Source organism: Phasianus colchicus, chromosome 1, assembly GCF_987193195.1.
Source record: "Phasianus colchicus chromosome 1, bPhaCol1.hap1.1, whole genome shotgun sequence".
NCBI classification, from domain to species: Eukaryota; Metazoa; Chordata; class Aves; order Galliformes; family Phasianidae; genus Phasianus; species Phasianus colchicus.
In genome coordinates, this window is record NC_143436.1 from 105596322 (window position 1) to 105845497 (window position 249176).

General features: G+C 38.5%; 6 protein-coding genes and 2 long non-coding RNA genes across 20 annotated transcripts; 4 read left to right on the top strand and 4 right to left on the bottom strand.

The window, feature by feature from the left end:
- The first annotated feature begins 86671 nt into the window (after window positions 1-86671).
- On the top strand, window positions 86672-101254 carry LOC149919928 (uncharacterized). The gene is made up of 4 exons (XR_016464442.1): window positions 86672-86746; window positions 99576-99866; window positions 100147-100247; window positions 101168-101254. It is a non-coding gene; the product is annotated as an uncharacterized LOC149919928 (long non-coding RNA).
- Window positions 101255-121335: 20081 nt separating this feature from the next.
- Window positions 121336-124996, top strand: HEMK2 (HemK methyltransferase 2, ETF1 glutamine and histone H4 lysine). Of its 3 annotated transcripts, none has more exons than XM_031612474.2 (6): window positions 121336-121434; window positions 121682-121768; window positions 122349-122439; window positions 123176-123259; window positions 123430-123571; window positions 124491-124996. In XM_031612474.2, the coding sequence occupies exons 1-6, from the start codon at window positions 121406-121408 to the stop codon at window positions 124598-124600; spliced, it is 543 nt and encodes a 180-aa protein (XP_031468334.1). In that variant the 5' UTR covers window positions 121336-121405; the 3' UTR covers window positions 124601-124996. The 3 variants fall into 3 exon arrangements, with proteins under 3 accessions (XP_031468334.1, XP_089977725.1, XP_031468333.1); XM_031612473.2 differs by having other exon boundaries at window positions 121349-121548; XM_090121599.1 differs by lacking the exon at window positions 122349-122439 and having other exon boundaries at window positions 121340-121548.
- A 2608-nt stretch (window positions 124997-127604) lies between these two features.
- LTN1 (listerin E3 ubiquitin protein ligase 1) lies at window positions 127605-154723 on the bottom strand. Of its 2 annotated transcripts, none has more exons than XM_090121529.1 (30): window positions 154430-154723; window positions 152304-152507; window positions 151879-151977; window positions 150886-151116; window positions 150054-150106; window positions 149543-149723; window positions 148968-149141; window positions 147872-148062; window positions 146091-146235; window positions 145007-145795; window positions 144465-144506; window positions 143064-143256; window positions 141749-141988; window positions 141242-141395; window positions 140844-140994; window positions 139999-140200; window positions 138921-139080; window positions 138605-138709; window positions 138188-138330; window positions 136870-137005; window positions 135853-135997; window positions 135069-135282; window positions 134595-134832; window positions 133635-133709; window positions 132561-132747; window positions 131940-132111; window positions 130510-130730; window positions 129828-130022; window positions 129256-129423; window positions 127605-128525 (listed from the first exon to the last, which is right to left on the bottom strand). In XM_090121529.1, the coding sequence occupies exons 1-30, from the start codon at window positions 154574-154576 to the stop codon at window positions 128463-128465; spliced, it is 5418 nt and encodes a 1805-aa protein (XP_089977655.1). In that variant the 5' UTR covers window positions 154577-154723; the 3' UTR covers window positions 127605-128462. The 2 variants fall into 2 exon arrangements, with proteins under 2 accessions (XP_089977655.1, XP_089977662.1); XM_090121536.1 differs by having other exon boundaries at window positions 154434-154560.
- A 374-nt stretch (window positions 154724-155097) lies between these two features.
- On the bottom strand, window positions 155098-158664 carry RWDD2B (RWD domain containing 2B). 4 transcript variants are annotated; one of them, XM_090121589.1, is made up of 5 exons: window positions 158415-158453; window positions 157932-158150; window positions 157734-157801; window positions 156603-156968; window positions 155098-155888 (listed from the first exon to the last, which is right to left on the bottom strand). In XM_090121589.1, exons 2-5 carry the CDS (start codon window positions 158136-158138, stop codon window positions 155651-155653), a joined length of 879 nt encoding a protein of 292 aa, XP_089977715.1. In that variant the 5' UTR covers window positions 158139-158150; window positions 158415-158453; the 3' UTR covers window positions 155098-155650. The 4 variants fall into 4 exon arrangements, with proteins under 4 accessions (XP_089977715.1, XP_089977714.1, XP_089977710.1 ...); XM_090121588.1 differs by lacking the exon at window positions 158415-158453 and adding an exon at window positions 158251-158408; XM_090121584.1 differs by lacking the exon at window positions 158415-158453 and adding an exon at window positions 158463-158508 and having other exon boundaries at window positions 155099-155888.
- Window positions 158534-177857, top strand: USP16 (ubiquitin specific peptidase 16). 4 transcript variants are annotated; one of them, XM_031612500.2, is made up of 18 exons: window positions 158534-158667; window positions 161140-161238; window positions 162289-162458; window positions 163140-163243; window positions 165586-165689; window positions 167401-167579; window positions 168520-168612; window positions 169209-169339; window positions 169709-169796; window positions 170668-170746; window positions 171414-171505; window positions 172289-172345; window positions 173485-173655; window positions 174218-174887; window positions 175500-175591; window positions 176916-177002; window positions 177261-177417; window positions 177529-177857. In XM_031612500.2, the coding sequence occupies exons 2-18, from the start codon at window positions 161178-161180 to the stop codon at window positions 177651-177653; spliced, it is 2460 nt and encodes an 819-aa protein (XP_031468360.2). In that variant the 5' UTR covers window positions 158534-158667; window positions 161140-161177; the 3' UTR covers window positions 177654-177857. The 4 variants fall into 4 exon arrangements, with proteins under 4 accessions (XP_031468360.2, XP_089977687.1, XP_089977697.1 ...); XM_090121561.1 differs by having other exon boundaries at window positions 167404-167579; XM_090121555.1 differs by lacking the exon at window positions 158534-158667 and adding an exon at window positions 158796-158908.
- Window positions 177858-179136: 1279 nt separating this feature from the next.
- On the bottom strand, window positions 179137-189719 carry CCT8 (chaperonin containing TCP1 subunit 8). 2 transcript variants are annotated; one of them, XM_090121606.1, is made up of 16 exons: window positions 189561-189719; window positions 187538-187628; window positions 186901-186980; window positions 185906-186055; window positions 185467-185647; window positions 184770-184831; window positions 184352-184489; window positions 183794-183972; window positions 182878-182944; window positions 182715-182802; window positions 182493-182608; window positions 181378-181449; window positions 181043-181207; window positions 180539-180658; window positions 179989-180086; window positions 179137-179375 (listed from the first exon to the last, which is right to left on the bottom strand). In XM_090121606.1, exons 1-15 carry the CDS (start codon window positions 189618-189620, stop codon window positions 179994-179996), a joined length of 1662 nt encoding a protein of 553 aa, XP_089977732.1. In that variant the 5' UTR covers window positions 189621-189719; the 3' UTR covers window positions 179137-179375; window positions 179989-179993. The 2 variants fall into 2 exon arrangements, with proteins under 2 accessions (XP_089977732.1, XP_031468441.1); XM_031612581.2 differs by lacking the exon at window positions 179989-180086.
- Window positions 189720-208279: 18560 nt separating this feature from the next.
- MAP3K7CL (MAP3K7 C-terminal like) lies at window positions 208280-236005 on the top strand. 3 transcript variants are annotated; one of them, XM_090121615.1, is made up of 6 exons: window positions 208684-208795; window positions 208972-209032; window positions 209275-209383; window positions 217127-217188; window positions 226370-226485; window positions 234828-236005. In XM_090121615.1, exons 2-6 carry the CDS (start codon window positions 209015-209017, stop codon window positions 235006-235008), a joined length of 486 nt encoding a protein of 161 aa, XP_089977741.1. In that variant the 5' UTR covers window positions 208684-208795; window positions 208972-209014; the 3' UTR covers window positions 235009-236005. The 3 variants fall into 3 exon arrangements, with proteins under 3 accessions (XP_089977747.1, XP_089977741.1, XP_031468492.1); XM_090121621.1 differs by lacking the exon at window positions 208972-209032 and having other exon boundaries at window positions 208280-208795; XM_031612632.2 differs by lacking the exon at window positions 208684-208795 and having other exon boundaries at window positions 208804-209032.
- On the bottom strand, window positions 231288-239036 carry LOC149919929 (uncharacterized). Its single transcript, XR_016458994.1, has 3 exons — window positions 238594-239036; window positions 232920-233024; window positions 231288-232381 (listed from the first exon to the last, which is right to left on the bottom strand). It is a non-coding gene; the product is annotated as an uncharacterized LOC149919929 (long non-coding RNA).
- Between the last annotated feature and the right edge of the window lie 10140 nt (window positions 239037-249176).

Here is a 249176-nt window from a genome sequence, read left to right on the forward strand (position 1 = left end):
AAACCACTCCAAAACTAACACATGACATTAATCATTCCTGGCCATCCATTATAACCTGATAAATTTGCAGAGTTTGTATTCCAGTCCACTGGAGACTTAAAAATAATAAAAATAAAAAGTAAGCTGGAACAGCAAAAATACCAGCGGCCAAAAGAATAAATAAAGCAAAGTGACTCCACAGTCTAGCATAAAGATGAATGACCACTAGAGGTAAATGGTCCAAGTAGTGTCCTCCACTTCTCATTACAAATGCAAGATTGTGACTAAAATTATTTTACTACGCTTTCTGTTCAAGAATATGCAACTGCAAAATAGACAGTAATGTCCCATAACATTAAGAAATTTCAGGAATATGACCTGCTTCTTTTGCAAGAAATACACTTGTTAATTAACATTTCCATCTCATACATGCAGAAACCCCTTTAAGTATTAATCCTGAAAACACTGTACAGTTGCTTAAATCTAAGATGAGTGATCTCTTTAGTGCATTGCTTATCTACAGTTGCACATGTGGCTATTGAAAAGTATAATTGGAGCAATAGACTCTGAGCAATCATTTTCAAATCTCTTGCAAGAGAATCTGGGTCTTGTTTCCCCATTTCACTTCTAGTGATAAACAGGATCACAAAATCACAGAATTATAGGGGTTGGAAGGAACCTCCAGACATCATTGAGTCCAACCCCCCTGCAAAGCAGGCCTCCTACAGTAGAATGCACAAGTAGACATCCAGGCTGATCTTGAATATCTCCAGAGAAAGAGAAATCACAACCTCCCTGGGTGGACTGTTCCAATACTCTGTCACCCTTACTGTGAAGAAGTTCCTTCGCATATTGGTACAGAACTTCCTATGCTCCAGTTTATGGCTATATTTCCACTTGCCCTGTCCCCACAGACCACTGGAAAGTTGACTATGTGTCCCTGACTCCCACACTTTAGATACTTGTAAACATTAATCAGATCCCCTCTGAGTCTTTTTTCAAGGCTGAAGTGACCCACTTTGCTTACCCTTTCCTCACAGAGGAGATGCTCCAAGCTCTTTATCACCTTTGTGGCCCTCCTCTGGGTTCTCTCCAGGAGTTCCTTGTCTTTCTTGTGCCAGGGAGCCTAGAACTGGATACAGTAGACCAGGTGAAGCCTGACCAGGGCAGAGTAGAGGGGCAGAATCACCTTCCTTGACCTCCTGGCCGCATTCCTTTTAATGCACCCCAGGAAAACACTGGCCTTCTTGGCCACCAGGGCACACTCCTGGCTCATCACCAGCCTGTCATCCATCAGGACACCCAGATCCTTCTCCACAGAGCTCCTCTCCAGCAGATCATGACCCAACCTGTAATGATACTTGAGGTTATTCCTTCCCAGGTGCAAGACTCCACACTTGCTTTTGTTAAATCTCATCTAGTTTATCATTTCCCAGCTCTCCAGTCTTTCTAGCTCTTGTTGAATGGCAGCATAAACTTCAGGGGTGTCAGCCACTCCTCCCAGCTTTGTATCATCGGTGTACTTACTGAGGGTGGACACTATCCCCTCATCAAGGTCACTGATGTGATATTGAACAAGACTGGACCCAGCACCGACCCCTGGGGATCATTTCTAGTCACAAGTCCCCAACCACACTCTGCACCACTTATCACAACCCTCTGAGCTCAGCCAGTCAACTAGTTCTCAATCCACTTCACCATCCACACATCTATCGCACACTTTCTCAGCTTCACTATTAGGATGCTGTGGGAGACAGAATCAAAAGCCTTGCTGAAGTCAAGGCAGATGACATCCACTGCTCTCCCCACATCTACACAGCTGGTAATGCCATCATAGAAGGCTACAAGGTTGATCATGCACGATTGTCCCTTGGTGAATCCATGCTATTCCTGATGACCTTCTTCTCTTCCAATTGCTTAGAGATGGCATCTCTGCAAGCTCTGACAACACTCCTATAGTTCTCCCAAGAAAACAGGTCCTTTTTCCACATTTCATAAACCTTCTTCTTCCCTTTGATCTTATCCACAAGCTCCTTGCTCATCAACGCAAGCCTCCTGCCTTACTTCCCCAGTTTCCTATTTTTAGGGATGCACTGATCTTGAGCTTGGAAGAAGTGCTTTTAAATGTTGCCCAACTCTCATGAGCCCCCCTAACCCTTCAAGTATTCTAGCTAAGGAGATACCTACAAGTAGGTCCCGGAAAAAGTAAATAGGATATTTATTTCCTATTCACAATTCAGTGTCAATATAGTTGATTATTATGGCAAACTAATAAAACTGATTTTAGTAGAGGGGTACGCACAAAGTCAGAGCAGAAATGCATCCTTTGGGGAAAGTTCCCAGTCTTTTTCTTAGTTTCTAGCCCCAGGACCAAAATCAATAAGGATCATCTTTTTGTTCATATACCTCAAAATAAGGTTATATCAAAAGAGACACCAGTAGAAGAGTTGCAGCTGCCCTAAAATTTTCCAGGGAATACTTTTCACTAGATTCACTAGAGGCAGAACATTCTTTAGATTCTCATCACTCCCTCAGCAGGCTGCCTTCCAGATGCCTTTTTCCTGTCTGCTTCAGGATCTGGGAGTCTGAACATGGTGATCTTTCATTTGACCTTTCAAGTTGCATGGGGCTCTCCTGGGCTCATCTCTCTTCAGCACCCCATAGTTTTACAACTTGCAGGTACATGAGGAGGCCTAGTTTGGTCTTTCAACATGCTTCTTCCTAGGAGGCCTAGATCCCAGACTCCAGGCTCCTAAACATTTGGGATCTCAGGCTCACCAGGCAGACATCAGGCTGTCAGGAAGGCAGTTCAGAGCCCATGTCCCCAGCACCCCTGGGACTTCCTGCTTTTCCTACTGTCCAGCTCCTTACTTGGTCAGCCTTGGAAATGTTTCACCAAACAAAAGTAAAGGTCATGTTGACTTTTCCAAATTTTGTGTTGGAAATATATTTTTTTCACTTTGTTTTTAAATAGGTATAATTGTTGCTGCTTCTGTTAACAGGTCCTTCCCATGGAATGCGAATCCAGATCTATTTCCAGTAGCCAAGAAAACAACAAAAATCCAGTTACTGGAAATTGTCATTTTACTGTGACACTATTGCTCTTGGATTGTAAAATCTATACAAACGTTCTCAGTCCTTAAACAGAAGAAGCAATCACTGCATAAGACTTAGGATGGGACACACACACTTCCATAACACAATACATGAATTCTGATTTGGACGTCAGGGGGAAATTCTGGACGTCAGGGGGAAATTCTTTACGGAGAGAGTGGTGAGGTACTGGAACAGGCTGCCCAGGGAGGTTGTGGATGCCCCGTCCCTGGAGGTGTTCAAGGCCAGATTGGATGGGGCCCTGGGCAGTCTGGTCTAGCATTAGGTGGGATGGTTGGTGGCCCTGCGTGTGGCAGGGGGGTTGGAGATTCATGATCCTTGAGGTCCCTTCCAACCCTGGCAATTCTGTGATTCTGTGATTCTGTGGGGAAAAATCCTATTTGGGAGATAGAAATCATAAACTACTAATTTTTCTACCAATTAGTTCAAAAAACAGAGAGGAAGAAGAATAGCAAAGATGGACGAACTATATTCTGCTGAGAAAAAAAAAAAAAAAAAACAGCATTTCCAAGTTACTTCAGGAATATGGGAACACATACATCAAATGTATGAGTTTAAAAAGGATATTTTGTGAGTCCTCAGAGAAAGCAATATTAACAAAACAGAGTATTAAAAGTTACACTAATACAGAATTGATAAAAGATTCAAATATATATCTGCATATATTCATATCAGTTCAAATCTTAATGCATGATTTTTTTACTATACAGTTACTTTATGACTGTAATATCCTCTTAAATTATAAAGAAAATTGAATCCTGTCCCTGACAATAATGAGTCCTTTATTTAAAAAAAAAAAAAAAAAAAAAGTAAAGGGCCTCCTTAATTCTCATTTTTTAAAGTGAATTCAAAGTTGTTTCAATAGGTTCCACAATTTTGATGAGATCTTTTCAGTTATTTACTGACAAATTTGAGAGAAGATCATCAGATATGGAACAAAGTCTGCACCAGTTACATACAGGGTATTGATACTGAGCAGTGTATGTATATTTCTTAAGCATTTTTGCAGGGACAGTCAGAGACTCTTCTTTACAAATCTAGTTTAGCCACTTGGAAATAACCTTCATTTTTACAGAGGTTTTACAAATACTTTCTGTCACTGCATTCAGTAGGCTGAAAGCCAATTTCATTATGTTAAAGGAGAGATTCCTTGCCTTTTATCTAAATCACATGAGATATATGCTAGATCAGCTCAGTCCTTCTCTCTAGACAGTATCTATCAAACACACCGTACTACCTTCCAATGGACTATTCAAATGGGATAACACTTTATATTAATATATATAAAGTGGAAAGCTTGGAGAATCTGATTGCCTTGTGAAACAGATCCTTAATAACTTATCCCCTCTTAAAAGGGACAATTAAATGTGTCTTAACTACATGATCATATATAATGTATCTAAATCCTTAAATTGATAACGTGTGAAATATTCCAATAGTGGGAAAGTCTGTAGTGTTGTGCCAATGGCACAGCACACATAGCAGGATGCCAGCATGGAAAGAGCAAAGCATGAAGGCAGACCACAAGCAGTACAGTCCTGGCTCCATATCTATTCAGGACTTGAGGCAATTCTGGGCTTGGGTTCATAACTATTGGCATAGCGCTACACTTTGCAGTATTTGGTATGATTGGTGCATTTATATCATCAGTGTCTGTCAGATAAGGGACAGTGTTGTTCAAGGCCACATTAAGAAAAATGAGTAAAATGTCTATGCGTGGTCTACATGAAACCTTTCTGTTATATGCTATACTCATTATGTAGACTGAGTTACAGTCTACACACAGGTAATTCCATTTTTCCAAAATCTCAGTCTAGATATGAGTACCACTTGTCACAGAGCAGAAAGATCTGTACCATGGTTTTGTTCTCCTCCTCGTCCTTATCATGACTGTTTATTCCATCTGACATATAATTTTTTTTCCCAAATTTTAAATAGATAATCCTCTCCCAGAACAGGGAATGGATCCCCACACTTCTCAGACATTACAACCAATGCCTCTGCAAAACATACGCATGGCGTTGGCTTGCTTTAAATTCTGTTTGGGTAACCTTTAAAATAAACTCATGTGACCTTTAAAAACTGGAATTGACTGGAAACAAAACAGTGAGCTAACAACATTCTCTGTACATAGTACATCTATTTTGACATTTTTTGATGGTATAATAGCACTCTAGTTCCTGGAATATAAACAGATTATTTGTTCTTGCTATCATATGAATTTAATCTATGAATGTAGAGTATAAAAGTGGCCTGAATTAAATGCTGATAAAGTCAATGGAAAGATTCATACTACATCGCATGAATTTTGCTTCATGAAGCAAAGGGTTCAAGCAGCCTGCCTAAGATTCTTCATATGAAACTGCAATATGTGTTATCATGGCAACACCTGCTAAACACAAACCACTTCATCACACTAAATCAAGTGCATTTTAGCATATAAAGGAGCCACACTTGGCTCCCTGATACTTTCTGGTGTCTTGTATTCTGGAAATAAAAATAACAACTTTTTTTTTTTTTTTTTTTTTTTTTTTTTAAGGCAACTATATTTTACAAGCTTTACTATCACTATTATAAGGAAAAGTAATTGTGGGAGCAGCAAATGTTATCTTGTGCAAATTCTTTGGCAGCGTTATGCAAGATACAAGTATTAGCCTTCCCTTGCTGTGGGTTGCAATTGTAAGTCCTTTCATTATCTTAAAAGTTTACTTTTTCCTGGAAGCTGTTAGCATTTTTGAAACATTTCTCTCTCTGTCAAATCCAGTAGAATACAATGGACAGAATCTGGAGTCAGAAGGAAGGAATCACACACAGATGCACACACTGATTCTAAATATATACGTACACAGCATAATAACAAAAACCTTAATTTTCTCACGAATCTGGGATAAAAAAAAGTATGACATGACAAGTTCCCAAGATGAGAAAAAAAAAACAAAACAGTATAATGTGATTTAAAATGAAGGCAGCAACAACAACATGAAGGACACCAGCAGTATGTCCCAGTGTTTCAGTTTAGTTTTTGTCTTAGGGAATTTGGAATACTAATTTCTCTCAGTGTTTTGTTTCACATATAAATTATATTAACCATTTGGTAAGCATGCAAAGTTACTAAACTTTTAATTTTATAAACTATGAGGGAGAACACATTCCAGTAAAGTTCTTATGCTGTACAATCATTAATTTTCTTGTGAAGTCAATCAGTTTGCAAAACAGATTGCAAATTTCAAACAATGGTATTACGCTGTGAAAACTGCAGAAAATCTTGCAACAATTAATTTCTGCTCAGAATTTGCTATTCAAATAATGAATGCACTGTGTCACAATGAGCATAAAGAATAAAGCAGCCCTCACATTGCAAGATGCTGTTTGGATTTCAAAAATCAGTTTATAACAATACTTTGGCATAGCTTTGCTCATAATTTAATTTAAAATCCATCCATTGCAGTGTTATTGTCATTATTTGAAGCACCCAGAAATTTATGTGAAACTTTTTATTGACTTCAGCTGGATTTTACGGCATTTTTGATTTTGTATTTGTAAGGTTTTCTTCAATTATGGGTACATACCTTTGTCAGTGTATGCAGTGATCATAGTATTGTGAAGCACCTGTTCAAATAACTGGCTTTGTAACAGAGCATCTGACTAGCATGTAAATTTGAGATATAAAATCAAGGTGTTATTTCTGTATTTAGATAATGACTGACTATGCTGCAGCCAGCATTGAAATCAGAATGATATAATTCAGTGTGTATCATTAAGCCAAAATTACACAAAAAATAAATAAGGTGGTTAATAAAAACAAACTTCTTTATACATGATACACTCATCTCCCAGATACTTTAAAAAGTCACCATGAGCACCTGCACAGAATTACTCCCCAGAATTACCTCTGATACATCTTTGTACAGACTCAGATTAGCAGCTGAGAAGTATCTAAAGAATTTTTTTTTTCTCTATTCTCCTCATTTTTAAGGAAGAATAAGCAAAAAAGCTGCATGTAGCGCATAGAGTATCTTATATATATTGATTTTAGTCTACCTTACACTTTAGCAAACCACAGTCATGAGATTACATTATCAATTCAAAGTAAAATTCAGTGGGCAGATGAAAAGTCTGTTGAGAGAAGTCCTTTTGCACAGTGTGACAGTATGACATCTCTTAGGTTAGCCTCCTGAACAGAGCTGGAAATCATATATTACATAAACAAAAACTTGCCTATAAGACAGTACAAATGTGAGATGGAGGAGATGGGTACCTGAACCTCAAAGTTGAAAAGAGACTTCTACAATTTCATTTTTGCATTTTTAGACAAGAGATGAAATAGGTACACAGAAATTTGACTTTGGCTGTAAACAAGATTCCCACCTTTCTTTTTATGCTCCGTTATTTCTGTTTCAAAGTGAAAAGGGAAACTTCCGTGGTATAAAAATGTCACGAGGAATCTGTTTTATAGATTAGAAAGGAGATGGAGATTTCTTAAAACAGTTGCTTTAAAATATTACACCCTGGGCTTTGCTTGGGATCCTTCTTTCTGGGAATTGTGGTTGCTTCTGCCAAAATAAAATCTGGTTAACTGTTTAAGTGAGAGTTTCAAGAGAACCTAATTCAGTACAATGAGATCAGCTTATTAGAGTTTAATAACTATAACACAGATGTGGAAGAAAAAAGAAAAAAAAGAAAAAAAAAACACTATTGAAACCCTATCTTCCTCCCACTTTCATTGATACTTTTCAAACACTGTGGAGTTAATGTAAAATGGGCAGTGTTTCTTTTCAGATCCCTAATGAATTCCATGAGGAGTTAATCTCACTGGTTCAAACTGGGTAACTTCCCTGTGGTGTTCATTCTGGAGAAGACAAGACTGGAGAAGAGATCTTATCAATACTTATTAATGTCTGAAGGGTGGGAAACAAGTGGATGGGGCCAGATTCTTTTTGGTGATACCCAACAACAGGACAAGAGGCAATGAGCACAAACTGGAACACAGGACGATCCATTTGAACATAAGGAAGAACTTCCTTACCGTGTGGGTGACAGAGCGCTGGGACAGGCTGACCAGAGAGGCAGTGGAGTCTCTTTCTCTGGAGATATTCAGAACCCACCTACTGGACACTTTCCTGTGAGACCTAATGTAGGGAGCCTGCTTTAGCAGGGAGTTGGATTCAATACCTCCAGAGGTCCCTTCCAATCCCTTTGATTTTGTGATTATTAGGGCTGTTACTGAGAAAACAGTCGATGCCAGATCTTGGAAGACCTGCTTTAGGTTCAATTTCCATTTGCTTGGTAGTAAAACAGAATTCTTAAGCAATCATGAAGGAAAAAAGTTTATTTCCCAAATACTTCCCATGTATTTCTTGATAATCCTTTCATCAAAACTAAGCCTATCAGAGCTGGCACAGCTCAGTTTTTACTCCTGCAGCTGCTTCCAGGAATGTGGCCTGGATGCAAGGTGCTGGACTGCTATGTTCAAAGAAACTAGGTAAAAGCAAAAAACATGGGGACCTTAAGACAATGATCTGAAATGAACACAGAGTAAAGGATATGCCACAAACCACTCCCTGATGGCTTGGAAAGGTTTGGGGACAGCTAAGACTTGTATGTTATCTGAAGAAACTGGGAAGTCAAATCTATTCCTAGGAATCTTCCATGCCTTCAGCAGAAGGAAAAGGTACATTTGGAGCCAGGTCTGCCTGAGTGCATTGACAAAACATGAGGGCGAGATGCACTGCATTAATGAGGAAAAAAGGCAAGGAGACTGAGACACAGAGCAGAATCAGAGTTATCACGAAGAAATAAAAAGGGAATCAAGATACATGTGAAGCAAAGAACATATCTGTACCACAGAATGGCAGAAGATAGGGAAAAAAAATCTGAAGGACAAGGAGAATACAAAGAAAGTACATTTCTTTTAAAATAGTTGATGGTGGAAGATGATACCTTGATGCTGGTTTTCCTAACCAAAAACTTTTGTTTGCTGCATGTGTTTATCTGAAATACAATGCGGCTTTTAGCACTCTGCCTCATTTTCTCCTGTTCTACCCAGACCAAAAAAAAAAAAAAAAAAAAAAGGAGGGAGTTATTTACTTTCAGACAGATTGCTCAGACATATAAAGCCAGTTCTGCCAACATCACGTCTCACACCATCAGTATAGCCTACTGAGAGGACAGCTACTGGCTGAGTCCTTTTTGTGAGTTGTTTCCTTGTGATTAACTTTTCCAAGTCAGGATGGCTAGACAGGGAAATGTTTGGATTAGGTTTGGGATCACATTCCAATGCCTCATAATTCAAAGTATATGGTATGTTCAATTCTAATGTTATACACAAAGCAGTAGTTTTGCACATACTGGCTCCAATCTATATACCAACAGTCTCTAGCAGGTCTAAACACCACCAAACTGAATAATAATATATGTCTCCAGTTTTTGACCAAGCTGTCAATGCTATTTTGTTTTTCTAATGTTTAGCAGAGTTGATGATAATTCATAAGGCCATACTTGAAATAGAGGTAAAAATCCATGGAACGCTGCAGCTTTATGTTGGCAATGATTGCGGCCCTCATACTCTTGATTTTGGAGATTGTATTTCACAAAGACAGTCCTCTGGTAGTATACAGGTTTTGCAATAAATTCAGACAAAGTATAATATGGCCAGCGCCATCTGGAGAATGTGAGAGTAGATAGTGAAAGAAAGCTCAGCTCCCTACACCAGGCAGAACGTGATAGCAGAAAAGGCATCATTTGCCTGTCATCCTTGACATACATCAGATATTCTCATATACTGCAGCCTTTACATTCTATCAACCAAAGTAAATCACTCAACCAAAGTGCATCCACAGCAATGAAGAACCACATTTCTCACAGACATATTAAATGTAAGAGAACTGCTTTTTGTTTGTGTTAAAACATGTCTGCATACGTTTTTGTAAAAAGCACTCTATGTAGAATCAGAAATACACATTCCTGTCTCTCACCCAGGCCTTAGTGCTCTGTACTCTACAGAAAACTCACAGCTCAGCAATGAGAAGATGGGTTTCTCCCCTTCCATGCATTTTAATTTCTGATACTTGTATTGCTATGAAAACAGTATAATGTACCTAAGAGGTCTGTTTCTCCCAGAAGACTGATCAAGGTAAAGACGTGGTGTATGTTTACTTTGCCTAAGTTCTAACTAAAGAGCAGTCAAAATATCCAAATATGAAATTCAATCCAAAAGACTTAGCTAAGCAAAGTAACAAGCCATGAACAAAAAGCTTACTAGTTTAAGACAACTGACTGCTAAGAAATCTCTAATTTCAAAACCCATCAGGTAAGACTTCTGGATTACCTTTTCTTTTTTTTCCCACCAGAAGTAACATACTTCTCAAAATGAGGTAAGCAAGTAAACTGATTAACTGAGTTTTAACTAAAGTTAGTATTGTTATCTTTAAACTTTGTATGACACAAAACATATTTCAAGGAGGGGAAGGTGTCTTAAGTCTAGAAATAAGGGGAAAATATTTTCAGGTCAAGTATTTTATTTCTCGGGAATTAAATCACTCATTTTTGTATCACACATTTTTGTATCAAATTTAAGCAAATAAAAATACAAACATTTTCACTTCATCAAAAATGCTTTTGGGATTTATTCCTCAAAACAAAGGCTTTCAACAGGCCTGAGGCATATAATCTTAGGCTTCATTTTTGATCCAAGTAAAATTAGTTTTGCTGGAGTAGGAAAAAGGAATTCTTCAAAAGATTTAAATCTCCTAGCTTTGAAAACAGGAATTTAGAGTAAAGTGAAAGTATGAGCTGATTTTAGTGGTACTAATCCTCAATATTAATGCTTCAATACACTGATGATTTTAAACTCACAGATCATCTACTCTGGATTTAAACTGTAAAATATTTTATGATGTTATTTTTATTAATGTTTCAATTTTAAGAATCTAAGCATGAACACCCATCCAAATTCTTGCTTCATTTACACACACATTGAATATTTGGCTGTACAATCCATCAGATAATTCTCAAGACAGATTTCGATCCACATTTAAACTGTTTAACACTTCTTAACAATAAATCTTATTTTGTTGATGCTTTAGTGAGGAAAGTCAAACCTCTCCTTCCCATAGTAGAATATTTAATATGGTTAAAGATACAAGTAGATATATTTAACCAGGACTGAAGCTAATTTGCTTGGAATATGATTTCATGTTTCTTGGTTCTCCATACGTAAGATAAGTACAGAAATGTTCTTGTGTGCTTTCAAAGATTTTCTCAGCTTGTCAGGATTCTCCTTGATCTTTTGTCATTAACTTTGCAATATCTCAACATTATCAGTATTTCACTCATCTTCTGTAGGCAACTAATGTCCAAAAAAAGGGATGCTTTTTGTCAGGGAACAGCTGTAGCAATTATTGCTGGTTTGTTGATAGTGGATGCATCTTAAAAGCAGACTTCAAAGAGATAGTGGTGCTGCAGAATCCCCCTATATTTCTTCAGCCTTGCTTGATGAGTTCAGAAACAGGTGTTCAACCTGTATTCATGACTGGAAACTAGTTTAAATAGATTGACATATCAAACAGATTTCACAGAAATCTTTTACTATATACAGTCATATTAATCAAATCCATCCATGTCTTTTTTAGGGAATAAACTGTAAAGGACAATCAACTGTCTAGTCATTTTTTTTTAAAAGAAAGAAACAAGAACTGTAAGGACAAGGTATCTTTGATGTATCACATGATAAAAGTATCTTGAGTTGACAGAAATTAATCATTATTTCCAAAATTTATTTTCTTCTACTTTTTTTTTCTAAAACAAAAGGAGGACTAAAATAACAAGATGGCTTTGGATTTTTTTCTTAAAAAAAAAAGTACTTAAAAATATATATTTACAATCATGAATTCAGCATAGGTAGTGTATTTGTGCTTCTATTGACTTTAGTTCTCCAGTCAGTACTTGAACTGGATCTAATATGTAACATGTAAATACAAGCATTTTTGTGTCATCATTTTAGCCCCTTTCACTTTAAATAAGTCCTTTTTTAAACTTCAAGAACAACTCCCTTATAACTGTTAAATTTCTTTTAATTAATCAAAACTACCTCTAGCTGTCAAACTCTGCACTGTATTCAGGCTAGAGATGTACATATTATCTTAAAATACTCTATCCACATCAACATAATTTCTGGCCTAAGAAATGCCATCCTTTTAATTTGTCAGTTGGGTTTTCACATATCCAGGCTAAAGTTGATTAGAATGGCTGGATCCACCAGAAAGCCCAGTTTTCACAAAATCACTGGACTGAAGAGAAGTAGATCCAGAAGCAATACTGACACAGATAGTAAGTCAAGTTTATTGGCTGTCATGTTGAAATGAACAGTCCCATTAAGTGTCATGCAGCATTTTTCTTGGGTAGCAAGTGTACAATAAAATAGAGTTTTCTAGAAGGCAACAATCTCACAGATTTGTGTTAAATTAAGGAAACTATTGGGAGGAATAGGTTGGGCTTTTTGTTTTAACTGGAAAAGATTTTAATGACAGAATTTATACTTCAAGTGTTGGATCCTAAGTAATATCTTGAGAGAGGAGAGAGAGAGAGAGATGAAGCTGTAAAAGAATTCCTAAGTTTACCTTTCTCCTGCTTCAGGTCATTCAATGAGAAGAGGAAAATATATTATGAGTACCAGAAACAACTGTTTTTTACAATTAAGAAAGAAAGAAAGAAAGAAAGAAAGAAAGAAAGAAAGAAAGAAAGAAAGAAAGAAAGAATGCTATTTTTACTTTGAAAAGAGGAGCTGCTTACATGTAAGTGTACATTGCCTCACTAGCTTATGACAGAGTGGAACTCTTGATGGCTGGCTACAGAATTTTTAAAAAGTCTCTTAGGAGAATTATTATTTGAAGTGTGAGAAATATACTGATAATGGTGTGGTGATTTCTATGTTCAAGAAAATATGTCAGTTAATGTCAGAAGATTCTTTAAAGCAGAAGTGTTGCTTCAATAAAGCTTCCCATTTGGACAAGGGTGCAAGAGCAGTTCCTCATACATGCAGAGTCATTTATCACCTTATTTACTGCTGTGAGTATAAGCTCAGGCATAGCTTTCTTCTTTCCTTTGCACAAGCTGCTTCCCAGACAGAAGAGGATGCTCTAGCCCTGCGGAGTCATCTGTCACGTGTTCCAAATAATGTATGGTTTTCTTCAGCTGTGGTCAACCAAATTGCACTAAAATTGTGTTCTCATTCCCTGAGCAGCTTTCCTAGCCATAATGGCATTTGACCCTGTCAGACAAGAGACAAGGCGTCTGTGGAAAAAGTCTGAAGCAAATTGATAAGCACTTCAGAAAAAATAGTGAACATATTGTCCTTTTAGGGTTCAACCCTTCCATTTGTACAAGTATTAAGTATGGCAGTTGTTTTAACATTATCGTGACAGAGGAGCCTGCAGTACATTTTTAATTTAAACTAAGTAATTTATGATGTGAAGACCAATAATTTTTAACCATAAGATTATCTTTTGCTCAGTCCTCAGTAGCAAGTTATAAACACCTTTATTTACAGTTTATTATGCTTAATTAAACAGAAGATTATTACTGTATGACTCAGCTTCCATTCTGTTTTGGTTTTTTTTTTCCAGAAATTAAAGTTTAGTTTCCAGACACTTTTCAATTTAATTACATTAATCACGTATCACAGCCCTTCAGCTTAAGTTCACATTCCACCATTGCACACTAAAGCTATTGGCAGTGTCCCAGTGAAGATACTACAGGTTAACTTTTGACAAGGTCATTAATGAACACAGTAGAGTGAGACAAACCAAACATTGGCTTTTATGTATTTCAAAACTGAAAATAGATAGTATAAACAACACATAACTTGTGGCAAATCATTAAAAAAATAGGTACCTATTAAGAGATTCAAATTTAGAATGCATACAAATTCAGTTACCAAAAGCAGTAAGGAGAAAACTAGTGTATAAATTCTGAAGCTAGTTTTATTGTAAAAGCTCAAATTCAAACTTAAATCATTCTATGTGGAATTATGGAAGATGTTAATTGATATTGGTATTTATGAATGCACAGCACTAGCTTGGTTCAACTGCCTAAACATACACATCAAGTGTCATCTGAGATGTCAAAAAGATCTTAGATGCTAGCAGTCTGATGGCAGATATGAGACAAGACCTCCAGGAGACTTGTGCACTTTTGAACTGGCAGCTGGAGCAGGTGGGTCCCTAGAGTGTCTCAAATGGCATCAGACATTTGGGAACTGAATTGTGCCCAGGAACTCTAACATTTCACTTAGATAAAGATTATAGGAAAGATAATGTTCTCTCATTGGGTATTGCTAGAATAGGGAAAAAAATGTGTCTGTCAATTAAAGTACAGTTCAAAGTTCTGTTTGAAGTCCACTCCTTAGAGACTACTGGTATGGTATTGCTACAGATCCATTTCTAACTCTGGGGGCTAATGTTGCTCTCATTTAAGTCTTGGTAAATCAACTCTTTGCTTCTTCAAGAGCTCTTTTGAGATATATCAGCATTTGCTGCAGAACGTATAGTAGCTTCACCTTTTGGCAGAGGACAAGAAGGCACTACACTTGGTGGGAGAACAGGACTCCCAGCTGGAGAACTGAAAGATGAACCTCACGCAAAGAAAGGAAAAGAATGAACCAGGCTTTTCCGTTGAAAGGGAATGCAGAAGGTTCCAAAGGACAGGGAACCTGCCACTAATTTCTGACTCTGCTAACGTCTGCTGTATGTTTCCATTACTGTTTTTGCTTTCTTTTCTTCTCCTTTCCTCAAAATAATGGCTTCTGCTGGAGGAAATTAATTTCAAAGGACACGTATTTCTCTATATGAAAGAGGGGAGAAGCCAACATGGAAAGAGTCTTGAGAAGAGCTTGAAATGTCCAATGACCAAAAGTTCTCCTGAGGCTCAGTTTGTAATTCAATAGGAAAATTCAAGAAATTTGGTAAGACTGCTCTTCTGAATTCTTTCTGGTCAGAGATCTTCTCTTACCACTTATTATAAAAGAAAACCAGCCACATAACTTAGCCAGAGTGAATTGCTGCCAACACTCCTCCAATGCTCTTATCTCCTAGACACATCCCATATCCTTGGCATGAGCAAACAGAATTGATATGTAAAAATGAAGATTTCACGTGCAGATAGACTATCATTTTTAATATGCATCAGAACTGTCACTTCATTTTTTGCCACACTGGCTGGGCACCAGAAGTCCAAAATATGAAACATCCCTCTAAAATAAAATACTACTGAAATAGTCTCTTTTGTTCTGTATGTTAATGACTTAAGAAACAATGGAGTATGTAAATTTGCAATGAATAGGACATTCTGTTTTTGTTTTTTTTTCCAGTGGAAGAGTTCCTTTATTCACCAAGTCTATTGAAGAGTCTTGCTCTATTCTGTAGCTTTTGTGAGTGCTGAAATCCAGATCAGCAAGATCAGAATTTCCTTTTTGTTTAAGTCATTATTGCACATATGCCACCTGAAATTCTTTGACAGCTACAAATGAAACATTAATTAGTGCTTTTATGGTTAATTGCAATCAATTATTACAATGTATTAATCAATTATTAAAATGTAATTAGTAATTAATTATTAATTACATTTGTAGGTAAACGAGTTTAAAATTTTAACACAAGAAAAGTGTAATCCTAACCTGAAAGAAAAGTACACCCATATATGAACTTCAACAAAGTTTGCTGCACTAATGATCTAAAACTAGAAATATTAGCACAAGTGATGTAGTGCTGAGTTTTCATTAGGATAAATGTGATGGAATGGGCAAAACCTCACCCAATGCCATATAGCACATTACTCAAATTGTACTTCTAATCTGTAAGTACATTACATCATGAGTCATTCAAAGGAAAGGGCAGAGTTTCCTGCCCAATTCATTACGAAAAGAAAGTGACATTTAGAACGTGAAAAATGAGACATGGGAATTGTAGCAGCTCACAGGTAGAGTTCTTTTTTTCTCATGAGAATTCCTTTATTTAAATTTTGAAAACCTAAAAGATCTGTCTCACTAGCTGCAAATTATCAGGATTATTTCTTAAAATTATAGGACCTTCAAATTTGGCATTGGTTTATCCACAGTATTTGGGAATCTAGATAAGGGGGCAGAAGAATTTCACATAGAAGGGAAGTTTTCTGGGTTCATTTTTGTGGTTTTTAAAGTACTACCTTGTAACCTTCAGTGCCTCCGAGCAGAAAACCTTAACACAGTGTTAACCCCGTTATAGTGTTAAAATAGTGTAGGAAATGCATCAAGCCAGCCAAAGAGGACGGATGCACCACAAATCACCTTTTATCTACAATGGTCAAACACTTCTGGTGTTACCGAAAAGCAAAAGAAATGCCATGAAGAGATAATACAAGGTATCCAGTTATATGAAAGGTAATTGGGTTTATAAAGACCAGTTCTCATCAACATACTTACTACTCACTTGCCTCCTCCTCATCAAATATGTGTCATTATTCTACTTTCTACTGCCAGTGTGATGACTTGGAAACACCAAACTAGTTGCAGAGGGTGAAGGAGAAAGATGTGAGCTTGTTAATTGTATCATGTCTTTCAATGACAGGGCTGAGCACTATGGGGAAATCAACTGAAAGATGCAGAACCATAGTCACTATTTATTCCTTCCATTCTGACACTTTTAAAAATGGATGAATATGTTGAATACAATCAAGGAAAGATCTTCCATGAACATATCCTTTATATTTTCTAGGATTCTAATTCAATAAGTCATTAAATTCTTTACAGAAGAGAATCATTCCAGAAAGGCATGCTGCTTTAAAGCTTGCTGTTAATCCTACAACTGAAAAAATATCCCTAGTGAGAAAAAAGTAGCACAAGCTGGGGGCTTGAGGTGAGGCACAGACCATGACTGCGGGCTTATCTGTCAGTATAAATGGAACAGAAGCAGAAAAATCTGCCAGAAAAAAAAAAAAAAAAAAAAAAAAAGAGGGTAAAAGAAAAGCCAGAGCACCCCTTTCTGCACAGTGTCTGCTCATACCCAGCTCCCTGGTGTTCAGAGATGAGCAGAATGCCAAAAGCATGAAGGGAACTTCAGTGCTGTGCATGGGAATGAGCAATTTGTCCAACTCCTGTATGTTAAACAAGGGCTTAAGAGATTAAGATACAGATGTCTCATGCCAACCTATGAAGCACTAACATTCCTTTCTCCAGAGACTATATGCATATCTGAAAAGTAGCTCCACATAGCAAAGCTGCAGACTCTTGGGACAGAAGAGCCATCCAGATATCGATAGTTTGGCTTTGGTTTTGATTCTGACCAGCAAGGAGATTTATCTTAGGTTTAACAACCTGGTGCAACAGCTGCTTACCATAAAAAGATTTCTACTACAAACTTTGTTTAAAGAACTTGGAGCAATGAAAGATAACAGCCCATCCACTCCTAACTCTGCTCAGTAACTTTTTGTCACTGAGTTAAAAGCTAGTTTAGTTTTGCCTAGGTGCTGTGCTTCCTTGAGCTGTCAGGGCTCATTGCCTTAGGTATAAAACACCTAAAAAGTGGGAAAAGTGAGCACTGCATACCAGTATCACTATGGCGCTACACAGAGCTGTAGAAGAAACAGAGATAGCACATTAACTCTACCCTCACATGAAATGCCATTGTTTCTTTAAGATAAAACCAAAGCGTCTGAAGGGGGAGTAGCTTTGATATCTATGGCTTCTATAGAGCTTTTCGAATCTGCACTGTTTGGCCAAAAATCATACTTTTTCTATGGCAGATGCTTAACACTAACTTGATTATACAGAAGCTCTTATTATAAACACTAAAAAAAAACTATAAAACACAATCCTAATATTTCCCCTGAATCTGCACCATAACGTCCTATTGCACAGCTTATCCCTACAGAATACCTGAAGAGGAGTGAGAGGTTCGTTTTCTTAGTCCATACACATCGGATATAAATTTTATACTATCTGTGTAAGGTGAAGGTTATTGCAAAAGTGGAAGAACTTGAACACAGACATAAAATACATGCTATTCAAAATTATTCATCTGCAGCTATGAGAGCTGTACTAAAAAGTTACTGACAAGCAACGGAGCTCTGCGAAAGCCCTGTGCTTCCAGAAACATTTCCATCATGCCAGACTATGTTTCCTCCTTTTTGTAGGCAAAGTCCACCATCACCTCCAAGGAGTGCAGTAAAGGCAGGCAGGCTAGGGAGTCAAAGCCCATCATGGTGCTGGACTTTATAGTCCATAAGCCAGCTTTACATAGTTTATCAGCTCAGGAACAACGAGATTGTGATCCCAGTGTTTTAAGTTCTGCTGCATTCAGTTAAACTTTCTTAAAAAGTGGTAACCATAACTATTATAAACTAAGGGTATTATAAATATATATATATACAATCAGCACGGCATGAAACTACATGTTTATTACAAAATCACAGACTCACAGAATCACAGAATGGCCAGGGTTGGAAGGAACCTCAAGGATCATGAATCTCCAGCACCCCTGCCACATGTAGGGCCACGAACCTCCACATTTAATACTAGACCAGGCTGCCCAGGGCCCTATCCAATCTGGCCTTGAACACCTCTAGGGACAGGGCATTCACAGCCTCTCTGGGCAGCCTGTTCCAGCATCTCACCACTCTCTCTGTAAAGAACTTTACTTGCTGGCAACCAAAAAAAGACTCTGGTCTTGAGGTTCTAATCTAAATATCATTTTCCTATATAGCAGTGTTCTAAAAAGTAAAACACGATGGACCGAGTTGCTTGACATTCTCCTCATGTTCATTCCTGTTGGGAACTTTCATTCATCACCTAAAATTGCTGCCTTTTATGCATCGCTGCTTATAGAAAGGCAGTTGCTAGTTTAAAATAGATGATTTTTCAGTTTGCCATTTGTTTCCTACCAATGAATGAAGGGAAAATACTACCTAATAAACTGTATACATCGTCCTCAGAAGTGAGTTGCAGCTCTCAAACCTGATTCAAATGGGAAGGTTATCACTCATATCAGTCACCTAAGACCAGGAAAAGAAAGTAGTAGTGTGTGCTTGCTTTGAAGATACTGCCCTCTGATGCTGGTAGGAGGTACTTTCTCTTTTAGTCAAGTAGTCCAATACCCGGGATTTATGATATCAAGAGGCAAAAAAAAAGAGTACTTGTGCTGAACAGAGAATTCTTTTGGACGAAGGTCAGCAGAACTACTTGTTGACAGAAGGGAGCACAGGGACTCACAGAGTCTGCAGAAAGCTAGTTTAGTGGGAGACCCACAACACTACTGCTTATGCATATGTCTGTCTTTCTTCAATCATTTACTTTTAAGCCCTTTTGAAATTCTGCTGTTCAAAATGTGTATCATGCTCGCAGGACAATTTCCTAGCTTACATAAATTTGACTAAACAAGGCACGAAATTACCTTTCAGCATGTAAATGCTTTGCAAATTTAAAATCCTAGAAAGCACTTAACTGGGTTGAATTCCTCCAATACACAAAAGAGTTTTCATTTTTAGTCCCATACATGTCCATATATGGTTGGAAATGGGTTTAGAGGTTGTCCGGTGACTCATTTTAACAACTTCTAGGACAAAAGCAAAATGCCATCAGATTATAATTCTGATTTCCTGAATCTAATCATGAAAAGGAACTGGTTTATGCAAATCATCTTCCTACTGGAAATGACAGAGTAACTCTCCTGAGGGGCTGGGAAGATAAACGTAGGGAGGAACACTGAAAGCGTACAATTTGTATGATGCTGAAAGGAAGGAAATGCAGCAGATCTGGGTTTTTGTTTTGGATTGGGAGGGATTAGTTCTTCCTGTCAACTCCCTCTCTTTTTAAAGTTCATTAATACCTTTGCCAGTAAAGCAGAGATTTTAAGGATTTTCAGAGCAGACCTTTACAAAGCAGAATCTGCAGATCTGCTTTTCAAACATACCTCTGAGCAATCATGCACCTTCCGCCTACTCCCACAAAGATAAGGACATATTTTAAAAGGGAATGGAAAGAACAAAGGCAGAAGTCCAAAAGAGTTACGTGACTTTTTTTAAAAAGAATTAAAAATTAGAATATCCAGGAAGACAACTGTCAATATAGAGAGGAATCAGTAATAGCTCACCAAACAAATGAAACTACAAACTGTTAAGAGAAAAAGACTTCTGGAATTTAACTTAAGCTATATGAAAACTGGGCTTAACTTTATAAACCACTCTTGATTCCATAGCACACATTTTTACACAGATGAATTAAAAGAAACACAATAACATGACACACTAAATTAAGAGGAGCATGTTTAAGTCAGCATAAGTGTCCTTCCCTGGCCTTGTATCTCTCCCAAAATCTGAATGAGCATTGAGGAGTTACAACCACACAAATACATACTTGGTCTGCCAGCAGGAAGCACTTTTACTTTAATGGCATTCACATTCCCATCAGTGAAATTGTAGAGCTGTGTAATCTGCTCTCTCCATAGTTATTTTTTATTATTGTTATTTTGGGATGAGTTCAAGGAGAAAGTAGGTCAAAACATTTGAAGAGTGATTGGTCCGCATTTTGTACATTTAGCAAATTTGGTTGCCTGAAAAATCACCGTCAGCAAAACGTTCTGATTGCATGGTCATCTTTACAAAGTTGCAGCAATTCAGTTATAATGCAGCTGCAGTGGATTGCTGCCCTTTTATCATATATTAAAAAAAAAAAAAAAAAAAAAAAAAAAGTTCTGATTCATAGCAGTGCTTTTGGTATCACTTTTCTGTTTTAGTATCATTTAGCAAGTAAAAGAACGTGAAAAAAAGTGTGAGCTTGATCAGTCCCTAAAATTTCCAGCACAACTGATGTAAAAGCTGTCTTGCACAACCATGCAGTGTACATTATTGTTTCTCTTAGTGTCTAAGCTTACTATCCAAGAGAGCTTTCATAGTGAATCTGTGACTTCATGACAACCTCAGGATCCTGAGAATTAGTAAATGACTTGAAGCTTCAGCTCATGCACATTAGCATAAAAACGGTCAACAATAAAATTTAATGCCAGAATTTAAATGTCTTTAGTACTGTCAAGACTTAATAGCAAGTGCCACCAACTTCACAGGCTGAACATTCTTCTGGTATCAGTACTGTCTTGCACTGCAGCAGTGGACTGGCTTAAGACTATGCAGCAAAAAGAACAGCCAAATACAGGCCCATTTCCCAAAGGATATTTGCTGAGTACAAAAAAGCAGAAGATAAAGTAAATGGATTCTTGAGGACATGAAGTACATAGTAACACAATTGTCTTATAAGGATTTGATATCTATGCTACTGATAAGCTTTTCTATAAAGTTAAGGATTTCATCCATCAGCACCCTAGTGGTTCCTTTGAAACATCATCAGCTTGACCTATCCTCAGACGACTTTAATTTAAATAAGATGACACATTAGACTTATGCTAGCTTTCCAGGATAAGCCTCACTTCACAGCATCAAGGATCAGACCCAGAAAAGCTAAATACATATCTGAAGCTCCAATATGATGTACAAGGACATTGACATGACAGTCAACCTCTTCTCGGGTAGTAAGATGCTTTTTGGAAAAAAATTGGACTTTGAGGGAACTATTCAAGACCCCAAAACAAGATTCCCACAGGAGTAAACCATCCTCACAGATCTTCCCCTTTTCCATTCAAAGTACAGGCACTAGCCTTTACTAACACAAATGTAATAACATAGACACGGAATCAACTGGCAAGCCTCCTAAAAACAAAACATTTCTTTCCATATGTTTATTTCTATGTGGAATAAAAAAAAAAAAAAATGTGACACAGTTCATTATTTCATAAAATTTGCAAAGCAGATAACTAATATAAAACAGCAGTAATCCGAGTTAAAATATTGCTGAAATAGAGTGTAGGCTGTAATAACTCAGAATCAGCAGACTCAGAGTTAGTGAGTGGCTTTGGTGTAGGCCTTTACAAATCCACATATTTTGCAAATACTGAAGTAGATGGGCAAGAAGAGAAAGGAGAAGATGGTGTTTAACAAACGACCTACTGGATATACACTGGCTTTCACATTTCGTAAAACATTTCTGAAAGCCATTTAGCTTCTTACAGTGAACCTATATTACACACTCAGTGAAGACCAGAATCTGCAAATAAATTTATTTTCAGCCTTGTTGTAATTAATGGCCTTCATTTGAAGCACAAAAAGATTCTTTGAGCTGGCAACTTAGATTGCTTACTCAGGTTATTTCCTTTTTCTTTGTTCTAGTTGTCATTTCTGGGGAAAATAAAAAAGACTACATCATCAGCTAATCTCTATACAAAGAAATGTGTGTTCAACGCGTTAATTGTATTTTCTAATTAAACCAATGGAATAATTGTGTCCTATGCAAAAATAAAGGTGATAGATTTTAAGATTTTGATCATCTAATGGTATCTACTGCAGACTAAGCAATCTTAGTCTGAAGAAAAGGAAGACCATGCACAGGCATTTGATCCCAGTAATTCAAGTCCAGCTGCCATTTAATGGGGAAAAACAAAACGTGAAGATCAAGTGTGCAAGGGAATTATAAGACAAAATGCTTCCTTTTAGGCAGGGAAATATGAAGCATGTTCTTTCAAAACTGATAGTGGTTTTCTAAGAAAGTATCTGAAAGGAAGAAAAAGTGAGAAAGCTTGGTGAGTACGTAGCATTGCAGATCAGAGGAGATCAATGTCATTATGAATAAGGAAGTGATATGAGGAGTATTTAATGCACATGGTCACATGGCCACTATATCACATTAATACTGCTCCCATCAGACAGCCATGAAGTTCTAAGAGAAACCCCAGGAACAAGGGCCCAAAAAAAGGCCCAGGACTTCTTGATAGGCCCACACCTCTTTCCACCAGCTCAGTGAAAATGAATGCACACTGGAAATTCTGCAAGGAAAACAGGGCCAGCTCAGTTCTTTCCATTTCTTAGTAGTTAAGGAACCCTTACTTCTCTTTCCTTCTCTCTTCTACAGCACGTAGTCTCTAATATGTTTCTGGAAAAAAATCTTGCAAAGACTGGGGTACGTAATTCTCTGCTTTCTGATGCCTTGTGACCTGCAGCTACATTGTATTACATGGTGTTGATATTTTAATGCCTCTAAGTCAACGTTAGCAAACCATTTTAACAGACATTTGTCACACTGTTCAAGCATTTTGCACAAAGCAACTGAATAGTTTCATTCAACTACACATGGACCCCATCTGTAAGGTTATGAGCACATCACCCAAAATGGGCATCGAAGGCTTTTATTATGATGAATTTGAGCTGCATTGCCCTGTTATGCTGTGTGAAATCTTGTCAAAACCTTGAATGATGTCTATTACGGTTTCCTGTAAAAGTATAGCTTTTGGCAAATACTGACATCACTACTGTCACATTTCCAGCTAGACCAAACAAAGTTAAACTGCAGAAAAAACAACAAATCATCACTAGCTCCAAACTTAGGTGAAAGTCTACAAACAAACTGACTCCATGGATTTGCTTTTCATGTCATTTCAGAGTACAGCTGTCTGATGACAGGTTGTTTCATTAACTGTTGATTAAAAAAGCTTTTAGAAAATGGATACAAAACTTGTGTTTAAATTTAGTTCTTGCTTTTACATGCAGGAAAAGTAATTACGTGCATCAGCTAAACATTGTCTGATATTGAAACGAAACACCCCTAGGACAATTGGATAATACAAACCGTGTTTTAATAAGAGGAATGTGAGAGGTGATTTGTTAGTACTCAGATAAACTGCTGTACCTTGGGGCTGGAACAAATATTCTCAAGAGTAGCCAGTCTGAAGGAGACGGAGAACAGAGAAACAAAGAGAAGCAGGAAATCATTTTTCAGAAAGTCATACTGCAGCTGAGGTAGTGGGAAGGAAGAAGATAAGACCTATTGGTTCTGTGCTGTCCATGAGGACTTTTGGCCACTGATACACACCCGCATGTGGTGGAACAAGATGTGAAGATAATATCACACAGAATACAAATTCCACTATACCAATTTTCATTAACAGTAACTGTTAAACAAGTTTAAACAGTGTAGAGAAAGGAGTGAGCGCAAAGTCAAGCACTAATACTCTATTAGGCACAACTGACGTTATATAGGCATCATAAATTAATACTGCAGTATGCTGCCATAGCACATTACAACACATATACATTGTTGAAATTGAGACCAAAAAGCACACATTTATATTCTGCTTCTTTATTCAAAAGTAAGTTTCTAAGAATATCCATAATCTGTCAATAAAGAGGATAGCTTTAAGCCACACAGAGTAGCCTCTTGTTATATAAAACAAAAAGCTTTGTGAGTATAACAGGAAAAGACAGTGGAAAGACTAGAGACCTTGAGTTCTTTTTTTCTGTCATTTTTCCAGAAATCCATAACTCAGCATTCTCTGAAAAGCATGCAAAAACAGAAAAAAATGTTAGATGAGTAATTTTTACTTACTTTTCCCACTCTGTAAGTCAAATTTCAAAGTTTTACAATGAGAGAAAAGTAGTTACCTCCCATGAAATAAGTGTAGATCATTTGTCTGATCAGCAATTTTTTCAGGAATGGAGGCCTCCTCTCCCTTTGAAATACCTGTGTGGTAGTTTGCACATTGTTTCTCAGTCCTTGCTGTTACAAGACTATATTGTTACTGATTAAATACACAAAACGAAGCTATTTACATAGTAAATTATGACACTAGATAAAGTGTTTCTTCCAATTGGCATTCTTTCTCTTGATGCTATACTTAATCATACAGATAGGTGTCAACTTTCATCACTGATTGAGGCTTAGCTACTATTTTCATTTCTATGAGTTTCGGTTGATAAATCAGAGAAACTATGTAAGCGTAACAGTTGTCTAATATGAGCTCCTGCTGGTATGTGGAGAAGCAGCATTCTAGACAATACCACAAAATGTCTGTATTTATCGTGTTAGTAACATTCAAATGCATTGTCTGTTGCTGTGACTACATGTCGTGGTTTTATGATCTGTCATCAGTATTCCACATCATAACATCTTGTAGTGCACTGGGAGTTCCGTGGATTGTCGATAATTCCGGTTACCAGGTATCAGAAGAGAAGAATGAACTGCAGATCTCAGAAGACTTAATTATTCTGTTTCATTTTCTGTTCTCATCTAGGCCCATCTCTCTACCTTTTTTCTTCCTCCCCTCTTGCCCTCTTCCCAGCGCATGGGACTGTGGGTTCCTTCATCCCCTGTCATGGGAGTAAGCCAAATCAAGCCAAATTGTGACACTACAAAATCTGATTAACACAGTATGGTTGCAGTACCGAAGCAACAAATTCTGCATGTCTCATGACTGTTTATAGTCAACTCAAGAAAGATGTGGAACTTTTAGAATGGGATCAGAGGAGGGCCACGAGGACAATCGAAGGGCTGGAGCACCTCTCCTACGAAGAGAGACTGAGGAATCTGGTCCTGTTCAAACTGGAGAAGTTTGTGGATAGACCTCATTGCAACCTTCCAGCGCTTAATGGGAGCTTATAAACAGGACAGAAAACAACTTTTTACACTGGTAGATAGTGATAGGATATGAATGAATGGTTTTAAACTAAAAGAGGGGACATTTAGATTAGATGTTAAGGGGAAATCTTAGTGATTTCAGTGAGAAGATGGTGAGGCACTGGCATGTGCTGCCCAGAGAAACTGTGGATGTCTGACCCTTGGAGATGTTCAAGGCCAGGTTAGATGGGGTCCTGGGCAGCCTGAGCTGGTGCTTAATTCAGTGGCTGGCAACACTGCCCACATCAGAGAGGCTGGAACTAGACGATCTTCAAAGACCCTTCCAACTCAAGCCATTCTATGATTTTGTGATTTTGTAATTCTATGTACTTCTTGTTATTTGTTTGCATGCTCTGCTGTTCTTTGTCAGCAATCCAAGACCTTACAGCAGCAAGCCCCTTTCCTGAGAAAACAGATTTTAGAGAAAAGCCCCATAGTAGTCCAGCTTCTTGTAGTATTACCAGCTTATTACTTCAGCATTCATATTGACTGCATGCTGCTACCACACTCCAAATACTCTTCAACCAAAAGTGCAGAGGAAAAATAGAATTCCTATAGCTGTATCTGTTTCACTGCTTTCCGGACACATTTGTCAAATCTTTTCCCCTAATTACACAGCTTCCAAACCCTGTGGGAGCATTTTGGTACCCAGCAGCACAGAGGGAGGCCACCCACAGACAGCATCTATGACAGTGCAAGGATGTAGCCCACTTTCCAAAAGCATGGATCTACATCTGGTTTACATGCCAGCACAGTCAGTATTTATGCCAGCTAATACTCTTGATAACTTCACAAGCAATGCAAACACAGGACTCAGAGACCAGTTTTCAATTTTTATTGGATACTGCTATAGTAGTTTGACACAAGTATCAACCTGCTTACTTTAAATTCAATAAGCTTATTTACTGTAACGAAAGATAAATAAAAAAGCAAAGTGCTTAGAGGACTTCAGTTCTTTAGAAACTAAATACCACTTATTTCATCCACAGAAAATGCTCACACATTCCTCACTTCTTTAAATATGATGTACATGTGTTGCACATGATGTGTTGCTCCTTCTAGAATTCACAACCCTTACAAATTACACTGACACTGACTGAAATTCTGGAGGGAGTCCAAGAAGAATATAATTCATCAGATTTCACCCACACTCAGACAGCCTGGCTGCTTGCTTCATTCTTGAGGCTATGTTGCTATAATTTCATCTGAACAGATCACCTCCAACTTCAATCCAAGAGCCACAGTGTTTAAACTTTGCATCAATTTGATTGACACTATGTGGGCCATTCACTGTATGCAGTTTTCTTGCAAAAACAACGCAGCTGCCGGATTGCAGTTCTTAAGCTCTGAGAGACAAGAGCCCAAACTATTTTAAGAAGCAAGAGATGCAATGAAAAATGTAATATGCACAGCTGAAAATGAAAGTCATCATTTCTGAAATGTAACCTATGTAAATAAAAGGTTTAGCTTCTTTAAATTTTTCTGTCTGAATGTTAAGCTCACAAAACAATGAAAGTCAATTATTTTAAGTTTCATATTTACAAAGGATACACTCTTTGTAGCTAAACAGTATCATAGAATCATAGAATCACCAAGTGGAAAGGAAAAGACCTCTGAGATCATCCAGTCCAACTGTCTCCCATAACCAATATTTCCCACTAAACCATGTCCTTCAGCACAACATCTACACATTTCTTGAACGCCTCCAGGGATGGTGACTCCAACCTCCCTGGCAGCCCATTCCAGTGCCTGACCACTCTATCAGAGAAGTTCTTTTCGTAATGTTCACCCTGAATCTCCCCTGGCACAAATTGTGGCCATTCCTCCTTGTCTTACTGCTAATTACACAGGAGAAGAGGTTGATGTCCACCTTACTCAACCTCCCTTCAGGTAGTAAAAGAGGTCTCCATTGAGCTCCTCTTCTCCAGGCTAAACAAGCCCAGCTCCCTTAGCTGGTCCTCATAGGACTTATGCTCCAGACCCCTCAGCAGATTCATTGCCCTTCTCTGAACATATTCCTGGGTCTCAATGTCTTTCTTGTAATGAGGAGACCAAAAGTGAACACAGTACACGAGGTGCAGCCTCACCAGGGCTGAGAACAGAGAGATGATCATTTCCTTGCTCCTCCTGGCAGCACTATTTTTGATACAAATCAGGATGCTGTTGGCTCATGTTCAGTTGAGCGTTTGCCAACACCCCTGGGTCCATTTCTAATACGCAGTCTTACAGACAATCTGCCCCACACCTCTAGCATTGCTTGGGATTGTGACCAAAGAGCAGGACCAAGTGCTTAATCACTTGATTCTTTACTTCATGTTTTGAGATATGAATGCTGCTCTAAAAGTAACACCTCCTGCTTTATTACATTAGCCCACAACATCAGAGGCACACAGAGATTGAACCTTCCTGCCAGTGTTCCATCACATTCCATTTGAAAGCTGCATGGAAGAAAAGAATATGGGGGTATTTGTCAACGGCCAATTGAATTCTTCTAGGTGGAAAAAATGGCACCCACTGACATTCATCAGCACTTACTGAACATCATTGGAGACCAGACAGTGAAGAGGAGTTCAGTGAGGCAGTGAACAGCGCATTTCAGCATTAGTAACACTGACATGAAAGATAAGCCACACTACGAATGGTCATGCATAACTGTCACACCATGAAATAAAGAGCATCTCTATGAGCTCATCTGCGCAGATAGGTTAATGGCAGTGCCTATGTTCAAAAATAGTGTTTTCTAGCTGAGAATTTGCTTTATCAAACAGTGTTATTGTGCTCTTTTTATCTGTTGTAGTTTCCATTGAAATAAATAGAAGGCATTACTTTCGGAGTGACCTACATATATCTGGATCTTAAAGGAATATAAAAAGGCTTTAAACAGCATACGAGAATGTTTCCAGAATTTTTGGCAGTACGTATATAGGTCATGGATGAATTATGATACCAGAAAAGAAAAACCATTAATAGCTCTGAGACATTTAAAATATGTAAGGCTATTTTTCTTTACAGTCTTATTGTAGTATTATAAGTTTATATTCTTTAAGTAAAAGAGTTAAGCTACCATAAGAAACCAAAACCCAACAACACCTAAAACCATTCCAGCACTTCTAATATTATTTTGCAGAGTTTACTATGAAGCGAACTAAAATCTGAAAAAGTGAATGTTATTCATATTTGAGACAATATTTGGTATAAACCAGACTAAAATTGACTTTTAAAACAATTTTCCTCACATATATTTCGGTGAGAAGCAGAAATCCTATCTCAGTATCCTGAGGCCAATATATACAAGTTAAGGAACCAAGGGAAAACAATATCAAAAAATGATGTGTCTACACTCCATTAACACAAAAATACTAGTTCACTCCAAAAGTACTGCCTTCTATATCTTTCCGTGGAAATTGTGACAGGTACAAAGAGCACGATAACATTAGATAAAGCAATTTCTCAGCTAGAAAACATTGTTTTTCAACACAATCACCACCACTACCTATGCATTTTCACTAGCATTGAACAAGAGGATCTATGCTGCTTTCGTCAAAAACTGCATCAGTGGAGGTTGTCGCTGCCACTGTGCTTACATTCACTTGTTGGTCTCCATCAACATTCAGGAAATTGCTATGAATATCAGTGAGTAATTTTTTTTATTCTTTCATGGAGGAATTCAATGACACACCTTTGCTTCATACGAACTAACTTCTATGTCAGATTCCATTTTGTCGAACTGCCCCTCTGCTGCTGCCATCTGTCTCACAGCAACAACATTAATGGAATATTGGTGTTGATAGTTTATCCTCTACTGCCATACCACCAACATCTGCCTCTGATGTTCTGGGCCAACCTAATGAAATAGGAGGCATTACTTTTGGAGCTGCTCCTTCATACATGAACTTTCAACTCCTACTGGGTTGGAAACAGTTAGGCCGCTTTTACTGAGAAGGTATTTTATCAATATAGATATTGCAGACTTGTGGACACGTAAGCAGCTGAAAACATAAGAAGTGCAGGAAAACAACAGCAACAGACAAATGCACTCACACACACATAAAGACACATGCAAAAAAATAAAATAGAGGAAATGTGGTCCTGTCAATTCTTGTCTTCCCAGAAAGGGGTGTAAGTGCTGAAAGCAAGCAGAGAAAGGAAAAGCTGACAGTATTTACTTCCCTTTTCTCAATCTCTCACTTGTTTACATCACAATCTGTCTGGATGGTTTCCAGAGTAAAACTACGTTTCCTCCTGTGCTTTCAGACTATGATATTTACCAAGCAAAAAAGAAACAGAGAGATCCGTCTCCTAAATATGTTTCTGTTTCTTTTCACTGTTTGTTAGGCACTGCAATATACAGTGGCTATTTTGAGACGTAGCTCAGGAGGGAAAGAGGAAGAGTGATTGTCTGCTGTATCCTTTCAAATATAAACAGTTATGTCATGTATTATTTTATCCCCGTAACAGTTTATTTTGGATTATTTAAGACAAGAAAAGGTCCAACATTAATTGAACTTTTAGACAAAATCCTTATGAAAGTCTCAGAAGTAACACACACAACAAAGGTGGCTAGGATGATGAGTTACCTCATAAAACCTGCTTTATTAAAGCATACTAGAAGAGCTGGGGTTGTCCAGTGTATTAACATGACAGTTAAAAGGGCAGTTATTGCCTTTATACAAATTCAACTGGTGGATAAACACTACAGTGAAAAAACAGTCCTTTACGTCAAAGGAAAATGGCAACCTAGGGACAAAACTGTCTAAGTTGACAATAATGAGCATAGGCTGTATGGGAACTGCTAAATCACAGCCTGAACCTCTGATTGATCACCTGAGGCAAGCAATAAGTCAGCCATGGGAGCACAGGTGAAGGCAATTCACCTGTGCTGCCGGAAGGGGTGGAGCCTGGCTCCACCTCTTCTAGACTTATTTAAGACCTGGCTACCAGTAAGAAAGGACCTCTTCTGGAGATCTCTCCTCTGGAGTTTCATAGTGTGTCTATGGTATGGGTAAGTATTCTATCTATTCTGTTTGGATATAGTAACTGCATAGCCAAACTCTCTGGTATATTTCATAACTCTAACATCTGCACATCCATTGATTATACAATAGGCTGAAAGTTTTTTTTTTTTTTTTTCATGATTATAAGGAAATTCTCCATTAGGGTTCTCATACAGATTATGCAGATGATTCTATGAGGGAGAAAAATCACTTTCTAAGGCAAAACTCAAAGGGAGGAATTTCAGGCTGTTGTGGCATCCTGCAACCAGAGAACTAGTCTTGCTAATCCAAGAAGTTCCTACTACCTCTGAAACTGTAAGACTTCACCCACTCTAATTGTGTTAACTATCAAATGCCATGTGAGTTTGTCAGCTAAAGAGACACAAAAGAATGATAAGGTCACAGAGATTCTCAGTGCATCAACCTCTTGTAGAATCACAGAACATCACAAGATGATTCTTGTGAATCCCTTCCAACAAGTCCAACTCCATGCTCCACGCAGGATCACCCAAAAATCAGACCATATAACTGAGTGCACTGTCCAGAATCTTCTTGAATTCAGGCAAGCTCAGTGCCATGACCGCTTCCTTGGGGAATCCTCTTAAAGCACAATTCACACTGCACAAGTGTGAGATCGCTGCGAAGAAGTAGTATATATGCTCACATAAATTCCTAAATTGAATCTCCTCTTGTCTCATCTGAAGCAAACAGTGAATTAGAGGAACGCTGGTCTGACTTAGTATGGCATTTCTTACAATGTGTTCCATGTTGCTATTTTGTACTATGAGGTCTGAAATCCATGCTAAAAATATTGAAATGAGTTAGTCACTGCCTGCATTCCCAGCAGCAAATGCTGGCAACATTGTCCATAGAGATTGTGGCAAAGCCAACCTAAGGACAAACTACTACACTGCTCATTCCACTCCTAGGCAGGGGCCTTCACACCAGCCCTATGAAAAGAGAGAACTTACAGTTCAAAGATGACTTCAATTAAGTTTGTGGAAGTCTATTAACAAAGGAAATCTGAATAAATCAGACTCCAACTTAAAAAAAAAAAAAAAAAAAAAAAAAGTAGATAGCCTTGACCAAAGTCAAATGTATAAATCAGATAAGTGCCAGCTCCACATTTTTACCTCATTTAACTGAGATCTAGATATTTTCTCAAGCAGGCTGGAATGGGGCAGTATGTATCTTCGAAAGCCTTCAAAGTTTTCAGTGCAGTTCATCAAAACAAAAGTATCCTTTCTATAATCTACTCATAATAAATATCTGGGCACGTATAATAGTAATATCTCGTAGAAAAAAAAAATTATACAGAAACTATAAAGGGATTCATCTAGAATGACTGAAAAATGGAGCATAAAGGGGCTTTCATAGGAAGCTTCACAAAGACAGTTATATCTTTATTAGGCAGCTATTTATTTTTAGCAGTGTGCTCAGTAATTCTGCCCTTCTGCAACACATTTCTAAGCATAAACTCTTCCTCAGCATGACTCATCCAAGAATATACAAATAAGCAAGGCCAGCAGATGGAATGAACAGAACCAAGGGGTGAACAGAACCAGTCGATGATCTGCCTCACCCCAGAATAGCCATAAGTGAGTAAGTGAGCTACACTCAGAGAACCACCTTTTGGCCTAATTCTGTGTGTACCAAAGTGGAATGAATCTTTAAGACTGTGCGTGTGAAAGAGACAGTGCAGACTCAGCTGCCACAGGTTACAGCCAGGCTAGGGCCAAGAAAAGAGTAAGTCACCAGTTCAAAGAAATAAATCAGATCGCAGTTTACACTGATTTCAAGTTGAAACACAGAGAAACCCAGCACCAGAGGGTGGGAGTTCACGTAAGGAATAAGCACAGCAAGACAAGATGCACCTGTTTGTCCACTACAGAAACTAGAGCCAAAGAGCTAGGACTTCCAACTAAAAGACAGGTTTGGCAGGTTCTAGGAAGTAAAACAACAAGGTAAGGACATGTTCAGCACCTGACAACATAATGAGAAGACTGTCTCATATATCTAATGATACATACAAATGAGATCTTAATTGCTAAGAAAGCTGATGACAGACAGTTCCATGCCTAAATAAAGCATAGAGAAAGATGTCAGGGTCTGGAGTGCCACTATTCACAGAGTCACAAAATTGTAGGGATTGGAAGAGAGCTCTGGAGACCACTGAGTCCAAATCCTCACTAAAGCTCGTTCCCGTCACACAGGTAGGTGTACAGATGGGTCTTGAATATCTGCAAAGGAGACTCTCTGCAGAGATAACCTCTCTGGACAGCCTGTTCCAGTCCTCTGAAAGTGCTCTTCCTTGTATTAGTATGGAATTTCCTGTGCTCCAGTTTCTGCCCATTGCCCCTTGCTCTACAGTTGCTTGACACCAAAAAGAATTCACCCCCAACTACTTGACTCCCACACTTCAGATGTTTGTAAAACAGTTATTAGATCCTCTCTCAGCCTTCTCTTCTCCAGACTGAATAGTCCCATGTATTTCAGCCTCTCCTCATAGGAGACATGCTCCTTACTCAACTATGTAGCCCTCCACTGGGCTCTTTGTAGGGTATCCCTGTCTTCTCTGAAGTGGGGAGCCCAGAATTGGACACAGTGTTCTGGAAGTGGCCTCAGCAGGGCAGAGTAGAGAAGGAGGATCACCTCTCTTGACCTCCTGGCCACACTCTTTTCAATGCACCTCAGGATACCGTTGGCCTTCTTGGCCACAGAGACACATTGCTGAATCATGGCCCACCTGTCATTCACCAGGACATGCAGGGCCTTCTCCACAGAGTTTCTCTCCAGCAGGTCAGCCCCTAATCCATGGATGTCCAAACTTTTGGCTTGCCTGGGCCTCCCTGAGTGAAAAAATGATTTTCTTAGACCATGTAAAGCAAGCAAAGGCAATGACAGAGCCTTTATTTGAGATACAGGTGCTCTAGTATAAGATATCAAAGAAAGAAGAATTAACTCACCTCTCCCAGCAACAGTTTGGAAAAAAGTTTGAATTCAGGAATGCATCCTTCTCCAGTTTGAACACCGGTTCTGGAAGCAGGAGAAGGGGAGTGGGGAGGGGAACCCACACAGGCTCTGACTGCATATGTGCATCCAGAAGCACCACTGAGATGGGGAGAGAGGAAGAATGGATATAGGCTCCCCGTGTCCAGGCACTCATGTGCTCGTGTACTGATTCAGGCTGTGATCTAGGAATTTCGCTGCAGGCCACGTATATATAGGTTGCTCTGAAAGTAATGCTATCTATTTATTTCCATGAAACTTACAACAGGTACAGTGAGCAAAGTAACTCTTCATGGTAGAAAAAATTCTCAGCTACAAAATACTACTTTTCAACACAGTCATGACCATTAGGTCACCAGTAATGAACAAAAAACTACATACCCTGCCCGTCAGAACCTGCACCAGCAGAGGTAACCCACTGTCGCTGTCACCACAGCTGAAACTCAGCACTGTACTCACATTCACTGTTTGGTCTCCATAAATGTTCAGCAGAGTCAATGAATGTCAATGGGTGCTATTTATTTATTTATTTATTTATTTATTTATTTATTTATTTATTTATTTATTTATTTCATGGAGGAATTCAGTGGCATACCTTTGCTTCATCTGCACTTCTATGTCAGATGCCATTTTCTCAGACTACCCTTCTGTTGCCATCTGTCACATGGCAACAAAATACAGTGGGATACTGGCCGGAGAGTTCTATCTCAAATCCCTGTATCAAAACAGAAAGCATAGCAGTCCATTTTTCTCTGTTCACAGGACTGTGTTTAGCTAGTGTATCAAACTGCATAAAATTACTTGAAATCACTTCAGTCAGCAATGTGCCCTTCCCACGTCCAGCTTTCAGGCCAGACAGTGCTGATCACATACACCACTGTTTGGCTGTTGTTGGGTATGCACCCAGACGCTCAGTGAAGAAGAGCTGTCACCAGGGAATGCTCCTCACTGTGAGTTGTGTTGGGTTGCATGCAGCCCACAGTCTGTGGATTGGACATGCCTGCCCTTGCCTGTACTGATGCATATGATTATTCCTCCCCAGGTGTAGGACCCTACACTAGCTCTTGTTGAACCTCGTCAGGATCCTAACCACCCAACTCTCCATCCTGCCCAGATCTCTCTGAACTGCAGCACAGCCTTCTAGTGTGTCAGCCAGTCTTCCCAGTTTTGTAATATCAGCAAACTTGCTGTGTGGACTCAGTCCCTTCATCCGTATTGCTCTCTTCCTTTTTCCTCTGAACATAGTATCACTGGAGTAGATGCATAAGCACTGTGAAAGTATTTACCGTTTTCTTACAGCTTACTGCTTGGGCACAGATGGTACTTATGGCCTTGACTCTCCCTGCCAACATCTTGGGGCTTCTACACTCTCAGCTACACAGGTCTAGAACCCCAGTAAGCCTCAGGTCCCTCAGCCTTATCCTTGTCATCCTCAGCAAGGCTCCAGCAGGACCTAGCTCCAGCTCCCACTGTCCTGCCCTTCCTAGCCATGGCACTCACCTGGCCAGGCCCATGTGCAAGCCCACAGCTTGACCAAGTTGTGTAACAACCCCATCCTCAAGGAAATGTCCAATCCCGGTGCTGGAGCTGCCTCAGAGAGTGCCTCCAGTTTCCTCATTCTTGGCTGGGGCGTCTGGGACAAATCAGGAAAGTTTGGGATGAAATCTTGCGGGTTCCAACCTCAGAACAAAAATTCAAGAAAAAAGATTTGCTTCCTCCAGTACAGAGAGGAAGAAACAGTGTGAAGGCCCACCATATTTGACTTCACTTACAAAAACAAACCATACCAGAGTGAAACAAAACAAGGGTAAAACTAGATATTACTGCTGTGCATGTGAAGGTTCACCAGCAAAGAGCCATTCTGCAGAGGCTACATGGGAAAGAAAATACATCCAGTCCAGAGGCTGGATCTATAACATGAGTTTATTTTATGGATTTGTGGCTGCAACTCCTTCAAGTAGTCCATGTAGTATTGACCCGTGCTTAGCATAAAAAAAGATGACAATAATAATTTTTAGTCTTTCACTATTAAGGATTTATTTCAGACATGGATGCATACCCTTTCTTTAATGAAGGGGATGCCTTGACAGATGCACTTGATGCAAGTAAAACCACTTTTACAAACACAGCATATACTCAGTGAGTCAACTCTTCAACTCTTCCCTTTGTTTCCATGTCACTTTTTCACCAAGACTCCAATTACCTCTTCTTTAGCTGTTAAAACAATTCCTGCAATTCAATTTTTCTTCAGCTGAAATACACAGTTTTCTTTTTTGCTCCTTTACCTAGTCAAAATAAATCTGGTCAAAGAGGATATGGCCTTGAGATAATCTCGTTCTCAAGGAGGAAGTGAAGTTTACTCTTTGTAGCTTGTTTGTACTCCCAAAATGGCTGCTCATCTGATCTGGTTCTTATTGGATGCAAGTGAAAACACATACTACACTATTTATATTTATATGTCCTTCCTACTGTTCTCAAAGTATTTTACAGCAATTGAAGTCAGATGACGTGCTTTCTCAAGCTATCTTATTTTAAAATTCTGACAGTAAGTGGGCCGTGTTCTCTTGAAGCCCTATTTGACAAAAGCGTAAGTTCTACTTCCAGCTAGCTGGATTAGGAAAAGATATTGAGATGTATTACTTACTCCTTCAAATCACTAGAAATTGGCTTGTAAAGCAAACAAAAATTGCCAAAAGCTTTTAGTGATTAACTAATAGTGATAGCTTTATTCAGTTCTTAACAAATATTCACCATTGGCTTTGTTTATGACCTTCCAAGTCAGTTCTCCAGCCAGATTTTTTTGTCAGACATAAGGACGCATCCCAGTTTCTCCACTTGAAATGCAAAGTTCCTTAAGGGCATGGAGACAGACTTCGGGTGTTAGAACATGATTACTATTGCGTGAACATGTAATATGCTAAGTACAGGAAAGGGTGGAGTACTCCATAACTTGTCCCTCACATATTTGTCTGTGCCTGCGCCTGCTGTATTTTGACACAATTGATGCCTATATTTATATAGATATCAATTAATACATAACATAAAGTGGTGAAATCATAAAAACATAACCTGTCAGGTATTGAAATAAATCTATTATCCTTCAAAACTCTGTTAGCAACAAATCCCACCTTTGTTAACTAAGCAGATAAATATATAGAAGAGAAAATTGTCTTAATTGAGGCATGAAACTGGGAAACTTAGATTTAATTGCATTTTGGCAGTAGACTTCATAAAGATTTGAATAGGTCTTCCAGTGCCTCAGCTCCTGCACTGAAAAATGAGACTACAGCCTGTCTCACAACCATGTCAGAAATTTGCTTAAATTGCTGCAGAGCAACAGTATCTCAATGTTGGGAAATGCTGAAATAGTAAGATTGGATAAACATCATCTCTCAGAAGATTGTTACTGCATCCCATCTGTGTGTTATGTAAGTGTTTATCATCTCGAAAGCCAGGAAACTCATTAGGTTTTCAGTTACAGAGCTTCTCCAACCATTGTCATTGAAGTCATGATTATAATAATTTGTTAAGTGAGCACAAAATGCCATTGAAGTGCATTTGGTTTAGCACAAAGCAGTATGACTGAAGCAGTCATTTTGCATGTTACTCCTTCTGATATGGGGTAGATTTTCAATTCACTGCATATTGTTGAGAGCCAGAATCTTAAAATAAGTCTGTACTTTCTAAGATCTCCCTCTGGATGACTACTTGAGGGAGAGTATTGACCATGAGTTAACCAGGACTTTGAGGTGGAAGTGCTTATACCTTGTATTCATAACAAGCTCCCCCAAAGAAAATCAAATCACTTTGAAACTCAAAATAGTATGGAAGACAGGAATATTTAACTTTTTTTGAATGCAGGAAATTTGATTTGACTAGAAAAGATGGAATATAAATTAAAAGGATTTATATACAACTTTCCCAGGCTACTGTATCCCTGCAGGTATTCTTTTTCTTCTATATGTGGTGAAAGTGAATTTAGTGGATTTCTGATTTTCATCAAAAACCTCTCCTCTCTGTTCCCAAGGAGGTTTCAGTGTTACTTTTGAAAGTTAGCTGGCAGCTTCTCTCTCCATCAGGTCCTTCCCTCCTCAAGCTACAGGGCCCCTGCCCTGTGCTGAGACTCTCTTTGCAATCTCACTTCATACCACAGATGAGGTGCCCAAGGACCTCATTTGCACCACCTCCATAATCTCATTATCTTCAAAGACCACAAATAAAAAGGCAGGAAGGAAAAAAAGTATAGTTTATTTAGTAAGAAAATGAGAGAGCGTTGTTATTTTATTCACCTATGAGATTTTATTATTATATTTAATGCTATCATAAATCTGGCTTTTTCCAAACACATCCTTGTTTTTCACTCGAGATCTTACCCTGGCAAAGCTAAAGAATTTTGCACATTCGCTTAAGATTTCCAGATGTCTTTCAGCCTTCTCCTCACTAGAATGCAGGATCCAAATATGTCACTCATGCCCTGTGTGCCTTTGCCAGTCACCTTTATAATGCACCTCCTGAGCAGCTGATGGCTCCTGGACACATAAGACTAGTGCACATCAAATCAAACCTCCCTGAAAGATGTGAGTGGAAACACATAAAAAATTCAACAGGAGAATCCCACATAGTCAGGAATTACAAAAAAAAAAAAAAAGAAAGAAAAAAAAAAAAAGAAAAAAAAAAAAAGAAAGCAATGGGCCAATCATTTGCTCACTTGTTCAGGCTGGACATCTCTTCTGATAGTTTTTTTTTGCCTTGCAAAATTTGAATACAAACAAAATCTGCCAAGCACAAGCCATGTGAAACCTAGGCACACAGCAGATCCAGGAATAGTGAGCCCATCTTAAACCTCAGTGGATTATCCAGGTCACTGTCAGCCACTTCAGCCTATTTTTTTCAGCATTTATACTACACGGGAGCTCCTCTGCCAGCACAGGTTACAAGCTGCAAATGGGAAATGCAGCTGAACTGCTTGGATATGTTATACGGGGCAAGAATCGTCACTTGACCATTTTTCCCCAGTTGCCTCTTGGTTATTCTTGGATTAAATTTTGAAAAATACTGTATCAAAGGATTCAAGAAATTCTTAGAGAAAAGTTAGGAAAAGACCAAGCTGTTGACTTTGGCTTTCACATGCTGCGACTTTATTACATCAGAGAATTGAGATACTATGAATATATTTAAGTGTTGACCTCATTGCAGTTTCCAGTATTGAAAGCAATAAATATTTCTCGCTGCAATAACAAACACAGAGGCCACTAGTATTTATGAACTGCAGGGGAAATTGATGCCAAATATACTGTGAAAACCAAAACAGGATTAATGATACATATTTTTTTAAAGGTGGGCTTTTTATAGGTGTTGATGATTGCTAAGTATATAATTTATAAGTTATATAAGAGTATTTGGAATATTTTATTTCTTATTAACTCATCATTGAGTTAGCTTTTCAATATTTCAGGGGATAATGGTGAGAAAAATCAGATTACTGTAGGTTTTCAATATATTAAAAGTGCAGTATTAGCAAAGCTCTTTGTTATCAGCTACTGCAACCACTGCAAGTAAAGACTCAGATTTTGACAATATCTATTAAGGTTGTGTAACTGCATTCCAAGCATTACAATGCTACCTTTGTTTATGGAAGTGCCCTTTTTATATCCCCAGCAAGGGTCAATCTCTATAACATAAAGCTTTTAAGGTGCCACAGCAGCTGATTAATTTGAGTGTCATGTTTAGAGAAGTTCTACATTGTTCCTGCCTTTCTTCCAATTCCTTATTCCTTCAGACCCTGTGATAGAAGGGGAGGTTCTGTAAATTTCTACTTATGCTAGAAGTGCACACTGCCTTTTCTGCACATGAGTGGAGCAGCCAGGAACAATTTGGTGTGATAATAATTTAGTGAGTTGTCAACAGATACATCACTTCAGTAATAGCACATGAACTGCCTATTCTCACATCCAACATTGTCTTTTTCAATTCCACTTGACTTCAGGCTTGTCACTGGTGATAAGTGGATAAATATGGCAATCACTGTTTGCATTGTTCTGCATAACACTCTGTGATAAGCCCAAACAATAGTCCAAAAAGACAAACAGCTTCTAAGTCAGACAACTACAGCTGAAATGTTATGCTATTAATTACTACTGTGGTGCATTTCCTTCCCAAAATCCTTAAGAAGACCACAGAATGAGATCACTCTGTGGTGACTTGGCTTTGGATGGGCTTTTTTATTTCAAAATGTATTTCTGCTAGTGGCGTGAGAACTCGGATTTCAATATTTCCTTCACAAGAAGTTGAATGAGTGTATTTTGAGTCATAAGCCCAGCAGGCTGACAGCAGGAAGACAAGCTGATTTGCCTTACTGATGGAATACGCAACTTACATTTGTTAACATAGATTTTCTTCCTCTCAATAGTTTTCACAGAGACAGTGTCATAAAGCTCATGAGCACGTGTGCATAGATGTGCAAGCATGGTAGATTTGTTGAGTTGAACTGTTAAATCTGGTTGAAAAGTTCTCTGCATATTAAATAGCAGTACAGCCAGGAATCCAGAAGTAATGCCATGTGGCTGAGATGTTCAAGAGGTTCAAATAGAGTTGCTAGAAATGACAGCAGTGATAACCAAACCAATGATGAGTTCAGGCTTTCCACCTTTGGTGTGCAGTCTGTAAAAGCTAACTGATGACATTTTAAATCTGCTTAAGAGTAATTTCCAGGATGATTAAATTCATGCCCAAGGTGAAAGATGAATACTGTGTCTAGCAATAAGTCCTGATTTAATTTCTCCAGGACACTGAGTTCCAATTTAGGGAGGTGCAGGTGAGAGAGTTGAATATGCTTTCCCACATCTTGTGAGATGGTCATTGCAAAAAGATGTTGAAATGCTCTAAATTGCTAGCAGGGATTTTCTTCTCACCATCACTAAAGTAAAGGGAAGTGATCAGTGATGCAAATCTATCTGGGATACAAGAGGGACTACTGCAGTTCCCAGCTGATCAGACGAAATTACAGAGAAGTTGACTATCACTCTAAGGCAACCCTTCAAACGCAAGATATCATTTTCTTCCAGGTGCATCAGTTGCAGCTCTTATTTGTCTTATTATGGTGTGCTCAGTTAAGTATGTAGAAGCACAGCCTGGCTTATCAGCCCTTCATACCAGCATGGCTCTGGTGCCACTGGTGGTCAAGCTACATTTTCTGAGCTAGCTTTTGTGTATGTATATAGCTATAACACATAGACTTTCTCTAAGTCACTCATTTTTGCCTCATCAAAGGAAAAACTGACCCTGGTGTTTTCATATCAGGGTTGGCACAGTAAGGTAAATCAAAATTTGAATTCTCAAATAGCAAATAGATGTGTTGGAAAATGCTTGAAAAGAATGAAATTTGTCTTTTTTTGGCCCCGTGAACAGTCAATTTAAAGCTAACCAAGTAGAATTTCAGCAGGCTTTCGGGAACTACATTTTTGGCTGTAGAACACACACAGAAAATAAATAAATAAATAAAGCATTAATTTCACCACTTTTTGGAAATTATAAGCACCTTAAACCAGCCAGAACATTTAGCAGTCCCTTCTAGAGCTGAAGAAAACTGAAATGAAGTCAGTTAAAACTTTTCACAGGCTATGGACTTGCAGTTTTCAAGCAGTCCAAACTCACACCAAGACACTATGGCAGTGGCAGTAGCTCATCTTCCCCTTAACAACAATTATTTTGTTTCACTTCCAAACATCATTTTCATAACAGGTCTCTCTTTCTAATAACCACTAGGGCTCAGACAAGTTTTCCTCAATTTGGCACTCCTCTTGCCCCATCCATCTCACTGTTTCCAGACAATCAGTCATCTTTACCTCCTGGAAATTGTCAAGTTCATAGCTGATGTTAATGATGTGATTTACTTGGAAGAACTAATGAAAACATGCCTGACTTACTATCATTTAAAGACTCAATGCAACACTTGTCAAAGTATGAATTAAATGCACATTATTTGAGTGAATCTCTCATGCAGTGAGCTTTGTATTTCCATTTTATTTTTAGCAAGACCTTCCCATTTTCATCTATGCTCACAAATGCAAAAATCTTGCTAGATGGTCTGTGAACTAGGACTAAGTTCATGGATAAAAGCAAGCACAACTTACAGTTGATGAAGTTTCAAGATCAGACTACTGAGCTTTGGCTGTAGAAGGGCTGTGTTGACACTGAAAGCCAACCTGAAAACAAGGGTGATCACTTATCTGATAGGTCAAAAAATGTACCACATCTCACCCAATAAATCTTTTACCAAAACACAACCTACTCTCAAATTAATGCTTCATTTCAATTCTATTTAAAACCTGCTCCGCTCTGTTAAGGCTATTTTATCCTGTCAATGTTCTTCCAATTACACCTTTAATGGATATGTTTTGTATACTTTATTTTCTACATGCAAAGTTACCTGCCAGTGGAAATGCATCACCTGGCTTTTGGATAATATATCACGTATTGCCATATCACATCAGAAATAATCCAGTGAAGCAGCCTCTAAGACAATAGTCTGTAATGAAAGACATTAAATAGTACAGCAACATCAACAGGTGAGCTAATGGCTCAGAAACTTCAAGAGACAAATAATAAAACTAATTTTTTAATGAAGATTTTATTTATTTCTCACATTGCTTAATGCCTGATCCCTTTTAACAGAAAACAAAGTACCCAAATCAACATATCAAAAACCATTTTATTAATGTCACCATTATCTTAACAGACAGAAGATAGTGAATGATTTAACCAGCTATCAGAACCTTCTTATGTTGTTGCCATATTTCTTCTTTTTTGTCATATAAATGTTTTTTCTCTGGAGTTGTATTTTGGTAAAATGGATACATTGAATGCTGTATAATGTTATACTTCTGGCAGAGTTTAAATACTGTCAGCCGTTCTATACAACTTCATCAAATTCACTGAAGAAATTTCATTTATTCACACCAGAGAGAAAGAGAGATATTATCTATATAAATACAGATTCATTGACAAGCTTTATATAATAGTTTTCAGGGTGTTTTTTTTTTTTTAATAAAAATATTGTTTTATTATGGTAATTAGACTGAATTAATTTAGTTCTCGTGCAGTTATAAATCAGACAGGTAGTGTCAGATTCAGAAAATCTTGAGCGGTTTACACCCACAGAGGAACGGCTAGACAGTATATATCTGTATCTACGCCCAAAGGAGAGAATCTTAGGGGTTAGGTACATTTTGAATGAAACTAATTAGTGTAGGAACAAACTGGCAATAATTATGTTGTGACCACATAAATCAGTGAAACCACTATTCTCTTTATTTTCTTTGCTCGAATCCCTGAGTCACTGCTATGCAGAACTATGATTCTCTCACTGTAAAAGTATTTTTTACACTATTTTAAGGTCTTACAGTTAGGATATACGCCACTTAGTCATTCCACTGACCTTTCTGCTACATCTCAGCAGGTCCCAGGTGAATAACTTCACCTTTTCTTCCTGCTTATGAGGTATAAATCTAGAGAAAAGTGGAGGATTTTGTTAAGTGCAGCAGTGGAAGAAGAAACGGAAAAAAATTTTCTCAGCAACTACACTAATCACCCTTATGGAGGTGGTACAAAGTTACTGAGGTGACCTGGTAACCAGGTATAACCAGGTATAAATGACAATAAAATATTAAGCAGATTATAAAGAATAGCTGTCCTCCCATACCAGCATAGCTCTGTAATTAGGTTGGAAACACAGCAATGTGAAACTGAATCATACTGAAATGTTGTCCTGCCTCTAAGGACATAGAATACTGTCAGAGACTTCACAAGATGAAAACTCTTCCTCAAATAGATATGTTAATCAATTGGAAGTAAGCATTTGCCAATTTAAGCTATTGCTGTGCTGTCATTGAATTCTGGCCAAGAGTTTATGATCTAATCTGGATAAATGTGACATGCCAATAAGAGAAAGGTAAAGGAGAAAGAGTCCTATTAGGACACAGGTTTTAATAAGCAGATTTCATAAGTCAAATTAAAAAAAAGTCCTATAGAAAGTTTGAGTTGTAAATATGTGAGGGCTGAATTTCTTCATCTGAGCAAATGCAATGTTAACGAGAACAGCAGGAAGCCAACACAGATGATGACCTAAGGGAAAACTCAATTAAAATGAATTGAAAATGTGGGAAGGAAGAAATAATCTGAAAAAGATGAGGCAGATCCTTAACTGAGGTGAATCATCACTGAAGTGTCTGGCTGAGTTGATTTATACATGCTGCAGATCAGGCTGCTGGCAGGAAAACAGAAGACAGCCAGTGGCACTCGCCACTGACTTAGGGGGTAGTTGTGTGTTGGCCAGAGAAACCTGAGGAGAACTTCAAGCTATCAGCCAGAAATGTGAGAACTGATCCACCTAATTGTTCATCCAATACCTACAAAGTCACTTTTGTGGAAGTCAGTGGTATTTAGCTTCTTACAAATGGACACAAATGGGCAAAAAATACCAAAGAGGTTGTTCTTTCACATATTCTCTCCCAGTTCTCAGTAAGCCACAGCTTTTCCCAAACAAATTGGATTAGTAAGTAGTGTATTGGAAAATTATAGTAAGCGTGAGAATAGTGTACTGCTCTGAATTCTTCCAGAAGCTGTGTTCTTCTATGCATTTTGCCCAGAAAAGACTTGTGCTTGAGAGAAACAAAAGGGCTCTTCAAGTCTGTAGCCCCTTCAATGAATGACCTAATGATTCCCTCACTCATGGAGGCTTACTGGAAGAACTCTCTCTCTTTTCTGAAATGCTCAGCAACTGCTGGCTTGACATAAGTGAAGAGCCCCTTTGCTGTGGGGATGGCAAGTGAAGAGACCACCCTCTCGAAGACATCATCTCTGCAGAGATCACTGCCAGTAAAAGCTGCACTCACAAAGCTGGTAATTTTATTTTAAGAAATAAGTCAACAGCCAACAGAGCCTAAGACCAAAAGATTCACGGAGAAGAAGAAAATTCAGGTTTCCTCCAGCTGCCATAGCTGCTCAGCCAAACCAGTGAATGCATCACTCTCCGCCTGTAAATCACGCTCCTTGTCAACAGGACTGCAGTTAGTATTAGTTATTGCAAGGATTAGAAATAGTCACTCATAATTAAATGCACATCACATTAATCAGCAGCATGCAAACTTTTCAAGAGCTAAGGGAAAGCTGTAGTGACAATCATAGATACAGTTCCCATTTGCTAAGTACTACTACTCTCTCCTATACTTACAAAGAGCCTGGCAAGCATTAATACTCATAAGATTATAGATCTACCCTCCTCAAAATCTCCAGCTGAACAGGGTAATAAAGACCTTGTTGAAAGAAGTTCATCCTAATATCAAGGGTTTCAAAGGCTTATAAGATTTGTATATATACGTTGCTTCAATCTGTATAGTTTGTATACAACTCATTTTGTGTTTTCTGTTACCACACAAAAATCTTTGGATGTTTACACATTACTGTAGAACTCAGTTCATATCCTCTAGATGCTATGCTGCCAGGTTAGAAGAGAAATATTCCTGTGTTATTGGATAATCATTATTAGTCCATTCAGTTATTGCCACATATGTTTAGATTCTAACCTGTTCTTGGTCCAGAATATGTCTGAACTTCCTCTGTATTTTTGTTAAATATCCTGAACTCCCAATCACAATTTTCTATGTGCCAGTCCTAGCACTACAGGTTTGTTCAGTATTTCCATGTTTTGCTTTGGAAACGTCTAATTAATAATTACCTGTGGCGTCAAGAAACCCTGACTTACACAAATGAAAATGTCACATCCTCTGACTCAGTCTGCTGCTTTGTTTTGGAACATGCAGCAGAGCTTCTGAGGGATGGGCAGAGACTTTTCCTTTTGTCCTTTCATAATCAATTCAAAAATCACTCAGAATAAAGATGCAAATCTGAAGGAATAAGCTGAAACTACAGTAGGAAGCAAATATAAAGATTAGTATGAAAAAAAAAGCTAATATTTCTGCACAGCCAGGTAAATGAAATGTTTCTGTCTTGTAAACAGAAGTAGTCAGTTTTGTCCAAAACTCTTTCTTTCCACACATCCTGTAATTCCATACAAGTCATCATTCATGTGGTCAGAGAAAAAAAGATGTGCAGAAAAGCATTATTATGTGCAAACTGAAACTATTCCTTGCACTTAACCAAGGTATGTATAAATAAATGTAAGTTCTTATAAGAATGTCAGCATAAGAGAGTAACTGTTAATTCAGTCACCAAAAGCGATTCATTGTTTTAGAAAGACACTGGATACCAGTACAATATTTCAGTGAAGACTGTGGGTTTTTTTCCTGAAAGCCAAAGTTCTGCTTTGTCTGATGGCTGTTACTCCCCTCAAGGTCAATTGAATTGTTTCCCATCCTGTGCTAGAGTATGGAGGCCAACAGGTCTGTCCTCCTCATTTCTCTGGTGTGAGGTTTATCAAGAGCATAACATCCTCAAATCTTATTTTTCTGGCAAAATATTCAGTTGACTTCCAAAGAGAGTATTTCCATCCTGTAGAAAAAAAAAAAAAAAAAAGTCATCCCCAACAATTTATGAGTTGATCAGGGAGGGGCAGAGCATCTCCTCCAGAAACATCTTAGTTTAAAAAGCAGCAGTATTGCTGTTATCATTCTTTCCCCACTTCCAAAAAATGAAAAAAGCTTTTTTCTGGGGTCCATGGCTCTTTTACCTCCTTCTGCACAGTGGCACAGTTTGGACAAATTCACAGGCACACTGGGGAGTAGGGTGGGGAAACTCCCAGGTCTCCCATAGAGCAGCACTCCACTAAGGAGGCACTTTCATAAGGAGTAGCAAGCTGCAAGCCTTGGTGACTCCACAACCACCTCCATAAAGAAAATTGATGTTTTCTTTCAGTAGCTGGAGCAGACTCCCTCCCAAAGGGCTGTCTTTCAGCTTTAGATCCTAACTGACCACACTACCTGCCCATCTGTCTCCCTCCATTACTTGCCAAAGCAAATGGGAAGGATTACACACACAACAGCTGAGTGTTTCCTATTGGCATTCTAGGTGGATCTAAACATACCACAATGTCTGGAAACATCTATATTTCACTGAGAAGTATAGAGCATCTATACTTCTGACCATGCCTTGCAGTCCACTCAGGAGGCTGAGCATTCAGACACTGACATTGCAATCCATGAGGCTTTTCCTTGTTTTTCTCTTTCATGCTTGACCAAAACCAACCCAAGTTTTCTGAAAGCTACAAGTTACCAGAAGCCATGCCACTGTTGCCAATGAGCTAACTGCTTCTGAAGGAAACAGCTGTTTATACACACATATGTATGAGCACATAACTTTTATTAAGAACATGTTCAAGGCTTTGAACTGTCTAGTGGAAAGGAGAAAGCAGAGATACTATACTTACATCCAAATTGTGTCAAATAGTGCCACGAGCAATCTAACCTAATTTTTCATGTCTGGGAGATTGATGCCTGCAAAGAAAAGTAAGGAGAGAAGTCAACAAGATCGAAATATTTTGATTAAACCATGGCTATATATGAAACAAGGACCTAACTGCTCTCTCTTGACTTCTTGTACATTTTCCCAACTAAAGCTTCATCTGAGATTTAGCCTTGCTGTTCCTCTCTGAGCTTCTGCCCCAGGGTATCTAATAGAAGATGATGGACATTGCCTTCTGCCATCATCCCTGCTTAGTCAGCTCAGTGGCAAATGTAGAATTATCCTGGGTCAGACAATGTGATAATGGCCTCTGTTTCCTTCATTGTTATTTTTATGGATCTAGTCCTTAAAATATAGTTCTTCCCTGTCAATTTCAGTTTGAGATAACATTGTTAATGAGAGTCAGAATATTCTCACTTCTTTCCCTTTTCATTAAATGGTCAGGATACTGTCACTCCCTTTCAAACCCTGCAGGTAAAAATGTCACACTTTTCAGTGTATCTGCTTGGATAGGGGATGAAAAAAGACCTTTATTCACTACAGATTATAAAATCTGAATATGAAAGCAAATAACAGAATATTGGTCAGAATATAGCTTTTCCTTGTACTTTTGTAGCTCTCAAGTAAAGATCCAGAGATGTCTGAAAAAAACAGTAGAGTTAAAAAAAAAAAAAGCATTAGAAGTGGAAGTACATCTGATGTATTTAGGTAGTTACGTCTGAAAATAAAGCCTCAGACTTCTCCAAGTCACATAACTAAAGCTGCTTTGTATTTCAGTCTTAAAAAGAACTAAATAATTCATTGGCTACTGTCCTGCAAAGTCATTTCCTTTCTTTGTTTTCCACACTCAAATTTTCATATCTTTTCCAATCTTTTGTGCATAGAATGAGTCAAGTTTGGCAATTTTGCCCAGAATGGCTCTTTTTTTTCCATAGATACAGTCTTTATTATCCTCCCCAATTCCATCTAACACAGATTCCTGTCAGTGCTCTAATAAATTACACTTCTATGCAGTTTTAGAACTGGTGACTAGAAGGGACTGAATGAGACTATTTGTGATAAATTAGCAGGTACCGGAGGAGAGCAACAATATCTATTACAAATTCTGAATGTAACCAACAAATGCACACACAAAGAAAACACAGGAAAACACTTGCCTATCAGTTTTAGTTATTCTGCAGAGAAATGACATTCAGTATGTTTCCTATAAGTGGTCCCGACGATTACATCTGCTGTTTTCTAAGGGTTCTTGTTTCTATTCAAATACCATATGCCATAGGAAGCTCTGCACATATGGTGCAGCTCTGCACAGTCTGACAGCACAGAGCATTAAGGCTAATTTTTTAGCTAAATTTGGTGTGAGACTTTTCTGTTCCTACCCTTATCATTATTTTATCATGATAAAAGGAGAGGAAATCATCCAGTACCAGGTCCCAGACATTATGTTTGGAAAGAACTATTCTCAGATTAGCTCAGCAAGAAAAATGACTGGAAATAATGTGATTTGTTGATTGCATATCCAGCAGCCCCAATAAGGGAGAAGCTAAAGGATGAACAAAACAAAACATAAAGAGCACAGCCAACATGCAGGCAAAAGCTTCTATTTTCAGGAGGACACATTTTTACTGAAGACCAGAAGAGCCACAGTAGAAAAGGAAACAATCTGTTCATGTCAAAACAGAGGGACATTGTGACTGCCTAAATGAAAAGTCAAGGAAAGCAGAGAAAGACTAGGAGTCAAACCATTATCTATCACTTCATTGTTTATATTGCTCAAACAGCGAAGAAAGCTGGTTTTGAATTTCTAGAGGGATGAAAGAAGAAAGCAGTGCTTTCCCATTTTCCAGGGTAATTTAGTCAAGTAATGAGCCAGCTGCCCTCTGCAGAAAAGGGAAAGCCCCTATTTAACAGTGTTGCTATTTTTCTTACTCTGTTCCTCCCAGATCTTCTCCTGGCCCAGTGTATCAGTGTTCTCCAGCTAGAAGACATTACAAACTCTTCTGTCTCATATAGTGCCTCTGTCTGTAGCTTCCAGCTATTATTACATTACAAATGTGTTGATGATGGCTGAAGAGGAAATCCCAGATCCACTGAACCCCACAAAAATTCTGTCCCTCTCTCCTTCACTCCAGCAGAGCTTGGAATACATCCTGGCAGATTTTAGTCCCAGTCAGATTTGTAATGGTCCAGTTGCAGTCTTTGGCCCATTCCTATGAAGCAGGATTTATCATCTCTAACTACTGCCCAAGCTGCTGCCTTAGCAGACAGAGAGCTGGCCACTTCCAAGAGGGGTCCATCTCCTCAGGAGAAGGCTGGCACATAGTGGATGAGCACTAGCACCACCTTCTCATACTGTTGAAGATATTCACAGTGTGAGATTAGCTTATCTAGGTGAGACAGTGAACTTTTTGCAGTAGGCCTTTTTTGAAACATACGAAAAGTTTTGCAAGAAATGATAAACACATCCTAAAGCTAAAGCTGTTCTCACTTCATGATGAATTATACAGATAAGCCTGAGACTTTGGGCTCAGATTATTGTCCTGGCTTCTGAAAGATGCTGTTTCAGTTTTAGGAGCTCTGACATTCTGCTGCTGTAAGTGAATTCGCAGAAGTGCCTCCTAATAGTGCCAAGAAAATGATTGGTGCCAGGTAGGCCAAATTCATGCCCAGTATAAGCACATGTAATTCTTCTGGAGAGGCACTTTATATGAATATGTCTCAATTAACCTACAGAAGGTTAAATGATCCCAATCCAAAATAGACTGAAATGGTCTTCAGACTCTTTTTCATCTTTTTCTCTGATGTTACTATCTTACCATCTTACCCAAAAGTTTTTTATAACTTGTGACAATAATGCTGATAATATTAGGAGTGCCCTGTGCCACATTAATAGGTGCTGTATGGGCCATTGTGATACTGGGGCTTTGAGTAACTGAAAGGGAAAACAAATCCTTGATATAATAGAGAGCCACAGCATTACTGATGCCTGTAACAGGTACTAACCAAACTAATCATTCCCAAAGTTTTTTACTGACTAGAACATCATAGCTGGCAATCGTCTGATTGCAGCTTTTCAGTATATAAAGGGGAGCTACAGGAAAGAAAGAAACAGTCTCTTCAGCAGAATCTGTGGTGATAGAAAGAAGGGAAATGGCTTCAAGATTAAAGAGGGTAGATTCGGGTTGAATATAAGGAAAAAGTATTTTACAGTGAGGGTGGTAAGGCACTGGAAAAAATTACCAATAGATGTGGTGGATGTCCCATCCTTGGAGACATTCGAGGTCAGGCTGGATGAGATTCTGAGCAACCTGATCTTGCTGTCCTGTCCTATTTCTTGTATGATACTAAGGACAGTACAGATGAGATCTTCAGCCAAAAGGAGTTTCCAGAATGCTCAAACTTTAAATACAGGTTTCATGGGCTGGCTCAGAAAAATGTACAATAAAGTGGCTCATTCTCTAGTGAAAATGCTTCTTTCTGGGAAACCAGAGAGGTTTCTTTGTTTTTGTTTTTTCTGTTGTTGTTGTTTTTGGTTTTGTTTTTAATGTACTGTATAATCTGATTTTTTTAGATGTTACTGGCAGATAATTTAGTTTGATGTATTTTTTATTTTATTCTAGGCCCCAGAAAATGCGTCTAATGACATTATTATTTTTCTTTGTGAAATAATCTTCTTCAGTGCTGTTTGCTTGTGTATAGATTTTGCAACCAAATTTTGTAGCCAAATTTTCAGCTACCAGAATATTATCACGTTGCTCAACAAAATGCACAATAGTCTTAGTCCTAGTTGACTGTTCACTTAGTGAGCCAAGAACAGGAGATTTTATTCCAGTTTTTCAGCCAGAAGATCCTGGTTTCAGAAGAACAAAAGATTAGGCATTATTATTGTCTAAATTGCCTGAACAAAAATGTTAATAATAAATTAGTCAAATTATGATACATTACAGAACTGCAGATAATTTTGAAAGTGAACTACTGAAAGGTTTTTACTCAGATTTTGTGGAGTGAAACTCAATCTGAAATCTCAAGTACAATGATAAGAGCTAATCAGAATTTTTCAGATCTTATCAGATTTGCCTGGGGAATTACTGGTCTTCTGAGTTTAGAACACGCATTGTTAAAACTTTATGTTGGAAATCATGTTTCCATTTCAATAGTGATTATTGATATTTCATCTGATTTTCCAAGTATGGCATGTAGATGTTTTATTTAGAGAATCTAAAATAATTTATTTTCAATATTTCTAAGTTCCCAGTCAAATCAAGTTTTTGTTTTAAAAATGTTTGTCACTAAAGATCTAAGGCAATAGAAATCAAAAGGAAATTTTAACCTTACTTTAAGAAACTCTCTCTCCCTTTTGGATAAAAATTTGTCAACTTCAATGTACCTTTGAACTATAGAAATTAATGAAGTATCCTCTGTGACTTGAAAAATTACACTAGTGCTAGTTGACTCCATAATCAACAGTTTTGCAATCCTTTCATGTCAGGTAAATTCTCCTTTAAATGTTCATAGTTCTTTTAATTAAAACATTTATATAGGAATTCCTACTGCATAACTGACCATCTGTAAAGCTTCAGTTGTCTCAAAATTTCTCTGGCAGTATGGTTTAATTTATTATCTCAGCTCCCTGACTAACACTAGTATCTCATCATAGCAGAGTCTATCAGCCAAAAAACTTTTAGGCTAAGCAGACATTCACTTATTGTGACAGAAAATCTGCTTTTGGAGAGACAGCTGTATGGTCTGGCATCTAAACATAGCAACTATGGTAATAAGGGCTACAGAGAAAGGTGAAGTATATCATTACACCTTGTTCTTCTCTTATAAGCAAAAGATTATTATAGTAATTCCCAAGACATTTTTTATTTTTTAGGTGTGTTAACAAATTCCCCTGTTTTTCCACATTTAATTTTATGAGTATTTTTCTAACTACAGTATTTACTCTCTGGAGTTCCTTTTCCCCTTCTATACATTTTTCTCATAGATTTTGAACTGAAAGTAGGTGGTGAGGTGGTGCTTTATTTAGCAATAACTGAAATCATTACCAGTAATTGTGCAAAGGTTGGTAAAAGCTCATGGCGTGAAAAACAAGGAAAAGCTTTGCACAAAAGGAACCAAACACCATGGGACAAGTAAAATTCAACAGAATCAGGCACTTGTTTTAAGTTCCTCACTACAAATCTCTACATATAACTAGAACTACGTAAGCTGCTCCACAAGTAATTCCTCCTATTTCTTTTCCTGGAAACTGCAACAGATACAAAGAGCACAATAACACTCTTTGACAGAGCAAATTGTCAGCTACAAAACACTCATTTTCAGTATAGTCACCACCATTAGTTATGCATTTTTGCCAGAGATGAACAGGAGCCTAAATGCTGTGTTCATAACAATTTGCACCAGTGGAGGTGACTGTATGAGTCTGTCCCATTCATTCTCATAAACCCCCTTTTGATACTGGAAGGTCATTCTCAGGTTTCTCCAAAGCCTTCTCTTCTCCATGCTGAACAGACCCAGCTCTCAGCCTGTCCTTGTATGGGAAGTATTCCATCACTTGGATCATTTTTGTGGCCCTCCTCTGAATGTGCTCCCACAGGTCCATGTCTCTCCTGTACTGAGGACACCACATCTGGATGCAGTACTCCAAGTGAGGTCTCCCCAGCACAGAGCAGGGGCAGGATAACCACCCTCGACCTGCTGGTCACGCTTCTTTTGATGCAGCCAGGGATATGGTTGGCTTTCTGGGCTGCAAGAGCACATTGCTGGCTCTTGTCCAGCTTGCCATTCACCAGTACCCCCAGGTCCTTTTTGGCAGGGCTCTGCTCTATCCTTCCATCCTCCAGCCTGTATCATTGCTACAAACCAAGTGCAAGACATTGTACTTGGTTTTCCTGAACCTCATGAGATTCTCCTGGGTCCACTGCTCAGCCTGTCTAGGTCTCTGTAGTTGGAATCCTGTCCTTCAGGCATATCAACAATACCACACAGCTTGGTGTTATCCACAAACTTATTTAAATCAGTTCCACTGCTGATGTCATTGATGAAGATACTTAAAAACATTGGTCCCAGTATTGATCCCTGACAGACACCACTCATTACTGATCTCCATCTGGACATAGAGTCATTGTCTACCACTTTCTGGGTGCAATCTCACAACTAGTTCCTCGTTCATCAAACAGTCCATTCATCAAATCCATATCTTTCCAATTTGGAGAGAAGGATGTTATGGGGGACTATGTCAAAGGCCTTGCTGGAGTCCAGATGATAGGTGATATCAGTGGCTCTTCCCTTGTCCATTGATGCAGTTATGCCATCATAGGCCACTAGGTATGTCAGACAGAATCATAGACTCATGGAATGGCTTAAGTTGGAGGGGACCTTAAAGATTATCTAGTTCCAACCCCTATGACATGAGCAGCACTGCTCCCCACCAGCTCAGGCTGCCCAGGACCCCATCCAACCTGGCCGCCTTGATCATCTCCAGGGATGGAGCAATGCAGCTTCTCTGGGAGGCTGTGCGTGTGCCTCACCAACCCCCAAGGAAAGAATTTCTTCCTAACATCTAATCCAAATCTCCCCTCTTTTTTTTTTAAAGCCATTCCCCCTAGTTCTGTCACCATCAGACCATGTAAAAAGTCAATACTCCTCCTCCTTATAAGCCCTCCTCAAGTACTGGAAGGTCACAAAAAGGTTTCCTTGAAGCTTTCTCCTCTCCAAGCTGAACAAGCCTGGCTTCCTCAACTTGTCTTCATGGGAGAGGTGCTCAAGCCCTGTGATCATCCTTGTGGCTCTTGGTGAAGTCGTGCAAGTTATCTCATGTCACCTCCCTCTCTTCCATATACCTCAGCATAGTTTCCAGGAGAATCTGTTCTGTGATCTTCCCTGGCACAAAGGTGAACTTTCCTGCTACAGAGATGACAATCTGTTAAATTCTTAGAAGATTGTCACCAACAGAACTGGTCTGTAAACCTTAGCAAGGAGTCAAGGTCTCCTGAAGAAAAGCCACAGAAAACAGAGGATTATGATTGACATGTGTAAGGAGAAATTATCAGAATAATGTGGTAAAATCAATGTTATTTCATCATCGAAGAAAGGAGTTTTCAATTGTGGTTACTGGCAGTTGTGCACCAGTACGCAATGACAAAATGTGTCTTTGTTTTAAGCACACTAACCACTTGTCCCCTTACAACCTCAGAACACAAGTTCTTTCTGATGGGTCAGTGTTATGCTTCTATTCAAATAAAACATAAAAATGTGTTTTAATTATACACCACAAACTGCATGCATATGTAGAAAGAAGAATGTGGATCATAGCAGAGTCTTAGTGGCTTTCAGCATGTTTTTTGTGACCAGCATAACAAAAAAGAACGCAAAATAGAAGTAACAACGTCCAACATATAGACAAGCCCTGTTTCTAACCTGAACCAGACTTTTTGTCTCCATACAGTTTTGCTCTATCTTGCTCCACTCTTTTAATGGGGCTAATTTAATTCTAAATCAATATATAGATTTTCTGCATGCAGTTGGTCTGAGGAGCATACATACCCGAAGGGAAAGAAACTGATAACTTAGAAAAAGAAACACTTCTGAACAAACTAAATTTTTAGTCTTTGTTCGGCAGTATATCTCTGTAAAGAGCAACAAGAAGATTTCAGCTGGGAAGGTGGGGAAGGGCAGTAGAGGTGCAAGGTCCCAGCAAGGCAGAGCCTGCTGTGCCCCAGCCTTGACCTCACACAGCTCCATTTCCCTTCCACTGGCTTTGGCTCTCATCTGGCACATGGGTGAGCAGAATTGGCTCACTGAACGCCTCATCTTTCTGGAGGAAGAGTGGGTTGCTGTGCTTACTGATGCAAACAGGAGGCTGCTAGAACGGCCTAGTCTTTGACAGGTAAAATACAGCAGGTACAGCACAATTTGCATGCTGTATCTACGTATTTATGATGTATGCTGTATCGTACTCTTCTCTGCTTTTGGGAGTCACTCTCAAAAAGAAAATAATAAACAGATCCCTATGTGTATTCATGTCCTTTCCTGAAGCTGCAAACCTGATTTTCAAGGCATACCTTTCACAGAACCACTGTTCTATTGTTCCCTGATTTTTCCAGCCTCCCTTCCAAAGGGCTATATTATGTGTTTTGTTGAGTTTTATAAATAACACATGTAATAACAACACAAGAGACTCTGGAATTCATTTCTTCTCAATAAGTGTCATTTTGGTCTCCCTCTAATTGCTTCTGCCAACATATTCAACTATAAAATCCATAGAAATTATATTGAATATGCTAACTTCTACATATATTTTTTTTCCACAACCATTGGTTTCTGTGTGCTAAATTGTATACTCTGGCAGAATCTTCAAGTGTGTACAATTTAGAGATTGCAATATAATATGATGTGGCCACATGAAATGCCACTACTTGAAACAATGATTAGACAAATTTAGTAAATGGTTTAAAATAGGCAGTTCCGTATATAAATATAATACAAAATATCATACATATAAAACTAGCATTAGTAAGCTAAGAAGAAAATTCTTTATCATCTTAGTTTGCACACAAACACAGGCATCCCTTGTAGTCTCCATAAAATAGTACTATAGAAAAGGCCTCATTAAGTGGTGTTGGGATTTTAAAAAGTTTGGATTGACTTGCACATAGACATAAATGTGTAAAACAAACAAACAAACAGAAAACACAGTTTTTATTTTATTATTTAAATTGATTGTTTGAGGGATAGGACATATTTTAATTGAAATAATAGTTTAATAATAAACTGTAAATCATTTCTAATAAAAGATTGCATGAATGTGCCAAAATATACAGAGAAAAGCAAGTGAGCAGGAAAAACTATGCATAAAATGCATGCCAGCTTATTTACAAGCACTCCAGTCTTTCTGTTTGAGGACTGCATAGCATTTTCAGATCATATTGGATAATTTAGTTTCATATTGGTGCCAAATAGTAGCTCAGATTAGTTAGCAGTTTCTGTTCACACCAATTATTTTGGTGTGCTATTCTGATGTCTCTGCTACATAACTCACTTAAGCTCATGTTACTGAATGCTGATGCAGTCTGAACCATTTCCAAAGTCACCTAGTTCTCATTACTGCCACGTTTTCTAAGGAAGTGTTCCAGAGGCGAAGGGTCTTCTTTTTTTGGCTGCTACCAGGCAACCAGTTGTTTCAAGGCTGAGGTTTGTCCTTGGGATTTCATATGGAGAAGGCATGGGATCTTCTGGACCATACCCCTTTCCTATCCACCATGCGAGCAAGGATCCTGCACCCATAAGACCTTTCTTTTATGGGTCTCCTTCACAGTACAATCAGCAATCCCAGAGCATGAAGATGACACTGCCCTATGGGCACTGCCAAAGAGCCCAAGGGCTATTTTATATATACATATAATATACATATATGGATATACTCACTGGGTACAAAAATAGATACATAGGTAGGTATATAAAAGGGAAAGTAGAAAAATTCTGCAGCTCCACATGTTTTTCAGAGTAGGAAAAGATTTTTGTTTAGACTCCAATATTTCTAGCGGAAATGCTTCACAAGAGAGGCATCTTTTCCATTAACCTAAATACTGTTAATCCCAACAGAAAACATGCTGTTAAAACAATTCGATCACACACCTTTCAAAAACACTGTGCCACCCATCTACTCAGAGATACGTATATTGAAACATGTTAACGTTAAAACACTAGACTAATTCATTTTTAAAGTTACTTGTTTGTTCTGGAAAGCTAATCCACAGATTCATGCTAATCCACAGACAGTCTGAGATCCACATGACAGGCTTGATCCAGAGCACATTAAAGTCAATGGAAGTTAACTGACGTCAAAGGATTTCAGATCAGAACCTAAAATAAGATATTACAGCACAGCACTGAAAAACCCTTTTGTGAGTCCTTCACTAATCTGTGAGGATGTGGGGAGAATTGTCCTTTTTCTTCTTCTTCCTGTCTTTCTTGCTTTCTTGCTTTTCTTTCTTCCTTCCCGTTATTTCATTTTCTTTTTCACTCTTTTTCTCTTCTCAACCCAATCCTTTAAATAACCGTGAAAGACTCTGGGGGAGGGAGGTCGATTATTAGCTTCATTTTATTACTGTTGTAAAGGCAGTTTTGAATCTAAACTATGTAGGTTTTACTTAGAATTTGAGCACCCCTTCAAAGTACACGGAGTTATTGCTGAATAACCAAGCAATATAATCCTGTGAGGTGTACAGAGTAGTTGTATTTCCAGGGCACACAGAATAGCGCTGCAATAACATATTTTTGAACCACACAAGATAAGTGGTGGTAGAGCCCATGAACAGCCACCCCAGCAAGCAGTGAAAAACAGTACATTTCATGAGCTGAGCCATCTCCTCTCTCCTCCCTGAGTTCATCTTTTCTATTCCTGTTACAGAATTATTATCATAAAGAATACACTGTAGAGACCTTTCATCTTATATGTACATGCATGCACACTCACTGCATGACAGGAGCATGTGTTTGGTCTACAGTGGATATTCATTGCTGCTTTCCTAGGGTACCATTCTGAGTCTGTGTTTTATATTCAAAAAACTCCTCAGGAGAGTGTCTGACACTGGACAATGAAAGTGTAAAGAGTGCAACCCAAAGGATTTCTGTTCTGAATCAAAGATATAGGAAAACTTAAATTGGGTGACAAATCCAATGGAGAGTTTTGGCTAGATCATTCAAAATGCTTACAGTTAATGTTACCCAAACATCAAAAATAAATATTCTGTGAGACCATCAGAGCAACAGGAAATAGAGAGTCACAAAATCACAAAGTGATTGTGTCTGGCAGGGCCTTCTGGGTCCACTTGGCCCAAGCCTTGCTCCAGCAGGAACATCCAGAGCAAGGTGCCCAGGGCCACGGCCAGGCAGCTTTCAGTCATCTCCAAGGAGGAGAATCCTCAGCCTCTGCACAGCCTATGCCAGTGCTCCAGCACCTCCGAAGTAGAAAAGTGCTTCCTGGTGTTCATACAAAACCTCCTGTGTTCTAATTTGTGCCCATTGCCTCTTGCCTTGGACACCACAATGAAAACCATTTCCTATACAGAGCACGAAAAGCAAAAGCTTAGCAAAAAGATGTTTCTGATCGACTCCAGCTTTTTTGGGTAGACTCAGTACTCATGTATCTGTTCCACTGTAGCTTGGAAGGAACTAAACACTCATTTATTTTCTCACCTCAGAGCTTTCATTCCCTGATGGCACAGCATATCCTATTAAGCAACTTTTTCTTAGCACAAAGAGTCAGCAGCCCAGGATTTATTGCACCACTGGCCTGACGAAGACAGCTGGCAAATCTACCCTTTTGGTTTAGTAACCTCTGTTCCACAGGACCTGCATGCAAAGGGCCTGTATACCTTTCCTATTCACCTGGTGTCTTGCTCTATTTTCTTTCCATTTGGAGATGTAATAAGTGTAATACTGTTAAAAATCAAGAATCAGAACACTGTTAAAGTTGTCAAAATATTCCCTAGAAGAACCAGATATTTTATGACAACCACAGATGTCCCAGTATGTTACATTGTCTTATCACAGGAAGCTGTTTTTGCTTCTTTTTGAAAATCCTTCACATCTTTTCAATATCTGGCGGATGTTTGTGTTCTTCTGAAAAATCAATAAATAAATAAGCATAGAATCATGGAATGGTTTGTGTTAGGAGGGACCTTTAAGATCCTCTAGTTCCAAACCCCTGCTATAGGCAAGGACACCTCCCTATAGACCAGGTTGCTCATCCAGCCTGGCCTTGCATGCCTCCAGGGAGGGAGCATCCACAATCGCAGGGCAACCAATGTCTGTTCCAGTGTTTCACCACCCTCACAGTAAAGAATTTCTTCCTAATATCTAGTGTAAGTCTAAATAATGCCATTATGTTTTTCAAGCAGTATTAAATTTCTCAGATTATAGATTCAGAAAGTAGTTTTGTGCTATAACAGTTCCTAAAAGTTCTTATATCATAAGAAGCAACACTAAATCACAGTGTTATTTTTTAACATAGGAGAAAAAAAGGACAGTGATATCATTTGGGGGAACATCTCCAGAGCCACAATTGTAGTGCACTTTCTTATCATCTTATGATGGAAATCAGACAAATTTTTCAGTCTAAGCATAAGGGTAAGAGCAGGCTTGCACAGACACACCTTTCCTTAACTGAAATTGATTGGGTTTGTGTCATCAACATCAACAGAAGCAGAAAAAGCTCAAATGTGGCCAACTAGTGAATGCCTCTGTGGCATTATCCAAATCCCAGTTGACACCAAGTGTTATGCTACAAAGAAAAAAGCTCCCTCAGGTGGGTGGAATTAGAGAATTTTTCTTAGGCCACACTGCAGAGTAGCTCACTCACAAAAGGCTGGACTTCTCTGAAGAAACACAGCCTCAAAAGTTATGCATATTAAAACCAAATCCATAGATTTGGAAATTTCTCATGAATTTTTCAGCAGTTCCAAGGAAAATGCTTGAGTTTATGCAATTCTATCATTACAGAATTTTTGCCATTACTACAAACTACAAACAGGGGCCAGAAACGTCTTAAATAATGAAAATACTAGCTTGCAGATCCAGAGTGGATCTTGCAGACCTTGTTTAGACATTTGTGTTGAACCTTATGTTGCTTCCAGGTCTAGGAAGGCTTCTCAGCATAGATGTGTCACAGCACTACTCCACACTGATGTTTTCCTGCAATATCATACCCAGCATTACAAGCTTTTCCACATCCTTGAGCACAGTGCAGATGCATAATCAGGCACTGCACCAACAGGCAGACCACTGAGAGTGCAGAAGAGTGCCCTGCTCAATGTGCTAAGGGTCTTGTACCAACGAATCTTGTTCTCTGCAGTGCCTGTGTCTTGACCTCACATCAGCATGAACCAATATTTTATTGGTCCAAACAAATTACTGAATGTAATCAAAAAAGTATATTCCATCCTTCTGTATTCATCTCACAGCTGTCTGAATTACTCTTCTTGGCACTTCAAGAGTCTCCTTGCTGTGTATTTCTGAAGTGCAAATATACAGAGGACTAAAAAATATCAGTGTTATAAATTGTACTTTTTCCAATAGCCGTATGCAGTTACAAAAATACTATTCTAAACTTTCATGGAATTATATTATACTTTTTGGCGCAGGAACAGATACACAACATTTTCTATTCTCTTTCAGCGACTCAGCTGTCTAACAATCTGTCTAACTTAAATAGTATTGAATATCTAAACTGTTGAGTTTCAAAACTCACCTATTTTTTTTTTTCACTGAGTATCTATATGAAGAATTGAACATTCTCCTAAACACCCACTGTGATGCATTAAGATCTAGCTTGGATTCTTATCTTATCTTACAAGCTAGAGGGTTTATATTTTTTGATGATAGGAAAGATGCTGCTACGGAAAAAAAAACAGTTATTTGTAGTGCATTGGTACTCCAAGATCTCTAGAGGTGTTACTCTCCATAGAGCAGTTGGCATGTGCTTGTGAGACATCTTCTACCAAATACATTAAGTGCCTGGAAAGTAGGTATCCTTAATTCAAACCACATGTCTGAACTCCTAACTGTGCTGATGATCTCATCTCTCAGCGATTGCGTGCAGTCGTGCATTGTGCAATCCTCCCCTTCATTTTCAGTCCTGGCTTGTTTAATAAAAGAGCTCTTTTCAACTGTCTTTCTCCACAGTGTATAGGAATATAAGTATTAATTTCTCACACTCTCTACCTGTAATTGCATTTCACTGCAGAAGTAATATTTCTAGAAATGCCTCCAGAACATGATTAAAACATACGTTGTGCATTAATTACAGTAAATTGAGCTCCCTGCATTTATTGAATGTAGTGCTCTGTAATTTTTGTTCATTAATTCTCTATAATTGTGTCTAATTTTATCTGTTACTTATGCAAACTTTCCGAGGTCTTGAGCATAAATAATTCCCATTTACTTTAAGAGAAGTTATGCACATCCTGCAGTACAGAAAGACTACTTATATTTCATTGCAGTTTTTTTTTTTCAAAAACTCAAGTGTATTTGGCCTTCTGTAGTATAAAACCAAGAAACTCACCTGCAAGTCGAAAGAGTGAACACAGGGACAGTCACAAATGAAAGAACCAGAAGGGCTGAAACATAAGAGTAAATTGTTTCGAGGTAGCGCTTCACACTTGCATGTCTACTTGGGAAAAGCATAGAGATTCAAATCTGAAAATGTATGAAAATACATGATGAACCATCTTGCTATTATTCTTCAAATCTTTTCTAAAACTGAACTTTGTTCTGCTTGTAAAATGTTAAACAAGCCACATAAGGTGCTGATTCTACTGCCTAATATCTTGTAAATTATTATTTCATTTTACATTTGGGGCAAACTTCCTTCTTGACCAACATCAATGAGATTCTGGACAATGAGGCAATACTGCAGTTTAGAGGTGCATGTGTTCATGTACACAGTAAAACATGAACAAATTAGAATTAATGTTTATGTGTTATCAACTTAAGAGTCAGGTTCTTAGGCAATTTTTCTATTTGTGTAGGGTAGCTTCTCACTATACACATATGTCTGCTGATTGCAACAACCAGAGACTTTAAATCTACTCTTAACAAAAAATACAATTCAGCTGTAAAGGATAAAATGAGGATTATGTGTCTGAACACATTTGTACATGAAAGAAACACATGTATTTTCTGCCTGACTCCTTCATGAAGTATGCCACTGCTTTGCTTCAGCTTTTATTCTATCCTTTAATCAAGTAATTCCAGAGAGAGAAACTATGCCAATGATAAGGAAGCACCACATACATTTCAGGTATTTATGAAATCTCAGAAAGGAATAAGCATGCTCATAGAATTTTTACTGTCAACAGGTATTAATTTCATTTTAAAGAGGAATGGTAGAATATTTCAATTTCTAGGCAGTAAATGATTATGAATAAAAAATGAAAAAGTAAAAAAGAAATCCCGATTTCACATTTCCTGAACAGGATTTGAATTTTATTGTTTGAGTGGGCACTTTCTTCTTAGTTTTAATTCTCTCTTGATTAAATCCTTTCTCTGGTAATGAGATTTTTGTGCACTAAGCTGGGATCTAGTTCCAGTGAGAGTTGTCGCTTTTATTTCACCCACCATGAAACTTTTCCATATGGTGAGGGCCATTCTGAGGCCTACTCAACATTTAAATTCACTGGAATTTGCTAAGCAGATGTATAGCAAAATTGAAGTAGCTCTGACTTCTTGCAAGGGGGTGGTTTCACCCATAAATCTTTATGCATCTTGGTCCACTGTTCAATCAATACTGATATTGAATTTTTTAATACAAAGATCCGGCAACTAATGAGCAAGACATTTTCTGTATCATTGGACTGGAATTAAAATGTTCCCCAAACAGACATAAAATGTATAACAAGTTAAACAATCTTCCTACATTGTCTCTTAAATTCTTCATAACTCAGTGTAAAAGTCTATTTGAACAACTTCAAGTAGCTTAAAAGAGAGTTTCAGCTTCCCACTCAATATCTGTGCTACCATCATCATCTGCCATGTTCAGGAAATGAATATTTTGTGTATTTCTTTCTATGAATACAATTAGCAGGAAGAAGATCAATTTACTTTTTATGAGTAATTCTTTCATTTACCTTGATTCTGGGCAATTCAAATTAAAAAAGCAAGATATCGCTGGATTACACCTGTGAAAATTCTTTACAAACATGATGTTGGCTCCCTGGACAAAACACTAACAGTATCTGATCCAGTTACTAGTGCATATTCAGAAAATCATTTATTTGGAAGAATTTTCTGGCACAATCTCAGAACTGTCTGCTATTGAATTATGCAGCAGCAGATAGTGAAGTGTGAAAGTAGCTGGAGACCAACTGAAAGCTGCCTTTACTGTACCAACTTGCATTAATTGTTTGCTGAGAGCCAGTTACTTAGACATTTTGCTGCTATGTTTCCTGCTGGCATCAGAATATATCCAAAAGCTATATTGGTAAACACGCAGTTTTAGAGCTTGTACTTAGCAGAAATTTATACCTAATTTTGATAGGGTTTATATGTAAGCTGGTCCATAAGTAATGTCCCCTATTTATTTCCATGGAAACTGCAATAGATACAAAGAGCACAATAACACTGATTGATAGAGCAAATTCTCAGCTATAAAACACTATTTTTCAACACAGTCACCACTATGCATTTTCACCAATGATGAACAAGATCCTGCATTCTATGCTCATAAAAATCTGCACCAGTGGACGTGACCACTGCCTCTGTCACCACTGCTGAGATGCACTACCTACTGCCTCACTGCTCTCACATCCACTGCTTGGTCTCAATCAACGTTCAGCAAGCACTGATGTCAATAGGTGTGCCATTTTTTCTTCATGGAGGAATTTGGAGACACACCTTTTCCTCACATGCATTTCTCTGTCAGGTGTCATTTTATTATACTGCCCCTCTGCTGCCATCTGTCACAGGGCAACAAAATGTAATGGAGTATTGGTGGTAAGGTTCACTCTACTGCCATACCACCAACATCCGCCTCTGATGTCATGGGCCAACATGATGAAACAGGAGGCAGTACTTTTGGAGCAGTCCTCATACATCGAGTCATAAGATACGATCAGCAACATGAAAAATGTGCCATTTCTTTTGCCTCCCTAGATTTCACACTACAAATCACCACTGTGTCCATAACAATACTACCATGTTCCAGAGAGTCCCCTGCCAATGGGTAACCGAAACACTGCAAAATCATCCACAGACAGGCCATCTCTACTGCTTTCACGTCTTGGGTGCACAGTCCCCTCAAATCTTCTTGAAGCACAGAAGCAGTTGACAATATCAGTCCCCAGCTAAAATAGCAATGTGAATTTTTGACATACATATATATATTTACACGTGAATTAGTATTATTGTTATTAAAATCAGTAGCAAGGCATGAGGACCTGAGAGCAAGGTTTCACCCTTGGAAGCTGCAAGCAACTAATAATTAGATTTCCAGGTCTTACTGACTCTTTACGGGTTTCTCAATCTGAACAACTGTAACTAACCAGTAAATGATCTGCTGCGGTCTCAGAAACCAAACTGAATCAACATGTAGAGGCTTTCGACTATTTCCATAAATACATTTAAAAACAAAATTGACAGGATTTTTCAAACAGGTCTTGAGTGAAAAAAAAAATGAGGGCCTGTGCAATCTCTCCAGCTGATATCTTCTCCATATGTGTCTGAATTGCCAACTGGCCAAGAAGCTCTCTGAAAACTGAAGCAGCTCTGATGGAATCTCACAATGCGCCGCTCAACTGGATGGAGAGCACAGTTAAAATTCCTGGCTAGGAAATACATCACTTAAAAACATACGAGATCCAGGAAAAAAGTCATGGAAAACATTGAAAATAGTCATATGGCAGTGCTAGATGTCAGCATGTGTCAGTTTTTTAACCAAAAAAGGCTGAAAGTTAGCATGATTGAGTGTATCATGCTTCATGTCTTATCAGAAGTATCTTTTTCTGCCACTTACGTGAAAAATAACCATATAAAATTAAAAAAAAAAAACAAACACACACACAAAAAGAAAAAGCCCTGTTCTCGCTGAACTAAATCAATGTATCAACTGGAAAATAAGCAGTGAATGCACTCTCCAGCCAGGACTCACCAAGTTTGCATGTTCAGCTATCAGAGTTTGACTGAATTGGGCATTTTAGAATTGAGGGAACTTTCATGTAATTAACTGTCTTGTTAATAATCCCTTGGTCCAGTGATTAGACTTTCAAATGAGCTACCTACAACTCATGCATTTAAAATGAAAATAGCTTCAGGAGGTTCCTTATTGCATACAGTTTCATTGACAGCAAATGCTACATTTCTATCCTTAACAAGATCAGCCTCAGTAAAGGCCCACAGAAAGAACCAGCAGAGCACATGTCACAAATAATACATTTTCCTCCCCATGCCAAGCATTTGCCTCCATTCTTTAAAGCTGCTCTGCTGTCCATTGAGGATTGTTTTGGAAAACCAAAGGACCCTCCACTAACTTCTGTGGACAGCTAGTCCAGTCATCCTGCTGGAAATAAGACTGTGTGCCATCATGTGTCTATGAGACCCCAGGGGGGTAAATGCCATCTCCTCCTGATCCAATTTGCCCTTTTATGCTCCTCTACGGCTGGCTCTTCGCATGTGGGTGTGGATGCAAAATCAAAAGAAAGGACAGTGTAAACTGGATCCTTTTCCATAATTTCCCTTATCTTCAATGGTGATGTCGCTTTTCTAATGGCTTACGGCCCCATGGGTTGTGTATCCAAGATCTGACCCTGTCCATCTGGCAGAGTTCCAGGAGCAGCTGATACCCCTCCTCACCCCTCAGGGCACACCACGAACACCCATAAGTGCTCTCCATTCTGCAGGATGTGAATGGAGGAGTTGATACAACATATATAACGATATATGTTATAGTGGCATGCATGATTTATTCAACTCCTTCCAAGCCTAAGCTCTTGAGATCAAAGAAGATCACCATCTGCAGCTGCTTAGGGAGGGAAAAATAGCTGGGAACACCTCATAGGTTAGCCAAGATGGTCTGGCCTTTCTTCAGCAGCCCTTAGTGGCTCCTGCTCAGCTCTTCAGCTCTGGATAATGCCCATGCTGGAGCAGATGCTTATAAGTGCAGATTCATGTGTCCATACCAACCAGCAGTGTGTGACAGCACAGAAATCCTGCGCTGCTATTGATCAGAGCCAGGCAGCACAGCTGAGAATTCCCTCTGCAAGTCCTGCTACCCTGGGAGCACTTCCAGATAAAAACAACAATTAAGTGCAGTCGCTAGGTCTCATACTTTACATCTCTGCTTTTACCTTGTAATTATTTACTTGAAGTTAACATTAGAGAAGAATGGGAGAGAGCATGAAAGAAACTCTTAGATGCAGGGCAATTCAACCAACCAACTTTCTTCCTAGAAAATACATGGAAGGCACAATGCATTAAATTACTTGGCCGTGCAGTTCCGAGAGCAAGCAATGAACACTGCTAAATCTATTTTATCATCTTTAAGGCAACCTGAGATTTTCCTTTTTACTTGCTAATTCATTCTGACCATTACATACTCAAATGTATTTAAACCACATACAGATTTCTGGGATTATTTCTTTCTGTAGCTGTTGTTGATCTGCTGTGCTTAGCTAACAAAAGCTACTTTTGTTAAGATTTTTGCTGCAATACATTTAATGATCAGATGTCATCTGAATTCTTAGCCCAAAAAAACCTCTCAGGCTTATCAGAATCTCTTTTTACCTTACCAGATTAAATCTGGAGCAACTTTTTTTTCATGAAGACCACAGTTCTAAGTAACACTATGCTCTTGAAACAGATCTTTTACATCTTGCAATATTGCTAAAGGCATAGCTTAAAGGCTACAGGATTTGGGGGCTTACTGCTTTCTGTGACAGTCAGAGCCTGCACCTGTAACTGAGAGAGTGACTTGAAATTAGGTGATCCAGCAGGGTTCAGCCTGCAGCTATGGCTGTTCTCTGGGAAACAAGTGAAATGCTTAAGAAATTGGGGCATTGATGCAGGCAGCCTAGATGTGGGGGTCAGGGGGCAGAAGAAAATCGTCTTCTCCAGGGTTCCTCAAGGTAAGCTCCATGGAGGCATGTTCTGCTACCAGAATGCGGACCAAAACATTGTTGATTTTCTCTTTACTATCCTCTGGGCCTATTCTAGCTGCAGTCCTTTCTTCCCTCTGCCACATGCCCCTTTCAAAAGGGACAGCAAACAGCCTGAACACACAACCTGCCTCCAAAGTCCTGCTAGCCCTTCCATAGCTGACACACAACCACACAGGACATGAGGCTGTTGAGAAGTCTGATTTCATGTACAACTCTCAATCACGCATTTTTTGCCCTTTCATTTGGTCTTGCCAGGCAGCTGCTGGCACAAGGGCTTCATGATGACAAGTTCAGAGGAAGTGTTATTTTGATTTAGATCTGGATAATAACAGCGCTGACTAGCCACAAAAATCAGGCTATGAGCTGTTAATTGCTTATTTGAGCTCCCAAATCATGCAAGATGCCTTATTTTCTCCTGCATAGCTGTGTTCCAGGCTTTAATGGCAGCATGCAACCTGATCTGCTGGAGCCTGTCTGACAGAAGCACAGCAGTCTCTTTAACACTATATTTTGTCCTGTTAATTTTTAGGAGAAAACGAGGAGGAATGCATAACAGTTCTACTTCACCACAGTAGTTCCCCTTCTTTGATTTAGAAGAAAAAAAAAATCACAGAATCACAGAATTGCAGGGGTTAGAAGGGACTTCAAGAGACCATTGATTCAACTCCCCTACTAAAGCAGGTACCCTACAGCAGGTCGCACAAGCAGGCATCCAGACAAGTCTTGAATATCTCCATAGAAGGAGACTCCACAACCCTTCTGGGTAACCTGTTCCAGTGCTCTGTCACCCTTACTACAAAGGTCTGCATGTTAAAATACAGAACTTCCTATGTTTAAGTTTTTGGCCATCACTCTTTGCCTATTGCTACACACCACTAAGAAGAGTCTGGCCTCATCCATTTGTCTCCCATCTCCCTTTAGATATTTATAAACATTTATCAGATCCCCTCTCAGTCTTTTTTTTCTCCAGGCTGAACAGGCCCAGGTTACTCATAGCCTACAACAGGAAAAAAAAATGAGGACTTCTAAAACAGTATATAGAAAAAGAAAAAAGAAAAACAAAACAAAACAAAACAAAATAGATAGGGACTGTTTTCCAAGCACAGAAGGTACAAGTTCTTGTCCTGTTTATTTCTTCATTGAATAAAAAAGGAATTTCATCCCAGGATCCAAAAACTTTCTGGCGAAGTCTTTGTCAAAATTAGTGTATTGGGACAATGAATTTCATTTTTGAGCATATTCCAGGATTAAAAATGAAAAAGGAAAAATAATCAGCTTTTGACACTGATGATACAATGTGTCACAAAAAAGCTTTGCTGTGTATTGAAGCGAAACAAGAATTTTCATCAAACCTGAAAGGTCCTTGAAATCACAGAGGTAAACTGCTCCAGTACAGAGATAAGCTGCTTCCTGCTCATTACTGACTGCTTATTATTGTCATGTTACTGATACCTGTGAGCTGCTGCAAGGAAATTCTTGTTGTCACTTCAATGCAGCTATGATGAAAGTCATACAATGTCACTGAAACAAATGAACAGCCTAAGAAAAAGAAAAACATAAGTATGTTGCACTCCTATGCTAGTATCATTAAAAAATGCTTATGTTGCAAAGCCAAAATCATACATGTATACACAATTGATGATAACTTGTTAAAAAAAAATGAAAGGCAGCACAACTATTCAAGAATGCAATAATGTTAGAATAACAGCATCAATGCTTAATAAAGTGATGGGCATTCCCTGTTCAGAAGAAAACACTGCCTTTGGTGGCAGCACATGGTGGTAAGTCTGCATGAAGGACAAACCAACAGAGGAGAATGGAGGCCATGGTCAGCCCATAATGCTTCATCTCTGCTGTTCCTTCATGGCCATTCTCTGCCCTGAACAGACTGATCCGGTGGGAGGTGTCCTTGCCAATGGCAGGGAGGTTGGAACTCATGATCTTTAAGGTTCCTTCCAACCTAAGCCATTCTATGACTCTCTATGATAATACGAACCCAACAATTCTTCTTGCCACTCTAGTTTGGAATGCTGATAGCAAAGCTGTATATATGGTGTCAGCCCATGTAGCAAGATAATTTTTAATGATACTAAATAGAAAGGACTGCAAAGTTGATGGTGCATTCAAAAATGGATTAAGAAATAGTCATAAGTAAGTGGTCACAATCTGGGAAATTTCACACAGTATTAGCTTCTAATGGTGAATAATTTTCTTCATCATTTTTACTTTGTTTTTCCTTCTTAGGTTCTCAGGGAAGTTTTTTTGTTTACAGCTTCAGAAAGAACTTGTGTTTGGAGTTCAGTGTTACACTGTTAGCTAAAAAATCTATTCAAATTTTAGTATAAAATTTAATTGGAAGGTGAATTCAGTATAATTTTGGAGAATTTGGTTCACAATGGATAATACTAAACCATTGGTTTTGTATCATTATCAAGTGCATTTGATTGTTTTTCTCACCCCATCTCAACATAAGTTAGAAAGTATTTCATACTGTGATTCAGATAGACAGTAATTTGGAAATTCAAATCTGAAGCAAGTAGCATTATATTCATTTTTTTTTCACCTTTGTGTACACACTTCTCACCCCACATGTATTCCTACACCACTATATACCCCTATACGTATGCCAAAAGGGAGCCTGTGCCTCTCTGTGGATGTCCATACTCCCAGGAACTCTGTAACTAAAGCAAGAAATGAAGTGAATGAAGAAGGGCAAAAGGAAAGCACAACTAAGTATGTAAGTACAGAGCCCAAGAGCATGGCAGTTGTTATGTAGCTGTTTGTGCTAGTTAGGTTGTATGAGAGGCAGATCACTTTTCAGTTTAACGTAATTAGGTACTTGCAGAAGTTACTGTTTTCTGGTGGTTTTCTAATTGTCTGAGGACATCCCTTTAATACTATTAGCTGAGCAGCTCAAGAGTTTTAAAAGACAATTAAGAAAATTAAGATTATGAAATGTTACATGACTGTGAAAGTGTAATGCGCTTCTGCGGCTGAAACTCACACAGGAGTTCAACATTGGTAACTCTTAATATATCATAATTAAATTCTCTGTGGAAAAATACAAGCGTCCCAATAGAAGTACCTTGATCTCAATCGTACGGTGAGGTCACTCCGATAGCTTTTTAGAGTCATGAAATATTCTGACTCCTAGGACATTTATAGACCTTCAGATTCAACATTATAATTTTATGAATTGCTTCTAATGATATTTTAATTGTTATAAACATTTCAGAGTACTCCAGAAGAAAAGCATAACCAGTTGTCCTTATTTAAAAGTAATTTAGGATACAAGCATAACAAAGTTACCACCACTGGAAAGTCATTTCACTATTTTTAATTGAATAGATAGAGCAATGACAGTATTGGTATTGGAGAAGTCAAGGTCCCCTAACTGTTTGTAATTTAAAATTTTGATGTTTTACATAAAACATTTGCATATGCTGACTGACTAGAACTGTTCCAACACAAATTCCCAGCAAACTCTACCTGGTTTCTTCCACCAGCTACCAGACTCTACAGCTAGCTTGTATCAATTATCTTAAGGAGGTGAGACAACAGGTTTGACTCAAGTCAAGCTAATTGATTAGACTCTCTTTTCTAAAATATGGTAAATCAGTCTAACATTTTCAAAAATCTCAGCTGAATGGGGTACCATCCCACGGTACTGAGATGAACTACTGTGACTAATGCCACTGTCTTTTCTTGATGTTCTTTATCACTTGGAAAATCTGCTTGTATCTTGTCTGTTTCTTTTTTGTTCTACATATACAGATTACTTTCCTAATCCCCTATGTATTTTTTACTGTAAACTCTGTCTTAATATAGGCTATCTGTACCTTAACAACCACAATTTCTTGGGCTGTTTCTTAAGGAAAATAAAACAAAACAAAACACCTTTTTATCTTCTGTAAGTGTGTGAGCATTGCTCTATGTGCTTCCCAAACTGTAAAAATCTGAAAACAGCACATTACTGTTACAGATATAATTAAGAAGGTGTCCTTTCCTCATACTGGAAAGCTGACGCTATGAAAAGATTCAATGCTCACTTGCTTCTTTTTCCACCTTTCAAAATTACAGCACTGGGAGAAGGGGACATTGAGTAGCATGAATAGTGGGAAGGAAAATATAATGTTTTTCACCAGCCCGGTCACTGGTCTGAGTCCACGTATGGCCAGCAGTAGTCCAAGGCCATCTAGTAGCTATGTAGAAATCTCTGTGCCATGAATTAGTGGCCATGTTCCAGGCACTGATTAGGCCACTGCTAACCCATGGTCCCTGAAGGACAAAGTGATGGCATATTGATGAGGAAATCTGAGAAGCTTGTTCAGTTGCTGCCCGTGCTGGACCAGCTTTTGGGGTAAACAGAGGAGTATATGCTCACAGGCTTGGAGTTTGGATTTTCTCACCAGCAGGCACTTTTTCAGAGGTAGTAGTCAATGTCAGTATTTGCATTTTTACCATGTCTGTCTAAACATTTCACTTCTCTGTTATCTACCACGTGGATCAGCGAGAGTTTAACAGCACACCCATGACCCACCCACAGCACTGGCTTCCCAGCTCCATCCCAGAGCTGAGTGTAACTCAAACTCTGACTTGGCTTCTGAATTAGACTGAAATAACCACACAGACACGCATTTCAACCTGCTACCAATCCAAGGACACATACACATCCCATTTGACTGCCTTGATAATGTTTACATCAACACTCTCATCTCCTACGGGTGAGGCAAGGACACTCCAATTATCTCTACTTAATCAAGAGGAAGAAATTAAGGCCTGGAACTACACTCCAAAATAAATGGCTGTTAGGTACCTTCTGCTTTTGGTAAGCTAGCTGGAGTTTTTTTCCACATCTCCTACCCTGGCTCTAGTTGTACGAGGTAAAGGCATCCTGGTCCCCAGCTGCTCTTCCTACTTTTCCCCTTGCCAACAGCTCACATCCACTCAGGTCCCCTGGAATAACTGCCTGTGTAGTTTCTCCCTCACACAGCTAAAGGGAAACAGCATGGAGCAGCTCAGACTTGCTGCTTACAGTCTTGCTGTAAGTCTTGCCGTACAGTCTGTTGCTTACAGTGTTGAAGATCAAGCACATCAATGGAGAGCAGGTTAACCTGGCAAAGCAGAATGATGGTGGGGTCGAGAGGCCCTGCTACCTCTAGCTACCTACATAGAGGCCTACTGAGTTGTGGATGAAACCACCACTGCAACAGCTGCAACAAATCTGTCTGCGTGAGGGCTTCTTCTTCCTCCCCTATCCTCCTCCCAGGGTTCCCCAGCTCATAGTTCTGGGCTCCATCTGCCTGACACAAGGTCACCAAGGAGAATATGGATGAGCACCGGGCATAAATTTGGCTCTCCACATCTTAGGCTGATCTCCATTCCTCTCCTCGTAATAGCATGAGGCCATGGAGAAACCTATTGATCTGCTGTTAATCTCAAAAGATCTTCATCCAAACCACACAGTACTGGCTTTCACTTCACAAAAATCTTCCAACCCTGCAAAAGCGAGTCTTCTGCAAGCACCATTTGCAGTCACAAACTGTGGTTTCTTGTAGGTGGAGGCACCGTCAATGGTTGGCTCGGCACATGGCGTTTCTGCTCTTCCAAAGCATTTGCAGTAAGAACCTCAGGAAATGGAGAGCACCCGATATTAATGATGCAACAGCACTGGCAGAGAGGAACACACATGTACACAGACACAAAAACTTTTATAGAGTTTGCAGGCTCTCCTTTGTAGTTTCTTAGACTTTTATTTCAGGTGTGGCAGCTATAGTATCTGTCCCTGCTTGTACTGGCAGAATATCAGAACACACATTCTTGCAGAGAGTGAATTTATCTCTTGGAGCTAGTCTCATTAGAAACAAATAATACATATTCCAAGGCTTTTGTAGCTCTTCTCAAAGAGCTTTGTTTTCTGTTACAGAATAAGAAAATTGCCTTGTTCAAAGGTCACAGGGGAATGTCTATAAAAGAACTGGAATTCATATCCAGGTCTCTCAGATCCCAAACTGACTATAATTCTGTAATTAATTTCTTCTACGTAGCAAAAACGTTTTGCATCTTATTTTTTTATTTGGAAGTATGGCCTTCTGGTTTTTGGATTTCGTCATCAGCATCAGTTCCATAAATACTTTCTACATGTAACTAATCCTACGCAGTGTCAGACTACTAAAACACATGTCTGCAAGATCAGGGCCTGGATTTGTTTTCAGTCATTCTTGCAAGGTACGATTCAGCTCTAGCACAGCTAAGTGCATCTTGGAAGGTGGTAGGAGGAAATCTAAAGGTTTGCCAGAGCCTAAGCTCTACCAAAGCAATGGTGTATTAGATCCATAGAAAACAGGTGAACATCATCAGAAACACAAACATATGGACTAGCGATATTTCAAACATCTAATTAAAAAAGATGAATTTCCATTTACATCTGCTGCTGAACTATGTCACTCTTTTCAGCTGTTATTACTTGCTATATTTGCTGGAATATCCTTAGAAGGAGGATGGCCATCTGATGGCAAATTAACTGAAATTCAAACAACAGTGTAAGCACAGCAGTAGCAAGCCTTGATTACAGAACTGAATTTCATCATAAATAATGAAGAGTAATTGAATAACTTATCTGCAAAACAGCAAACTGTGTCAAAACCAAACAATTTCAAAGATGAATTATTTCATATTTTGCCACTGAGGAACTTTTCACAGTCCTTTAGTGCCATCTACAGCCTTCTGATAGCAGCAGGATTTCTAAACAGAAAGCATGTGTAGACCTTAGCAATGGCATGATCCAAAGCACAAGTGTTCCATGGCCATTCCATCCATGGATGATTTTTTCCACAGTTATAAGAAGGAAAAAAAACATCAAATTTTTACTTTTTTTTTTTTTCAATTGAATGTTTGCTCTTTTTTCCAGCCTTCTTTGCTTTCTTTCTCACCTTTCTGTTGTTTTTGCTAATTGAAGATGTATATCAGACCAGAGTGATACATATTATATAGAGCGTTTCAGAAGTCATACAGAATGCCTTTGTTACATACTGATTTCTTTTTTAATTTGTGTCATTATTGTTACAGAATTTGATCTGAGTTTTAATAGAAAATATCCCTTAATACCTACAGCTGGAGAAACGTCAGCTTCTTTTCTTGCATGCAAAAGTTTCCTGGATGTGAAAAACATGTTATAATATGCTTTTTCAGTGGAGATGACTGTCTGTAGCTGTGTTCTGTTCTGAGTTATGGAAACGGATCAGAAGAAATAGCACTAGGCCATATTCCATCAGGGAGCAGGGCCCATGGCTGAGTGCACAGAGGTACGGTGGCTTAGCAGGGTACCATGTATCAACAGTAAGCAACCAGAGTGGACCACGATTTTCCATGAGACTTCCCCCAGTCTGTGCGGTAAAGTAGCCGCTACGGGTTGTTGAAACGAATGAGTCATCTAGATGTGCAACAGGTACACCATCTGAGTGGTGGTAATGTAATAAACTGTGGTAGCTAGTTCATATGGCCAATCCCCTGCTCTCTTTTGGAATGGATTTATTTTGGTTGATGATTGTAAGGCAGAGAATTAGCACTGTTTGTATGGTTATAGCCATTGCTACAGCAGGAATGCTACAGGACAATCATAATGACATTTCTAGCCAAAAAAAAAAAAAAAGAGGGAGAGAGAGAGAGAGAGAGAAAATAAATATGAAAACATGGTTTAGAAAGAATAGACTGTTTTATAACTGTAAGCTAAACTAAGAATATTCACTGGCTGTCAAAGAACAAATAAGGCAGCTGGGAACATCAAGTTCTGCCTTGAAGGGAGTAGCTCAAGCTCAGCTGCACCATTTACCATAATCCCTCTAAACCCTAATGTAGATCAAGTGCAAATCTGACCTGCCAGTAACTGACTGAGCAGCAGCTTAGCGTTTCTTCTGGACTTCTTGTCCCTCTGTTGTTCAGAAGCAACACATCAATCTGAAATATGGAATGCACTGTACATTCCTGCTGCAAGATAGGCTCTTGAAAAGTGGGTGATCATAGCTGGGAACATCAAGCTAATGGGGTACAGTGAAGCTGTAAGGCAGCTCCTGGCTCTCACTGTGTTCAAAAGACAGCAGGATGAGGAGCTGTGGCTGCTGTCCTGTTCAGATGCATTACTTGAGCTGCTGCAGCACCAAGCTCCTGCCTCTGTCCTGCTGCTTGATACTTAAAACCCACCCACATCCCCTCTTGGAGACTCCTGCTTCCAGCACTAACACCTGCTCTACAGCTAATATTCAAAGTAAATTGTTTCAATATTGCTAGTGTAATATAAGGATTTGGTAGACTTTGGTCTGAAATGAAGAATGAGCCTGAAATGATCCATAATCTCAAGACACTAATTCAAGACTATTAACATTTTCTGAAACATTTAATGCTATCTCACTTGCAGCTAATGGGCCAGATTCTGCCTTCCAGACACTTGCAGCTACAGCCCCCTTGATGCTGCTGGGGAACAGCTGTTGATCAGCTTTGTATTAAGAGCCAAATGCTTCTTCCAGTGTTCAGTCAAATCAGTAGCCTCAGGAATCTCTCAGGAGGCACTGAGTTGACCTAGAGGCACATGTGACACAGGTACATGGCCAGAAAAACCATAACATCAAGAAAATTGAAAATAAGGACTCCAAACTGGCTTCCAGCTCTGTAGCTGATGAGGTCAGGCACCCTGACCTGAGCACTTGCAGGCCCCCAGGTATCAATGACAACAAAATCTATACATTTAGTTGTTAGAGAGAAAACATCTCATGAAATTTATTTTCAAATTTAAACTCTGTCCTAGGGATCAAATAGGGAAATGAGGACAGAAAGTGACCCGTGACTTGTGTAATACATAATGCTTCTACTGCACAAACTGCTTCACGGAAATGGTACACAATAGTACATCTAATCCCTGCTACCAGTATGTGTACTTGCAAGTGTTAGCATAGCCAATCGGTAACCAAAATGTAAAGACCAAGGACATGTCAATAATAAAAACCATTCTAAAAAGAGGAAATTACATTCCCTGACATATTTTTTATCTTCAATATATTTGTCATATCTGAAGAAGTCATTGCAGGGAGAAAGGAGATCTATGGCTATATATATATAAACAAAAAAAAGCAAGACAAATTGTAGAGGTAAAGAAAAAGATTACGTTACCAGAGATATTAGAGTTAAAAATCACTGAATGAATCAGCATGCAGTGCTGATCCTGAATTTTCATGTAACCAGACTGACATCTTGTGGCTTGTGCAGAACATTTAAATATGCACCTGGGGAGAATTAACTTCTACATTATTACAGCATGGTGAGATACACCCTTTTTTCATCAGAATGGTATGTGGCTCCCCCAGTGTGTTAAAGGTTGCAATCACTAAAATTTTAGATAAACTAACTCTCGTTTCATTTTCTGCTTTTGCATGTGTTTATTAACCCCACCTCCATTTGCACATCCCAGTCTAATGGTAAAGCTGCATATAAAGCCAATCTTTCAAAGGATGTATCTAGAAGCAAAAATTCTAAAATTGGCTAAACACTCATGACATTTTAAAGAGTACTTCTAACTGTGGATCCTTGTTACTTTTCTCCACCTTTAATGTCAGTGTTAAGGCTTACAAAACACAAAGCCAGTCCTTTTTGGTCAGCTGACATCTGCCCTTCCATCAGTCTCCAGTGACCAGCAGTAAGTTCTTACAGAAGAATATGGTGTTGCCCAAATAAAATTGGAAGATCTGAAAATCTAAACTTCAGCAGTCTTAATAATGATGGTATCCATTCTCACACACATTTTAATCCAACTCCGAGTGCCAAGAGCCTGAGAGTTCTCCCTTTTTCAGCCTGTAGAGCAAAGAGAATGAGACCAAAGACGATGCAATAGATGCCCCATCCCTGGAGACAGTTAAGGTCAGACTAGATGGGGTTCTGAGCACCTGATCTAGCAGGAGGTGTCCCTGCTCACTGCAGGGGACTTGGACCAGATGACCTTTAATGGTCCCTCTCAACTCAAATAATTCTGTCGTGATTCTATGATTCTGTGATGGAGCAGAGACAAGAAATAACTGTTTGGGATCTGCCTGAGAAAGGTTAGATAAGAGAGTGTTCACAAGGAGAGCTGAAGGACACATCCACAGTGTGCCATGGCAGCTGACACATCAGATCTCCAAGCTCTCATCACCCAAGCCAGCAGTGCATGCCTCATGACCCTGTCAATTTCAGATTTGGGGAACCCAGCTACTCACTTCTAGATTTAGAGTTATTCCCTCCAGTGTGCACCCAGTGTCCCAGGGACTCAAGAGGGAGTCTGCAATCTTTTCACTATGCTCCACTTCACTATGTAGGCTTGATTTGTGGCACCAGGTCTCAAGCATCAAGCCCCATAGATCTCTTCATGGGCAAGGAAGACTTGAAAGTGGGATGAAATAAAGCAGGGTGAAAATTGGAAGCAATGAAGAAAAAACTTGACATAAGAAAAGTTGACCATGCTCTCCTTCTTCTTTTCATGCCTTCATGGAGAAAAAATGTCTCAGCTGCAGTGCTGAGTACAAGCTTTGCACTGGCACCTGTAACCTTACAGAAACTGAGGAAAAATAAGCCTGCTTGTTGTGAATATTTCACAGCTTCTAAGACAGTAAATAGCATATACATTAGGAAAGACTCCTCAAGAGAACAATTCAAAGCAAAAGCATATGTAATGCTGCAATCTATCTGGATATTTTATCTCCCTCTCTCTCTATGGAGGGTACAGAAGGAGTCGAGAAAGACCTATCTCCTAACCTGGGCTGTTTGGGTAGTCTCCCATAAAGTTGGGGACAGAAGTTCTAATAGCACCCACAAGACCTTTCTGGTTTAACCCCAGGGCAAGCATGCCCACGATATGCATTCAGGCATCCCCCACACTGCAGAGGGATCCTGAGTGTGGGTGTCATCCTTGATGACAAGTGGCACTAGCACAAGCAGAAGGCTTGATAATAGAAGGTGTTTCTTTGTCATTTATCTTTAGCGTGATATAACAGAAAGGGAGGAATTAATGTCACTGTGCTGAGAGGTATTTCTGAGGGCAGAATGGAGCTGCACGCCAAAGTAGATCAAATGACTTCAGCTGAAGTTACAAAGAAGAAGCGGCCCAAGCGGCACTTCAGCAATAAACTCAGTCAGATCCCTCCCACACAGCTCCACTCATGTACCTCAAATACAATCTGGATGCAATGTCCTTGCTGTCCCAGCTGGGATCTGCTTTTCATCCGCAGCTGACATTCACACCAAACTGTAGCATTTAACATTTATCCCTAAACACATAAAGCCTGCTAATAAAAACGGACGGGAACTATTTGGTTACGGTTACTAAGGCACCAATAGGCAAGAGTGGGAGTTCACTTCTCTGAGCCTCAGGGTGTTCCATCCTCCCCAGCCTGCTGCTTTCAGGCCACTTCTCCTGCAGGCTTCCTTGCTGTTTAAACACACTTACAACAGACTGTCTCTAAAATGTCTCCAAAGCCCTCTTTCTTGAAAGAAAGACGAAGGGTGGGAAAGATATTCCCTCAACACATTTCCTTCTTCCTCCCACAAGGTGATTTCACCTTTCAGCCATGAAAGAGTGGAAATATTTTAAAGTAGCATATTTAAAAGCAGCGGTGTGTGTTTGTGGCAGTGAGGGGATATACTACCTGTATGAGGTTTCCCAGTTTTGCCCCTGGAGTTTCCACAGCCACCTCAATACCTCAAGTACCTGCTAGGCACTTGTTTTCCCACCACCTTTAAAACCAAGTATAATAAAGGGAGGAAGACAACACCATTCTATGTCTTAAATTTCATTTGTCTTGGTAGTTCCTTAAAATATAAGCATTATCTAAAGACAGAGATTTGCTGGACTTTATTGCTAAGCAGCGGGCAGTGTTTGCAACACAGACTGCGTGGATGCAACATGTGCTGTCTTCCAATCTGTCAGGTCAACACATTTCACAGCTGGTAACAACCACAGAAAGGAATTCTGAGCAGTGACAATGAAATTAATAACTAATTTCAGGACCACTTTGTTCCAAGAGTGGCAGCCGATTTGCAAGTGTGTGACTACAGAAATCCTTCCTATAGGCCTTCACAGTTCACCCTAGCCAGAGGTGTCAAACAGGTGGCTGCAAGAAATTCTTGCAAGAATTGTCAATTTAAGCAACTAGTACATCTTGAGATCTCTAACCTTCTCAAAATCTGTGCAGACATCCCAGACACGGCTGCCAACACTGTCACTGCTGAAGTCCAGGCCAGGTCAACATTTTTTCATAGTAGTGCCTGAAGATGCATAGGCCAGTTTTAAATGGAACAAATCCATCTGAAATATTACTGAAGCTACTAGGAACTGTGGACGTAAGTACAGCAAGGTTTTCAGGATGAAGCAATGCCTTTCATTAGACATACTGATAAAACTGGAACAAACAAGTGAACTGGGAGGTGCTCTTCTGAGCCAAAAGAGTCTCACATACTCCAAACTTGTTCAGTTTTTCCTATCTGTACAAGCTAGAGCACCATACTCCTCCCTAGAAACATGTCCTCATTTATGAGAGACCATCACAGCAACATGATTAGTGCTAGTGGCAGCATCACAGCAACTCAAGACCTTCTTTGGGTCTGAAACAACAGAGAAGCTGGAAGACACACAAGTTCTTTTTCTCGCAATAATTACTATGAAAAAGTTTTCTGCCTCATCTGCTTCTCACAGTCTGTTCCATTACAGTAACAGAGAACAGAACTCTCACCATCGCCCCAATCTTTGCCATTCTATGGTAAACTTTTTTTTCTTCAGTTCCTTTGATAAATGTCCCAGCATCATGTGGCAGAGGTCAACATTTTCAAATTTCCAGACTCATATTGTAATTATCTATGAAAAAAAACAGTGCTACTGAGATCTGGTCCTGTCAGCAAAGTCAGCGCTTGTACCTTCTCCAGAAGACAATACTGTCCAAGAAAGAGAACAAAGCCTGAAAAATCTGAATTTGGCAAATGCTGACTCTCAGAGCCTCATGAAGATTTTCGGATAGGCTTTTCAGGCTCTGAGAATTAAGCTCATGGCTGTGGTGTCTAGCATGTGTCACATCTGATTATTGCATAGAGTACTGCAGAACTGCATATGGGAATTATATGTTTCCTTTGAGTTACCATGAACAGTACTGGTCAGGCTAAAGGACAGCGTGCTGTTTTTCTGATCAAGTAAGGATATCCTATTTCTTGTAATATAGATATGTACAGACTCCCTTGCACTGATTTGCAGAAGTTAATCTCAGATGGGTCCCAGATTAGGGAATTGACAAAATGAAGACCTTCAGCTTCCCTCAGCAACAGAGTACTTAGCGTTTTTGGGGAGAGGCACCAGCAATCAGCATCACCCCCACACAGCACTTTCCAGGCTGTATCTTTTACAAGCAATGCTCCAGGGGTCAGATCTGTCCTCCTTTATGCTCCCCAGGTAAGTGGCTTTGGTATTTATTGGAGTAGGTTTTCAGCAGCATACACATGGAGTTAATTAATGCAGCCCACATTGCTGTTAATGACAGCCAAGCACCTAATCCACCATATGCAGCACGCCGAATACATTACCCTATGAAATTGCAGTTTCACAGTTATTGTACTTTGGTTTATGTAGTTTCCCTTATGCTGAGCTGAATGGATTTTCATTCTGTGTCCAGGAGCATTCCAGTCCCTCCAGTAGCAAACAATAAATGAATCTTAGGAGGCTCTGGTGTACTTAGGAGGCTCTGGTGAACCTATCAAAAGAGGCAATTTATTTCTGAATTTGGCACTAGGCACAGCATGCCTTGTAAATGTCAATTTGTGTATGTGTGAGCATCTGACACTACTCAGCAGCACATGGTTAGGGCCAAGAATTTGACTGATTCTGGCTGATTTGCAAGCCTAAAAATATTTTCTTTTATCAATATCCATTTTTTGTGCTTCTTTGCATGCTAAGACAATTCTAAGCGAGCAATAGTTTCATGAATTCATCCTCAACAGCTCTGTGGACATCAAGTACACAATGACCTGCCATAAACTGTGTGATGACACAGTCAGAACCATTGCATAAGAAATGGCCCATATATAGGCATACTTTGATTTTCACTGTCTGTTCTAATCCTGCAGGAATCAGAGACATTTTAATCTTTTTTATTGTTTTGTATTCATTTACATGCAGTGCTCAAAGGCCTCTGGCAGACAGAGAGAGCTATATAAGTCAAATACATTGTTGTTACTACTGTAGTTCCTATCATGGGCCCAATTCTCTTCCCATTGACGTCAATGGCAATTCTTCCAATAACTTCAGTGGGAGCTAGATTAAGCCAAAAGTCTACGACCACACCCTATTATGTTTTACACCAACAATACTGTGGGCTCCAGCTGAACATTTTAGCATTTATTACAGTAAAGGAAACAGGGGACTCTTGCAGAAGTTTTGATAATAAATAGGCATGTTTACACAACAAGGTGCTCTGTTTGTCATTGGAATGTGGTAACAGTGAGTTCAAAAAAAATCTTCAGAAATAGCAAGAAAATTACAAATCTCTAACTTTAGTTAAAATAGCTCAGGGGCACTATGTGGGTTCACATGACAGTTTTAAACTTCAAGAATTAGTTGGTAATGCCGCACTGTGATAAATCTATACAATATTCAAACTACTCCATAGGTTTACAATTGGGTATACTATGTTTTCCATTTCAGTTGTCCTACTCATTTGATGGCCTGTCAGTATTGTCCTGTCATTGTCAGTTTCACCAACTGAATCTCTTTTTCTTTAATGCTCATTTCTTTCCTTCTTTTCCATAGCCTTTCCCATTCTTTTCCTTCATTTTCTGACCGTGTGCTCACCACTTTCCTTCCCTGCTTGATGCCTCTCAAAGACCCCTTTTTTTTAGCTGTTGAACATCCACTCAAACTGTCACACCTGCAAAACTCTTTAGCTCAGTTGCCAGCTGCTGTCATTCTCTGAGACCAGCATACGCATGGTGCTTCTATGTCCCATTTTCATCACTCCTCCATCTCCTTCAATTTTTTTTTTTTAATTCCAATTTTTTTCCCTCTTCCTTAGCACTTCAAAATGTTACTCCTAAGTTTACTGCTTTTCTGTTGCCTTTTCTGACATGGAAGTTCAATCTGTCTTTTCTAGAAGATTCTGTAGCCCACAGATCTGCACTGACACCATTGAGCTCTTTGAAATCCAAAGAATACATCAAACCAAACTGGGTGGAAACCCAGCTAAAATTCCAAGCTCAAAGTGTAATGGTTTACTAAATGGTTCAAAATTGGACCGACAGCCATTCATGACTGGAATTCCTTGGGGGTTTGTGTGAGATCCAATACTATTCACCCTAGTTAAAAATGATTTGGATGATGGGACTGAATTCCCATACCAAGTCTGTGGATGACATCAAAATTAAAAAAAGAGGTAAACATGCTGGAAGGAGATGAACCACCACACAGAGAGGTCTCAATAGGCTGGAAGACTGAGCCAACAAGACTGTTATTTAACATGAGGTTAAAACAATAAATACTTGAGATTTAATGAAGACAAATGTGAAGTCCTGCAGCTGGGATAGAATAATCCCAAGCAGCAGTCCAAACTGGGGACCGGTTGGCTGGGGAGCCACTCGGTAGAAAGAGCCCTGGAGGTATGGGTAGACTGCAAGCTGAATATAGGCCAGCAGCCTGCCCTGGCAGAGAAGAAGGCAAATGGTATTTGAGGCTGCATCAGCAAGAGTACAACAAGATTATTCCTTGTTGCACATGGAACTTGTCAAGCCACACCTGGCTTGATATCTTTGCTTTCTCCCTGCTCAAAAGAGAAATTGAAAAATCAGAGACAGACTGGTAGATGAAAACCACCAATGAATAGAGTGCTGGAGAACTTGATTGAAAAAGAGAATTGGAGCATTTCAGCCTAGAAAAAGCTATAAAGAATTTAATCACAGTATTCTATCACCCAAGAGCACTTAGAGACATGAGCTCTAAGGGACACTATTTAGTGATGGGACTTGTTATTTCAGGTTGAGGATTCTCCTTGACAATCTTAAGTCTTTTCCAACCAAAATTCCAATTGTATGATTCTAAAAGGTAGTTTTAGACAGGTAGGTAGATGTACAGAGAACTACTCTCCTCACAGGGATGCACAGCAACAAGGTAAGGTGAAATGGATACAAGTTACCACAGAAAAAATAACACAAACTCCCACCTCCCCCACCCCCCCAAAAAAAAAAAAATCACCATGAGAACTACACTTTGAAAGTGGTTGCTCAGAGAAGTGGTAGAATCACTCACTTCAGTGGCAGAATCATTCTTCACTGCTACAGATGTGGCTTGACAGGGTCCTGGATAACCAAACCTAAGCCCTTCTCTCAATAGAGGGTTAGTCCCTGGTTCCCTTACAATCTAGATTTTTCTGTGATTCTGTCAAATTCTGGATGTCTTCTCAGAAAGAGGTTAGAAGCCAGGGTAGGCAGGTGACAAGATATACATAGGGTAAGTAAGTTCAGTGGATGACAAAGTAAACTTGAAGAACAATGAATTATGTAGGCTTTCCTCCCTGGTGAAAGAAGAACTGATTTGTTTTTCACCCCACCACAGTGCACAGGAAATTCAACTACAAAGCAACACATCATGAGGTTAGATATTGCCCAGACAACAAGTGGTGGTTGCTATCCAAAGGAAGTTGTCCATACGACAGTGTAAGCCAGGATGTAAATGAAACATACAGACTCCCTGGAAATTGCTGGAGACATAGTATTGGTCAACATGACAGCATTGGTTGGGAGACAGCAGCTGAATAGCTGAGGGCCAGGATGTGCATCCTCAGTCAGCAGCAAATAGCAATGGATACAAACTGAAGCCTTCGCACTCTAAGCTTTTAAACTGAGCTGCCAGCAGCCTTGCATCTTTCACTGTGCTGCTGAAAACATTTCAGAGCTCATGGTGATGAAAGCCCAGAGCTTCATCTCTGGTGGCTCTGAAACATCCCAAACACCTGCAGAACCATCCTGTAGATGATACATGAGTGTGGGTTAATATTAGTAATTTACTGAAATTCCTATAGTATCAAATGTCTGTGAGGTGGGGAGTTCTGGGGGAGGGAAACAAGTATCCTAAATGAGAAAAGTACACAGGTGTTCAAATTGCATGAAATGTTGTTATTCAGATGTTATATGATACTCTTTTACTGTTGGAGTTTTGTTTGATTCATGATCTCTTATCCTCTCTTCCTTATTATTTTTTTAAATTTCTGAAATGTCTGAGATCTACCCATGAATCAGCAAAGAAGTCAAACTGTAAGGCAAGGAAAAAGGAAGATTGAGTTAATTTTGCACAGTGCTACCTCAGGACTTGCCTCAGGTGGTACACCAATCTGTGTTTCACCACAGTCCTTCAAGGGATAACTTCTGCAATTAAATGAGTCTACAAAAGCATTGGTTGCATCAAGAGATTTCAGATTGCTGGTTGAAGAGAATGAGGACCATGTCAAACTCATTGTGTTCAAACTCAGGGAGTGCAAAATGTAGAGGACAGTTAGCAAGGTACTTGGTGTGCACATCCCATTCTCTATCTTCAAGGCAAGACTACCACTACTCACCACGACTCACATCCCTGAAGGAGGAGCTGCAGGATCCACCTTCATATGCACTACAAAAACTTCTGGCAATGTTGACAGATTTAATGGCACCATTAATGCAAGTTGGTGTTTCTTGAATCCAGGTAGATGACTCCTTATAATTTTCTGTCTTATTTCCATGCAGCAGCTCATCTGAAATAGCCATGCAACATCCAACAAAAACGAAAATTTTTCACTCTGAGGTATTTTCAAAAATACCAAATTTTCAGGAAGCTCATCTCTTGAAATAGTTTATAATCTGCCTTGATGTTAGGAATACATTTTAAGTGAACCATCAAGAGAAGCTTTCTGCACACATGGCCACAGGACAATCTGCATTTTCTGAATAGCTTAAGAAAAATGAAATTAACTACTCTGGCTGCCCTACTAACTGTAAGAAAACACTTTCAGGACAAACAGCTTCAAAACATTCCGCTAATGAATTCAGCAATTTGTGCATGATCATCATCATATGTTTAATAGGTCCTTCTGGAAAACTAAACAAAATAAAGATTATTTGCCACTATATTGCTGTACAGAAAGATAAGCAAGCCTAGTTACTGCAGTCCATTTCAGATGTGTTTACTGCAAATATTTTTGCATTTGTTTTCATAACATTTCTAAGAAGTAGGGAAGTGAATCACAAGAGGTTTAGGTAACTTACTTAAGTGAAATTACAGCAAGAGAGACTTGAGCCCTCTTGAATCCTGTGTTAAACTGGACCATGCTACCGTACTCTCTAAAATATACATGGTGTCAACTCTAGTACATAGCAAGAGTTAGAATGCTGATTTGTAAAACAAATGTATTCCTGCTGATATTTAGAGTCATAATAATATTAATTTCCCTGAAGTAGATATTTGTAGATATTTCTGATTTGTACTCCTTCTAAGTACTGCTTAGCCATATTCATTAGGAAAGAATGAGTTACATTCTGTTTTGCATCATGTATCAACATGTTTTTTCTGTTCTTCATTGTGTTTTCTGCTTCTCATCATACATCAATATATCCCAAATGCAAGGCTATAATCCCTTGTCTCTCCAAACATCCTCTGGAAGACAGGGAGTGAAAAAGATTAACTAGAACCAGGATCTGAAGAACATGTGCTTGCATAAATGCAACACAAGGCATGATTTGAACTGGTGGAAATTTATGTTGATAATGAAGAATTCAAGGAGAACACAGTTTGGATTTCAAGAAGATCAGAAGCTTGCAGAGTTGGCAGGTGGACAAGATTTTATGGCAGATGCTCAGAGCAAGAGACATTTTGAATACTTCACAAATGCTATTGGAGACATGGAATTCCTAGCTCCCATCCTGAGAGTTAACATTCGCTGTTTCTACAAGCTAATCAAATCATGGTAATTTTTATAAAGATAGCAAAGCAATATGTTGTATTCTATTGTGTATTTCTTCTGCAAATAATCACAAAATGTTACACATTGAAAGCAATTTTTGCAAGTACTTACAGGATCAGTACTTCCTCAGAATAAAAAACCCTGAAATATTCATATGGGCTCAAAATACATCTTCTGAGAAAGAACAATCATAGGACTCATCCTACAGACACTATTAGATTGTACTTTAGTCAAAGCTCAATTATTACAAGATTTAAAGAGATTTCAGCAATAAAATGGATGTCTCAGACTTGTCTTATGAAACAAAAGAGCAAAAGAATAATGTTGGTTTTCTTTTAATGGAAAACATTTTGCTTGATTTAAGGAACATTTACAAAATAACTGCCAAATCACACTGCTTGTGAAAGTGAAATGTTTTAATTGGCTTTCAAAATTTTTCTGATGAAGCAAATTTTTTGTCTTTTCCATCCACAGACCTAAAATCAGCATATGACTGAGAGGAGTTCTTTCAGGTACTGCGTTAATACAATCATTGAGTATTATCGGGACTCCTGTAGCTCTATAAAATGTTTTCCTTATGGCAGACAAATCTTGTCACCAAATGTTCTCTAATTCACTGATAGCTGATGTGTATTAAAGATAGATAAACAGCAAATAATACATGTGACTTCATCTAATAGTTTTGGTACAACATTTATTATGTCTGTGGCCATACACTGGTCTAGCTCTTTCTCCCACATTTTCCACAATTTAGTGATTAATGGTTAAAGAAGACAAAACCTTTGCCAATTTGAACAAATAGTTCTAGGGATTTGATACATCTGGGCACGATTCCAAATTCAAGGAGGCGCCAGTAAACTAATGAATAATGTTACTGATCCGTTCTAGCCACACGAAATCAAGATTTCATCTAGTACAAATCACACAGGGTCAAGCACAGTCAACATTTTGTTTGGAGTCCTCAGTCTGTTCCTAGGTGTCAGTGACTCACTCAGGATAAGTTCAGTGCCTTGGCTTACTCTTGGGATGCACTATGCCGATACATGAGACAGTGAAGTCATAGGATTTTGAGTCTTCAAGGTCAGTAAAGATTCTTATGGTATTTATTGTTGCTGTTGTGAAACAGAACCTGATGAAGTCTGTTATCCTGGACAATCACCAGATCTGAATGATTTATGTCTGTTTAAGTGATCTATAGAAAATAAGTGTATATGATCATATTCCTTGCTTCTTGTGCTGAAATAGAGTGTGAAGAGCTCTCCCTGAAAAATGGCCATGAGTAAGTCAAAAGTCCACAGGTCAGAGTTAGAGACTGAGACAAAAAAAGGAGTTTCGTGGCTGATGTCTATTACAAGCTACCCAATCAAGTGAAGCCTGTTGATGAAGCCTTCTTCCACTAGCTACAGGAGTTCATAGTCTCTTGTCCTGCTTGAGAACTTAAACAACCTTGACATGTGCTGGAAAAGTAGCAAGGTGAGCTGTAGGTGATCCAGGAGGCTCCTGGAATGTATTAAGGATAACTTCATCAGCTGAGCAATAGACAGACATGGCAAGGGCTGACAAGGAGTAAAATCAGAATGATAATTGTTAGGAGAGTCAATTTCCAGATCTTCAAAGAGTGAGTCAACAAAGCCTCTGGAAATCTGTCCTCAAGGACAAGAGAGTGAAGCAGAGCTGGCAAAGCTAGCTAAGCTTTCCTTAGGGCACAAAAGCTCTCCATTCCCAGATGTGGGAAGTCTAGAAAGGAAGGCAAGAGTCCAGCATGGTTGAATCTGGACCTGCTGGTCAAAATAAAGAGCAAGAAGAAAACGTACAGGCAGTGAAAGCAGGAATAGATAGCTTGGGAGAAACATAGGGATGCTGTTACACTGTACAGGGATGGGGTTAGGAAGACTAAGGCCCAGCTGGAACTGGACCTGGCAAGGTGCACAAAAAAGGATAAGAAAGACTTCTACAGATACATTAAGTGGAAAAGAAAAGTTCAGTAGAGCATACCCTCTCTAGCGAGAAATATAGGCAGGCTGGTAACAACAGACAAGGAGAAGGCTGAGGTACTCCACAACTTTATTTTGCCTCAGTCTTCACTATTGACTGCTCTACAAACAGCCCTCAAGCAGATGTGTTGGAAGGTGGGGACTGAGAGTGCAATGCTCCTCCCACTATAAGCAAAGATCAGTTGATGACAGCCTGGAGAACCTGAACATCCACAAGTCTTTGGTTCCCTACGAGATGCATCACACAGTCCTGAGGGAATTGGTTGATATAGTCACCAAGCCACTCTCAATAATATTTGAAAAGTCATGGCAGCCAGGTGGAGTCCCTGGTGACTGGAAAAAAGGCAATGTCACACCCATTTTTAGAAGGGTAGATAGGATGACCCAGGGAATTACTGCCCTATCAGCCTCACCTTTGTGCCAGAGAAGATCCTGGAGAAGATCCTACTGGAAACCATGCTAAAGCACATGGAAGAGTGGGAAGTGATAGGGGATAACCAGCATAACTTCACCAAGGGCAAGTCCTGACAATCTAGTGGCCTTCTATGATGGCATCAATGGACAAGGGAGGAGACAATAATGTCATCTACGATTCTATGATAGGGCTAAAGTTATGTGTGGCCATCCTTGACCAGAAAAGTACAGTAAGCATGACCAAAGGTAAGGGGCAGCTTCTGTTCTGAAAAGAGACATCTGAAAGTGAATATGATGGAAATCGATGAAATCACATTATGACATGGAGGGTTTGCTTCCTACTCCTATAAGAAATAGAGGGCATTAAATGAACCTTACAGGAGCCAAGATCTAGACAAAACAAATTACATGTTTTGTCATGCTGTGTACACGTTTTTTGCAGAATGCTGTGAATACTACATTTTTGCTTGAGCCACTGGGTAGACACAGCAAATACACAGGATGGAAAATCACAGCGAAAGATTTGTAAGTATACATAAACTGCATGTGTTCCTTGCACCTTGTCAATATGTCAGTGCAAACACACTTCCCAAGCACAGTGCTGGGTATCTCTGTTCTGATGTCTGAGAGCTGCTAAGCTGCAGCTGTCATGGGAATATTTGGGATAGCATACTTTGCCTTAAAATGTGCAGGTTAAATGCAGTGGAAAATGGGTTGTGAAGAAATATTAAAAATGAATATTGGCAATGCAGTATGGAAAGAGATTAATCAAATTTATAGGTGTCTTCTGTTTAAAGAGAATCTCAGGCCTCTCCAAATCAAAATCATCATTGGAAGTTACTTTTAAAAGAAAACATACTGTGGTAGGCATCATTTGCTAGGGCCCCAGATCAGCATAAAGGCTTATGTCTGTGGTTAATATGCTCTTGCTGAACTGGATACTTTGTGCAACACAAGGAAAAGTTCCTAGACTTGGATGGGAGATAAACTGTCTCTTCAACAGGAGAGACTGATAAACTGCAGGTAAAATCTCTCCAAGACACTATTACATCTGTAAGACTGCGTGGTTTTTATTTAACCTATTGCAGATGAACATCTAATTTCCAAAAATAAATCCTCTTTTACACATATAAATCAAATAAAAAAGTGCTTTGCAGTCTGCCATGCACTGTAAGTGAGACAGGGATCAACATATTTGTAGAACTGAATCAAAACTCTGAGGCATAGAAGTTGGCTCGAAATTCCTATTACTGGCACTTCCTGTCAGGTGCTTAATTCTGCAACTAGATGACTTAGGACTTGGTTGTCCAACCTTTTGGCTTACCTGGGCCACACTCAGTGAAGAGGAATTATCTTAAGCCTCATATTTCCCTCCAAAAGTAATGCCTCCTATTTATTTCCATGGAACCTACTACAGATACAAAGAACACAGTAACTCTGTTTGATAGAGCAAATGCTCAGCTACAAAATATTTTTCAACACAGTCACCACTGTTAGCTATGCACTGTCACCAGTGATTAATTAGAGCCTGCATGCTGCACTTGTCAAAACCTGTACCAGCAGAGATGACCCAATTGCCACTTCTGAAATGAAGCATCCACCCCTCACTGTGCTCACATCCACTCTTTGGTCTCTGTCAGTTTTCAGCAACCATAGATGAATGTCAATAAGCTCAATTTTTTTCTTTTCATGGAGGAATTCAGTTACACTTTCGCTTCATCCGCACTTCCATATCAGATGCCATCTTGTGAGACTGTCCCTCTGCTGCCATCTGTCACACGGCAACAAAATATAACAGGATATTGACAGGAAGATTCAAGTTCTACAGTTATACCAGCAACATCCACCTCTGATGTTGTCGGGACATCCTAAAATAGAAGGTATTACTTTTGGAGCAGCCCTAGTAAAATATATGCTATAATTAATATATAAGTAATAAAGCATTTTATTTTTTAGTATTTTTATTAAAGCACTAAAAAAAGAGAGGCAACAAAAACATAAACCTTGTTTTTGTGAAACTTACACACCAGTCTGATTTGATGGCAGGGGGCAGCAATTCTTAGTGAGTTCTCTAGGTGTTTGTCAGAGATTTTTGATGAAGTTTTATTCTTCCTGTGCTTCATCCTTGACTGTTACTGACAAATGTGACTACTGCTAAAAAGCAATGACACAAATAATATGTGAATGTGAAGTTAGGGATATTTCTCTCTGGTAAGTGAGGTCTTAGAAAAGCCTAGTAAGGAGACACCATCAAATTTTTTCATTGAATCACAGAATCACAGAATCATAGGGGTTGGAAAGGACCTCTAGAGATCATCAAGGCCAACCCCCTGCAAACCAGGTCCCCTACAGCAGGCTGCACAAGTAGACATCCAGGCTGGTCTTGAATATCTCCAGAGAAGGAGACTCCACAACCTCTACAGACAGCTTGTTCCAGTGCTCTGTCACCCTTACTGTGAAGAAGTTCATTCACATACTGGTGCAGAACTTCCTATGCTTCAGTTTATGGCCGTTTTCCCTTGTCTTGTCCCCACAGACCACTGAAAAGAGTTTGGTCGTGTCCCTTTGTCCCCCACCTCTGATCACCATGTTTACCAGAACCAAAGACAGCATTTACCTTAAGGAGATGTTTAGAGGCTTCTCACTGGGAAGGTTTATGTTCTTAAATAACAACAGCTTAATTGTGCTGTTGCTCTTACCTCTTGTATGTAGAATGAATTACATATTCAATTGCAACTCTATACATTCCATTTGAAAATTTGCAGGCAGCATATTTATGTCAACTGAAAATGGTCTTGCAGACACAAATTGATCACTTTTTTTGCAATCTTGATTCCTATTCTCAAATTCCTGTACCAAAACAGAAAACATAGCTGCATATTTTGCCCTGTTCACAGGACTGTGTTTAGCCAATGTATCAAAATGCATAAATTATTTGCCGTCGCTTGAATCAGCACTGGCCTGGGGCCTCCATCAGCATCTCTTTGCACTGAACCTTGCATTGGGACTGGGAAGCTCCAGAAGAAAAACGTTCTCTGATGAACATTCAATAAACCATTGGAAATCTTCTCACCACATCCCCACTGTACATTTTTCTTTTGTTATACACTAGCCCGCTGACCCCACCACACCAAACACACAGTTCTTATAAAACAGCATGGGAGTGAACACCCTGCAAGGTGTTCATGTGCAGGTAGAAAGGAAGAAGAGAGCATCCAGCGTCCAAAAGCTGAGATGAACCAGCATAGTTCAAAAATACAAGGAATAACTGAAAAACCCAAATGAAAGCATGGTATTTACCAGAAGAAACAGCTGAAACAAGAAAACAAATAGCTTTTAAATGAGCATGTGCAGAGACAAAGTATTTTCTGCTGGAAAATCACAGTTTGTTCAATTTCTGTTGTGACTTCATGATCTGCTGTTCACAAAATGACATTCCTCTTTTTTGGTAGAGTAACAAATGCAAAAGATTAAACCATGCAGAAGCAGAGCAGAAGTACTCAGGAGAAAACATAACCAGAAGAAAGGATAGGCCAGCCTAAAGAACAAGGCATGTGCGACCACATGTTTCAGCAAGTAAAGCAGCACAAAAGGAGCAGATCAGCAGATCAGAGCAGATGGTGATGAGGCTATCATTAGTACTAAGGACTTAAAAGTTTGAGCTGAGCTTTGTTAACCAGGGGAAGCACTTCTTAAACAGCATGGCCCAGAGTAAAGTTTGTCGGTGATATCCATCAATTTACCCATCCACAGGGTCTAAATTCAAAACCCTACAGGCATAGGGGGGATCAAACCTCCCTGGTTATTTGGATGCATGGATAGCACTGCCATCGAGCCCATCTGCACAAGGTCTGCAAGCCAGCTCCTTTGTTTCCTCTCTTCCCACTAGAGACATTCCAGACAGGAATGCACCACTCCAATTTTGTTGAATATCACAATAAAAACTCTTTTAGAGTTCTTTTAGGCTGGAAAACAAATCAAAGAACTGCATGTTCAGTGCAGCTCAGACAAGGCTCATTTCTGACTTTTCAGTCTGGCTGGCTGAACTGTAGGCTGAGGTACACTCTCTCTAATATGATGTGAAACCTTCTTAGTGCAAGGCAAGGCCAGTGCTTGGTCACTCTGGTATCTATTGATGAAGTTGAGTTCACAGTCCAGTGAAAAAACCAGCACCAGCTGTTCTTCCTGACTTGCTTTGAGAGACCATAATTTACCTTCTATGCATTTGTGCTGAGATGGATGGATGAGGTTCAGCCTTTGACAAAGTCTGAAGAGAACCTTTTCTCTTAGCAGAAACCCAGATCAGCTTTATTTGGAAATATGTGGATTAATCACTGTACAGGCTGTATAAACAAAAGCATTCTTCCTGATGATTTGAGGCAGAACAACTCACTAACATATCTCTATAGGAATTTAAATCTTCAGTTATTTCTGGAATTCTTAACGTACTGCCAATTAAATTTGTAATTCAATAAATAGTGATTTTTGTATATTAACTAAAGGACACAAGTCACTCACTTTGTATCCACAGTCTAAAGAACTGCACAAAAAACATTTGCTTTGGATATCTTCTTGAAGCTTGTTTTCCAACATAAGCAATCAACTGTTAACAAATCTGAATGGCATTTTTAAACAGAATTTAAGATGAGAAAATAAACTGAGGGTTTGAAAAAAAGAAAATAAAATAGCCTGAACAAAGAGAGGAAAGTCTCTACTTTAACTAAATTTAACTAAACTAAACTTTAACTGTATTTAACTAAATACAGTATTTAAAATAGCAAGCACAAATCCTGGCAACGTGGCTGTTAGTACAAAAAAGAAAGAAAACATTTCCCAGTCTCCTCTGAAGCAGGCAAAGTAGCACAACACTATCTCTATTTTACAGGGCAGAACTAGAAGGCAGAAGATACTGATGTAAGCTTGTGTCCCCAAGAACTAAAGTAATGCTATCAAACTCTTTCACATAAATGGCTGACAGCTCGCAGGAATGACAGCTGCTATTCAATATTCACTACTTAGAGACCTAGGAAGAAGTGATAAACTTAAGGAAATATCAAACCTAACCGTTTCCACAGCAAAAATTTATTAACTGTGATAGCAAAGATGGTGGATGAAAATTTTATTGCTCCCACAAGAAATTCACAAGAAAAATGTATGTTAATGACTCAAGTATAGTGTCTTATTTATGTCTTAAGTATGCCTTATGTCTTAAGTATGTCTGTTCCAGTGTTACATTACCCTTATCATAAAAACTTTGTTCCTTTGTCCAAACTAAATCTCAAAGGGCAGGACTTCAGTTCATACTCTAATGGCAAAAATAAGACAGAACTCTGTGGAGACACACAGTTAGCTGACTCTTGGAAGGATGCAATCCGGCAAGCTGTCAGCTCACAGGACAGCCTCTAGGCATTGATTTGCAGTCCATATTGAGTCCCACTGTGCCAAAGACAAACTCCTAAAAGCTGGCTAGAGCCCACCGCAGCCCAGAAGTACCCTTCAGACAGCCGTTAGTAGAGGAAGAGGGGAATCATCCTCAGATCTGCTTTCCAGGTGGAGATTTCAATAGGGAAGCCATCTCCATAAGAAAGCATCTTTTCTGAGTCTGCGCACTCATCACAGAATGATTCCGAAGGCTTGGCCATCTTTAGTTAAATGCATGTGAGCATTATAGGTTTTCATATATAATTATAAATCTTAAAAAACTAAAGTAGAATATACTAAAAAGTACTTTTACAAGCTATTCATTTTGTTTTAACAGTACATATTTAAGAAAAAGAGAAGGACTCACTTTATTTTAAACTTGGATTATTTCTTTGACTTCTTTTAAATTCTTGGTTTTTTTAAATCTGAATTTAGTGAGCTTAATAATGTTTTTATAGAGCAAGTATTTAACATGTGTTGACCAGCAGGGTAAGTCCCACTGACGAAAATTATTTAGGGTTCCATCAATCAAAGTGAATTTACAGAGTTTTTTTCTAATTTCAGGGAACGCAAGAGGAGAACAAAAATATATTACAATGTAAAGCGTATTTTAGTGTATTACAAACAAAAATATCTACTGTATCTTTGTAGGGAGACCAATCTACTAATTCATTTCTCTGTGCATATCATCAGAGTCTTAGATTCAGATGTTATATGTGGTAATTACACAATGTTTTCCACAGGCTGGTGGAGCCAATTGTTTGGATGAAAAGGGATAAGAAAATGAGGAAGAGTGTCTCACAGCACATTTACACAAATGCTAGTATTTGGATTAGAAATAGTTTCCATACTTCTTAACAGGCTGTCAGAAACTCACCCCTGTATGAATGTATGCAAAGGATACACATAGATTCTGATAGGATTTCAAGCAAATCATAGCTCTAGACAGCCTGGTCTGGTGGTTGACAACCCCGCCTATGGCAGAGAGGTTGAAACTAAATGATCTTTGAGGTCCTTTTCAACCAGGCCATCCTATGATTCTATGATTCTATGAAGAATGTTTCTTGCACTGCCAGGATAAACTAAAGAATAAATGCATATAGGAAAATACAAAATCTGCTGAAGGAGCACAGAGTGACTATAGCAGGCACAACCGTGCATCTTAATCGTTGCTATTGCGTTGGTACCTGAAGGTTTAATCAGAAGATACACTCCAGGTGAGCAGATTTGCAGCATGGGCAAAATCTCTCTGTAGCATCTGCGTGTGGTGGGGAAATAAATCTTTGTGCACTTGCAGGTGTTAGGAATCAAAATAACATCTTACTTCCAACACTTTTGTTTGGAAGTCTGTCACAAGCAAAAGCTTCGCATTTTTTACAGTTAATTTATTATTCATTTTGCAGTCATTTGCTGCATGCCACATGCAGCATTCTTTGAAACAAGTTAACTAATTACAAAGTCCTGAACTAAACTCATGTTCAGCACAAGATAAACTTCCTCCTGTTCTGTTCAATATAAAGCAAAGTTTGGAAAGGAGAGCGGGGGCACAAGGAGCCTGGATTTCTGCAAGATGTCAAAGAGCTTTCAAGCAGATATCCAGCACTTCCAGATGGAAAGGTCTGAAGCCCAGTTTTTGAGATATCTAAATGATGTCCTCAGAGGTCATCCTGCACACTGCAAAAGCAGTGCTCAGTGGTGCATGATTGGCGGGTTGTTTTGAAAAGGAGGATGAATATGAGGTCAAAGGGGATGCAGCTGTGGTATAAATATGTGGGGAGCTTATAGAATGGCTGCATCATTCCTGGCTCTATCTGCCTCTGAGCAGTGATATTCATTACATCTTTTCATACAAAGCACCATGCTTGGTTCACAAAGGCTAGCGAATCCTCCTTCACCCTCTCTGCCTGGTAGTCGCTGTCTCCCTCTCACTGCTGCTAGGGCAGGCTGCAGGAGAGGAAGCACCAGAACTCACTCCAATACTTGGGTGGTGAAAAATCACAGACATCATGAGGCAGCTGTGCTGAAACCTCTGTATCAGAGCAGAATGAGAGGAGCTGATCAGGAGAAGGAAAATGGCTTGTGACTTGGCAGTTGCACTTCATAACTTCATGCATGCTCCAAACTGTCTGCTCATTTGCCAAAAATCCATCTAAGAAATAAGACCACGCTGGCTCCTTTCCACTCATGATGATCTGTCCTCTGACGGGTATCTGTTGTGGGGATAGGGATGGTTGGTGGAATGTGAGATCCATTTAAGGAGCGAATCTTGCAGAGAATACACATGGGAATGGACAAATGGAAACTGCACTTTGAGCCTGGGGATGAGCTGGTCCCTGCCAATCCTCAGTCAAAAGCAGCAGAGACCAGGACACTGTGCATATGGAAGTGCATCATTTGCACAAATACATGTTCAAGCATGGTAAGATGTCAGGGCAGTGGATCTACCTATAATGAGCAGAGCTGCCTTTAGGGAGACACGAATGATTCTACAGATGCACTTATTACTTAATCTGTTGTATTTTCTCTATTTGAACATTCTGCCTAGCAAAAGATAAGAGGGGGTCTGGTGCTGCTGTTTGAGGATGTGTGAGTTGCCCTGCCTTCTTGAAGATCAAAGTTATTGCAGTAATAATGTCTGTATATCATGCAGAGCAATGTGGCAGTTCATCTGGGACAATATCTGTTCATAATTCTGTGTCTTGCCATGTAGGAATCCATGCTGTAGTTAAGAAACGACTAACTAGACATGATCATGTCATTTTAAATTTCCTTTTTTCTTCTTTTTAGTGAAAAATCTTGTATGGAAACTTGTTGCACATCTTTCCAGTCTGTAGCGCATACCAATGCTAATGAGGACAACTGCGGTAGGCTGTAAATAAAGCTTCACATTTAGAACATAAATGCAAACAGACTCACTCATCTTCCCTCAAAACCACGAAGCAGGACTGGACCCCAAAAACACTGCCGCTTCCGTTGGTTCACCTCCAAGTGGCTTTGCATGGCTGGCAATAAACAGGACAGCGGTGGATGGGGAAAGAAACATCCGTATTAAACAAAGTGGCTGCTCCCAGCTCCTCAAAGGGCAGGGTGGGCTTGCTTTTTTGCTGCTGACTTTACTCCCAAGGTGCATTAAACTCCTTCAGGTAGTTTTTCATGTCTACCTGCCATATCAGTGACCTCCCCTTTGCTGTGGCAATGGGGCCACACCTTTCCTAGCACTGCAGAATTCTCTCATGATCCCAGACACACAGTTTTGTTGCCACCCCAACCTTAGAACAGAGCTGGTGCTTTGTTTACAGGCAGTGTTCAATAAGAAAATTGAATGGAGAATCAGCATTGTAATATACCACTACCAAAGAGGGGTTATAGACTACATGAATCCTTCTACAATTTGCCTGTAGGAGACAACAGAGAATAGACTTCAGACTGAGGGTCCTTGGACAGAAAATTAGGTAGACCTTACCTGATACCAGGCCCTTCTATTCTTCCTGTTAATGCAAAGAGGAGTGGTCTCAGATGTGAAGGAGCAATGGTTTCAATGAGCTATAATCGATCCTTTTGTGTACTTAATTATGTGTTTTTTTGGCAAGGCACTATTCAGTCTTTTGACAGCATACTTGTCAATATTTCCTTAAAAATGTAAATCTGGAAAAAATGTTGCTTCCTATTTGATAGACTCATAGAACCATTAAGGTTGGAAAAGACCACTAAGATCATCTCATCCAACTAAACCCATTACCACCATGCCCAGTAAATTGCTATGGCCGTCCATAGCGAAAGATGCTCTATCCAAAAGCTCCAACTTGCTTAGGAAATACTACATTTTTTCTTAGTAGTTATAATGTAAAATCATTGTGGATTACTTTTTAATTTTAAAAGTAATAATAAAAGTAAAAATAGTAAATGATGTGGCATTTGTCATTGGCAACGACCCACATATTTTGCATCAGAACTTTCTATAGTTTTTACTTTTATGAGAGAAGATTTTCAGTATCTTTTCCAGGTATTTTCCTTTTTCTTTATTCCTAAGTCTGATTAAATTCAGTTATATTACAGCAGTGAAATGGTAGGTAAAGCTTTCTCTGCTGAAGTAAGGTTCTTTCATCAGAGTAGATTAAAAGCCAGAGTAATTTTTTGTGTACACATTTTCTTCTGATTTTTGCTTTCTATATATAAGAGATGTACAGTAGGAGTGCTTAGGAAGCCTAAAACAGGAAAAGAAAATCACTTAATTTAGAGAGTAAGCAGATCTATGTAAAAAACCTTTGATCTGAAGTGTTTTTTGTTCCCCTCTGTCATTTATATCTTCAGCAACCTGAACAAAGGCCATTCATCTCTTTGAACCTGAATTTCCCTATCATTACAATTGGGCAATAGTCCTTCCCTGCCCTACAAGTACACTGATAATATTTACGTGCTGCAGACTGTAGAGGTCAAGTGCTATATCAATGAAGACCATGCAAGTGCTTAAGAAAATTAAAGTACGTTGTATGTTTAGAATTACTGCCCCAATTCTCCCTTAAAAAAAGAAAGTACATCTTGAATGCTTTACCCTGCAGTTCAAATGGCTGAAACCCCTCAGGATAATTTTTTCATTGCCTAAAACAGTTCTATACTGAAAAGCCTCTTCCCAAATGAAATAGCATTAAGTTAATATTTCCCACTTAGATGTTGATAGTTACATTCAGTATTTAAAATTGAACCCATCAGAAAAATGAGTTACAGAAGTATGTTACGGAATTATATTGATGCTTTTTCATTTTATGCAGACATGTGTCAGTGAACCTGAATTCTGTGGTCCGCGGTCTGTTGTCAATTTTGAAATGAGAATCTCTGATAATTTTGAGAGCATTTATCAGGCACTCCCTGAAAATATTCTGTATTCAGACTGTTTATATGCAATTATATGCAGAAACTGCAATACCAAAATTGCTGACTCACTGAGAAACAAAAACAAAAGACAGCAAGGTAGATGGAAATACAGACAGTAATAGACATGGACAGCTTAGACATAAAACTGAAGTTCTACCACAAGTTTCCAGGCCAGATTGATAACTGTAGCATATATGATGCAAGTCCCTAGTACAACAGTCCACCAACTGGCAGTGGCTACCAGTTCAGAGTGTGGTTTCTGAGTGTATATGATAAAATTTACCTACTGCTAATCAGTTTTTTTCTGAACTGCCTTGTCACATCTGTGCTGCTAATTGTGTGACTCTCTTTGGTGGCTCATTTCCAAATCTACTGCATTAAAATGCCTTAATTTGCACTGGAACAATATAACAAGCCAATATAGGATCATGCAGTTAATGTAGTCTCACTAGCACTTGCTCATATTACAAGAAATTTAAGAGACTTTATTCTAGGCTGTAAAAACATGGTAGGCAGATTACTCTTTTAAAATACATTTAGTAGAAAAGGCCACAAGTAAACTGAAAAACTAACTATTTTGCAGATAGATATTGGTATTACTTAAAAAGCTGTGTAAAAATATTTTAAATAAATTATGTTTCTAATTAATTGCAGTCAAATTAGCCCCTCAGGCCAAAAATGAAATACAGCTGCCAAAGTTTTCATAGGCATCTGCGCTCACCATAAAACACTTGGGCTTTCACACTTACTGACCTCCTGCTGCTCCTTCACAGGTGCCCAGACACTCCTAAAAATGAGGCTGCATTTATCTACATAGGTGGATTTGAATCTACTCAGGTGCTGGTGCACCTCAGTTTAAGTACTCATGGTTCTTTCATTACCTTCTAAATTCATAATATTGCAGTTCACAGCATTTTCTTACTGGTACAAAATATCTTCAAATAGGGAAAGATCACGATCTATAAAAATCCTAAAATGGAACTTAGAGAATAGTGGTAGCTTTGGTATATTGATACTAAGGAGCATGTGAAAATATATGAATGTTTCCTGTGTGTGGTCCAAATACCAGAGCCATCTTCCTCCAGAATGTAGCAGTTGTCAGTTGGTTTATTTCTTGGAGGAATTAACCAAAATTGTTCTGTTCATTTCTACAGAAAATGTTAACATTTTTAAAATTAACATGTTACTTAGCTGTTTCTCTTCTGCAGACCTCATTTTCTGAGTCTCAAGAAACACATCCCAACCATCAGAACCAGCTCCAACAACAGCCCAGCCACAAGCTCTTTTCTCAACTGCCCACTTCTTTCACCTACTGACATAAAGTGCTTGGTCAACTCTGGCTGTTCTAGAGAACTGAAGCAAGGCTTGGATATAAATTGATCCACGGAATGGAACACCTCTCCTATGAGGACAGGCTGAAAGTGCTGGGGCTCTTCAGCCTGGAGAAGAGAAGGCTGCAATGTGATGTGGTTGATGCCCCATCTCTGGAGATTTTCAAGGTGAGGCTGGATAAAGCCCTGGGCAACCTCATCTAGCTGTAATTCCTCGTTCATTGCAGAGGAGTTAGACTAGATGGCCTTCAGAGGTACGTTCCAACTCTAAGGTTTCTATGATTCTATATATGCTCTCAGCTATCAGGTAAGTTGTTTAAACAACTGAAAAATTATGGAGTGAAGTCTTCTTCAGTGAAGACTGACATTGTGAAACATTTCTCTCTCCTAATGGATACATAGCTGAACTAAACATAGTAGAAGTGATTTTTTCTTACCTTTTTAAAAGGGAAATATTCCTCACCATCAGAGTTGTTAGAACTTACCAGCATGTGGGACATGCCAGCTACTGAAGATAAAAGACTTGATTAAGGGAGAAAAAGCAATGGGGTAAGTCCACAAAGCTATTCTGTTGAAAATTTCACTGAACATTTGTAAATTCAGGAGAGCCTTGGGGTGGTGGAAGTGCTGGCAGTGGTTGTGTTTTAAAGCCAGATCATACCAGGATGTTGCGTAGTGTTTAAGGAAAAGGACTGGGTCTGTGGTTACCCCTATAGAAAGATGCATGTAAGATTAGGATCTGGAATAAATGTGTAGAAAACTATTATCCAATTACTTGTTCTCCCAGGGAACAGTGAGGAAATCCTGCAAAATTTCCCTCTCTTATGTACTGAGAGTCTGTGTCAACCCTAGCGTTGCATGTAGTACGTGTGATACTGACATTTATTTACTTGCTCTTAGCCAAATCCCTTACATTGACAACAATAGGATCTATTTATACAATTTAGAAATCTTTGCATGAAGACACCCAAGAGACCAACTGAAACTGTTTGAAAAGTATAGCTATATATATATAGTTTCAATAACCAAAACTGGCCTTGCTTGATTAAAAACAATTAGATTGTGCAATCATCTGGCTTGGTTGCTTTTGAAATACAAGATGCTGAACTACACGATCGACAGAATTATTTTAAGCACTAATTCATCAAATCAAGGGACATCTTTTGCTGTTACAAGAGCACCTTCTACTGCCTGGGTAATGGCACTGTGTTAGGAATTCTCAATCTTACATAGACCGGCCTATTAGAACACTAAGGCTCAGTACTTCCTAAGACATTTTGAGGAATGATCTCATGTACTGTGTGACAAAGAAAATTATGCAGATTTCAGACTAAAATTTGCACTTTTAGAAATAAAGATTCTTAGAGCTTTAATTGAAAATCTCATAGGTTTTCATGCTATAGTCTGATCTATATGGATGCTTTTTCTCAGTTTGAATACTTACATTGAATTTCTTGGTACTGTTTCAGCTCATGAAGTATGGCTGTTTGTCCTATTTCCAACTTGCTGGGATGGAGAATCACATAGCTCTTAAACCACCTACTAATAAAGCAGCATTTTTAATTACAATATGTTTCTAATATTTACACACATGAATTTTATGTTCTCAAGGAACAACGTCTTGTTAAACTGCACACTAAATGTTGTTTATAACCATCGGATAAACTTTGCCATTACAGATTCATCAGCCAGGGAATACTGGAGCTTATTTCCATTTTCTTCTCTTTTTTTTTTTTTTTTGGTCCTCTTGTTAAATCTTCCCAAGTTAATAGTGAGAAGCCTAAACGTCTTTTTCAGGGGAAAAATAACCTTTCAAAAACTGTATGTTATCTACTACACTAAGCAAATGATTTGCAACATGGCATCAGAAAGAAATTCAGATCCTTATAAACCTCATGGAGACTAAAAGTGGTGATTCAGCAATTTCATGCAAAACAATATTGTACAGAAATAATCCATTAAATCACCCAGTGACAATCTTTTGTGTTCTGCAAAAGATTTGTGTGCATCATCCTTCTTCCAGCCTTTCCATGAATTTTTTACCTGTTCTTCCAGTAACATCAAGAAGAATTGCCACTAAAAAGTGTACTGTAGGCACTTGTGCTGAGAAATGATACCCTCACTGTTCCTCCAGTTGCCAAGTGATGGTCATTACGTAAAAGAGAGGCTGTATCCTCTTTAAAATCTCTTCACATTTTCTACTTCACCTCCTAACTCCAATCTCATCCTGATGTATTTTCATTCCTCCAATTAACATTCCCTCTGTAATTTCCCACACAAAACAGTTTTCTCTAGTTACACCCACAGTGCACTCATCATCAGTTTCTTCAGTGTTCCCTCCCTCATCCATGCAAGAGGCCTCTTCTCAGGTGAGACTGGTTTCATCCCCCAGGATGACTTTCTGTGTCTTTATGGATCTTCTCAAAGTTATACCTCCAAATATAGAAATAATACTATTTGAGACACTGAATTCAAAATATTTCTCAATTTCAACTAATTTCAGAAGTTCCCACTTTAGACAACTTATGCTTCTTTTAAGGATAGCATTAAGGAATGTTGGAAAATCTTATCCAGAACCTCCCTTGAACCTCCATCCAGAACCTCACCCAGGTCCCAGACGGTTCCTAATTCAAAACTGCTTCACAGAAAACATGTGAAATGCATACATGAAAACCTTAAACTAGCATACATGGCCACCAGCAAATACAAAGAAAAGAGTTTTTTGATCTCCTTAATACCAACTTAAGGCTGACAATGCAGTAATACTGCATGACTCTGGTTTTATTCTGTCATCTTTGAGGTTAAGGCTCTCAGGAGCCTGTTCCACTAATGCTGTCTTTGGTGATGTGTATAACCATTTAGAAAATATTGAAGCATTCAATTAGGATGCAATAAGATAGCCTTGTGTATATATTATTGCTGTTGCTGCACAACACTGACCCAGAGTACCCAAGCACTAAATGAGAAGACTGATGAGGTATTTTTTCAATGATGAATATTCAGCAGAAATCTTAGCACCTCATTTTTGCATAACATTTTCCCTGATCAAAATTCATCCCAGCTCAGCTTTTCTCCCTTTCCTAAGAGTATCTGGATAATGTCAAATGATTGCAGCTAGGCTAATTCTGCTCTTGTGTGAGGGAATTCATTTTGACATCATGATAGACTTGGCATCATTTTTGGGTACATACCAGTGGGGACAGGTGGAATTTCAATAATAACTCTTGTTCCTTGGTTGTGGAATCCAAGAAGATTAAGCAAAAGTGTGCTGAAGTAAATTGTATTTTATAGAGACAGAACTTCTTTTTTATTGAGTATGTATCTTAAATCTTATAGGCAATATTAGTTTTCCCACTTTTTGGGATGTGAATCATACAGAACAGTGATTAGTTTTTGTAACACCTAATTTTATGCCACCTTGTCAAATTATTTTGTGAGGGTCTGGATATAAAAGAATTTCGTAGTACTCTTTTTGGAATAAAAAATTCAAGGAATTACTGCAGTTTGCTTATTTCTTTAAAACGAACGACAGTATAAAACTACTTACACTACACTTAAAATATTTCCTCCATATGCTCTTAATAAGCAGTGCCGCTATGCTGCATTGATATGAAATGGATGAGAGTGACCATCTGAGGCCATTTCTCACACAAAGGGAAATGGCTGAATAATTTAATTATTTAACGTCTGCTGCAATTAGCCAAGATGTAACACAGAGTTGGAGTATAATTACTCCAAATATAGACTTTTTGAGACTTCGTTGAGTTTGGCTGGCTGTTTATAAAAATAGTTTCACTCCTCCTCCCACCAGCAGTTTAGTAATAAGAGCTCTTGTCTGCTCCACTCTGTCTATTTTTGCCCCTGTGTGTTTGTGCATTGTGTGTTGACAACTGTAGCGTGTTTGTACTACAAACTGTACTTTGAATGAGGGCTTAAATCTGTTCAAGTTTCCTAATGTGAAAAGAATGTTGGCATAGCTAGAGAGAAAAAGAATCCCTTTTAAAAATCTTCCTGCGTAAAGAAAGAAACTTTTTTCCTCCACAATGAATGCGATTTGAATAGAACAGAAAGACTAATTGTTTTTCTCTCGTTCTGGCACATATGTTGTGAATTGGGTGTGACCATACTTAACTGCAGCATCTATTCAAATTGGTAGCAAGAAATTAAGCGCTAATAGTTTATTTGGGAAGGAATTTTTGTACAGCCCCTTCTGTAGCTTTTAACGCATACTCCTTGAGTAAAACGGTGTTCAGTGATTATTTATTAAATGGTACCCCACATCATCTTTCTCTCCAAATTGAAAAGATAAAGGTTTGATGAATAGACTGTGTGATGGACAAGGAACTGACTGCAGGATCGAGTCCAGAGAATGATGGACAATGGCTCAATGTCTACATGGAGATCAGTGATGAGTGGTGTTCCCCACGAGTCAGTGCTGGGACTAATACTCCTTAAGGTCTTCATCAATTATATCAACAGTGAGATTGAGGGCACCCTCAGCAAGTTCTCAGATGACACTAAGCTGTGTGGTGTGATTGACGTGCCTAAGGCATGGGATGCCATCCAGAGAGACCCAGACAGACTCAAGCAGTGGCCCCAGGAGAACCAAGCACAAGGTCTTACATCTGGGTCATGGCAACACCCACTACCAATACAAGTTTGAGGGCAAAAAGACTGAGCAAAGCCCTGCCAAAAAGGACCTGGGGGTACTGGTGGATGGGAAGCTGGACATGAGCCAGCAAGGTGCTCTCACAGCCCAGAAAGCCAAATATATCCTGAGCTTTATCAAAAGAAGCATGACCAGCAGGTCGAGGGAGGTGATCCTGTTCCTCTGCTCTGTTCTGGTGAGAACTCACCTGGTGTGCTGCATCCAGATGTTGGCATCCTCAGTACAGGAGAGACATGGATCTGTTGGAGCACATCCAGAGGAGGACCACCAATGATCCAAGGGATGGAACACTTCTCCTATGAGGACAGGCTGACAGAGCTGGCCCTATTCAGCCTGGAAAAAAGAAGGCTCCAAGGTGACCTGATAGTGGCCTTTCAGTATCTAAAGGGGAGCTGCAGGAAAGAAGGGGACAGACTCTTTAACAGGGCCTGTGATGACAGGACAAGGTGAAATGGTCTCATGCTTAAAGAGGAACGATTTCATTTGGATATAAGGAAAAAGTGTTCTACGGCAAGAGTAGTGAGATGCTAGAACAGGCTGCCCAGAGATGTGCTGGAAGACTGGTCCCTGGAGACATTCAAAGCTAGGCTGGACCAAGCTCTGAGCAACCTGATCTGGCCAGGGAGGTCCCTGTTCATTGCAGAGGAGTTGGACTAGACGAGCTTTAAAGGTCCCTTTCAATTTAAAGGAATCTATGATTAAATATACATATTTGAAATCCTTAACAGACAACACAGAGGTAGGAAACACAAGTGACAGACACAATGACAATCTTTCATTGCAAGGAGTGATCTTCTTATTCAGTGACATCGGTGGAGACAACAAGGAGACACAGGCTTAATCTGAAATGAAAGCTATTTAGGGTAGACATTTTGAAAAGTGCAGTTTAATTTTAAGGAAAATGTGGAAGTGTAATAGATTGCTTAGAAAATTACAGAGTCCACATCATCGATATATTTAGATATGCACCACAAAGGTATCTGTGAAGAATGACCCTGATGTTGTTGATCCTGTGGTATATGGAATCAGCTACTTAATTCTCATGGATGGAAGTGGTGGTAATGGTAGATTTAAGTATATTTTATATTTCTTCACAAGAAAAATGCATCTGAGAAGACCCCTCTACAGGCCTTAATGCTACAGACCTGTCCAAGACTGTATCAAGTGCTCCAACTCAGGATGCCCTCAGTATTTTATGTAGCCCTCTGCTTACTTCTCCCTGCACCTTCGTGGCTCATGTGCGCTAGTATTTGCAGGCCCAAATCAAAGAATCATAGAATTGTAGAATCACAGAAACATAGAATCATAAAATGGCTTGGGCTAGAAGGGGTCTCAAAGCCCACCCAACCTCAACTCCTGTCCTGGGCAGGGCTGCCCCCCACCAGCTCAGGTTGCCGAGGGCCCCATTCAACCTGGCCTTGAGCATCTCCAGGGATGGGGCACCGCAGCTTCTCTGGGCAGCTGTGACAGCGCCTCACCGCCCTCTGAGGAAAGGATTTCCTTCTAACATCTGACCTAATCTCCCCTCTTTTAATTTAAAGATACTCCCCCTGGTCCTACCACTATCAGACCATATAAAATGGTGGTTCTCCTCTGGCTTGTAAGCTCCCTTCAAGAACTGGAAGGCCATGACGAGGTCTCCCCCAGAGCCTTCTCTTCTCCAAACTAGACAAGCTCAGCTCCCTCAGCCTTTCCTTATAAGAGAGATTTGTGCCAGCTCTCTGATAAACTTCATACCCTCCTCTGGACCCACTCTAACAGCTCCAAGACTTTCCTGTGCTGAGGGCCCTAGCTCTGGACGCAGTACTCTAGATGTGGCCTCACAAAGACAGCAGAGGGGGACAATCATCTCCCTCACCCTGCTCACATCTTGTGATACAGTCCAGGATACTGTTGGCCTTCCAAGCTGCAAGAGCATATGCTGTCCAGCTGTCCAAGAAAGATCAAAACCATCCTTCCCTGTGCCAGAGCTGCAATGATCCTCCTCTCCAGCCAGCAAAAGAGAAAGGCTGGTTTAGGTATTCCCACCCACCCCACCACAGCAGTAGAGGAGACAAGACAGCATGGCAAGACCCAGTGCCCTACAGCCAGTAACATCCCAGCAGCCCAAAAAGGCAAGGGAAGACATGATCCATTCTTGCAGCCAGATGTGCAGCACTTTCCCAGAACAATAAGCCAAAGGTCAAATCTTCTCCATAATCCTCAAGCAATCCTTTCCCACCCACTCCATCACTTTAACAGCAGATGAGTACCAAATGTACAAAAAGCAGTTCATTTGTACGATGGTACCCCCATTGAAGATTGTCACACTGCTGAAAATGAGCTTCCGCTTCAGTTTCCCCTAAAGTGGTGCCCATCCGCACAAACTAAAGCCACTTCATAAGCTGGATCAATGTGTGGTAAACAGGAGGTAATCAGATCATTGAGAACACACTACAGTTTCAAAATAAATTGTTAGTGTAGAAGCAGTCTTGACATTCAGATGTTAGGTGACATTCTTTTATTCCTTTGAATCTTGTTTCCTGACATATTTTTGCTTTTTCGTTATGTGAATTCCCCACAGCAAAACACATTCAACAGGATGATAATGAGGATAATATGAAATTATCTACACTGTTTGGTGCAGGCTTTAAGAAGCAGTGAAATGTCACCACTCAAAATGAAAAAAAAGTATCAACATGAAGATCTTTAGACAAACTACTGTTAGTAGAAGAATATCCATTACTTTTATGGGAGGTTTGGGGCAATTTATATATATATATCTAAATATATAAATATGTATAGATACATGTAGCTATATATAGATATATACACATTTATTTATATACACACATTTTCTTCTTCACTTAAATTTATTCTCTCCATATAATTTGCATTGTTCAATTTAACTACAGTAAAACAAAATTAAGGTTGTAAAGCAAGACATTCAAAGGTTTAGGAATATAACATTTAAGTTTATCTAGGCAATATTAATTCGATGCCCTTACCCCATACATTATATTTTCATTGTCTAATTGCATGAACATTTAGTGTATTTCTCATGGGAAATTGTGTCTTTTTAATCTACTAAAAAGATGGCTATACTGTCTTCTGCATCTTCTTCTTTAAATGTATTTTTTATGAAAATCACCAAATTGTTGCCAAAAATACATAATTGTACAAAACAGTTCTTTAAGTGGGGCTTTGAGCAGTATCGTCTAGAGGGAGGTGTCCCTGCCTATAGCAGGGGGTTGGAACTAGGTGATCTTAAAGGTCCCTTCCAACCAAGCCGTTTATGATTCTGTGATAATCAGGATTTTGCAAGAGCCTTGAAAAATCTCATTTGACACCAAGCTACTTCTGTTAGTACTATATGTACGCATGTTTTATGTATTTAGTACTGCTATATGCACATTTCTTAGTAAATTCAGTCTCTCTAGAAAAAAAAAAAAAAAAAAACTCTCTGCATCTTAGTTCATAATCCAATATGTGCATTAAGAGGCTTGATAGATCGCAATGGTGTTGCAATTTATTTGAGCAGGAGTGTGCCTATTCCTACCTTCTTTTATTCACCCATTCACTCCTCCTTTTTTGCAGCCAAGGTGGCTGACTCCTGGAAACCTTCACCTTTTTGTTCCTCGTTTATGGCAACCACCTGCCACCTTGTTCACTTACCAGCATCCACCACTGGTCTGAAAAAACAAATTCTTAGCAGAATCCACCTCTTTTTCTTAGCATCTTACTACTGACTGAAAATTTTTATCCTTACATCATCTGGTCAATGAGTTTGCAGAAATAAACTCTGACAGTTCACTTTCTTCTTCCCCTCCACTGCAAGGAGCTACATTTGCACTAAAGCCAGGCTTTTGACTCAGTCCTGAGTCCTTTATCTCAGCAAAATCTTCCTAGATATGGAAAAAAGCTAAATGGTTTTCAGTTGTGTATTACAAAAACATGGAAGGGAAACTCAATAAAATGTTGACTTTTTAAAGAGTTTTCAGAGTTTTCCTTGTGTTGGTTTTGGGTTCTTTTGTTTCAGTTTGGGTTTTTTGTTTTGTTTTGTTTTGTTTTGTTTTGTTTTATACAGCCTAAGTTGCATGCAAATAGTACAAAGTTATATATAGTGTGTGAATAAACATGCCTCTTCTCCTTCGCATTAAAATATGCTTTTGCTATAACAACACTCCTTATAAAGTAACTGGATTTTGATGTGTGTGCTTCTCTTAGGAAAATCATTCCTTTGCTTGGTCAGTCTGCATCTGCACAGAGCCAGAAATTACAGTAGAAATGAAAGATTTACTAGCTGGTTTATTTCAATTCCTGTTGTTTGGTTTGTGAGGGTTTTTGTTTTTTTAGGTGACTTTTTTTTTTTTTTTTTTTGCTTCTCAGAATGTCAGACCCGCAAATGCTGGGAAGACATTGAAATCAGTTGTTTATGGAGGAAAAAATAAAAGTCTTCCTACTTGGTTAAAATATGGCTGTATTCCACAGCCTCTCATCTAGATTTCTTTAGCTGAAACACTGCTGGAAGGCGCTGCAGAGCCTAGTAAGATCGAAAACCAAACTGAGAACATAAAAAAGAATGGAAGACAATACAGTATGTTTTCCAGCTCCAAAACGAGCTCCTTCACAGAGCCACGTATTAAGACATCACAGAATAATGGAAACACAGAACTGTAGGTGTTGGAAGAGTCCTCTGGAGATCACTGAGTTCGATCAACTGTTAAAGCATTCCCCTACAGCAGGTTGGATAGGTAGGCATCCAGGTAGGTCTTAAATATCTGCAGAGAAGGAGACTGCACAGACTCTCTGGATAGGCTGTTCCAGTGCCCATCACTCTGACACTAAAGTTCTTCCTTATATTAGTATGGAATCTCCTTTGTTCAGTTTCTGCCCATTGTTCTGGTTCTACAGTTGCTTGCTACCAAGAAGAGCCCACCTCCCAATGACTTGACTCCCACACTTCAAATGTTTATAAACTGTTATGAGATCCTCCCTCTGCCTTCTCTTCTCCAGACCCAACAGCCCCAGTTCTCTCAGCCTTTCCTTATTAGGGAAATGCTCCAGCCCCTAATCATCTTTGTAGCCCTTCTCTGGAGTCTTTGCAAAAGATCATTGTCTTTTTTGAACTGGGGAGAAATACCTCAGGAAGCAAGCTTTGAGCCAAAATACAAAGGATTCTCACAAGGCCTCCAACCAGACTCTGCTGCTGATCACAACCCTCTGAGCTCTGCCAGTCAGCCAGTTCTCAATCCACATCACTGTCCACTCATCTATCCCACACTTTCTCAGCTTCGTTACAAGGATGGTGTGGGAAACAGCATCAAACACCTTGCTGAAAACAAGGCACTCTATATGCACTGCTATCCTTCCATCTACTCAGCTGGTGATGACATCATAGAAGGCTACTAGGTTGGTAATCATAGAATTGTTACAGTTGGAAAAGACCCTAAGATTGTCCAACCATGCAGCTTAAAGCTACCAGGCTACTTACCCAACTTACTTCTTCATGCCAGAAGCAGCTCACAATGGAGCCTACAGGCAGTGTGCTCACATCAGGCTTCTCACCCCCGCCATAAGAATAGCTGGTTCATTCTTTGAAAGAAAAGGAATCATGGCTAGATCAAAATCTAATGGGAAGAATTTTAGGTATTAATTTCTTAAATTTCAGCAAAAATAGAGGTTTTTGGTTTTATTTGCTTCTTTGTTTTTTCCTAAACTGCCCATTCAAGATGATCTAGAAAGGAGTATTGTATCGTTTATCTTTCTTACTATTTGTAACTAAGCCTGTAACTTTGATGATGCTTCTAGCACTAGGAAGGGTAATTCAGTTTTTCACACTATCTTCAGGAAGAGATCCTTAGCACAGGGAGAAAAAAAATGGTCTTCAGAAATGTACACTACTATCAGCAGTAACTAGAAAAAAAATTCATCTTCTAATCATAACTCCATATATGGCTATTTATAAGGACTTAGGCAAATCTCTCTGTCTCAAAATCTCCACCTGCAGCTCATTACAGGAGTTAACTATCTGAAAGGTGGACAGGGAAAAATAATTGAGGAGCAAAAACCTGAGTTTCTCCTCATTCATTTTATACATTTATAAATGCATTGTTCTGATCTCCACCACTGCCAGTGAAAGAAGAATGAGCAGTACTTTGAAGAATTACATCAAAGCATTTGGCTTTTAAATACAAAGTTGATAGCTGTTTTAGATATGCCTGAACTAGACAGACAATGTCAAATACTCCATTTCTCAAATTCTGCAATATTCCTCCTTAATTACTATAAGATTCATACAGAGAAAATAGAACACAATCAAAGTCAGGTTGTTATTAATACTTTTGACCAAAATCATATGATTTGTCATTCTGCTTTTTAAAAGTTTGGAAGTTGCTTTTGCTTTGCTTTCTGTTGAAGGAGTTCTGTAAGTGAAGTACCGCTTACATATTTGCCACAGTTCCTGAGGTTTAAACATGGGCCATATTAGTAATAACAATCAAGGTATAGTGAATTTCCTGAGGATTAATGACTGGCTGGGAGGAGATGAAGGTCAGCAGCACAGCCAAGGATCATTAACCCAAGCTGGTCATTAATCTCTAAAATATACCTCATGCCAAGGTCAGTATTGTTATTTTAAGCTGCAAATGAAAAAAACATGGCCATATGGACTTTTATTTGATAGTTTTAACTGTAACAGCTAGCATATTTTAGAAAAATTAATTATATCCAGGAGAATTATATTAGCTAATCAGACCACCATCCCATCCTTCAATATTTGATTAGTCTTGCTTTATTTAACATACACTGGACTATGACAGGCAGAAATGATATATAACATTTTTTCCATGTACAGTGCTTGTAGATCTGTCAACTAGTGAGCATGTTTGTGTATCTATTTCTAAATTTTTATTTTCATCCCAAATTTTATCTCCTAGATCTTATTAACATCTCTCATAAAATATTTGTTTGATTGAACATCTGTTCATTAGAGTTTTGAAAGTGATGTCTCCAAAAAACATTTTAAAGTGAGGTTATTAAAGAGGGTGTCAGTAATTTAGGGAACGTTTACTTCAAAATGTGTATTACTCTCTTTAAGTGAAAAATGTAATGGCAATTTTTATTTCTATTATTCATGTTTGTATTTATGGTAGTCCAACATTTAAATTATCATGGCCATTAATCGTTTTTGTAGACACTCATCCAATTTTTATGTCTGTACACATGGGTGGGCTTCAAAGACTTTAAATTCTCCCTGGCTGGGAAGAATGCAGCCATCAGCTCCAGTGATGTACTCAGTGGCATGCTTCAAGAGGGCAGACTTCCCCAGGCTTTCTGGAAATAACTCTCCAAAAAGCAAATACTGCCAATCCTTGTCTCCAGGCTCTATAGATACCCTCAGAGACTGAAAGTCCACAAAATCTGCTCTCTTGGCACATTCCAATTTACTACTGAGGTAGGTGAGTGTTGAAGAAAGCAGGTAAAGACTCAGATACAAAAATATTTTGATCTTTCTAAAGCAAATAACTTTTTCCCTGTTTCAAAATCAAGTTTCCCTTGTGCTTTAAAATGTTTCCTAATGATAGAACTTTTGTCCCATGAGCACCTTTTCAACTTCTCAACCTTGACAGTTTTAAGTCCTCCCTCTTATTTCCCTCTTTTCTGCTGAAAAGAAACAAAATGGACCTTTTGACTTCTGTTCCCCAGGTTTACGAGAAAAAGTGAAAAGATGCAGATCTGCAGAGCTTTGACTCAATTCAGAATAGACCACAAAATGCTTTCCAACATTTCTTACAAATGCTAGCTCCACAATGAGACAAAAGTCTACATGTAATGTGCTACAAAAAGACAGCAGGAATAACAAGGATCAGTTGCAACCATTTTTCTTGCCTGGCTAGGTCCTGTTTCCAGATGAGGTCAATGAGCAGTGCTTTAGAGCATGGCTCACCAACCAAGCACCTTGAAGATTTTAATACAATTCTAAATCACCTCATTTATTCATACTGACATATGTTATGTCTCTACTTGTAACATATTTTTAGCATTTCCTTTAAAATATATTAACAGGTGTGCATGTGAAAAAAAAAAAAAAAAAAAAAAATTGGACAGCTTAAGGAGATTGTTGTTGCTGGATGAAGCCTCAATTTGAGTGTAGTCCAATGAAAATGTTAACTATGTAGCCTTACAAGCCAAAAAAGAAAAAAAAAAAAAAAAAGAAAAAAGAAAAAAGAAAAACCACCACAACAAAAAAAACCAAACAAATCTCTCATTCAGATTGCAGATCAGGCCACTCAAACAGAAAGAAGCTAATCTGCAGGCTCCTTTTCACAAAATATTTAGGTTTTTTTCTTTCTGACATGCTTTTTTGTACATTCTCCTTTTATTTTTTCCTTTAAAAATCCAAGAGATGCATTTAAATAAATGTAAAGTTAAATAAAAGCCTGAAAAACCTATGAAATACAGGATCACGTCATAATTTATGAAGTGCTAGCAGATGTTTGTTGCTAGAGAAAGTTGCTGCAAATGTGGAGATTGATCCACGGTCCTTAGTGCTGAGTTAGAATATTTTGATGGCAATATTGTATTGACTGTCTTGTACTATGATGAATTCCTTCAGCGTGGGCCAAACTCTGCTGTTACTTTTTTTACTAAACAATCTGTGACTTCACAAATGATTCTACTAAAATAGCCTTAAATGAGTAACTATGACTCATTTTTACAATGTATACTTATCACTCATCTACAATATGGATAGCTATAGAGTCAATATATAAATAGGTTGCTCCAACAGAAATGTCTCTTTATTTCCATGGAAACAACAACAAAGATCACAATAACACTATTTGATAGAGAAAATTCTCAGATGCAAAATCTTCTTTTTCAACACAGTCACTACCACTAACTATCTATTTTTGCCACTGCTGAACAAAAACCTGCATGCTGCACTCACAAAATCTTCACCAGTGGAGGTGACCAACTGTTTCATAGCTGCTGTCACCTATGATGGTGTCATTGCTAGGAAAATGTTGCCCATGCAGTTCATCTTTCGCTGTCTCAAACAGATGGCAATCAGAAGGAGCCAAATCTGGATTCTACAGTGTGCATAGCAGGACAGTTCAGCCAAGATTGGTGATGTGCTCCACGGTCTGGTATGGGGCCTGGTGTTATCACGTTGCATGAGAAAGGCTGTCTTCTTCTCTAGACTGATTCTGGAATTTTGAGCCTTCAGCTTAGTCAGCATCATGATATAGGAGTCAAAGTTGATGGTTTGTCCAATCTTTGTTTGATCAGTCTTTCCTATCTCAATACAGTGCACATCAGTTTACCCACTGAGGGCTGTGTCCTGAACTTTTTCTTCAGTAAGGAATTAACATACATTTGCCAGTACATTTACAGTTGTTTTGAATTGGGCTTATAGTGGTCACACACCATATCTCATCACTGGTAATGATATAATCCAGGAAACTGTCACCTTTAGCTTCATATTGGCTCAATAGGTCCTGGTAAACTTGTATACAGTGTTCTTTGTGTTCCTGTGTAAGCATCTGTGGGACCTATCTGGCACAAACTTTGCGATATTTCAACGTTGCCACCATCATTTCCAGTGCAATCAAGCTGATATTCAGCTCAGTACACAGCTCCTCTGTTGCATCTGTTGCACAGCAACAGAATATTGATAGGAAGGTTCAACTTCTTCTGCCATACCTTCAGCATTCACCTCAGATGCTAGTGGGCCAACATAATAAAATAGGAGGCATTATGTTCAGAGCAGCCCACATATTTTGCACATTAGTGTCTTTTTCCTATAGTCTGTCAGGATGCTTTATTTCCATAACACTCAAGAAAATCTTTCTTCTGACGTGCCTTATGAGATGTACCAAGCTTGCTGTATCAACACCCAACACGTTGGTAGACAGCTGCCTAACATCCCCCCTTTTGAAGTACGGGTATTAGTAATGGAGTCATTATGAAAGACATGTCAAGATTGTTTTGAAACAAAAATCCTTTTTAATATTTCTTTATTAGATTTTCATATTAAAATACACACGGGGAAAACTGCCACCCAAAATGTAATTACATGCAGATTATGTTTAGTTTCATAACAGTCACACTGGTTATCTGAACACATTAGCATTATCCAGGAAATAATACAGATAAGACTGTGCTGGCAAAATGTTCATAATGTATCCAAACAAAAAGATAAAAAGAGACTTAATATTTAGAAGTGCAGGAACCACTGCCTGTTAATCTAAGATCAGCATCAGTGTAATCATTTTCAGCAGTATCAGCCAAGAAAAGGTACATAGAATCTTCTACACGATGGGTGTCTTCACTGCCATTTTTGCAAGTATGTTGTATAATAAACAATTCCCAAGCAAGTTTTCAGGTGACAGCAAACTGGGAGGACTGGTTCTTGAGATGCAATGGACACGGATTGAAATATGTGCTTCAAGCTGGTTATAAACAAAAACAATCTCACCCTGAGGAGAGTCAGGCAGCAGAGTAGGTTACCAGTGCGGCTGTCCAGGCTCCATCTTCATAGAGTTTCAAAACTGCCTGGCAAACACACTGAGCAGTCTGATCTGATACCAGAGCTGGGCTTGTATGGTGCAAGAGAAGGAGCAAGAAATTTCCTGTGGCCCTTTCCATCTGGATCACTCATCCTGTAGTTAGATCAAAAGAAATATCAAGATAGAAAAAATACCAACTGAAACCTTCTCACAATTCTCGGATGTTCCTAGGATAACAAGAATAAAGAAGGTAACTCAGGTAAAAGTCAATCACTTTAATTAGTGAATTTCTCCTTATATTTCTGATCTAACATGCTTCAGTAAGTCAACAGAAAATTACATTTTTTTACTACAAACATCTCTCAGCAGTCATTGTTCATGTAGAATAACAGCACGGAAATTAAAACTAAGTGCATGATGTTTTAATAACCTGGCTGTTTAATATATCCTATTCTAAATGACCATTTGTGGATGGCTACATCCCTTGAAGGATTAATGTCTTAAATTCATTGTTTCTTAAATAAATTGCTTCTTCAGACCATTGGTTTCATGCACATATTTTGAAAATTAGCTCTATTATTTCATTATATACCATGAAAAAAATGCATTTCTTACTCGTGAGTTTTATGGATTCCTGAGAACTTGTTTAATGTTTCAATTTCTTCAGTTCATGTAATGCATTTTCAACGTTCAGCTTTATAAGCTTCAATCACATTTTATTCTTACTCTTTCCTTCTCTAGCCTCCTAATCTATTCTTCAGAATGTGCTTTTTAGCCTACCATGACTACTACCGACAGACTAACCTGGAAGATAACTCGTGTTATTTTTAATCTTTTTCTAAAAGGACTTCCATTCTTCCACAGTCAAGAAGGAATATGTGTATATTGCCATGTGACTGCATATTATTTTCATGCTTTCTCTCAGTTCTCCAGAAATCTTGGAGACAAAGTAAGAAAGCAATGTCAACTCTAGCAGTCATGATCAAGCACCCCACTATTTGGCAGGCAGGAAGTGAATCTTGATGGTTTGTTTGTTAGAAACCAGTGATACAAAACAACTTTAATCTTATTTTCCTTTCAAAACTAACACTCTACAATGGCAAGAAAATGAGGAAATGCCCTTAAAATAGTTGAAGGAGCCAATCTGCTTCCATGTACATTGTTGTAGTTTCTTGTGTAGAACAAACATAATTCCTAACCTCTAAAGGAGGCAATCTTGGTAACTCAGTTATAAAAGCTTCACTACAGCTCTGCTGCTTGAGGTGCTATATTTTAAGATGTAATGTCAAAGTTAATAACTCGATCATTTGTGACTTAAAAATCCCAAGTCTCTTTTTTTTTTTTTTTTTTTTTGCATTAGGAGTAGGTTTTTCCTTGGTTTCTGGCTCAAATCCAGGTAAAATAATTATATGTGACTACTTAACTAAATCTTCTCTTTCTGCTTAGCTGAATTTGGTATTACTCATTTTCTTTCCTGAAGTGTTGAAATACTTCTGTATACTATTAAAATATTTCTTGCCTTTTCCCTGAGGTAGCTGCATTTCAATGATGAGTGAAGTAATTCCTTCAATATAATAGTTTGTAATTGGTTTGTAAAGGTTAGTATGCACTCTGGGATCTTTCCAAGGAGGGATACAAACAAGTATCCATCACTCTTTTTCTACAGTATGTCATCTCTGGACCTCTTCTTAGCAGGTTTAGAAATTCCATAGCTGTGATTAAACATTACCATGCCACAGTGTATTGAAGCAATGTCATGATGTAAGGGCAAGAATTTTCATCAGTCAGTAGGGAAGCAGGGAAGTGAACAAAGATTCAAACTATTCACTGTAGACATGTAAAAGAAAGAGAAATGTGTAAAAAATAGCACTCACTCGTGTGACAGTATCTGTGGAGAATGTGGAGTGGGAGAGATTTGTTGGTGCAGATTTTTACAAGCATATCATGCAGGCTCCTATTCACTGATGGTGAAAATGCACAACTAATGGTGGTGACTATGTTGAAAAACAGTGTGTTGTAGCCAAGAATTTGCTCTGTCAAATAGTGTTAAATTGTGCTGTTCATATCAGTTGTAGTGGAAATAAATAGGAGGCATTAGTTTCAGAGTGACCTATGCACAATTAGAAAGGTAAACGTAATTGGGAAACCTGACACTTGGAAAAAAAGAAGTACCTAATGAGTAGAAATGTGAAACATCCAAGTATTCTTCACATGAATAGTTGCAAAGTTCTTCACTCAGTATTCAAGGAAGCAGTAAAAATGTTATAGTACCTGTATCGTCAAAGATGTTACTGCTTTGTGACTTTTGACTATGTTGCTTCAGGCATGTCAAGGAAAATAAGCTTTCATGACTGACCAGGGAATAATTTAACATAATTAAACAAAGGAGAAACAAAAGCAGGTCTATAAGTAAACCTCACAACTCTGAAATGACAAGCTTTAATAATTACAAGAGTAATTGATTGAAATAAACCATGGACCGAATTTCAGCATGTGAATGTGGAAGGGCCTGAATTGCTTCGAGTCAAAAGGGCTGAAAATATTTGATGGTGGTTAAAGTTTCTAGATATAACACAAAGGGTCAAAAAGTAAGAGAAAAAAGATTGATCAGTAAGAATGCTATGCCTCAGAAGCAAGAAAATACAATGTAAAGTGAGAATTGTTAAAATCAATTGAACCATTCTCAATGAAGATACTAAAATACAAAGCAAAAGGTTTTGTACACGTGTTGAGAGAACACAAGAAGGAAAGAAGCAGGACCTCTGTACCACTAAGCTGGCTTAGTGATTAAAAACAGACAGATGATGATTTTGGCCATGATGGTCACAGCAGTACATCTTACTACATTACTCCAGTGTCTGTCTCCATTTCTAAAATAGAAAAATGAAACATAGTGAATTTACTTAGACTCCCATGAAGCTTTTGATGTGGTGTTATGTGGAAAAGTATATACTAAGCTGGGGATGATGGCATTGGCAGAGGAAACATGAGGTGAACAAGGATCTAAATACAGATGATACAGCCATACATCATACTGAAAAGGAATAGTATCAAGTTAAAAGTAAGTCCCTAATGCTGACTTCCTTAAAGATTGTTCTCGGGGCTGAAATTACTTAATGTTTTTACTGTCGTCATTGCCACCACTCTGATGACAATATGTAGTCAAGAGACCAGGACATGAACAACAGACTCTCAAAGTGGACTAATAAAACAATAAAACCCTACAGAATTCTTACTTCATAATCAGTTATCTGGAAACTATTGAGGAAGAGCTTAGGAAAAACAGATGAGCACAAAATGGTTAAAAACAAACAAACCCTTTTGCAAGGAAAATGCAAATATGACACTGAGGTATCCCAGAAGAGACGAAGTAGCCACTGTACTTCATCAAGCACCACTAAGGGATTACCCTTAGTGGAATATTTTGTACATGTAACATTCAGTGTTAAGTCAAACTTGAATCCTTACACAAAGTACGAAAAGATGGTAAGGGAAATTAAGAGAACAGGAACCTTCTTATTTAGTCAAGCAGAACAAAGCCTGATGAGAACCTTCATTTGTCTACAAATCTATCAAAGAACAACTGTGAACTGTTTAAGCTGATACAACTGCCAGAAGAATAAGTGAGTATAAAGCCTATCACCACCACCTTAACACTGGGAATTACAAGGTTACTGTTAGAGCAGGGAAGTGTTTGGAATGAAGTGCCTTTCATTAGAAATACTGACAGTTAAGAAACCTAGCTCCTTTTATGAACACATTTGTTCACTTTAAGAAAAATACTGAAAAATGTAGTTGCCTGCTGGATTCCACTGATAGAGAGATTTCTTCCAGCCTATTCTTAGCAGCACCGGCCTTGCAGTATTCTTGCTGTCTCTGCTTCTTCACATGCATAGGAACAGGGACACTCACAGGTCCAGCACAGGTCTACATCTCATCTGGGACACGGAAGGCCAGAAGCCATGGAACATTTGAGAATTTAATGACTGAGACCACTGAGGGCTGACAGGCAGCTAGGAAGGTATGGGTTAAGCATTGCTGTGTGAGAGAGAATAGGCACCCAATTCCAAATAGGACAGGGCCACACAGCTCAGCTAGGGTAAACAAATGGCTATGATCCTTGTCAAGAACAATTTTTCATCTCTGTAAAGCTCAGTTTAATAGCATGGCACAGGCACCATTGAAAATGAGAATATTAACTTTCCAACAATTTCCCCAAATTGAAATAGAATCTGTTTTGGCAAAAACAGTATAGCTGTCTACCAAGAAAAACATTTTAGGTAGTTATATAAGCAATAAAAATAAATGTTTTATAAAATTCACCCAGAAGGACTTATAAGTATTAAAACAAACAATAATAATTAACCAGATTTCATGAACTATTGAACAGCCAAAACCAACAACTTGTACAGCTGAAGATGGTGAAGTCATTCCTTCTACTGCAGTCCAAAGCCTGACCACCTGTGGAGATTTTAAAAATATATCCCAAGAATTAATTTTCCTAATATGGACAGAGAGGAAAACTCTCTCTCTTAGCACAATTTCGTTTTAACAAAGTAATAGAATTTTAAACTTAATATGTTTTATAAGTACTTGTTTCTCTGGTGCAGAAGCAAACTGCTAGGAAGATGAATGAAATGAAGGAGTATCCAATGAATGCCCTTTTGCATTAAAAACCCCGGGGCCATCTCCAGTCAAGCTCCACTCACTAGTGCTCCTTGAAGCAGCTTCTCTTTCTCAACTGATGAAGAAAACATAGAAAGAGTTTCTAACAGAATTATCACAGTTATCAACTGTAATAATTTTTCTAGGCATCAATCAAGGAACTTCCAGAAAAGGAAACTTTTAGTACCTTCTCACAGACTGAGATCTCATTTACACTCTATGCAGACAACATGTTGAAAGACTGAATGATTTACCACAGTAAATTTGGGTCAGAGCAGGGTTAGGAGGTAAATTAGAAGGAAAAAACTGTTAATTTTGTTGGCAAAATAAAGGTTGAGATCGCTTATGACAATACTTCTAAATATACTTGATGGAATAAATTAAGGGAAAACAATGTTTCAAATTAAAAGGTAATATTTGTATAAGATCGAGTCCAGGAATAAATTTGCTCTGGAAATTGAAATTATCCAAGTTTCTAGAACTGTTTTACATGCTACACAGTGGTGCAAGGAACCTAAACTCTTGTAAGACAGAGCTTGATGATTTCATTTCTGTGATAGGACAAAAATGATCCTTGAGTCATAAACTCATCTTTGGATCTGTGGTTATTGATTTCTGGATATCTGCTTCTTTTGACTTAGCACAAAAGTGTGGGGTGAAAGAGTTTACCAGCTGATCATACTGGTGCATGTATTTCTGGTATATTAATTATGCCTCCCCCTAATTTCTGTTGATTATCTGAAAAAGCATTGGTTTTGTGAGTAGAATAGGGAGCTGATTTTACTGGAAATGTTGAAGGTGGGCCACAGAAAAAGGCAGATATAAGGTAGGCAGCACTAATGCTGAACTATTAGCCAAGTCTTCCAGATGCCTCACTGGCAGGTGTTAAAACAGTGAAAGAGACACATCTCAATCCTTAAAGGTCCTTAATTCATCACAGATTAATCCACCAGACTGCATTATTTTGCTAATTTTCCAAGAATCAGTGCGTTTTGAAATGGTTATAAAAATGCTTTAAGATTCTAGCCCCTTTGTTAGCTCCTCGCATCTCCTTCATCTAGGTGTCTGTTTTCAGGCTTTCAGAACAGGAGGGTTTGGCACACACACAAAGGGACACACTTCATGGTGACCAGAACTCTGACCCTCCTTCCTCTATTTGCTATCGAAAGCAAATTGCTCTTCTCCTGATCTCTGCCCTGAAGCTGCCCTCTATTCCCAGCTTTGTAGGGCCTCATTTCTGCTTGAAATTGGGCGTTCATACGGCTGGACCTGAGGCTGCTGTCAAGAATCACGGGCAGATCCTTAGAAACAAACTCATGTAAACACGGAGTGGCAACGTCAATCTTTCTGCTGTGTTCTTTGCTGTAGAACTACCGCTCGCGGGCTTCACCAGTGCCTCCTTCGCTTGGCTTCCCGCTAACTGTGGTGCAGAGCTATTTCTCCAGAAGAGCTCTGAGAAGCTAGAAACTTTCTAGGCTATGCTGGATCAGACCCTGGGCAAGCCGATCTAGCTGTGGTGTCCCTGCGCATTGCACGGGAGCTGGACTAGGTGGCCTACGGAGGCACCTTCGAACTCTAAGGATTCTATGATACTAAGCTGGTGCAGGTCCCGGACTCGTGAAGATTCTTAAAGTGGATCACGAAACCAGCCAGTCTCACTGATCACCGCTCCGCGGAGCCCGCGGACATCCCGCTACCTCCCGCCCGCTGCCTCAGCAGCGCTACGCGACCGCCAAGTGAAGTTCAACAGAGCTGATCTGGGGACGGGGCGAAACCTACGCTCTCCCATTGGTGGCGCAGGCCTTGGCCCCGCCTCCCTTCCCTTCCGCTGACGGCCGGGACGTAGGGAGCGAGTGAGCGCATGCGCGATCGCCCGAGCGCCGATGGCGGCGCCCGCGGTCCCGACGCCGCGGTACGAGCATATGGGGCCGCGCGGCCCGTATCGGGACGTGTACGAGCCGGCCGAGGACACCTTCCTGCTGCTGGACGCCCTGGAGCGGGATGCGGCCCAGCTCCGGCAGGCGGGGTACACGCGGCAGGCGGCTGTGGGGACGGCGGGGCGGGGCACGTGTCGTAACACAGCCCTGAGTGGTTGTGTGGCTGCCGGAGGGGCTCGCGTACGTCACCAAAAAATCTCACCCGGAGTTTTGTGTCTTTAGGATCGACATCTGCCTCGAAGTAGGGTCTGGGTCTGGTGTGGTTTCAGCATTCCTAGCTTCCATCATTGGAGCCAGTGCGCTCTACCTGTGAGTATAACAGCGAGCCTGCTGCACGAAGGGTGCCTAGACCTCGCCATGTGCTCGTCTCGCTTTAAAGATTCCCCTTTCCGTAGAGAAATAGCACGTCGGTTCTGCGGGGGATAGTCAGACTGAAGAGAGCCTTATCTGTTCACCTTAGATTGTGTACCCGTTGGGCAGAAATATGGCTTGAATTCAGTTTTCCCACTCCTTAGACGGTGATGACACATCAGGTTGTTGGTGGTTAACTGAGATTTACTAGGGAGTGTATGTATGTATGTTTACATACAGAGCTGGTATTAAAAATATAATGATTTTAAATGCTTATTTGCACATACTTCAGCTTTCAAACAGTCATTAAGAGCTCACAGAATTGAATTGGAGGGGACCTTTAAAGGTCATCTGGTTCAACTCCCCAAATCCAGCTTCCAGTATAGAACTGAGTGGTGTAGCTGCTGATACACCTAGCTATTTGTCACTATTTCTTATAAATTAAAGGCTAATCTTGAGATTACCTTAGTCAGCATGCAGTTTGCAGAATTAATCTTGCAGATACAGGAACCAGTAACTTACAGTGTTTTGTTTTAAGATGTACAGATATCAATCCTATGGCAGCTTACTGTACGCTGGAGACAGCTCAGCTGAACAATGTTCACCTTCAGCCAGTCATTACTGACTTGGTAAGATAGCTTCAGTAATAACATCTTGATAGTTTTTGTAATTTTCTTTGTAGTTTATAACCACAAATTCCAGAATAACATTCTCTTGATAAGCACAGAGTAAAAAATGATGAACTACTAGAGTGCAAGAATAAAATACTACCTTTGTGTCTGTATGTGTATCTCTTGCTGTTCTGTATCTCACGTAACACTGTTTTAGGAGTACTGTTCTGCTTCTCTTGCACATAGAAAGTGTTTTGGTGTTCCTGAGTCAGGCTGAAGTGATTGAAACTAAGCCAAAGTTGGCAGCATGCTATGCTCAGAAGAAAGCAAAGTAGATAAGGATCTACATGCAGTAACCCAGTTTTAATGACCTCACACAGAACGGACAGAAGGACAAGTAGCTTGTTTTCTAGAACAGCAATAGAGTGATATTACACAGGTTTGGCAAATATATGAAATTTAGTTTATCATCTCATATAAAACAACCATATTCAGAATTGCAGCAAACTTATTAAATACGTCCTGATTATTCTTAGGTCACCCGTGGGTCTGAATTCTCATCGATTAACTCATTTGCAACTTAATGGCACACCCTCTGCTATTTATTAATTTATTTCAATTTTGTCTGTGTGGCAGTTTATATTGATAGGAAAATAGCCAGCACTATGTAACTGTATGCTTACAAAATGGAAATAAGTAATAGTAAAAAAAATAATAATAATACTAACATAAGAATTAATTATTTCATCTCTAGGTCAAAGGACTGTCACCAAGATTAAATGGGATGGTTGATCTACTGCTCTTTAATCCACCATATGTGGTAACACCCTCTGAAGAGGTAGGAAAAAAGATGCAAAATCCACAATAAATGTTCTATTTTTGCTGTCAGGGTAGTTGGCAAATCAAATCAGCTGAGGTATGAGAACTCAGACTGTAATTTTTCAATTACCTCTGACATCTTTGTTATTCTGTATTGAGGAAGATGATTTTTGTTTTCCTTCTTTCTAGGTGCAAAGCCATGGAATAGAGGCATCCTGGGCTGGTGGCAAAAAGGGCAGAGAAGTAATGGACAGAGTTTTTCCATTAGTAGCAGATTTGCTTTCAGCAGGAGGATTATTCTACTTGGTCACAATTAAAGAAAATAACCCAGGTGATCAGTTTCTTTGGACCCTTTTGGACCCAAACTGTATTTAACAGCATTAATCAAATTGTTGATCACAACAATGCTCTGGAGGCTATCAGAACTTGGTAAACAAGAACAAAGTAGTACAGAAGTCTAATCTATTGTAGAACTAGCACATTATTTTGACTGTGTGGATTGAAATTTGAATATGTATTCTAGGCTATTTGTTAGAAATGCAGTGGCATATTTGCATGCCACATGCAAAGCATGCCATTTGTGTGGACTCGTGCTTCCATATTTGTGTGGGTGACTAAACAGCAGAGTGACTTTTACATAATCTGATGTCCCTTGCTGTCCATTTTCTGAATTTATGGCTTGCATATTCAGCATATGGTGAATTAGACCAGAACTTGTTTTAGCAACACTAAGAACTCTCTAGGCTACTTAGGAAAACAGTAGTATGGAGAAACTGTAGTATGCACATCCCAAGCCCAGCAACTCTGGACGACTGCAATTCCAAGTCTGAAATCTTCTGAACTAGGTAATGAATCCAGGCCAACCCCTTCTTACAAATGTTGTAAGTGTTGTAAACTCAAAGGCAAAATCTGACGGTTGGCAATAAGATGTTTTTATTTCTGAATCTTTTCTTTACACAGGTCAGAGTTGCTCCTTCTGACCTAATGCTTAATGGGTTGTACGCTATGAAGGGGTTTTGAGAAGAACTGTAATTCAATTTGGCATTATTGATTGTTATTCCTAATAACAAAATACTGAACTTTGTTTAGCAAAATGTAAACTTTATTTGTTCAGGGTAGAAGACTACTTGTTGTCTAAAAATTACTGTCTAAAATAACAGTTGTAGCTCATGTTTAGCAGACACTTTAGTATTGCTTATTATAGCTGACTTCTCTAAAAACTTACTGTAATGCTGCACTTTTCATTATAGATGAAATTCTGGAAACAATGAAGAAAAATGGCTTAGAAGGCACACGACTGCTTTCCAGACAAGCAGGACAAGAGATGCTTACTATCCTCAAATTTAGGAAGCCTGAATAACTGTTTTTGTTATATATACTAGGCATGCCAAAGGTTGGATATAGAGTAAAGTTGTCAAATCATTTCCTAAGTCAGATTTGGACCAAGTGCATCCTCACTTCCTCATTATTGCAATGAAACTGATCAAGACTGTCCTTATTTTTATTCTGGATGTCAACCAGCTTTTATCTGGTTGTCAGGTACAGCTGTTCTCTGGCTAACTGCAGGAGAGGTGTGAGTGAACTGGAAGATACCATAACACATCATGTTTTGCACTTCGCTGCTTTTACAAGTAGGAATTTGTGTATTTATTTTTTTGGCTTATTGAAAGAACATACGTATTTGATGTAACTTTTCCTGTTTTAATAGCTTCTCTGTTCCTCTGTTTGGTTTAAATGAAAATTTGGAATCATGTTACTCATTTTGATGTAATACAAGGCACGGCTTTCGTAGAAACTGATCTTTAAGGTTCTGTGTTAACAGAAACTTTAAATGATTAGTTAGCTTTTTTCATGGGGACTAAAGTCATAATTTTTTGTTTGTTTTGTCAGTTACTAAGGCATTAGAATAACTGTTCTATATGACTTCAGAGGCAAGCATATAACTCTCTACTAATCTACCTGGCAAAAACTTTAGAAGGTTTTTCATCGTTGGAGCTGACCACCCAAAAAAGCTCAGCTAGGAGACTGAAGAAGGGTTTTGGACAAGCAGAACACCATGAAAGAAATTAAAGTGTAGGGCATGTTAGCAGAAACACACAACTGCAAACCTAGCTAGACCACCTGAGGATGAGACATTTTACTGCAAAGTAATGTGAGAGGCTACTTTTTGACTGATACAGGTCAGAAGTTGATGTTTCTCAGGCAGAAAGCTTATTCCTTGTACTATGCTGAAGAGCATACAGTACTAGAGAGCAGGCAGTCCACAGTGGTGATTGTTCTACATTCCAAGATCACTGTTCCCCAACTCAGAAGACTATGGAAAAACAAACACTGTGATTCAATTCAAGCACAGCTAATGCATTCCTTTCAGATAACGTGGGTTTTTTTTTTTTGTCAATATGATTTTATATAGATTAATATAAATGTGAGCACAAACACCCGGAAGGAGAATTTAGACAGAAGATTCAGTTATGTAAAGGATATTACCCATTGTTTGTTAAGTACAAGAATCCCTAAATAACAAAGTCTCACTGACCAAAGTGAAGCTACAGTTATCTTTGATTCTTAACTTCAGAATACCTTGTCTAAGGAATGCCAAACTGAGATGAAAGTTTGTGACCACCTGTGAAATAACAATTCCATAGTCTCTTTCTAGTGATGAATTTAAGCAATTCATGTTCTTGCAATTTACCTCCTTTAGTGTAAGGAGGGGAGCTTCTCATTGATATTGCTTTTATGCAGAATTGTTTTTTTGGTGTTATAGCTGTAGTGCTGTTCCTCCTTAAGATTGCTCTGTGGGCTTTCTTTTGTTAATCATTTTGACCAAAGTAAAGTTGCTGTGCAAAGGTCATGACATCAAAAAACAATTTTAAGATGGAGTTAAAATATATAATGGAATCAAACTGCAAGTTTAACAAAGGGAATTTTTAGTTCATCTGACTCTGAGCTGTAATTTAAAAATTAGCTTAAAAACAGGTAATCAAAAGAAAAAAATGCAGTTAGCCCTTGAGCATGTGGTTTTAATACAAGTTATAAATGACAATAATGGATCAGAACACAACATGTAATAAAACAACACGCTTTCAACAAAAACAGATCACAATGGACTATCTGGCAGCTGGATTTCTAAACAAGGAAATAGATGTGTCCACTTAAATAATGAGTCAGTTCTCCTGGCCACAGTGTACTGGTGTCAGCTGCAGCTTTTGTGGAAGAATTTTTCAAAATGCAGTCCAAGGAAGAACATGGGCAAGTTGTTTTTTTTAAGACTAATTTTTTTATGCTACTATCATCATCCTGCTGTAGACTGGGAACTAGTGACGGGCAAAAACTATTTTTTCCCCTGAACTTTGAAATTTGCTGTATCTACAGAGATGACTGCATAGGCACATAACATCTGCCAGGGCACACCCATTGCCTTCTAGAAGACTAGAGAATTCAATACTATTTCTGAAAAGTTTGGAAGGAGCACCCCTGCATTCACTGCATGAGAATAAGCTGCATGGCAGATACAGACTATGTATGCAGTGCCAAACTTAGCAAGAGGAATACAAGAATTCTGTTCCTCAATATTCCTACGCATTGTTCTGTAAGAAACAGAAAGCTATTATTCAGATACAGATAGTGCCATATCAAAAGACCTGCCAGCACTTGCACTTGGTTCTGTTAGACAAACTAAACCAATTAGACTCATAGACAATTTCCAAGTTTGAGCCTGACCGAGTAAATTAACGTGGCTCTTTTCAAGCAATACCTGGTTAACATCAGTTGGCCTTCAAAACAGTTATCAAACTTGCAATTAAGTCAGATAAAATAGTCTTATTTGAAACAGTGATACAACAGACACAATAACCAGAGTTTCAGTAATTAGGAAAATAATGCAGCTTACTCCTTTAGCCTGTGTTCCCAGTTAAGCCTTTTCAATACCAATTGTGAATGATTCCCCTTCTCTCTCAAAAAAATTTTAAAAATTTCTCTTCTGAAAGCACTGTGGTATCTGCTGAAGACTTAACAGTTAAGAATTACTTCTAAGGTTGTCATCTCAAAAGGGACCAACGTTGAGTGAACAGAGCACCTAAACCAGCTGTTGAGATACTATCTGAAAAATTATACTATTAATTTCTGGAAGTTTAACACAAGGAGGAAGAGAAAGCAATCCAGAAACTACACAGACTAACAGCATTCATTCATTCCTTTTCTTTTATTGAGTTTTCCAAGGAATCTGCCATGGAACAACACCATCCAAGTTGGAGTATATTAGTATGCTACTGCTATTAAAAAAACAACAACATGGAAAAGGACTAGTGGAATGAAGATGATGTTAGATTCTGATACATCTATCATGTTCATTTAGAGCCCTTATTATTATTGGACACTGGAATTACATGGTAAATTCAGTCATAGTTTATGCCTCAGCTAACAAAGACATTAACTGAAATAATGACAATAGAAGAATTGATTGGTGTGCATGTCTTCTTAAAAGCCAATCTGCATTAAATGGGCAGTGTTTCCTCACTGTCATGCAGGAATGACAGTGCCCTCTGTGCTACCTTAAACTTCAGGGTTTTCATGGTTTTTGAGTGCTGGTTGGCTTAGTTTTTTTTTCAGAAAATAAGACAAAAGGTGAAAGCTCAATTTATAAATGTTAATTTAGAGCATGCTGTGTTTAAATTTTACACTTTAACAGAAAGTTATCGCCCTAAGTCCATGCCTCAATGTTTAACTGCAGCATTTTTATTCATTTATTTATTTTTTACCTCCCCCATAAGAGGAACTACTGTGAACCCACATACACTATAATCAAAAAATCAAGTCTTTACGCCACCAACGTTAAATTCACCTGTTATATTAATAGGCATGATCTGGCCTTAAGTGCATGCCACCATGACAGTGAAAATAAGAGGTTTTAATCAACTATGCTGTGGCTTAAACACCAATTTTCAGACATAACTCTACATCACTTAGGAATTTTTAACATATCTTAATACCTTAAAAATATACAAATCAAAATAAATTATTCTTATATATTTTTTTTTTATATCAAAGACTCTTCAATCTCTTACAAAAAAACAGTCCAGAGGTAAATATGTGTCATATCCCAACAGTCAAGAACTTTAAGTAATAGAAATTATTTCCGAGTAGTTTGCTTCTTTCAACACACAGTTTATTGCCTCTTCTTCATGTACTACTTAGCTCACAGAAAGAAGACAGACCGTTTTATTTCAGAAAAAAGTCTCTCGACAAAGTGGACAGGTGGATTTGTTGCTGGATGTGAACCATTTGTACTGAAAAAAAAAATATGACAGCTTAGTAGATGAATGTAAGCAAAGTATCAAGAGCATTGTTTTGTCACTGGTAATAAGCATTACTAGTGAATGAAGAAAATTATCAAAACATTCATTTTACTTAACATAAAAAACAGTTAAAAAGCCCTTTTCCCTTACATATATACAAGCCTAAGTATTTGAATGTATGTGTATACGCATACACTGCACGTGCAGAAGTTTTATTCTAAAAACAAAAACCAAACACACGCACAAAGTAATTCCTGTCTATTCTAATTTTAGCCAAAAGTCATGTTTTCAAAGCAGCAGGAACTCCTCTCTTGTATGGCAATACAAGTGTCAATATGCTCCATCATACTCAGTAACCATACGAAAATGCCTGTGACATCTTGGATATAGTTAATTATCCAGATTAGCAGGTCAGATGAGGAGCATGCTGTGTAAATTAATTTTTTCTCCTTCCTTATCCAAGCTGCTAACATCAAGATGCTCTTGCTACACCAAAGCCAGATATAATGGCTTAGATTTTAGGAAACACAAAAACTCTTCAGAGTAGAATTCCTCTCTCAGTGCATCTTAGCATAGAATTCATGCAAATTATTTTGAATTCACATAATCCCAGATATTCCAGCAACACAATGGAGAATTGATGGCACTGCAGTTGAAGTACCTTCCTCAAACTATTAAAGGATACTTTACCTATTTAGAAGGATTTAGTGTAGGTACTTACCAAGCAAGCTGAATGAAACTTTTTCTTGCATGTTCTGCAAGCTTTTTTGGGCAGAGAATAGTTGGAACCATGAATGACTGAAAAACAGATCATGCAATCTTCGATGCCCTCAAAACGTTTATCCACATTATTTTTCCACAGAGATAGGCCTTCCATAATACTTCCATTCTAACAGAAGAAAAAGTTATTACTATTACAGAATTCCTTCAGAATATTCTTACTGTTATACTTAAGTACATAAAGAAAATGAAACCTGAAGACTCTAAAATCAAGTTATTGGCAACGTGTAGTTAAGTAATTTACAAAACCAACATATGAACTATATGTACGTAGTACCCATGCCTTATGAGATCTTATGATTCTCAGTTTTGGCTATGGATTTTTCAGGACTAACTATGCAGATAATTTTACCTCCCACTTTGTTTTAACATCTGGAGAAAAGCAGATGATAAGAGTAACCAATTCTATAAAGAAGTTTGTGAGCTGAAGAGATGCATTATATAAATCTAAATAGTATATTACTAGGAACATTGTTGTATGTTTTCCAAACTAGAGGCTCTCTCTAAACTTACCTGATGTGTAAGATACGTGCTTAACTGCAGCATCCAGTTGCGCCATTGCTGAACAGCCACACCAACTCTCTTTCCACTCTCAACTGTTATAGACCCCAGTGGGTAATTTGTTGGAAGCTGTATTATTAGTTCAATAAATATATCATCAACTGAATAGGTAGCAATGACTTCCCGTGCAGCAGACCGAGCTTTTACCTATGAAAAAAATGCAAATATTAAAAATCTCTAAAATCAGAGACACACACCCTTCTCTAGCCTCTTTAAAATATGAGACCTGTAAGTACTACAAACATTAAATAATTTTATAAGACTAGGAAAACATTTTTCTCAAAAGAGAAAAAATCCACTCATATCATAGCAATCTAAGAAATTAACAGCCATTTTTCAATGTAATGGCTAATTATATTTTTTGAACCAAAAAGTAGTATACTAACAGAAAAATCTTCCATTTACCTCTTTGACTTTTCCAACATTCATAAAACCCATTCTTTTTGAATTAATTCAAAACAGAATATTTGTAAACAGACACTTAGTATATCAATAGCAAGCTAAATTATGTTCTCATCAGCCATGTAGAATATTAAAATGCAATCATGTAAACTACTGTAATAGTTAAGAAACAGTGTTTCTTTCACATTCTACAAAAAGCTAAATAAAAAAAGGAACAAGAGGTCTTACTAACCGTCATGCCATTAAATAGCTGTGTGCTGGTCTGAACAGAAGATATTTCCTGTGAAGAAAGCACACTGCTGACATACTTGCTTGTAAATTTATCCACAACATTGAAGACACGTTTCTCACAGCTATTCCACCAAAGCCTAACCATGGCTGGCAAGTCTTTCAGTGTTATATGATACACAGAACAAGCCAAATGCGGGATCTGGGATGACAGGGCTCCCGTCCCTGTGGGAGAAAAGAAAGGACATTAAAATACTCTAACATATTATTCACAAATGTCGGTTCTTCTACACCATGTACAAAACAAACAAACAAGAAAAAGCAAAACACCCAATATCAATATAAGTGTGGAAACTGAAATTCTGTTTACTTCTCTATTTCTTATTATAACTGCTTGTTTGAATAAACCTTTCTCCACGAGTCTTGTTTCTTTGTTTCTTGGAGTAACGCTTAATGGCTAGAAAAGCATCTTCTGATTTTAGAGGATAAACAGTAGGTAGAATACCCAAAATCCAAAAATCAAGACTAATTTTACATTCTGGAAATTACAAACTGCTTACTTTGGAGTGATATTTGAAGTACACTGGAAGTTTGCAGTGCTCTACAGGAGTTACAAAAAGATGATCCAGTACTTGATCTAGAGTCTGACAACCTGCCTGTGGCAGGGGGACTGGGACTTGATGATACTTGAAGTCCCTTCCAACCCAAGTCATGCTGTGATTCTGTGATGAGGAAAATCTTTCTCTCGAAAAACATGCTGCTAATTCCCCAAACGACCCAATTTCTGCTTTTCTGTCATCCAGATAAATGGCTTTGCAACATACAGTGATGTTCAAGCACAAGACTAAGAAATGATATCTCAGTATCTTTGTAGGTACATCAATAGATGTATCAACATCTATACAGGTACATTGAAAAAAACATTTTTAATGAAGCAACTTGCAAAACCATTTAGCTCTTCCATGTTTCTCAGTTAGAAGAAGTGGTAACTTACCATAACTGATCAACCAAGATTCTTCTGAACACAGTGGTAAAAGCAAGACTGACAATTTAATGTTTCAAAAATTTTAAATATTTTAAAATTTATATTAAAATCCATTCTTGTTTTTACATATTCAAATAGAGAAAAAAAATCAATTTAGCATAAAAAAATAGAAACAATGAAGACATCCCATATCACGTATTTTCCTATTTTGGAATATTTGTGTCCATAGATAAAAAAAAAATGCATCTGGTTTTGTTTCAATTCTTTTCCTGTTAAATATTTCAACTTCCTTTGAGCTTCAAATGGGGAATTATTGAAAAAAAAATAAATATATACTTGTGTTTATGTACACATGTACATCTATTTTACAGGTAATTTTTTTTTTTTTTTTTTTTAAGCCTGAAAGGTATCAAAACTCTCTCAAACACACAAATATAATTTTTACTAACCTTTGACATCTAAATGAAGCTCTTCAGTAAAGAATGTTTTTGTATCCTTATTTGGAACTTCTGAAGTCAGCCCAGAAAAGACAGGGTTTTCAGGCATAAGCCTGAACAAGTGATAAAGCAGTTTGTTCAAGCTTTTAGTTCTTCTAAGGTATTGTGAATAGAGAACTCGCAGCTGATGATGTTTGAACAAAGGAACAAACAACAACAAAAATAAGAAAAACAACACAAACAAGGTTGAGAATAAAAAGCTTACTCTGCAAATAATACAAATAAGTTTCTACATGGAGGAAAAGTTATTCTGAGATTCAGAATGAGTGTTTAAAAGAGTGATTTAGTTCTTAGTAACCTTTTGAATGACTTGAAGATCATAAAATGTCACAAGCTTGTTTAAAATCAGCTAAAAAAAACCCATATTAATGAATTTTAAAATTTATTACTCTAATATTGCCATCCTCAACAGACATCTATTGATACTTTTGGAACAGAGTCCCAGTAAATCCAAAGGAAGTAGGACAATATACAATTAAAAGAAAGAGGCCAAATAAAATCTCAATACCCAAATCAAGTAAACATGCTATTTAAAAAAAAAAAAAAAAAAGAAGAAAGAAACTGAGCATATACCTGAGAAGAAGCCGCTTTGAAGAAAGTTAACGTCAACTTCCAAGTGAGAAGATATCCTAGAACAAGGCAGAACTCATCGCTCAGGGGCTGAATAACTGCAAACTCCCCAACTGGAATGCATTCTAAGATGTTTTCTAGCAAGAGCTCTTGCGTGGCAAGGACAGACATAAGAGCTGCTGGAGGTGATCTATGGAAAAATGTTATCTGGCATAGTAAACTGAAAACTTTAGCAAAGCATTATCTGAATTTATATTCACAACCTTCCAAGCATCCTTTAAATAAAGCAATGTATGTAGAACACACAAGGGGTCTTTTACTAGAGAAAAACTTACTTTCAGATTCCCACACCACTGATACATCTTAATAGTTCTTTCTCCTGTAAATAATAGTTTGTCTCTCTCCTTCTCAGCTGAAGGATATAAACTGAATTCTTTCCACATTCTGAAAAGATGAATTTGGGCTATGGCTGAGCTGATTTAAACTCCGCCATGGAAAACTTACATTTTTTCTTCAGTCAATTCACACCAACAATTGAGCAACTAATGTGATGGGTAGGGTTTTGGCAGTGAATTATAACACCTTTCACAGCTCTGTTAATCATTGAATTGTGGTAAATAAATAAAAACGATTATCCTATCCCCTATACTAATTTTTGACTTCTTCAGATTCAATCTATATAAAACATCGCCAATCTTGGACATCCTTAATTTGCTATGTGAATAAAAGGAATAATTGAGGAAGCTGAAGCTACTGGTGCAGCTAGAAATATTCTCAATACAGCAATGCAGTTTAAACATCTCAAGATTTTACAATAGAACATAAATATCTAGTTATTTTAGTAACTGGATCCAGAAAACAATTACAAATATTGTTTCCAGTTTTAGTGAAAATACAGATGTAATCAAACATAGTTTAGATTTTCAATATTCATACCTCTTATTGTCATAAGCATGTCATTTTTTCACTTTAATAGCTTCTGAAAGACGACTATTGTGCTGTAATTCTCAACTCTTTAACAAATAACAACAGGGAAAACTATTAAAAAAGAAAGAAACATGAGGAAAAAATACATACAATGCTAATTCCTCCTCTTCATCACCATAAGACTTGAGATCTTCATCATCAAATTTAGGCAACTCAGGCATTAACCTATAGAAAAACGGAAAAGAAATTAGATTTAATTTTTAGTTATTTTTAATGTATCCAATACATAGCTTTCTAAGTATCAATGCCAATACTATTGACAATGAGTAAAATCAAGCAATTACTTTTTTAATAACATCATGAAATCTTTAAGTTATGTCATCCAAATTGGTTCCTGAATGGCAATAGCCAAAGAGCATGTAAGCCTTACTTAGTTCTCCAAACCTCCCAAACACCCAAATTCAAACTAAAGGAAACTTCTCCATCTCAGAACAAAGCTCTTACAACTTAATGCCTCAGTATTATGGTAGCTTCTTATGCTCCAGTCAGCTGCTTTGCTCCCTACATTTTGAACAGTCAAAGGCACATAGCAATCTTTAAATTCTATGTTTACTCTTTTTGTATTAGAGATATCAAAAAAGTTCACAAGAACACAACACACTTTTCTTTACTTTCGTCATTTTCATATCTAAATTAGTGAAAATAAGAAGGTCAGACTATTTAATGATGCTGTGGTTATCAAATCAAACCTGAAATGTTAGAGTTTACATTTCAGGATTTTAAGAGTATTAAAACAAGTGCTAAAAATAAATAACTTTACAGTTACAACAATACATACTTTACTGTGGCATAGAAAATAAAATTGCATTTTCATGTACTGCAGTAAAACTTCTTTGTATCTATTCAGTTCATTTTGACAATTATATTTAGCATTCATGGCTTTACATCATGTGTTCTAATCCAGAACACAAGTTGTCCAGTTAAGCATCTTTTTCTCCATAGTGGCATATCAATTTGCTAAACATTTAAGTGTCTGTTCTAGAGCATATTTTAAAAATCAATAAATAAGTGGAAAGGAAGTGAAGAGAGTGAGACTTCTGTTGATCTTACTTATACAACATATGGTAGACTGAAACCTGTACAGATCTAGCCCGGAAAAGCAGCAGTGGAGATAATGTATTTAACAGAGTCTGTAGATTATCTGGAAGATTTGTTTTCTGGCCTGCAACAAACTTTGCTGGTAGCTTATGGTTTAACAACTGGTCCTTCGAGATGTAAGTTAGAGCTTCACCCAAAGATGTTAACACGGAGTTCTGAAAAGAGCCTTCAGTTGCAGTTTTTGTTTCTCCTGTACAAAAAGGAGACAGGTAAGCTGTGATGCACAGTGTATGGAAACTATGACAAACGAGCATAACTAGTAACAATTCAGACTACAATCAAAAGAATCTACTTTAAATGCAAAACAATTACTTTATTATGTTAACATATTCCTATGAACTAAAAAATGTGGCCAATCAAGTTCTACTTCAGAATAGCCTGATTACGTACTGCCAATGGCATCCTTGCCAGCTACCATATACCCACCTGTGACTTTCACAAACAGAGGTAACAGCAAATTGTGAATTCCTTCAGAAAAGAATTCTTTCCATTCACTGACCAAATTCACAGGAAGGTTTTCAGTAGTCTTAGGAGCTGCAGGTTCAAAGTAAGCACTGAGGGCAGATGCCAGGTCACAACTGACGCAGGCAAAAATCTGCACAAGTGGGACATGATAGAGTGAATGGTTTTCTGATGTTGTCTAGGAAGAAAAAAAAATAAGAGGAAAATTTCATAATAATATTTGGTTTAAAGTAGATGTTTTACATTCCTTCCCTATAGCCCAAAGTACTATTTCAAAGACGACTCAATTGCAAAGACTGTATTATAACTATTTTAAAAGTTTGAGAATGTAATCTGTATTTTAATAAGACATGCTGAAATGAAATTCTAAGTCTCACCAATGTTTATAATTCTAGACTACTTCTCTTACATGACTTTCTTTATAACGATAGTCTAAAACTGCCACCAAGTGGATTCAAAAAGAAATGTATGCATCTGTAGCTTTTCCACTGCACTTGTGAGCCAAGTGAGCCAAAAACGCAATGTGAAATCATCCCACTTTTCCAAACATAAAACTGTACCAAGACCATGCCTACATTTCTAAATTGCAGGAAAAAAACACTATGAAAATGTAGCTGTTTCCCAGTCTAATTCTGAAATTCCTTCCTTGCTCCCCATCCTTAAATTAGCTTATTATGTTCCAAGAACATTAAAAGGATTGCATTATAGACTGCAGTGTAATGATTAGTAATAGTCTCTTTCATATTACCTCCAACCAAGCCAGCATGGAGCACATGATAAAGTCCCATTCATTATCAGCCAAAGGAGCTGTAGAATACCTCAGCAATAAGGGAAGGTAACGGATCATCTCTATGTTGAAACCAAGCAACTGAGCACTTGTTTCTTTCAGATTGCTGAAATAAAAACACAACTAAAGCTTACGTATTGTCATGTTGTAACTGAAAGTATTAGTTTCATTGCCTTTGTTTCTCCACTTAGGACACATTAGGGTAGTAGCCTGGAACAAAACTATGTGCTTTAGGCACTTTGTCTTTCAAAATGAGAATCCTACATTAACTACCAATTCAAAACAAGTCAGTCAAGAGGTACTTGTTATTTGTATGTTTTTTAACAGATTCCTAAAACTTTAAACTGCAAAATGTAGCAATTTTAACAAAATAAGAGCAAGAAAAATAGTTCTCTTTTTAAATAATAACTTACTTCAAAAATAAACCCTTAGTAGTCCCAATATTGTAAATTATTTACAAAAGATGTTGCCTGGATTTTTCTCACTACACAAACAAATATTGGCACATTTTAACTCTCTGCTGGAAGCTTAGCTTTCCAAATTACAATGTCAGGTCCAGAATTTTAGAAAACTTTGATACCAAACTTAAGTGTCTTTCTCCTACCTTAAGCAATCACAGTTTTGAACTGAATATTCAGCTATACCTGCAAAACTGTGCAGTTCTGTATGCTTTGAAAACAACCTGAAAGTGCTCCTAGTTTTCCAGCTCTGCTTACAGAATTACTGTCAGGTTGACCTTCTTACATATGCTTACTTTCGGATAATTCCCTTCAGTATGACTTACTAGATACTTAGACAAAGCAATCTTAAACTGCAAGATGCAGTTCAACAAAAACTTAAAAATATAGTACTAAAATAGTGGATGACAGCATTATTATTTTCTTTGTCTTGATCGAGTTCACGACCACTCCCTATTTTTAAACTCTTTAGAAACTGGAAAAAAAAGAAACAGTGAAATTATCTCAATGTTGCACCCACCAGCTAAAGAGGAAACTGTCCTCATTATCATTTTTCCAAGATATTATGATTTTTAGTACTCCGGGTAAGAGGTGATCACAACCAAAACTTTTGTCATTCAAGCAGGAATTCAAAATGGAGAGACACCCAAAAGCTCCTACAACACAATAAAAAATATTATCCCACAGGAGGCATTAATTATCAAGGTAAAACAAGCATTAGAATGTGCATAGATTGGATACTTAATATCATAACAGAGTTTGGACAGCAGCTATTTTCTTTTAACACTTAATCTGCAGGTGCCATTATTAAATTAGAAGTACTATAACCAATCCAAACGCTCAAACCCCAAACCAAAAAACTCCTGTAAGATTCACAACAAACTAAGCCTGAAGAATAAACATTATGGAAACTGTAACAGTAGAAACATTCTCTTCAATTGTTTCATGAAACTAACACTGAAGATTTCCATACTTAAAGGACATTCATTTGAAAGAGCTCATCTGAAAACACGAGAACACTACCAAGGGACAGATGCCAACAGTTTAAAATGGCCATAGAGATTTTTTTTCAATTTAAATGTGGTTCTGTTAAAAAAGAAAACATAGAAATAAACCTTAATTTTATTTTTTTTAATGTAGACCAGTCAATAAGACAATGTGATCATGAAATCATGAAAAAAGTACCAAGAGAGAATAGAAGGTTGTTTGTTTGTTAAGATCACATGTAATTCAAATATGTAGAAGGATTTTGTGCATTTCTGAAGATTTCTGTAAAAAAGTTTTCACAATCTTATTATCATTCTTTCTACATGACATTCAAAGCAATTATAACACATCTCAATTACCTCATTAAATAATTTTTCAAAAGCTTTTGGAGATGCATGTACAGCAGTTCTTATTCAGCACATGACGTGGCATTCACCGTACGAACTGCTCAAAAAACTATGAAATTCAAAGGAGTTCTCACTAAAACCAGTCATAACACTACCAGTAAATAAGAGAAGTATACCGCATATTATATAAAGCTTAAATGATTAATTGAAAACTCCAATGTTTGCAACCGTGTCCAAATCAGATAGACCAAACAAGAAGGCTGTATCAAAATTCTTTTGACTGATATTGTTAATCGTTAATTCTAATTCTGTACCAGGCACATATAGATGTACTTCCTTAAAAAGAAAGAAAACCAAAGTGCCAAACAGTCTAGAAGAAATACATAAACTGCAGACACACTAATTTCTTGTAAAACCGATATTAATACACATAAAAGCAAACATTATTACAAAATAATGTTCTTAAATTATAATGAAGCATGCTGAGGTGAAAACCATACTGACCATCAGTACTGGAGAGCTCTGTTGGTGTACATGTCATAAGTTTGGCCACACAGTGGAAAACAAGTTCTCTCTTCTCCTCCTCAATTAAAAAGGGTGATAGGCACTGAAGTGTATGCAATCTGCCCTCTGTTAATGGCAGAAACCTATTCAAATAAGCAGAACATCAAAAATAAACTCAAAGCTTTAACTAGTAAACAAAATGATAACTGGTTCATATTGATCTGGAAGCCACTTAATATCCTGCGATGTAACTAATCCCACACACTATAGAGTGTTTCATTTTTACATATCGCATGCATATATGACCAAATTTTCAGTCTTCAGATCAGTATCATCAGAATCAGTATCATTTAACATCAGCAAAATTTTGCAATGTCAATTTTGCTTAAGAGATGATAGGCAACAGTATTTAAATACCCTTCGCTCGTCTTAAAAAGCTTTTTCATCTCACAGGATACAGCGTCTTCTCCATGAATCACTTTGGCCATGACTAAGGACCAGAGTCTTCCATGTTCCTCTGATCTTCAAAAGAAGAAAATAGATCCTGGTTAATATATACTATACATAAACAGTTCACAACACAAGCGTTTGGATGAAATATGAATCAATATACATAAGGAAATACTATAGCATTTAACGGAAGTGCTTAACAGTCAATACTCAACACACTGCAAAGTATAAAGATAGAGCTAAGGGCTGCAGTGTGGTTGAAGTTTTACTTGTTCTTACATACCTATCAAATATTGTTTGCTGAAGGTTAGTTGTATTACTGAGTGCGCTGAACTTTTCATATGTGATGTGCATTTCTTCTAACATATGAAGATATTCCAGAAGCAGATAAGGAGGATTCTCCAATTCTTCAATCCATTGTAATGAATACAACAGTTCTGCAACTAATTAAATAACAAAAGCAACTGCTGAGTATATTCAATGGATAGGTATGAAGTCTGATTTTTTTTATAGTTATTGGGTTGTTTTAATGTATTTGTAATGCATTAAGACAACCACATTTATACACAATCTCAGATATTTCAGAACACAAACTGGGTTATTTGACATTACATCATAAAACACAAAAGAAGAAAAAAAAAGAATAAACTACCATAGATGTACAAAAAGCTTTAAAGGAAATGAAGGACAAGTTTACACCCTCACCAAAACATTTTTTTAATATACATTTCTGCAGACAAGGCAATCAAGATCTAAATCCAGAGCACAAACAAACAGAAACACAACTAAATAGACAGCTAGCATGTGCTTGGGTTTTTTGTTTTTTGGGGTTTTTTTTTGCGTTTTTTTTTTCCCCCCCTCAAATTGGCTTACAAAAACCTACACTGAACAATTACACTTTTCTTCACAGTGGGACATCAAGAGGTAGAACTGTTAATTTGACTATGCTGTCTCTGACCTTACATTTTTATAAACCAAAGGAAATTAAATTTCATCCAGCAGAATTCAGAAAAGTTGCATCTAAATGCTAAAGGCTTTTATTTGATGGCATGGATACAGCTACTGTTATCCACTCACTCCAATGCACCATACATGCTTTGGCAAGGAACAACACTGAGATTTACTGTAAATTCAAACTTCCCTAAAATCAAAGTCCTGTTGAGATAGCATGTATATATAGCAAAAGTCCCTAAGAAGCGTAAGTACACACTTGTACTTATAAAGGAGACCTACAGCAAAAAATATATGTACATATGTTTCTGATATGCCAAACTTTCATTATTCAATTCTAAATCAACCTCGATTGACAATTAAAACTAGTGCAAAATCAAATTCCTTTAAATTTTACCACTGTAACTTACATATATTATCAATTTTCTTTCTTTCAGCATCCTCATTTCCCTTCACCATATCATTTTCCAGTACAAGTAGCACCATTTTACTTAATAAGGCTGAAGTACACAGATGTCCTGGAAGTTTAGTTGTGCCACATAGCTTAACACATGATCCCAAATGTTCACAATTCATACTCAGCCTTCCTTCCAAAAGAGGTTTGTGCATCCACTGTAATACATACATAAAAAGTTTATGAACAAATGATTGAGATCTTAACGATACACAGAAGATGAATGATCTATTTAATGTTAAAAATTCACAACTAAAAAATAACTACAGAAGATATAAGTTTACACCAAGAGCATAATACTGAGGATCATCCCCTTGTGTACATAAGAAATAAAGAAATAAATCCACAGCAGTTACTTGAGACTGCATTATTGCCTCAGAAATAAACACATACATTTAGAAAGCTATACAGCTTAAAAAAAATAGTAGGGTTACTGAAGATCAGCAGTTGGACAGAAAATTATCACTCTCTCTCAATCTAGTCATGCCAGCATTTTGATTACAATCAGCACATCAAGTTACCCTGCAGATATTAGCGTTACACAAAAAATAATCTTATAGTTTTAGTTTTCAGAGTTGCAAAGTAAGTTGCCAATGTTTCATGCCGAAAAGTATTTCAGAGATTTTGCTTGTCTCCAGCAGTATTGATGGTGCCATAAGCATACAGATTTTGTCCTACATGGATAGAGGCCAAAAAGAACCACAGGACACGTGCTGATATGTATAATCACACCTGAAGTGTCATGCAATTGGAGACAGGTAAGGTTAACTACAACATAAAAGTCAATTATCATTTTCATACCTCAGCAGAAAGAGACTCACGTAATTTTTCCCATTCAGTTCTGTTGGGCATAATGTGCTCAACATAAGCTCCCACAAGACATCCAGACTGTCTGTCAGCTTCCAGAAGTGTAGACAATAAATCACTAACTGCAGAGATCAAAACCTGAAGGCTGAGAAAAACAAGAAAATGCTGCAAACAAGTTTGGCACTATCAAGCAAAATCTTGTTTTATAAAATAGACAATGCTATTTACATGCTATGTTTTAATTATGCTTTTAAACCAAAGTTCCCACCTCTGACAGGTTTAAAAAACTCTAAATAATGCAGATGCCAACTAAATATGGAATTATATAGGTTTGATCTTCATTTGTTTTAGGGAACAACATACTATGACATGGACATGCACACCACAATTACCTTTTGACATCCAAAGAGGAAGACTGAATTTGATTCTTGATCCATAGTGCAGACTTATGCAAAAAGGTGCTCTGATTCTGCATACTCCGAAGATGACGGACGAGCGAATTTACACCAGATATCCAAGTATGCTTTAACTTGCTTACAAGCAAATCTATTGTTAAAAAAAAAAAAAGCTGCATCTTAGAGCAATGATCGCATGACTAATGGTGCTAGAGCAAGTAGAGAATTCTTTTTTCTACATTATTACATATGATCACTGTCATGGGCAAAATATGATCACTGTCATGGGCAAAATATGTAAATTTCTAGCTGCAGAACAATTTTAAATTAACTTTTATACACAAGTAATATTTTATCTGAGATTAAGAGTGATTATTTTCACCTCTCTAGCTGATAATCCATCTCACAAGACCTAAGAAGTAAGTAAAATGGCTGAAAAAAGAAAAATAATAATAACAGTACAAAACCAGACACAGTGAGAAACACTTCTTTTTTTCAGATCACCTGTTAAATGTGTAGCATCCTGCCTCTGAGCACACAGTTGGAAGATGGTAAGCAGCAAGTCTTCTGAGGATGGCATCAGTAAACACCCTTTAACAGAACTGAAAAAGCTTGAGGCTACATCACAGATAAAAGATACAGATGGTTCGGTATTTCCAGCTTCTGAAAGATCCTTAGCTTTAGACAGCGCTGCTTGAAGTTTATCAATAATCCTTTTGACATAAGTTTCACCAATCAAAGATTCTATTAGGAATAGGAAAAGAACAACGAGCTTTGACAAGTAATCTCAAAGACATAATATGTACCTACATGCTTTTTATTTACTAATACAGCATGCAAAAATCAAGTGCAAAGTAGTTGCAGACTTATGGATACTAAAGAGTTTTCATTATTTTAATTCTAAACAGAAACCATCACTTTTGTCTAACAAATTCTTTGGATATTTTCTGATTTTATTGTAGCTTTAAAAAAAAAACAAAACAAACAAACAAACAAAAAAAAAAACAAAAAACACTTAAGTGAACAAGAATATTGAAGTGACCAAAACTACAGACCATAATCAAGATATGGACATCCTAGCGATAACAATGACATTCATTGGTCCTCAGTTTTTCTCAAAGCAGTTCCTAAAAACCAATTCTTTCTGAATTTTAACAGTTCACTGAAGAGAGAAAGTCACAATTAAGTTCTCCCTGGACATACTTTTTATATTTATTAGTCACAAATTTATTTTTGTCAGTTAATCATTCAGTGTCATAACATACTGCTACAAATCCCTGCATTTTAGTTTTGATTAATCAGAATAATGAATCAGAAATAATTGCCACCCTTTCACAATTCATCCTTATTTCCTTTTAACTTCTATCACTTAATAGGTTACCAATCCATGAAAAGCCTTTCCTTTTACTTCATGCCAGTCTACCTTGAGAAATTCAGAAGAGAGAACACATCAAAAATCTTTTTGAAACTCATATACTCTACTTTGACTTACATCCGTAAGTCAAGAAAAACCCTGAAGGTCTCTTAGACTTCATCCAATGTGCAGTAAAACACATCACAAAGCACCCAACATTAAATTAATGCCTTGATCTTAGCAGTACATTCAGGTTCTACAAGTTGATAAACAGCCAAGTCACTGAAAAATCAGCCCCAGGACACCACTGAACCATAAGGAATCAAGTTGGTTGAAATTTCTGTCTGGAGAGAGGAAGGAGTTCTGATGCTCCTCTACACCTAAACTTCCAGAATTCTGGTAACAAAAATCAAGTTTAAGTGCAGTATTTACAATTCACAAACTGCAAAGATGAAATATGTTTACCATTTTTAATGTGTTGTGACAACACCAAGCTCAGGACGGTCCATTTTTCTGAAGAGGATGATTCTGGTGAGGTTGCTATTGGTTTTAAACCCAGGTGACACAGATCATCTGCCAGCATTACAAGTCTTTCTCCAAGCATATCTCCTTTCAGCCACTCAGAGATTAACAAAAGTTTTGTTGTGCTAGAGCATGCCTGAGTGACAAAAAGAAAATAATTCTTATAATCTTTTGAAGCTATTTACTTCTATTATGAAGTATAAGATTAATATGCAGTCCTCAGAAGCCACAAATCAAACCTACACAAGCAGGAATCCCACTGTGTCAGAAACAATAAGCCTCTAGGTAAATATGTCTGTGATCATTCCCTTAGTATCCTTTTTGGCTAAAGACAAGACAGCAATTTACTACTAGGTCAGACTTCTACTTCAAGGTGAAGCAAGACACCTTCTAAGAGCTCTACTTTTTTCTCTTCTCCAACTACAGAGGTCAGAGAATGCCTAAATTGGGGTAAAAAAAAAAAAATCTAATTTTCAAGTAACTAAAAGTTTTGGCCGAAATAAAATTTATTTACAGCATCTGAATTTCTCTAAAAACAGATGACAGGTCACAATTAGAAAAGCATTGTGAATAATAATGTGATAAAAGCTTCAAAAAATACATAGTATCTGTAAGGAAAGGTACTATCGTAAACCCAGTAGATCATCAGTCAAATGATGCAAGTTCTTGTCCAAAAAATTTGTAATACACTCCATATTTCATCCAGGCATTCACTTCCATACCAATTTTTCAATATCCTTGTGCAGAAATAATGAGATATTACCTTTTTCTTGTGCACACAATGTATGGGTGATAATCATTTCACAGCATGCAGTCTAGATCCCTAATCCATCACTATTTCATAGTCTTCAAAAACAATACAGGAGCTTACATACCTATTTTTGAAGCAAATATGAACTCTATGATAATAAACAAAGATAACACAACTATTGGTGATCATTCCAAAATTATCAGCTCCATTTTCTCTAGCTTTGAAGGGATGCCCAGAAATGAATTAGGAATCCCTCTGCCTCAAAGGGCAAGTTGATCAAAAATTGAAGGGACAAAGATGCATGGATGATTTGCATGCACACGTGTGGGATTTTTGTGGGTTTTCTTGTATTTATTTTTTATTCTTTTTTTCTGCTTTTTAAATTATCATTTCATTTCTAGGACTAACCTTAGTTCTAAATGGAGTTAAAACAAACACTTTGAAAGTATTGCTGCATTACTTTACCATTAGTTTGGAAGAAAAAAAAAAAGTAAGAAAAAGGGGTTTAATACATCTAAATCTCAAAGATAAAACCAGAGAAACATTAAAAACTAAGCAAAACAACAAAAAAAAAATGAAATCTAAAGAGGTACCTTTTGAATTATCTGGAGAAAAACGATCCATTTCAGGTCCATCTAGAAGAAAAACAAGATTCCAGAAAATTTAACAGAAAAGATTTACTGAATTGGAAGTATTTAATATCTTTCTAACTGTTAGCTGTAAAATTTGATTTTCTGCAAGTGATAAGCAGAAGTTTCAGTAACAAAGTTATTTATTAGTTATTTTGCCTCCCAAGTCTCTCTCTAGCATTTAGACCAATAAAAACCTGTAATTAAAAGAAAGGCCTCCCATGACTAAGCATAAAAGCACACTGCATGAAGAATAGAGAACTTCTGATATTACTTTTATTTACATATGTAAATATATATGTAAACAATTGTTTTTACATATATTTATATTAAAATATAACTCCAACACTGTAATGTCAACCTTTTCTAAATCTACTTCTATGTGAACTTGTTCAACTGAACAGAATAACTCATTCTACATCTGCAAAATAAAGAGATTAAACAATCACATACCATAAAAAATAGTAACTTCAGCAAAATCTATTAAGAAAATACTCAAGACATACCTTTGTTAAATCATCAAGAATGACTTTCCTTTCATCATTACTGTTGCAACAGTTAAGCACACTGTACAAAATATCAACCAGAAAATGCATGTCTTTCCTCCAGTCTTCTTTAAGCCAAGTTATTAAATTCATATACAGAAATTGTACAGATGGATTTTCATTATGAACTTTTATGTCTTCTTGGGATTCAGCTGGAGGACACCTTGCATTGCTTCCCTGCTTTAAAAGTACTTGAAAAACTCTGTTTGAAGAAAAAGAGTTGAGAAGGGCAGCAAGGAATTTCAAATGCTGCTCTGACTTCTGTTCATTGACATATACAATACTCAGCTCAGAAAGGTGGCAGACTAAATTTTCTAAAGGTTCTTTCCTTAGAACTGAACTATGCTGTAGGTCAGCTTGTATTTCAGAGTCACTATTATTCCTCACTTCCGTGATCTTTCCATTCTCCGTGTTCCTTTCAGACTCATCCTCATCTGAAAATTTTACTTTTAGAGATCTTCTATTGTTTGGTTTCGTAGCAGTCTTTGGATTTTGAAGAACCTCCAGCATATCAGATATGGAAAACAACGTCTTCTCATCAGCCTCCAATTTATCAACATGAAGTATACACATTTTTAAAAGACGGTCCCAGAAATTTGACAATAGTTTCTGGAAAACTTCATTTGTATTATCATCACTAGAGACTTCAGCTTTCGCTTCCCAGGAGCTTATTGTTTCTGCTATTTGATAAAATAATGGTCCATTTTGTAACCTGGGCTCCCGAAGTACAGCATCAGTTAGAGGAATTAGCTATAAAGGAAAAAATAAAAATAAATTGATCCAACTAGAAAAGCTTTTCGTTGTTCCTAATACCAGGAAATTCTATCATTTTGAAAAACATTCTGGAAACCAAAACAAAAAACCTCAGAACTATTAAGACTGAATTTATAGCAAGGAAAATATTGAACAACTTTAATAACATTATTTTTCTGCATTAAATCTAGTGAGACTTTCAACAGAGAAATAAATCCTGACAGAAGTTGATGGTTTTAACTTTGAACTATTACGTGCATGTGAAATAACAGTAGGTAGTTTTAACAAATACCTGGTCAAATATTAGCATTTGATGTATTTGTCTTTGTTCATCTTCATCTATTTTCTGCAGTATGGCAAAGCGCAGACATTCCATAAAAGTAGTTATAATTGCTGAACTTTCTGAAGGACTGGCTAGTGCCCGCTCATTTGATAACCTGTTGAAAGGTAACACTGGGAGGTGGGAGTAGGAACAGCCTGTTGTCTAAGCTACAGAGAAATACAGTGTAATACTTCAATGTAACCCTGATTATGTTGCTTTTGTCCAGATACCCATTCAGTTGTCAGACAGAAATGAATTCAAGAGGACATGTTCAAAGAGTCAAAATAACAAAACTAGGCATGTAGTACAAATTACATTAAAATATCTTTTTCATCTTATTTCAATATTAAATAGAAAGGAAAAAAAATCAGCTATGTAAATTGAGGAAACTTCTCCAATCAGGAATACAATTTACTGTTTCAGCTACTTGTAAAAGTTCACAAAAGCTCACCTGCAGTTTTCTGTACACACTAAACAGGTTTAGGTGCTCATGAAATGTTTAGTTGTTGTACTAAGGGACATGGATTAGCGGGGAAATACTGCTGGTTGGTGGATGGTTGGACTGGACAGTCTTGGAGATCTTTTCCAACCTTGGCGATTCCATGATTTTACTATTCTATGAGATGCTTTTATTATTTTAAGACTGTAGCTTATGTTATAATACAAGAAGAAAGGAACTAATCATTACAAGGAAAAAAATGAAAAAAATACACAAAAAGCCATCAAAAGAAGGTTTCACCACAATCAGTTTGATTCAGAGCAACATTGATGCTTAAATCACCATTTAAAGACTACATGAAATTACTGCACAATAATACTTTCTCAAAGAACTCTGCTAATGATCACCTCACCAACAGTCAAGAACTCATTTTGGTTTAAATAAGTTTGGTTTAAATAATTTTAGTCTTTTAGAAAAAGATATATATGTTTGAGTATATAATGCTTACAAAATATGTAAATTACATTTGACAGCTGTTATTGACATTTTAAGAGAAAAAATACGGTAGCAGTTCAAATCCTTGAAAATCAATATAATAAGAATTAAACATCCTGCACATAGTAGATTTCACAACCACAACACTAACTCTCAATAATCTCGATAATAAAGTGAGACCTCTACAGTGGCAAAAAATCACAGAATCACAGAATCGTAGGTGTTGGAAGGGACCTCCAGAGATCATCGAGTCCAACCCCCTGCCAAAGCAGGTTCCCTACACCAGGTCGCACAGGTAGGTGTCCAGGCGGGTCTTGAATATCTCCAGAGAAGGAGACTCCACAACCTCCCTGGGCAGCCTGGTCCAGTGCTCCGTCACCCTCACCGTAAAGAAGTTCTTGTGTACATTTGTGCAGAAGAAGAACCTGATCTCTCCGAAGTAACTCAACTTGAAATTCATTTCCCATTTTTCCTTTCAAAACTTAGCATGGAATAAACACAAAACTTTGTCAAAGGAAGATAAGAATGTTCTTGGCAAGGAATATGTAATAAAAATCACACAGGAGGTTCAACAGGACAGGAAGGGCTGCAAAGGATTGACTTTAGCACTAGATATGCAAAAGTAATTTGAAAATGTTATTTTCAGATACTACAGCGAAGTGAGTGGTTTTTTCCCACCCTCAAAATTAATGATACATGCATACGTAAATATCCTCAAGCAAAGAGATAGAGTTACCTATGTTTAAATACTTAAATATTAGTCCTGTTTCCAAATATAAGAGATTGATAACAAACAAGTGCAGTTTGTGGTTCATACCCTTGAATCATTGAGCTGAAAAAAGTTCTGAAATATTCCAGCTTTGGTTCTGTGATGCCAGGAGGTACCCTGCTAATGAATGGCAAGATATTCGGGTATATAACAGTAGCCAGTCCTCGTCCACCTTCTCGAAGTACTGTCCACAGTTTCGGTAGAACTCCTTTTCTGGCATTTACATGACTCCAACAGTCCTAAAGAAGGAAATATACTTAACATAAATTAAAAGAGAATATGTTACTTTAGAGGAACTCCTTAGATTAAATGTCTATCTATCTGGCTAAGTTGTAGCTGAAGCAATTTAATGTAAAATTGAAATTGATTTCCCCTATTCTTAAAAATCCTTATTTTAGCTGTGAATTTTTACAAGTAATTGTGATAACACTGCAGTTAAACATTTTTCTTTAATGATGCTGCACGTAAGAATCTTTCATAAAAAATTATTAGCAAAACTGCTTCTTTATTTAATCCTGTTCTTATCATTAAGAACAAGCACTGATTTCAAAATCCTAACTTTCGAAGCATCACTAACTTCAAAACTTCCTGAGAGAAACCTTCTGATGATTACAAAACACCTCAGCACTTTTCTTCTAACACCTAAAGATTTTTGTCCTCTGACCTAAGATATCTCCAACAAAGCTGTTTAACATATATCATGCATGTTTATGGGGAGCACTGCTAGTCCTGCTATTAAATTCAGCAAGTTTGATATCTCATTCAAAAAAAAAAATTTAAAAAGTTTGGAACTAAGTATTAAATTAGAAGAGAAAACAAAGAAAGCAAAAAAGCACTGAAGGTCATTTTTGTAACTTTCTTCAACCAAGAAAAAAAGTTCTATCTACCTATTTTTAATCCAACAGATTCAAGTCAACTAAATTAAACTAATAAAACTACCCATGCTGGATACAACAAATTTGAAAGTTACACTGACACACTAAGGAGCAGGAAGGAGTGTGAAGCATAGATAAGTTCATGTCATTAATTAAGAAGAAAACCCAGATAAGCTGTTCTTTATTCTACACAAATAACTCTGGTACCAGGTGAAAAATTAAATGTGACATTCCAGTAAAACATCTGTCCCTTATGTCTATTATGTTACCTCAATAGTGGCAATAGCATGAAGGACAGCTTCCCAAAGAGCAGGACATACTACTGCATCACTGTCGTCAATACTGAGAAGAACAGCAGGACAAACTCTTGGTGCTTCAGCTTTCATCAGCTCAGGCAAGTACTGGCAGAAAGCAGAAGCCAGCTCAAAGAAAGCTGAACGAACCTGACGAACCACAGAAGAACAAAATCATTAGGCAAATGGCAATACACTGTTACTACACGTAGTTATATAACATTACTTCTAAAGACAACAGGCAGGCTCCATATTTTGGCACAACAGCAAAGCTTTAAATACTATTAAAATACCTTTTAATATTTTAAAATAATTTGGTCCTTGATAACATGCATTTTACTAACATTACATTTCACTTCCTAATACATCTCCTGTTAGGCGAAATTTAGAACAATATTATCCATTTATGGTCTAGAAATCTGAGAACTGTTTCAAACATAATGCAACAAAATACAGAGTTCATTCTTGAAGGACACAAGAAATTCGTATCTGCTTAGATCCAATGCATTATCTTGAATGAAAACTCAGCAAAATAATTAAAATAAAGTTACCTGCGGTGTGCTGTGTTTACCATATTTCCAAAATTTGTTTTGAGACAGAAGCGACATTAATTTTTCCTCCAGTGAATGCATCTCTTTCTTTGGCAGCATGCTAAGCAACTTTTTTAAAGCTAACAAGGAACAGGTCAAAATCCGGAAAAATTTGGCTTCTCTTTCTTCCTCTGGTACAGTTCTCAGAAAAACAAAAGAAAACAAAATTAAAGTGAACCCTAAATTAATCAACAGGCTTTCCATATGCTCCAATGCTTCCAAATTACTCTATAAAGTCCTAGAGTTTCAAGTCATCCCATCTACCACAGCTATTTGTAAATACAACTTTAAAAGATCTGCAACAGGAATTAGGCAACTGATAAGTATAAATGCTTTCACAAATCCCAAGGAAAGTTGCTGGGATCTAGACTCACATAACTATTCTCTCTCTTTAACAGAGTTAGATCCACTACCTCAACAAGAAGAGTAAAACCCAACAAACCAAGATTTAAACCTATTTAGGTTAGCATACTGAGGATCACTGAGTGTGTCAGGTGTCTCTTTCAGAAGGTGATCTTGAAGAACCTAGGGACAAAAAAAATAATAATAATATATCTATGCACGTACACAAGAATATAATACTTATATAGGCTATGCTATTCACATATTATTCAGAAACAGCTTAGAGTACACAGCTTACAGCTACAGTAAAACATGTGAATCCCTGAGCTGAGTTTCTTAAATGTATTACAGACATGCTAGTGAGCAAGAACACAGTTTTACTGACTCCACAATGGCTGCTGTTGAATCCAGACTTTCTAATACTTAAGCTGCAGTCCTACATGTCCTGACATGTTTCCAGCAAAAAAGATGATAAACTGAGGCAAAACAAAATGGTTAAGTTGGCATATGATGGGCCAGCAATGCAAACTTTATCTTCTTAAATTCAGTTTCACATATGAATAGCAGAATAGGATTAACCTTGGTAACAATACCAATCGTTGGGGCTTTCTGAAATAGCGTTCAGCATTCTTTAATCATCCACTATTGCAGCTAATCTGCATCATTATTCTAGCTGTCAGCAACAATTATTCAATGACCAAGCATCATTACAGCGAAATGCATGCAGCAACATTCATCTCATTAATTCTTCTGGTTGTATGGTTCCATTGCAGCAACATGACAAAAAACAAGAGGTATCTTTGTATCAGTCTTTTCTTCACATTAGTAGGAGCACAGCTTCAGGTGAAAAACAAATTTATCTTACTGAAATGTAACCATGAATAGGTGGGGACAGGAAGAGTTTTAAACTTTTAATAGAAGTTGACACATACACACAAAGCCTTAAAGAAATACCAACTCACATTAAGAATTTCATCTTTACAGAACGCTAAGGCTTCAGGTTGTTTGCTTGAAGGAAAAGCTTTTTCAAAAGCTTCTTTTGCAGCAGAAGCAGCAGGGGAGTAAGTGTCACATTGTGCAATTAGCCAGTATCCCATGATACTTTTTAAGTAAGGTGCCAAGTGTTTTTTCACTTTAAGAATCAGTTGCTCAAAAGATTGCTGAGTTGCTTCTCGAACACGGCGATCGTGATCCTGTTGAAGTGAAAAGAAGTATACTTTTGATGCCAAGCATTTCAAAGCAAAAGAAATTACACACACACAGAAACAAACGCAGCTCTTTCTCAGTTCAGCCATTTTTTGCAATGAATCAAGCTATGTAGATTTGAATATTCAAATACTCCGAAATAAAGAAGAGTGCTAACTTCACACCAACATATTCCTGATATATTACACAACCAGAACCATAACCTTTCCCAGATATAAGTACAGTCATCATCTCTATTTTATACAAACATTTAACAGAAAGACAGGAAAAAAGAAAAACAGAAAGTCTTGAAGACACTATAAAGTGAAACCACCATAAGCCTACACAAGTTGTGCACTTATTTGCAGTTTCTCTGTGTATATATGTTTATTTGTATATCAATTTACATCATGATTTTCTATGCTCTTGGCTTCTAAAAGAAACATCAGGAATGATTTTAATGGATTCTAATGATTCATTTTGATCAATATCACGTTTTCAACAGAAGCCATTCCAGATGGAGGTATCATGATTAAAGAACAACAAGGTTCAAACAGCAGAAAGAGCCCGGGCATCAACAGTTGAAGGTTACCCCACTGCCAATACAGAAACATCTCACTAACAAAGAATGCTACTTTCCCTCATGTTCTTTTTCCTAGAATAAGCCAACAATTCCAACAAAAAAAAAAAGATATATCAATAAGACCACCTTATGCGTTTTCATGGGAAACATTCAGGGAAATTTCTAATCTATATAGTTTTGTACTTACTAGTGAGATTTTACAATAAATTCTTGGCCAGTAAGGAAGAACACCTTTAACAACTTCTGCTTCTCTTTCTTTGCACATCGCACCAAACTCTTGCATAGCCTAAAAAAAGATATCAACAGCATGATTTAAGGACTGTCACATAGCCACATTCTCCAGTTTATCAGCTTCTACTAGATACTGCAACTCTCTTTCAAAAATTAATTTATTTCTTGAAATTGAGCATCCATAGAGTTAATTTTATGAACGCTCTGTCAGCACTGCCTGATGGGCAGCCTTCCAAATTATCTTCTGTACTGCAGCTCTAATAAATATAGTGGTATGAACATAGGACCAGATACCTTGATAAATTCTTCTCTGAACCCTCAGAAAATCAGGAGAGCTCTTCCAATATGAATTTTTTTATTGGGTAGAAAGCATACACTTACTTTTAATTTTGTTATGATATCCCTTTTAGAGAGTTTTCGCAAGACCATTCGAAAATCAGCATCCACGAGGCTGTCTATTTCCTCTGCTCCCTGAACTGCAGGAACATAACCTAGATCACTCTGCGATGTTCCAAAGCCGATAAACCCAGGCACCGTCCCGCGTTCTTTGGCGAGGAGCTCTGCAGCCCGGCCACTGCTAGAAGGCTAACAAAGGACAGAGACATCAGTCAGCTATATACATCGATTACTTATTTAATTTTGCATGCATCAGGCATTCAAAATAATGATGCGATTTATAATTAACCTTTTATTTTAAACAAAGCCTTACAAAAAGGGACATTAACAATTTCAACATTGAAATCTGACCTAGAAAATTATTTTCCCTCTTTATATTCAACATTCCATTTCCTTATTATGACTATAATCCATGAACACTGATGGAAATTTATATTATTTTTACATATACAAAAAAAAAAAAAGTTTAATAGAGAATTCCTTTCATAAGTTAACGATTTATTAAGAAACTATTTCTCTTTCTTCACTGCTGTTTTTTCAAGTTCTTCTCACATTATTGTCTACCAACGAGCACAGCTTCCAGGACACGCTCAGAGGGTTAGGAGGAAAATTTAGTCACCTAACAAGGAACCCTACCAGCAACAAAGTAAAGGGTCAAGAACAATTTAGAAGAATGGAGCAAAAGGATACATACGTAAGACAATGTAACACTGTCCCATCAGACTGCAGTGAGTGGTTGGAGTTAAGCATTTATGTTTGGCCCCAGTAAGCACATTGCTCGTGCTATGGCCTCATGTTTATTTCAAGAATGCTCTTCTGAAGAGACTGTCCTGAAACTGAGGGATGCTTTAACGTTATCTGTAATACTGTATCATAGAATCCAACAATAGAATCATTAAGACTGGAAAAGACCACTAAGGTCATCCAGTCCAACCATCAGCCTATTCCCACTAATCACATCCTTCACATTCACACGATTCTTGAACATCTCCAGGGACAGTGACTCTACCACCTGCCTGGGCATCCTGTGCCAGCACTTCACCACTCTTTCTGAAACCGTTCCTAATATCCAACCTGCCCAGAACAAAATGATGTCATTACCTCTCATTTTATCACTGTTACCTGAGAGAAGAGGCTGACCCCCACTCTGCTACAACCTCTCTTCAGGTGGCTGTAAAGAGCGATAAGGTTTCCAGACTGAATTACTGTTTTCTCAGCCACTTTCCATAAGACTCGTGCTCCAGATCCTTTACCAGCTTTGCTGTCCTTCTTTGGACTTTAGGCAAAGGCCTCAACACCTTTCCTGTAGTAAGGGATGCAAAACTGAATGCTCCAGGTGCAGTCTCACCAATGCCGAGTACAGGGGATGATCATCTCCCTGGTACTGCTGGCTGCAGTATTTCTGACACAAACCAAGATGCTGTTGGCCCTCTTGGCCACCACAGCACACTGCTAGCTCACATTCAGCAGGCTGATGACAAATACCCCTACATTCTTTTCCTTCACACAGCCTGCCAGCCACTCTGCCCCAAACCTGTAGCACTGCATGAGGTTATTGTGGCCAAAGCGCAGGACCCAGCACTCAGTCTTGCTGGACCTCAAAGGCTTGCATTCAGTCCACTGGTTCAGTCTACCCAGATCCATCTGTAGAACCCTCCTAGTCTAATATAGACCAAATATCTTTTAATTCCTAATGATCACTAGCTTTGTTTCGGGGCAATGACAACTTGCTGTGGTTCACCCTATACTTTCTTAATTCCCCTCTGACACACAAGATACACAGACACACCACCCACAGCAGTAAGACACTTTTCCTGTGCATGAAACCTCAGCACAAGTGGCACGCCCTTTGGTACCCCTTCAGAAGACGGCGGGCTGGGTCAGAGGTACCCAAAAACACCCCTCACCGGCACCTCGGTCAAGTTTCACAAACCCCAGTCTAGCGAAGAGCCGTCCCGCGGCCCCTACAAAGGGAACGGACGGAGTAGGGCGGCCTCAACTGCCCACCAGCGGCGGAGGCCACGAACCGCGAAGCGGAGCTCCGCCGCCCACCCACGCTGGACAAGACGGCCCCGCAGAGAACGGCAGGACGGGAAGGCCGCAGAGCTCACCCACCCGCACGTTGCCCTTGGTCCGCTGCTTGTTCTTTCCCCCCATGGCTGCGGCGGCACTCCGGGCCGAGGAGCGGCGTTTCCGGAAGGAAGAGCAGCAGCGACGCGCGGGAGGGGCGGGGCCAGCGGAAGTCCCGCCTCCTTCATGAGCCCGCCCGTTTCGCTGGCCCCGCCCCTTCACCTTACGCCTGGATGTACGCGCACCTGGAGGAGGGGGCGGGGCGTTTATTAAGCCGCTGTGTTCTGTGTAAAATTACGAGTGCTTGACGATTTGCACGCACTCAGCCGGGGAAATCTCTGCGTATCAAACAAAATCACTGTGAACTATCACTACAAAAGATATCCGAGCTCATTCTATCTGCATAAATAAGGCTTTTCTGAGTCTCTCTTTTTTTCTAAGAATCACAGAGTGGCCAGGGTTGGAAGGAACATCAAGGATTATGAATCTCCAACCCCCCTGCCACATGCAGGGCCACCAACCTCCCCATTTAATACTAGACCAGGCTGCCCACGGCCCCATCCAGTCTGGTCTTGAGCACCTTCAGGGACGGGGCATCCACAACCTCTCTGGGCAGCCTGTTCCAGCACCTCACCACTCTCACAGTAAAGAACTTCCCCCTGACATCCAACCTAAATCTCCCCTCCCTCAACTTAAAACCATTTCCCCTAAAAAAATGAAAATTGATCTCACAGCTTCATAAACTTTCATGTAGAAATCGACAGAAAACATTGTTAGAGAAGTTCTGAGTGTAGCATACGTAAACAGTAATAAATCATGTAAACATCCTATTTCTTGTCCTCCAATACACACACCTTTTTCTCTTCTTCCTATTCACATACTCACTCACTACAATCCCACATTCTGTAATTCTACCCATTAGGCTACCAATTTTTGTAATTTGATGTGTATGCAAAATCAACAGCCGTAATACTGCCTTCACAGAATCACTGGGGGGTGGAAGGGACGTCTGGAGATCATTGGGTCCAGCCCCCTGCTAAAGCAGTTTCCTAGAGCAGGTCGCACAGGAAAGCATCCAGCTGTCCATTCATTCAGTCATTTTCATTATTCAGCTGTCACTGAATACTTGTTTTCTTAGAAAACTGGATTCATCACAATAAGAAAGAATCACTAATTTCCTCTCTGATCAACTGTTGCAGAAAGGCTAAGAAATCTGTTATGAGGATTAACTTAGAAATGTGGGCAGATGGACCTGTGATGATTTAATGCCCTTCAACCCCAAAGTACATTTGAAAAATGTCAGCACATCCTTTTTCTTCTAAAAATTGATATAGCTGCCCCAAATCCATATGATTTCCTCTAGCACCGTGTGCATCGAAACATTTTTCTTCCAAAGTGGAGAACTTTCTTTGTTTCTGAATCTCAGCAAGACATCCATCTTCCAAAGAAATATCTTCTCTGTGCCGAATTAGTATTCTTTTCCATGTTAGTCTTCTTATTCTGAAAACAAATGGAGAAATGTCAATTTATACAGTATGAAATAGCAATTATCACAAAAGTCAACAAATCTATTTCCTACATACACCAGGACAAAAGTCATGCTTCCTTAGTAGGTTACAGGAATACTGCTCGCATGTAAATACTCCCATAGGCAGCAGCTTGTTTCATCTCCTTCAAAAACCCTTATGTATCTCCTCACAAAATAATTGATGAAGGTGTGGTTTCAACTTCAGTGCTCACTTCTGCCTTGCTGTGCTAAGAATTCTAACATTCTTGCCATGTGTAGTCAAATTCTTTTAATCAAACAATTATGTCCATTTAGTCTCTACTACTCATATGAGTGATGGGAGCAAAATAAATTATGAACATAAAGCAATATAACCATATACATATCTAACAACAATGGAGTACTGCTGTCCATTGCTATACCTCTGTAATACAGAGCAAGATAAAAACAGAAATATATGTGCACTGTGCAGTATTAGTAGCTTTGACTGCTTATAACCACCATTACAGTGGACACTCAGAATTGCAAGCACATTATGAAAAAAAAAAAAAAAAAATCAACAACAACAACAAAAAAAACCTCACAACCTTTGCAGACCCTTATAGGCTAGAAGGTGGTTGGGTGTCACATCTTCTGCCCATATACATAACTCAAAAAAACAAATTACTCTAAATATTAACAGCATTTAAGTACAAAGAAAAGCTAACCTTGACCAGAATTCTTCACAGTTACTTTGCAGACCTTCTACACAAACAACACCTGGTTTCCCAGGCATGCAAAATCCTGACAGAGAGAGTTCCTTGGACCATTCTATAATATTCTTCCTTTTTTGCTTGTTGTAAATATGGTGACTATAGATCCACAATCTAGTGAAAATGACATCCTCTGACCGAACAGCATTAGATGTCGTCACTGAGGAAGGTGAAAGTTCTCTGTCAATGTAAGCAGCTGCCTGGTCTTTAACCCATTCTCTGGCACTCAACACGCAGGGCTCTCCACTGAAGTTCTGCATCAAATATGTTTTTAGATCTGAGTTCAGCTGGGCTTGTTGAGAGCGGCTCAATAATGGTGACCTAAAAGGAAAAAAGAAAAAAAGAAAAAAAGAGTTTTAATATGCTTACAGACTACCACATTTTTTCAGAGTTTACTTAGGCTACCAAACAAATCAGGCCATATGCACTTGCTATTGACACTTAAGTCACGTGAAATGTAAATGTCATAAAAAGCTTTCAATTATTGTGCTAACTCTTGAATACAGATACAGTACTAAAAATCAGAATGAAGGAAAAAGCACGTAAGGAGGAGGCATGGTGACTGAACTAATTTTCTGTAACACAGTGACAGAAAATACAGAAAGTGACGTTTAATGAAAAATGTCCAAGAAAAAAAAATCAAAAACTTGAGGTCTGGCAGTAACAGCATTTGGTCAAGAAATAGTAATACCAGTGAGTAACTTTTCACTCCTTTCAAGAGTGTTAAACCTTGTCAAAATGGAAGATGTACTCTGCTTGAGCATCAGACCAATGAACACTATGTACACATAACCCCTTTGTATGGAAGGTGGAACTCCTCCTCACTATTCCCATTTTTGTCTTATCTGCCAAGGTAACTGATGAAATCGAATTCTTGTGGATATGACCTTCTTCAGCACCATTGTCCACCTGGCTAAATCTGATTATTGAATGAATTTGAATAACTTGATAGTAAATTACCAAAAAACAAAACAACACAGCAACAACAAAAAAAACCAACCAAACTGTATTGTGCTCTTGTATCTTTATTTACATACCATAACAGCTTCTAATTATTTTTACTAGCAGTACTTTTTAATAACATACCTCACGGTAATTTCTGGTAGAACAGACGGATATTTAAACGGTAAAGCACAGACCATAGAAAAGTTTACCTAAAAACAAATAAGCACATGTTAAGTTTGAAGAAACTTCGGTGTCTCATAGTATAGTCTTAGGAAAAAAATAAATTAATTAATCATAAAATAACAAAACACTTTCTCCACAACATCATTATTATAATACCATAGAGGCATTAGAGTCCTCTGGCTTCACATTCAGTATAAACTGAATTTTAGAAGATGGCATCTCTGCAGACTCATGTTCAACGAAGTGCTTTAGTTCTGCCACAGCCAGCTGGTCAGTCACACTGAATTCTTCCTCATACGGAAACATGCTAGAGAGTAAATCTAATTCCGATACTTGTATCTCGGCTTCTTCTCGGTTAGTCATTTCTGCAGCTTCCTAAGTGAGGGAGAAGAAAAACATACGTGAAGGGGGAAAGAATACGTGAAGAAGTCAATCATCTACCCCCACGTAAGCCAAATGAGTCTTTAACACCAACTCCATCAAAACTGATTCACAGATGTTAAGCAAAGCACGAAGTTCATGCGACAACTCCATTAATTTGTAATGGAACACGATCGAATCACAGAACGCTCTGGCTTGGAAGGGAGCCCAAAGCCCACCCAGCTCCAACGCACTGCCGTGGGCAGTGCTGCCCCCCACCTGCACCCGACCCAAGTGCCCGGCCGTCGCTTCCCCACCGCGACCCACCCAACGCGCATGCGCCGCCGCCGCCGCCACCACCACCTCCTCCCGTTCCCCTCCACCGCTCACCCTATGCCCTCACGGCCCACAATGCAGCGCGCCGGAAGTGCGCGCGTCCGCGGCTGACCGTTGCCCGGGGCTGAGGTGAAGCTGCCGGCTGCCCGGGACCGAGCCATGTGTCGCCACGTCGTCCGTGCTGCGACGGGAGCAGGTAAGGGTCGGCGGCGTGCCGGGCGCTCCGGCCACCTCAATCCCGACGCTTGCTTTGCCGGCTGTCCGCTGTCTCTCCTCCAGCCGCGGCTCTCGCCTTTTCCTATTGGCTGCACTGTCTGTCAATAAAGACACGGAGGCGTTTTCGGCCAATTGGAAGTGAGTGGGGCGGAGTCGCGTGCTGGTGCACGGAGAGGCCGGAGCGGGGCCGTGCGGGCGACACGTGAGCGGCGCGGGACGCGGTGAGTGAGGCGGCCTGGCCACGACCCCAACCCCAGCCCCAACCCAACCCCGAGGTCTTTCGGCCCTGCCCGGTTTCTGCCGCGGGATGGGGGTATCGGCTCCCTGCTGGTAGCAGGTGACCAGCGGGACCGCTGGGCTTGGCCGGCCTGGGGGCATTACCCTGCGCTTTTAGTGCTTTTCAGAGTGCTCTTTGCTAAAAAATAAAGCCGTCGTGAATTGAAACCAAACCCAGCGTTTTGTTGGGTTAGTTGTTGGGTTCTGTGGCCCACTTCCCAGCATAGCTTGCTGGTGGAGATCCTGTCAGACATGTCTGGCTGACCGCAGCAGATTATGTGAACAGCTTGGTGCTGACCTGTCAGCCTGACGGTGGCTAAATCAGCTTGGGAAGGGCTGTAATGTCTTAGAACTGACTGTAAAAGATCAAGCATTGTGATTTTCTGTGGGAAAAAAAAATACGCTGTGGTGGGAATTTGGATGAACTCTTCTTCTGAATAAACTGAATGTATATTTATAAATGTGGTCATGGAATCACAGAAAAATTTGGGTTGGAAGAGAGTTCAAAGCCCAGCCAGCCCCAACCCCTGCCATGGGCAGGGCTGCCCCCCACCAGCTCAGGCTGCCCAGGGCCCCATCCAACCTTTCCTTGAGCACCCCCAGGAACTGCTCGTGAAGTCATTTAACCATTCTGCTACTTCTCATTTAACATTTGGATTATCAGCTCTAGAAGCATGCTTCTTATGAGGTTTTTCATACAAAAAAGTCCTTTGAATGTATTGTGTCTAAGCTCTCCCAAGCTCAGTTACTCTATGATTCTGTTAGGCTAGTTTTGTTTTCTGGCTGTGGCAGCACCAAGCAGGCAGCTGTTTTCTTGGTGTGGTGCTGATTCCAAGCTTAGACCTGGTTTCGAAAGGATGGATGTTATGAGTCAGACTGAGTTCTGTGTTACGCATTTACCCGCAGCTGACTTGAAGGGTGGAGAGCAGAACCAGGCCAGCTTTCAAAGCGTGCATGAATCTGCCAGGACTCAATTAGGAACTTTTTCATAGTATCATAGAATCATTTGAGTTGGAAGGGACCTTTGAAGACTATCTGGTTCAACTCTCCTGCAATGAATGGAACACGTACAGCTAGATCAGGTTGTCCAGAGCCCTGGCTAGCCTGGCTTCAGGTGTTTCCAGGGATGATGCATGATGCATCCATCCACCATCTTTGGGCAGCTTGTTCCACTGCCTCTCCATCATTATTGTAAAAAAAAAAAACAAAACAAAAAAAAAAACAAAAAACCCACACCCTTTTCCTTATATCCAATCTAATGTATCCCTCTTTTAGCTTGAAACCATTTTCCCTTGCCCTGTCACAGCAGACCCCGCTAAAGACTCTGTCGCCTTCTTTCCTGTAGCTCCCCTTTAGATACTGAAATGTCACTCTCAGTTCTCACCAGAACCTTTTCTTCTCCAGACTGAACAGCCCCAGCTCTCACAGCCTCTTCTTGCAGGGAAGGTGTTCCGTCCTTTCAGTTTGCATCTTTGCAAATGTCAGTTCTGACATCTGTGAGATAAGTCTCAGAGCCTTAGAGGAACTCCAGGTTAAAAGTGAGATGAGCAACAAACTTTTTGAAGGGAACCTCTTGGCATAAGGCTCTGTAGTGGTAGATTGCTTTTCTAGAAGGGTTTACAGGCATACCAAATACCAGCCCTTGTATTTTCTTGTAATGTTGGGAAGCAACGATAAATTTCCTCCAACAAAGTAATTTAAAAGATGGAATTCCCATTGTTTGTATATTTTTAAATATGTTAGAGTATTCACACATGTCAGGCCTTAGCAACGATGCAAGGGATTTACAGAAAACAAAAGTGAAAGACTGTAATTGCGCAAGTCTTGAAGATTTAATAGGGAAAAACTCAGTTTCATTTCCCGGAATGGCTGCTTTACTCGCTACTTGAAGTCCAAGTTCTGAAAGTCTGTAGGATTTTTGGTACATAACTAATTCACTTTGTTCTCCTTTGCGTTGCTTTTGCTTTAGGGTTTTAAACCGTTCTTAATAATTCATGCTGGCTTCTTGTTTCTACCGCAGTTACAGTTGCTTCTGTTAAATTAGAATTAATTTCTTTTGAGAATGTCAAACTACAAGTTAATTTTCCTGAAGGAACATCTCAACCACAGAAACAGTGTATTGTCTAGCAACTAACAAATAAAACCTAAACCTAATTTCTGATTTTTTCATTGCTAGGTCACTGTTGTGTGTGAAGAAAATCATAGGCTACAAATATGGGAAAGAAACGCACCAAAGGCAAAACTGCACAGGCTGATGAGTCTCTGGATATAGTGGGTATGTTTCTTCCCAGAAGTCTCTGGTTCTGAAGAGGAAAACAGTAATTCTGTAGCAAAAACTTAATAAGGTTGAGTTATGTAAATGACAAAGTAACTGTTTTCAATCAAAGTTTCACTAAAGCATGTTAGTTTAAGGTATTAAGTACACAGAACACTTCTCTTTTCGCATGAGTTTCGTTATTCTGTTTTTTGACTTTGAGCTACCTATTGATACTGTCAGATATTTGACCTTCTATTTGCAAATTTAAACATTTGTAACTGCAAGTAATGAGGAATTGTAGGGTGATGATAATAAAATGGCTGAACTATGCTTTGTACATTTCTAGCCCAATTTCTCTGTATGACTTAAGCATACAGGTAGCTTATCTTCACTCTCCAGCAACAGTGTAACCAACAACAAAACAAACCTTCTAACAGCAAACACTTATTCTCAGTGTAAACAGAGTCTGAATAGATGGAGTTCACACCAGGCCCAGAAGATGTAGCTATATGTAGAATGTAGTATTGTAGTGCAAAATGATGATGGTATAAGTGGGATGGTTCTGCCATTTTTTTTCTACCACAATCTGCTGCATAATTTCACTGAGCAGCTCAGCTGGAAGCATAACCTCCACAATCTCCACTTTTATAGGCCAGCCAGGTGCTGCCTTGGTGACTGGGAACTGTGGCAGTGGGCTGTGGCTGCTCCTTGAGAGGTGTGGGAATCGTAACACCACAGTAGTAGAAGGCCACAGCCTGGCTCATTAGGTAGGTTTGTAACCAAAAGCTTTGACAATGTAGATATGAGTGATATTTGAATTATTATTTTTTTTCTTAGTGATGCAGGAGTTTAGGATTTATCGAAAATGTCCTCAGATTGTGAGTGGAGGTAAAAAAGTATGGGCTTCTGAATGGGTTTTCTGGTATGTCTACTAAATTGTCAGTCAGTGTTCCTTTGAGTTTGGAGAGATCATCACAGTTTCTGGACTACATCCTGCATCTTTGAAACCCAGAGACATTCCACATTTGTTATGATACCTACAAGATTCTTGTGCTTTATGTTTTGTAGAGCCTGTGTGCAAGCATATTCGTAAAGGACTGGAACAAAGTCATCTGAAAAAGGCACTGCTGAATGTGGAATGGCATGTTTGTCAGGACTGCAAGGCAGACAACAAGACACAAGAGGATGAGACGGACGAAAGCCCTCCAATATGGTTATGTCTAAAATGTGGCCATAGGGTATCTCTTGTTTTGTTGTTAATTTCTATTAACATCTTTCAGTACCTCATAATAGAGTGGAACAATAGAGCTTTAATTAAACAGTTACACCTTTTTATTATCATTTTAAATGTGCTACGTAAGTGATTTGATATACATTAGTCTTATGAGAATGGTCTGCTCTGAATTGCACATGAAGTACTTCAAAGCTTGGCACAAAGGCATTTAGCAGACTTAAGGCTAAAACACAATCTTGAGGATTTGCTTTCTATGGAAGTCCAAATTATTTTTCTAAGAAAATATAAATTTATGTTAATGCTCTAAATTTTTTATTTCTACCATAATATCTTGTGCTAACATTAGTTTGTTGAAGTTAGAACTCTGCATGCCAAACAATTGGTTGCTTTTGGTTTTGTTTGCTTGTTTGTTCTTTTTCTGTTGAGTTCTTCAAGCCGTTCAAACTAGAATTTGTAAATTAGATTTTCAGTCCCCAAAAGACGCTGTGTGTATTCTGCACTCAGGAAGGTACTTTTCTGTCTGCAGAACAAATGTCTTGAAATAAAGAGCCATCTATTCATCCTAATTGGTAGAACATAATTGAATGGTTTTCATTTACATACTTTCTTTATTCTCTGACTCTTTTTATGTTTCATTGATAGTCAAAACTGGATTTTGTGACACTTCTGGTTATCAACATTATAGGGCTGTGGCAGAAATTCTCAAGAGCAGCATGCTTTAAAGCATTACACAACGCCAAGATCAGATCCCCATTGTTTGGTTCTCAGTTTGGACAACTGGAGTGTGTGGTGAGTTTGTCAGGAAACAGTTAAGATGTAGCTAGAGGGAAACAGAGGCTGGGATATCTTGTGTTTTCTTTGTGATTTCTGGGAGTTCTTTAGGAATACGTAAAGTGTTTCCACACACAGTAGTCTTTGTTAAGATCTGCTGAGTAAATATTACTCTCTTGTAAAACTCCTAACTAGAACGTTTTTATAATTGAACTTAGAAGTGACCACTCAGTAAATGCTGTTGATTTCTTATTTTACTGCTTTTGCTCGGTCAAAATACTGACATGCAGGAACATGTTATATAGCTTTAAATCTTAACTTCAATCCTTGGTAGAAGCTCCTTTCTGCTGCAAACTTAATGAAAACCTTACTTACTGAGAAAATAAAAGTAATCATGACCTCTTAATACAAGATGCATTGTTCAAGAAGCACAGCTGCAGAATTAAAAAATGCTGTTGGGTCAGTTAATACGAATTCTGTCTTCCTGGTAATATTCTCTTCTCTTTAAAGGAGCAGCACATTATTGTGTAATGGAGAACTGTAGCATCCTGAACTGTGCTGTATAGAAATATGGTATCTGGCCTAGTTTTGATTTTGCTTAAAGTCACCTTCTTCTAAACTTACTATTCATTGTTATGTTGATTTTATATTAGACTGTCTCTTTATGTGATCGTATTTAGCACATACATGTGATGATTAATATTTTTATACTATTCTCAATTGGAAACAGACACTTTTAGTAATACATACATATTACTTATGAACTAGTGAATTTATTTGTGATTTTAATTAAGTGTTCAAATGATGATTCTGAGGTACTTTGTTGGAAAATATCCATAGTTTTTAAATGAAAGTACTATTGAATGAGAGAAAGTTGTCTAAACAAAATGTTTGCTTTTTTCTCTTGTACAATCCAGAGAACTGGATATCAGGCTTAAAGTATTGTTATTAATCAGAACTACAGTCCAGAACTGTATTTCACTGTGATTTTAGTACATAAAACCAAAAAGTCAAAAGCAATTTTAATCAGCATTTGTTAATGCTATGAATTTATGAATTAATGTATATAGTGTGTATGCATACATGATTGAAATTGGACTCAAATAATACCTGCAAGCAGTTACAAAAATGGTTTTGAATATGGAGGGAAAGAGGAGAGTTCCAGCAATTCATTATCTTCTACTGTTTGGGGTTTACAAGAAATGTTATTGTATGCATTTGCAGTAGGACCTAACAGTTGGATCTAATAATGGTTTTCAGCCACTCAAATTGGCATCACTGAAGAAACTTAATTTTAATCTCCTGATTTCTTCAAGACTTCCTGTAAAAGTAGTTGTTGAAAGGTTATTGTGTTAAAAATTGCCCGTGGAAGTAACCATCATCTGTTACTCCAGGAGTGAGAATGCCAATTTTTACAATTAACCAAACTGACAATAAATACATACTCAAGGATTCCACAGGTAGAGCCAGGGTTTGATGTTGTTGTTTTCGTTTGTTTTTGAATGAAACATTGGGAAAAAAAAATAGAAAAATCACAGCTAGTATTGAAGATATTAAGAGATTTAGGGAAGCAATTTACTGCAGGCTCCTGCTGCTTTTAAGATCAGAAAGTTACAGATAATCCTGAGATCTGCTAAATGCATTTGTGCCTAATAACTGTAATTGCCATGTTTCAAAGTGCAGAAGTGTTTGCATTCTCTTCAGTAGCTTTTAAGACCTCTTCGAATAGTTGATTGAATGGAACTATACAATTGATGCATACAACTCTCCATATGCTTTATGTGTTCCAGCAAAAATTAACTCTTACTCAAGCCTTTTTCACTGTAATTTCTATCAAAGCTTTGTTGAAATCTGATCAGTGGTGTAACTATGTACTAGTGGTTAGTTACTTCTTTGCTTGTGAAGAGACAAATAGATTTATTTCAGTAACAAAAGGGAGGCAAAAAAGCATGCAGAACTAATGGAGCACAAAAATAATCAGGTTTTTTTTTTTCAGTGCTGTGAGATTGGAAGGCCATTTCCTATAAGGCCTGTTATCTCACTTCCTTTGTTTGGGCAAAATTTGCCCAACGCTTCCTTTGCATGCAGTCTAGGTTTGTAAAGCACTTTCCTTAAAGGTCTCGTTTTTCTTTGTAGATCACTGTACTTACTTTTTTAATCAGAAATAAATCAAACATTCTTCTGTAAGACTTCAAAATCTTCAAAAACAAAAAAAACAAACCCCCATAACTTGTAATTTTATGTGTTTGTGTAATTAATTGCATGAAATGAGTAAGTAGTTTAGGAATTGTAATGGAAAAAAAATAGGAATAATTTTTTTTTTTTACCATTTTTTGTGGGGTGTGGGTGGGCCACCACAGGTGCTACATATGTGATAATGAAGTTCCATATAGTACTTCAACACGTTTGGGCCAGACTGTGGATTATATTAAAAAACAAGTTTGTGTCAACTCATCACGTTTAGGTAAGTAACTGTAATATCCATAGAGTAAATCATAAAGACCCTTAAATACAGCAAATAATTTTATTAATTAATTTTTTGCTTACTAAAGAGTAACTTATGATAATTTAAATGGCTAATTTTTTCATTTATTTTTCTTCGTTAGTTCTGAAAGCAAGACATCCTAGCCCATAGACTTAATCGGACCAGATTTTTCTTAATGTCTTGTGAACTTTTATAGACAGAAAAATGAAAGAATAGCAGGAAATTAAGCATGTTATTCGGACGTACTGTGATCAAATAATCGACTTTCAGTACTAAGAAAGGTCCTGTTTATTCATCGGTATTGCCCTGTCTCTCTTGAGATTTGAGGGGGAAAAAAAATAAATTGTTAAAGGTAATTTGATTTTTATTTTTTATGTATTTATGTAGACATTTGAAAGTATCAGCTGGAATGGCTAGGTCTTCAGCTGTTGCAGCTTATATACTCCTTCCGTTAGTATATAAGAGGATTTGTTTTCTGAGGGTGTACATGTTGCTGCAAAGCATTGAGAACTCTGCAGTCTGCCTTCAAAATGTGGTTGTTTAAAAGCAAAAAGCCCAACGTACCAGTTTGCTATGCTATGGAGTGCTATGCAATACTATTTCTCTGCAAAGGCATTTCCACTTGGAGGAGTTTTCATAGCAAAACAAATGCTCTAACTCCTACCAAAATTTCCAACATTGTCCTACGCTTGAGTCACATCATAGCCCTTTTTGGAAACAGATCACACCCCAACCAGCAACGCCAAGTAGTTGTCTCTGAATATTTTGTTCAGGAATCAGCTGAGCTTTTCCCAGAGGGGATCAGAATCTTTGGGTGTGTTTGCTCCATCTTTGCCAGATAAGTAGTTTCATTGCATGTAGTATCTGGACTTAGATTGCTTGCTGGAATATTTGTTCTCAGATTTGAAGTAGACTGCTGATTTTATACCTGCCTGTGGTCGCCTGTTTCAGAAATTCCAGCAGTTATTCTTTCCTTGTTCATTAACAAATACGATATTATCCATTTGCTTGCTTTCTCTGACCTGGCTTACACTGTCTAAAAGTTACTTTGACTCCCAGCCCTATTTGTCAGAAACCTTATCAAGGGTAGACTGCCAAACTGGTAGAACCGGTGCAAGTGTTATTCTGAAAACTACCTGGTGTTCCTTTATAGTTTTGTTAAACAAGTCATTGGAATTTTGAGCTATACACCAAGGTAATTTGGGGAGAAAATATCTTTAAAGTCTCTTGAAGAATATGTTCTTCTCTGTTTCATCTGTTTGTATTAATGAAGAAAACATGAGGATTCTTTCACAGTGGGAATCTTTTTGAGTTTAATTTCAGATAATAATGCCATATCAAGAGGGTCAGATGCCATCTTGTTGGATGCTGTAGAAACCCCTAACATAGAGGATGTTGCAAGAGGAATGAAATTTCAGATAACACGTGCTGAGTTTCAGAGATTGTTGGCATGAATGGCTTATGGGCTGAGTGTCATGTTTAAGTGCTAAGCTGATATGAAATGATGTTTCAGGAGTATCTTGTTTGTTTTAGACTGTCTAAGTGATAGGAGTTAAGAACCTTGCATCTATAGGATCGTAGAATTAATCATCATATGTTTATGTTTCAAACATCATAGTTTGCTCCTGCATATAACAACTTTATCCTTGCCCCTTCATTGTTATTGGGTTAATGTCTTTCTTTGTTTCAGCAGAAAAGCAACAAGAGAACAAAGATGTTGGAATTAAAAAAGTAGAAAAAGACAGCAGAAATGAGCAAGAAAAAGAAGTCTTGCTGAAAGAGAGTTCTCATTCCAGTACCAACTCTGAAGTGACTGTGAAAGGACTTAGTAACTTGGGGAATACATGTTTCTTTAATGCAGTGATGCAGGTACACTAGTTACTGCTGTTCTTAAAAAATAATTAAAAAAAATAAAAAAATCATATAAAGAAAAGCACCACTAAAATCTGATTTTTATCTGCCAAGAATGATGGGTTCATTTTAAAAATAGTCCATTGGCCCAGAGGAATATGAAGGAATGGCACTGCAGGTTCAGACTTGCACTAAATGGAGATCTAAGCAATTGCTTTGCCTTTGAGGGACAGCATCTTTTACTGATAGAGATTAAGCATGCCAACATCCAAATTTAGTAATAATGTAAAAATACATTGTGAAGTAGCCTGGTATGTTACCCTTCCTGACCTCTTAGAATATGACATTAATACCCAAAGACCATGGATGTTTACTGAAACAAAATACTCACTGTAAGCAGCAGGAAGTCAAATAGAGGAAAATATTAACTGGATCAGCATATTCCATTGCCATCTTTTTTAGCTAAGAAATGCATAGATAAAGTAAGCTTCCTCTTCTGAATGTTTTAAAACTTGTGTGTTACCTTGTACTGTTTTGCTCCTAGCTTTTCTTGAGCAAAATTCACATTGCACTTGTAGGTTTTAATGAACGGCTTGATTTTATGTTGTAATACGTTTAAAACCAAGGGAATAAATATGTACACTAGATTAACCTTTCGATTTAAAACAGACACTAGTAAATAGACCATCAAAAGGTCAGTCTGTAGAATACATCTAGGGCTTCTATGACCAATGAGAATATAGAGAGAAGATAATTGCAAGTCCCCTTAGTTCTTTGGGTTTTACTTTTAGCAGTTAAACATTTATAGAATTTCCAGATTTGTGTCCAAGGTCATACTTAACTCTCTAGTTGTGGTTGGCAAATATAACTTACTGTTAATCTTGTTGCTAACACGTGGCAAGTGGAACTTCCCTTCCTATTGTTCCCTGGCTATTTTTCTTTCCTTTGTCTTATGCAGAATTTATCACAGACCCCAGTCCTGAGGGAGCTGCTTAAAGAAGCTAAAATGCCTGACACAACAGTTAAGATTGAGTCACCCGAGTTGTCCATGGTATATATGTTTCAGCCTTCATTGTGGATTTGTTTGTTTGTTTTCCTCAAATCTGTTTTAAAAAAGCAAGCAATACTCTCTTCCCTAGATTTGAAAACTGCTTAACTACTAACAAGATTAAAATGTAAAATCAGTGCAAACTTCACCACTGAATTTAACAGAGCTGCTGCTGAAGTCAGTAGTGCTTTTCATTTTCAAAGAAATGGAGATGTATAACTTTTGCATTTGTCCGAATGCAACATAGGGAACTAGAAAATGTCTCCAGCACAAACCCAGTGGGGATTTGGCTGGGAAATAAAAAATAAAAAAAAAAAAAAAAGGGGTTAAAGCAATAAATAAAAGCAAGAAATATGGAGTTGCAATTGAACAAAAAAAAAAAAAGTTAATGACTCTCAGGTCAGTGTTTTGATATTATGTGATGAGAAACCATTTGTTGCTTGTTCTTGTCAGTGTAACACAATGTCATCTGGAAATTGTGTGTATTCTGTCTTGTAAAAGTATTTTCAAGAAGTCAAGAGATCAGACAGGGAAAAACCTAATTCAGAAGGATCAGTCACCAAACTAAGGGCCAATTCTGTTGTTGTTGTTTAAAACAGGAACCTCAGCTGGTAAAACTAGATCAGCCAGGTCCTCTGACTTTAGCCATGCATCAATTCCTAACAGAAATGCAAGAGACAAAGAGGGGGGTAGTCACTCCTAAGGAACTTTTTGCTCAGGTTTGTAAAAAGTGAGTATCTATATAACTGCATAGCATAATGTGTATGGGGGGGTTGGGGGAATGTTCTTTAAACAAAAGGTGAGTTTTCTTCCTCTTTATCTTGAGCTTACATCACTGCATTTAAAGTTACCGTAGTACTTAAAGTTTTGAAAAGATAAAAAGCAAAATATAAGCATATAAAATGAAAGATGTTCAGTGATACAGTGATATTTTTTGATTGGCTAGCCTCAGATTTTTAGAAACTAATAAATGCAGATGTTTAGCACTCTTACGTGCGTGGGTGCTTGAGATTCTGCACTTTTGTGTCTGGAGCATGTTATTTTTACTCTTTTATCTCTAAGATCAGCTATACTTCACAATTATTGTTTCCTTTAACAGAGCAATACGATTTAAAGGTTATCAGCAGCAAGACAGTCAGGAATTGCTACGGTACTTACTTGATGGAATGAGAGCAGAAGAAATCCAAGTGAGTGTTAGTTTCATAGTTGTATATAACTTTCTTCTTCAGACCAAGACTTTCATCTCTGCTGAAGGAAGAAAATGCATTCTTTCTCAGGGAGGTCAACCCTATGTAAAGTGCTTTGTGCTGCCCATAAGCACTTAACTTGCAGAGGATTGACAACAGAGCTGTAGAACATAGCAGACTCTAAGTATACCGTTGTGAAGAGACCATCACAAGTATTGCTATTTTGATCTTAGAAAAGAATATTCAAAAAACTAAATTTGTTCATATCATGTATCTCTTCAAGGTTGCACACATTGTTTAAGTTTCAAATGCGATGATATTTTCTGTGTGTGTTTTTTTTTTTTTAAGCATTGTACTGGTTATTTTCTATGCTGTTCTGTTAAAATCAAGTAGAAATGTTCAGTTGCTCCAAGAGTCTTGAGTTGATTTAACACTTTTCTTATAAATGTCTGTTCTTCAGAAAGGTGATTGACTTGTCCAAAACTGCTGTAAAAATAGTGATTTGGACTATGTGCAGTCATCCTAAAGAATGTCTTTTTGTGTTTCCTTCTGAAAGATCTGGAGGAACGTTTGTGGAAATTTCATGCTGTATTTGTCCAGTTCTAATTTTATAAAGTATTTAATCCTTGGACTAATTTTCTTATATACTAATTATGATGTTATAATTGCAAGTTTGTTTCTTGATTGGTTGGCTATTTTTTTAACATCGAAATGCAGGAGGTCTCTTTTATCTTTACAGGTAGTTGTGCTGTTTGTATGGATTCTTTTAACAGTAAAAATAATTTTTTTTCTCAATTTGAGGCATTTTATAAAGCTAACTGAATTCAGTTAGGAAATTGTGCAAAATGTGTGCTTGTTTTGAAAATTTCAGCGAATAAGTGTTGGAATACTGAAGGCTCTGAGCGATTCAGACAAACAAAATGAAGAAGAACTGAGAAAGAAAATTAAAGGTAAAAATGTGTTGCTGATGCTCTGATAGTTTAAATTTTTCTTTTTCATTCTGACACCAACAGTTGTCACTAAAAGATACATGTTAAGTGCCCAAATCTTGAATATGTGTCTGCCTAGAACATAAGACTTTAAATGATAAAACATTAAATGATGTCTTTAAAAGTCTTGATGACCTTACTGGTTGGTGTTTTTCTGTAGTGGAATAAGACTGTATGTGCTACAGTGGAAATATAGGTTGAGGAAATTGGTTTTGTTTACTGTGAGAGGTCTTACTGTAAGAGGTCTTACTGTGATGAAAGCTGATACTTAGCTTCAGACAATTGTCTGAGGTAAATCCAGAGAGAAAATAGGAACTCCTGCTGGGGTGTGGTAGTTCTAAGGAAATTTAAAAATGCATTTGACTTGAGAAAGCTCTAAAGTTTTCAATTCAGTCAAGGCTTCTTTTGCAGATGTATTTTTACACCTGCTCCTTTAATATATGAAAGGATCTTATTGTAAGAGTCTTACTGCACTTCCTGAGTAGACTGGAACAGATTAACACATGCCATGTACTTCCTACATAATGTTGGTGGGATTTTTTGGGATTTGGCATGCCATAATTAAATGGGTTGCCAGTATATTATATGCAATATCATTAACTGTAATGTAAACTTTGTCAATTTTCAGAATATGAGAAGAAGAAGGGAATAAAAAGTTTTGTAGATCGGATCTTTGGTGGAGAATTAACCAGTGCAATTATGTGTGAGGAATGCAGAACAGTGAGTAAAGTACTTGCTTTGAATGCCTTGGAGTATGATTTTATGTCCTTTTGTGAAGAACTCCAAAGTAACTTTGTAGAAATAAGTAGAATTAGAGAGATTTTCTTCAGTTAATACACATCTGTGAGCTGATGAGCTGCGCGGTTGGCTGGAAATCTGTCTTCCTTATTCCTACAAAGCTAATCTTCCATTTCTTTTCAAGAGTTCCAAAAAAAGAGAGTGGCAGCAGCAAGCTGCCCATACCAAAATAATTTATTATCAGATTCCAGGTAAATGCCTTCCAGTGATGCAAACTATAGTGAATGATTTTTCTGTTCTGTTACCAGCAGCAATATGCTACGAGGGTCTCTCTTTATTTTTTCATTAGACAATTAATGGACTTTCCTAATCCCTTTCCCATGTGGAAATTACCATGGGATTCCTAGGAAAATAGTTAAGGAAGAAGGCACTGTGCGGATGAGGCACCCCGAAAATGGGCTGATTATGGATATTAGTAAGTGGGTTAGATGATTATCCTGGCAGTTCTCAGAATGAATCTGATATGCCCTAGGCTGTATTCTCATGCTCTAGAAAACCAAGACTTGTGAAAGTATTTCTTACTTCTGTAGCAATTGGACTGATAGAATTTGATTGTGGATAGTTCTTTGTGAATACACTTTGACTATATTTTACATCTGTATGCATAAGAAAAAAAAAACATTGAATGCAACGAGGATACATACAGATAAGCTTATTGACAGCATGCCAGCTGCATTCAAAATGTTCTTAAATGTTCATTTAAAGGTATCCTTGGTCCATGAATCTTTCCTTGATTTGTCGCTTCCTGTACTAGATGATCAGGTAAGGACCTGTATGTGCTTGACACCTGGCTTAATTTTGTTTGCTTATATGAAAGCACATATTTTAATTCCCAAATGATTATATAATATATGCATTTTTCTAAATGCCTCTTTGCATATTAAAATACTGATCTTGCCTCAAAAAGGCAGAGAATAAGATTTTCATGAGACTTACTCCCGTAAGTGATGGTTCTTAAGTTGCCTTTGTAAAATCAGTGATAGTATATTGGTGATCTTGCTGCACTGTCAGTTAATACCTCTGGTGTAGATGTTGGCTTAGGGAATAATCTGGTAAATTCAAATGCTGTCTCACTACTCTGGAAAACTGAGTTACAAAGAACAATGTTTACCAGTTTGCCTTTGCTGTCATTGATGAACTGAACAGCATGACAGTGTTGGTTGCCTACTGGTATACTTGAGCAATTTATTTTCTGACTTTTCATCCATTTTTCTACACTCAGTGCAATAATACTTCTCATAATCTAAATGCATATTGAATAAAATTGAGAAGCATCGCTAGAATAGTGTCTGAATGCTTATTTGATTTGCCTGCTCTCAAAAATTGATGCTCAGAATACTTGATTTGCTTTGTGCTTCAAATTGAGAATCAGCATGTATAGTATTTCAGATTTGCCATGTAGCACTGCCCAACTAATGAATATATATTGAAATGAAATCCCCTCAACCAAAGGAATTGTGCAAATGAACAGATTTCATTTTAGCAGAAGCAAATAAATGGTAATGCTGCAAATTGTGTGGCATGCAGTTCAACTGCAAATGTATTTCACACAAGTAGAGACTACTCTTTAGTGAATTTAATGAGATCTACATCTGTTAGAGGAAAAGGTTGTCTCTTTATGGATCCAGAATATGGGTCTAATATACTGTTTTCATACTGTTTCATTTTGCAAGTCATCATTTCTCATGGGCTTCACCTGGAGTGAGATCCATCTCTTCTAAGCATTAGGGTGGCTGGTGTCAATGAGTTGGTTGTGTATTAATCACTAAAATGTTATGTCTGGGGCTCAGAACTCAACTAACATTCTTGTAGTTTTCTCTGGAATGCTGTTTTATTATTCAGGACAGTAACATATCTGCTTCTGTGATTGTTTTGTGGCTTTTCTCTTTTTTTACCACCAGAAAACAAAAAATACAAATGAGAGGAATGTAAAAAAAAATAAAGGAAAGGAATCTGAAGAGGAAGAAGAAGATAAAAACAATGATTATTATATTAAGCAGAGAGATGAGCCCCCTGGTACAAGTAAGCACCTTCAGAAGAAAGCAAAGAAACAGGCCAAAAAGCAAGCCAAGGTTGGTTTTGATAAGTATTTCATTTTTACTAATGAAGCACTTGAAACTTGGGGTAAAACAAGTTCTTTTTTGCTTCCTCAGTTTAGATGGAGGAAGAGGGGACAACTTAGAATTTCTCTTCAGTCAAATGCACAACAAAAAAGACCAATTCTATGTAGGGCATTGCTATGAAGAAATTATACATTCTGTTAAGAGCTGCTGCACAAGGACTAAGTTAATATCCAGAGGAATGTGGAATTAATGCTACTTCAGATGGGCAATGTACTTGTGTCAGGTTCTTCACTCATTGGTTGTAAGATAGTCACAAAACTTTAGAATACAGGCTTACGAAAGTGTCTTTAAAATACAACAATTCCTTTTGTGTCTCCTTGATCCTATGCGACAGGGTACGATGTGTTTAAAAACCATTTGGATGTGGTGCTCAAGGATATGATTTAGCAGAGGGTTGTTAGGGTAGTATGGTTAGGTTGTGGCTGATAATCTTTAAGGTCTTTTCCAACTTGCGCAATTAAATGATTCTGTGTTTTTTCTATGCTTATATATTGTGTATACCAATTTGCAGAGCCAGCGCCGCCAGCAAAAACTCCAGGGAAAGGTACTTCAATTGACAGATATCTGTGCTACTGAAGAGTCAGAAAAAGATGTAGTTTGTGACCAGGAGGGAGAGGCAGAAATTAACTCTGAAATTCCTGATGTGAAGCAGGAAGAGGAATCATCAAATAATTGCAAAGATGACTACTTAACTCAAAATGACTTAAATATACAGGGAAATAGTACAGATGTTCAAAGCATGCATGAAAGCACAGGAAAGCCAGAGCAAGAATGTGTAGAAAAGGAGTCTATAGTGGATCCCCCCACGGAAGACTTAGATTCTCCTGTAGAGTTTGTCAATGGCCTTGACGACTTATCTTTGAAAGATGAAGATGAAGAAAATGAAGATGAAGAAGGGCTTGCTGCTGACTTTTCAAAACTACGCTTGGGTGCCAATGCTGAATCAGATGTAAACATCATAGATGACCTTCAAACTGTTCCAGCCAAGACATGTGAAATATTGACCGAAGATGCAGAAATGGCATTTTGTACTCTTGCTAGCAGGGAAGACCTGAACCCAGAAGAAGACTCAATCCATCACTGTTTGTATCAATTTACCCGTAATGAAAAACTTAGCGAGAACAATAAACTGATGTGTGATGTATGTACACAAAGACATTATGGACCAAAGAACACAAAAAGTATGATTGATTATATATACTTTTTAATCTTTTAAATGAACAAACGTCCTGATTGCTGCTTGGGTGGTTGAAGGGGGTGTTCTTAAAAGAGTGTAACCTCTTGTGTAACTTCAGACCTGACTTGGATCTGTAGAATAGTATTTAATGTGTAGGTTGTGAGAACCTTGTCTGTGTAGACTGATACAAGTTATTCATCAGGTAAAGTAGTATGCTCACAAGCTCGGGTACAGAATACTGGAGGACTGGAACAGATGAGCAGTTAAGGAGGAGTGGTTTAATTCAGGAGGTTCATTTCAATCTAGAACTTCATAATGTGGATGAATTAAGTGGGGTTATTCTTTCTTCTCTCAAATGTGGAATTTCTGCAACAGTCATAGGGAGATCATGTTGGTGCTTGCTCAAAAGACCAGTGAAAGTAGCATGCAGTTTCAGATTGAGAGTTGTAGAGAACATGCAAGAATTCATCCTGCGTGTACTAGCTCTGATCAGACATAGTATGAGCAGTTAGTAATTCTGTGATCTGAGAGCTGCATGATGACAGCTCTTTTCATTGTGTTAAAGTGGAATGCTTGGATTTACATGTTAATCACTGATGTTTTTTCGTTCTTGCAGATGCAAAGCGTGTTTATACTAATGCCAAAAAGCAAATGCTGATTTCTCTTGCTCCTCCAATTTTAACTCTTCACTTAAAGAGATTTCAACAGGTAATGAACAGCAGTTATTTCAAAAATGTGCATTTTTAAAATGATATGTACATATATTGATATGTATATATACACCCTGGAGGTGTTCAAGACCAGGTTGGATGGGGCTTTGGGCAGCCTGGTCTAGTATTAGATTAGATTGGTGGCCCTGCCTACTGTACGGGGGTTGGAGCTTCATGATCCTTGAGGTCCCTTCCAACCCAAGCCATTCTGTGATTTTGTGCTATTGTACTAGCTTAACTTAAATCTGATGGTAGCATATTTCCATTTATCTCTAATCTTGTTTTGTGGGTTTTTTTCTGTTGTTGTTCTTCCTTCCAGTGTTTGGGAGGCAGATATATGCAAGGTTGTGGTTGTTTTTTGTTTCATTGGGCTTTTTTTGTTTCTCGAGGGGTAGTGAGGTGGGTGTGTTTTGTCAGAGGGAAAGAAAAAAAAAAAAAAGCAAAACATTCTAGTAGGAGTCTAAGCAATTTCTTGTTGTGAGCTTATTAGCTTAATAATTTTTTCCTTCACTATTGTTAGCGCAAACTGCAGTAAGCAGCATGTTAATGCTGTTTCCTGCTACTGCAGCAGCTGATGAACTCTTACGTTTCTGTACAGATAGAACAGGATGCCTCACTAAAAGAATTTAATGAATAGGCTTAGAAAAGCTTTACGTGTAGGGCTTTAAATTTGAAAGGAAAAAAAAAAAGAGGGAATAGATGAGGATAGAAGACAGTGTTGTCTCTTTTCAATTTAAAATCATATAAATTTTGGTCAAAATACTTCAAGACTGAAAAATAAAATAAGGGAGGTGACTTTGTATGTAGATGAAAAGCAATTCCACAGAGAAAATGCAAATGTATAGGATATTCTTAAAGGTGATTATACAATTCAGGATATAACTTTTATAATCTTTTCCCTTGTTTTTCCAGTTTGATACTGGAAGAGTATTTGAATAAGGTGGGAGTAGAATTTCCATCAGTTTTGACAACTTAAAATTAGATCTGCAGGCATACTGCAGTATCTAGAAGAAAGAGATGTCTTCATAGTTAGAGGAGTGTACATTGAGTTGATTCGTTCTCCTGCTACCGTTAAGTTACCATAAGAGTGAGCTGAAGAGCCATCTTAACTTGTGCAGCCTGTAGGGGCAAAGAGGTAATGCCAGAACACTCTGGGCATGGGAGAAAAATAGAGATGATTTTGCTTCCTTACGGTCTTGACGAATGTAAAATCTAATTTGTATTGCTAAAAAAAATTAACCTCAAGTGTTTAGTAATTAAGCATAGTTTTAATATGCTACACTTAAAATATGGATTTTCCTTCTACTTTTTGTCTGTTTAAGGCTGGATTTAACCTACGGAAGGTTAACAGGCATATCAAGTTTCCAGAAGTGATAGACTTGGCTCCTTTCTGTACAGTTAAATGTAAAGTAAGTAGTGAAATAACATTTTCATTCTCCCATGTTTTAATATGCTTTCACAATTCTGCTGCTTAGCAAAATCTGTGTTGAATGCTTATCAGGTTATTTTTTTTGTGACAAGTGCAAGTGGCATTTCAAAGCTATCTTAATTTGAGTGTACTACCACCTTCCATTTCATTGGCAGACAAATCAAAGCGAAGAGATTATATTCTAGCCTAGTTCAAAAGCCAGTACCACACTGACATGCTTGAACTTCCACTTTTTTAGAACGTGGCTGAAGGGAATACGAAAGTATTATACTCTCTCTATGGAGTTGTTGAACACAGTGGAACAATGAGGTCTGGGCACTACACTGCTTATGCTAAAATGAGAAGTATGAACAACCATCTTTCTGATCTTGTCCTTCAAGGACAACCTCCTCAAGGTAAATAATTAACTGTATTTTACAAATTACTTTTTACTGCCGAACAGTAACAGGACTGAGTGCTTTAATCCTTCGCTCATAACTTTTGCCCTGTAATTCTTACTTTTGTAGCTTTAGAAACTGAACCAATAAAAGGACAGTGGTTCCACATCAGTGATACCCATGTACAAGCTGTGTCTACGTCAAAAGTGCTGAGCTCACAAGCCTATCTTCTGTTCTACGAGCGACTTCTGTAACTTGTCCCAGATGTCTTCTTGGTCTATAACCACCTTAAGCACCCTAAAAGAAGGCAGGAACAAGCAAATCATATTAACATGTTAGAGCTACTGTATGCAATTGCAAGAATATACTTTGTGCTTCTTAGACACACTGACACATGGTTAACTTATACTTTTTCCAGTGTTTTCACTACTTATAAATAAAGAACTTTTTTTTTTCAAAATCAGAACCTGACGTTTCTATTGAGTATTCTTATGATACAAACAAACATCTGCTGCTCTTTCATTTATTTCACAGAGACCAGCTATAATGTTGAACTACAGTTACCCGTTAACCTCTGTATGTGTTCCAGAACTTTCTAGGTGTTAGAGCCAACAGATTCTGTATTGGCTGTCTTTGTGTTATTGGTTTATTTCCAGTAGAGCCCTCAGTTTGCTAAGTCTCTAGGAAGTCTTTGGTACAAGCACCTTTCTGCAGCACATTGACAAGGCTGTGATCACAGCTCTCAGTACGGGCACTTCAGTTAAGCATTTTTGTTCTGGAAGATTAAGAAAGCTTGTCCTGCTCCCCAGGCTTGGCTTCATGCTGGTTTACATAAAGTCCTGGCTCCTTGTGCTAGAGTAGCAGCTGTTTACATTCAGTGCATTTTTCACAACACCCTTCCTAAGAAAATGAGTGCTCTCGTGTTCATTACCCTTGAAGTCATCAGCAGTAGCACTTGTGCAGCTGATGAAATCAGTATGCCAATCCTTCCAAAAACTTGCTGAGTTTTTCAGCCATGCCAGCTACCATCTGTAAGGCAAGCTCTGGTATAGCTGCTGCATGGCAACCTTATTTAGGCATGCAGTAGTTCCAGACTTGATTTAGCTGTCCCCTCCCTTCTGGCTGTGAAGAAGTACAGACAAGAGTAATAAAAAAAATAATTATTGAAGTGGTTTGAATTTCAAGGGACTTTAAGGCACACAAATTATTTACTTTCCCCAAGGAGAATTAGCACAGGACTTCAAATTTTATGTCTATGTGAAAAATTTCCAGTGGTCTGGGTGTGTGTGCTTGATACTTCTCACCAGCTAACCTTCTCTTCATTTATTTGTAAAGCTATTAGAATGAGATACATTTCACCTCTGTCTGGCTGACATTTTCAGCACGTAGAGCCTCTGAATGTGTGAGGATGAAAGAGATGCATGTATCAACACAAAGCATGGGTACAGACTACAGCATAACCGCTGTATTATTTCAAAACTCAGTTAACTTTTTACACAGAGGGGCAAGGACTGCAATGAGGTGCAAAGGTTATGGACTGTGCTTTCAGTTGTGTTCCTTACAGCAGGCTTATAGCCAGTCTTATTCAGCTCTTGTACCAAGCTCAGCTGCCCAAGCAGAGGCAAAGGGCTCAGCTCCTGGGGGAGGCAAGGCTAGGGCTGCCCCCTGCATGACACAGCTGGGCCCAACAGGGAAGAACTGTATTATGATAATTCCAAATAAAATCACAGCAAACAGTTTAGTAGTAGTAAGTTTATTGAATGAACACTTCAAAGTTCTGCACTCTACTGGATACAGTTCATAACTTAAAGGCAAGAGACCAAAACATCATGACAGGTCCCAAATGGAAGATTACAAAACTCACGTAATCATGTAACTAAGTAGTACAGTTAAACTGCTCAATCATTTTGGTCTTCATCCCAGTCTTTTTTTCCTGATGGAGGTTTAGGACCACCAGCTGGTTTTGCCATTATGATCTTCAATGATGAGAAAGTAGAAAAAGAAAAAAAAGATTAGACTCAGTCTAATTTATAGCCTTACGATGCTGACTGAAAACATTTCTTAGGTTATGCAGTTTCCCTGCTCTGAACTTAAATTACAATCACTATTATCCATTTTATTGAAACACGTATTTTTTTCTTGAAAATGGCAGAAGCTGAGCCCTCACATACAAAGTGGTTTTACCTTACTTTTGCATGCAAAATAAGTTAGTCTAATAAAAAATGAGTGGTGACTTCTTTACAGGTTGCACACAGCACAAAGCAAAATTATCAGAGCTATTGTTTTGAACTCCAGCCTGGATACACCTTTTAAAGCTCAAGTCTCACTAGCAATACTTTGTTAGAGGCTTATTTTCTGCACTTGTTGCAGTGGCAGGTAAAACTAGAATGATACTCGTCATCTCTTCAATGAAAGTTTAGTTTGTAGAGTAAGACTCGTTTACTATGGCACAAATGAGATGGAAATAAGAAATCAGCACACATAAGACAGCAGTGTTACATGCCTTCAAGAAATAAGCAGATCTGTCATGTGATTGTCAGTATGTTCACACATGCTTTAACACACTGATACTTCTCTGACAGAGCTTACTGATACTACTTTTCAGGCTCATCTCTCCAGTCATCCTTATCCCAATGTCCTTGTTGCTTAGGGACTTTTGGACCGCCTGCTGTTTTTGCCATAATAATCTACAGAAATTTTACATGCAAATACATTTTTGCTAGAATTCCACACAAGAGATAAACATTTTTTTTTTAACCATTAAGATTATAAACATTTTCCTGAAGTGAGATTTTAATGTAAGAAAAGTATATGGGAAAAGGTTTCTTGTGATAATCCTTGTTCCTATAAAAGGCTCCCTCCTATAGAAGGTTCCCAAGTATCAGTTGCCAAATGTTAAAGGAACATGAAACAGCAATAGTTGGTAGCTGAAACATCTCCGCTCATATTCCAAAATATAAGCTCCTGAAGAAACCAATTCCTCATTTTTTTTAAAGTTAAGTTTAAACAAACCAAGTTTTCCAACATCAGATTTATATGCCTTATAATCCCAGAACACTCTCACACTTTGTACTAGTTTTCTGAACGCTGAGTTATAGCAGAGGTTTCAGTTTAGCACCCCAAGTATTTTTAAGCTTACCTGATCGACTCGTAGGACAGTTACTGCTGCGTTTGTGGCCAGCTTGATACCCCAGGATTTTCCCAGGTACGTGTCTAATATGCCAGCTTCTAACATATCCTTCACAGCAGCAGCTTCAGCCTTTCAAATAAGAGGAAAATCTTTTAAGTTTTTACAGGCTTCAACCTAGTAAGTTACTAAGTTTTCAAGGTTACAATTTTCTTATCTTCTCTCTTCAGAAAATCTTCATTTCTAATCCATTCCAGGAAGACAAAGTAAGTAATCACTGAAGATTTATTATATCTGTTATGTTAGTTCAGTATCTCGCTTTACCTCCTACAGGTGGTTACTATGCTATGTCCAGTTTAATAGCCTGATGAATAAAAAAATCCATTAGTAGTAGAATGTGCAACACCAAGCTTCAAAGATTTCAATTCATCTATAAATATTCAGTACTACTGATGGAAGTACTTTTAAATATAACCTTGTATTGCTGAGCAGTAAGTAATGTGAGAAACTACTTACCTCAATATCAAATCCAACATTTTTGTTGCCTTCCTGATGCACAGCATAAAGTTTGGATATGACTTCATTTGCCTTTACTCCAGAATTTTCTGCCAATGCTCGAGGAATGGCTTCAAATGCTTCAGCAAACTTCTTGATGGCGTACTGGTCAAGCCCAGGACAAGTCTAAAAGTGAACACCATGCAGGCATTTTAAACAGTAATGTAAGGGAGGTACTTCCTTCACATTTTTCTACTGATTTACATGTAGGTACATTTATATATGTATTTTTTGTTTAATAGCATGTATGTATATAACAAAGAAAAAAAATTAAACTAACAAAAGAACAGCTGTACCTCTCCATAAGATGTGATTTGCTTGGCTAATTCAATCTCTGTTGCACCACCTCCAGGAACAAGACGTTTGTCCTGTGAACAGACCATACCAAAACAGAAAGCATCACATTAATTTCTTAGCTTTTAGAATTTTATTTTTTAGAACACTTGTATCAAGAGACATTTACCAGGATTTAATCATCCCTTCTAAATATCCTTCAAGAAAAATAATAATGCAGTTTTTTTGTTCTCTTTATAGAAGTTATTTCTATTACTCATAAGCTGAGGGTTGAATTCCTGTGCTTCGTTGTTTTTTTTTTTTCCCACCTTTTCTATTAAGTATTTGGGAAACTATAAGCTTAAAACAAATCCTCTAAAACTATATTCATCAATACGTCAAGAGGTATCACAACGATTTTGTTTTTTGTTTGAAGGAAAAAAAAAAAACAATAATTTAATAAATCCTCTGGCAAACCAGCATTCACTCAAGAATTCCCAATCTTCTAAACAGAAAATTTATCAACATAAGCCATAACTACAGACAGCCATAAGTGTACAGTTTATGGGTGTTCCCATACTCAGTATCCATATGCATGAATGCATAAGCGTCTAGATTTTTACTCTTTTTGCATGCCACCTTCCAAATACATTTTCAAACGTTTCCTTTCTCCTTCAAAAGGAAATTTACTCCACAAAAGCTGATCACAAAAAAAGCACTAATGAACTAAGTTATGAAATGTACCTGTGGTATGTGGGGAAAGTTTATCTTGTGACCCATGAATGAGAAAATTACTTTGCAACCTTCCACTTTTCAGAGACAAAAAAAGCCATCTGGCTTTTGTCCTCTCTGGTTTTCAAGGAACATTACAAGGGGTACACTTAAAGAGGTCAGAGAGCATCTTCAAGGACTCAAAAAATGAATTCAATACAAACAGTGCTTTTAAATACATCATATTCATGAGAACAGTGGCAGCAGTCTTCTCTACACCGCATTTTCAACCTATCAAAAATGCTCCTGAATTGACAATGAAAGGGGCAGTTAATGCCTTCGTGACAAACGAGCCCAAAGCAAACAGGTACCATGCCTCAAGTGATCCATAGTCAGTTTTGATAACAGAAACATTCTGGGTATTTACCCTTGTGAGCACTTTGAAAGTATTTACGCCATCATCCACTGCTCTCTCGATATCATCCATCAGATTGTCTGTAGATCCACGAATGAGTATAGTAGAAATAGCACCATCCTCCTTTTCTGTTGAGAGAGATTCTCATTACTGAACTAAGTTTTTAGATGTAAACACACATGAGTACCATCCTTGTAGAACAGCAGCATTAGAATTTCTATAGAACTTACATACCGTGCTTAAACACAACAACTTGCGTATCTCCAACCTCTGATAAATACACACTGTTGCAGTGACCCATTTCTTCTAGAGTAGGGGGAGTCTGGAAAGAAAAACAAAGGTCAGGAGATGATTGTACTCAACTCTCCTATCTGCTCCTCATTTGAAAATTCCATACCAGTCTGGGTAGGGCTGTTGCACCAACAGTTTTGCACAGTCTTCTCAGATCCCATTTTGAGTTCAACCTTTCAAAAACAAAAGCAGTCTTGTTATTTACAACCTTCCAGAACAAATGCTAACACAGAGCAAGTATTCTCGTTAACCTGACAGCATTTTGTCAACAATGACATTCATCAAAATTCACCGCATCAAGTAAAAGAGATTCTATATAATGACTTTTTTAGTAGTTTGAAAACAAATAATCCAAGTACATGGAAATTACTAATCTACTGCATACTTCAATTGATTTTTACAATCCCTCTGTAATAGTCCCCGTCATGCAGGAAATGGCAGTATAATGCTCCATTTCCAGAAGTTCAGAATTTTTAGACACCATTACTGAAGTTAGTTTTCATCAACTTATCTACATATGACATAAAAGGTGCTATCAAGTGATTTGTCTTTATGTTTTGCAGAATTTATTTTAAGCAGATCTAAGATCCAAAGAAGTGGCTTGGAAATATTAAGAATTAGTTCTTCCATTCATCAACATAACAGTGATGCACAGAGATGCATTTTGTCATTGCTAAGGTTTCACATGACGACTGACCAGGAAGAACCCTCATGGTAATAACAGACATTTGTGGCCACATCTGTTTTCTAAATAAAAAAGATCAGTTGATTTGTAAAAGACCTTAAGACAGAGTAACAGTACCATACCTACACTAATTAGTACCCAGTTAGCTACTACACAGAGGTGAAATACTGTCAAGAAACATAAGCTAGGAAACCACCTGCCTGCATCTCAGGTTTTTACCTACTAGAAAAACTGCCTGCAGTACTCTGCATTGTAAGTAATCTGAGGCAAGAGACTATATGCCAAGTGCATTTCATAAATCTGGTGAAGCAAATATCTTATGTCTTCTAGCACTTACCTGACTACCATAAGATTGTATTTGTTGGCATAATGAAGTGCCATGTCTGCCACTTTGCCACCTGTTACAACTACATTTGCACCACTATCAGCAATAGCTTTGACTTGTGAATCCATTAGGTTTTCTTCTCCCTTGCTGAAATTCATCAGCTCTTCAGCATTCTTTATAAGTACAGTGCCCTAGTAAAACAAATACACACATCAGTTCAGTGTCAAATAAAAACCCTAAGTTTTAGATAAATCACTATCTCCCAACCAATCCATAAACCTCAAATCTGCCTACTGAGTCACACTGACACTTCCCAGGCAAAATGGGTTAAAATAATAATAATTAAAAAAAAAAAACACACAAGACCCACCCACACCATCAAAAACCCTACATAGCAAAATTAGGTTCAGAAGTTTTCTATGAACTTTTTTAGACTAATGAACTCAGTCTTAACAAATATATCTTAATCACCAAGTGTCAAAAATATTTATAGATAAGTCTAAAAATAAGAGGCTAAGAGCCACAAATAAGTATATGTAGATACATAATTTATTTTGAGCTTCTACATACCTTAGTTTCAGTTATCATACCATCAAAAGGGCAGGAATACACAGCTATTTTTGCATCTTTGACAGAAGTAACATCTCCTTCAGTTTCCTTTTTAAAAACCATGCCATGGAGCACTGATGAAGCAGAGACACCAGCACCCTGGTAGAAAAGAGATGGAACAGAAGGAAAGTCACATCACTCATCATTTCATTTACTGTCAGAAAGTTGCACTACGCTTTCCAATTTAACAATTTCTATTTCTGAAATTAGCTAGTGGGCAGTAAACAAGGAACGTGGAGACCAATTTCCAAAACTTATCATGCATGCCACAGCACAACAGAGATTAGAACAGTAGAGGCACTTTGAGAAGTTGAAAGGTCTAAAAATTATGCTCTTTCCTTAAACTTCTTAGCTTACAGTATATCTATATTCAACTTACCACAATCTTGCACACTCTGATGTTATCAACATTGAAATGACCAGAATCAGTCAGAATAGAAACTGTTTGAAAGGAGAAAAAAATGTGTTGTTTAATGAATTAAATAAAATTATGATATCTAAAGCTTTCCCTGAAATACTAGAATTTGATGGTTTTAACTGCCTAATTAATTTAAGGCAGTTCTATTTCCTGCTTTAAATTCTTTTTAGAATGTAGCAATAATCAGAAAGCAACATTACTTTAACCGAACAGTCTGAATGAGGTCCAATATCCATTAAGAAACTTATGTTTGAGTGAAGCCTGACCCAGGGTATTTTTAGAAAGCACTTTAACTACATGTTTTACTTTGAAGTCTAAAAGGAGAAACCAACAGCTCAATACAACTACAGTCTTGCTTTCATTGTTCTGTGGCTGAGAGCTTATCTGAAGTATAATGTATCCCCTTAATGTCAAAAAAGACTACAAAGGATGGATAGAAAGGCAGAAGTAGTAAGCAATTTCTAACTTCAGTAGAAAGTACAGGGCTTTTCTGAGCCACCATGTCAATGAAGAGTTCAACATGAGAAACCTTATACTAATTTCAGAAGCAACTGTATTTCATTAACTTAACCTAATAAACTAAACAGGCCATGAAGAACCACAAGGAAATGCACTCCATTTTTCAGATGCACGTACAGATATGTTGTTATGCACTTACCACAGGCCTGAGCAATAAGCTTTGACAGAAAACTTTCATTGCCATATTGTTTGCTCATTACTGAAGTATGCAACAAAGATGCCACCTCATCAACATCTCTAAGGTTCTTTGCAGAACAGCACACCAGATCTGGAAGAATTTCTAGAGCTTTCTTGCACGCTTTTTCATATCCTTCAATCACCTGTGCAACAACAACAAATATTTACTACTTTACCTCATTATGCATTCATATTGCCTATGTTTCCTTTTAGAAGTCCACTAAAACATACAGATGAAAAAGCTTACCAGGGAAACAAGGAATCACGAGCAGCAATCAATACACTTCTAACTAAAAGTTGATTCAGATGAAGTATGCTATTCATAGCACTATGACTTGAGAACACTGACCAGCTGCAATCTGAATTCAGGATGCATGAACTGCATTAACAATGTAACTTGCCTCTGAGACTGATAATCCCATCCTCAGAAGGTCTTCTGCTAACTCCAGAAGGACTCCAGCAAAAACAAGGACAAAGTTAGTTCCATCTCCAACTTCTTGTTCTTGCATGTGGGAAGCCATCACAAGCATTTTTGCAGCAGGATGCTGGACCTTTAAAGGAAGGTCACATCATTGTCACTAACACCAGGAACTATACTGGTATTAAGAAACTATTCTACAGTTGACAAAGTTTCTTGCTAATTATTCATTTCTATCTAAGAGTAGAACTCAGTAAAGTATCATTTATATCACGCATTTGACAGCAAAAGAAAAAAGTTGTATGTCAGTCTTTCCACAATTTTTTTCTTTTACTTTACTTAGAAGTGGGTGCTGTTGTATCTCCAGCTTCATACATCCAATTATCGTGTTCTAAGCAAACAGAAGAAGATGGCAACCACCAACACCATGAGATTAATACAGTGGCTATTTCATTCAGAGTGCTCCAAACACTGTATTGTCTAAACATACTCTTGTCTAAATCTACAATGGTTTGGGAGGAAAAGAATGGTCATCTACTAAGCATCTTCTGCAACTGTTTGATGCTGTTTTATGGAAGAGTTTACCTCATGCTGGGTATAGACCATTTACTTTGCTCAAATCCAATGACAAATAAACACAAAATAGCATACATAATCTGGGAGGGTGACATAAAATTCCTATCAGAGTTTAGAACCAGTGACCCATGCTAACAGGAACACAGGGTTACAACCACTGACACAAAGCTGTACTGAAGAAGTTCAGACTGAACATCAGGAGGAAATTTACCATGAGGGTCACACAATGCAATAGGCTTCCTGCACAGGTGGTCGATGCCCCACGGCTTTTGGTGTTCAAGATGCATTTGGATAATGTCCACAACAACATGATCTAATTTTTGCTTAGTCCTGAAGCAGTCAAGCAGTTGGACTCTCATCTCTGAAGGTCTCCTCCAACTGACCCAATCTAAGAGAACTCACCTCCAACTCTCTCAAGATAGTAGCAGCATCATTTGTAACAAAAAGCTTCTCCAGGTGATTGATAACCATTTTGTTCATTCCTAATGGGGGAAAAAAAAAAAAAAAAAAGTATTCATTAGGCAATTGTTGCATTGTACAGAAATACAGTTTCGGTCCCTTTCCAGTTCATCTGGCACATTAAAACATGAGCCCTATAACACTTGGGAATGCATTACATTATCAGAACTCATTATTTCTGAACAAGCAGTTTTCTTTTCAGAAATATTGGTGCATAATTTAATTAAGACTGAAGAACACTGCTGTTGTGGTGTATCTGTCAGGATATTGTAAGGTTACGTTAATCATGACTACCAAGTTACCACCTTTCCTCTAAGTTCTGTAGGTCTTCCAAATAGCAATCAGACAGCAAAAGAGGACAAAGTAAATGCAGCACAACAGGCACAAAAACCCCAGCGAAGGCAGGTACATACTGTGTAACTTAAGAACTAACCAGACACAACAACTATATCTGGAGTTCTACAGCAAGTCCAATGAGTTTTCTCAAGAAACAATTAACTGCCTCTTTGTCAAGGCAAGATTAGCCTTCAGACACACAATTTTGCTCAAAATAACTACGGCAGCTTCGGGATTTACTTACCATTGGGTCCATAAGCTGTACGGGTGGTTTGAGCAAGTTCTTTGCATGCCTGGATGTTCCTGTAGACAGCTTCCTCTAGTCCTGAGTAATGCTAAAAACAAATGAAATAAACTGCTCACAACTAGTCACTTCTCAAAGAAGCAGTGATAATCTAGCAAGTTCACAAAACTTTCTAATAGAGTTGATACTTCACAAGAAGTTTAAACAAAAACTAAACTTTACCCAAAGACAATGAGACAAGAAATTGCACATGCTCCTACTCAACTCAGCGTGACATGATTTTTTAATAGTTTTATATTTGAACTCCTCTTAAAAAAAATCATAGAATCATTTGAGTTGGAAGGAAACTTTAAAGGCTACCTTACCCAACTCCCCTGCACTGAGCAGGGACACGGACAGGTACATCAGGTGCTCAGAGCCCCATCCAGCCTGACTTAAAATGTTTCCAGGGACAGAGTATCCATCACCTCTCTGGGCAACCTGTTCCAGTGCTTCACCACCCTTACAGTAAAAAAACCTTCTTCATTACATCCAATCTAAATCTCTCCTATTTTAGTTCAAAACCATTTCCCCTGTCTCCTCTTTTCTTATAGCCCCTCTTTATATGCCAAAAGGCTACTAAAATATTAATGGCATACCAAATGGAGATAGAAAATAACCGAGAACAGCTTGGAGAAAAAAAGGGAGGACCAGGGGCACGTGACAAAGGGTTTCACTTCTTTACCCACAACTCTGTACATCACAAGATCATTTAACTCAGTTTTACCTTCAAATGAATGGCTTAAAAATTTAAGAGTAGACAGTCTGCAAATTTATTTAATTCAGTGACTTAATTTAACACATTGGAGTGTATATGCCCATGCACCAATTGATATGGTTTAGTCATGAGACTCAGGTCAGGTTGACGGTTGGTCTAGATGATCTTAAATGTTTTTTCCAGTCTAAATGACTTTATGATTCAGAAAATATTGGTGTTTGAGAAGCTGGTCAGCCTGGCTTCAGTTTGGATGAAGGGATCTCCTGAAAGTGTCTTACTTGTAACCCAGGTAAGTCACAGCCTATGCCCCCCAGGAGAAGAGAGAGTCATTGGTTGGGAGGGACCTTTAAGATCACCTCGTTCCAATCCCCTGCTATAGGCAGGGACACCTCACTCTAGATCAGGTTGCTCAAAGCCTCATCCAGCCTGGCCTTGGATGCCTCCAGGGAGGGGGCATCCACAGCCTCAGTAGGCAACCTGTTCCAGTGTCTCACCAACCTCACAGTAAAGAATTTCTTCCTAACATCTAGTTTAAATCTACCCTCTTCCAGTTTAAAGCCATTTCCCCTCATCCTGTCGCTACAAGCTCTTACAAAAACCCCTTCCCAGCTTTCTTGTAGGCTCTCTTCAGGTACTGGAAAGCCACTATAAGCATGCAGCTCCCTAATAATTACTCTTTAAATGCAAAGCAAGCACCTCAGAACGCATCCTCCTCATTCGGAGGAACACAGCTCTCCCTATGGCTGGGGAGCCATTTCTTTTAGAGCACCAGCATCTACGGCACTCTGCTCTCCTCCACCCTTGAAAGAAGACATTCCAAAGAAATCTCCGAAAAAAAAAAAAAAAAAAGAAAAGAAAAAAAGGAAGAAAGGAGTTGAGCTGCTTAGCTTCGCTATCCACTCTATTCAGTAGCAGCAAGCAAAGCTCCCCTCCTTTTTCCCACCTACAAGAAAAACAAGCTGCCTGCTTTCTATCCCATCTTTCAGTAGCACTGTCTCGATCTCCGACAGCAGAGCCTTCTAGAAGGCCGCTCCCAGCACGCAGCCACACAGGGCAAGGCCGCCCTCCCGGCGCCCACATTCCGAGAGGAGCAGCCGGGAGCCCAGGCCCGCGCCGGGCCGCGTGGAGCCGCCGGGCCTTCCAGAACCTTCCCCGCCCGCCCGCCCGCCCGCCCGCCACGCCGAAACGCCCCGCAGCCCGCTCGCAGCGAGAGGGGGGAGGGAGGAAGGAGTCCGGGATGTGCGCGCGCTGCCCGGCGCCGCTCACCTTCGCTCCCTCTTTGAGCATCTGGGCGAAGCCCGGGGCCTTAGGGACGTGCAGCGCCATGGCTCCGCTCCGCTCCCGCCGCGCCTCAGGATGCTGGGATTGGCAGCGCGCATGCGCGGTGAGCGAGGCGGAGCCGCAGGCACAGCCAGTCGCTGCCGGGGCGCTCGAGCGCGCGCTCCCGCTTCTCCTCAGCGCGGCGAGGGGCGGCGCTCGGGCTGCGGCCTCGGAATGGAAACGATGTTTAAGATCATCGAGTCCAACCGGCTACGTAACCGACATGGTGCGCTGTCACACCACGTCTCTAAGCGCTATGCCCACACCTGCAGGGATGGGGACTCTACTGCTTCCTCGAGCAGCCTGTTCTCATGTTGTTCCCATGAAGAAATTTTCCCTGATATCCAGTCTAAACCTTCCCTTGTGCAACTTGAGGCCATTTCCTCGCTTGTCCATGTCAACGACACCGTCCTTCTTGCTGCAACCTCCTTTCAGGTGGCTGTGGAGAACTATGAAGTCTCCCCTCAGCCTTTTCATCTCCAGACAAAACAGCTCCAGTTCCCTCAGCTGTTCCTCATAACTCTGGTTTTCTGCACCATCTTCATTTATCTTCTCTGCACACAGCTGAACAACTCAGCACCCTTTTTGTAGAGAACGGCACAAAACTAAGCACAGCACTCGAGGTGCAGTCTCGCCATTGCTCAGTACTTCCTTAGTCCCACTGCCCATGCTATTTCTGCCATTGGCTTTCTTGGCCATCTGGGCATGCTGCTGGCTCATGTTCATCTGGCTGCTGATGAGCATTCCCAGGTCCTTTTCTGCTGTCAACCCCATTGCATGGAGTTGTTATGACACAGGTGTCAGCCTTGGCATTTAACTATACAATTGGACATGGCCCATCAATCCAACCCATCCAAATTCCTCTGCAGAGCCTAGGAAGCAGATCAACACTCCTACCCAAACTTACAGAGGGTGCACTTCATCCCCTCACCAGTATCACTGATAAAGATGTTAAACAAAACTGGCCCTGATACCGAGCCCTGGAGAACACCATCTGTGGCAACTGCCAAATGGACTTAACTCCATTCACAACAAGTTTTTGGGCCCAGCCAGCCAGCCAGTTCTTAACTTAAAGAATAGTACTCCCGTGCAAGCAGTGAACAGATAGTTTCTCCAGGAGAAAACACACTCCTTGTCAAAGAAGGGAAATAATATTGCTGAATTTAGGCCACACAGTCAATAAGCCTGTAAGCCAGCAGGGACAGAGTTGCTTCATCTCTGCACCATAAGTAGACCATATACAGGTTAATGAAATCACTTAAGATATGATGCTTAAGCATCCTCAAAAGGACATATTTGGTTTAGTTTTACCACCCTATAATTCTTAAAATGTAATTGGTTTTAACTTATCATGACATTACAATAAGGACTGGTAATGGAAAATAAAAATAAAGCACTTCATGAATCAACTTCAGAAGTCTGTGTGAACTTTTGCTAGAAGTCATTAGAGGACTTATCATAGAATCATGAAATCACTAAGGTTGAAAAAGACCTCTGAGATCACCCAGTCCAACCACCAGCCCACCTCCACCATGCCCACTGCCCACGTCCCTCAGTGCCACATCCACACGGCTCCTGAACATCTCCAGGGACGGTGACTGCACCACCTCCCTGGGCAGCCTGTGCCACTGCCTCACCACTCTTGCTGAGAAGAAATTTTTCCTAATATCTGACCTGTACCTTCTCTGGTGCAACTTAAAGCCAGTAGAGGGAACCAATTCTGCCCCGTCTGTTGCAATCAAGGTGTGTGGGATGCAACCCCACTTAACTCTCTCTTTTCCTTTCCAGTGTATCTGCATCACAGAGCAGCTTATGAATAAGGAAATTCCAATCTTGTCCTACAGAAGAGTTTGCATTTTATAAAGCGACGTATGTAATCTTTTCATAGCCTTGGAGGAGACACTTCTGAGTCAATGCAGATGACTTTTCATAGTCATGAGCATGAAATCAGGGGCCTTAATAGTTTATTACACAGGCTAAGAAGAGATCGAGTGGTTAGACTGCTAATCAGTAACTCACAGGATGACTTTCAGTTCTCTGTAACATCCAGCATGACCTTCAGACAAATCTCTATTGATTCATCAACTCTTAATTTTTTTTCATTTTTTTACCGCATGTTTTACATGTTCTAAGCTGCCTCATTATTGCAGGACTTATGGACTTATACACAAGTACTTTTTTTTTTTTTTTTTTTTTTTTTTTTTTTTTTTTTCAGATAAGAAACATAATAGTTAAATGTTGAAATGCTTCCTGAATATTTTGCAGTTTTCAGCCCTGTGGCTGTTCTCCTGTAGGGTCTGATCACTTTCCAGCACTACATCATTCAAGGTGGAGTGCCAAGCTGGACTTAAATTGTCTAACCCCAAACACTACTAATTTGTTCTAAAAATATTTCTGAGCTTGTTGATATGCATTGTTGTTATTATCCTTGCTTGATTTTAACCAAGATAGACGATAGAAGATTCAATGTAATGGTGTTTAGGGGGTTAAAGAAATAGGATTTTACTATTTAAAACGCTTCTCAAAGTGATATCCATTATAACTTTTCTAAAACAAGAAAGGCTAAATAGTTATCTTTTCATAACACCACTGTCTGATTTTTTAAGGCATGACCTCTCCAAGGCACATGGTTTCTCACAAACTTGGCAAACATTAGCTCAGAAATTAAGTTGGGTTATTACTGCCTGACAATGTAGACAAATACTTTGTGAGCAGTCATCCTACTAAGAAGGTGACATTCTCTGAGTCTTCAATAATTAAAATGCAGTTATTTAATTAGTCTCTCCTAATTTTCTCTCAGAAGACATCATTAGGATGAGCGTTCTCAGTGCATGCAGCATGGAAACATCAACCAGTCTGTTACCCTCTACAGCTAAGAATCCAGAGCTTGATTGTCACAGAAAACCTGTACATTGATGCTAGAACCATTGTTTCTACTGCCTTTTGAGAGGTGAAATACAAATTCAATCTGAGATTTCTCTGTTAAATAAATATTATTTTTTTTTTTTTAAAAAAAAAAGGACATGCAAATGAAAAAGTTTATTATTCAAACATTTTATTTCCAGAAATATCTGTCTATGAACTATCAGCTTATGAACTAGTAACTAGGTGCTGCTGTCCCCATTGGCTGCTGTGGGTCCCATGCTATGGTCCATCTGCCCTGTCAGAGCTGCAGGAGCATCATGGGGCTCCCCAGGGCCCCCTGTCAGGTGGTATCAGTGCAGCCATGGCAAAGCATTGGCTGAGGCACAGCAGGGCAGCCTAAAGAACCAGCCACTCTGGTGCCTATGGGTGCTGGGGAAGCTCCTGCTGTACTAGGCCAGGTGTAAAAGTGGGTGCCATGGAGAACAGAGCATTGCAAGGTGGAGGAGCAGAAGTAGCACTTAATGGTTGCCACTCTCTGCGTGCCCACTGCAGGATCTGCTGGCAGCAGGCTCCTTTCCAGTCCAGCAACCACTCTTTGCACAGACTGGGCACCTGGGCTGCTCCTTGGAGGGCTCGTTCAGCTCTTCCTGCAGGAGAGGAGCAAGCACATCTCTTCTTGTCAGGGCAGCTGTGCACTTGCAGTGCTTCAGCAGCTGTGGGTAATCTCTCCTGAAGCACAGGCTGTACTAGAAGAATAACTACAATTGCATAGAAGATGAGTTAGTTGTGAGCAGTTTGGGACTGAAAGACAGCAAGGCACAGGAACTAAGGCTTTTAATCACTGAAAGTAAATAATTATTAAAGTCTATCAGTCAGTTCAAACCTAGAGTTTAGGCTGACTAAGATATGTAGCATATGTAGCAAATGCATTGAAAGAAATAGACTCATCACATCCTCATTTATTTATCTTTCCATTCCACAGATTCAGACTCATTGGATGTAACCCAAATATATTTTATTCACATTTCTACTACTCAGCAGTGCTACCCTCTAAAGTATCTGCAGAGGCAGAGAAAGAAATCAGGATACAAACATTTACTGCCATCCCCATCCTTCCTATTACCAAGGCTTACTTTATTGGACCCTCCACTGCTCCCACCAGAATGCTGTGAGAGTTGGTGTGGAGCAACTGATGTACCTTCCTATGAGCAGCAGGGTGGGGTGAATCCATGCATGTTAATCTGAGGAATGAAGCCTTTCATGCTCTCTGCCCCACAAACTCTGAAAGGCCCTTTCCTTCCCAGTGCTTCCACCTGAAACAGTTCTTCATCAATTACAACGCAGTTCCCACTGTGACCCCACCAGGTGCTCTCAAACTGGTCACTTCCAATCAGTGCCCAGTGTTTCTCTGTAAAGCTGAGGGCTGTGAAAATACTGACAGTGCCAGTGCTCTCCTCAGAAGAGGCATAAGGTGAACACACCTCTTTTGTTTCCTGCTCATCAGTAAAATGCTGCAAGTCCTTTTCTTCTTCTGTTGGTACCCTGGCAGCATTCCAAGCTCCTGGTGGAGCACCAGGAGAAAGGCAGCCAAAGGACTCAGACAGCTCCTCCAGATCCCAAACAGAAGAGGTTCCTGCTGTAGACGGTTGTCTTTCAATATCTTCTGTCTAAGCCTGACCAAGTTTGCACTCGCAGCCATCTCTGTGAGAAGCTGCTCTTCACCCTGCTAGTTGGCAAGCAAAATCCCATGGAGCTGTTGAGGGTTTCTCTGGGAGATGCTCAGATGTCATTACAATGGCATGTGGGTGCCATGGTGACATCTCCACACGGTGACAAGGGCCTGATTGGTGCAGCAGTCAGAGCAGGTGTTACTGACCCACACTTGTTGCTGGTCCTGCACAGGGCCACAGGTGTTGTCACTTCAGTCAAGGAGCAAATAAAACTGTGTCTGAACTCCTCACCCAGACCTCATTCTCCCTTTCCTGTGTGGCCTGTGAATTGCTCCCTTGTGGCCTCCTTGATGTCTGTCTGGTTCTCAAGACTGGAGTGGGCTCCACTTTCCCAAGCAATGTTAAAAGAATAGTGATCTCTTCCCAGTTTGTCACCATTTCTTGCATGTGTTCTGTGACTTCAACAGCACGGCTTCTGCAAGGGAGTAGCTGTGTGCACAGGCGATGCTCCACCATGTCAGCAGTCTCCCAAAGATCACATCCCACTCTACAAGATTAAGTGCTTTACCTGTAGAGGATATTCTTTAATTCTATGGATATATAGATGAAACATGTTTTGCAAAATTATGGAATTTGAGCAAAAAAAAGTCAGCTCATGCAGGCCACCAGGAATTGTTGGACCATTACATGGTGCTCCTGGTTAACTCTACTTACATAAGCAGCTTGTGGTTTAAATCTTATTATTCAACACTTCAGCTGTCTATTTCACTTTGGTTTAGGCTTTTTTTTTTTTAAGAATTAAATTTATTCAGTGTTTGTTTCTGTTCGTAAGGAGGGAAGAAGGGAACCAGGCAGCAGTCTCACTTCTATTATTTCTGGAACTGCTCTCTTGGTCCAATGTATTCTGTGAAGCTTATGTTAGCTACATTTTTTTAAACTATAATACTACTATATCTAGAATATACATATGTATATATGTACATTATTATGAACATACATGTATATATTAATTTATATTGAACTATTACTAAAATACTCCTGTTATAATCAGGAGGTATTTGGGACTCAGTGTCTAATCATGACTTTGACTTGGCCTTGATCTTTTTTTAGCTATTCATTTATATTCTGTGCAGACATCACCATGCTAGAGGACCATCCAAAGGTCACAGGGTTGGCTATTGGCAGTTGGCTGCCCTTTCAACAGCCCAAATCTATTACTGTACACATGGAAATCCCCAACTTATCTGTCGGCATATGTTTGTCAAATTCTGGGATGGTAAAATTTAACAAGATCTTGGGAAGTCCATAAAAAGGGCAGAATGTTAAAGGGTTTAGATTCTATTCACTTATTCCACAGTGGGAACCTGAGAATTTGGAAAATAAGGGACAGAAGAGTGTTTGGTGAGATTGTGAGTAAAATATCTGATTGTGTTTGTCAAACAGTGCTGATGTTTGTCCAATGAACAAATGTGAGCATCACGTTGAGGAAAACCTGAGAATCACACCTGTTTGCAGAGAATCACACTTATATGTGACACACAGAATTGTGAACCACATAGGACTAAGCATTCAAGATGAGCATTATTCTCTTGATAACAGCAGCAGTAAATTACATAATCTATTTCCAGACTGTGCTTATCTCACCTGTCACAAAATGAGGAGAGCTCTAATCAGCTATGAGTACTTCTTAAGTCATTGGTGCACAGCTCCTGGGTTAAATGCTACTTGCATCCCAGGCTTATCTCACTTGCTGGCACAAGCAAGAGAGGAAAGAAGGACTTCTTTACCAGTAGTGTGTTTTTAACTCAATATATGAGCTTTCTACTATAGCTAATCCAATTAGCTGGTCACTCCTAAAGTCCCCACTTCTGGGGATTTTAGAGAGGAATCGTCTTTGCATGGGTTGGAATTCTTTGAAAATGTTGACTTATTTTAAAATTGCATTCACAGTCCCTCACTGAGCTAAAGATCCATAATGTTTGATTCTCTCTGCATACGTGGCAAGAGATCAAAAGTTTTTCTAATCAAACAAGATTGGAAAGGCTCAGAATGGAAGTGATGCTGTTTGAACTATTTTATGTTGCGGGTACTATTCAGGTATAAAATCATGATGAGTCACAGATACACTTATACCAAAACATAATCCAAGGACATCTGCTTTATGAGAGAACGCAAAAATCATTGAGCTCTTTCTGGTTTTGATAGCATAAGAAAGATTCTTTGAGTAAAAGTAACGGATTTAGATGGTATGTTCTGTTTTCCATGAGAAAGCCAAATCCAGGCATCAGTTAAGGCCTGGGAAGTCATCTCTCTTCAGTTTTTGAAATGGTGATGTGTGCATTTTTTTCCAGTGCATTGCACAGTATCTGGGAAATACAAACCAGCTGCTATTATGTTTGGCTGCTCTTGCTGGAGGTGGGAAGAATTTATCAGCATGTATGGGATGTGGAAACTTGGAGAACATCAAACTGAGGAGTGGGGGAAAGTCATTTTAGGCTGTACTTTCAAAAGATAGGAAATACTGGAACAGGATGGTGGGCTGAGGATTGGATAGCCAAAGACTTCTGCAGAAATAGCACTCAGTTGAAGTCATGAAGAGTAAAAGAAATCACAATTGTTTGCAGACTCCTAGAAACAAGTTACTATTGCATCTGATCTGCATTTCTTTCACTCTGCTGACACTAAATAAAGCAAATATAGCTAAGTGGTAGGATTGTGAGCTCAAAACCTCAATTTAGGTTGGTTGGCACTTGGGCCACTGAGGTCTAAGATCTTTCTGAACTGTATCCTGCCTTACTCAGAGAACCAATCTGGAATTTTCTAAGGGTTAGTCTAAGACAATAATAAATGTTTAGGAAAAAAAGATGGAGTTTTTTTCAGGCTTTTTAATACTTCATTTCTCTACCCAAATAATCTTAATGACCTTGTCCAAGTAACTGAAAATTTTCTCTTGTATTATCCCTGTTCGTATTTGGGGATTAATCTTAGGTTTTGTAGTTATATATCTTCAGAATATACCCGTTGAGAAACCCATGAAGTCTTCAGAACTTACGTCAGCGAGAGTCTCCTGGCCCAGCTGCTTCTGAATCACAGAATCATAAAGTGGTTTGAGTTGGAAGAGACCTTGAAGTTTATACAGTTCTAACACCGCTGACATGGATAGAGGCCTCTTCCACTAGGTCAGATTACTCAAAACCCCATCCAATGTAGACTCGAACAGTCCCAGAGATGGAGCCTCAGGCCCAGGGACTGCAGATCTCTCTTCATCCTGTTGCCAGCACAAATCATGACCCACTTGAGGAACTCCTGCGTATCCTATTATTTCCTAGCTGCTCTTTCAGAGCAATGTATCTGCCAGCAGCCAGGCAATTAGCATGACTCTGTACTTTGTTGGGAATCAAAAGAATTCAAAGGACACCTTTGCAGCCCTTTCTGCCCTGCATAAACTTTCCTAGATATAACTAAATATCATGTCTTGCCCAGTGATGCATAGTCTTCCCTACACAATTCCTTAAGTGTTCAAAGAAATGTTAATAACTAAATGCTATACACTTCTGCAAAGTAGGCAATATAATACCATATTGTATAAAGAAGGAAATCATACTTTAGTGTCATGCTAAAGGCTCTGGATGTATCCATGCCAAGATCTGGGACCATATCACAGGATTTGATTCCAATATCACATGTTAAATCCTTAAACTGTGATCCTGTCTCTGAACAGTAGTCACATATCACCTACCACTTAAAAAAAAAAAAAAAAAAAAAAAGATCTATTAAAATGAAAAATATACTAGTAGCATTTAAGTTACTTAAGTTACACAGTAGGTAAAAATTAATATTTATATAGTTATATAAATATTGTAAATGGACAATTGCCTAAGTATATAGTCAAAGAATATAGATGCCATAATCACGAAATAAACAAGAGAGCTTGGCAAAGCAAATTATAATAACAAAAAGAGAATAGATAGAAAGCTTACCCACATCCCGGGCTCACTGCAAAACTCCAGAGGAGGGATTTCCAGAAAAGATTCTTCCCCCCTGGTAGTCAGCTCTTAAATGGGTCTAGGAGAGGTGGAGCCAGGCTCCACCCCTTCTGGCAGCACAGGTGAATTGCCTTCACCTGTGCTCCCATGACTGATGCATTGCTTGCCTCAGGTGATCAATCAGAGGTTCAGGCCGTGATTCAGCAGTTCCCATACACTAAGTATCATTTAAGCAACAAGACACGTTTTAAATGTAAAAATTAAGCAGCAAACATTTTTTAATAACAACTTCAAAGCAGATAATTGTGAGTGTACCAGTGTTGTAATATGCGTGCAGTAAAAGAACAGAATGGAACAGAATAGAACGGAAAAGAATAGTTCACATGGAAGGGACATTTAAAAGACCATCTAGTCCAACTGACCAGTTTAGGGGTAACCAAAAGTTAGAGCATTTTACTGGGGATATTATCCAAATACCTCTTGAACACTGACAGCCATGGGGCTTCAACTGCCCCTCTAGGAAGCCTGTTTCAGTGTGTGACCACACTCACAGCAAAGAAGTTTTTCCAAATATCAGCCTGAGCCTCCCCAGCACAGCTTTGCCATGCATCTAGTCACTGATTTGAAGTGAGAAGAGATCATGCCTCTCCCTCCATTTTCTCTGCTCAGGAAGATGCAAGGAGAAATGAGGTCGCTGCTTGATCTCTTCCAGACAAGACTTGACAGTCCAAGTGCCCTCTCCTCACAGACCATCCCTTCCAGTGCTATTACCAACTTTACTGCCTTCTTCTGGATTCTTTCAATAACCTTTTTTATACTGTGAAGCCCAGAACTGCCACACGTGAAATTCAGATTTTCTGGTAGTCATTCTCTTGGGTGAAAATAGTCCAAAAATATATTAAATCTTCACATTGGTTATTCTGATCCACTGGCAGAAGTCCTTCTTCTCAGCCAGCTGGCAACAAAAGCAGAAGACATTAAACCAGTGCTTGAAGTAGAACACTGTGTGGCAACAAGCCATGCCACCACTTGCTCTCTCACTTTGAACATCAGCATGCCACATATATAAATGGAAGTCATCTATGTTCCTAACAACTCCAGAAATTCTGAGAGAATAATTGGCTTGCTTGATCACTTACAGAGGTTTTGGATAGTTTGGCCCAGAAGACAGCACTTTCACAGAAGGAAATGTTGGAAGGCAGAGGCTACAGAAACTCTGAACCATACTGCTAAATTTTTTGCTTCATTTGAACTTCACGTGCTTTCGAAATAAAAGAAGACGTCTGACAATTAGACTTACTTTGTGCATGAACTCAGAAAAACACTGTGGAATAGGATTCAGAAAGAAATCTGTAAAGAAGTTGAAAAACCCAAAGCAGTCATTCAGCAACATATGATTCTACTTATGATGTTTTTGAAGAAATTACTGTAAACTCCCTTTGCTCTCTTAGGCAGTCTGATGTCTGCCTTTCAAGCCTTCAGCTTGAAAGTTTGAACTCTAACACCTAGTGAGGTACTTCATTATGCCTCCATGCCTCCAGTCCTCTGCGGTAGTTTGTCTCGAATTTCTGTTACCACTGGCATGTACGGAAGAACTACAAAACAAAAGGTGGTGTTCTGATGAGACTCATGTGGAGTTATGAAGCTGAGAGCTAATAATTGATTTTACATACTGGGATCACAGTCCAAACTAAAATAATAAAACACTGAGTATATATTTCTAAGGGTGTCATCCGTAGTATTTTTACTTTAAAACTAATAAAAATAAATCCTTATGCTTTATGTCTAGGTGTCTGTGCTAAAGAATTCCAGATACATACTTCTGGTGTTTCTCCCTTAAATTCATTAGAGTGAATCCTTAGCATAATGTTGCACAGACTCATAGAAAATCACTGGTAATACAAACTGCTTAGTGCTACTGGTATTGGAATTAGCATTTTAAGGAGCATGGGCTGTACTGATAGCTGGTTTTGTTAATTTTAAATTAGTGACATTTTATTATGACTATAAAAGTATGGGAATCGAGTGAATAGACAGGAGTAATTTTCATTTTAGTTATTTGAATAGCAACTTCTTTAGTTCTACGCTGTGTTTAAAGACAATAGTCAAAAGGCACACAGGGTGATGATCTGAACTGTTACCTGGAATGGGCAATTTGTCCCCAAAAATGCGCTACCCCACCTACCTTTCAGCTTTTCTTTTTATGTCATATCATCAATATCATATCAATATCATAACATTTCAACGTTTCATCTGAAATAGATGGCTACCAGATGTTACAACCTAACTGCACACATTGTTGGAATTCAAAGTATCATCAAACTTCAAACATAGAGTTTCTGCATCTTGAAAGATGGGATTATGCAACATTTTTATGAGGATCCCTTAATTCAGATAATCTAGAGATCAGTATTCTGTGCTGCCTCCCTGATGAGGTGGCATTCTTGTTGCTCTCACAAGAGAATCAGGATCGAGAGCTCTCAAGCAGGTGCTATGGCAGCCTGGGTACAGCCATGGTGTTAAGACAATCAGCTGGTACTAACAACAGAACTAAACAAAAGAGAGTAAATAAAAAGGAAAAAGAATTAAAACAAAAAGAAGAGTACATGTTTAGTTTGTAGATTTCTTTTTATTCTTGGATCAGTGTGGATGACTATGTGAAGAAAATCACAAAGTTAAAACTGGGATGTCAGTAGAGGACTTAAACAAAAGTAGTATGGGAAATCTTTTGCTTCGTTTGACAAACATCACTGAAGCAGAGGCATTTTCTAGAAGTGATTAAGGAATTTGACATGTTAACATACCTTAATGGTGAACAGTTAGAATCAAAATTGTTAATAGGTTTCAAATGGCACAACATTATATTGTCCTGATGCAGTTCTCTTTGTATTGTCTTCAAAGGCTCTTTGATGGGAAATGGATGAATTTCTTGAATGTGTCCTCTAAGGGGCAGCATTGAAGAGCAGGTATCTATCTTCTATTCACAATCTGAGATAAGTATAAACGAGGAACTAGCAAATCAGTACTTATTCTCTGTTGTCTAGAAATGGTTTTCAAACCTATTCAATATGTTTGAGAGTCATTACTGTAAATAGTGTTAAAAATCCTCTAGCAGACATATTTTAGTTAAAGTGCTAAAACCATTGGCACAGAGTATCGGCTGCTGCTGGGGATTCTGTCACAGGTTCTTCTGGAGACTGATTTCTACCTGACAGCAACAAAGTCTGATAAAAAAGTGTACTGGTTCGAGAGTCTCGTGGCTTTCTCCGTGGGAGCATGATGACCTGAGCCATCATCGAGTAAGTCTGTAATGTTCTGCAGTATTTCCTCCCGGTAAGTTCTTTAGCAAGATAAATTAAGCATTTCCTTAGGACAAGAAAAGTCCAATTGAAGTGGAGTGACAACTTTTACATGACTGTAAGAGAGCTGTCCTTCTGTCCTAAGACAGTTTATTATGGTTTAATGACACAATCAGTAAATAAACTTGATGTATTTGTGTTTTAGTGCTTTCAGGAAAGTGCTAATGTTTCTTTCTAGCCAATGCTAGCTTTGAATATTTGTCTGCTAATGTCCCAGTGCATTGCTGCATACTGTCTATCCATATCCCTCTTCATCATTCCCTATTCAGATGATCTGCTGCTATTCTTCCTGTATTTAATTTCTAAAGGTTATTTGCATCTCTGTGCTGATGTGAGTGTATGTTTGCACCTGTTAATTTCTGACAACAGCGATCCTTTTCCAGTAATATTTCTAACTTCAGCTTTCATCTTACTCTTCATCCAATAAATATTTGAGGACCTTTGGCAGCTTCCTGTCGCAGAGGTTTATGTTTTCTTCCTGTCAGCATCATTAGCTTCCCACAGTTTTTGTCTACAGATTGCTGGAGCTTTTCAATAGTCAGACTTTCAAATGATTCAAGTTGCAGTTATTTCCAGATGATCACAAGGCAGGTGAAAAAATTGTTGAGTCACCTCCTTTCATTCTGCATTATCTTGACTAAGCCAATTCTTAAAATTTCTCTTTAACAACAAACAAACAAACAAACAAACACTTCTCTATTTATTTCTCTACTCATTTCATGACTTGAAATGGTTATCCTTATAGAAGAGATTGAGTCAATAAAGAAATTGTAAAGGTATTGTTGTGGATGGTGTGAAGGCATTTTTTCAATTACCATGACAGGCAAAATGGAATATACAATTGAGCTTTTAGTGTCTGGCAAATGTTGATCTTTGCAATCAAGGTGTTTTGGTTTTTGTTGTTTTTGTTGTTTTCCTTAATTCTACATGTAATGTGGAACTAAAAGTGTAACTCACCAGTTTTTATGTTTTTAAAGTCAATTCTCTTTGGCAAGGAGCAGCTTCGACCTGGTCAGCCTCAATCTAAGTAAAGAGGACCAAATGTCTCCTGCAGAGGTTTCTTATAACAATTTTTTTTGGCTACAGCAATAATTTGCAGCAAAATCAGAAATATTCAAAACTGATTCTTTTCATGCTCAGAGGAATTTGTAAAATGAAGATTTTGCTATAGGAGAAATTTTAAGCAAAGGATATATATATATATATTTTCATTTCTCCTTGGGACATCTTCCATATGATGGAATATTTAAAGTGTATTTTTAAATAGTGACTGACAATCTGTGAAACACCATTTTAGCACGAATGAGATCATATGCTACTAAAATACTACTTATACTAGGAAGCCGAGATGAATTGAGAGTAGCAAAGCTAAAAAAGAGAAGGCAACAGGTGTTTTATTAGATAGCAGATATTGGCTTTTTTTTACATCCGTAGAATAACTTATACTTCTAAAACTGTTACAAATTTGCATGTCTCTGCTACTGAGCATCAATGACTTTCAGTGCTCCTAATTTAGTGTATGTCTCTTTAAGATGTTTTTGATGATATCCTCTTCTTGCTTATCACCAGCTTTGCAGAGTGATAAAGCATTAACAAAATTTTGTTTGGGTTGTAGGCATTTGATGTCTAAAAGTATGCTAGAACTGAAACAGCACAAAATAAAATAAAGTAAGATAAAATAAAATAAAATAAAATAAAATAAAATAAAATAAAATAAAATAAAATAAAATAAAAATAAAATAAAACAATGGTGTTATAGGCATCCTGTAATTTTCACAAATATGACAATAAGGTATATATGCAGACTGTTATAAAAAAAGTATTCTTTGTGTTACAAAAATACAATATGTTGAATAGTTTTCTTAGATACATAGATTTCAATCAGACTACAGAATAGGAGAAGCGGGATGTATTTCCTTCCCAGATTTACAATATCTTCAACTACTAGTTTCAGCAAATCACAGTATTGAAGCACCCTGAACTTCAATTTACCCATTGTTTAAAATGGATTTCTTCTCCAGTTTATTGATGTAAAGTAATTTAAGGAAAAAAAAAAAACCAAAAAACTTATAAAAATGTGCTATTTAAGTACATACTGTTATTTCTTGTAGTACCTCAGTAATAAATACGTGACAAAGTGATTACAGTCAAATCATTCAACTTGATATTTCAGATTTAATGTCCTATATATATAGAATGCCACAATGTTCTGGGATTCTTAAAATATGCTGCCTTACATGAAGTAGTAATTCCAGGTGACCAAGCATTGTGTAAAGCATAGAACTGATGAATTTAAATCTTGGCTGTTTGTACAATTTTGATATCTTAGCTCATGATTAACAGTTTCTGGAGAAGAACCCAACTTACAGCGTGTACATTCAGTGAAGCACAGGTGTTTCTATCTTCTATTGTAAACCATGGATAATAATACAAAGTTTAACTGGAAACACTGACATTTATAAATACGTATACAATGGATTCCAAACATGATTATGAACTCAGTTTTCAAATACATATGCTGTTTAAACAGAGTACAACTGAAGTGTCAGTCTGGAAATGTGGAGTGTCAGAGCTGTCTGGAAAAGCCACTCCTGAGCTATTCAGCCATATTTTCTGACCAAGACCCTTGTGTTACGACTACTGAAGATCTTGCATGTCATAAGATTTTATGTGGAGAGCCCTTTTTAGGCTTTATTGTAATGACATGTAATGAAGCCACTTGTACCATCTAAATGTCATCTGTCCACATAAGGCAGAAGAGATTACATAGGACCACAGAATCATTAAGGTTGGAAATGACCCCTAATGCCCAATCCAACCATCAGCCCTCCCCACCATGCCCACTGCCCACATCCCTCTGTGCCACATCCACACGGCTCCTGAACACCTCCAGGGACGGTGACTGCACCACCTCCCTGGGCAGCCTGTGCCACTGCCTCATCACTGCTCTTTCTGAGAATATACTTTTCCTAATACCCAACCTGAACCTCTCCTGGAGCAATTTGAGGCCATCCCCTCTCATCCCATTGCTGTCACCTGGGAGAAAAAGCTGACCCCCCACCTCTCCACAGCCTTCTCTCAGGTGATTGTAGAGAGCTACAAAGTCTCCCTTAAGCTTCCTCTTCTCCAGACTGAACAACCCCAGCTCTCTCAGCCGCTCCCCATCAGACTTGTGCTCCAGACACCTCACAGCTCTGTTGCCCTTCTCTGGACACACTCCAGGGCCTCCATGTATTTCTTGTACTGAGGGGTCCTGGACTGATTTCAGTGAAACCTTGGCTCTGTAGAAACAAAGTATTTTTTAGTAACGTCAGTGAAGCAAGGATTTTCTGTTTTTCCAAATACTTTCCCAATAGCTGATCCTATAGCTGGAGATCAATATTAGCTGCTGATGCTATTGATCTGTAGAAAGTTATTAGAAATAGTGAGTGTGATTGGAGACAAATCTCTCTTCCTCCCCTTCCAAAGGAGACATAGAGGGAAGCACCATCTTTTTTTTTTGTTTTCAGAAATACATCAAGATAAGAAAAAGGGAGGGCATAGTCGGAGATGTATTTCTGCTTTTGACTATTTGGGCCTATGGCTTGCTCTGAAATCACAGTTCAGTTCAGAAGACTGCTTCATTGGACACCTAACTAATGGTATGGCTCTCTGATACCCTTCTGGATCATTGCTGGCGGAAGAGCGATGTGGACAGAGTATCTCTGTAGTTTGGTCATTTCAGAGTATGAAAAAGGTCTTGTGAGGGAAGCTGCTGAGTTCCTGAGATCTGCAATGATTACAGCAATCTTAGGCTGAAGCCAGAAACTGAGGAGGGGTGGGAGGATGAGGATGAAGATTTGACTTCAGAGAGCCTTTACACTTTGACTTGTCCTGCAACCTCTGTATATCTCAGCTGAGCCAACAGAAGAATCTAGCAATTCCTCCACGTGAGTTAGATAAACCTTTTCCATCTGGAGTTTAAAAGTAAATGCACCTTCAAAACATAACTTGAAATATATATATATATATAAAGGACCCCCTTTTCAATAATATTCTGTGTACTCATTTTATAATTGTTCTCCATTTCTTTAATGAGAGTGGTAGCAGTCAATCAAATAAAGTAGGCAGTACACGTGCCTGATAAAAATTTAAACAGAAGGAGTTTTTCTCTTTTGTGATAGTTCAAGATTTCTCTCTTAATTACTTGCCTGCAGTTTCAAAGCTGAGAAATGCTATCAGAAATCACACTAGGAAATCCTCTGAGTTCAGTCAAGTCTCTGATTTAGTCAGCTTCAGTTATCGCCATCATTATCAGTTCATCTATAAATACATCTGCTTTCACGGCGCACGCATTCTGAAATGTGCCTCTGCCTCTCCGGAGCTGCAGTGCTGTCGCCTGCTATTAGCCGAGCCTCGCTTCACCGCAGCCAGCGCGAACCGAGCCCAAAACACCGAGCCCATCCCTTGTTGTTAGCTCTGATCGCTGCTGCTATCATTTGATAGTCCGCTTGTAGCCGCTCCAAGTTGGCAATGTCACCCCAAGCTGATTGGAGCCACAGACATTTTTGCTGACTGGAGTCATGCTATCTTTGCCAGTTTGCTGGAATAGACACAGACACTGATTGGGTCATGCTGAAAACATTCCTGTCCTATGAAGCAAGTCTGTTTGTATTTTAGGTTTGCCAGGACTAATGAATTAAAAATCTTGGTCTCGCCACAGCTTGCTGTTTAATAATGCCTGTGACAGAAGGATTTTTTCCTCCCTGAAGCATGACAGCATCATAATCCCTCGCCACTGGAAAGGAGAGGAAGGAAAAGCAGAATTGTGAAGAAAAGCAGAAAAGGGTGATCTTCTGGGACCGCAAAGCCCATGGGAAGTGCAGGTAGCAGCATGTTGCCCTGACAGCTGTCTCAGCTTCTCAGACCTTGTCAGTTTGTTGCTATGCAGCAGGTGCAGCCTTTTCTTTTATTGAAGCTTTACTCCATAAAGGCAACGACAAGCCAAGGCAGTGGCTGGCCCTGGATTATACAAGTGCAGACACTCCACTAAGTGAGGTAAGGCAACAGGTGTGAAAACTGAACTAAACTGATAGCGCTGTAACAACACCTAGATTATCTGGGTTCTGCTACAGACTTTTAATGAAGCATCAGCAGCCAGCGCTATAGGCAATTGTCATGAGCTAGGGGGCTGCTCATTAAAGGACATTAAATTCCAGGTTGCCCACTCACATTCATCTCTGTCTACAGCGATACCGTTCATCATGTGTGGAGAAGGCGGGTGGGATGGGGGCATTCAGGCTGTGTGTTTCCTGCATCACCTTGTTTGCACACAGAATGCTTCCACCTCTCTCTTTACTCTCATTGCTTTTTGTGATGAAGAGCTTGAGGATGCTGCACAAAACTGATTGAAGGTATAAATGTAATGTAAGAAATCAGATAGCAGAGTAATTGCTCTGTATAAAGATGTGATTTCTTTTCTGTTTGTTGTTGTTGTTGTTGTTCTTTGTGTGTGTGTGTGTGTGAATTAGAATAAAATGAAAACTTTCTTTTGTGTTACGATAGAAATCACCATTACTTACTGAAAGGGTAGTGATTCTTGCCCTCAAGCACCTAGAGTTAAGAGAGCTAATGTAAAGATACTAAAGACCACAGACCATGTTACTGGGATAAAACAACAAGTTTATTCCAAACAATATTGCTATAGAAGTTTAAGTCCTTTAGCAGAATGCATCATTTTAGTTTCTTAGGCTATGATATGAATTGTGAAGTGGAAGACCACTTGTGATAGTAGATGTCAGGGGAATGATACAGAATGATGAGTCGCCTTGTTTCAAGGATGTGCTTATCATTTAAAATCTCTTTGTTTTTCCTCTTTACCTTGTACTGGAGAGTAGAGAAGGGAAATATAATCAAACAATTTTGGATTAGCAGTTCTGTTGTCTTTTAAGAAAATGAAATGTCTCAAATATTTCTTATAAAGTGTTTCCGGAGGAAGAAAAAAAGATCAATAATGTCGACAAGGTAAATGTTAGTGCACTTCATAACAGATTATTTCAATTGACTCTAGAGATCTTTCTCTGAGACTAAAATCATACAGTGTGGCAGTTATTTGACCTTCATTCATCTCTGCCCAATAGATATCAGTTCAAATTTTTGTGCCTTGATGAATAGGAAGGGGGAATAAGAAGTAATCTCTGATACTTCTCATGTGTCAGCAGAAAAAGAAATTCTCACCTCCAAATGAGATTTATTTAATGATATTAGAATTTGTTATTTTCAGAAAAAGTAAGACTTTTAAATTACAATTTTTTTGATTAGGGTTAATTTAATGAATGATTGTGTAACACTGCTACAGAATAACTGTATATTTTAGCTAAATATTAATGCAGATAAAGGCTGAAATTAATGGGCCAAATGCAAGGCAATGATGCCGGGGAAGAATTTGATTCACTCATGCATCACTAAGGAAGATTGTGATCCTGTAATATTATTCTGTTCTATTGACTTTCTGAGACTGCCAAATAACTAAGTGTAAATTGGAATGGGTTGTTGGGATTTCAGTGCAATGTAATCGCTACTTCGCTGAAAAACTGCAAGATTATTGGCTTAGGAAATTGGCTTGTGTTTTTACTAGCTAAATGCTATGTTCTTAGTGATATGTGGTACCACATTTAGCAATTATTATTATTGTTGTTGTTGTTGTTGTTACATTTTCCTGAAAAATTTGGTTTCTCATTGACGCTGGAGTTTTTACAGTGATATAAAAGCTGCTCTCATTATTTGTCCACATTGTTGGTATGAATACAATGCACTCTGGATAGCATAGTCTACAGTCCTAAAATAATTTTTTATGGGCAGATCTCTTGCATGCATGAAGTCCCATTGACTTCACGTTCTTCACACATGGAGCTAATTAGAAAGTTAATATCTGTGAATTTCAGCAGCTTTGTGCTAGGTATACAACCAGATCAAGTTTGCGCTCATCTACTTAGAGTTCAGTCATACCATTCATTCAAATGGTTAACGCATGCACTAGAACTGTGAGTACAACTTTTGAATGCTTGAAGATACTTTAATTATACTAGTACAGATCAGTAGTAACAAACTTCTTTGTTACTCAATGATTCTTCATTGCTCTGCTTGAAGTGAATTAGCAGTTTTCTTAATGGACAGGGTCTCATCTCATTAAATCCGCTTTTTTGGAGCTGCTGGTCTCAGAAGAAATACCAAGGACTGCATAAGGTCCTGATCCGGGAGGCAAACCCATGCAGAAAGACCCCTACATCTGCCTAGAGGTCCGCTGAAGAACCACCACCAAGGTTTGGCAAGCCACTGACTTTCTGTCCATTGACTGGGGGAGTATGGGTGGAAGGTAGGAGGTTGGGTGCCTCCTCATTGACACCATCTGGAGTGGTGTGCACGTTTCCAATCACATGGCAGGCTTGGGGTCATGTTACTCTCAACTCCCCACCCCTTCTTCCTTCTTCACCTTCAGAACCAGGCAGCATTGCCACGAGTCAAGGCTTGCTGAAGGGGCAATGGCGGGGAGCAAGCAGGTGAGGAGAGGGGAAGCTTCCTTTGCCATTGTACTTTCTAATTTGCAAATAGCAAAAGAAAGGCAGTCTGCACTTGAATCCTTTTTAAATGGATAAGTGAAATGGCATTCCCTTGGCTTTGATTCTAAACATTGCTTGGTTAGAATGAGAAAGGTAGCTATGAATGCATGAGAAGCATTAAAACTCATTTGCTGGATGGTATCACATGCTCTGTAATAAATGTATTGTTTATATTATTGCAGCTGGAACAGACAAGTAAAAGCATTGGCTCAAGTGCCCACATGATCACCACCGCCAGGGTACCTGCTGATAAGCAAGTACGAATTGCCTTCAGCCTGGATGAATCCCCAGGTACAATTTAATTTACAGATTAAACCACAAGGAAGTGATTGCTTTAATTTTTTACATGCTTTTACTGGTGTCTACAGTATCAAATGAAGCCCAGAGTTGTGGGTGAATTTTCTTCCTGAGTAATAGCAGTATAGTATGATCAGTTTTCTCGAGCAGTAGCTTTTAATGTTTCCATTAACAATTTCATTAGAATAAAATGACTGACTGACAGTTTAAATTACTTTTTTTCCAATGGTTTCAGGAAGACAGACTTAAGATTTTAATTAACTATCAAAATCATTTGTATTTACAGTATGCTTGATTTTCAGGCAATTTTAAAATAATAAAAGAAAAGGGACATTTTGTACTAACAGTGAGGCTAGAACAGGAAGAGACTTTCCCTTCAACAGGAAGGTTGGAAATTGCCACACGTGCCCAGCTTGGTGAAAGGTTTCAGGAAACGGATGCCCCACATGGCATGTTCTCTGAGAAAGCAGCAGAAATTTCATTGATGTTTATCCTGTCAGCTAGTGCTGACTGAGCATTAATTTCCTCAAATATGCTCTGTATGCACATGGCCCCTTCAGACTTTGGAACAAAGGAATATTCTCAGTTTGTATCTTAAATATTATTAAGGTATGGAGAGGCATTGACATGCAATAAAAAATCAGGGTGTGATACAGTAAAATGGAAGGTAGGAAGTATCTTAAATAAAGTTGATAAAAGTGAGTCACTGTCTGAGATGTGCTGATGGTGTGAAATCTAAGGATCTCTGATAAAGATAACAAACCCACTGCTGATGAGTGCTCTGTGGGACAGGATAATATGTGAAGTCTCTTCCTGAGCTTTCTGAGAATAGTCTTAACTTGGATATCATTTTCTCATTTTAAAAAATACTGTAGAATATACTTTATATTCCCTAGGTAATTATTGCATAATACCATTTTACAACTATTAGTTTGGAATAAAGTATCATCCCTTATGCAAGGAGATTTCAAAACAAACATTTATATTATTGCATGTAACTTGCAGCTTATGAAGATGAGTAATCCACAAAGATTGGGAGAAGAAATATAAGGAAATACATGTGGTTGTTATGTGCCCTCTTTTCATAAATTACAATAACATGCTAATTACATTTTTATTACAGAAAGTAATAATTAATCCTTGTCACTTCTGAAGCTATAATGGCACGGTACATTTCTTACAAGAATTGTGGCAAATCTAAGTCTTGGAGAAAGACTGAAAAGAAAGGAGAGTGATCTTATGAATTACGGAAAGAGAATGCTTATGGGAGACACTGAAAACAAGTCAGGGAAAGCTGAGACCATGGGAAAATCAAAGAGGGTAGAGTGGTTTGTGACAGGAGACGGCAATAGGAAATAACAAGGTTGTGAATAGCTTGGAAGAAGAGGGACATGAAAGGCAGGAAGGCTAGCTTCCTTAACGTTGCATCATATTTATTTTTTACTTCTCTATCCTGCTAATAATTTCAGCCTCTGTTATCATTTACAGAAAGAATCTCATTACAGAAAGGTAATCTTTTTCTGTTACACTCTGTTCAATTTTCCATAGTTTTGAGTCATTTATTACATATAGACAAAAGTTCCAGCAGTATGAATCTTTGAGTAGTGATAAAACTAAAGAGCAACCAGTAAAGTGACTGCCATATATTTCTCTGCATGACTAGTCCTTAGGAGCTAGTAAGGGGTCTAAACTGATGCCCTGTTTTACTGCATCACGAGATTTCTACTCTTTCTTCTAGTGGTAACATGTAAATATTATTACCTTTTACATTACAAATATTATTACATTTAATATTATTAAATATTATTAGATTTAATATATTCAGAGAAGGCAAAGCAAAGAAACTGCTGTAAGATTTCAAATTTACAATAAACCATAGTCAGATCAAGATGCTGTAAAGAACTACATAGCATTTAAGATGAGCTGGGTACATACAGAAAGTTCTTCACCAGGGCTATGTGGTGACGGCATCTCTCTGACTTAAACTTTTCCTTGAATTTTATTTCATTTGAAAGGCACAGTGATAGGTTTCACCAAGTAACGCTGCATTATCCTTCCAGGGGCTGTACCACAGCTTACTTGGAGGAACTTGCAGCATAACTAGATATAAAAAGGGGAAATGGAATGTTTCTTCTGGGTGGTGATTATCTCACTGGCTAGGATTGTAACCAAGCACTGGGTGTGAGAAGCAGTGAAAGGAGAAACTGCTCTCAACTCATGAGAAGAGATTACTTTGTGTTAACTGACCTACAAGACTGGAGCTTGCCTATCCTCAGTATACAAGAAATAACTTAATTGTGTTATATTATTTGTCAGTCAATGCTTTGCTTTGTGCTTTGTACAGCATTTTAATATGAATGTTGGCAAACCAGTTCCTTAAAAGTCCCAAGAACAGCAGCTGATTTGAGTGCTATATAAGATGACAGTTTTATTGTGTATCTCTTATTCCTGTATATATAGATATCTATGTTTGGCTCTTTTATTCAAGTTCACTAAGCTGGCATCAAACATACGTTCCCAGAGTATGTCTGCACATCATATTGCACCAGTTTGACTTAAGGTACTGTTTTAAATTAATGTACTTGAGACATAATATCAGTCTATCTTATATCAATTGGGAAACTAATACAAATTAAACTGAATATGATGTTCCAAAATTTAAATAAACGATCCCAAATAGGAAGTTCATTTTAATTTATCAACATTGATTTATTTAAACCAATTAAATTCAGTGTATCCTAATTTATGTCATTAAATCTTATTTACTGACCATATCATTAAAACATCATATCCAATTACTAAATGTAGTACTGGATATGTATTGTGTAGTAGTTCCAAAAAAGCCTGTATAGGTAAATATCTCTTTAATTTCCCTTCCAGAATAAAAGCTTGAATCTAACAAAAGAATTCTGGTAGCAATGTGTGTAAATTACTACTCTACTTCTGATAGCACTCTCTGGGAAAAATCACAGATAACAAAGGCAAAATATACCTCTTTTAATAAAACTGACAGACAGTGAAATGACATGGTATTTTTGCTAGCATAGCAAATGACTTATTTTATTCCTCTTTATGCCTTTGTTTTCGTAGTGACCATAAATAATTTTTTGCTTTTATATTTGATCTGGTAAGACTGTTTTGTAATGTCTGAGTCAATAGCAAGCTTCAAAGGCCTACTCTATCATCATTTTCATTCGTAATGGCAACAAAGACTTTCCAGCTGATAATATATTGATTGAAAACTAATGGAGATTGCTAAAATATATGGGTGAAATTTATAAAGCAGGTTTTCCAAAACTGCACTCAGCCGACAAGTAAGTGGCTGGGTCTTTGGAAATGATGAGAACCATCACATACCACTCACCTCATCTCACTCTCTGTTTCTTATCTACAGACAGTGCTGTTAGCTCCTGAGGGGGAAACATACTGCCAGTGTGGCTGTCTGTTCAGGAGCTGGCATGATCAGCCCACTTTTGAGGTCTTTGGGGCACTTCTGTGATATAAATAAGAAATTCTAAGAGGGGGACAACATAAGAACACTGCCGTACATTCACTTTTTAGCTTGGGCTCGTGCATGTCTTTGCAGCCCCAAATGTTTAATAAATCCTGCGTGCAAGACCTTATTAGGATAGGAAGTACTTACTCGTTGTATTTTGGGGAAGTTAGGAACCTACGTGAGATACCCTCAAAGGGGCAGAGGCTGTACATTCCTCACAGGACACTTTAGGCTTAGGTTGAAGGTATACTGAGTAGGAGGGTTTTGCTCTTACCTCTTGTGTTATGGGCTGTGCTATTTTTGGGAGCTCTGCAACTCTTATTATTGAGCAAGCCTTCATAGCCTATTCCTGGGTCGGGCAGTGACCATTCCTCACTATTTTATGCGTGAGGTAACTGAGGGGTTGCGTAAGGTCGCTGCGGGCAGGACTGCGAATAGAACCCAGGGAGTTTCACACAGTAGTGCCAAGTCCCAGTCACTTAGCCACACAGCCTTCCAGGATGAACCCGATCAGTCTGTGCTCATCTGTCAGTAACCAGCACTGTAGCTACTGGGCCTCACTGCCCTCTTAGGGCCAAGGTCGGACCCCCTGTAACACAGTTTTCCAGTGATGTCCAACTGTCATTTGCAGTCAGGTTTGAGCACTTTTCCTGTGCAAGGGCTGATCTACTTACAGGATAACAGCCTGCTTATGTTACCAATTTAATTCTTTAATTTAGGAGGAAGAGATCTGAATACACTTGCCCACGCATGTAGGAGAGAAAATTAGTATCTGATTGTATAATTAAAGACTGGGTCATAACTCAGTTACTCGAGGAAGCAGAGTTGTGATTGGCATTTCCTAAATTTTGAGTGCTTGATTTAGCAACCTTAATATGCTTTTAACACATTTAAATTTTTACGTTCTATTTCTGGCTATCTTTGTGAAGATCCAAGAGATACTGTAATTTGTGAGTTCATGCTGCAAACAAATCAGATGTTGTTCTTCAAGTCAACTTAATCATCAACTGTTGCCCGTATCCCATTGGAGCAGGTAATGGGAAGAGACAGGAATGTTACTCTTCACTGTACCAAGCATTTTGTCAGACAGTAGAATGTGAGGGATTTTACTTATTTGTCTACATCATGGAAATCTGTGCTACTGATATTTCCAGAGAGCCAAAACATGATAAGCTTCCCAGAAAGCATGATTTGTTCTTAAATGCACAACATCAGTGTATGTTGGGGGGACTGAATGCATAACAACATCACTAATAAGTGATAAGCCTTTTGTGCAAAGAAAGTCAGTCTTAATGTAGTTCAGCTTTCTAAAACAGATTGCTTGAGTGAATCTCTGCACCATTTCATATAATAAATGCATCATCACGTTTGCATGAGTAGGTGTGATCAGCAGAGAGACAAGAGCTCACCTGGACGACAGAGGTTGAGTAGCGTAGCCTTACTGCCTGTGCACACCACTGTCCATCATGCCATCTCAGCATGAAGGTGTGTTGGCTGGGCAGCTTAGGGAGCTTTATCATTTGTTATATTGCTAGCTTTGCTATAGGAATGGTCAGAGTTGGTTTTGAAACGTAAAGATGCTTTGAGCTCAACTGAATGGAAAGCAAAAAGAATGTGATTTAGTCTGTTCCCCTGTGCACTAAGGCAGTAGTAATTCTTTTAGAAGAAACTGCAAGAGTTTCTTGCCTCTTGATTTTCTGCATGTATCCTTAAAAGAATCTTAGGAAGTGAATAATTGCTGTCACTTGCTTTCCTCTTTTGTGAAATCTAAATGTGTTTTATTTTTACCAAGTAATTTTTGTTGTTGTGGCTGTTACTTTGACAACAGTGAAATACAGACCAACCTGAAGAAGTAATTAATTTCATTGGAAGCTATGTGGAAATCTTTTTGTTGTTGGTTTTGTGGAAAACAAGCTTGCAGTTAGTTGTGGAGATACTGTTTGGTTTTGTGGGCATATCTGTTTGGTTTTGTGGGCTAAACACTTAAGCTGAAAATTTTGATAGGAGCCCCAAGAGAATTACAAACTCAGAAAAATTTCAAGCCACCAAAGTCCCCAGCTTATCTGATGTGGTGAGCATCATTGAGAGGATGATTTAAACAAGTCTTAAACTAGCATACCTAAAAAAAACCCTAGCAGCTGTTCAATAGATGCTAGGGCAGGCCCATTATAAAATGTACTATGGTATGCCTTAATGGTTAGGATACCAATATGTTCCACTTTTAGTACCATTGACTCAGTCACTTGAGTTCAGAAAATAAGTACGGAACATCTGCTTATTGAAAGGATTTCCTCTACAGTAAATTCTCTCCTTATTCCATCCTTTCTAAAACATTTTCAAACCTTATTTACTGTTTGTTTGTTTGTTTGCTTTCCTGAGGGGAATCCAAAATACTTTCTAATATTCTGCAACATTATTTTTCCTTATTAATATCTGATTCAGTGCAAAAGTATTTTTTTGGATGATATCTCTTCTTTTGGGGTGACTTTTTCTTTAATTTTCCTTAAGATAAAATTGTTTGAGTTCCCTCCGTACTACTACTGTACTGAAGTTGTATTGCTGAAATTGTCAAAACAAATAGGACCATTCCTCTGCTCCAGTATCTCTGTCAGAATATTCAATAGCTATTTGGCCAAATATCTGTAGAGCAGCTGTACCGCTCGTCTGGCTGAGTCCTATTCTGTCCTTCCTTTTAGCTCTGTCATATGATTCATCTTTCTTCTTTTAGATTATTGGTCTATTTTTAAATATCGTGCAAGAAAGTAACAGAAAATTAAAGGTAAATACTTGCATATCATCAGGATACAACTCTGAAATAAAAGCCATTTAAATATTTTCTATAAAAGGCATGTATGTGACATGGTGCACAAATGGAAGTTGTGTGTGTGGGTGTGACTTTATGAGGAAGACACCTACCCCATAAAAATATACTTCTTTGTTTTGTTTCCTGCAGAGGTTCAGAAACGTTTGCTTTTCCCTTTCGTATCCCTGTATTTTTCCTCCCTGTTCTCCTCTGGGCATTCCTTCCTACTGGTGTCCATCTCAGGCCGAGCTAGTTAAAAGTAAGGTTCTGAGTGTCTGTTAGCCAGTGCATGACTACTGATGGCTGGATAAAGAGGTAACAATATTGGAAAAGTAATTTAAACCTGCTTTGACACATAGTTCTTTAAATCCTGTTGGGGATTTGTGATATACAGGTTTGTCAGCATAAAGCAGTCTACAGGATCTGACCTACGGTAGCAATTTTCTCCAGTGAGAGCCATCCTTGTTTTATTTTGACACATTACAAATAACCGACTCTGTAAGCTGGCTAATAGTAACCTTCTCTTCACCTCCCATAACCTGTAGTAAGATACATAAACCGTCATCACAACCCAGTGCAAAACTGATAGTGTGAAAGTCACTGAGAAAGAAATATTGCGGTGGCTAGCTGTGACACTACGTAGTATGATTCATATTTCTGATCTCAGTCCAGCTACTAGTGGGCAGGTGTCCACACCACAACACTGACGCAACTGGCACACTCTGTCCCACCTTTGCATGAAGCCTGTACTAAAAATAAAGAAATAAATAAAAACAAAGTTTGGCTCATTGTCATGAATGAACTAACTCTAGGAGGGAAGGATTACAATCTGCAGGTTAAAGTAAAGACATTTCCTTACAGTACGGAGAAGTTTGTGGTGCTTCCTCACTTTAATCATATCTGTGTTGGTGACTGTCTTCTAGCTGCCGGTGTGCCAGTCTTATTTTCTTGTTCATGCAACTGTCTTTGGATGGTGGGAGAAAAGGTTTATATTATTGTTGTTTTAGCCCTGATAAGTCATTGTACTGTGATGGGGAAGTTATCTTTCCCTTTCATTCAAGTGATGAACTCTTTCATAGTAAGTATGCTGTTTGTAGAAGGTTCCTTATTTTGCACTGTAATGGAATATCTCAGGGAGTAAGATTGTTTCACTGTATTGTTTTTAAACTGTCACACTCGTCTTCTGTAACTGGCTTTGTTTTGTTTCTTAATCACGGCAATACAAAACAGGATTTCTGCTTTTCTAGAACCTAAACATTTCCTTATTTCCCACCCATTGATATTGTCAAAGAGTCCATTCAGGTATCTCAGATGTAGAAATTTAAACATATACATGAAGATGTTTGTGAATATATGCAATTTAGAACTACTTTGAACAGATTATTTGAAATGCCCTTCTTGGTAGATACTGGCTTTTAATGTCATCTGTACCTTCTAGATGATGATGCTCCTGAGAACTCCTTCCCTTTGGCATTTCCAGAACTAGATCAACAGCTGCAGGTAAACCTTTTCTTTTTTGACTGCAGTTCTACTACACATTGACTAGATTTGTTTTGTTAAAAGACTCTGGATGTTATACTAGGATGAAAGTTTTCAGTAGTGCTTCTCTAATCTATGAACATTTAATAAGACTATATATTTGCATAGAGAACATTGTCATTTTAAGATCTGAGAAAAGTGTTTCAGCATCTTTAATCCAGTTGCAGGGAAATAACTACTTTAATACTCTCACATGCTTTTATGTTGTTTTGGTTTTTTTTTTACAATTCCTGTGCAAAATACAGCATGACTACTGCACAATAATGAAGGGAGTTCTTGTGATTTTGATGGGAAAGGAAATGAGCCATGCATGTACACAGAGTGTGCTAAGACTGGTGATCAGCTTTCTCTTAAGCATCCCTAGAGAACACAAAGGTGCATTCTGCAGTGCCATCCCATCTCAATTCTTGGGTAATAAAGGTCAGTCGTCAAAATTACTGAATCATAATACTGAATTCATACTGCATGGCCAGCAAGCCACACAGTCGCCCTAGAAGATGTCTGCAGGCAGTACAAGACAGAAGAGGTGAACTCCTTCATGCCCGCTCCGATTTGTGATGTCAGTGGAGCCCTGATTGCTGGGCAATCAGGTAGCAATTGATGGCAACTCCATAGTCTGCCAGGCACAGAGCCAGCTCTGTGTCCAGGGATTATTTCCTTTTCCTCTCTGGCAGTTCTGGAGTGTTTGTTGGCCTCTGTAAGCTACTTTAGATCATCTGTTTCCCAGGAGCATTTAGACTTCCTCTGATATTTCAATATGAAGGCAGTTGTTTCCTGAGTGTAAATTGAGAAAGGCATTAGCAGACCGTGTTGTCCAATGATGTCATCCTTCCTGTCCCCATCAACGAGTGAGACAACATTGGAGGGCTGCTGACTTAAAGGACGTAATTTTCTCTCCTGCTGTTCTCATCAAAAGGATGACTGAGGAATGGAGGATGACAGAGACTCTTCTTGCTCTGTCCCTCTAATCCTGGGAATAGAGGCAGGCTGTTTGGGCACAACTAGGAAAGATTAAAGGAATGAATAGTACCTTACAGTCTGAGCTGAAAAGAGCAGCAGAGACAACTGATACTTTTTCTTCCCTCAGAAGAACTCCATTTCAGAAAATCTGTATTGTTTTGTGGCAGATATATTGAATAGAAAGTCAATGACCTGCATTTTTTTTCAGTCAGTGACACACTGTGTGTTCATGGATAAATTGCCTCATCTCTCTGTTGATCTGTGAAATGAGGTTAATAATTTTTACCTTCCTTGTTAAAGAACACTGAAATGAGTAAGCGGAGGCTTCTCTAAAAGAGCAAAGTATGATTGTCAATACTGCTGTTGGTACCTAAAAACAAAATTACTAGAGTTAGATGTAGGTACTTTACAGGCCAAGTTATTATTTTTTATTAGGACTTTTACAGCCCATTTCTGGAGCAAGTAATGTGCTCTAAATGTGTAATTTTATGATAGGCTGAAATAGACTGGAAGCATTCAAGTGTGTTGGATAAGTAATGGTCTGCTAAGTAAAATATTTTCAGAAGAAACTTTCCTTGCCCTCATGATTTCAAGATGACAAGTTCAAAGAACAATCAAAGGCTTTGATTTAGATTGTATTCTTCTTATTATCCTTCATTAACTATTTTAGGTATAAATCTGAGATAATTCAAAGGATCTGATGAGGAATATCTGACTCAAGCACTCAAAATTATAAAGTTAATGGTGCTGCTTCACCCATTAGCTTTTCAAGCTTATGTGCATATTTATGTTTAGATGTCTTAATGCTGAACTGGTGGTAGTTAGTTAGCATAGGGTTCTGAGCTATGTAGAGGTAACAGTACATTTAGCTTTAGCAACAAATACTTCAATTTTTTTGCTTTCATCAATGTGGATCACAAAGTTATAAACATTTAATATAATTAGGTTTAAATTGCTTTAAAATTCCAAAATAATAGTAAGTGTAATAAAGTTATAATGTGCCTAGTTACAATTCCTTATTAATCACATTTTTCAGTTAGTGTGATACAATTTGCACAGGGTACATCAGCCCTGTATAGCACATATTTGCAATTTTTGTTAATGGAACCTTCCCAGCATTGAAACAGGTAGCTCCCATACTACAGAAGCAAACTTCAACAACATGGACTTCACCAGGACCTGCAGAAGTACTGAATAGTAGTGAATAGTGGTGTCCCTAGCCACCCCATCCATGCTTTTCTGTATCCCAGAGTTAGCTAGTGTAAAGCAGCACACATCTCAGCAAGCCCTTTAATCAACCATGGCATAGCTGCCTGAAATACCTGAGTTTGTAAGAATGTTGGTACATATTTTTATAATAAAAACATCACATATACAGCCATGAGATTTTCATCGCCATGCTGTAAATACAGTCAAAAGCATTAGTATTTTATTTAAAGAAAAAACTATACAGGGTATGTGTCTATACAATACCAGGAACTTAAAAAAAGAAAGAAAAAAAAAGACTATCTTTGTAGTTTTGAAAACTGGTGAGACCTTGAAACCTTTAAAAAGAAGAGCCCAAATTAACCAATCTTCAGGTTAGATTTTGAAAGCAGCTTGAAAGATATGTAAGTTCACCGAGCCACTTGGAAAATCAGTGCCTTAGTATTCTATGCATGCAGGCGGCAGACCACAGCCTGAGTACCAAGCAATTTGCACCTCTCTTTTGGGCTTCAAGCCCTTGCCTTTCTATCTTTGTCCCTGGCAGTCATCTTGGCCGTTTGAGCAGAATTACCTAGTGTTCCCACTTTTCCTCCCACAGTCCTGCCATACCTCCTGCCTGGGCACTGGTGTCCGATGGCAGGGCAGAGTTCAGTGTGGCCACCCCTGGCAGGGTGTTCGTGCCTGCTGTCCAAGCACTGCTGCCAGCTATGCGGAGGTGGAGGTAGGATTGGCTGGAGGAAGGGTATTTCTAGGAGGCCAACTGCAAATACTTAATGCTCTGTAAGAATTCTTACTAGAGGAGAAACTAGTTGAAAGTCAGAGCTGCTTTCTGAAGAATAAAAATGGTCGGTCCAATGTTCAGATCAACTAGATATGTTCAGACAAAAATATTATCTTCTCCAATTACCTTTCTGAATGTTACTTTTTCCACTAATGTGAGAGGAAAATGTTTCAAGAAGTAATATGTAAGAAAATGATACCAGTTCTCTAATTCAAAAGTTTTGTTCTTGTTTCTTGGCCTTTAAAAAAAAAGAAGTATTGTGTACGGCCAATCAGACACAATAGCTCTATATATGAGAACAACAGCAGTTTATAGACAAGAAAAACTTCATCCTTTTTGGAGCTTCGTTATTAAAAGAAAATATATAAAGAAATTCCTTATATACTTAAATGAAACCAAACTCATGTTAATAAGTTTTTAATTTGGCTTTCCTTTGTTCGCAGTATTGGAATGTATTATCTTCCCACTCAAAAGCAACACTTTGAGGATAAAGCACTTGTTTATTTGGGCTTCGGGTTTGTGTTCTTCCCCCCATTGTACAAGCAGTATAGTCAGAGGTTAAGAGAGGCCAGGCTTGCTGCATTTGTCAGTTTGTTGTTGGGAAATGTTTTCCCTTGTGTCAGAGCTAAACCAGGCCTTGATTAGCTGCACAGTGGTGATGGCCTGTCTGACAAACATTTCACTACTGATTTTATCTATATTTAGACATCTACATCAACATATAAGGCCTTATTGCACAGGTCACAGAATGTAGATGAATGTATCTGGTATTAAAAACTTAAATTGCTAGGCCCTGTCTGCTGTCTGTCCTGCTCCAGTATTTCCTGTGGTTCATCTCCAAGAAACTCTTTATTCCATCTGGGTGTTTGATTCTAAATAGGGAACAAATCTCGTACAGATACACAGAACGTTCTGTAACTCTTTATCCTTCATGAAATCTCGAGCTTGAGACAAGCGTTTGTATCATATTTTGTATGAATGATAAATCTCCTGAAATCAGTAGAGTTGAAAGACCATAAAATTTCCTATGGCAGAGAAAAGACTCCAACTGTTCATAATATCAGCTTGTTAAGTCAAGGGGTTGTTTTTCATGCTTTAGTAGGAAATGTGTATACAAAAGAAGTGAGGAAAACATTGCAATAAGGCCAGTTTGAATTGACACAAGCATTTATCAGAAACCTTGTTTATTCTGTCTGGAAATTAAATGATGGAACCATTGCTTCTGCTGACTGCCAAGACCACTGGTACACAAACAAAAAAATATTTTAGAAAAAAAAGCGTACAGAAGTTTTAAAAAATTTGCTCTGTATTAAAAGTACTAAATTCCAAGAGACTTCCTATAGTACTTTGGTACTCTATGATTAGATTTGAACTTATTAAGTCTCCCATAACACTGCTGTAATAACTGCACTTTTAGATTCTGTGTGTCATGGGTGTTGGCAAAGCCAAAGCATCACACTATGATTGGAAAAGTATAGAAAATCTCTCAGACAACAAAAGCAAAAATCTCTCAGACAACGAAAGCAAAACTCTCATCCAGCTGACCTGAATTGTTTGAAAGATAGCTGCTTATTTCCATAGTAAAAGTAGACTAGACTAGATATATCCTAGACTAGCTGCCTGAAATTGCTTGAAGAGTTGCAGTTGCTACCAAAAAGGAGCTGCAATGTCCAGCTATCACATGAAAGCACAAGGCCATGTAATGAAAATAGGCCACATGCAAAACATTGTCATTGGGCTTTCTGTTTTTCCAGAATGGTTTAGCTGGATTTGTTTTACCAGATCTACAAAAAAATAAGACACCACTCCAGACCTGTGCTAGAAATTGCTTTCTAGTTGAGTCTGCATGCTCAGCTGGCAAAAATGCATGACACAGTCTTTCTCTTTAAACTTCCCAGAAACAAGTCTTGATTTCTTTTTCAAGTACCTAGAACAACAACAGCAACAACAACAACAATAAACACAAACAAAAACTAATAAATAAAAAATTGATTTTTAAAGTTTTTCAATAGTGTAGTGACACTATTGACTATACAGAGCTTACAGATTTGGCTGTGAACTTCTGTGGATTTAGAATGCTGATATTCATGTCGCAAGGGAAAATGTAGTTTGTAAAGTGAACAAATCAAGGAAAAAATGCACAAAACAAAATTGAAAATTGTTCAGCAAAGATAATTAGAACAGCCTGTCTTAGGCAGAACGCTCAGTGTCTTAGCTATCTTTTCATGAACTATCCCTACATATCATCTTTCAACGTCTTTCATAATTGCATTTGAAATGAAAACCTAAATAGACATTGCAGATGTCCTGTACAGATGTATGTACCTATGTGCAGGAACAGAATAGCCTATAACAGGATCTCTTAGTGTCTGTTTGCTGGGTTCTCTAAAAAGTTTGTCAAGGTGAGTCATTCCATAAAGTACAAGGAAAATCAGTCCTTGCTGAAAATTAGGGATGGCAGGATAGACCAACAGTATCACTGAAAGCTATAGTTTCTGTAATAGCTTTGAGAACCAAATCAGAGATGCTGTGTGCACATATTTTGCCAACACAGGAAAATGAGGGTGGATGACACTGAAGCCTGAAATAAGCAGGATTAAAAGTAGCAACTGTTGCCATTAAATATAACTTTCTTTGGCAGGAGCTTTTTTTGCTTACGTAGCAGGTATGCTTTTATATATATTAATTATGGACTGGCAAGATACTTCCTGAAGTATCTGAATGAAAAAAAACCCGCCATACTGTAAATTGAACTTTTTTAAGGACTTCTGTCATTTGTCACCTATGGAAGCAAGAGTGCTCTTACCAAAAAATAGCATACAGACTTCATGGATTAGAATGGGGATGCCAGTTCTCTGCCAGAGGACTGCCCTCTGGGTAGGCACTGTAAGGCTTCGTGTGGCCTGGTCACAGGCACTCAAAAAGGCACTGGAGGTGGAACAGGGAGCAGAAACTGCTTAGGACAAGCTAGAGGAAAAAGCTTTGTCTGAGAGGGATTAGAGGAGTGCAGCTTGGATGTAGGGTTGGAAAGTGCGTGAGAGCTCTCTGTAAGCGTATCACAGGGGTAGAATAGGCAAGATAAAGGAACACCATTTGAATGAAAGCCAATGCTGGCATAATAAAAAAACTGGAAATACATCTTCAGCAAAATGGGACTGGAAGTAACAGAATAATTTCTAGTCTTGGTGAGGCTCTGGGGCAGACCCTTAGCTGAGGCAGAGGACTTGAGCTGCTCTAACAACATGATAAGACTGTGGACTGCAGAATTTGATTTTGATAACATGGGGCTGGGTTCAGAGCACATTCCTCCCAGTCTTATTTAGATGATTATGGGCAAGTTCAGCAACTGCTACATTACTGTTATTCGTTTCTTTCCTAAGGAAATTTGTCAACACTGTATATTTGTGCCAATTCTGAGGTACACCTTTAGAACAAGTAAGCTTCACATCTTTCTGAGTTTTTTGTCAAGAGTTTGCCCTGCCATCTTCTGAAAATGCTCATTTTAGTGGGAACAGATGTATCATTAATTCTCTGCACCCTTGTTTATGGCAAAAAGTAGGCTGTTTGACATGGCTAAAATAATTTCCCTATGCTTATGTGTTGCTTGGTCTTTTATGATGAGCGGCAAAGAAACGAACAGACTGTTGCTACTCCACATGTCTCTTGTGATTACAGTACAGCTGCTTGTTAAATAATGATGCATAAGCCTGTGTTTTATGTACCACAGCCCAGAAATTACTCATAAGAACTGTAGGTATTACCTCCAAAACCATTCTTAGAACTGTCAATTTTAGCAAAGAGCAAACCAAAATATCCAGTCATACAAAAACATTATCAAATCTACATTTTAAAGTAAAATGCACTGTCTTAATTTAGGTATTTTTTTTCACAATTACAAATAAAGTTACTGATTTAGTGTGTAAGAGCATCCTGAAATAGATTTGTATGAACAGAATATCAGTAAATTGTATCTTTTATTGTCTGTTTATTTTGAGTGATAAAATATCAATGTAAGAAAAAATGACACTGAAGAGGAAACAATGGTAGGAGTTTGAAAGCCAGCAACTGGTTCTAAGTGGGAATTAGATATTAAGGCTCAGCATGACTAGATAATTTTAACTCTCTAAATATATCTTTTGAGTGGGAAGCTGGAATACAGAAACTGAATGCTGCTTTAATTTTTAAACTGATTTAAACCAACTAGTTTTGCGGAAACTATGTTGAAAGCAAAAGCAGGTTTCTTCTTCTTTGAAGTATCACTCTGGGGACTTTCCCTCACAGGGTATTGTTAAAGATCGTTTTATTATGATGCATTTGTTGTTTGCTGATCTCTGGTAGATACCAGAGATGCTACTTTGGCTCACCCTTGCATTCTTGGATTAGAGCGCCGAGACTTCTATATTCTGTCCTGTTAAATTTGTGGTTATTATTTGGGTGACTGTATGAATGGTGTTATTGCTCATCCACATTGAAATGCAATTAAAAGCCCATTCCTAGGACCACATTCAACCGGTAATGAACAGCCCTTTCTCTGGGGTCCCAAATTCTCCGAGCTCAGAACTGTGCCATGAAAACTATTCTGCTGTGGCATTTCTTACATTTGGAAGATGGAAAATGACTGTCTGTTTTGAATTTTCAATGCGGAACTGCATACCATCTGCAAATGCTTTCAGAGGTCCATACATTAGTTACATTTTTGCACTGGTGTGCATCTCAAGCCAACACACTCTGCCTCTTGGATAAAAACATTTTTAATGTTTATTTCTGAATATGTTTGATAAAATATGTATTTCCAGTTTAGCTAGAATACAAGATTGCAAGATCATAGATAGGAAATGTCTGAAGACTTGTGCTTTTCTTTTTCTAAGAATGCACTTGGAGGAATGTTACGCTACAAATAAGAGTCAAAATGGGATGCCAAGAAATAAAAATCTGCTTATATTGTGAAAGGCAATTGGATGTTATTTAACTGGACAGTAAAGGAACTATTTTAAGTGCTTCCTTTTGCTTCAAACAGGTGGCTCAAGCATGCTATTTGGACTTCATTTACAGTCAATTGATTCATGGCTAATAACTTAAAAATAATACACTTCCTGAAAGTGCTGTGGTCACGATGTGCCAGCCAAGCTTCAGGCCCAAATTAAGTTGTACTCTTTTAAGGAACAAAATACACTGACACTTAACCACACTGTTTTTTCAAGCTTTTAGTTGAAATTCTTATGAAGAGACTTAGGACAGGGTGATTTAATCTGCTGTACTTAGTATGCACTGGAACAACAACAACAAATTTTTCTGTAATAATGTATTATTATTAATAACAGTAAGGTATACAGGTTAGGAGGTACAATGCTTTTACGTAACTTCACTATTTTTTATCAGATTTTTTAATTACTGTCATCTTTCTACTCTGAATCTCACACGCTCCTCTCATGGAAATTGGACACACTTTGCCAATGCTCTGCTAACTAAGTATATCCTCTTCTACAGGAACTAGCGATGCAGAGAAACTGGAGACAGACTTGAGCAAACTACTTAGAGATTGAGGCATTGCTGGGTCACACACACTATGAAATCTTGGCTTTACCAGATTCAGCAGTGTAGCTCCTTGTGAATCCAGCAGAATCAGCCCTAGCGTCTCAATTCACAGTCTTGTCCATTTTAATAATAAGCTGGAAGAAGCAGTGCTTCTGTGAAAAAGAGTGTTTAGTCAGCAACTTTCCATACCTTTTATTCTCCTTTTGAGAATTGGAGAATAAGGGCTAGTTTACACTCAAATTACCCTTCTCTTCAGTTCTGTAGTTTCTGCAGTGTAAAGATACACACATATTTTGTAGATATGACTGATGTGTCAGCTTTATCATTCTTAGTTTACTATAGCTGAAAAAGGAATAGGTAAGGGAGAAGTCTTTCTTTAAACAGTCTTTCATGATACTTTGCAAAGTTGTTGTGAAAAGCTCTGAAAATCCTTACAAAGTTTGAAGGGTTATGCATATTCATGCACAGAAAAGCATTCTTTCCCTTCTGTGGAAAGCCATCACTAGGAGTATTTTCAATACAGCAGCTTTTCTCAAAGTATTCAACTTTTTCTTTAAGTGTTCTCACAGAGATGAACTGACAATTGTATCTTTCAAAATCTGTGTTTATTCCTAATATTGCATTCAAAAGCAGTATTTTTTTCTTCTTCTGTTCATAAAGCCTCTGCCTCCTTGTCATGACTCTAAAGAATCGATGCAGGTGTACAAACAACACTGCAAAATAGCAGAAGAGTATCATGAGGTGAAAAAAGAAATTGCTCTGCTGGAAGAAAGAAAGTGAGTAACTTTCCCACCATATTTACTGCTGTATATTCTCCTTGTAAAACTCCATTCTAAATGCGAGGCTCTTAGATGACACTTCGTGACCTTATTCCTCTGCATGACAGTCACAGTACAGCACAACAAGCCCGTGGTTAGGATTAACTGGGGCCACTAAGGACACAGAGCTGTCAAAGCTTTGGGCCTTCAGTTCTACAAAGTCCCTCAAAACCCTCAATACAGCATCGGGACACTTTATCCTTGTCACATAGCAATCTAGATCATCTAGAGCAGTTACCTTGTTAGTTTTAGGGTTGTTTTTTTCCCCAGTTTAACTTTGTATGTTTTAATGAAAAGCATAATGGATCCTCAGTTTGGTGTCAGTTACTTGACAGTGTTAGTAAATTTTTTTCTGGGTATCATCTCTATGTACATTCATATTTTAGGTGCTCACATCCAGAGTGCTTAAGCTGGAGGGAGACTTTTAAATTATTTTTAACATTTTTGTCTATGGCCTCTACTCATAGCCCTGTCATCTTCACATGACTATTAAATGACAAAGTGGGTTTTCTGGGACTCTTTCTACAAGAAACATGACAAAAAGGAATTCTGTGAGGGAGGAAAAAAGGGTGAGTGGCAGCAAACCCCAAGCAATAGCAGTTACTGCGAAGAAGACTTTCTACTTCAAGTGCTTTTTTATTTTGACATTCACATTGAGGGTGACTTCAGAAGTGCTGCTGTCCTCAAGGACAGATACCTCAGTGTGGATATATCAGATTTATTGGGAAAATAAAACCACACAACCATACTTCCAAATGCTGCATGAAGTTCTTGTGATTGCTGTAGTGAAAGAAAGACTATAACATGTTTGGAAGAGAGGCATTCATTGCATAGCAGCAGGGCTCGGAAAAGCTCTAGTGGAGAGGGTTTTGATTAGAGGAAGAACCATTCTAGATGTCTCATGGCAATCTTAGCACCAATTGACCACACAGTTCAGCCACATTTGCATCTGCAGGAGTCTGTAGCTGCAAAAGCAAGCTGAGGGGGTGGAAACTGGTGAAATTCTGTGGTCTTGTAAGTAATATAGAGAGAGATCACTGTGAAACCAAACTTCGTAGAGTAAGAAAGTGATGCTTGTCTTCATCAGAGTTGATGGCCGTAGACAAAATATGGTTAGTTGTTGCCAAATGTATCAGAAATAGTTGAGGTTTCCCAGTACCAAATCCTCTTCTACTGTGGGATCTGCATGGCACTCAATTTCTAGCATACTGGCACAGTGGTTGAAAAAAGAAGAAAACGATAACCTGAAGAATCTGAACACTACATTCTCTCAGTGACTGCACTTGATTCATTATTAATTGAACTTGGCCAGTGGAAAGTAACTGACACTTTAAAAATTGTGTAGAGAGAAGATATACAGTTCAAATAATTTTACAATGATTTGTCAAATATGATCACCTAATCTGAGCTGTTTACGTGTCTATTTAATAACCGAGGGAATTCAGAGGGAACCATATGTGCTTATCCTTTCTGTAAATGCCAACTGAATATAGATATTGAGTGTTGGTGCTTAACTTCAGACACAAATTCAAATGACAGCCTTAGATTAATTGTATTTTAGAGCCCACCAATACAAATTCATTATTGTTATTGATGCATTCCTGAATCAGCTCTACACATTTACAAAGTTATCTTGAGACTGTTGAAAACTACACTAATATATATGTTTCTGCATTTGCAAGAATGAAAAAAAAAAAAATGCTGTTTGAGTACATTTTTGCAATCTGTAGTACTAGCTACATTAGAAAAAATATTTTGTCCTTGAAAATGGCAGATGCATGCATGGAATTATTTACTTGAGCTGAAAAACTATCCTAATCAGCCTCTGAGTCCAGAAGTTTCTCAGCAGTTGTAACACTGAATGAATTAAAGGGTTTCAAGCTGCCATTTTCCTTCATTTCACTAGAGGATGTGAACAGTGGAACAACATGAGGAAGTTTCCATGTTTCTACCTACCTCTGCTGAACATAAGATTTCATGCTCAGAAAATACAATAATACGAGAGCAGCTGAATAAGACAGCAAATAGAGTTCTATTACAGTCCTTCTTACAGGCCTCCTAATTGCACATTTGTGGCCCAGATGCTCACGTGCTTCATAGCCATGAAGTCCCTAAAAGTGAAAGATGTCTATGCAGCACCTTTCCCCACCTTTCAAATCTTTTAATCAAAAGAAATAGACCAACAAGCATTAGGATCAAAGATTATTTCCTACTAGTAGGTGCACCGTAGGTATTTGATTTTGAGGCTTAAAAAGCTGCACATACCAACTGAAACTTCTTCTCCAGGGAGCTATTTATAAAGTCTCTCCCTCCACATATATCTCCATCTTTCAGTGCTTTGGAGGAGGAGCCATGTTACTGTCTTTCCTCTTTGGGGTGTCTATCTTTTCTGTAGCAGTATGTTTGTTTTTTAAACCTTTGAGAAAACTGAGACGTTGTCATCCCCTAAAGTTTGGTTGAAGTTGGAAGGTGGATTAAAATCTTACTAGGAAATACACAACTCTACACACATGTAAGGATGCAGGACCAGAACATATTTACCTTATTTTTTATATAAAACTACATTGAAAAGGATATGAGTGTAGAGATAAGCAAGACATAAATGAAATTTTTGGTCTAGCAATCAGTGATTTATATCCAAAATTATTCTCAATAGTAACAGTTCAAAAGTTATAGGAAATTTATAGGTTATCATATGCTGAACTGAAAACTTGAAGAGTGGATCATGATGGCTGGGGTGACATGCATATTGAGAATTCCTTTCTCAGAAGAGAAGGATGCTTTGTCTTTTCTAAAAGAAGTCCAAAGTGATGCAGAGATTTTAAACTAAAGAACAGTTATAATCAAATGAAAAATGTGGAGATGTTGTAGCTTTCTGAACCATGAGCAGATGAGGAAATGTTACAGGCGCCTTAATTTTCTAAATTTGAATTTGAATGTATGGAAGTGGAGAATCACAATTGCTTAATATACCTGTCTATTTCTTTTAAATATCCACTTGATAAAATGGACAAAGAATCCCTTGTAATGGGAACAAATAATTTGTGCAGTGTTTTTCAGCTTCTGTTTTTACTAAAGACAATGAGAAGTGCTATTGGCTGATGGCCCTGCTAGTCTTCTGGATTTCTTCTTCACAAATCAATTCACCTGTGGAACTCAAATGTTGAGTCTCCCCTGGTAGTGTCGGCACCTGTGGTGCCTACTACTAGTAACACTGTGCATACAGACTATTGATGGTGGTTGTCAGGCACAAAGCAGAAAATAAGATTTTTTCTTTTTAATTTGGTGGCTAGGAGAAAGAAAGTCAACCTGAAATTAATAGAGTTATTGGAGGTGTGGTGGTTTGGTGGGGTTTTTTTTGGCCTCCAAAGTTCAGAGTAACCTTTCATATATAGAAAAACACATAGGTATACTTATAAAAGAAGCATCTTTAAGAAATAAAAAGATGAATAAAATTAAAATAGTTACTCTTTTTGAAACTTTTCAGTGGTTTTCAATTCTTAGTTTGGCTTGTCTCTCCCTGAGTGTGTGGATTATCTATGGCTGGATTACTGAAAGGGAGTAGTGTGAAATGACTGGGGTTGCTTTTCGTCAGAGCTAGAACAGAACATATTTGCCACTCTATTTTGTGTGCAGTACAGATGGAAAGAGAATCTACTGGACTAGTAAGTGAGAGAGAAGATGACAACTACTTCATAAGAAAATGGGAAATGTGAAAGGGAGGTTGCAGGTTCAAAAATGGAAAAATCAGAGGGCAAAGCAATGAGAAGGTAGACTGAGGTTAGGAAAAAGACAAAAGGAAGCAAGAAATTGAAATAATTTAAGGGAACATTAAATAGATTTGCTTTGCTAATATAATTCATCATAGCTCTGTTTGCAGTCTTGATTCAGACTCTTCCCTTTTATGCCAGCAATATGAAGTAGGAGGGACAAAATCAGTCTGGAATGGGAGACATGATCAAAAAGAAAGAAAAGGGTGGGGAAGTGAGAACACACCACATTTAGGTCACAGAATGTTATTTAATTTATGTTCCAGAAACACACATGTATTTCCATAACAGATGTTTTTGGGTATCTAAGTTTGGGTGAAAGGGATGGGATAGCTGGTTATTTTGAGCACTTGTTATATTGCTATTACTAGATAATGACCCTGGATTATGTAGTTAAATATTAGAGTTGCCATGGTTGCTAGCTATACCTTATATTCTTAGCTCTGGCTGCTTTTCTCTTTTTCCTCTCCCAGACAATTCTAATATAACTGTCCAGAAAATATCACTCGACCACCACCTGGTACAGAATCACTCTTCTTCTTTGCTATGGTTATGATTGTTTTTCCTTCCTTTACATGTTATGGTAGATATGCAGTGGAGATATCCACTGAATTTTGTGTGAGCCTTCTATGTGCTTTAATGTGTCATTGTGACCTTGGAGTGTTTCTAAGGTCTCAAATTCAAGTGGCTCCTCCAGGCACACTTTTTGGTGTGACTTTCCCTGTGCTGTTAAAAAAAGTCCTCTTCAGACTTCGAGGTACAGCAGAAAAAGACTGATGTCAAGGCGTAAAAGCAACCTTTTATCTTACTATTTTTTTTCATTCCAGACTTGATTTTTCATTAACTTACGCAAATCCAAAATACTTGTTAACTTGCCAAATCAGTAGAAATTAAAGCTTTTCAAGTATAAAGAGAAACCACAACTTCCCCTGTTGTAGTAAAAAATACGTATCTTTTATCTGCTGGTATTTGAGAAATAGCTTTATTTACATTAACACAGGCTGTCTCACAGTTTAAAAATTAGTTACTGGACTTTAAACATGCAAGGTTAGTCTCTACAGTCAGCAGTTATCATACGGGGGTCTCGTGATTCCTCCTGACGTGAAAGCTGTGTCAAATATGGGAAAAGTAAATGACCTTAGGGCCACCAGAACACGTCAGCTAGGAAGACGTGCATTGTACCACATGTGTGATCCTGAATACATCGTTCACAACTGCAGGGAGACGAGCCTGTGTCTTTGCACTGTGGAAGCAGTTTTCCTTGAGTCTGGTTTATCTATCTGCCAATAGATTTATCTGGAGACATGTATATCTGCTTCGTCTGTTGCTTTTTTTGGTATTTATTCATTGTGAATATTACTGTAAAGTAATTCTGTTCTTTGCATGGGCAAAGTCATTAAGACCAGGACTAAAGCAATACTTTCCCTAAGATCATGCTGATTTTCTTTTCTTTTTTTCCTTCTCTGTTATTGCTTATGGTTTATTGGTTTATGATGCAAATCACACTGGTCTTCCCTTCCCACCCTAACCCCTCCCCAGAAAAGAGCGCTTAAAGTGCATGTTACAGATTGTCTCAAAGCTTTAAGTACCTCAACACCATTTTAGAAAATACCTTGTAAGTGCTGTTAATATTTAAACATGGGGTAACCATTAACAGCAAACACAGATTACACAATGATAAATCTATTTATTAGGCATCCATAACAAAGGCTAGATGGTGCAAGAGCTTAGTGCGGTGTTCTTTAACCTCTGAGAGCTAAGTTCAAATCCTGGATTAGATCAGAAGCAAATGTTAGTTACTGTCCTCATCCTTTGTAAGCTTCGTAAACCACACCATTCATAACATTTAGCAATTCCCTGGTATTCTAATTTTAGATCTCTGTGGCAGGCTGGTAGTATTTGCCTGAAACATCACCCTACCCTGTAAACAGGTGTTGATCCTGATGGGAAGGGAATAAGTAGGTTCTGCTGACTCAGAAGAGGGCAATTTTACTACCTCAGGGCAAGGAAGGGAGGTCCTAGAGTCCTGCAGTTTACTTTGATCTTAACTCATTTTTGCTTTCTTCAACAGCAAAGCTAAGTCTCTGAAAAAAAAAAAAAATAATAATAATAATAATTAAAAAAAAAAAAATCTATGCTGCTTGAGTTTCATTAGATAGCAGCATGAAAACCATGCTTGCAAGCAGCCTTATCAAATCAGGACTGGCATTCATTAATAGAGCTGTCTGCGTTTGTACACTGTCTGCCTGTGCCGCCTCTGGCTCAAGTCCAAATAGGGTAGGCATTACCTTTCTTTCACAAGTGCTAAAATTTCCCATGGAAAAGGTTTATCTGCTCTTACTATGCTGATCACTTACTAGTGTGTTCATTGCCCCTGCCTTTAAGAACCTCATAAAGAGTGAGAAAATAATTATTCCAAATTAATTGGTTTAGAAGACTCCTCAGCCAGCAGCCTGTAGTTTGAAAAAGAGTCATATAATCCTTCTGCCCAGCACTGCACCAGTAGAATAATTGCAAGAAAGTACTGCTAAAGCTCTCTTTTGGCCCTAAGAGACAAAAATCTTCCAGTGGAAGCTGACGGGGCTGAAGCGATTAAGCTAGTAAAATTTCTCTAAATCTTACCTGCATTTTTTTGCGTGTTCAATAGTCCCATTAACAGGAATATCAAATTATCTGGCATGATCAGTTCATCTAGCCTACTTTGAAGAGCAGTAGATCTAGCACAGCCTAAACAATGAAAAATTAATCTGTTAATGGCTTTGCTGGTTTTAAAATTTTTACAACTACATTATGCCAAATGTTAACAGAATTCTACTAAAGGTTGGAAAAGACCTCTAAGATCACCCAGTCCAACCACCAGCCCACCCCCACCATGCCCACTGCCCACGTCCCTCAGTGCCACATCCACACGGCTCCTGAACACCTCCAGGGACGGTGACTGCACCACCTCCCTGGGCAGCCTGTGCCACTGCCTCACCTGTGCATTACACCAGTGGTCTAAAACAAAGTTGAAACATAGCTACAGGAGGGCTTCTATATACTGCAACTTGGGGATGATTTAAAGTGCTGTAAAGCCTGCTAACTCTTCCCTATTTCGTTTTTATATGGGAAGCATTTTTTTGAGAAATGGGTCTGCCATGGCTTTCTTACAACTCGTTGAACTGCAGTAAGTGTGGCTGTAAACAGTCAGCAAAGCCTTGGGTAAACGATGCTATCTCTCAAAGCTGCAGTAAAGAGAGAGAAAGATTAAATTAATCTTAAAAGAGGACCAGATAGGACAATTGTTTGAAAACCCAGGTGCTTAAAATCTTACTGCTAGAAGTGGTGGTTTTGCAGGTATAAGTAATGCAAGCGATCAGCAAATACTGAAATGTTATCTTTTTGTGAATGCTCTGACCTATGGAAGCGGAATCACTAATCTGTAAGAATTTCCTGCATGAAAGCACTGGTTCAGCTTGCCAGGGGACCCTTCAAAGACTGCAGAAAAAGCAGTCTGCTTTGAAGGCATTACATCTTCCAACAGATGATCTACAAGCATTGTTTTGGCATGACTGAGAAAGTCACAGGGCTCCAAAGAGTTAAAAGATTAACTAATTGCTGAGATAGAGAGATCAAAAGAGCCAAGAACCCTTTAAAAGAGACTTCTTGTAGCAGAGATGAAAAATGATTTGACTTAAAGGGAAATAAAATAGAGGTCAGACTAGTCTGCTGGGTAACTAAGTGGAGTGCGATTAGATATCTCATATGCGCTCAGCATGTTTTGTTTTAAGGCCTCCACTATCTTAACTCCTGCAGAGGGAATTTCAGCTGATGGTCTACAGTAGCCTGCGACTTCTGGCCAAATCTGGGAACACAGGGCACCAGGTGACTCCAGTTGGGATGGAGCAAACAGCTTGAATTCTTGGGTGTCTGCTCTCAAAAAGGCCAGGAGGGGTCAGGTTTGCAGTTGGTGACTATGCTGCAGCAGCAGAAGTAAGGTCTGAGTATAAGAACTGAAAAGAAGCAATTTGTTTAGTTCAGATATGTGTGCCTAGTGTGCTCTAGAACCGTTTTTCTTGGTAGCATAGAAAACAAAACCAGGCGTGCTTCACAGAATATACCAACTAGATAAGGAACTGGACAACAACATCAGAAAACCTTGATGGCTTTCAAATATATTTGGTATGGTAGAGAAAAATAAATTGCTATTCTTCTTACACAGGCAGAATTTAGCATTCAAGTCCCTAGGATGTTGGTCCTCCCCATACAGCTGCATGGTGAACTCTTACTGAAGGTAGAGATATTTATTTACTTAAAGGTCCTCAGCATTTTGCAGGTTTGGCCTCAGGAGAACAAACCTATCAGAGAATTAATCTTTTAAAGGAAAAAGAGCATCTGTAGCAGATATGTTTTCTAGGTGTGTATTTCACAGCAGCTCAGGTAATGCCTATCAACAAGGTGTACTCCAGCTTTCTCCTAACCCATGACAATATGTATTTTGCTTGCTGCCATTTTTAATCTTTGTGAATTTCTTTTTAATATTATTGCCAGGAAGGAGTTGATTGCCAGACTGGAACAAGTGGAAAAAGAAAGCATGGATGCTGCTCAGCTGGCCAAGGAGTATGCAGAACTGACAGAGGAGAACCGAACACTGAAGCTGGCCCAGACGCAGTGTGTAGAACAACTGGAAAAGCTCAGAATACAGTACCAAAAAAGGCAGGGATCCTCATAACTCGCAACTAGCTTATGTCAGGCAGTTAATACAGGATTGATCCTGTGCTGGAAAGAGATTTTAAAATAAAGGTCTGTTTAATATGTTATAATACTTTACTACAGATACAGAGTATGTAGAAGTCTATATTTGATTTAATGCTTGCCAGCCAGTAGCTTAATATAATGGATATTTCATCCATTATATAATGGATATTTTATTTCAAGTAACATAATTGAAGTTAATCTATCCCCATTATATGTTCTAGTAGATCAGGTTTCTTTTCTAAACATATTTCTTCCAATTTAAGAAGATATGGACACACTAGAAAATGATATAAATAGTCTCTGTGTTGGGAATTTGGACCATACTAAGGCATACAGCAGGGACAATGTTAATATATGGAATACACGTATGTTAATTTTAGTTTGGTGAAGATTTTTAAAATTATATTCCTCATGCCTAAAGTGTTTGGAAGTTATCTTAAAACGGATCTCCTCATGGGTAAAAACTAGACTTTATTATCCCGTGTCAGCTTTACTCTGTTGTATAAAATCAGATAAGTTGTACATTAAAATTGAATTAACCCAGTTACTAGTTATGAAGTGAGAGTAGTGACAACAATAATTTGTAAGTTTTGAAATTGCAAGGAACAGATGAGATCAGGCTTTCCTTCCCCAAACGTAGATGACCTGAGAGTCTTTTTTGCCATCTGAGAAATGAAAAGTTAATATATGAATGCTACCGTCACAGTTGTAACTGAGAACATGTCAGTAAGCGTATCATGAGGGTATTTTGTTCTCATCTTCTGGTCTGTTTGGAAACGTAAGTAACTATAAGTACATACAAGAGTTCCAGGATACACAAATAACCTGGAATTAAAATGCTTGTTTTACTTGCTCTATTTATCCCTGTATTTTCCTAATTCAATTGAAATTCTTTGTTATACTTCCATTTCTACTCATACAGTATTTTTTTCATTAAAAGCAAATATAGAAAAACCATTTTATGTTCTGAACATTATTAAAGCTCCCTGTATTTTTAGCTCGAATTGTTAATTTGTCTTGTTACATCTTCATGAGGTTGGAATTCAATACAAACTTGATTTGTCATCAGTTCTAAAATGTCTTAGTAATTGAAAACTTATGATTTTTGCCATAACTTTAAGTGTGACTATTATCAGTAACCTCTTAGGTTTTAGGTTCATCTGAACATTTCCTAGGGAAGTCCTTTGGCACCCCAGTGCCTCTGGCAGCAGAGACTGGAGCATGAGCTGCCTCTTCTCCTCAGCGTTCCCCATGGCGCAGAGTGGAGGCAGGCCCTGCTTTGCTGCCAGTGCCTCACATTGCAACAGGAGAGCATGAGATCATGAGAGTGCAGCCTTGTGCCCACTTCTCCATCTGGGATGCCAGGGCAGTGTATATGCACAGCACTTGTTCTATCACCCCACCCCAGCAAAGACGTAAAGGGTAATAAGTAATCACATGTGCCTGTTTGCTGGTGGAGTGCTTTATGAGCAGTAAAACATCGTGCAGTGGTCAAGGCCACAAGCCTTGAGTTCAAGACACGTTTGGACGTACATAGGCTTTCATAGAAGACTCAGAGTTTGAATTTTGGGTGGCCTTGTGTGGAGTCAGGAGATGGACTTGATGATCCTTATAGGTCCCTTCCAACCCAAGAGATTCTATGATTCTGTTTCTCTTTCTGAACCTACTGTTACTTGAGGACCCAGTTTGCACTCTGTGTTGTGAATGCTGGAGAGAAAAAATACGGTAATGAATAAAAAGCACTTGGGATGTCAAACTTGGGAATGCTGGAAAAGCTATTCTGATGGCTAACATACATTGTGCAGGCTTCAGGATTCTGTTTTGGGCACTGGATGCTGTGGAATCTGGGATCACAATATCACAGAATCATAGGGGTTGGAAGGGATGTCTGGAGACTATCGAGTCCAATTCCCTGCTAAAGCAAGTTCCCTACAGCAGGTCACACAATGTGATTCAAAGAGAGTAGACAAGTGGAATTTTCAAAGGAAAAGGGCAAGGAAAGACATGCAAAAGGTTCAGATAGCAGGAGTTTCTAAACGTATAAAACTGTGCAGATATAGTCTGTTACACAGAGAAAGTGTATTCCTTGCTATTATTTGAGTTAGCAAAAATAAACATGCCGCTACAATGACAAACAGATTTGCTTCAGACCACTTAAGAAAGCAGTAAAGTAAATGGGTTTAAAGAAACAAGACCTGTGCTATCCATTTCCTATTTTTACTAACTTCCTTCCATCGTAACAAGTGCTGAACAAGCTTAATTTAAGTATTCCAGTTAGCAAGGATATGACTCATGTGGTCTCAAAGCAGCCAGATCCTAGGGTACTTTTACATGTGAAAAGTCTGGAAGATAAGAACCTGCAGCAGGTTTGGGTTTGGCAGCGTGTTTTTTGTTTTTTTTTTTCTCTATTTTTAATGTTCCTCTTTCCGAGGTTATCTCTATTCTGGTGGCTTTTGTGGATTAATCATCTTCGGAAATGTGTCATCCCCCTTGTCTAAAAAGCTTTGTTGCCACCGAGGCCCTTGTGACCATGACATGGAGCTCATTTTCCCCCACCTAACATTCTGCGCTTGCTTGATGCTCAGAATGACAGCACTGGAAGGAGCAGGGGGGCTGCTGGTTGGAGAAGCTGTGCCACTCTTCTCCTGGAGGAGAATGCAAACTGGGCACTGACTAAAGAAGAAGGTCTCAGGGAGAGAAATTTTGCTTCAGGTATAGGCATAGCAGGAGGACTGCTGATTTTGGCCAGCATGACTATGAGGAAGTTTGGCAGAATGCATTGTGGCTCCAATTTCCCAAATCAGTGAGCCTTAATACCCACAAAAGTTGGACTTTCGACTCTTGAAGTGTTCTCTGATGCTAAATGCCCCAGTCTGTGATACTCTGTGTATCTCCAAACAAGCTGTATTAATGGGCATTTTGTGTTCTAATCTGTGTGCCTCAGTTCTATATGAGAGAAGGGGTGGGAGCACATACTAAGAAAATTAATGCATCTTTCAGTGGGAAAAGTAAGTGGAAGACCCATGGATAAGGGTCAGGCAGTGGTGAACATGCTGAGTTGAGATGTAGTGAATGCCCAGCCCCTGGAGACACTCACGGTCAGACTAGATGGGGTTCTGAGCAACCTTATCTAGCTGTAGATATGCCTGTTCACTGGGGGGGAGTTGGATCAGATGGCCTTTAAGGATCCCTTTCAACTCAAATGATTCTATAATTCTATGAATATCCTTGGAAAATCCATACAGATACTCTTAACAGTCTTCAAGTGGCACTGAAAGGTGTGTAATAAGGGAGCCCTGGAGCTGTTTCTGAATGAGGAGGAGAATACCAAGTACCAAAAAGCTGCCCCCAGTTGCCTATCCTGCTTGGCTTGTCTGAGGAAAAACCAAGTGCTGGGTACTAGAGCAGACCAGGTGCAAGGAGAGGGAGAAGAGGGAAGCAAGGTAAAGTTGGATGGGCAGTCTTCACTGTTTCCTCTCTTGGGTGCCTTGATTTGGAGATGATGCTTCAGATGAATAAAAAGCTGTTCAATTAACATTTAAAATTAAAGAAAACCTACCTTCTTAGAATAGATTCTTCAGCGTTCCTTAAAAGGCATATCATGTGTTAGTCACAGCCAGATGAATAAAAGACTGCAATCATTCACAAAATATCTCAACCCAGGCTTTCTAGACTGCATAGTCCAGTGGTTAAAGCTGTAGAAATCAAGGGCTTTAGCGTGAGTCATTCAGCATTTCTGTGTGACCATCATCAGTTCCCCCTTCTAAACCTCAGTTCCTTCAGTTCCCTCATTCTCAGCCCATGCATCCTTACGCCTTCTGGAGAACAGAGCAATAGTCCGGAGTGCAGATCCAGTTGACTGGTGATGTCATGACATGGTCTGATGATCACTGTGTTCTTCACATGTCTTCCAAAAGTTCAGGTTGTAGGACACTGTGAATGGGTGCTGGGGTATGGCAGCAAAGTGCTCAACCAGCTTGCAGCTGCCGTCTTTGAGGTGCTTTGTCCTTTTCTGAACTATTTAGGAAAATATGAGAACAACTCTCTGTGGATTTAGTTATTTGTCTGAATTGTGCATTAAATTTTAATAGATAAATTAGGGAAATGAAATAAGGATGTGTGTGCTGATGTAACAAATGCATAGACAGATGCAAGACTGTCCTTTGGATGGTTAGGGTGAGCACAGGGATATGAGAGCTGTGAGAAGGGGAACTGGTGAGTGAGCCGTATGTTCTGACAGCTAGCTTGCTTGCTTTTTATGGCTGACATTGGAGGGGTGTACAGATGGTTATTCACAGTCCAAAATTAAAAAGCTTCTCATTGAGGTTTTCTACTGGGATATTTTATACTGGGATATTTTACACTGAAATATTTATTTCCAAATATTTACATTATGGGAATGTTCATAGAATCACAGAATGGCCTGGGTTGAAAAGGAACACAATGATCATCGAGTTTCAACCCCCTGCTATGTGCAGGTCGCCAACCAGCAGACCAGGCTGCACAGAGCCACATCCAGCCTGGCCTTGAATGCCTCCAGGGATGGGGCATCCACAGCCTCCTTGGGCAACCTGTTCCAGTGCTTCACCACCCTCTGAATGAAAAACTTCCTCCTAATATCTAATCTAAACCTCCCCTGTCTCAGTTTAAAACCATTCCCCCTTGTCCTATCACTGTCCATCCTTGCAAACAGCCATTCCCTCCTGCTTATATGCTCCCTTCAAGTATTGGAAGGACACAATGAGGTCTCCCCGGAGCCTTCTCTTCTCCAAGCTAAACAAGCAGTTCACAGAATCACAGAATCGTAGGGGTTGGAAGGGACCTCCAGAGATCATCGAGTCCAACCCCCCTGCCAAAGCAGGTTCCCTACACCAGGTCGCACAAGTAGGCATCCAGGCGGGTCTTGAATATCTCCAGAGAAGGAGACTCCACAACCTCCCTGGGCAGCCTGTTCCAGTGCTCCGTCACCTCACCGTAAAGAAGTTCTTGCGCACATTGGTGCGGAACTTCCTATGCTCCAGTTTCTGGCCATTTCCCCTTGTCCTGTCTCCACATACCACTGAAAACAGTCTGGCCTCGCCACTCTGCTCCCACACCTTAGATATCTATAGACCTGGATCAGGTCTCCTCTCAGTCTTCTCTTCTCAAGGCTAACCAGACCCAGCTCACTCAGCCTTTCCTCATAGGAGAGACGCTCCAGGCCCTTCACCATCTTTGTGGCCCTCTGCTGGACTCTTTCCAAGAGATCCCTGTCTTTTTTGTACTGGGGAGCCCAGAACTGGACACAGTACTCCAGATGAGGCCTTACCAGGGCAGAGTAGAGGGGAAGGATCACCTCCCTTGACCTGCTAGCCACGCTTTTTTTAATGCACCTCAGAATGCCATTGGCCTTTTTGGCCACAGGGGCACACTGCTGGCTCATGGCCAACCTGTCGTCCACCAGGACACCCAGGTCCCTCTCCGCAGAGCTCCTCTCCAGCAGGTCATCCCCCAACCTGTACCAGTGCATGCAATTATTCCTCCCTAGATGCAACCCTAGATGAGTTCCCTCAACCTTTCTTCATAGGAGAGGTGCTCCAGCCCACTGATCATCTTAGTGCCCCTTCTCTGGGCTCACTGCAAGAGCTCTGCATCCTTCTTGTACTGTTTCTGTCTTGCATGCCTAATATGAACAGAGCTACTCAAGGTAAGGACACTTATAGTTTTGCAGAGCGTTCTCACATACAAAGAAGAATAACCAGCATCGGTATATGGCTCCATTCTGCTGGTGTGGATGCATCTATACTAATGACTGTATTTGCATTAAAAATAATTAAATTACAGATTACAGCCCATATACAGTAAAAACGACTCTGAAAGTAGAGCTCTTTGGCACTGAAATAAATGCATCCCCACTAGTTGGCAGTATGTTAGTTGTATTAACTAGACCCCCCGTGACCCACATGAAAGGAGAGTGACATGATTTTCTGGGAGGGAAAACCTCCTACTTCTGCCTTGTGGCTTCCCTGCCAGCGCACAGCCCTCCTCCACAGCCTGTTCCCCACAGCGGGCTCCCAGCTCTTCCTCTGGCGTGTGCCTGTCAGCCGCCCCGCTGCGTGGGGCTGGCTGGAGAGTGTCTGCCCTTGAGAGCTGCTAACAGCAGCCAGCAGCAAAGTCATCCTTTGAAAATGCTACCTGTTGAAAGCTTCAGCTTCCTTCTGCTCAAATCCTTCTGCGTTCATGTCAGCACAGAGATTTACTGATAAAATGTCAGTACACAGTACCACTAAGAAAGCGGTAACATTCACAAAGGCAGGCGTGTTCGGACATATTCATAGCAATACAGTCCTAAATGTAATTTTTTGCTGGTCCTGTGTAGAGCCACGGGTTATACTCAGCAACCCTTACAGGTCCCTTCCAACTTGGAATATTCTTTAATTCTTTATTCAGCATATTTGGGGAGCTCAGTCCTTTGTTGTATGTCTGATCAGAAAAGAACTCTGCTGCTCACAAATAAAATCATACCTCCTTGTGGAATACTTCCTGGTGAAGGGTCTGGAGGACAAGACATACAAGGAGCAGCCGAGGCCCCTCCGTGTGCTCAGCGCAGAGCAGAGGAGCTGAGGGGAGGCCTGATGGCGGCTGCAGCTCCTCACAGGGAGCGGAGGGGCAGCGCTGAGCTCTGCTCTGTGTGACAGCGACAGGGCCCGAGGGAACGGCATGGAGCTGTGTCAGGGGAGGGCAGATGGGGGTCCGGGAAAGGTCTGCACCACAGGGCTGTAGGCACGGCCCCCAGTGCCAGAGCTGAAAGAGAATTTGGACAATGCTGTCAGACGTAGGGTTTGATTTTGGGTGATCATGAGTGGAGACAGAATTTGACGTAGTGATCCTCGTCAGTCCCTTCCAGCTTGGGATATTCTTTGATTCTATAATTATCAGCAGGCCAAGGAGAATGAGAATCACAGAATCATAGAGGTTGGAAGGGACCTCTGGAGATCAGAGTCCAACTGGGGTCTTGAATATCTTCAGAGAAGGAGAATCCATAGCCTCTCTGGGCAGCCTGTTCCAGTGCTTTGTCACCCTCACAGTATAAAAGTTTTTCCTCGTGTTCAGATGGAACTTGCTATATTTGTGCCCATTGCTCCTTGTTCTGTTGCTGGGTTCCACGTTTTCTGAGAGTAGGACTTGCAAATGCAACCTGAGTCATTTGATACATTACTCTGAACACAATAAGAGCTAGATAAGATTGGTTTACTACTGAAAAGGAATACACAAACTGTGAAATAATTTCAAAAAAGGAGCATTCTTTCAAAGAAAAAAAAAATCTGTGTAAAAGTTCCCAGCTAAACTAATTTACATCCAGCCATTCATTAAAATGCGTTTAAAAATCTATTTACGACCTTCTAAAAAACATCTCATAAATCTGTAAAAGGTAATGTGACTGTGTGAGCTCCCTCTAGTGGGTATAGTCACATCTGCCAGTGTCATTGAGAAGCAGATACAGACATCCGAGTAAACGTTTTCAGTATATAATTATATTTATCCGAGTGGAATTTTGATTATTTATTTAAGTAGTTGCAGCTACTAATTCTTTATCTAGTTTAGGAGAGGATACCAATTTCTCACTATCTAATCACAGCTCCATGAACCTATCGAGGAGAGATATCCAATATTTTTTACATACTATAAACACTTACATAAGGGTACAGTTTTCAGCAAAGCCTTGGACAGCAGATAACATAAACTCCAGAGCTGAATGAGTTCTGCCATCCTAGAGAAGAGAGAGAGTTCACAATACTTACCTGTCATACGTGTCCAAAGTAGTTCTGTTGACTTCAACTGGATTTACATTGATCTGTGTGGATTCCTGCCTGGAAATCTGACCTAATGAGCTTTACAAAGTATTATCCAGTACTAATTGATTGCAGACTTTTTAGACAAAAGATATTTGTATAATAGCAGAAAAATTAAGAATCAAATGTACTTTAAAAAAGACTACAGTACCAAGACTAATTATTCCTCTTGTCGGTAAATTAAATCTCATACAGCATTGTTTTCATGTGTTACATATTTAAAAGAAAAGAAAAGAAAATGCAATATTGTCAGTATTGTTTTCTTATTTTTCTTTCTTTATTCAGGATAAGCAATCTGTACATCCCAAGTGCCAGACTTCGGAAGTGAGCCCTAATGCACGGGCAATGTTCCAGCCACAGGTCAAGTTTCAATGACCTAAAGTAGTTGTGCTGGAATATGAGGATTGTTTTGCAAGGCATGAGTTTGGTGGCTCCTGCACAGCCCATGGTTCATTTGAACAACCGTATTTTATGGAAAATTTGGATTCACAGAAGGAAAAAGAGCAGAAAAAGCACGCTAAGAAGTTTGCTTTGCTACTACAACTGTTTCAGATTTCCCCTTTAGTTAGGAAAAAGAGGTTTATGTTTCCTTACCTGGCTAAACCTGGCAAGAAGTAAAACTCTAGTCACATTGTATTTTAAAAGGAGGCATGAAGAAAGAAAATGTAAGCAGAATTTTATAAAAGGCAGCAGACAACATTTTTATTTGAAGTTTGTGATAGCTGTGTAACTCTTAATATGACCATACATGCTGTGTTTTCAAATGTTTATGATGATCTCCTAATCCTGTAGTCTCAGCTCAAGAGAGTGTGAATTCAAAGTTTTACCATAAGAATGTTCTATTATTATCCAAAAGAGAATAATCACTGATTTTTTACTACAAGAAAGTAGCCTTTAAATTGCTGAACACATGTTCTGAAGTGAAGGAGTTCACATCTAAGCGAGCAAGACTGCCAGGTAGGTAATCAGCAAGGCCAAAAAGGCCCCCCATAGCAAACTACATTTAGGCCCTGGTTCAACACAGCACTTACTGTGGAGCATGGTGTCCATACCAAACAAATCTCTTAAATGTGTAGCTAACTTGAAGAAATGAGTAGGTCCCACCCACCGGCAGCGGTCATACTCATTCTCACTACACAACTACAGCCGTGCCAATGCTTACTGGAATGACTCCAGAGAGTCATTATATGGACCTGTGAGTTTAAAGAAAAGCAAGCAAACATAGGAAAAAAAAGCCAAATATTTACAAAGCACTATAAAACACATCTAGAAATTGTTCTTGACTGGGTGTGATAGAGAAAAAATGTTTCTGGGAGTTGTGAGTGCGGCACCCTTGTTTCTGAGAAGCTCTATATTCCTTCTGTTTCGGATCCAGGTATTGGGAGGGGAGGGGTGCCTAGATAAAAGGATGTTCTCTGCCCTCTTTGTGAATGCATGCTCAAATTTAGCTTTATAATTAGCATAAAAAAAATTAAGTTTGCATACTGTTAGTTGCATTGAAGCTAACCTGTTTTCTAGCTGAATTTATTCCTTAACCCAAGAGGACTGGTATCTTTGTTACTGTTCAGCACACAGGTTGTTCTCTTCAAATGCATACTTCAAACAGGTACACATGACCTCAGATATTTTTGTTTGTGATTTCATCTTTTGTTTTGCTACGCATGCTATTGATTTCTTCTGGTCATTGTGAATTGTGAAGGAGGAAGATGTCATCTTCAAATACAAATGGGTCTAGGAAGGAAGAAGATTCTGTCTTTAAACCTGGTTAGAAGCCATTGCTACTTTTCTGATTTGTTTTAGCACCACTAATCACTATTAATCAAAACCAAATCTTTTCCTTCTACCCTTCCCACCCCTTCCCTTTCATTCCTCTCCTCCTTTCTTTTTTCTTCTTTTCTCTCTATCCAGGAGTATTTAAGCGTATGCTTAGAAAAGATAAGCGATTTAAAGTAGAGTGCCTTTATAATGCAGATAGGCAGTGAGCTCAGACTTACCATGATATGTACAGCTGAACAAACAGAATGACTATTTCAGTATGATCTTAAGCATCGGAGCTTTTTGTCTGATGACACACTTTCCTATTTCAAGAGTAAGGATTACTTAATCTCTGTCTGAAATGAGCAGAGGATTTATGAAACACAGCATATTCAAATAGTCTCAGCCTTACTGCAGCATCATTGAGAGCTTATTTAAAAACAATAAGCGAGAACTACCAATCCTGTTTAATTAGCCATATAATTATAAATGCCATTTTGGTTACAAGAGTCAATACCAACCAGAGGATGAGGTTAGAAATAGAAGACTAGTCCTCAGTGGACTTCAATTACTCGCAATATAATTTAAGACAAGTTTTGAAAACTGAATAATGTTTGAGTAAGCATCATACAGTAGTCTCCCAGGGCTTCACAGTCAGAAACTGGGCAACAGGGCTTTTTGAATGTCATATCTCTTTAAATAAATCAAAATTATTACAATGCAGCAAGCCAGACTTCACCTCTGAAAATTTAGGTTGTGTGAAGATCTCCTCTGACATGTGAGAGGGCCTTGGAAAATGCCATGTTTCAAAAAAATGTGAGCAAATCAGATTGTTTGTTACGTGGGGCTGCTGCTATTCTGAGAACACAGTCAATAGCATATATCCAAATGGTAAGTGCCTTCTACAGTGGTCTTTTACTTTTCCACGGACTGTATGGGGACCTTGGGGTCCAGTCCCCCACAGCTGGGTCTCAACAGGGTTCTTACTTACTGCATCTTGTATGTGTATGAAAGAGCCATTCATTCACTGAAAACTTGGCTCTCAGCACTTAACGCTTCTGGGAATACTGCTGAGAACGAAACTCTTGGTACTCTGAGTCATGCTATGTGGATGTAAAAAGTACCTAAAACTCAGATTCTGAGTAACCTTAGCACTTAATTTTTTTTGTCTTCATTTGAAATCTCCCACTCAGAAACCAGACATATAAGTAAGCTGTTCTGGCAGCCCCACAGAAGCAGGTATGGCATGGGTAAGAGCTGAACAAACATGAAAGAGAGCTTGAAATCCTTCTGGTATGTCTCTGCAGCTATAGTTATTGCTCTCTTGAATTTAGAGGTCTGACATAAAGCCCTATTGTGTGCCGTCTACATTGCAGCCATTTTGTGTGACTCCTTCCTTATTGAGCCACCTCCAGGTTTTATAGGGGAAAGTGGAGCCGAAGGAGCTGCTCCACTCCTTGCAAGTGGCAGGAAGCAGAGAGGTCTTCAGAGAACAGAAAGAGAAAGCATTGGTTACCAGGGCTCTACAGGCACCATGTTGTGGCAAAGAAGCAGCCAAAAAGGCTTCAAGACCTGCAGACCAAATGCTCCTGCAGCTCCAGTAGGGCACTCAACAGTAAGAGAAGACATGAAATGGCAAAAACTGTGCTGTTAAAAAAATATTGGTGCTGCAATGAAGATGTGTGGGAGACAAATGGACAGTTGTCTGTTATCACCCCCAAGCTGCCAGAGTTCAAAAATCATCTGTACAATGCTCTTGGATATAGGGTTTGAATTCTGAGTGGTTCTGTGTGGAGCCAGGAGCTGGACTCCGTGATTTTTGGGTCCTTTACAACCCAGGGTGTTCTGAGTCTACCAATGGCCTGAGACAGCTGCTGATATGGATAACTATATTCAAGAACTTGAGCTTTCTATGGATTCAACATGAACCTTCTTTGAAGTGATACAAGTATATAATATAGTACTATAATTTAGTACTTCTGTAGTTTATAAAAGATAACTAAAAAATAAGAGAGATGCTGCCTCTGAAGAGTTTCTGATGTGAAACCTGACAAATGGAAATCCTGGAGATGGACAGCAGACGGGTGGAATTGGTCACTGCTTTTTTAACGTGCTGAAGGAAGAAATTACTTGGTGATCTGAGCTAAGAAATACGGGAAATATACCCTATGAACTTTGCTCACCTGCACTCTTTGACCCAAAGAGGGTTTTGATGACACTTCAGTATGAGAATAGACTTTTTATTCTATCTCATTAGAGTAATAGAGATCAGGAAATAAGATATTCACTGTAAACCTTGTGACAGTTTACATAGGTCTCCCGGGGTTTCCTTGCAACACACTCCAGTACTGTTTCCCTGTGAAACCTCATGAGCAGAAAAGTGGGTAGTGATGTCTACCACCTCAGTGCAGCCTGCAGGCCCGACAGCCTGGGACAGGCCTGCAGTCTCCTCTCTATTGCTGTGGTAATGCTGTGAATTCAGCTCCAAATTCAGCTTTCTGTGTAATTATTTCAGAAAAATCTGCCTACAGTTTATCCATGCGTTAGTAGTATGAAGAAACAATCTCTTTGGATACAGCAGAAATGTGAAATGGCAATGCTGGTTACAAGCAGTCTTGTGGCTGAACTTCTCCATTACCTGTTCACTCTGCTAGAAACCTGTTCCTCACTCCCTTCAGTCAACAACCATTTCATTGCATTTTTATTTATTTTTGTTAGAACTGCCCCAACTTGCTGTCAGATGGCTTTTTTACAAGAGTTTCTCCTCTGTAGAAAAGATAATTTGATGCCCATACCAAAACTGCTAGAAAAATTGAATTTATTGATAGCAACATAGTAGCTGCCCCAGTTCCTTAACAGGTAGTTTACCTTTCTTGATGGGCAGCTTTTCCCTAACTGTACGAGCATAGTTGTTTTATGAATACACAAGTTGTACATATACTAGTATTCATGTATGTGTATGTGCTGGTTGTATTATTAATGTTATGAGGTACTAGTGGTTTTATGAATAATTCTGCTTTCCAAATTAACATGCTTCTCCTAACGAGTAGTTGGTTTCTTTTTCCTCATTGCTCTTCTGAGCCCTTTTTGATCTTTACTATTCTGAAGCAGGAGCAGCAACTCTTCTCCCAAGTAGGATCTTATTTCTTTATTGCTAGCATGCCTGCTTTGGCGTGATAGTCAGAGGCACCTTTCCTACCTGGAACCCATTTTCCTAGAAGCTTGTTTCATGCTTTTATCTGATAACACAAACGTCTCGCTTTAACAATAGTTGTTTGCCTTGCACCAGTAGAATTGTAGAACAAACACGAGTTGTAGTTACCTAAGTGTATCTTACGTATTGAAAGTTACATTAAAAATAGAGTCCTATAACACCAAATGCTGTAACAGTTTCTATAAGCAAGATGATTAAATTCAGCAAGACAATTTTTCTTAGCACGTCTGATTTGTTTTCCAGATGGATTTTCAGTTAACTAATTGTGCTTCAGTGGTTTATCAATGGTTAAACTCTATGCTTTCACTATAAAGATTTCCCAGGGCATTATCTACCTAAACACTATTTTTTCCCTTTGGTTGAAGTTTCATTTTTAATATATGTGTCCTATAGAATCTTTGAATCATTAAGGTTAAAAAAGACCACTAAGATCAACCATCAACCCACCCCCACCATGCCCGCTAACCATGTCCCTCAGTGCCACATTCTACCTTTGAAACAGATCAGCCGCACACAGAACCTCCTCACTTGAACCCTTTCGAACTCAGAGGAGCCAGACAATCTCAAACCCAGCTATAGTGTTATCAAGCCAATAAATCAAATATATCTTGGCTCTAGCAGTTAGCTAGCAATTTGGCTGCGTGTGCTGCATTGCTGTTTGAAACTCTGACAGCATCTGAACAAGCTCAGTTTAATCCAAGCTAATTTTCACACAGCTAATGACCTGTTGCCTGTGTTGCCTGTTTTAATAACCCTTTTTTTTTTTTTTTTTTTTTTTTTTTTTTTAGTACTCTTAAAACAATATGCAGGGATTAAAATAAAATAAAATCCTTGTGATTTGTTTAGGAGAGAAGCTGTTTGAGCACTACAAAAAGGCTGATGTCTTGAGAACTAGTGGAAAGAGGATTTCCTGGAAACCGATGATGGCACAGTGTTGTTATTCATGATTCTACCAAAACCATTCCAAAAGAACAGTGTGTTTAAAATACATTAGCTGGATGATGTGTGATGCTTCCTTCCTCTCCTTTTTCTCCAGTTCATATTTTATATCTTTTAGCTCTCCAGAAGGAACACCAAAGAGCAAAACTGCAAAAAGAATGCGATCCTTTCATTTACAAGATGGTGCTTTGCTTGCCACGGAGCTGCAGCACTCAGAATGAGTCTTTATGCAAGTGTATGAGGTACAATGCCATTAAAAGAATGCCACCACAAATGAGACATTTCATTTAGACACTGTTCTAAATTTAATACTGAAAATAGCAAGATACAACTTGGGAAGAAGCTTCTAAGGTAGGTTTCTCTGTTCTTAGAGGCATCAGTGGTGTGAAAACTTGGCAGAAG

Coding starts and splice junctions, on each gene's coding strand:
- HEMK2 (XM_031612473.2), top strand. CDS start 121,406: ATGGCGGCGCCCGCGGTCCCGACGCCGCGGTACGAGCATATGGGGCCG. Junction 122,440..123,175: donor AGCCAGTCATTACTGACTTG/GTAAGATAGCTT, acceptor TTTCATCTCTAG/GTCAAAGGACTGTCACCAAG. Junction 123,572..124,490: donor AATTAAAGAAAATAACCCAG/GTGATCAGTTTC, acceptor TTTTCATTATAG/ATGAAATTCTGGAAACAATG.
- LTN1 (XM_090121529.1), bottom strand. CDS start 154,576: ATGAAGGAGGCGGGACTTCCGCTGGCCCCGCCCCTCCCGCGCGTCGCT. Junction 134,833..135,068: donor TCTGTTTGTGAAAGTCACAG/GTGGGTATATGG, acceptor CTTTTTGTACAG/GAGAAACAAAAACTGCAACT. Junction 130,731..131,939: donor GCTTCATTTAGATGTCAAAG/GTTAGTAAAAAT, acceptor TTTCTCCCACAG/GGACGGGAGCCCTGTCATCC.
- RWDD2B (XM_090121589.1), bottom strand. CDS start 158,138: ATGACTAACCGAGAAGAAGCCGAGATACAAGTATCGGAATTAGATTTA. Junction 157,802..157,931: donor AGGACTCTAATGCCTCTATG/GTATTATAATAA, acceptor ATTTGTTTTTAG/GTAAACTTTTCTATGGTCTG. Junction 155,889..156,602: donor TGTGAAGAATTCTGGTCAAG/GTTAGCTTTTCT, acceptor ATTTGTTTTCAG/AATAAGAAGACTAACATGGA.
- USP16 (XM_031612500.2), top strand. CDS start 161,178: ATGGGAAAGAAACGCACCAAAGGCAAAACTGCACAGGCTGATGAGTCT. Junction 168,613..169,208: donor AGTCACCCGAGTTGTCCATG/GTATATATGTTT, acceptor TGTTTAAAACAG/GAACCTCAGCTGGTAAAACT. Junction 177,418..177,528: donor TCAAGGACAACCTCCTCAAG/GTAAATAATTAA, acceptor TTACTTTTGTAG/CTTTAGAAACTGAACCAATA.
- CCT8 (XM_090121606.1), bottom strand. CDS start 189,620: ATGGCGCTGCACGTCCCTAAGGCCCCGGGCTTCGCCCAGATGCTCAAA. Junction 185,648..185,905: donor TGGGATTATCAGTCTCAGAG/GCAAGTTACATT, acceptor GTTGTTGCACAG/GTGATTGAAGGATATGAAAA. Junction 184,832..185,466: donor GCTTATTGCTCAGGCCTGTG/GTAAGTGCATAA, acceptor CCTTTCAAACAG/TTTCTATTCTGACTGATTCT.
- MAP3K7CL (XM_031612632.2), top strand. CDS start 208,910: ATGGCAGGCTTGGGGTCATGTTACTCTCAACTCCCCACCCCTTCTTCC. Junction 217,189..226,369: donor AACTAGATCAACAGCTGCAG/GTAAACCTTTTC, acceptor CTGTTCATAAAG/CCTCTGCCTCCTTGTCATGA. Junction 226,486..234,827: donor GCTCTGCTGGAAGAAAGAAA/GTGAGTAACTTT, acceptor TATTATTGCCAG/GAAGGAGTTGATTGCCAGAC.